Genomic DNA, 288,358 nt, shown 5'->3' with positions numbered 1-288,358 from the left:
CAAATACCAGCAAGCCATGAAAAATATTAATCTCTAATAGAAAAAATCTGAGGTCTATGACAAAGAGCAAGAGAAACTCATTTATAGAAAAGTAACTTCTGAGAGCATCTCTAGCTGTATCATTTACTCCAGAATTATTCAGACTGTCTTTTTAAAAGTCATATTTGTTCTCCATGTTTCTATAGTTGCTCTCTTCTAGTCAATAAAGTGCTATTTTAGCAGGGAACAATAGAAGAACAAAGAATACCTTTTTGTCCAAACACTTTGAACAGTTGTAATTCTATCAAAAGAAAAGAGTATAAAGTGATTTATTCTAACAGGTGCATGCACAAAATAACAGCTTCCTAAAATAGTTCACATTGAAATCATTTAGATAATAGGCATTGTGTGAGTTCACTATTGTGCTGAGAATCATTTTGCGCATCTCTTTATGACACATAAGCTTTTACAAACAAAATTTCAGATAGCAGGTCACAATTTTTGAGTTGTTTTCTCCATAACTCCACCCATTTCAACTGCATCCTCAAATTTCCAAGCCTGTTTATTTTATCCTCAGGGACTGTAGGAAATACTGACTCTGAAAGTGTGGCAGTTCGGGAAGAGCATGGATTTTGGCAGTGGATCTTGGCTTAAAATTCCTTTTGTTATTTATTAGCCTTATAAGTTTCATGGAGCAAATCTAAAGAGTTTCAATTTCTTTGCATGTTAAAATAAGGAGGAAAAAACTATCCCATAACAATTGTTAGATTTATTTATAGATATAACTGAGAAAGGCACTAGCACAGTGCCTGAAGATAATAGAAATTCAACATATAGGAATCCATTTGAGAATAATTTTCTGTAGGCATATAATTAACATCAAAACCGCACATATTTTAAGATTCTGAAAATCTATACATTCATTAATCCATCACCCAAAACAAGATTTAGAGCATTTCTATCACACCAGAACGTTTCTACAAGCCCCTTTCCAGTCAATCACATCCTCCTACCTCCTTCCCCTATCCCCACCCCCATATAGGCAACCACTTTCTGATTTCTATCATCATATACTTGCTAATTTTGGACTTCATATAAGTTGAATCACAGAGTGTATTCTTCTGTGCCTAGAATTGTTTGTTTAATTTGATGTTTTTGGAGATTAGTCACACTATTGCATGCAGCAGTTAGTGTTTTTCATTGCTGCATAGTATTCCATTTAATGAACATACCATAATTTTTTTGTTTCATCACATGTTAATGGACATTTGAGCTTTTGTGAACTTACATTTTCATTTCTCTTTAGCAAATACGTAGAAGTAAAACTACTATATCATAGGGTAGACACATGTTTAACCTTAAAATAAATTACCAATGAACTCTCTAAAGTGGTTGGGCCGTTTTATACTCCTACCAGCAGAGTACGAGTTTCAGATACCTTAAAGCTTTGCCTATATTAGTATTTAGTGTTATAAATCTTTTTGATTGTAGCCATTCCAAAGGATGTGAAATGGTACCTTGTAGTTTTATTTTGCATTTGTTTGATAACTGATAATGGTAAACACCTACTCATGTATTTATTAGCCTTTTGTTTATTTTACTTTGTGAAGTATCTAAGTCACTATCTCTTTACTGGGTTTTTCATACTTTTATTGCTGACTTTATATAATCCAGACACAAAGTCCTTCATCATATGAATATACTTTAAATATTTTCCCCAATCTGTGCTTTATATGTTTTCTTCACAGTGACTTCTGATGAGCACACTTAGTTTTGATGAAATCCAACTTATCTTTTTTTTTTCCTTTGGTAGTTAGTGATTTTAGTATTCTGCTTAAGAAATCTCTGCCTACCCCAATTTTTCCTCTATGTATTGTGGTTCTGGGATTTACATTTAAGTTTGTGATCCAGCTTCAATTAACTTTTATGTATGGAGTAGGAGATCAAGTTTTATTTTTTCCATGCAAATAAGGATGATAATCATTTAATGCTAGGTTTACAAGTTCAGGTGTTATTTTTGAGTTTCAACCCTAGATACAACAAAGCATATTACATTGTCTTCAGGATCCCTAAGGTAATGTTAAAAGATTTCAACATTTTTTGAAATAAGTTTAGTTGTATTAGAGAAATCTGTCAGAAATGTTATAAAATAACCATCTTTAAATAAATTGTCAAGTTAGTGATAATCCATAGAATTTGCATTAACTCCCTCTTTATCCCCCAGTGTGGTTTTCTATCTTCAACCTTTACAGTCTTCCTCCCAACCTCTGGCCGTGTGTGTCATCTGTGTGTATTAGGTCTCTGTCCTTATTCCAGACGTTTCTTTCCATATGTCCCCTTCTCTCCTGGCTCTTCTCTATATTAGATGACAGCAAACTGCTCTGATAAATAATAGAAACAAATGTGTTGATGTTTATTACCCCATTTAGCTAACTCATCTCTACCTAACAAACAATATCTTCTGGACATGATGTCAACTCAAAGTGGGAATTTAATGGTAGAATTTTCAGACACTGTGTAAGTTGATGGGAAGATAAATTAGGGGTCAGTCAACTCTGTGATAATCTTAAAACCTCTCTTTCTGGGGGACACCCATTATTTGATTTTGCCTCAGCCTGGTCCTCATATTCTAATATAGAATGACCTGTCCTTTCATCTGGACATTCACCACAAAGGGTACTAATTCTTGATTTGGTCGGAATGATACTAGTTTGATTACATATTACATCACTCACAGTCATTTTTTGAAAGGCCACAGCTTTGCAAAATGAAATAGCTGTTACTTTGGTTGAGTTTTTAAAGTTAAAAGTGAATTCAAGGACTGTTAATTATCTCTTGATTGCTTATTATGTGGCAAATGTGAATACATAGAAAGTCAATCTGGATCATTTTGTACCTGTGCCAAAAAAGGAATTTCCAAGGTTAGTGAACTTCAAAAAGTCTGTGTGATGGGAGTAATTTCTCTAAAATGTTCACATTCACTGCCTGTATAATGTTGATTCACCATATTATTCATGACCCTACATAAATTTGGTGCTGCTAAAAGTCACTAAAATCAACAATTTTACACAAATGTTGGTATTCTAATACTTAACACACCCCTTGCTAAATTTTCAATTTCATCTTTCATTTTCATTCACAAAAGATTTTATAATTTACTGACATTTTTGCTGAGAACAGTTTCTTCATAAACCTAAGCTTTTCAAATTCTTTCTTTCACACACATTTTCTATTGAACTTTTATTACTCAAAAGACTAATCAGGCAGCCATTTCTTATCAACAGCCTCTTTTCCTACTATGAAAGATTTGAATGACTGCATTCATTCATTTCACTCTTTCTGAGAGAATACACTCTCCCTTGGGCTTTTCTTCCTGCAGCATTCCAAGGACATATTTTATAAATCAAATTCTGCCAATGATTCCCTGTCCAAACCTTTCTGGAGCTGTGTTTGCACCCAGGGTCAACAGAAGCAACTTCAATATCTTCAATTATTTGGATAAAACCCACTCTAACTTTAAAGTAACTGTTGCTTTTTGGCAGTTTTCACCTGTTCTTTCTTTGCCTTGTACTCTGATTTTTATTACTCCTACAAATCTACTCTAGTACCATTTTGAGAATCCAAAAGCTCTGAATTTTACCGTGTTCTTTCCACTAAGAAGGAAAGCGACCTGATAAATTGTTCTCATATTATAATTGGTTTTGGGTATTATTGCTCTTCAAATAAAGGTGTTTACATATTTTAAACTCCTTCCCAATTTAAAGGTGATCCAATGGAGGGGAGACTTCTAAACTCAGAGCGTCATGGTGAGTTTTTAATGATGGAGACCTCTGTGGGAAAGATATGTATGGATGAGGTGGAGTGTTTTGTTTTATTTTTTTTTTTCAAGTAAACCTAAAATCACACAGACTACTCCACCTACACAAAGCTGGTCACACTTAATGTAAAGCAATTGTAAATGAACCTAGGGGAAATCTTACTTCACTACTATCCCATTAATGAATAATGCTGCTGATCATGCTAATACTGTTGTTGATGATGATGATGATAGAAGCTTATATTTATTAACCTCTTACTTTGTGTCAAACGCTATTCTGAGTGCTCTTGAAATATTCTCCTTTGTATCTCCAGAACAGCTCTTTGAATCAGATAATATAATTATCCCCCTTTTTAAAAACAAAGAAACTAAAGCAGAGTAGTTAAGTAAGCTGTCTAAACTCACATAAATAATGAAAATATTTAGCTCTTCTTGTCCACTGTCTACAGACACTAATATTAACGCTTTCTAAGCATCGTGTCCTTTGTTCTCACAAACCCTATGAGAAAGCACTGGAGGCTTAGAGAAATTAAATCATTTGTCCAGCATCACCTTGTAAGCAGAAAAGACTGAAAGAAGACACCAGCTCTGTTTGGTACCTAAGTTTATCTTCCTAATTACTATGCTGTTTCACAATAACATACAAAATTATTGCAGATGATTTTGCTGATGTAGTAATAGGAAATGGAAGTTTCTTCTTGAGCTCACTGAGGAATATGTTATGTGGCTGATGTATGAAGCAGAGCCTTCCCATTTTTCAACACAAATAAGCTTTGTGGGTTCCACTGCAATATGTTCTCGAAAATGTCAGTTGCCCCAATGAGCAGTTTGCTTTGGGATAAGAGCAATAGTACAAAGAAGGAAGAGTTAGAGATGATGAGGACTGGAGTCCAGGAAAATGGCGCCTCCGTGGCCGCAGTTCTCTCCAGCTGCCTGACCTTTGAACTTTTTCCAGCTTTATAAAAAGACAAAGATGCTTTTGGACAAGACAGAATGAAATTCAGCTAAGGTTATGGTCAATAACTTAGCCACATGAGGCCAATGTAAACAGACTGTCTTGAAGAATTGGACAGTAGGGAAATTTATCCATCAAACCTGGAGCCTGTTATCCGATCCAGTGTTATTTTTCAAAAATACTTTTCTTTCACTAAGCATCGATCCATGTAAGATGCACAAGAGAAGGCAAAAAGTCAAAAAGCTAAACACTAAAACATATATACACGTATATGGGACTGGTAGAAGTCACAAATACTTTCTCTGATTTTTCCACTTATCATTTAATGGAACATTTTCTCTTGTATTTATTTTTTCTCCATTTTCTTCAAAACACAAGCTCCCGACTTTGCAACAAAAGTCACAGTATATGTTATCTTTCCTCCATGTTTTGGGTGCCAGTATTTCCAGATATTCTACTTAATAAGCCTGTTTAAAAATCATGCATAGCTTACTCATTTTTCATTGTTTATGTTCATTTATTCTGATTTTGACACCTTTTGCATTTTTCTATCTGAGGTGATACATTATAGTAAAGAACTCTGTCAGATCTTTGTTTTCTTTCTTTGCTTATTTGAGGTAGGAGCAAATTACTTTTATTCCCTTGAGCAACCTTTTCATAAATTATGGCATCTCTTTTTTTAATTCTTATTTTGAGAGTTACATAGTGATTTCTTTTTATGTTGGCATCTGTTCACACAAGCCATGCACCATGGAGTATTCATTTGATGCCTCTATTGGTTGAATCTCTTTATCTTGAAATATATAAACCATGAAGCAAAAGTTTTCATGTATCAAAAAATGAAATGTTAGGAAATTATAAACCCAGAAGCTACATATATTTTTTTATCTTCGTAATTTTCCCATGTGTTATTTTCACTATAGCATAATGGAAGGGAGGCATATAACAGGGAAGAAGGGCTCAGATCTAACAGAATTTTACCTCACTCACTATTTTAAAAATTTATTCATTTTTCAATTGGAGGATGATTGCTTTACAATGTTGTGTCAATTTCTGCTATACAACAATGTGAATCAGCTGTTTGTATGCATATATCCCCTCCGTTTTGAGCCTCCTTCCTACTCTCCCCCAGTCTCATCCTTCTAGATCATCACAGAACACCGAGCTGAGCTCCCTGCTGCTGCTGCTGCGCTGCCAAGTCATATCAGTCGTGTCCGACTCTGTGCGACCCCAGAGACGGCAGCCCACCAGGCGCCCCCGTCCCTGGGATTCTCCAGGCAAGAACACTGGAGTGGGTTGCCATTTCCTTCTCCAATGCAGGAAAGTGAAAAGTGAAAGGGAAGTCGCTCAGTCCTGTCCGACTCTTCGCGACCCCATGGACTGCAGCCTACCAGGCTCCTCCGTCCATGGGATTTTCCAGGCAGGAGTACTGGAGTGGGGTGCCATTGCCTTCTCCATACAGCAGCTAGCTAGCTATTTTACACATAGCAGTGAATATATGTCAGTGTTACTGCCTCAATTTCCCTCCTCCTCATCCCCTCTGTGTCCATAAATCCATCTCTATGGCTGCATCTCTATTCCTACCCTTTAAATAAGTTCATCAGTAGCATTTTTTCCTAGATTCCACATATATGTGTTAATTTATGATATTTGTTTTCCTCTTTCTGAGTTACTTTACTCTGTATGATAGACTCTAGATTCATATACTGCATATGACCCAATTTTGTTCCTTTTTATGGCTGACTAATATTCCATTGCATACATGTACCATTTCCACTGTATAATCATAAGGAATTTGATTCAGGTCATACCTGAATGGCCTAGGGGTTTTCCCTACATTCTTCCATTTAAGTCTAAACTTTGAAATAAGGAGTTCATGATCTGAGTTCAGAATTCAAACTACTGCACAGTTACACTCATTTTACATGCTAGCAAGGTAATGCTCAAAATCCTTGAAGCTGGACTTCAATAATATGTGAACAGAGAACTTCCAGATGTACAAGCTGGATTTAGAAAAGGCAGAGGAACCAGAGATCATTTTGCCAACATCTGCTGGATCATCGAAAAAGCAAGAGAATTCCAGAGAGACGTGCATTTCGGCTTCATTGACTACGCTAAAGCCTTTGACTGTGTGAATCACAACAAACTGAGGAAAATTCTGAAAGACATGGGAATACAGACCACCTGACCTGCTTCCTGAGAAACATGTATGCAGGTCAAGAAGCAACAGTTAGAACTGGATGTGGAACAACAGACTGGTTCCAAATTGGGAAAGGAGTATGTCATGGCTATATATTGTCACCCTGCTTATTTAATTTATATGCAGAGTACATCATATAAAATGTTCAGGCTGCATGAAGCACAAGTTGGAATCAAGATTCTGGGAGAAATATCAATAGCTTCAGATATGCAGATGACACCACCTTTTGGCAGAAAGAGAAGAGGAACTAAAAAACTTCTTGATGAAGGTGAAACAGGAAAGTGAAAAAGCTGGCTTAAAACTCAACATTCAAAAAACTAAGACCATGGCATCCGGTCCCATCACCTCATGGCAAATAGATGGGGAAACAATGGAAACAGTGAGAAACTTATTTTCTTGGGCTCCAAAATCATTGAAGACAGTGACTGCAGCCATAAAATTAAAAGACACTTGCTCCTTGGCAGAAAAGCTATGACCAACCTAAACAGCATATTAAAAAGCAGAGACATTACTTTGCCAACAAAGGTCTGTGTACTCAAAGGTATGGTTTTTCCAGTAATCACGTATGGATATGAGAGTTGGACCATAAAGAAGGCTGAGCACTGGAGAATTGATGCTTTTGAACCGTGGTGTTGTAAGACTCTTGAGAGTCCCTTGGACTGCAAGGAGATCAAACCAGTCAATCTTAAAGGAAATCAACCTGAATATTCATTGGAAGGACTGATGCTGAAGCTGAAACTCCAATACTTTGGCCACCTCATGGGAAGAGTTGACTCATTGGAAAAGACCCTGATACTGGGAAAGAAAAGATTGAAGACAGGAAGAGAAGGGGACAACAGAGGATGAGATGGTTGGATGGCATCATCGACTCGATGGACATGAGTTTGAGCAAATTCCTGGAGATGATGAAGGACTGGGAAGTCTGGAGTACTGCAGCCCATGGGTTTGCAAACAGTCAGACATGACTAAGAGACTGAACAACAACAGATACATGTGCCACATTTTCTTTATCCATTCATCTGTTGATGGACACCTAGTTTGTTTCCGTGTCCTGGCTATTGTGAACAGTGCTGCAGTGAACACTGGGGTACATGTGTGTTTTTAATTTATGGTGTTCTCAGGGTACATGCCCAGGAGTGGAACTGGATCATATGGTAGTTTTATTTTTAGTTTTTCAAGGAACCTCCATACTGTTCTCCAGAGTGGTTGTATCAATTTACATTCCCAACAGCAGTGCAAGAAGGTTCCCTTTTCTCTACAACCTCTCCAGCATTTATTGTTTGTAAATTTTTTCTTGCAGAAAGCCTACTTTAGAGATTTGAGATAAGGTAGGTAAAGTGTCACATAGTCAATGCTTAATAGCTGTATATTTGATATTGTAGTGATACTATGGATTCTTCATTTTGGATACTCATCCATGGCTGCCCTATTGCTGTATTTTTGTTTAAGTTTTTTTCATTGTGGAATCCAAATTCTAAGCAAGAATTTTAAAGTTGTATTTTCTTACAGTCATTTCCCCTTATCTTGTAGAGGTACTTTCCAATACCCTCAGTGAACGCCTGAAGCCACAGATAGTATTGAATCCTATATACACTATGTTTTCTCCTATATATGCATACCTATGATATAGCACAGCAGTAAAGTATCTGCCTGCAATGCAGATGTGGGTTTGATCAATGGGCAGGGAAGATCCCCTAGAGGATGAAACAGCAACCCACTCCAGTATTCTTGCTTGGGAAATCCCATGGACAGAGGAACCTGGAGGGCTACGGTCCATGGGATCGCAAAGAGTAAAAATGACTGAGCAACTCAGCACTACTCCACTGTGACCTCATCTTCAGTAATGACGTATGCAACAAACTTATTTGGAGCTTAAATAATTGCACATGCGATAACCTTATTTCCAAATAAGGTCATATTTTGAGATACTGGAAGCTATGATTTCACCGTATTTAGGGGGGAGAAAACTACAACACTTAATAGATGGTAATAAACTCTTTATATAAAATATTTAAGCTTTATGATACCGATCTCTTACTTTAAGAATAATATGCAGTTACCTTTGTCCAATTCCTTCTGGAAAAACATTTCCTCCCATAAGGGGCATTTTTTCCCTTTAAGTTCTAATCCCAGTTTAAATCCAAATCACATTATGACTTTGCACTCTGTTGCCACTTCTAATACAAAAGCCTCTCGCTACTTGATTTTCTTATAAATTGTATAGAATCACTTGACTTTTTTGAGCACTATCAATTCCTCACAATCAGTGCTGTTTCTCTGAGCTCATAATACAACTGTAAAATCATGCTCACTGGCCTGGTGAGCCTCTTAGGTATGAAGTCTTTTCCGTAATTTTCCTCCTTTTGTATATCCTAATCAAAGTGTGACCTCTTGGTGGTGCTACTTTTTTAAGTGACAGTTATAATATGAATTGTATGAGATGCCGTAATCAAAATGATATAATAAGAAGCTCAAAAACATACTTTTCAAATATTATTTATGGCCATTTTTATAGTTATATTTTATATCTTTTTTTTCCATCTCCAGCTACCATCCTTGTTCTCCTTCCCTTTACAACAAAACTCCTTGGGGAGTTACCTATACTCAATATCTTCTCACACCCTCCATTCTTTAGAACCCACTCAAGGTTAATCCCCATCAAATGACTTTAAATATCATCTATATGCTAATGATGCCTAACTATGTCATGAGCCTGAATCTTTCACTGTACAGTCTAACATCCTCACCCAAATGTCCAAAGGCATCTCAAACTTAACACATTCAGAAATGAATTATTTAATTCGCCACCATTCCCAGGCATAGGACTGGGCTGGGGAAAATTTCCGTGGCGTAGTTTTCCCTATGTTAGTTAAATGAAAACTCTTACTCTAACACAATTAGCCTCAAACCTTGAGGTCATCCTTGATGTCTATATTTCTTACACATTCCATCTAAAGATGGTAACACGATTAATGTTGACTTCAACTGCAAAACATACTTGTATGTTTACCACTTCACCAGCATCATATATGAATTCAGTCACTGGGACAGCCTCTCAGCTAGTCTCCCTATGTTTTCCCTTGCCACATTGCAGTATATTTTAGAGGAAACAAAGTGATCCTGTTGAGACATAAGTCAAGATGTGTCATCTGCTGCTCAAAAAATTCCAGTGACTTTCCATTTCTTTTAGTGTGAAAGCCCAGATACTTACACTGACCTATAAGGCCATATAAAATCAATTGCAAAGGTAATTGACTCCTCATTGCCCCTCTAATCTTTTATTCATCCCATCTTTTTCTCTCCATAACATCATTTTGACCTTCTTGCTGTTCCTGGAATGTTTCAGACACATCCTACCTCAGGGCCATTACATTTTGTATTGTTTTTGCTTTGGATTCTACTTGTCAGTTCTGTTCAGTTGCTCAGTCGTGTCAGACTCTTTGCAACCCCGTGGACTGCTGATATCTACTTGTCAAGATATTGGCTATCACCCAGGTATAGCTCTGTCTGGTTTCTTTAGTGTGAAAAGTGAAAGTGTTAGTCTCTTCTGACTCTTTGGAACCAAAGGACCGTAGCCCACCAGGCTCCTCTCTCCATGGAATACTCAATAGGCAAGAATACTGGAGTGGGTAGCCATTGCCTTCTTCAGGGGATTATCCTGACTCAGGGATCAAACCTGGGTTTCCTGCATTGAAGGCAGATTCTTTACCATCTGAAACACCAAGGAAGCCTTCAGGTGCTTACTAAAATGTCTTTATCTCAGTTAATTTTGTTCTGATACCTATCTAAGAGTTCACACATACTCCCCAACATTTCATATCCCCAGTTCTGCTTTATTTATACTTTCTCTTAACAATTTTCACTGGGTGGCAAACTATATTTTATTTATTTATCTTACATATTTCTGTCTTTATCAGCTAAAATATAAGCACCATGAGGGCAAAGAAAATTTTCTTTTTAGTTCACTACTGCAACCCAGTTCCAAAAATAATGTCTGGTCATAATAGTGAAAAAATTTGTTTTGTATGGTCTGCTTTATTCACCAACATATCATCAGAATTTACAATACAGCCTGACACATAGTAGATGCCCAGTAAATATTTTTGAATGCATAAATGAATATCTCAAGATACTTCTTGCCTTATACTTGTTAATAATATGATAACTATTTTTTGAATTACTAAAGGTTTTTCAAAAATAATTTTGATTTTGTTTAATTAAATGACAATTATTTCCTTAAAAATTGTCTGAATATTTAAAGAAAAATTATTCTAGGTGGTTTTCCTCTCTATTAATTTTGTCTCCAAAATTAGAATGATGGTATTTCTTTTTTCTTGTCAGTCATTATCTTCAGAATTTAACTATCAAGAAAATTACTATAAAAACTAGAAGCTGTATTAAGATCACTTAGAGATAGCAATGCCATTGTATGATATGAAAAGAAAACAAGGCTACTTTAGTTGAAAAGAAAAAAATCAGTAGTTCTAGGGCCATCATCTAAAACATAATAAATGAGATTTCTACCAGAAGAATGTCCTGAAATAAATAATACCTCAGATTCTTCAGCAACATTCACTTCCATATTTCTAGACTTTTATTAGGTGTGATGGTATTTCAGATACAAATTTATAGAAGCTGATTTAAAGACATAAAATGACAGAAACTAAGACTACATTAAAAAAATAAGTAGTCATGTGGTTTTTTCCCTTAATGAAAAATTCTATTTACACAGAGATGTGGGTGTTTCAAGGCTTTCATGTTCCATTTTATTGTATTTCTTATCATAGACATCATAAAAAGTGAAATAAGCATTGACTGGATTTGTCATACCATATACAAAACATGAATACACAGTTTATCCCATTGCTGAAATGCCTATTCTGGAAACACACTGCTCTAAACAATTACCAGAACAAATCTATTCATACTGCAGTAGGTTTATATGAAGATGATATATAGATAAGATACACATAATCTTTGATTAATAGATGTTACTGAATGTTCACCTTGAGAATTTAGTGTCATGACTGATTTTTATTTAATCCCAGTGTCCTATTGATCTCTTTTTTTACAAATCCTTTCCATAGGAAAGAAAAAAAACAAAAGCATTCTCTAGTCTAGTCAGAGATGTGTCTTTTTTTGTGTGTTTTATATGCAAACCTGCAAGCAAGGATGACCTAGAAAAAGGGAAAATTCATTCTAAAACCCCAAATGAAGAATGTGCAAAAGAAACCAGATGAGCTTCTCAAGGCACAGACATTGTTTCAATTACAAAGTTAATACCAGGTCATTGTTTAAAAACAAAAAAGAACAATACAGAATTACATATAGAAAAAAATCAAAATTTTCCTTCTTAGCCATCCCCATCTCTCCCTCTCAGTGTCTTTCTCCAGAGCTAACTACTGCATACAAATTCTGTGCACCCTTTTGGAACTTTTCTATTTCTATATATGTTTATATATACTATCTTAGAACCCTTCTAGAACTTTTATATATATTTATAAAATCTATATTTTTAATAGATGACTTTATGCTATTTTACATGATAGTTACTACCAATTCTTAAGCCAAATAAAGAAAATGTTTTGGCTGACCTTAGAAACCAAGTCAGCCAAATAATTAAGCAACTTATATATTATACCCATGATTTTTCAAAAGAAGGCAGCTGTAAATTATGAGCAATGTTACCTGAAAAGATTAAATTATCAAGAATAACTTTTTTCTTCCTATTGAATAAAATTTATCAAAATCTACATGCTGAAGAATTACATAGAATAAATTAATGCCACAAGTTTCATTTTAAGTGCTCATTACTTCAACAACCAGAAAAGATACAGCTTAGCAATGCACCTTAGAACACATCAGGAACTCCCATTGCCCTGACAGTTCGGGGACATCATGAGTTAAAAAGACCTAGTTTTGTCACTTGTCAAGTGAAACATCCACATGATGTTCTTAGATACATGTACGATCAAATAAACAAAATAATTTAAAAGTAATGGGTACAGGCTTTCAAAATTGGATTGGTTTTATGGGTTAATGTCAGTTATGCCTCACTATGTGCCTTGGGCTCAGTCATGTCTGACTCTTTGTGACCCTATGGACAATAACCTGCCTGGCTCCTCTGTCCATGGGATTTTTCCAGGCAAGAATACTGGAGTGGGTTGTTTCCAGGGGATCTTCCCCACCCAGGGATCAAATCTGCATTTCCTGTGTCTCCTGCATTGCAGGCAGATTCCTTACCCATTGAGCCATTGGGAAGCCTTACAGGTTGATAATTTGACTTAATAAGTAAAAGAATACAGGCGATCATCCACAATTGTTAATTTTATCCAGCAAGTTTAGCCCCATTCCTCTATCTCCCCTAATATGCTGTCTGCCTATGCATGATATTCTTTTTTAGGTTTAAAAAATGGTACACTCTGGTACGGGTGAGTCCTCCCATTTCAAATTCACATGAACTAATTATGTTCTAACATCAGAAACCATGTACAAATGAATTCTTTCTTTGGATAATATCTCAATCAACTTTCTTGGAGACTACTTTTCAGGGTAGCCACAAGAAAGTTTTCCTAGCACAATTAACCCTTGGTGCATCCTTGAATGGTCACTGAACCATCTACAAGCCAATGTGACTCCCACCAGGCTTCCTAGCATTGGCAAAGGTGGTGCTTGACATGGTAGCAATTAGGCGTTCTCCCAGAGCTGACTGGGAACATTCGGATCTCTTCATCTGTTCTTCCCCTATGATGTAAAATTCGGACTTTTGGCATTCAAAATATACAGGTTCATTTATTTCAAAGCCATAGGTTCCGTTGTCCTTGTCACAAGTTTATTCTGAGACTCACAGTGAGCAATTACTCAGCAGTTTTGCAATGTCAACCATGGCTTGAGGACAGGGCATATAGAAAAGTCTTGGCCGTTTCCTGAACAGTCATAGGAAGTTCAGGAGGAAAACAGAAGCTTGGGAAAGTGAAGACTGGAACTAAAAAATGTAAGTTGGCTAAGGTTGACTTCATAAACTTTGCTAGTCCACAAACAATGTGGGTGACATAGATAACAGCCTTATTTTAAGGATGGTGATGATGGGATTTTGGCTCACTCTGGTATGTATCAGATAAAAACAAAAGAGGAAAAAAACATTGTACAGACTTCTTAGGACAAGAATTTAATTTTAAAAGAAAGATTTAATAATACTACAGGCAATAGAAATTCTCCTCCAGTTTTTCCTTCCATTAGTATTCCACAAACCTTCCAGATTCGTCTGTTCATCCATTAGATTTTGAGCTCCTGGTGAGTAGCAATCCTCTTTTAGAGCCTGAATAATTGTCACAGATGCTTAGACAGTATTCAGAAGACAGGGGTGGCTATAAAGTTACTGCCTCGTTAATTGATTAACCCAGGTCATAGAACAACTGTAACGATAAACACTAAGCTCTGAAAGAGCTCCTGTGTTTGCTTATTTATTGCACAAACTTCCTTTGGAGTTTTTGGTAATTCAAATTTAAACCAGGATCCAAAAGAAAAGAGTAAAAAAAAAAAAGAACAGCTCTGAACTCTTAGAAGACTATATAAACTGCTAAATAAAAACTTTCTTGTTTTCCATACGACAGATAATCACACTAAGTAATAAAAACACAGCATTAATAAAAAGCAAGATTTCACTCCTTCACTGGGTCTTTCCCTTGGTATTTAAATCTTCCCTATTTTTAAACAAACGAGCAAAAGAAATTTTAAAAATCTTATTGACCTCCTTTCTCCTCAAGCTAGTCCTCTCTCCATCCTGTTTTTCACAAACTTTCCAAAATGTTGTCTGTAATGCAATATTTCTATTTCCTCAGCACCCTTATTATCTCACCCAAACAGTCCTTTGTAAGAGCTTCTGAACGCAGCTGACATCTTCAGAGCTCATATTATTTGGCTTCTTAGTATTTAAACTGTGAATAGTTCCCTCTTTTTCAAAATTCTCTTTTCTTGGCCTCCTTGCCACTTTTTTCTTCCCGAGTCTCTGGTTACTAAAAGTCTTCCTTACAATATTATCCTGCAGAAACTAAGTGCCAAAAATCTGATAGCTTAAACTGTTTCATACACACCCATGGCTTCAATTACCTTCAATGAATTTGTCTTTGCGTGAACCTAGATTTTTAGCTTTGGATCAGTACATGCAACTTTTTACCTGATATCTCTATGTGGTTGATTAAGGCTTTTCTTAAATATTTCTCAAATTTGTTCACCTTTGGCCTCCACGGCTATACTCAACTATGTACTGCCCCTTCTCTTTCCAAGACTACAACGTTGCCTCCCTAACTAGTATCCGTATTTACTGTCACCCTCTTCAAGTCTGGCCTCCAAATTGCAGACTGAATAATCTTTCCAGAGAAACAAATGTGATAACATCAGTTGTCCCACCTTCTTCTGCACCCTATGTGTTAGTCACCCAGTGTGTCTGATTCTTTGTGACCCCAAGGACTGTAGCCTGCCAGGCTCCTCTGTCCATGGGACTCTCCAGACAAGAATACTGGAGTGGGTTGCCATTCCCATCTCCAAGGCATCTTCCTAACACAGGGATCAAACCTGGGACTCCTTGATTGCAGGTAGTTTCTTTACCATCTGAGCCACCAGGGAAGCCCCACCCTATAACATGCTTTAAAAACCCTTCAGACAGGGCACTGGGATGACCCAGAAGGATGGAATGGGAGGGAGGTGGGAGGGGGGTTCACGATGGGGAACACATGTACACCCATGACTGATTCATGTCAGTGTATGGCAAAAACCACTACAATATTGTAAAGTAATTGGCCTGCAATTAAAATAAATAAATTAAAAAAACAAAAAACCCTTCCTGAGGCCTTAGTGCTCTTAACCAGAAGAACAAACATTTACAGGTCCTGGTTACCTCTCCGGGCTTAACTCAATGTGTTCCCTTTCTGAATGGCTACACTCCATCCAGTGGCATTCTTTCAGCACTTTGAATGTTCCCCCTTTCTGCCCATCATCAGACATTTAAGCAGGCTGCAACTTCTGTCAGCAATCTTCTCTTTTCTTGTTACCCCCTTGGCAGAGTCTGATGTCTTTATGTGCTACTGCTTCATAGAAACACTCTTGACTTCTGCTGTGTAACAGATTATGATTAACACAAGGCATCAATAACCCAAACTGGGCTTCCCTCATAGCTAAGTTGGTAAAGAATCTTCCCACAAAGCGGGGCACCTGGGTTTGACCCCTGGGTCCGGAAGATCCTCTGGAGAAGGAAATGGCAACCCACTCCAGTGTTCACGCCTGGAGAATCCCAAGGGCAGAGGAGCCTGGTGGTCTACAGTCCATGGGGTCACAAGAATTGGACATGACAGTGTCTAAACCACCAAACCACTATCCAATAGTTCCCAAGGGTCAGGAGTCTGGGTTCAGGTTAGCTAAATCTTTTGCCTGAGGTTTTCTAGACTGAAATAAAAGTATTGGTATGTATAGCCTCTTCTAAGCCTCAAGATCCTATTTCAAGATAATTCATGTTATTCAGTTCAGTCTCTCAGTTGTGTCCAGCTCCTTGTGACCCCATGGGCTGCAGCACGCCAGTCTTCCCTGTCCATCACCAACTCCTGGAGTTTACTCAAACTCATGTCTGTTGAGTCGGTGATGCCATTCAACCATATCATCCTCTGCCATCCCCTTCTCCTGCCTTCAATCTTTCCTAGCATCAGGGTCTTTTCCAATGAGTCAGTTCTTCACATCAGGTGGCCAAAGTATTGGACTTTCAGCTTCAACATCAGTCTTTCCAATGAATATTCAGGACTTATTTCCTTTAGGGTGGACTGGTTGGATCTCCTTGCTGTCCAAGGGACTCTCAAGAGTCTTCTCCAATACTACAGTTTAAAAGCATCAATTCTTCAGTGCTCAGCTTTCTTTATAGTCCAACTCTCACAGCCATACATGGCTACTGGAACAACCATAGCCTTGACTAGATAGACCTTTGTTGGCAAAGTGATGTCTCTACTTTTTAATATGCTATCTAGGTTGGTCATAGCTTTTCTTCCAAAGAGTAAGCATCTTTTAATTTCACAGCTGCAGTCACCATATGAAGTAATATTAGAGCCCAAAAACATAAAGTCTGCCATTGTTTCCACTGTTTCCCCATCTATTTGCCATGAAGTGATGGGACTGGATGCCATGATCTTAGTTTTCTGAATGTTGAGCTTTAAGCCAACTTTTTCATTCTGCCATAAGGGTGGTGTCATCTGCATATCTGAGGTTATTGATATTTCTCCCTGCAATCTTGATTCCAGCTTGTGCATCATCCAGCCCAGCATGTCTCATGATGTACGCTGCATATAGGTTAAATAAACAGGATGACAATGCTAATGTCACTATGTAACACAATAGGCCTTCCCTGGTATTCAGTTCAGTTGCTCGGGAGTGTCTGATTCATGTGACCCCATGAACTGTAGCACGCCAGACTTCCCTATCCATCACCAACTCCTGGAGCTTGCTCAAACTCATGTCCATTGAGTCAGTCATGCTATCCAACCATCTCATCCTCTGTTGTCCCCTTCTCCTTCTGCCTTCAGTCATTACTAGCATCAGGGTCTTTTCCAATAAGTGACACCTTCACACCAGGTGGCCAAAGTATTGCAGTTCAGCTTCAGCATCAGTCCTTCCAGTGAATATTCAGGACTGATTTCCTTTAGGATTGACTGATTTGATCTCCTTGCAGTCCAAAGGACTCTCAGGAATCTTCTCCAACACCACAGTTCAAAACATCAATCCTTTGAAGGTCAACTTTCTTTATAGTCCAACTCTCACATCCACACATGACTACTGGAAAAAACCATAGCTTTGACTAGGTGGGCCTTTGTTGGTAAAGTAATGCCTCTGCTTTTTAATATGTTATCTAGGTTGGTCATAGCTTTTCTGCCAAGAAGCAAGTGTCTTTTAATTTCAAGGCTGCAGTCACCATCTGCAGTAATATTAGAGCCCAAAAACATAAAGTCTATCACTGTTTCCATTGTTTCCCCATCTATTTGCCATGAAGTGATGGGACTGGATGTCAAGATGGTGTTATTGGCAGAACTAATTTCTTTGTCATTATAAGGCTGACATGTTCATCTTCTTTCTGGCTATCCTCAGTAAGTGAATGGATAAACACATCATGGCTTATCTACAGTATACAGCTGAATACAATTCAGCAATAAAAGCAGTGAGCTATTATTAATAGTACAGACAACGGTATGAGTGAAACTCTATTCTGAGAGAAAAAAGCCAGACAAAGCTTATATATTATATGATTTTACTTCTATAAACATCTAGAAAATGTAGTCTATCATGGCAGAAAGCAGATTGGTGGTTGTTTAGGGACAGAGTAGGTAGAAATGGGGAGGATAATTACCGGCGGACAAGAGGAAACATTTGGGAGTAATGATGAGTTCATGATGGCATTGTAAGCTTTAAACGTGCTGTTTACTATATGCTGATTATTCCTGAATAATGCTATAAAGGGACTTCCTTGCTGGTCTGGTGGTTAAGACTCTGTGCTCCCAATGCTTGGGAACAATGTTGGATCTCTGATTGGGAAACTAGATCCCACATGCCACAACTAAAGAGTTCTCATGCCACAACTTAAAAAAAAAAAAAGGATCCTACATGTCACAATGAAGATCAAAGATTCCATGTCTTGTAACCAAGACCCAATGCAGCCAAATAAACAATAAAAGCAAAAATAAGGCTATAAAAAAGAATCATTGTCATCATCATTACCACCATCATCGAAGGTCTTTTGTGCCTTAAATCACTTTGCTTTCTCTCATTTCTTAGGGACTTAGGTCTTTGAGTATCTTTTGAGACATGGCCTTAGGGGTACTCAAGTCTACCAGATGACCAACCTTTATCTGAAATCCCAATTAGAGCACTGGCAAGCATGGAGTCTCAGGATAAATTGCAGAAGGGATAAACATGTTTTGAATACATCTGGCAAAATTTCATCCTTACCAAAGAGGCTTTTAATTGACATGTAAGTCAAATGGCACCTTGAATAAAAACACAGTATGCTACACAGCTTTGCTGAAGGTAGTAGTGAAATCAAGCTCAATTGCTAAAATTTATTTCCTCAGTTCAGTTCAGTTCAGTTCAGTTCAGTTGCTCATTCGTGTCCAACTCTTTGCAACCCCATGAACTGCAGCACACCAGGCCTCCCTGTCCATCACCAACTCCCAGAGTTTGCTCAAACTCATGCCCATTGAGTCAGTGATGCCATCCAGCCATCTCATCCTCTGTCGTCCCCTTCTCCTCCTGCCCCCAATCCCTCCCAGCACCAGGGTCTTTTCCAACGAGTCAACTCTTCCCATGAGGTGGCCAAAGTATTGGAGTTTCAGCTTCAGCATCAGTCCTTCCAATGAACACCCAGGACTGATCTCCTTTAGGATGGACTGGTTGGATCTCCTAGCAATCCAAGGGACTCTCAAGAGTCTTCAACACCACAGTTCAAAAGCATCAATTTTTCAGCGCTCAGCTTTCTTCACTTCATAGTTATCAACAAATCAATTCAAACTAAACTAAGGGCTAAGTGTAGGCCCAATAAATTAATTTTAATTGATAACAAAGTTATATGTTTTCTGAAACCACTCAGAAGAGCAGAACTAGAAATGTTAAAATGTTATCACAGTACTGAAGTTGAGCTTAAGTTTATCTGGCTCAAGCAGTTCAAGTTCCTGCCCCTGACCTTGCTTTCCTGATTACAGGTAAAACAATGCCCACAGGTTTTGAGCATCAGTGGAGCTCTCACTGGAAGATATCTTGGTAGAAAAAATATAATTCCCCAAGGTGCATGGAATAATTCTCTGATAATTACAACTGATTAAATTTTACTTAGAGACATACCGGGCTCCCTATAGCCACAACCAGTAGAGTGCAATTTCACCTCCCAAATCTGAAGAAAAATACCTGTATTGAAGTAACCTCTAGTTACTGTCAACTACATAAATGAAATTAATACTTGAATACCTCAGCATGTACACAATTAGCTAATAAACTTCAACTCAATAATTATCTGAAATTAGAAACACATTAAAGAAAGCAAAGTGCTGCATACCAACCCTACGTTTTCCCTTAAAGTCATAACTCCCCAGTGCTGACAGTCACAACATATTTGGGAAAATGTTATTGGACCTTGTGGAGTTAACGATGTAGTGTGGTTTTCAGCTAGGAGGAGAGCTTTAAAGCAGAGTCATAAGAATATTGTGGTGATTGTGCTCAACACCAGGGAAAAGAAGCAAAACAGCAAGAAGTTGAAAATAATACGTTTTAATGGAAAGAAACATAAAACAAACTTCACAATGGTGCCCTTTTAATGTGCTCACGATAGCTGTTAATTTTGAAAAGGTAAGTGAACTGTTTATAGCATATTCAGAAGTGGAAGGTAAATGTTAGAAGGGCTATTTGGGGATAATAGAAAGTATGGTACTAAATCTTAAAGGAGTAGCTGCTTAAAATCTTGCCATTTTCCAAATTTAGTCTGTGACCTAGAAAACTTTAACTGTTCGAAGACTATTAGCAATCTTAAGCAGATTGAAAAATCAGCTACACATTTGGACCTTATAATCAGGATAATGGATTCTGCACAAGTTAGTAAAAGGTGGATTTGTTAAAATATGAAATGAATGGAATCATAAAAGTCATAGAAGTGGCTCCTTCACAGTTGTGTGAAGAGAGTCCCTGCTCGAGCTGGTAATAAAGTTCCTCACCGTTTTTTCATCTGGAAAAAAAAAAAAAAGTCATAGAAGTTTAGGACTGAGATCTTTACAGGTAATATGATTCAATATGATACAACTCTTTTTTCACATAGAGAAAACATGACTCAAGAGGTTACATGCCATGCTCAAAAGCACATAGTCAAAACTCTTTACAATCATGGCTTTCTACAAATGGTTAACAAATATATGCTGAATGAATATATATGTAAGTTTTTTAGCCTTCTATTAAACATTTTGATTATGTATAGCCAGATAGTTGGCAAGTAATGCCAGTCTGCATATAAAGATTTTTGCAGTTCATAGTACTATTTAATTATTAACTTCATATGTCGGTATTTGTAACCATTGTGGCCAAGATTAGGGTCTTTGAGTCTGAGAGCAGCCATATACTAGATCTAAGATCACCAAGGCTTATACACCCTGAGGATAAGGTGTCTGTTGGATTCATACTTCACTGTAGTCTCCTTCTGAAACGTGCTGGACCGCGCCCAAGTCCTCAGCATCCTTCTGCCTTTTGTGGCCTGTCCTGTGACCTCTATTCTTGATCTTCATCTTGGTTTGCACCAGTGAAATGTGAGAAGCCAAGAGCAGGATTCATAAAACAGGGACTACAAGGAAAGCATGTCAGGCAGACAGTGAAAATATAAGGAGAAAAAAGTGGAAAAACTTCAGGGCACATAGGACTAATAACTGTGAGTAAATTCCTAAGTCTGGTTTTTGTAAAAAGGGATAGAGCCAGAAAATTGTTGCTATCTCTAAAAATTTTTAACACACTGTTCCTATGGCCTAGAACACATGATATGTTAGTTTTATAGGATTACTGTAGCAAAGTACCATAAACTGTGTGACTTGAAAAACAGAAATTTATTGTCTCACAGTTCGGGAGGCTAGAAGTCTAAACTCAGGGTGTTACTTTCTTCTAGAAGTTTGTGAGGGTAAGCTTTAGCTGGCCATTTTCTCCTTTTGTCTTTTCACATCATTTTTCTTCTACCTGCATCTGTCTCTGTGACCAAATTTCCTCTTTTTATTTAAGAATACCACTCATTTGCCTTAGAGGCCATACTAATGACCCATTTCGATTTGATTACATCTGTAAAGACCCTATCTCAAAATAAGGTCAAATCTGAGGTTACTGGGGGTTTGGATACCAGCATACCATTTTGGGGCATGTGATTCAACCCATAATACATGGGTTATGGATTTGTAGAAAGTTATACTTAACTTTTACTTTTTTCACTGGAAAGGTACAATGAATAGTCAGGTGGCCGTAAGAGAACATCTTTACTTGTGAAACTAGGTATTACATTAAGTTAACGGTTAAAGGACAGAGGTTATGCCTTCTGAAAACTTGCTTATCTATAACTTGCCATTGACTTTGTGTCTGCCATAGACAATGGCAAGAAAGTATTTTTAATTTTCTGCTTGTTTCACAAGATCTTGGATTTACTTAAAGACTATGAAGGTTAATATTTTCCTTTTTGTGTAATTGACATGTTTTTTGTAATGATGAGAGTCTTCCTTAGCAAAAAGGAAAATGATTTCCAAGATTTTAAAAAATGACTAGAAATTGGAGAAAGTTAAAAAAAAGTAGCATGTTTATTTGCTAAGATATTTATGAAGAATTATAAACAAAATATTGCAGTGGCTAAGAGATGCCTTTGGAATCTGATGGATCCTGGTTAAAAAAATCTGTCCTTTGCTAATTATACAACCTTGAACAATTATTCTACTTCACTAGGACTCAGTTTACGGCTCAATACATTTGTGTTGTAGTGTATTATTATAATAATACTAACCTTATGAGCATACTGTGAGAATTAAATTAGAAAATGTATATAACATGCTCATAATAAAAACCTAACTCATAATAAGCTTTCTATATATGATAGCTCATTAAATAAAGGATGAGAGTTGGAGAATTAAATTACTATGCAAATATGAGCTCAATATTATGATATTAATAAAGAACTATAAGATTTTAAAATTGTGATGACACTCAGAAAGAAAAGAACAGTTTGGAGCTTTCATTTCGCTTTTCTTTCTGAGTTTCAATAATTTGCTTAAGCAACACATATATCCTTTTTACCTATATTATCAATTTGAAACGAGTCACTTCTATTCAGTTTTGAAATAAAACTTCTTAACTTGCATTCTTCTATTTTTATTTATAATTTTCTATCACAGTAAGGTAATTATAAAATCATATATTGCTAGAAATTAATCTCAGAAATAATTTTGTCCAACCTTTTTAATTTCCTGATGAGGACATTGATACTCAAAAAGGTTGAATGGTTTTCTTAATGTTACCTATTCAGTTCCTAATCAACCAAGGCTTTTTGATTTCCAGTCCAACAGTCACTGAAGGTTGTAACTCTTGAAAATAATACTAACACACATTATACTGAACCACGGAGTGTTGAACTTCTGAATGTTTTCCACCCGAAATGCAGAAGATACTGGTTTGATCCCTGGGTTGGGAAGGTCCCCTGGAGGAGAGCATGGCAACTCATCCGGCATTCTTGCCCGGAGAATCCCACGGACAGAGGAGCCTGGCAGGCTACAGTCCATAAGGTCACAGAGTCAGACACGACTGAAGTGACTAAACATGCTCGCCCACACGCATGCACACATGCACACACCAAGAAAGAATATTTCCTTGAAATTGCCAATTGAAAGTTAAGTACAGCACTATCATCTGATGTCATTTAATGGGTGCCCATATAGCAAAAGTTTATAAATCCCTATCATTTGGGTATATAAACAGTTATTAAAAGTCTTATCTAATTGAAATCTAAAATTAAACCATATTAACTTTGATTTATTTGAAAAGCAAAGACACCTCTAAACTGACAGTATAACAAAATGAAATTAAGTTGATGGTGCAGCTTTTGGCTAAATTTACCTGATCAATCAATGTGACTAACCCACTAAAAGATAAGAGACAAGACTGGTTTTTAGGATGATCAGATCTGTCCACATTAACTCCTAAGACAGAAAACCCACAATGCTTTGCATCATTTGTTTGTTTCTTCACTGATCAAGAGATTAAAGGAACTGATGTAATTTCTACTGAGAAGATTTCTAATCACTCTCACAACTCTGCTTTCCCAAGGGTTTTGATAATAATAGAAAAACTAGATGAAAATTTATGTAGTGGTGCTAGTTTGGGGAAGCATTTGTCTGTTTTCTTTAGGGAGAAGGGATCAGGGGAAAATAGTCTGGTTCTTGTCAAAAACATGCTCCAAAAAATGGGTAAATTGTTGGCATTCCAGGTACCTTTCCCAAGGCTAGAGGAAGTGCAGAGGGCAGATCTTAACAGAGAGAGAGTCAGTTCTGTTCAGTTCAGTTTAGTCACTCAGTCGTGTCCGACTCTTTGCAACCCCATGAATCACAGCATGCCAGGCCTCCCTGTCCATCATCAACTCCCAGAGTTTACTCAAACTCATGCCCATCGAGTCGGTGATGCCATCCAGCCACCTCATCCTCTGTCATCCCCTTCTCCTCCTGACCCCAATCCCTCCAAGGATCAGGGTCTTTTCCAATGAGTCAACTCTTCGCATGAGGTGGCCAAAGTATTGGAGTTTCAGCTTCAGCATCAGTCCTTCCAATGAACACCCAGGATTGATCTCCTTTAGGATGGACTGGTTGGATCTCCTTGCAGTCCAAGAGACCCTCAAGAGTCTTCTCCAACACCACAGTTCAAAAGCATCACTTTTTTGGTGCTCAGCTTTCTTCACAGTCCAACTCTCATATCCATACGTGACCACTGGAAAAACCATAGTCTTGACCGGATGCACCTTTGTTGGCAAAGTAATATCTCTGCTTTTTAATATGCTGTCTAGGTTGGTCAAAACTTTCCTTCCAAGGAGTAAGAGTCTTTTAATTTCTTGGCTGCAGTCACCATCCGCAGTGATTTTGGAGCCCAAAAAAATAAAGTCTGACACTGTTTCTACTGTCTCCCCATCTATTTCCCATGAGGTGATGGGACCAGATGCCATGATCTTAGTTTCCTGACTGTTAAGCTTTAAGCCAACTTTTTCACTCTCCTCTTTCACTTTCATCAAGAGGCTTTTCAGTTCCTCTTCACTCTCTGCCATAAGTGTGGTGTCATCTGCATATCTGAGGTTATTGATATTTCTCCCGGCAATCTTGATTCCATCCAGCTTGTGCTTCTTCCAGCCCAGCATTTCTCATGATGTACTCCGCATATAAGTTAAATAAGCAGTCAGTGGAAACACTATTAGTAGGAGCAGGGGAGAGTCAGAGACAGAATTTTGATGGGAAGACCATCTCAGTACGTGCCAAAGACCCACTGGGATCATGTCACAGCATTAGCTGTGGGCCTACAATTGTGGACAGGGTACACAGCCATGAAATTAAAAGACTCTTGCTCCTTGGAAGGAAAGCTATGACAAAACTAGACAGTGTATTAAAAACCAGAGGCATCAGTTTGCTGACAACAGTCTATATAGTAAAAGATATGGTTTTTCCAGTAGTCATATATGGATACGAACATTGCACCATAAAGAAGGCTGAGTGCCAAAAAATTGATGTTTTTGAATTGTGGTTCTGGAGAAGACTCTTGAGAGTCCCTCAGACAGAGAGAAGATCAAACCAGTCAATCCTACAGGAACTCAAACTAAAATTTTCATTGGAAGGACTGATGCTGAAGCTGAAGCTTCAATACTTTGGCCATCTGATGCGAAGAACTGACTCACTGGAGAAGACCCTGATGCTGGGGAAGATTGCTGTCAGGAGGAGAAGAGGGCAACAGAGGATGAGATGGTTGGATGGCATTACTGACACAATGGACATGAGTTTGAGTAAACTCAGGGAGAGAGTGAAGAACAGAGAACTCTGACGTGCTGCAGTTCATGGAATTGCAAAGAGTTGAACATGATTTAACAACTAAACAACAATAACATAATCATCATTATTAAATTTTCCTTTTTCTCTATCATTTTTGGAACTTATATTGTTTGGGTGTTGAATATCTCATATTGATCCAGCTTGTATGGATCAACTTTTAATTAATTTGAACTCTTCTATTTACAATCTGGTTTAAGTTTTAATTTCCTTCTGGAGAAGGAAATGGCAACCCACTCCAGTATTCTAGCCTGGAAAATTCCATGCACAGAGAAGCCTGGTAGTCTATAGTCCATGGAGTTGCAAGTAGTTGGACATGACTTAGCTACTGAACACCAACAATTTGCAATCTGATTTTAGTTTTACTTTTTGAAATATATCTTCAATATTATATTCCAAAATTATATTCAGTTTGTTTACATGAAGAATCACATTTTTATTTTTCAAAAGTTTTTTTTAAATGTTTTTGTTAATTTTTAACAGTCTTCTATCATCCAATAGACATAATACTTTCTTTTGTCTCCAAGGAAACTGATCAGAGTTCTGCTATTTTCTTATATTTTCAGCATTATCTGCTTTCTTCACATTTCTTTTCCTGTTTGTGCTTGTTTTCATCTCTGTCTTTCAAGGAGGGACTGTCTTAAAATTAATAATGCAGAATCTTTTGTGCTTTGGCAAAACTTTGCAACTGGTAGACTTCAGCATAGCGGGACTAGGTAGAGATCAGGCCATCTCATCAGGGAAATTTTCCAAATACTAATAGCATTTGATTTTTTTTTCCTCTGAAAATATTTGTTTTCTCAAAGAAAAATCTTCCTGTCTTCTGGCTGGAATACATGCCTGGTTCACAGTATTCTTGAGACAGAGGAGTACAAGGGTGCTGAAGAGTTTCATTTCAGTTTAAAGAATTTTCAATTCTCTTCTTTCCAGGATGGTGTGACTTCCTTCCCTTCAATGTCCCAGGTGTCCTCTGGTCTTGAATCCCAAGCACCCTGCTGGGATGGGGGACGATTCACCTGGCTCCATGGGACCCTAATGGAGCTCCAAGCAAACTGCCCTGCAAGGCCTCCATGTTAAACAACCTGCCTGGCTCTACCTGCAGCCAAGTGTAGCCACACGTCCTGAACCTTTTCCTGAGTCTGCGATGGAGTGATGGGGACTGGCTGGCTTCTCTCTGTTACCTCCTTGCACAGTGTTTTCCTTGATACAGTTTTATGTAATAGGATGTGGGCTTTTAGCAAGACAGGAACCTAAGTTCAAGATGTGAAATGATGAAATGAAGAGAAAGAGAGCATTGCTTGGAGGAAAATATAACTAGAGCCATGCAGCTGAAATGAATAGGAGATGTATGTGTGCATTGGGAGTGGAGGGGGCAGGTGCAGTGGGAAAACAAACATGACAAAAATGGAAGAGTGCCTTTGAAGAACAAGGATTCAATGGGAGCCAGTTAATGAGGGCCTTGAAAACTGAGCTACAGTATTTGAGGAGGGAGCCATTAACAACTGATTTGGAGTGAACATTTTATGTGACTGGATAGGGAGGCAGGAGGAAAGGGCCTTTCCCATAAACCATTTGAGGGGTTGTGAGAGCCATGGTACAACTGGGAAACCCTCAAGGAACTGGATGCAAAAGGTTCAGTTCCGTTCAGTTGCTCAGTCGTGTCCAACTATTTGCGACCCCATGGACCGCAGCACACCAGGCTTCCCTGTCCATCACCAACTCCTGGAGCTTGCTCAAACTCACGTCCATTGAGTCAGTGATCCAGTCCAACTATCTCATCCTCTTCCGTCCCCTTCTCCTCCTGCCCTCAATCTTTCCCAGCATCAGGGTCTTTTTCCTGACTTCAGATGGCAAAGTCAATTCTTAAAACGCAACTAGGTGTAAGAGGATTGATTGCTAGTAGAGTTTTAGACATGTAGTTATTATTCAATAATGCCCATTTGATTATGAATAAAATAAAATTGATGATAACTATAGACCTACACTTAGCTGACAACAACAAAACAGATTTGAGGTTAAGCATGCTCAAGTATGAAAACAAAGTAAGCAATTATAGAGAAGATTTTGTCTTGGGTTTTGTGCCTTTGGAGACATTCAGCCCAAAGTCCTGGTTCAGGTATAAACGTGTACTTCTTAAAATACATCTTTGCTCTGGCCAAACAGAAGCTTTTCTTCTGAAATTATGATGGCCATTTAGACAGACACAATGTAATCACTAAGTTAGCATCCAGTGGGAACATTCTGACCAACAACCCCAGCCCCAAGGCAAATAACCCTCAGTTATTTATGGACCTAAGTGCAGGTGCTCAATTTTTTTCTCATCCAAAGGCAGCCGCCTCAGCAGTTCAGTGTCTCTTGCCACACAGCAGGACCTTGATTAGTTTGATGCTGAAAAAGAAAATGCCACCTACAGAATAATCAGTTCTGTTTCTTTATTGGTGGCAAGAGGGTATCTACTCCTTGCCCGGCTTCACATGGAGAAGAAAGCCATCTCACGGTCTGTTCCTCCTGCCAGACTCATCAAGCTCTTTTCCCCACCCGCAGAAAAAAACCAGTGGACTGCAGCGTCTGCTGCCTCCAGGAGAGTCTTCACTGACCTCAGCTGCAGAGGATCTTAGAGTTTTTTTTGTTTAACTCAGAGTTTTATATATGGGAGGAGACTGAAAGTCAGTGGCCGTGAAGGCCAGTTCTGAGCAGACATGTTGGGTGAAGGAGTCAGGTACCAAGATTACTCCAACCCCCTCTACCACCAAATCCTCTCTTGTTACATTAAAGATGTATCCAATTCACTTATTATATCACCCTCAAAACCTTTCTTCCCAGGATTTATCTTTTTAAAAAATCAGTATAACCATTTCACTTTTAAAAGTTTGACATGGATGTCACTTTTTAGATTAAACTTCATGATGATTATTATGGGCTAAGTGGCCCACACAATCCAACCACTAATCCCCTGGGCAGTCTCATCCCCCATTACTCTCCAAGCTGGTCAGTCTACTTTGGTCAGATAACTTCTGTCATTATTCCAGGCCCTGCGCTCCTTCCCACCCAGTTTCAATCTGGCTAATCCTGAGCCTTGAACAGCAAGAAGATCAAACCAGTCAACCTAAAGGAAATTAACCCTGAGTATTCACTGGAAGGACTGATGCTAGAGCTGAAGCTCCAATACTTTGGCCACCTGATGTGAAGAGCTGACTCATTTGAAAAGACCCTGATGCTGGAAAAGATTGAGGGAAGGAGGAGAAGGGGGCCACAGAGAATGAGATGGTTGGATGGCAACACCGCCTCAGTGTACATGAGTTTGAACAAACTCTGGGGACAGTGGAGGACAGGGAAGCCTGGTGTGCTGCATGCAGTCCATGGGTCACAAAGACTTGGACTGAGAGACTGTCTCATGACTGAGAGGCTGAACATCAATCCTGACTCACCTTTATATGTCAGTCTATGCCAATTCCCAGGAAGGAAATTTTCACTGCCAAGGTTGATTCAATTCTGCTAATATGCCCTCTGATACACTCTGTATTTTTCCTCCACAGCATTTAGCAAAACTGTGATACAGTAATTGGTATATAATTCTTTGTTTACTGTTTCTCTCTCCTTCCTAATGTGAGCCCCATAAGAGCAGGAATAATATCTTCTCTGTCACACTGTACCCCCTAAATTCAGCACGGTGCTTCATACATAACCAAAGCTCACTAAGGGTTTGGTGAATGTTGGATGGCACCAAATCCTTACCTTGCCTAGCAGGTCCCCCCAGATAGAAATACTGTTAATATCCACACATCATCTCCTATGTGAGAACTGAGCTCCCTAAATCTAATTTCTAATGGCTGTTATTTTCTTTCACTACAGGAGAATGGGAAATTTAGACTGGCATTTGTGTTCTTCTTCCAACTTGCAGAATATATGTGAAAAATTAAAGGGATATTACTTTGTAATGATTTCATTGAGAAGTTCAACTGATGCTTTTTGTGGTGCTTAATTGTTCTTTTGGCCCAAAATATTTGGATATGAGAACATCCACAGTTTTAGTAGATTTTTCTGTCCAATGTATAATTAGGAAGTTTGTCAGGTCAACTCAACTTTGTTTTCAACCAGAATGACAGGAACTAATTCTAACTATATTCTGGTTGTTTATAACCACCTAAAAAACCACCCAAAACTTAGTGGCTTAAAGCAAGTAATCATTTTGGTAAGGAAAAAAAACGTCTGTAGACCACTCATCTCTGATACCTGCATCATGAGTGGGAGCAGCCTGACCAGGGCTGGAGGATCTCTGTGATGGCTCATTCCATGGAGTCAGTTATGCCGGGGGTCAGTGGAGAACTCCGCTAGGGCTCCAAGCCAGAGATCTTCATTCCTCTCCTGTGCGTCTCTCATGGGGCTGCTTGGACTTCTTCATATAAGGTGGCTCAATCTCAGATGTGAATGCAGGAAGCGGTGGAAGCTGCCTGTCTCCTACAGCATCAGCACGGAAAGTGGAACCGTGTTACTTCTGCTGAATTCTACTGGTCAGCGCTTAAGACTGAAAGTGTCTCTGAAAACTCATCACACTGATCCACAGTGCTATGGAATTTGAAGGTGGGGCTCATTGGGTAGATTAGGTCATAAGAGCAAAGTCCTCATAAATGAGATGAATCCCTTGATAAAAGAAACTTCCCTCCCTTCCCACCATGTGGGAACACCGAGAAAAGACAGCAGTCTATGAATATGATGTGGCCTTTGCCAAACACCCAACCTGCTGTCACCTTGGTCTTGGACCCCACAGCCTCCAGAACTGTGGGAAATAAATCTCTGTTGTTTAAGATCCCAGCCTAGAAAGCATTTGTCATAACAACCCAAATGAACTAAGAAATCAAGGTGGTTAGAGCGTCACCTAGATACAAGGGGAGGGATGTGTTGAATAATTCGATACCTTCTTGGCCTTGTCCTCAAAAGGAGGTGGTTGAGTCATCTATATTTCTGTTGGTCTCCTAGGCATTTACAGAAGAATCAGAAGCCCAGCCATTGCTCACCGCTGTTATTGCTTTTGCCTTATTCCCCACTCTTTCTGCTTAGGGTTCTGAAGAATCCTGTGAAATAGCTGGAAAAAGAGTAATTGCAAAAAGTTGGAAATAGATTGTGAGTGCATCACTTCATCACTTCTGTCTAATTTTTAAAATTATCAGTTAAGATAAAATTATTCTGTATGTTCACTCTGCCCAACATTTTGTCCCAAGTAATACGTATTTCAGTTGAGTTTTCAGAAAAAGAGTCCCAAATACTTATTTAGATGGTAGGATTTATGAAGCTTGTAGCAGGACTGAAGTCTTGCCTTTAAGTCAGATATGACAGCATTGCAGTGTCAGAAGCAGAGTGCAAAGGATAAAAGTTACTGCTGTTGAGAGAAAACAAGACTCATCCCTTCATGAGGTCATAAGGAAGGCTTCTCGGAACAGGTGAGGTTTTGGTTAAAACTGTCAAGACGACAAAGATTGAGACTTGTGAAAACGTCAGAGGGCAGAGGTTATTCTAAGCACAGAGGTTGCCTTGGGTTAAAAAATAAATTTTAGCCTGAGCAATATTTCCCATGAGGGGAGATAAGCAAACAAGCCTGGAGTAGATTGGGGTCAGACTCTTGACCATGGATGGCAGCCTAGGACTTCAGCATTGTGACTGTGGCTCCAACAGGAAGAAGAAGTGGGTGCCTGGTAGTCGGATGAGCAGCAAAAGGGAGTGGAGGCTGGAGAAGAGACCTGATGACTGCTATGATTGCGCCAGTGTGATGTGCTCTCAGTGGGAGCCGGAAGTAGACAATCAATAGGAAGGGGTCAGAAGCCTAGGCCGATTTGTTAGATCATCTGAGAGCCCCAGGGAAGTGCCTAAAGACACAGCGGAGGAGCAAAGAATGCCAAAGACTTTTGTGGACGCAGTTGAGGACCACTGAGATGGCAGATGTTGAGTCTAAACATTATCTATGACCGTGACCTTCAGATTACCTTTGTCAAGTAGTGAGAGCTACAGAAGGTTTTTGAGCAAGGACATGGCAAGTTAAGCACAGTCCTTTAAGATTCTTCCTGTGAGTAAGCCAGTGAGTGATACACATATCTGCATCAATGAGTTCTGTCATCACAAACTCCACTGTGACCACCACCCACCAAAAATGTTGAAAGTATTACACTTTTCTGTCTGGGTATGATGCAGGAGGTGTGAGGGTGTCTTCACAACAACTTGATGAAATGATTAGAATCAATATTATTTCTTCCCTTTTGGCCAAGAGGGAAAATGTGAAATTGACAGTGTAAGTAGCCTGTCTAGAATAAAAATTCAAATTAGTGTCAAAGCAAGGAGTAAAACTCTTTAGTTCTCAATTTCATTTCATTAAGTTGTGATTATGATTAAGTGTAGTCTAGGGCCTGTCAGTTTAAGGGGCATCTCACAGGCTACTGGTGGAGCCAGATGACCAGTAGGTGATCTGGTTGGTCAGAGGGACCTACCTTTCAGTCCTTCCATGCTATGGACCCCACAGTTACCCCTTTACTTACAGAGATGTGAAACTTCAAGTAAAGACCAGAGGTCACAATGGCAGCCAAGTCCACACATCTGCCATAATGATAATTAAAATTTTTATTTTGAAAAATATTTTGTGGAGAGTAGCCCTAACAGCTCATAATTATAGCTGAAAAAAAAGATCTTATAGGCTGATACTTTTTCACATATGGTCACTTCTTCATTTTATAAAAAAAAATTCTTAGATCCAGAGAGGTCAAGTGACTTGTCTAAGAGTACCCAGCTACTCACTGGTGAATCCAAGACTAGATTTAAGTTTTAAGTTATGGTTTTGAATAACGGGTCTTTAAAAATTCAGTTTTTTTTCTGTGAGAAGGTTTGAAAAGCCAGAAATTAATCCAGAATCATTCCTTTTTAAAATTTATTCTATTGGAGGATAATTGCTTTACAGTATTGTACTGGCTTCTGCTATACCACAACATAAATCAGCCATAAATATACATATGTACCTTCCCTCTTGAACCTCCCTCCCATCCCCCCCATCCCACCTCTCTAGGTTGTCACAGAGAACTGGGTTGAGCTACCTGTTTTATACAGCAACTTCAGCAATCTGTTTTACATATGGTAATGTATATGTTTCAGTGCTACTCTTTCAGTTCATCCCACTTTCTCCTTCCCCCCGCTGCGTCCAGTCTGTTCTCTATGTGTTCATTTCTATTCTTGCCCCACAAATGGGTTCATCAATACCATTTTTCTAAATGGAATCTAGAACAATGGTACAGAATCCAGAATCGTTCTTTATTATATCTTTAATATCCCTCATTCTAATATCATTGCATGTGGCTGTAAGATCTAATACAAACAAAAAACATTGTCATTTTCGGTCTGATTGGTTTGAATCAGTCCTGTAGAAGAGGAGCTAGTTAAATAGAGCAGCAAACAGTAATAGATGGTTGGAAACAATCAACTTGCCTCTGACCTGACCTGACCTTTCTGAGGGTTCTCTCAAAAGTCTGTGAGGTCAAATCATGGCATTTTATGTTTCAGTGTGACCTTATTGCCGAGATACTTTATCGGAGATACTCAATAAACACAAACTGATTGATGGAGGAGGAGAAAATCGCTCTGAATAACCCAGTGCTGGAAAACATAGCGGAATCCAGCCTGCTCCAAAAGCCAGCTTCCCACAACTCCCGGCTGCAAGCTAACCACAGTGGCAGAAAATGCAGGAGTGGTTAACTATCTCTCCTGATGAGCATGTGGGTTGGTGAAGAAACTTCTGAGTAGAGAAGAGGATGCATTATGAGAATGCAAAGCTGGGAAGTTTTCCAAGTTTATTTTGATTCGCTGTAATAGCCCGAGATGAAATGGGGTGGTGGCCCTCTGATCATATCGTAGGATAGTGTGCAGACATAAAGTTGTTCTCCAAGTTTGCTTGAGAGACAGCATTCATGCACAGGCAAGTTTGAATGGAGCTGGAAGAAGAGGAAGGGTCACTCAAGGGCCACTTCCAAGAGGACAGTTTTGATATACTCCCCGCCCCATGAGAACAGTCAGACCTTAGAAGGGATGGTGAAGAGAGGAGTGGTAGAGTAGCCGTGTGTCATTCTGTTTCCTTGTGCTCTGGCTTCATTAGTCAAATCCTAGGTAAGTCAAAGTGCTTTAGACTTAGAGTCATAAAACCTGGGTCTGAAGCCACTGGCCCAGCTTTGACTTTTGGGAAAGGACCTTTCTGCCCATTGGGTGCTTCATCGGTAAAAGGGGTATAATATCCATCTCAGATGTTAGTTGTAAAGATTACTGAGATAATGGGTAGAGAATGCTTGCTCAGGTTACAGTATAGGAAAACTTACTTATTATCACTAGTTGTCACTGTAACCCTTTGAGAATGGGAGCTTCCCTGGTGGCTTAGAGGGTAAAGCGTCCACTTGCAGTTCAGGAGACCCAGGTTCAATCCCTGAGTTGAGAAGATCCCCTGGAGAAGGAAATGGCAACCCACTCCAGTATTCTTGCTTGGGAAATCCCATGGATGCAGGAGCCTGGGAGGCTGCAGTCCGCGGGGTCACAAAGAGTCGGACACGACTGAACAACTTCACTTTCACTTTCACTTTGGAGATAAGAAAACTAATCTCAGAGAACAACTAACAAACGCAGTATCTCAGATTCAAACACACGTTTCTCAGACTTCTACATCTGTGTCTTTAACTAATATACTAATATATATTATTGCCTCCTTGACACTTGCTATATTGTTTAATAATCTCCATTCTTCTCCCAAAGGAAGGACATTTATTCCTCATGATTCTCAGCATTCAACATAGTCTCTTTCATGGTAAAAAGTAAAATCACATTTATGAATATTCCAGGGTGTTTGATACATTTTGAAATTCAAAATTTTCCTTCCTACCCCTTCTCTTTTCTTCTCTGTCTCCCTTTCTTTTCTCATCTACTACTTTAATGCACCTGGCCCTTAAACTGTGTCAATATATTTCCACAGAACACAGGGACACCGTGGCTGCAGCAAAGAGAGTAGTTCAAAAGTATGGAAGAATTCTCATCCCACAGTAGAGGTGATGACTTTGCAATTCAACTCCCATCCACACATCCAGGTTGGTGCTTTAACTCACACACGCATACACACACACAAATTGTATCTTGGAAACGAAGTTCTCTAGTTTTTAGAACAATGAAGATATTTCCCAAACTCTGTCTCCTTCAAGGTTCTCCTAAGGCTAGTCCTAAGCCATCCTATTAATTCTACGTAAGATAACTTTTTATACTATTTCTGATTCACTTTGTTTCTCCAGTGGAAATCTTTTGTTCTGCAGCCTGTGTCTCTGCTTTTATTTTTAACTTCCTCTAGCAAGCTAGGATTTATGATCAGCATAAACTTTCATAGCCTATCAAAGATGTAGGTGTATTTGTGTATTTATCACTCTCTCTCTCCCAGTGCTTCTGCCCACCTTTTATTTCTCAAGCCTCAGTGGGGGGACTTCCACCACTGGTTAAGAACTTCAGGAAGGTCTCCATTGAAGGGGCTCCTGGAACACTTCAGCAAACACAAATCAGATTTTCAACAACAGCTAAATTATGTCTTTCTGATGTTCAGTCACTGACATATACCAGAGGCAAGTTTATAATGGCTTTTTGGTCCCATACCTCATAGAGGAAAGATTCATTTCAGTACACTATGTCTGTTTTCTTTTTTTAATCCATAGTGAAAAACCTACTGTTTTGAAATCCTGTCTTAAGAAAACTGCCCATTTGTACTTCAGCTTATGAAAGAGATCATTAATAAATGTTGACTCATAATAAAATACATACTGGCAATAAATTTTATGCACAAGAGAAAAACAAAATAAATGAATTAGCTACCACAAAATAATTTTTGTGAATATTTTTCAAGACAGAAGAGAACAAACAGTAAGATATTTATAGCTTCACAGAAATATAAGTTTCAGACCTGGAAACACTGTATTTCATCAAGATGCTTCATTTTACAAGTGAGCAAATGAGGTCCTGAGAAGGTAACAGATATGACCAAGGCCACCAAGCCATTGAGTGACGCTTCTTATTCAAGTGGACAAGCCCACCCTGGGATGAAAAATAACCACTGCACTTTATTCTTTGGCTACTATTTTCAAAATGATTGCACTGGAAATACAGCCCTTGCTTATATTGTTGCAAATTCCCTTACACCTAACCAATGTCGGGTACTAAAGTGGTCATTTTAATGCTATTTACCCAAAGTTCATTGAGTCACTACTCATCTCATGGATGCAAATATTACACTATTATAGTTTGAGATCTCCAGGTGTTGCCTTTAAGTTCATCTGCCTGTACCATTTTCCTTTTGGTAACTACTGATCTGACCCTCAAAGTCAATTCCAAGTGTCTTTGCCATGCCATTGCTTGCTGTTGCCTCCATTAGAACACTGGTGTCTGCGCCAAGGATGGTTCCACTTTAAGTATGCAAATGACTTTCTCCTCTCTGAGTTGCCCTTTGTCATTGAGAACCACTGGAGCACAAATTGTTACCTCCAGTTTCTGGTATATCTATTTCACTCTTCAGTTTTTCTGCTTTCTTTTCACAAGGTAGACGATCCTGTGATTATAGTGGTTTATGTGATTCAGTCCTGTGGACAGACTCCCTGGTCATCCTGGAATTTCAATTCCAGATTCTCAAGAAAGGAAATCAGAATGAGCAATCTTGAGTAGAAGTCCACTCCAGGTCTAATCAGCCATGGCTGGGATTATACAATATAAGTACAGCTGCAGGGCATCAGTCTCTAGGGAATGGGAGTAAATCTGAAAGACGGGGAAATGCAAGTAGAGTGAACAGATAGCCAATGGATCCATTATGGGGCCCCCTATCCGAGTCATATACCATGATGCCCATCCCTATTCTCCTCTTTTTCTACACAAATAATTTCCCCCATCTGAGTCAAAGAATGTGAGTGAATGTATGTGTACTGCCTATTATGCCAAGTTAGCTGACATTCGTCAACATTTCTGAATCCCAGGAGTGAGACGAACCTGGACTTGATATTACATAAATTAGCATCCTAATATTTAAAATAAAAGCTGAATAATTCACCCAGAAATTCTTGTCCAATATAGTAATTTAAGTATAGGGCTAACTTGAACTGTTTAACTTTCTTGCTTATCAGAAAATACCAAAAGCCACTACAGATTGTAAGTTAGGTAATAAAAATTATCCTCTAGCCATAGCTTCCACACTCTACAAAATCTACCCTTAGTCTTTAAACCATCCATTTGAGTCACAGCCTCTCCTCATATCCAAATACTTCAAAAATTCAAGTATAATTTTAAACACCAGAGTGTGATTATCTCCAAATTAATTATCCTGTTTGTTTATTGGGAGAACATAATAACTTATTTTCATAGTGCCAGAGAAGAGGAAATCTTTTATCTCAAAATTGAGATGTCCATAATTACTGCATATTTCACTTTTTTTTATTTGAGGCAAACCTTTTCCAGTCTACCCAACTCAGAGAATGTGTGGGGGGCTCTGTAACTCTGGAACAACAATGTTTTTGCTAGGCATGTTGGATTCTGGCTTTCAGCGTGGACTATGCAGGCCAAGTCGCCTCTCCAAGAGAAGAACAATTTGGAGAGAAATTCATCTCATTTATTGTAAAACATGAAAATGCAATTATGTAATTTGCAATTAAAATGAAGCTTTCAGTCTTTAAATTTAAATTGCTGAATCACTTAGCTTGGTGCTTACATATTGTCTTATATATTTTGTATTTCCTGTGATTATGTCTTCTCTTCCCAGAGATGGCAGAAACCCCGCATTAAACTTTTCAAATCTTCCACAGCTATTTCTGTGGTACCTTATGCAGAGTAACTGCTATTGCCTATTGACTTAAACTGGGCACAGAGCACTTAGATTTTAATTGCATTTTTTAGATTAAATTGAATCTTCCAACTGAACACTGAAGACATAAACACAATGCTATTTACCATTTTTTATTTTGCTGGAGCCTATTTTGAATCATCTTTATAAAATGCTAAACTTCCAGCTTCCTACTACATTTAAAATATTTTAAGTAAAAAGGAAGACAAAATTATACCATGCCTCCAAGTAAAAGTTGCAGTCAGCAATCTCAGGTTCTGTTGCCAGCTTCATCTGAACTTATCCTCTCTTCTGAAACCATTTTTCCTAATCGGAACAATCTTCTAAGAGGATAAGTGGAATCTCCTGCTGAGAGATACTGATCAGAATTCTGGTAAATGTTATTAAGGCAAACACTTGGTAGAGACTATGTCACTGAAACTCTCATTATCTGCTCAGGGACATTCTCGTCTTGGGTCTTTAATCATCACAGAGCAAACTGGACCAGGCCACAGTCCAAGGTAAGAGGCAGCAGGAAGAATGAGTTTTCCCTCTACAGCATCGTTTCCATTCTTGGAAAATATTAAGCATGCACCAATCTACTCAACTTCTTCCCATTTTGTCCTGAGCAGTAGAATGAGAGTTAAAGAGCCCAGTGTTCTTTTGCTAAGCAGAGATGGAAAAGATGAGAGGGCCATGGCTACAGGGTATAGTTTGCACTGAATTCATCCCTGATTCTTGAGTGAACGTCATCACAAGTAACTGCTCATTATTAGGTCATCCTCCAGCCTAGGTCACTTGACAGAGACCTCTGAAATTTGCTGCCTCTCTTTATCTATTACTAAATTTTTTCCCAAGACAGCTATTTCTTTGTCCATTCCTTCCTTAATGGAATACTTTAAAAAATATGCTCATAAAGATATCTCCCCTTCATGCACCAGTAAGCATCCATCTTTTCCATGGCATTTTTGTTGGCTACAGGATTTGAAAGAAATATGGAAATAAACTAAATGTCAGTTGACAGATAGATGAATGGATTTTCTTAAGTGTGATATTTGTGTACAGTGGAATATTATTTAGAAAAGAAAGAAGGAAATCCTCCATTTGCAACCACTTGAATGAACCTGGAGGAAATTATGCCACATGAAATAAGCCAGACACAGAAAGACAAAGGCTGCATGCTCTCACTTACACATAGAATCTAAAAAAGATGAAGTCAAAGAAACAGAGAGTAGAATGGTGATTTCCACAGGTTGGTGAGGGTGGGAGTGAGGGAAATGGGAAGATATTCGTCAAATGGTACAAACTTTCAGATATTATGTGAAAAGTTTCAGGAATCTAGTGTACAGTAGGTGACTATAGTTAGTAATCCTTGCAATTTACTAAGAGAGTAGATCTTGAGTGTTCTCATCTCTCTCTCTCTCTCTCTCTCTCTCACACACACACACACACACACACATACACACAAAGGTAACTATGTGAAGGGGTGAGTGTGTTAGTTAGCTTGATTGTGTTAATCACTTCACAATGTATATTCATATCAAAACATCATTTTGTACACCTTAAATATACACATTTTATTTGTCAATTAGGGTTTACTCTAGAGCTTTCCTGGTAGTTCAAACAGCAAAGAATCCACCCATAATGCAAGAAGCCAGGGTTTGATTCCTGGGTCAGGAAGATCCCCTGGAGAAGGAAATGGCAACCCACTCCAGTATGCTTGCCTGGAGAATCCCATAGTCAGAGAAGCCTGGGGGGATACAGCCCATGGGCTCGCAAAGAGTTGGATACAACTGAGCAACTAATGCTAACTAATTAACTAGAGCATTCCCCCTATAATTAGGGAATAAATATTTATGTACTCATAAAATTTTGAATTAATAAAAATACACACACATGGGCTTTATTAAAACTAAAAAATGAAATAAATAAAGCACATTAATACATAAAATGCAAATGTATGTTCTCTCAAAATCCCTTTTTTATGAAAACATTGCACCTTTGCACATATTTCCATCATTTTTAGGAAACAAATACATTTTTTTACCCTAGGATTTCAGAACATTTTAAGTAGAGTAGAAAGTCAGAGATAAGATTTATTTTCAGAAAGCAGATACTTTGCAACAAGCAGACATCCCAAGAAATCTGCTTCTGTGTTGTTCATATGAGCATCATTACTGTGCCTTCTATAAAAAGAAAAGCCAGTATAGAACTTTGAGCACAAAAAAAAATAGTTGCTCAAGAAATCTCTTACATACGGTAATTACTCAAATATTTTCAGAAGTATTAAAATAACCATGGTCTTAGCAGGAAAAAGAGTGATTCAGGAAAAACAATCTGAAATCTTTATTTGCACTTGCTAAGTCAGGAAATTTAGACTCATTCATGGGAAAGGGGAGGACTCTGCTTCCTTCTTTGTGTCTGTAAATTTGTCTTCAGCTTGCATACTGTTGAATCACTGTAAATTCCATCTACAGATAAGGCAAGGGTCAAGGGCAAGGAAACTAGCCTTGATGAAATGGCCAGCGTATTAGGACAGATCAAGCAGACCACTTTCACATCCCAACCCACACATCTGGTAATGTGGAGGACAGACATCCTGCCATTCCTTCATGCCGTCACTCATTCTTTGATTCCCAATTATGACTGAAGACCCAACCAGAGACACTGCTAGGTACTAGGTTTACACTGTAACTGCAAACACCACATACTACCCTAGTAGAGCTTCTAGTTTAGTGAGGCCAGTCAGGCAAAAAAAAAAAAAAAAAAATCAATGGACAGCTGCACATAATAACCATAATCAGTTCAGGCTATGAGAAGGATACTACTTACAAGATTATGGAGAGGGGTTTAACTTAGGATAGAGTGGTCAGAGAACATTTTGTTGAGAAAGTCACAGTTATTACTGAAAACAAAAGGAGTTAGTCGTATTGATGATGATGGCTGGGAGTGTTCCAGGCAGAGAGAGGCGTGAAAGCCTTGGAGAAGAGGTTAGCATCCAGGAAACTGAAATAAGTCAATGTTCTAGGGCCTGAGGTCTGAGGCCCTGATGCAGGGATGAGGGCAGAGAGGCAGAGGAGAGATAGATGATGCACGGCTTACTTAAGTCATGTAAGGAGCTTTAATATATTTTTTTCACAAAGTGAAATGAGAAGTTACTAAAGGTTTTAAGTAAAGGAGACTCATGATCCCATTTTTATTTTCAAAAGAATATTGAGGCTGTTTTGCTGAGAAGTGAGAGAAGAGTGGATGCAGGAAGACTTGTTGAGAGCTGTTGCCATAATCAGGGTCTAGAGGAGGAAGTGGGGAGGTCTGGACGAAGGAGCAGCAGTGAGGCCAGAGAACACAGGAGCTATGTATCTAAGGTAGAAACAAGACTCACAGTGATAGAGCCACTGTGAAGGGTGATAGAGAGGAAAGAATAAAGGATGCTGCTTAAGTTTCTGATTTAATGGTGACACCGTTTTTGCCAAGGTGGGGAGAACTAGCTGAGGAATGGGCTGGAGATTTTGAGGTGAGACTAAACATCACTAAGCTTTTTAAAACTTTTTATTTTATATTGAAGAATACTTGATTCACCTTGCTGTGTTAGTTTTAGGTGGACAGCAACATGGTTCTGTTATACATGGACACATATTCATTCTTCTTCAGATTCTTTTCCCATGTAGGTTATTGGAGAATATTGAGCAGAGTACCCTGTGCTATATAGTAGGTCTTTGTTGATTATTTTATACATAGTCTTTTTAAAAACAGAAAAGCCTAATACAACCAAAATTCACGTAAAAGCCTCTCTCCCCCACACACTTTCTTTCTTTCACACACAATCACCTGTGAAAAACTGTAGATTGAGAACATTTTGAAATCCATGCTTCAGTTGGTGGCAGTACCAAATGCAGCCATAATTCCCAGCACAAAGGCTTGTAAACTTTCTTAGTTTGTGGGGCTCTTGGTGTAATTTTTTTTCATGGCAGTTGCAAGACCAAAAGAATCCCCTAATAGTTTTTAAAGTAGCTTAGTCCAAACAAATTAATTAATAAGTATTTTTGTTCCATCAACTTAGTAGCCGTTTAAATACACACACACATATATACATACAAACATATACACATAAACTGGAAGAAAGATTGTATTTCATCCTTAAATGATCACAGTTATACACTAATGTGTTGGATGTATGTGCCTGTTGGGCACTATACTGCTTCTCAAACCTTAGACTCAGATCAGACGCTGGCACCTTTATTTTCTCTTTTATATTGATTTCTGCACTCTATTTGCTTTTTATCACAGCAGCTTTAGAAAACTCAGCTTCTCGGATATGACATCATTAAAAGGAATGTAGTATGATTTAATGTGGAAACTGTGAATGTCCTTAAGTTAATAATTTGCCTGTGTCTGACAGATATTAAGCATTGCTGTGTTTTCCTTGAAAATTTAAAATATCCTGCTGTGACCCTGTGAGTTCCCTGAGGTACCCCAGGGCTCTCTAGCAAATAGTGTGGAAAATGTGGCTTTCACGGGTTGCAAGAAATTTTATGTAAACCTTAACCCATGTTCTCAGATCAGGGCAGGCATTAGCACAGTCCAGATCTTTCCACAGATAAAAGTCATGTAAATAAATGCATTATTTATTTACTAATCAATTTGATTATTTACATAATCAATATTCTCAGATTATGTAAATGAAGTTTTTTCAAAACTGACTTACCATATGTACACTGAAACTTATTAAATAAAAGAAAGTAAACCAGTCTATTTGGAAGCTTTCTAAATTATTCCTCTAAAGTGTTTCTGAAATGCTTTCTAAATACTTCTCTAAAACACTCCTCTGCTCTCTTAAAGAGAGGCTACCAAATATGAATGAAATTAGTTTAACTCAGCGTTAGCAACAGAGACCCTTTCCACCTCTATCTTGTCTGTCATGGTTTCTGCCTTGAACTCTCTCCCCTTAAGTCTATAAGTCCCCTTAAGTTTATAAGTTTATACTTATAAACTGCCTGTTATATGACTTCTCCTTGCAAGTAAGAGTCTATCTATAAACATTATATATGATGACCTGAGAAGGCACATAGATGGGCTTAATGAAGAGCAGAATAATAAGTTAGCACGAAGGAGGCCACATACAATGGCTGAAATAATAAAGCCCTAGTTATAGGTCCGGGGATTTGATTTGGAATAGCTGTCTCAAGTTATCAGAGAGAATCTTAGCTTTTCTCATACTTCAGAGTGTAATCTGAAGATAGATTACCCACATGCAAACTATGGAGAAACAAGGCTTTTCCTTACATTTACAACAGAATGTTAAATCGGCATAGGTGGGGGCCAGTTGTGAAGAACCCACTTGTACACACATACTGTTGTTGCTCCATTTCATTCTTTATTTGTTTATGTTTCCAAATTTCATCTGAAGAAAGGGGTTCAAGAAGCTCCCACCTCCAAAATGTGAATCACTTCCATAAAATGGCATTGGGATGGAATCTTGTCTTCAGTGATATATAATGGATTCAAAAGCCAAATTAGTGTCAAGAGGCCATGTGGTATGGCTCTGTGACTGCAAGAAGGTGACTATTCACAATACATAGCCCATCGTTGGGTGACCTTCTTTCATGTGTTATGTAGCTGGTGCACATGGAAGAGGTCATTATAACACTGACCATTCCCACATTAACAGGGCCATCTGGCAGGTTAGCTGACATCATACCTTCATTGGATGCCTAAGAGTGGTTAACTTATAGCAAGAGCATAAGCCATACTCTTGGAAAGAGTGTCACAATGAGTTGTCAACATTGTGTTGTAAAATTCACCTGCGATGGTTAATTTTATAGGTCAACTTGGTTAGGTTATGGTACACAGTTATTTGGTCAAACACCAGCTTAGGTGTGGCTGCAAAGGTATTTTGATGAGATTAACATTTAAATCAGTAGGCATTGAGTAAGGCAGATTACTCCATAACATGGATGGTGGTGGTGGTTTAGTCTCTAAGTCATGACTGACTCTTGTGACCCATGGACTATAGCCTGCCAGGCTTCTCTGTCCATGGACTTTCCCAGGCAAGAATACTGGAGTGGGTTGTCATTTCCTTCTCCAGAGGATCTTCCCCACCCAGGATTCAAACCTGAGTCTCCTACTTTGCAGGCAGATTTTTTTTTTTTTTACCACTGAACCACCAGGGATTCCTGTAACATGGACACTGTTGCTGTTCAATTTTGTCCAACTCTTTGAAGCCCCATGGACTGCAGCATGACAGGATTCCTTGTCCTTCACTGTCTCCCAGAGTTTGCTCAGACTCATGCCCACTGAGTGAGCTACCCAAACATCTCATCCCCGGTCATCCCCTTCTCCTCCTGCCCTTAACCTTTCCCAACATCAAGGTCTTTTCCAAAGAGTCAGCTCTTTGCATCAAGTGACCAAAATACCAGAGCTTCAGCTTTAGCATCAGTCCTTCTGATGAATATTTAGGGTTGATTTTCTTTAGGACTTAATCTCCTTGCTGTCCAAGGGACTCTCAAGGGTCTTCAGTACCACAATTTGAAAGCATCAGTTCTCTGGCACTCAGTTTTCTTTATAGTCCAACATCCATATATGATTACTGGAAAAACCATAGCTTTGACTAGATGGAGATTTATCAGCAAAGTGATGTCTTTGCTTTTTAATAAGCTATCTAGGTTTTCCACAGCTTTTCCTCCAAGGAGCAAGCATCTTTTAATTTCATGGCTGCTGTCACTATCTGCAGTGATTTTGGAGCCCAAGAAAATAATTCTGTCACTGTTTCCATTGTTTCCCCATCCATTTGCCATGAAGTGATGGAACTGGATGCCATGATCTTCACTTTTGAATGTTGAGTTTTAAGCCAGCTTTTTCACTCTCCTCTTTCACCCTCAAGGGGCTCTTTAGTTCCTCTTTGCTTTCAGCCATTAGAGTGGTATCATCTGCATATCTGAGGTTGTTAATATTTCTCCCAGAATCTTGATTCCAGCTTGTGATTCAGCCAGCCTGGTATTTTGCATGATGTACTTGCTTAGAATTTAAATAAGCAGACTGACAAGCAAACCTTGATGTACTCCTTTCCTGATTTTGAACTAATCCATTATTTCATGTCTGGTTCTAACTGTAAAATGGATGGGCCTCATCCAATAAGTTGAAGGTCTTAAGTGCAAACACTGAAGTCCTTGGAAGAGAAAGTAATTCTGTCTCAGACTGCCTTGGAATGTAGTATGCAACATCACCTCTTTTCTGGGTCACCAGCTGCCAGTCTACCATGAAGACTTTGGACTTGCTAACCTTCCCACACCCTAATCACATAAGCTAATTCTTTAAAATGGATAGATAATAGATAGATGGCAGGCAGATAGACAGATAGAGATAGAAGTATATTTCCTCTTGGTTCTATTTCTCTGGAGGGCCCTAACTAATATACCACCCACCTACTGATAGCTATTTCTAATCTAGAGATCCTCTGGTTAAGTGTGGGTCTCCCTTTTCAAATATAGAACAACCACTAGTTTTCTTATATAGCTAGACAACAAGTCTTTAAGAAGTGACCTTTAACAGTCCTCCCTCCCAGGTTAATGCCCTTCCAAAATAACAGAATTTATTTAAACAAACAAAGAAAAAAAAAATCAGAACAGTAACACTGCAACTGCAGTACCCAGAGGTGCTCATAGTAAAGAATTCAACTGCATAAGCAGAAGACATAGAGACACAGGTTCGATCCCTGGGTAGGGAAATAGCAACCCACTCCAGTATTCTTGCCTGAAGAATCCCATGGACAGAGAAGCCTGGTGGGCTACAGTCCATGGGGTTGCAATAAGTTGGACACGACTGAAGCAATTTAGCATGCAAACAGGATACATAAAGATATTAATCCATCCTAAGACAAAAAGAAAAGCTTTTCCAATTTCCAATAATGCTTCTCATCACATCTCAGATACAATGAGAAGGCTAAAGGGCATTTTCATGTTTCTATGAACAGAAAACCAGACTATGCTGGAACAGATCTATTCTGTTCTGTGGCTACCTGAGGAGGGTTCTATCAAAAAACAGGTGTTGGGGACAGAACTGTGTTCCCTGAACATTTATGTATTGAAGTCATAATCCTCATTATTTATGAGTGTGTCTGCATTTGGAGATAGGGCCTTTAAAGAAATGATTAACTTAAAAGAAGGCCATTAGAATGGTCGCTAATCCCAAATGACCGGTATCCTTATAAGAAGAGGAAATTTGGATACACAGAGAAACACTAGGGGTGCACACACCCAGAGGTGAGCCTATGCATGAACACCATGATAAGGAGCCATATGCAAACCAAGGAGACAGGCCTCAAAACAAAAAACCTGCCAACACCTTGAGCTCAGACTTCTAGTCTCTAGAACAGTAAGAAAACAAATGTCTGTTTTTAGGCTACCTGGCCTGTGGTGTTTTGTTATACAGCCCAAGCAAACTAATACAACAGAAAACCAGAAGTCCCATTCAAAACTCTACTTCTATAGAGCAAGAACTTTTTCTCTTGCTTTTTAATTTTCCCACAGTTATGATGCTTTTCTGACAGAGTCCTGACAGTCTTTCCAGATGGTAGGCTATGGAGTCAGGTAAGCCTGGCCTTTTCATTCTTTGATTACCTTTCTTCAGAATAATGAGAAAGAAGAGCAACATGGAAAGAAGGCGATAACGCCCAGCTCCACAAAGTTTAGAGGTCACCACAGAAATTTAGTACATGACATGTAGCAGCAGATTGACCAAAGAGAGATGAGGATTATGTGAGTGAGGAGGATTATGTGAGTGAAAAGAGAAAATAAAAGTAAGAAATTAAGATAAGCATGGAAAAAGTCATCACTATTCTAAATCTAGATGTCTAAAAGCATTTGAAAACCTTGAAGTAATTTTGTTTAGCTTTGTGTCAGACCAGCAGTTGAGGCCATATTTTTTTCTTCCCAAAATATAACCATCAGTTTTGTTATGATCTTCAAACCATGAGAGTAAATGGTTGGGTGAATTTCACTTAATCATGTAAGAATTTGTGCTGAAATTGACTTCAGGCAGAAAAGTTAGAAGCACAAGGAATATGTCAAATTCTCCAGTGACTTATGATAAATTCTTAGAGTGTGAAACTACTCCTCTCTGTTGTTTGTAGATAAGGGCTGTTCAAAGGCATCTGTGCATTTGAGAAATAAAGTGAATGGAAAATTTCTCTAAGTAGGGCATATTTCTGATGACTAAGATTAGTACATTATGTCTACTCCAAACTAATTCAATAATGGATTGCCCAGATAAGCACACAAAAATGGGTCATACGTAACTTAGAGCTGAAAACAGCAGGCATAAATTTACTAATTTAGCTCCCTATAGAACTGGTCCAAAGGAACCAAAAAAACTCCCCAAAGACCCCCCAAATAACAGACTAGGATAGCAGGACTTTCATTACACGATCACATTAAGGTCATTAATAATTGCAGGAAGTGACTAACCCGTTCATACCTTTTGTGAAACAGCAAACACTGTAGTATATAAATTGCAGCATGTCAGTCAAACTTTTTTTTCATGATCCAAGTGAAAAGTTGAGTACTCATTACATGAAAGGAAAATCAAGTTAGAGAATGCTGTAAATTTATAGAGAGCTTTATTGGAAAACTCATCTTGAAAGTGACATAGCTATGATTGATGAGAAAAATCTCTTACGTTTATAGCAGTTTTTCATTGAAGATTTTAAATCTTGTGATTTTGTTTAAACAAAAGTGCTACTGTTTTTTTAAAAGGTGTTAGAGAAGTTTGAACAGCAACTTCCAAATTCCAGAGAAACTGAATTCAAGCATTAGTTTATCTGGAATTGAAATGAGCACATTTTGTCTCCTTCCAAGGAAGACCTAAAACAGTAAGGACATACATTTCTGTATGTTTTGGTGGCTCAGACGGAAAAGCGTCTGCTGGAAATGTGGGAGACCTGGGATCGATCCCTGGGTTGGGAATATCCCCTGGAGAAGGAAATGGCAACCCACTCCAATACTCTTGCCTAGAAAATTCCATGGATGGAGGAGCCTGGTGGGCTACAGTCCATGGGGTCGCAAAGAGTCAGATGACTGAGCAACTTCACTTTCACTTTAAACTATAAATATTTGAAAATACTAGAGCTTTACAAAGTATAGGGAAAACTGTAAGACAGAAGTTAAAAAATCACGGCCTCCCTCATGTGAAACTGATAATTATAGTTTACTTGAAACTCTTTCCCTCAGAATGTATAAGATCCTTATACAACAAAAGAGTGGGGTGAGTTAGATTCTTTGAGTTGAAAGTAGACTAGAAATGAAAACAGAAGTACTCTCTCCTTCCAAGACAATTGTTCCTTCGGGGAAGTTTTTGTGCTGTAAATATTCCTAAGGCACTTCCTAGTATTGTTATAGTTAGTAATGAAAAAGAAGCCCATTTTCTGGAATGTGAAACCAAGAATTCAGGTGATGAATCAAAATCCTTGCCTTGAAGCTTAGTCTCTTTTATACTTTTTTGTTAGTAAACTCACACAGGTTGTTTCACACATCTATACTTCAATATTTCCCTTGTCAATGTAGAAAGTCTCTTGCCTAAATATTTATTAAGCTGAGGAAAAGAGAATAGGACATATAAGACAGATCTCTTAGAGTAAAACAAACGAACAAACTGCTACTTCATTGAAATAGTTTATTGCTCTGCTTCAGCTATAAAATGTCCTCCACTTTGATAACTTTGTTTGGATCTCTCAGTTCTTCTTCTCCCCCCCCCCACCCCCTACCCCCAATCTTAATAACAAGGCAAATGTTCCATAAACTCCAATGGAGGAAGGAAACTTCTCTGACAGGTTCCTGGATTTTTCTACTCAATCATGTTATATCAGATCAAAGTAAAACAGCTTCTGTGAAGCTAGCGGTCTCATGAAAGACTGTATAACCAAGTGCTGGTTGAAGGGTTGTGTTCATAAGTCAAAGCCACAGGGATTACCAGGAGAACATAGAAAAATTCTCTCCACAACCTCTTCACTTGGGATCTGTGCAGAGTTTCCATCTCGAATTCATTTGAGATAATCTTCTCAACTCATAAAGTTTAGAATATAAATCAAAATTACATTTTTTTAGTTGAAGTAAACATATTTTCTGATCTGGATCCCCTGCTCATCTGTCAAGTTAGGGCTGGAAAGGGCTTCACAAATTATCTAGTCCAGTGGTTTCCAGACTTCTTCATGCCAAAGCTCTTTTATCAAATGAAGTCTTATCCCAAGCTCTGATCTCTAAGATGATTTGGAAGTGACTCTGTCTTGGTTGAGAGAGGGAACGAGGAAGTTTCCCCACCCTGTCTCTCATTCCCACCTGGAGCCATCATCCCATCTTCAGAACCATAAAGTTGTGTAGAATGTATTTTGAAAACAACTGATCTCCTGTTTTGTTTTACAGACAAGGAACATTAATTTGCTGCCCTGGTGAGAAAGAACCCACATCTATTTAACACATCTATTAAACACCTGTGCTGTTTTTATTACACAATCCCTTATAATTTTCTCCCCATTTTATTCTGGTTTCTTATTTCCAACAGTGTAATTGAGTTGGTTGCCTCTGTGGGTCTAGGGACCACAGAGGTCCCTACACCAGGGGAACCTGGGCAAGGGGAAGAGCTACAGTTTATGGACAAAGTAGTAGAGAGAAATGTAAAGTGTAACTCATATATACGATTTAGCCACCCAAAGGTAAATTATAGACAGAGGAGACTAAATTGGGGTAAAAGAAACTCAGAAAAGCAATTCTCAAACTTTTGGTTTCACTTCAATGTGTTTAAAGTCATCAAGGACTTCAAAAACTTTTAGTTCATGTGATTAAACATCAAAGAGATGTTTATAATAAATAAAATTGGGAAATGAGATAAATATCATTTCAAGTAAATAAACACAAACTAGACGAAGAGATAGGACTTACTGCCACCACTCTACCTGCAAAATACAAAATAAGGTCATTATTACATGAGAGAAAACCAGCAGAAAGATTTCACAGTCTTTGCACAGCTTATTTCCCTAGAACAAGTGAAGTCTCCATGATTCCAATGCATAACTGCCGTGGATAAATACAACATAGTAAGAAATTTATTTTACTTAGGGAGAAACTAAGCTCTTTAAAGCCTTTTGCATTTTGTTGTAGACTGTTATTATTCGGAGGTTTGAGATAGTCTCACCGTAAACATCTTTGCCATTGATGTCTTTGCTGGGATTATTTTCACTGCATAACTGCTTGCCATAAGGTAATTTTACTGTAAAAGATGAAATAACTCTTTGACAGTTTGGTTTCCTTTCTCCATTGACACAATACTCCCATTCTTTTATTTCATATATCTGAATCCTCATAATGATCTCTATGTGTGCACATACTCAGTTGCTCAGTCATGTCTGACTCTGAGACCCCGTGGACTTCAGCCCACCAGGCTCCTTTGTCCATGGGATTCTCCAGGCAAGAACTCTAGAATGGGTTGACATTTCTTCTGCCAGGGGATCTTCCGGACCCAGGGATCAACAGCTGTCTCCTGCCTCTCCAGCATTGCAGTCACATTCTTTATGTCTGAGCCATCAAGGAAGCCCTTAACGATCTCTTTGATGACAAGTAAACATCTCAGTCTTAAAATAGTAGATAACAGCCACATATATCAACTTGATAGGAAACAAGGTAATAAAACTTACTGGAAGTGTGAAATAAGAGAGTGTAAAGCTAATTTAGGGCTTCCCTGGTAGCTCAGCCTCCTGATGCAAAGGTGGTACTTTGGTCACCTGTGGTGAAGAGCTGACTCATTGGAAAAGACCCTGATGCTGGGAAAGATTGAAGGCAGGTGGAGAAGGGGACGACAGAGGATGAGATGGTTGGATGGCATCACCAACTCAATGGACATGAATTTGAGCAAACTCTGGGAGATGGTAAAGGACAGGAAAGCCCGGTGTGCTGTAGTCCATGGGATTGCAAAGAGTTGGACGTGACCAAGCGACTGAACAACAACAAGCCAGATTGCATACCTTATAAGAAAATGATAACGTATCAGTTTGCAAATCCTTCAGTTGGATTAAAGGTGCAGAGCTGAACCCACATTTCCTGTATGACTTTGGAACATCCATCAATGGACACATGACAACATATCAAGAACAAACATTAGTAGTGTAGAGGCTCTCAAAATACAACCCAAAACTTAGTTAACAAATATGCATCCTGGTTTTTGGAAACTGATACCTCTCTTAATGAAGGAAGAAATTTTAGCAACAACAACAAAAAAAACTGTGATGCTGAACAAGGAGATGAGTTAACAAGCATAGAACATGTATAAAATACTATGAATGAACAAAAAGACTTGGAAGACAAGTGCTCAGGAACCAAAAACAAAATAAAATCAATTATTTGCATAGTATTGTCATGAAGCTACATACATTTTAAATGTATTCAAATATTTTAGATTTCACAGTAAAGTATTTTTAACTTTGTAATTCATTTTTCATGTTGTAGTGAAGAAGGAATTCATAGGGCCTGGACTCCATCTCAGGCCTGTCCGTGCTGGTTGCGAGCGGCCACCTCTCCAGTGGACTCTGAACTCTGTGCTTAGCACCTGTGGGAATGACAATGGAAGGATAAGACCCCCTCTGGGCAGGGGAATCTTGAAGAGCGCCTGTGGGAATGACAATGGAAGGATAAGACCCCGCTCTGGGCAGGGAAGACACTAATCACCCCTGCCTCTGGACAGTATCTATTGGAATGTAACCACAGGCTTATCGGTTATTAACTGGTTGGAATGTAACCGCGGGCTTATTGATTATTAACTGTTTGAACACATAACACGTGAATGATGGGGTTATTGTGATTGTATTTACCCTTCCTTTGTAAGCCTAAAGGGATTTGGGCGGGTGGGTTTGGACAAGTACACATGGGGTATAAAAGATTTTCACATAATGTTGGTCAGGGTCCTTGGCTAAGAGGAGACTCTGCCTTGGGCCCGCCGGTGTAATAAACTGCACTCCACTATCTGCATTGTCCTTCTGAGTGAGTTTGTTTCCCAGAAAGCGTGGCTATAACAGTAGTATGTCCTTTTTAATGACGCTCTTTTATTTATTTATTTTTTGTTTTATCTTTTACAGCAAAAATGTCCACATTTTTGTTTATGTCAAAAATATCAGATTGAATCATTCTTACATGCTCCATGCTAGGCATGTTAAATTCCATAGTCATCTTCAGAGTGACTTAAAAATCTATCCAGTGTAGTCTCTCAATGCCAAAACTTCTACCATTCTCTTTCCTTTCAAAAATAAGTTGCATGCTGAGCTGATTCACTTGTCACCATTCTCCTAATGCTTTCTTTGTGTGGTCTCCACAGCCTTCTCTCAAAGCTGTACAAAGACGTGCCTACACAACAACTCAGGGTCTCTACTGGGGCACAGGGATGAGCACCTCAGCCCAGGAATGCTGGACCCGTTCTTACACACCTTCCTACCTCCACACCTCCCTCCCCCCCCACACACGCACACGCATACTAGGCTTCACCTCAGGACGTTTTTGTTTGTGAAAAAGATGCTTTGCAAAGTCTCTGTTCAGGAGAACAACTGTAATGCATTTTAAAATATGAAACGTAGCCATATTTTTTTCTGAACTAATGGCTAAGAAAATGATAAATATAAGGAATGACACTGTATTAGAAATTCAACTCATGCAACCGTAGGTAAGAAAAAAATCAATCTCCTGAAACCATACACATTTTTCAACTTTTCCTTTTCAATGCACTGCAAATAATACATTTTCAAGATACTACAAATAATACCTTGTTAGAGGAAATAAAAAAAAAGAAGAGAAGAAAGAAATAAAAGTAGAAGTCGGAGAAACCGCATAGATAAAAGCTAAAAATATATATATATACACAATCATTTCTCTTGCGTCTACCCTCTCTGTAAAACTTAATAAGCCAATAAAAAAGTGAATGCTTTTAAGGTTGAAAGAAGGTTATAAGAGAAGTATCTCTATGATTATAATACTTTTGAAGTTTCAAACCACCAATACTTTTTGCAATTTGAATGTTACTGTGAAAGAGACAACATTAACATTTGCAGAATCGGATAGAGATACCAACAGGGAAATAACACAAGTACATGTGAATAGAATGTCCGCACCAAAGGAAGGTGTCAGGTGAATAGTGACATATACCAGAATACTGCTGGCATTTAGGGCTTAGTGTAATATGGAAAAATAGTGAGGCAAACAGGGAAAAAAAAAATAAGTAAATGTGTCCTAGAGAAATGCTAGTCTGGAAAATTTACTTTCTCCTTTTCATTTTTCTCAACTAAAAATACATGGTGGGGTTTGACTGGAAAAATGTGCGTATTTTTAATAGGAGGCTCTGTAAAAGACCCATTGGGGAACATGGAAGAAAAGACAAGTTATGGCATTAAAACGACCTCAGTGGAGGCTGACACAACAAAGAGGTGAGAATTCCCTGTGTTCTGGCATTGGTGCCCACCGAGCTCTGTCAGAGACCACTCCGCTTGCTGGTTCAGGCCTGCAGCAATGGCCCCTGAATGCTCTTCCTGGGGAGGTATTTAAGCAAGGAGAAAACTTAAGTATAAATACAATTAAACCTGACTGGAGGGCAAAGAATTTGTGTGCTAATTCCAGGCTGAGTGGTTTTAGCCCTGTGGCCTTGGGCAAGTCTATAAACCTTATTTTATCTGAGATTATAGTCATATACCCAGGAACTCTGAGATAAGGCACAGGATGTAGGGTCTTTCTTTCTGAGATGCCCATCTCCTAACTTCCTTTTCTTCTCTAAGGGTTATCTCGTGTTCCCAAGGCATTAATTCAGTGAAGTGTTTGTACATGAGTATTCACACAGTTCTGTAGAATTTTATTAGGATGCTTAACCAAAACTTAAGGATACTTGGAAGAAAAACTGTGACAAACCTACACAGTGTATTAAAAAGCAGAGACATCACTTTGCTGACCAAAGTCTGCATAGTTAAAGCTATGGTTTTTCAGCAGCCATGTACAGATGAGAGATTTGGACCTTAAAGAAGGCTGAGCACCAAAGAATTGATGCTTTAGAGCTGTGCTGAAGAAGACTTGAGAGTCCCTTGGTCTGCAAGGAGATCAAACCAGTCAGTCCCAAAGGAAATCAGTCTTGTATATTCACTGGAAGGACTGCTGTTGAAGCTGAAGCTCCAATCCTTTCCCCACCTGATGCAAAGCGTTGACTCATTGGAAAAGACCTTGATGTTGAGAAAGATTGGCAAGAAGAGAAGGGGGAGACAGATGATGAAATAGATAGATAGCATCACTGACTCAGTGGATGTGAGTTTGAGTAAATTCCGGGAGATAGTGGAGGATAAGGAAGGCTCACATGCTGCAGTTCATGAGGTCACAAAGAGTCAGACACAACTGAACAACAACAACAATCATGACTTATAACAAATAAAAAGATCTGCTTGATAAATATAACACTAATATAGAGCCCTCATATTTAAGATTCTTGCCCACATTTTCAAAGGCTACTAGAAAAGTTTGAGTAGTCTAGTTGTTTTTCAGAGAAGACTGATCAATGTTCTCTTTACAGAGTCATAGTGGCATGACTGGGACCTACCATGGACCTAATTTCTCTTTACTTCCCATTCGGTTATCTTTTTAGATAGCTTTCCCCTCTTTCGCTCCAACGGACTTTTCTCTTCTTTACCAAATACTTTTAACAGCATTTAGCCCTTGAGGGCTGTGTTTGTGTGTGTTTGGCCCAGCTTCTCTATTTTTTAAAAAAATTCTTTCCAGTATTGCTTTTACCTCCATTTATTATTAAATGTATTTCCATTTACTATCTTGTAACTATGTTCGTGACTTTCTGTTCTCAGCTTGCAAATAATCATTGGATTTGGTTTGCCTTTTCTAATGTGAAGCATGAAACTCACTTGCCCTGGAGTTGTATACACACTCATAGACGGCACCAAAACCCGCCCTCTAGAGAATGGAATGCTTCTGGGGTTTTCTTCCCAAGTAATTCTTGGCACGGCTGAAGGTTCTAGCAGCCCCTAAAGAAATTTTGTTGTCTGGGTTTCCTGACAAAGGGCCTCCATGAAACCACAACCTTAAGGAAACAGACCTGCTTTGCTGGAACTTTCTGGTTTCATGGATTTCAAATATGCCTCTCACAGCTCAGAGACAGGAGCAACAGGGCTACTTGGGAAGGAGCAGCTGTTCTTTTTATCACATACTCTCATCTATCTGGACATCATTTATAAAATAATGCTGGCATTTATAAAATGCTGTAACCTTTGAGTTCTTTTTAATCTACCATTGGGTTGTGTAACAATAATAATACAGGCAGTCATGAAGCAACATTCAATAAAACAGCATTTTATTGCTATAGAACTAGCTTATGGGAGCCTTGCTCTAGGAAAGTCTGGTAACTCTAGTAAACCAACAACAAATTACAGCAAGGAAACTCCTGTTTTTACATAATTTCTCTTCCTTAATTAAGTAAAATTATATTTTTTAAGCTAGCTCATAAATATGCAACTTACCTAAGATTGAGGGGTGGGGAGAACTCTTGGAAGCTACTACTACTATAATTTGTGAAAAGTGCAGATCACTCAGTTGTGTCGAACCCTTTGTGACCCCATGGATTGTAGTGCACCAGACTCCCCTGTCCATGGGATTCTCCAGGCAGGAATACTGGAATGGGTAGCCATTCCCTTCTCCAGGGGGTCTTCCTGACCCAGGGATCGAACCTGGAGAAATAGTGTACTATTTCTCATCTTACTTTTCTTTTCGCTTAATTTACTCCCAAAATATCTTCCTTGTTTCTATGAAGTCTTTATAATTGCCATTTTTAATCGTTACACAACTGTTTTTTCTCACTTCTGCTTTGTGATTTTGAGTTACCCCAGCTAACATAGTTCTCTCTGATGTATTAAGCAGAGAAGAATTATTCAATCAATGACTTAGAAGTACAGACCAAAAACCAAACAAATGACTATGGAACAATGCAGAGAGCTCTAAAGGATTTATCTTGGCAGTATGCCCATCACCACAGAATCCCTTCCTGATATTCAAAGATGGCAACATCACCATTTGAGAAATGATTGCAGAGTCCCCTGGCCTCCAAAACAGTAGCAAAAAAATGACCTCAGTAGAGCCCTAGAGTGCCTAACAAAGACTAACACTTGTGAGGGAAACTGGGAGTCACAGTGTACACTTGGTTGTCTTTTAAAACTTAACCTAAATTTAAATCAAGTTGCTTGAAGTATTAACTTCAATAATATTTTGGTAAAGTTAATTTCTGTTGCTAAGCTTGTACTGTTGTATTAAATGATAGCAAACCTGGTAAGATGGTTAAACCAATATCCTCTGACAGCCCAGTCAAGGAATTCTTCATGCCCCACACAGGTTTTTCAGCATGGCCATTTTCCTGGGCATGACAGTGCAGGTAAAATGTCACCTTCCCACCATCCTCAAAATGAGCTAAAGTAAAGGCAGACAACTTGTGAGGAAGGCTTGGTACCACTAATCCGTGGGGTAAGTAAATGATACAGCCATTTTTGAAGCAAGATTTTGTACTAGAATTGAGAATGTCTGAAAGCATTTTCAAGTTTTCAACACCATCAAGAATTCCTTTTATAAAACCACAGTCAAAGAATTTCTCCTCTAAATCTATAGAAAAAATATTAAATCTAAATATTAACATCTAAAATATGACACCAACAAACTAATCAATGAAATAGAAGCAGACTCAGAAACATAGAGAACAGACTTGTGGTTGCCACTGACGAGGGGTGAGGATTAAGGATGGAGTGAATGGGGGTTTGAGATTAGCAGACACAAACTAGTACATATAGAATGAATAAACAAGGTCCTACTGTATAGCTTCCCTGGTGGCTCTGAGGGTAAAGAGTCTGCCTGTAATGTGGGAGGCCCAGGTTCGATCCTTGGGTTGGGAAGATCCCCTGGAGAAGGAAATGGCAATCCACTCCAGTATTCTTGGCTGGAAAATCCCATGGACAGAGGAACCTGGTGGGCTACAGTCTATAGGGTCACAAAGAGTCCAACATGACTGAGCGACTTCACTTTCACTGTATAGCACAGGTAACTAGATTCAATGTCCTTGATAAAATAGTATGGGAAAGAATATCAAAAGAATATAGGTACAGCTGAATCAACTTTGCTGTACAGTGGGAATTAACACAACATTGTAACTCAACTATATGTCAGTTAAATATTAATTGGGGTGGATAAAAGAGTCAAAAGTAAAATTATAGTCATTTTAAAAGCCTACAAGAAATTGGGTACAAATGTTTACTTGATATTTTGATAGAGATAGACTATTTATGTTTTATGTGAGGGGAAAATCATATGGAAGATGATCAATGTGTTTAATTCTATAAATATTAAACTTTTCTACCTCAAGATTATCAGTTCAGTTCAGTTCAGTTCAGTCATTCAGTCGTGTCCGACTCTTTGTGACCCCATGAATCGCAGCATTCCAGGCCTCCCTGTCCATCACCAACTCCTGGAGTTTACCCAAACTCATGTCCATCGAGTCGGTGATGCCATCCAGCCATCTCATCCTCTGTCGCCCCCTTCTCCTCCTGCCCCCAATCCCTCCCAGCATCAGGGTAATTTCCAATGGGTCAACTCTTTGCATGAGGTGGCCAAAGTACTAGAGTTTCAGCTTCAGCATCAGTCCTTTCAATGAACACCCAGGACTGATCTCCTTTAGGATGAACTGGTTGGACAACATTAAAAGTCCATCCAAAAACTGGTAAAATATTTGCAACTAAATAACACTGTTAATAATCTTAAACTATAAGTAGGTAATTAAAAAAGATAGTAAGGATAATTAAATAATTGAATATGTAAAAACCATAAACAGAAAATTTATGAAAAAATAGAACCAAAAATCTTACCCAAAAATGAGGATCAAATCAACTTTTATTTTCCAGAAGATGGAGTCAATATATTTTCCCCGTTCCTCGACCAAGAACAACTGAAAACCCTAAACATTTTATATAAAGCAAATATAAGACATCTATGAAAGGTGAATAGAAGAAAGCAGACTCAACAAAGACCTGAGGGATAAAAGGGACAAGACAGTGGTGAGTTCTCTGTGGTTCTCTGGGGTGTTTTGGGTTTTTTTCCCTTGTATATTCCAGACTTAGAGCTGAAAAGCTAGCAACTCAGAAATGTCAACAGATACAGACAAATGGAGCCCCCAAAAAAGCTTTCTATCTCTAGCCAAAGGATCAGAAAAGGGGCAGCCTAGCAAAAAAGGTAAGTATTAGACAATAAAGCTATGACAAACCTCGACAGTGTAATAAAAAGCAGAGACATCACTTCGCCAACAGAGGTCTGTATAGTCAAAGCTATGGTTTTTCCAGTCATCATACGCAGCTGTGAGAGTTGGACCATAAATAAAGCTGAATGCCAAAGAATTCATGCCTTTGAATTGTGGTGCTGAAGACTATTGAGAGTCCCTTGGACAGCAAGGATATCAAACCAGTCAATCCTAAAGGAAATCAACCATGAATATTCATTGGAAGGACTGACACTGAGGCTGAAGCTCTAATACTTTGGCCACCTGACGCAGAGCCAACTCTCTCCCTGATGCTGGGAAAGATTGAAGGCAGGAGGAGAAGGGGACAGCAGAGGATGAGATGGCTGGATGGCATCTTTGACTCTATGGACATGAGTCTATGAAAGCTCAATAGAGGATGAGATAGTTGGATGGCATCACCGACTCAATGGACATGAGTTTGAGCAAGCTCTGGGAGATGGTGAAAGACAGGAAAGCCTGGTGTGCTGCAGTCCATGGGATTGCAAAGGGTCAGACACAGCTTAGCAACTGAACAACAATAAGACAATAATCATTCTATTCTAAGCATCAGAGAAAGTACACACACACACACACACACATACACACAACCAAAAAAACAAAATCTGGCTCACCCCTGCTCGCACCAGCAAAGCCCTAATCTAGACTTCCATTCCCACCTGGCAGTCATGAAGTGTCCCTTCCATTCCCCAGGTATAGGGTGATGTCAGAGGACACCTAGTCGTGAGGACTTTCATCATTGTCAGAGAAGTGAGGACAACCTCTCTATGTTGTTTTAGGAGCAGCCTTTTAAGGTACAGATACAAGGTACTCTTACTTTTGTCAGGCAGGGAGGCATCCACGGAGACCCAGTGTGGAGCCAGAATGCTCAATCCATCCAATCACAAGAAGAGGTCCACTTACTCAGGTGTCTATGAATCTGAGTAGGGAATCTGGGCTTCCTACCCCCACCTGGCTGTAATGAAATGACACTCCAGCATTTTCATCCCATTCTCAAGAACTGAGGACCTGAGGATGTTTAAGCCATAACATCCTGAGTGATAAAATTGCTTAACCCTTTTGCTGGCTTAACTTGTTGGATAAGCTAAAGTAAAGAAGTAATCATTTCAAAAGATGAATATTTTATCATTTAAATTTCTTCTTGGGTATCCTGGTGAGGGAACTGATATATGGTGGCCAGGTAGCTAGCTAAGAGCCCGTGAGAAAACCCAATCACAGAGAGGCTGGAAGGACGGAAAAACTCACTAATGTTGACACGGGGATCGTTTGCGTTGCAATGTAGTACCTGTCTCAAGGCAAATGGGGAAAATGAGAAAGCGGCTGAGTTTCATGTCTGAGTATAAACATGTAGGACACAAAAACAGTGCATGTTGGGATCCAGGAGGCGAAGGTGACCTGTTTACGTGAACAGTCCGCAGATATCTTGAGTCCGGCTTTGGATTTCCACAGGTTGTTTACCTAGGCAGTTAAGCCAATCATATCTAAAGTTCAAAGAATGAGGGTGGGACCACAGAATCTTTGTGCTTCACAGATCCAGTTGTTAGGGGAAGCACACGGACTGAAACCACCCACCCAGGCCAGGCACCATAGTAACTATTTGCATGAGTTGTTTTACGACAGGAGGTCCCGGTAAGGAACACGGAACTGATAAGCCACCACCAACCAAGGGAGTTTGGGAAAGGTCAAATGGAGACACCACGTGTCTGACCACCTCCCAGAATCCTTCTCGTTGGGATCCATCTTGGCTGAACGTGGTGTGGACCACCAGGAAGGACTCTGAGTCAGAATGACTGGCTAAAGACAACCCGGAAACTAATTCCATCACCATAAAACCCGAGACTGGGATCCACATGGCAGAGTTGTTCTCCTGGGTTCCCTTATCCTACTGCTCTCCACCTGGGTGCCCTTTCTCAATAAAATCTCTTGCTTTGTCAGCACATGTGTCTCCTTGCACAATTTATTTCCAAGTGTTCGACAAAAGCCCAGTTTCAGGCCCTGGAAGGGGTCCCCCCTTCCTGCAACATAAGCATCATAATTTGTTTTTATTTTTTGAGATGCACAAGTGAAAAGGCTCAGATGTTTATTCCAGCAACTGGGGCTACAAGGATCAGTATAGTTAAGCAAAGGTTCCAGATTAACACAGTGGTAAAACCACTGCTTCCTGATAGTCTGCAGTTTCTTTTCCAATGTCTACATAATTCTAGTCTGTACATGACATTTTGTGTGTGTGGAGTTTTAGGCAATTGGCACACTGCAGCCATCTGGCAGGCAGTGGAGAAGCACACCTCTGACATTATAAGATGATGCATCAGTGGTTAAAAACAAAACAAAAGGTGGTGATGTTTATTGTGATGGAGCCGCACAGACCCTGAGGGGCTCAACTGATCAGTGTTCACAAAGGCATTTTTAGACTGGAGCATTTACTGTCACTGAAAATCATTTTTAAACTAGATAAAATATTTTAGTAACACTTGCTTTTTTGCAACAAAAACAAACAACAGACCAAGAAGGTAGAAACTAAGCAATCATTAAATGCTCCCTTTGGTTTTAGAAAGGGTATATCACAGGTAACAAATTTGTGTGTCTGTTTATGTAATTTTCCTTTTTTCAATTTTTCAGTGATTCTGCATGATAAAGGCAAATTCCTTAGTTTGCGTGTAAGACTCTTTGTAATTTAGACCTGATCAGCTTTTAATTAAATTTCCACAATTCTCAGACATCAATTTTATGTACGACCCTTGAAAAACATACAAAGTAGGTCCCCGAATACTCATATCTTTCTGTCTTATCTTCTTGTCTCTACTCATGTGGTTTCCGATTCTTGGAAAGCACATTCCTTACTATTGAGCTGAAAGTTTCTCCTTCAAAATTCAATTTACCTAAACTCTCAAATACACCAAGAACTTTTTTCTTTTGTATTCCTGTAGTGCATATCCATTTTATCATCTTTAATGTATATAATATATAATATAAAGTATATTATATATAATACAATGTGTATTCCCTATGGACTGTATCCCGCCAGTCTCCTCTGTCTGTTGGATTCTCCAGGCAAGAATATTGGAGTGGGTTGCCATGCCCTCCTCCAGGGGATCTTCCCAACCAGAGATAGACATTGTGTCTCTTAATGTCTCCTGCATTAGCAGGCAGGTTCTTTACCACTAGCATCACCTGAGAAGCCCATACATAATATATGTAATATAATATAACATAGTATATAATATAATGTATACATAATATAAATAATATAATGTACATAATGTATAATATATACATTTAAGGTATATATTATAATCATCCATAAATTTGTTTCTCTTCCCTCATTGATTCATTTATTCTTTTAACAAATATTGAGCAATAAATATGTTTGAGGCTCATTCTACTCACAGTGAATACAGCATTTGTATTAGTCAGGGTCTGGAATAGAAAACGCTTTGAGTATTTACAACAGAGAGTATTTAATGCAGGGTATTAGTTACTCAGGTGATGAAGGAGATTAGAATCCAAACAGGGCCTAAGGAAACAGGACAGAGGTTAATAATATCAGTTAGCCTGCACTGCGGGAGCCAGTTGAAGCCCTGAAGGAGAAAATTCTTCTGCTGGAGAGCCACCAGAGAACAAATGGAGGGAGAAAGACCCTGTCTTCTCCCTTCTTCTATTCCCCAGTCTCTTCATTTTCTTTGTCCAAGTCCATCTGGAAGGTGGCTGATGCAGGAGCATGAGAAATGCAGTCGGTTCAGCTCTCCTTGCAACACAGAGCAGTGGAAGAGTGCAGAGTGGATCTCAAGGCCAAGATGCCCAGGACTGGCCCAGAGGTTAAAAAAAAAAAAAACCCAAACACGACATTTCACTATCCTCATGAATATATGAGACTTTCATTGTATTAAATTTTTCAAAAAATTTGTTTGGGTTTTTCCATAGATGTTATAGAAAAACCCAAATGAACTTTTTGGCTAACCCAATGTTTCATCACTGTATTTGTAACTCCTCATCTAGTAACTGCACATATAGGTGGCCAGTTTACATCTTGAATGCCTTAATTGATGAATGAAAAAATAATTTGGAATAAATCATCTTTAGGACCACATGGTTTCCTCCATAACTGACCAACAACTTCATGAGAAAATACTTTGGGTGGCAGCTTTATCTCTTGATACCAGATTTACTTCCCACATGGGAATCTATGATTCCTATTATAGACTGTGTTTTCTCTGGTATTTGCTTTGGACCTCATAAATCTGATACCATTTGAAGGCTTTAGAGTCCTAAGGGTTATCAAGATCACTCTATTCCAGGAGATATGAATTGTTGTGAAAACTTGTGGGTTTTGTTCCATTTTTAAAAAATCTTTCTTGGCGTAAAGTTGATTAACAATGTTGTGTTAGTTTCCGGTGTATAACAAAGTGATTCAGTTATACATATACATGCATCTATTCTTTTTTAAATTCTTTCCCCATTTAGGTGATCACAGAATATTGAGCAGAGTTCCTGGGGCTACACCTTGTTCTATTGTATCTGCAGGACACAGCCTGTCCCCACAGCTCTTCTGGAAGATGCCACACCCAGCATTCTGTAAGCAGAGCAGTTAGATTTGCTGTTGGCAGCCTGGGCAGGGGAGAGGCCATTGGAACTGACCTCAAGTGCTTCTGGAGCAGACTTTGCCAGGATTCTGCTGAACTTGTCGGCAAAACTCTCAAAACGTTGTGCAAAGCATTTATATCAACACCTGTTCTTCTCACTTTTATAAGGATCCTCTCAATGGTGAAGGTCTTTTCCTGGGCCATTATAAATGCCAACAACATTAGGTCAAAGTACACAGATTTTATAAACGCTGTATAGGAAGTGATTTAGTTTAGCAAATATTTTGGCATATTGATCCCATGCTTAGAATTGTGCTGATCAGTGGGTAAGAGAGACAAAAATCACAGAGCAGTTAAGCATCTGAGCTAGAGTCGGATGGCCTTGGTTCCGTCAGTTCACTGAAATGTGACCTTGGCCAAATTCCTGTGTCTTTCTGCTTCAGTGTTCCAATCGTAAAATGGGCATAGTAATGGGATCAACCTCAAATGTTATTGTGAGTACTAAGTGAAGTAAGTGAGAACAATGCCTTGTATGTAGTATAAGTAAGCATCATCATCATCATTATTCAATTCATTCCTGCAGGGCAAGGATTGAGGCATCTTCCCCTTTTTATCCACCAAGTGCCCAGTGAAGAACCTGCAGCACAGTAGCTACTTAGGTTTTTTTAGAGATATTAAAATACAGTGGAATGCCTCAAGTTGCTTACACTATCTTCTTAGTAAATGCCCTAATTTCAGCCCAGATTCATTCAACCAGGGAAAACTTGTACTGTATACAGCATCTCAGCCTCTAGGATGTCTCCTGTCTCTCTCACTACCTGTCCATCCTCAGTTTGCACTTTAGGAAAACTGGGAGTTCAAAAGGGAGAGTGGAGAAGATAAGAGAATACAGGGATGAGAAAGAGGAATTTAAAGTGGATGGAGAGTGGCCAAAGCAAGACACAAATGAAGACCTCCAAAGAGAATAAAACTAACAGGAAACTATCCTCTTCTCATGCTTGCACACTGTTTCCACTCTCATGGGAGACCTCATGTGAGTTCCCTTGGTTAGTAGAACTCTTGTCTCCTTCCTCCAGGCACTCAAATCTAACTATTCTTGTTGGTCCAGGGATGTGTTCCTCCTAAGGCCCACAGGATAATTTTTAACACAAAACATAATTCCCTGAGAAGCTTGAGTAGGTACTGCTTAGAGGCCCTTGCTGTTTTCACTCATTAATTCATTCTGCACCAAGTAACTTGCTCATTAACTAAGGTATATTGAGCATCTACTCTGTAGCAGACACTAGACTCAGGTACTCAAGACAGATGAATAATTCTAGGCCCTTTGCCTCAGAAGATACAGAGACATCAGTGTAAATTAATAACTACATTAATGAGATAATTTTAAACAAAAGTATATATGGATTCCTTCCTCAAACCCTAACCTTTTCATTCTCTTCTCTTCATGCTCAGTTAACTGGTTAATTCAGTTTGCCTATTCAATAATTTTTTAATTTAGCACTTGCTATATGCTAAATGTTTTAGAAATTTGAAGAATAAATAATATTTTTTTCCTCCCTGGATCTTTACAAAGTATTAGGGAGACAAAAAATAACTTAAGAAGCACCTCTTAACACACTCTGGAAAGAGTTCATGGAGAAGGTGGAGCTTAGCTTGGGGATGCAGAGAGTGGGTTAAAGTTGGTTGGTACCTAGGAGTCAGAGGAAGAGAAACTTCTAAGCAAAGGGAGAAATTTGTGGTCCTCAGGAGAGCGGACAGGCTTGTGGTGGGCTGGAGGGACATGAGAACAAAAATAATGGCTAAATTTGGGGTGTTGGGAAGTAGGAATAAGGGAGATAAGGGAGATATGGCTGAATTGGTAGGAGAAGTCAAATTATGCAGGACCTAGAAATTCCAGGAAAGAAACAATTTAATTCACAAGAGTATCCAGTGCATACTTTGCCCAGGACCCCATTTTGCACTTTCTGAGAAAACAGGGAGCTAATAAATGAATTACAGGTTTTCTTTGGCAAATTGAACACACGAGATAGTTCTGTTGTGAAGAGAAGTTGATATCTTATAGATTGGACTTAATATTTAACTTCTTGCCTTGGCCATCTTTATCAAATGTCAGTGCCTGCCACTGTCTTTAAACCTTTTCACTTTGATCTCTCTGTTGTGAGGTCTGTTGGTGGTTACATAGAACATCACGGTTACCTGGATTCCTACACTATGCTCACGTTGCTCCCTTTTGTCTGCAGATCCTAAGAGGATGACAGCTTGTCAACCATATCACAATCCCATGGGCCAACCTTTCACCTCTCACCTTCCAGACTGAAGTTTTTGAAAATATGTCAACAGGTATGATTTGAAGTGTGGTTGTGGAGATGAAATGTGGGTAAAAGTGCAGTTTCAGTCACACTGAGGAAAATGTTTATTTTCGTGGATAAATAATATGAAAAACAGCAGATGAATAGAAACATGTATTGTTTGACTTGAGTAGCTAGACAACCTGAAAGAGATAATAGCAGCAGAGCTACAGAAAAAAACCAAGCAAGTTACCAAACATTTAAACCAAAGTTGAATCTTGTTTATAAAATGTAGCATAACAAATGTGTGGGACAGAGCCAGGATTGATATGAGTCTTTTAGCTAGAGGGCTGAGAAACAGTTTACTCTTCTTATTCTTCCTGGTCCATGGGGTCTACCAGGTCGCAAAGAGTCAGACACGACTATGTGACTGAACTGAACTGATTCTTCTTGGTTTCAGAACCAAGATTATGTCCAAGACCTCCTTGCTTTCTTACTTTCTCTGTCTTTTTTGACCTGGGCTCCTTTCCCCTATTGGCTGTGAAACGAATGAAAGGTGTTACACTTACCTCCGCACCACATTTCAATTGAAAACAAAACAAAACACAACACTTGGTTAATCTTCCAAGGCTTTCTGAGATCTTTCCCAATTGTGTAAAAGGACTTTAGCTTATTAAGAACCCCTTCTCAGCCCTCTTTTTTTTTTTTTTCCCTACGGAAAAACAAGTAGTTCTGTGAATAGAGTGAAGTAACTTCATCTAATGTGTCAAAGGCGACATCTTGTGTGCTTGGGAGTATCCTGGGAATTTCATACCGAGGTTAAAACAGGAAGTTTATGGCTAAGGAGGAAGGGCACCAACATGCAAACTGGAGTCTACACAGCTATAAAGGAAAGAGTCTTCACGGTTTACTCTGCCTTTCATTTTCATACTCTGCATTTCTGTAGCCCGCAGCCACACTCATCCTTTCAAGCCTGGCGAGGCTGTGATGTGAGCCCAGGAAATGCCTTTGGTGCTTTGGGGACCTCCCCTGGTGCCTTTCCCCACCCTCACTCTTTCCCTGGCCACCCCACTGGCTGCCAGTCCCTCAAGCCCCTCCTACCCTCTGGATGGTGCTGCTGAAATTCTCACTCTACTATTGTGTGTGTGCTTAGTCGCTCAGTTGTGTCTGACGCTTTGTGACCCCATGGACCGCAGCCCGCCAGGCACCTCTGTCCATGGGGATTCTCCAGGCAAGAATGCTGGAGTGGCTTGCCATGCCCTCCTCCAGGGGATCTTCCTAACTCAGGAACTGAACCCAGATCTCCCGCATTGCAGGCAGATTCTTTACCATCTGAGCCACCAGGGAAGCCCCCCTATTAGTTGTGAGAACCAGATTATAAGAAAAACATATCATGGCAACGGCATTTTCAAAACAACTTAGGGAACAGCAAACAATCAGGATCCCAATTTGAGGTTCAATTCTTTTCCTTTTTCCCAGAAGGAATTTCCAGTTGCTATTTGCCAACTGTCACCATCTTATTATAGTGAATTTGCAAAACGAGGTTTAGATGTATTATTTTCCCTTAGTTTATAGTTTGGTACCCATGGAGTGGGTTCTGAGTTGCTCAGTTGTGTCCAACTCTTTATGACTCTGTGGGCTGCAGCCCACCGGGCTCCTCTCAGCCCATGAGATTTTCCAAGCAGAAATACTGGAGTGGGTTGTCATTTCCTCCTGTGGGGGATCTTCCTGACCCAGGGATCAAACCTGTGTCTCAGTGTCCCGTGTTGGCAGGTAGATTCTTTACCACTGAACTACCTGGGAAGCCCCATGGGTAGAATGGCAGAAATCACTGAAGGAAGTGTCTGTTTTGCCTGCAATATTTGTGCATCATATTTCTAGTTTATTCAAAAATATTTGCTGCTCACTTGCTCAGGGTGGTGGAGGATACCAAAAATAAATATAAACAGTTTTTTATTTGGAGGCAGTTCCATTCTAGTGGAAGAAATGAGGCAAGTCCGGTGCTGTTACTTGTAGCAGGGTATGATGGAACCCACAAGAAATGTTCAAGTTAATGGATGTGAAATTGTACAGAAGAAAGAGATTGCATCTGAAGAGATAGGATTTCCTCTGAGAATTTTAAGAAAGGAGAATTAAGGCCAATTGATCTGACAGTAGGAATGGGTAGAATGATTTGGAACAAAGAGAGACAGTGTAATCAAAGACGTAAATTTTGCGGTATATAAATAAAGATGGGAACTGTTTGGTTTCTTCATAGAGGGCTGATGCTGTGTGAGGATGTGCGGCCTGCAAAATATTGAGAAACCACAGGATCTTTAAGCAGGGAAGTACCCTGACAAAGATGTCTTCAAGGCCCAGTGAGAAGTTTCCTTCCATGTAACCACATCATGCAGCATCCCAGATTGTAACTACTTCTATATGCACTCTCTTAAAGACTGCAGATTGTAGACAGAAACCACTTCTTGAAGATGAAAGATGAGCATCTAGAGACCTGTCACAGAGTCTGGTACATACCACGGACTTAAAAAAAAAAAAAAGTGTTTTGAAGAGATAAATGAAAGCATTAGGGTTGACAAGTACTGTAGCAGTTCAGAGGAGTATTTTGGAAGGAAATTTGACAGTTTTTGGAGACCGATTTAATGTAATGGGGAATAAAGATGGTTTTCAACTGAGTTTGAAACTGAAGGTAGTCTTGAACAGAAGCAAGGTGGTCAGTGAGCCCTCAGAGCTGCTATTCTGATGGGAAATATGCTGGTGCCTGCTTCCAAACCCTCATCCGTAGAATTATCCAAGCTGAAATAGCATTCCCAATCCCTGTAAACAGATGTCAATCAGATAACATCATGAAACAAAATCAGTATGTTTAAGAAAATTCATGTTTGATTACACATACTTTTTAGAACTTTTGTATACTAAAAAGTGAATCATGCACTTGTGTGATGCTTTTTGAATGTCTCTATGCAGCTTAATATATTGCCTTATGTTTAATGCATGAACAATCCTTTTCACTTTCGATAAATTAAGGAAACTCCCATAAAAAGGATGGAAAGAAAGTGGTGGATCCCTTATTCATTAAATTGTTATATTATATATGACAATAATTATTAGACTATTTATGGTAGTAAACGATGACTCTACCCTGTTACTTCCCTCAAAACACCCTGATTGGGTAGCAGAAGTGGATAAGGTATGAAAGAAATGGAGAGACTGTGGTCACCTTCAGTCAAAACGGGTTGAACTCACTCCTTTTCACTTTTTTTCAATAATATTAATGAAAATTTAAATAGTATTTAATTACAAGGTTTTAAAAAATTAAACACTGAAAGCTTAAAAGGTAAAGTTTATGAAATTAAGCACATTAGCAAAACATTAACAAAGAAAGATGATAGTAGGTGGAGTATCATGTTTAGGAATGCAATTTTTATACAAAAACACCCAGAAACAGTGATCACTATAAGTCAGTTCTCCAAAACAACAAAGTACTGCAGGTCTTTGGAGTAGGGAGACATGCTTTATGGCTGGGTGATCCAGAAAGTATTCATGTATTTCAGGGTATACGAGCTTAGCCTTGAATTATGGGTAGATTTTCAATAGGCAGAAATGCAAGGAAAAAGATTCCAAATAATAAATAGCAGAAAGCTACACTGTTCTATGGCTGCTGCACATTAGAACTAGAATATTGACTATGCTGTAAGCCTACAACTATTAAGAATATGTATCCCAGAAGTTAACCAGGAAACATAAAAGAATAGAAATGTTCCCAATTACACAGCTGCAAAAATTAAGTTAGATGTCACAGAGTAATAAGAATGTGTAATAAAATTCAAGTTTGTTGCAATTTATACCATGTAGGAAAAATGCAATTCTTCTGAAAAGAACTTTACTTTCTCACTGACTCATAATTATAGATGTACTTAATTCTATCAATAATTTATTTTTATTGGTTGGTAATGAATATTAGTACTTTAGCCTAAAGCATCTCTATTCCTTGTATGCCAAGTAGTTAATGACCTGTAAATGAACTCTTAAATATGCTAAGGAAGCTCATTATTTAAGGTAATTATTTAGCAAAGCAATGATCCTTTGGTTATGCAAATCACTGACATTAAATTATAACTTTGCAGGTATACAGTTTTATGTTTCATTCTGGCCCTCAAAATGACCTTTCAATCCAAGTATTGCTTGCTCCAAAGTTAAGATGAATAATGGGAAGATGAAAATTCATAACTCAAGAGTGACAGAGAAAATGTTACCCATATCTCAAAAGTGTTAATCGCTCAGTTGTGTCCAAGTCTTTGCGACCCCATGGACTGTAGCTCATTAGGCTCCTCTGTCCATGGAATTCTCCAGGCAGGAATGCTGGAGTGGGTATCCATTTCCTTCTCCAGCAGATCTTCCCAACCCAGGAATCAAACTCGGGTCTTCTGCATTGCAGGCAGATTGTTAACCATCTGAGCCAGCAGGGAAGCCCACATCTAGGGATTCCTCCGTTTTCTGGCAGGTGATGGAGCTGGAGCCCAGGGTGATGATGATGTTAGCTTTGGTTTGTTATAGTCCCTCCGCTGGGTAGTTGTATACATTTATGAATATTATGTGCCAATTATAAGACATATTTTTGGCTTTAGTGTCACTTTATTGGAAGCCCACCTTCATCAGATGTGTGTGTGTGTGTGTCTGTGTGTGTGCCAAGTTGCTTCAGCTGTGTCTCTTTGCAACCCTATGGACTGTAGCCCGGCAGGTTCCTCTGGCTATGGCAGGAATACTGGAGTGGGTTGCCATGCCCTTCTCCAGGGCATCTTCCTGACCTGGGGACCGAACCCGAATCTCATGTCTCCTCTTTACTGCTAGCACCACCTGGGAAGCCCCACCTTCATCAGATAGACATTTATAATTTACTTTTTTTGTGTGCTTATTAAGTGACAAACACTTAACCCGGTATTGGAAACAATTTGTGTACGTATTTTTTGACCTTAACATCACGTTGCTTGAAGACCATTTTCATCAGACAGACATTTATAATTTACTTTTTTGTGTGCCTACTAAGTGCCAAAGACTTACTAGGTACTGAAAATAATCTGTGCCTGGTGGCATAGAGGAGGGGTGACCAGGAGAAAGAAGCAAACAAATCAATATACCCTTTCACTGTATGCTGAGTGAGACAACTGAGTGATGGTCAGACACTGAGAATATTTAGAAGAAACATCTGGTCCAGACTGGGAGTACAAGGGGAGGTTCTGAAAGAAGTGAAAACAGATTGAGGGCCAAGGAGTGAAAATTGGAGACAGGGGGTCAGGTTGTCTTAGGCAGGCAGAAAAAGCCTGTGACAGGAGGTGAGTAGCTTTGGGCTATCCTCTGGACTGCAAATCACTCAGGTGGTGTTCACCACCAGGGACAGTGCTGAACAATGGGCTGGAGAGGGAAGAGGGACACAGGGGCCAGAAGTTTTTATTTCTTTAAATGACAAGGGTTTTTAAACTCAGATTTGCATTTTAGGAAGATCACATTCGCTTTAGCATAATGTAAGGGTGTCAAGGCAGTTGTGATAGTAACAGATAAGGTTCTCCTGAATAGCACAGGCAACTATATTAATGGTACAGAATGTAGTAAGCATGTGTGTCTGTGTGCTCAGTCATGTCTGACTCTTCGCAGCCTCATGGACTGTAGTCCACCAGGCTCCTCTGTCCATAGAATTATCCAGGCAAGAAAATTGGCATGGGTTGCCATTCCCTTCTCCAGAGGATCTTCTCCACCCGGAGATCAAACCCGCATATCCTGTGTCTCCTGCACTGGCAGGTGGGTTCTTTACCACTGTGCCACCTGGGAAGCCTACTATACTCAATATCATGTAATAAACTGTAATGGAAAAAATATGAAAAAGAATATATATATATATGTGTGTGTGTAATTGGATAACTTTGATGTATAGCAGAAATTAACACATTATAAATCAACTATACTTCAATAAAATTTAAACATTACAGTATACTAACACATATATATGGAATTTAGAAAGATGGTAATGATAACCCTATATGCAAAACAGAAAAAGAGACTCAGATGTATAGAACAGACTTGTGGACTCTGGGAGAAGGCGAGGGTGGGATGATTCAAGAGAACAGCATCGAAACATGTATATTATTTAGGGTGAAACAGATCACCAGCCCAGGTTGGGTGCATGAGACAAGTGCTCAGGCCTGGTGCATTGGGAAGACCCAGAGGGATTGGGTGGAGAGGGAGGTGGGAGGGGGGACCGGGATGGGGAATACATGTAAATTCATGGCTAATTCATTTCAATGTATGACAAAAACCACTGCAATGATGTAAAGTAATTAGCCTCCAACTAATAAAAATAAATGGAAAAAATAAAAATAAAAAAATAAAATTTAAGCACATGTATCTAATAGCCTATTTAGTAGGGACCAAATGTAGGAGAGTCTGTTGTGAACTGAGTTAACCCTTAGTTAATTCCTGCATCTGGGCATGTGAGGCTTGAGGCAGTGTCTCTTTACTAACATACATGTCTAACACTCAGAATATTAACAGTCATAGGCTGTGCTCATATTTGCTAGCTCAATGTCTATTCCAGGGAGAGGGTTTCAGATTCAATCAAGGAGAATCACAGGAAGATACTGACATAACTCACATAAAAGTTAACAAGAGAAGCCATAGAAGAGACCAAGAAAATTGAACGCACTCAAGACAATCACAAAGGGGAATTAAAATGATCTGGCTGTTGATTGGTGGGGACTGATTGACAGGAGGGAATAGTGGACAACTTGCCTCCTGGTTTGAGTCAACAGGTGGATGGTGTTGACTGGTTTTTGGAGAGTACAAGAGGAGAGAATGGTGAGGGGTGGGGATACTGGTTAGAGTTTATCTGAGGTATCCTAGGAGCACCAAGGAAGAGGTGTTTGTCTGGCAGTATTTGATCTTATGAATTTGAACTCAGGGAAGAGGCAGGAACAAGAGCTGTTTAGAAGTCATCAGACAACAAGTGGGAACTGGAGCCATTCATGGCGGACAGTGTCTCCCAAGCAGAGTGTGAAGAGTAAGAGGCCACCGTCCTGAGTGATGAGTCTTCAGTGTTGCCCCTGCTACAATGCCCACACACACACACACACACACACACACACACACACAACTAGACAATTTGATGGACTTGCACTTAGTGGCTGAGTTGTGTACAACTCTTTGCGACCCCATGAACTGTAGCCTACCAGGCTCCTCTGTCTGTGAGGCAATAATACTGCAGTAGGTTGCCATTTCCTGGGAAATGATAAGTCACATCATAACAGAGAAAACTTAACCAAGCTCCTGCCACCTTTCTCTTACAGATCTGTGTTTAGCAAGCCTGCTTTGACAGGAGGAGGTGAAGTGTGTTTGTAAACATGTCCCTTTATGGCTGAGAACATCCCTCCCCTACACTTCCCCTTCACTTGGCTAAATGTGTGTTTTCAGGCTTCTTTGTGGAGAGAACATTGAGAGGCCATTGTCTTCAGATGGTCCTCTCTTTCCTGAACACTAAAAAGACTAGGAGAATTTTAATTGGTCTCCAGTACAAAGTTGAGGGGAAAATTGTCCTCAATTTATATCGTGATCTCTAACATAGACATTTAGCTGCTTGCTTCCTAATTTATTGCTTTTTCCTAAATCCTCTTCATTTCTTCTACCCATTCTTTTTCTCACTTCCTTATCTACAAGCTTTTGTACCTGTCAGGATTACTAAAACTGACTTTCAATGTTTCTTGCTTTCTGTCTCCTCTGAAATCCTTCTGAATACCGCTGCCAGCATGCTTCCAAATCTCCGCTTTCATGAGGTCACCCATCCAAGGGCTGACAGCGATTTTTCCATGGCGGTCAAGTGCAGGTTTCTTTCCTTCCAGATTCTCCAGAATAAAACCACACCACCCAGCCTGTGCTATTGTATTGAACAACTCCTTGACAGAACTCTTCAAAGCAACCAGACTTAAGTCTTTATTAACTCTTCCTGGGAGTCTGCTGTTATTCTTACACTTGCTATCCATTTTGCCAAGTGAGGATCTCAATAGTAATGAACATAATTTATTAGGAGGAGGACAAAGATGAGATTAAGAAACACTTACCCTAGGTTTGGAGTTTAGGGATCCCTTTGGCAAGGTGTTTAAGTTCTCATCTACACAAGATAAACATATCTGCTAACACATTCTACAGTTATGTTGATGAGAAAATGAGATAAGTGCTTTCTAAACTATCAAGATCTACATAAAGCAAATCTTATCTAACTAAAAATTACTCTTATCTGAAACTCCAGAATACATGATTTTAAAACTATGTATATATATTTGGTATCTTTGAAAATTTCAGGCTTTTTAGATACAAGTTACAAATGACTACTATTTGAAATAATTTTAAAAAGGGACCTGGAAGTTGGGAACAGAGATAGAGGCCAACTATTCAGCGAATTCTCAACACTGGCTTTCAAAAAAAGTGGCCTGTATAACTTTTACTTAGTTAACTTGGAATGCAGAACAACACTCTTGCCAGCTACATTCCTATGAGGAGAAATGTCATTCTCTGTTAGAGGGAATGACAGCTTCAGCAGTCAGTAAGACTGAGCCATGAAGTCAAAAAGATAATCATTAAAAATTTGGTTGAGCAATCCAAAACTAAACACAGTTAAGTGCTTTTTAATATATGTATTATCTACAACAAAGCAAAAGCAGATATACAAGCAAATCATTGTAACTTTGTTGTGGAAAGATTATGAAAAAGTGGTGAATAAGTAAATGGAAATTAGTAGTATACTACTCATCAACACTAATTTAAGGATTAAGTGTCCTATTAACAAAGGATTAATGGATAAAAATGCCATTTGGATTGCAGTTTTTATTTCAACAAATATAAAAGTATTCAGGAGCTTGTGTAGCTTCACTTAAGTCTTTCATCTGGAAGCCTTTGTTCTGTCTTATACCAGCTTTCCTTCTATCTTTGTTTTAAAGACTTTGTCCTCAGATAGGGGACAGACGATTAATTGTCCTAATGCCCACAGATCTCCCAAGCCATCTCCTCGGTTGTTGCCTGTACTGTTGGTCTTTCCCATTCAGCATCATTGACTTTGAATTATTTCCAGAAGTATATGTTTTCATTTTCCAAATAGATTGAAAGCTCTATGAGGTCAACACAAAATCTAATACTCTCTATTCCTTATACTGACCATCAAGATACATACCCAAACTCTTAACAAATATTTCTAGAGTTACTGAAATCAAACCTAGAAAACAGAAATCTGTTATCTGTCATTTCACAGCTATAAAGGTAACATAAGTAAAATATTTATTATGAAAATATAAACTTAGCTCTTCACAAATATTTACTACTAAAGTGTTTAGAGAACAGTATTTATTTATGGACTAATATCTTATTCAGTTAATGAAATGCATTTTATAAAAAGCGGTGCTTTAACAATCCATTTCCAATTAGTAATCAAGTCAGAATGCTTAGAGAAGTTGGGACAGTTCATTTGAGATGCTCCAGTTGATACCATGCCAGTGGGTTTATAAACAGAGCATATATAAATATAAAATGTACAAAAATATTTTGTTTGAATTCTGTATTTCTTGATGGAACTTGAAATTAAAATGGTATTCACATGACCAAATAAATCTACCGCAACTATTAATAGTTGGGGGAATATTGGCAAGAAGAGTGTTTCTTTTATGTGCTCTTATTTTTAAAGTATTTTTAAGTAAAAAGGGCAGCATCATTTTTAGAGTTTGTTAACTTCAAATATCTAGTCCCCAGAAGCAAGATTCATCATGAGGAATATCTAAGGCCTAACCGAGTTTTCAAAATAGTGCCCACATATACCATACTTGTTGAACAAATTCAGATTTATTGAAAGTAAACATTTACATTGGCTACAATGTTAGAACTATTACAAAGCTGGATAAAAGAGGCTTAAGTAGCAATAGAAAGCAAGTGCAGTAAAAAGTGAATAGAGAAAATATTTGGCCTTAGTGATCTTTTGGCAGTATTTACATTATGTACATATTGTTAAATATTTATAGTAACTCTAAGGCACCAAAGGCTAAATAGCAGGTTGCAATACTATTTTGTGCACAAAAGTCAATAAATTTATTGTAAAGAAGGCTGTAGAGTTAAAGAAACATAGACATGTCTTAATGTTTACATAAAGGAGTGGCTGTATTTTTTAAAATCTCAAATGATACATTAAATATTGGGCAATTGAAGAAATTATTTTCAGGACATTAAATTATGCTGACTATGTAAATAAGCACTATTTTTTACTGACTTGCTGGTAAATGTGTAATGCAATCTATTCTTCAACACAGCTTTTTCACACTCATGGATATGTTTTGTCTAAAAACTATTTGAAATTCCTTTGAACTACAAAAACTTATCCTAATATATCAGAGTGTATACAAAATTCCCAAGAAAAATTTACTGGGTAGTAATATACATCAAATTTATAATCTGACAAAAATTTAGTAGGCATTCAATGCTAGAATACTTGAATATTCAGTCTGCCATTCTGGTATAGCAGTTGGGTATTTTAATCCTTTAACTGTTAAGAGTGGGCAATTTTTTGCAGCTTCAGGTGAATGGACATAAAATTGACCATGTAGAAAACCAGTCTTAAAGGGAACTAATTATCTTTAAATTTTGCAGATTGAAACCCCTTCACATAACTCTTTGGGTGATAACTATGTTATTCATCACTGGTGACTGAAATATCCATATTACCCTACTGTCAAGAGGTAATTGACAACAAAGATCCAGCATGGTCTTGACTGTTTAATTATTTGATCACGTCTATTTGTAAAATTTTATTTGATCCTCATACTGGAAACCCAATTTATTTTAACAGACATTCTATCATTCGTCTTGAGGTAGTATTATAATGAAGAATTCAGCAGGACAATAGAATATCATAATATTCTTAAAATGTGCTTCAAGTGCCACCATGAAATCCATATATTTAGATGGCAGACAGTCCAAGGTTGAATGTCCCTTCATTACATACTAAATCACTATCTGATGAAGTTATTCAAACTTTAACAAGGATGATGAAGTCTTCCTTAGAAATTTCTAAAACCCCATGCCCTAAGGCAAATTAAGGTATTACAGTATAAAGTACTGCTAAAATTCTTTCAGTGATAATAAAGATTCACAGACTTACATATTAAAAGTTTCCTTTCTTTTAGCTAAGGGGAGAATAATTGAGAGATTTATTTTCTAAACTCTTAAATTTTTCAATGAGAAATATTATAGCATTAAAATAGCTTGCCTAAGTTTCTTGTATCACATAGTATTTGAGAATGAATTTAAGGAGGTGACACTCTTACATTTCAATTTTAAATTGAAAAACCACCTTCAAATCCAATATTTGACTGAAATTTGTTGAGCAACAAAATAAAAATAATTGTAACAGAATACAATTTAAGGCATCAAAATACCTCACCATAATGTATTTTATAGCACTAGGCTATAAGTATATTATTACTGTTTTTCTCTTCTCTAATGTTTGATCTTTTTTTCTCTTTTCTTAAATACAGTGGACAATGACAGAGGACAAATTATTCATGGTGAAATGTTTACAAATCAGTAATGCAGGAAAAAAAGTAGAACTAATAAATTAAGGCTCTTCTTCCCCTACTTTAAGAATGAAAATAAATGATTGCTTTTGCTCGGTGAGTTAATATTAAGCAGTAATGGCTATATCAATAATGTAACTATTACAAAGCATCAGTGAACAGACTTCAAATGATTATAGAAGAACAACACAATATCACATGTTTGGAATCATCAAATAAGTCAAAAGATAATATCTTAAAAGAAGTGACTGAATCAAGGCATGATAATAATGCTGAAACTTCTAAATTTAAAGGACCTGCTTCGATTTTGAAAGCACGATATTCATCTACTAATGGGTATTAAAATTGGATTCTGTAGAAATAAAGATAAGCATTAGTATACTATAGTATTCCCAACATCAAAAGTCCAATTAAAAGACTGGATTTTAGAATACTGGCTTAAAAAGGCTCTGGCAATTTTTCAAAAAAAAATTAAAATCTGTCAGTCTGCCTTGCAAAAGCATTCAACTGATTATCATTAGAAGACATCATCATCAAAGATGTCTATTATCTGTAATAATTTAGTGGGCATTAAAGCTATCAATTACTTCCCTTGCTCTGTTAGCCGAATCTATTTTCATGCTTAAGTTGGTAGCAGAAGTTTGTATTATGAAGTTTTATCTTCTTTAAATAGTCTCTCTTGAGTCCTCCAAGCTCCCTTTCCAGTTGAGCTTCTAACACTACTACTACTCCTTACTGATCACTCAACAGTTAAATAAACCCTTACGGGATTGGTGGGTTTTAAATTATGCTTGGAGGTACTACAGAGAGTTTTTGGAGGTGCCTCAGTGGTCCCAGTGGCCAAACATGCAGTTTCAGGATTTCAATTTCCAAATCCTGCTATTACAGCCTTATATTTATGTCATATATATGAATGTCTCACAAAATTATTTTGAAAAAGTAATTTTGTTACTTCTGTTACTTTTTAAAACACCATAAAGGGACTTGGGAGACTATGGGAGTCACGGCAGAAAGAAGCAAGTAGTCCTCTGGTCCCATGTAAAGTCTTCAAATATCCGATCACAGAAGACTGAATAAGATACTTTATCTGTGCCCTGCCATACCAATATTATCCTTCAGTCTGGCCTTGAGTTCAGAGGCACAAGTCAAAACAGATCAATATTTTAAGTGGATCCTATCACAATGATGAATATCCCAACCACTTCAAGTCTATTTTTGCAGAAATAAGTGGCACATCAATTATTTACAATATAAGAAAACAAATGATTAAGAAATGCTTCCTAGATGGCAACCCTTAACAATGTGGATGACCTTTGTTCTCACCTTTTATACCAAAGGAAATAAGCACAGAATTTATAATATTACACTTACAAATGAGTGTACATTTAAAATTTTTTTCTTTTTAGATAGTCAGATATGAGCCTTGATTCAGGGTTTGAATAGAGTGGCAGACTTGCTAATTAAACTGCTCTCATGAATGGCCTTATTCCAAAAACATCATGCAGGAAAATAAACACTGTCAATTAAAACTTGTAATGAATAAGAACTTAGAATCCAAAGAAACAGAAATGATTTTGATGAGCACATGACTTGAAAAGAGAATGCTGAGAGCTGGTGTTACTGTTCTCTGTAAACGTATTCATATTCTTTTAATATAAAAGAAATTTCAAAGTTTGTCTTCTTTCTCAATATGAAAAACAAACTAAGCACAGGTCTTAAATGAAAAAATACAAAAAGGCTGGTGTGGTATAAATAAATGTAAAAAATATTCCATTGTAGGAAATAAAAATATATATATACTGTTTGTTTAAATTCAAGGTCTTTCTTTTAAACATATGATCATTCGAATACAGATTTAGTCCACCAGGGGTGTCTACATACCCCAGATTACAACATTATAACATTATAAAGAGTTCAACTGAAGGGAAAATTCTTTAAACAAATAGAAAATTTGTTTGCAAATATTTTCAGTGAATGAATGGTGATGAATTTGGCTCATATCTTGGTTTATGTCCAGAGAGAACATCATTTTCTTACTGAATATTATTTTCTTTCCATTGAATGAGAACAGAACTGTAGAGCTATGCCATCTTTGTTGTTAAAATACATATATGTGTACATACACACATATATGCACAATCAGACATTTTATGCATGAATCTATAGATATGTATATTACATACTTTTAGGCAAAGCGCTGCATCTAAAGACCTAATTGTTTTTATATAAGGAAAAATAACAGATTAGGAAACATCCCTCCCCAAAACATTCGAACTTTCATACTGCTAATTATATAGCACATCAGAATGTGCAAACATTATACTTATTGCAAAGTCTCTTATAGATTTAGACGCCATTATAAAATGCTTTCAATTCTCTTTTGGTACCCTAAGATGTCGGTATATAATATTAAATTTCCAATTAGAGAGTTTAATATAAAAATATCAGCACAGAACTGTTTTTTCAATCTGTTTATTGTGTGAGGAACCCAAACTTCAGTTTAAGTGCTGTTGTAATTTTATTACTAGATTCCATAACCCTACAATTGGTAAATTATATACCATTTTAGGTATTTAATGATATACTTAGAAATACTAAGAAAAAAATCAGTATTCAAAGGGTTCATTTTGTTTATAATAACAATAAATTATTTTATCATCTTCTTCAGTTCAAAATCCAGCTTTGAACCCGAGGAAGGCTTTCAAATCATGTTAATTAAATGGTGGTCCTTTAACCAGTAGCAGTTTGATTACCAATTACTCGTAGGATCTCTTTGTGAATGCCTCCTTCTTGGGTGTTAATATTTGCGTCTCCCACTTGGCCATCTTCATAGCTAAAACACAAAAACATAGAACATTCAAAACGATGAAACATTCAAAAACATTTTCAGAGCATTTAAGACAGCTTAGAAATGCTATCTGATACCTAAAGTACAGTCCAAAGGAATCAAGAGAAAGACAATTCTCAGTTATATTTAATAACACGATCACATTACTAAATGCAGAAAAGGTCACATGACTAAACACAGGATTATTTCTCATCATGCCCTGATTTGCCCCTTCATTTTAAATTTTAACCCCCCATAAAGCACTGCTTGAATGCAGGGAGCACCCCAGTGTCTTTGGCCCTACAAACATTTCCCACAGCAGTTGTTATATGAAGCCTGCTGAGAAAGAACATACTGACTTCAGTTTTATGTTCCTTGGCTTCTTGACTTCTTTGCTCCACTCCTACGTCAATTGTTTCTTTATTTTCTGATCAGTAACACTCTCAGAAAAATCACCTCGCCTTCCACCATTGCTCCTGCAGGATTCTTGCCTTTTAATTACTATTCTGTTGTAATCGGTGCTGTATTTTTTTTTCTTATCACTGGTTACTGTATTTAGTACAACTAAAACCCTATTCTTATTTATGCTGGTACTACACATAAGAAAGCAAGTCTGCTAAGTTTAGCTAAGCAACAGAAGTGAAAATACAACATTAAAAGACAGCGATTACTAAGTCCTTTAGAAAGAAATAATTACATTTTAGATGATAATTCATTTCCTCAAATAAACTTACTTGGGCAATAAGAATTTCCCAAGAATGAATTTTTAAACTTCCATGATAATATTCAGAGTAGAATAAGTAATGAATTAATTTTACTTCATAAAAATGACTTCGAGACAGAAGCTTTAGAGAAGTGGTAATTACTTCAAAATAGATAACTAGGGGTGTAAGCACAGTGTCTCAGATATTGATGTGTGCACTTTTTCTCACCATACTTAAAATTCTCCTGAATTGGTACAATACAGAAAAGCGAAATAAATAACATATTACAATGAGAAGTTAGGTCTTTATATAACCAACTGCTTAAAAACCTAGTGATAACTGCATTTGTATCCAGCTTAAACTCCTAAGGGGTCTTCCTTGGTAGCTTAGATGGTAAAGAATCTGCCTTTAATGCAGGAGACCCAGGTTTGACCTCTGGGTTCGGAAGATCCCCTGAAGGAAACGGCTACGCACTCCAGTGTTCTTGCCTGGAGAATCCCCGTGGACAGAGGAGCCTGGTGGGCTACAGTCCATGGCGTTGCAAAGAGTCAGACACGACTGAGTGATTGACACTTTCTTTTTTAAACTCCTTAAGAAATGGCCCATGGTTCCCTACTTGGTTAACTCTCACTGTGCAAATACATACATACACATACGTGTACATAAGGCATTCAGTGGTGAAACGTTATTGTGAAAAAAGAATAGGGTATATGGTACAAAGCCCAGTTGTAAATGTTTTCTCATGAGCTCAAACAATTTTCAGTCATGTCCGACTCTTTATGACACTATGGATCATAGCCCACTAGGCTCCCCTGTCCATGGGATTCTCCAAGCAAGAATACTGGAGTGGGTTGCCACGCCTTCCTCCAGGGGATTTTCCTGACCCAGCGCTTGAACCTGCAACTCTTTATGTCTCCTGCATTGGCAGGTGGGTTCTTTACCAGTAGGGCAACCTGAGAAGCTCCTGTTACAAACTAGAGAATGTGTAAAGCAAAACACTTTAGAATGATCCAGATCTAATCAGGTGTTTTGTAGCAAAATGTGTAGAAATATATTTTATTGGACAAGTCAAATATGTTAGCCTTGTTTTTGGGTAAATTCTGGCCACTCACTGGATCAAAAGTAGGTTGAGCCATCCATAATTCTGAGCAAGGCTGGGGAAGCAACCTGGCTTGCAGGCTTGGCCCAAAGGAGATAATGATGTTTTTCCAAACCAACTGAGCTAGCTCCTTTAGGATACGGATTATGGAAAACTTTTAAAAGAGATTGACAAAAAGAGTATACAGCAGACACAAAGAAAACCATAGTGCTTTGAGAGAAGTGGGAAGAATGGCAGGTCCTAGAATTGTTTTGTTCTTGATGACTTTCCAGTTTCAGGTACCAGTCCACCGTGTAACTCCAGCCTAAATTTCCTCATAGGAGATTATGTCTGTCCTATCTCTATGGCACTTCGGGTATAGTCAACACACCTACTGTGTCCTCTGTGCTTTGGACACAATGTTGAGTAAAATGCTCTCATCTTAATAGATATCTCAGCCTACATCTCTCTTCTTTTCAATTTAAAGTGGATCTTGATGAAAATTTGTTTGTAATACATCATAATTTCCATTTTCTCCTTAATCCACTGCAATTATTCTTCAGGTCCAACTATTATCCTGAAAAATGCTGACAACGATTGCCCACAGCAACCAGAAAACTATATCCACTATGTCTGCAGCATAGGATACAGTTGATGGCTCTTTTCGTGAAGCTGTATCATCTCTTCCCTCCTTAGTTGGCCCTTTGAATATTAATTCTCAGTTTCCTTCACTGCACTCCCCCCCCAACCTCCCATTTCAATGCTGGTTTTATTCACAATTCACTCCTCAGTGTTCTTTCTTTTTATGATATGAAAATTCACTTTAGTCTCCCCCACTGTTGTTACTATCAGCCACGTGCTGATTCCTAAAACTGTATGTCCAATTCTTACATCTTGCCCTGACTATACATTTCCTACAGAAATCAGAGGTGGTGTATTTAAAATTGAATTTAATTTCTTAATTCAAAACTGACTGCTCTTTTCTATTCTGCCAATCTTTAAACTTGACAGTACTATCATCTATCAGGAATAACAGGAAAACCAGTTATTCTTGGTTATTCCATGTGCCCAAACCCAATAAATCATCCAGCTATCTCACTTCCAGTTTCCTACTTATTCTCACTTGCAACTTCTCTCAATCTGATGCCATCAACTTCATTAGGGCCTTCAATGGTAAACAAATCTAGTGGTAAAGAATTTGATTGGCAATGCAGGAGATGCAAGAGACTTACGTTTGATCCCTGGGTTGGGAAGATCCTCCGGGGTAGAAAATGGCAACCCACTCCAGTATTCTGGGCCTGGTAAGTTCCATGGACAGAGGAGCCCGGCGGGCTACAGTCCATGGGGCCAGGGAGTAGGACATGACTAAGTGCACACACACACACATTATTCATCTAAATGAGTGATTTTCAAGTTGCAGGTTGTATATAGTTAGCAGGGTCTGAAATTAACTTAGGTTGTGCAGGATAGCATTTTTCAATGAAATTAGAATAGAGACGGACAGTAAGTACCAATCAAAGTAAGATTGTTCTTTCCCTGGTCACAATGTCAAATACATTTCTTTTTGTAGTGAGAAACACTGATCTAGACTATTGTACTAAACATCATAACTAGTCTTTCTAGCTCTACACTTATTGCCACCATCCCTCCTGCAAGATTATTCTCTGCCCTGCTAGAGTGATGCAAATGGCCTTCGCTTCACTTGTAAGACAAAAATCCAATGTCACTGGCATTCACACTAGGGTCCTTCATAATCCAAACATAGACTTCCTCTCCAGTCATGCCCCATCACTCTCCCATCACTCTATTTTCCATTCAGATGGAAGGGTTTTCTGTACCCAAATACACATTCACTGACACTCAAAAAGCCTTTGACGTTATGGAGAGGAGGTGAGACTCACATTCTTTAAATAAACTATAATAATTTAGAGAAAGAGCATAGGGGAGAAAAGAACAGAGAGCAAGAATGAGAGACTGAGCTGAAAGTATCAAGAAAAATGCTTAATTTTCCATTGTCTGTGAAGCCCTCACGGAAGTACAACAGTTGAGGGCTGAAGGATAAAACTGATCAAAGGCATTTGGGTGTGAAACTATGAAGCATATTAAAAATAAAGGAAAATCCAACTACCATTTGAATTAGTCAACCAGCAGGGCTTAGATATTACTAGTGGCATTAGAGCATTTACTATAATATAGCATATAGACAATTTTGCAGTTATTAGTATTGTAGACAAACACTAAGTTGTTAATATAACACGGACATTTACTTACGTCTAGAAAGCAACAAAATTTTAAAAAGAAATAGAGCAAGAGTGATATCAACAGGGAAGTGATACACTTGAGTGGGGGTTTCTGAAGAAGGAAATATGAAATTATCTGCGAGAAGACAAAAATTACTTATGCTATTAGTAGTATAAAAAGTGTGAAAGTGTTGGTCGCTCAAGTGTGGGCAACTCTTGGCGACTCCGTGGACCATAGCCAGCCAGGTTCCTCTGTCCATGGGATTTTCCAGGCAAGAATACCGGAATGGGTTGCCATTTCCTTCTCCAGGTGATCTTCCTGACCCAGAGATCAAACCTGGGTCTCTCGCTGCATTGGCAGGATTCTTTACCACTAGCGCCACCTGGGAAGCCCATAGTAGCTTTGGGACAGTTTTAAGATTGGTACACATACATGTGTTTCCTGATTTCCTAAATCTGGAATCCAGAAATGGTAGTACTGCTTTTCATTAGCTGCAGAGAGGAGAAATTCACTGTGAACTGAATGACATTCAGCACGTCTTCAAAGTTCCTGTAAGAAATCTGATGCTCTAGGTGCACTGTCTACTTTACAGCCCATGTAGAAATCTCTTGATTAAGTTAGAACATTCAGTCTTCTGTCATTGCTTTCATTCCATATGTATTAAGTGTTCCTGCACAAGACATGAGATGCCCAAACATAGAATTTGCATTTTACTAGGGGAGATAATAGAGTCATACGATTAACCTGAGGACAAGGCAACCTGGGCGAACAAAGAAAGGGCAAGCAGAACTCACAGTAAAGACAGATATCCTGTCTGACTGGGACGCCGGAAAAGGCCCCATGGAAAAGACCATATAGTTAAGCCTGGAAAGATTGACTAAAGGCTGAACTGGTGAGAAGGCCAAGCACTGGTACTGACTGAGCAAAGGCACAGTAAATGGGAAAAACAATTCCAAGTGTTTTCAAGGAATGGCTTGGAAAATAATTTTATTCAATGAGTGGTTTATATGGATAATTGAAGTCAAGTCAGATGGGTACCATGTTGCAGAATGCCATTAAAAAAAAAATAACTATTAGCCTTCATGAGCAAGGAATAATCAAACTCTCCTTTTGGAAAAATAATGTGGTATAAATAGTATGATCGTATTAACCGTTGTTACCTCTAAGGGGGGAATATGATGGGTGACTGTCTCTTTTTCAACTTGTTTTTGATTTCACTTTCTGTACACTGAATAGGTGCCACTAGTGTAATAATGGCAATGCTTTTTAACATCTGGCAGTATAAAAAACAGGTTAGGAGCAATTAAGAAAGCAGAAGCATGGAAAATAACTAGGAATCTTCTGCTGTACTGCAAGGAGGTTATGATACGCATGAAAACAAATGTCTTTACAGAAGAAAACTATGAAAAGATGTACTTGGGAACTGATGACTAGCAAGCAAGGAAAAACAACTGAAAGCTACATCTCAGGTTCCAAGTCTCCTTGATGTATGAAGTGATTGCAGAGATGGAGGAAGTTGTGAAAGCAGCTAGGGGATTTAGCAATAATAGGCTCCACTTTGTACATATGATTTTAAGGTATTAGTCGACTTTGGAGGGGAGGGAAATATTCAGCAAGCAGTTATAAAATTGGCATTTCATTCATTCCTACTTATCTGCCAAGCACTATGCTAGTGAGCTATGTAGTCCCCAATCTCAAGAGGCATACAGGGGAGTAATGAAGGAGACAATACATAAAAAAGAACAATCCGATCATAGAAACACATCCAGGGTATTATACAGTAACAAGGACCAGCACAAGGCATGAAGAGAAGTTTCTGGGAGGAGAGAAGATATACACTAAGATTTAAAAGAGGAGTGGGAATTAGACAGGCAACATTGAAGAGATAGGCAATAGGGAAAAGAATGAAAGAGAGGATCCAAGTGTAATGAAGAAAGGAAAGAAGAAGAGCATGGAGTGCGGAAATCCCAGCATACAGGTCAGGTTGCACAGCGTAACATCCCAGGTGTGAAACAGCGGCCAGTGGAAAATGATGGGCCAGGCAGCCGGGCATCTCTCCCTCTTTCAACACAGTGGTGTTGAAGAAAAGAACAAAGCATCGAGGAGTCAGTTGGTTCCCTTTGTAAAGGAGACTGGATTTCATCTTATAAGCAGTAAGCAGCTATCAAAGACTTTTAAGTAGAGGAGTGATGTGGCAATTTCAATCTTGGAAAGAGATCTGGGTTAGAGACAGAGAAATTGGATTTATTACAGACTGGGGATGAAGCAAAGCACTCAGATCATATCAGTTTGATGTCACACAGCTTATGTCACTGAGCCATGACTGAATGTCCTGTCATCTAACTTCATAAATAAGCTGTCTCCTTGCTATGTTCCCATTCAAACACTGTGTATTTTTTTTGCAAAATCATGGTGCAATGTATCGCTTATTTCTCAAAATAGCCATTCTACAGTTCTTATTTCATAAGCTTCTCTTATAGCTATCTTTTTAAGATATATTTCAAACTCTGACCTAAAATAAATACCATACATATTCCAAAACATTTTCCTTTTTGTGCACCCCCCCTCCCTTTTTGTTCATTAAAAATTTACTGAAAAGCAGCTGTGTATCATATACCATGCAAGCTGATTCAGGGCATTCAGGGCAGTTAATAAAAAACAAAAACAAACAACAATAGGAGTTCTGCCCTTTAAGGGTTAACACATGGCCTCATGAGTCAGACACAATGAATAAACTGAATTTAAATGGAAGCTCTGTACTGAGCTGTAGGAATACCAGGAAGAGAGGTTGATTTTTATTAGGAGCTTCATGGAAGAGGTGGTATTTGAGCTAGACCTTAAAAAGTAGATGTAGATAGGAATTTCTAAAATTTAGCACAGATAGCTGCTTCACTCCAGCACCTGAAAATACCCATCTCTTTTCTGCAGATGGTCTATTTTATTTGGTTCCTACTGCTCTTAAATTTCTGCACATCTTGAAATGTTTTGAAAATATATACCTTGTATCAATATGACAAGGAAAATGCAGTAACAGTTCATTTACAAATCTTCCTGCTCTAAATCAAAGAACCATGGAACCATTAAACATGTAGGTTGTAACATCAGACAGAAAGATACAAAAGCCCAGCAGTTCCTAAAGTGCCCTGGGTCCCCAGGAGCTGAGGGAGAAGATACATTCCCATCTCTACAAGTTTTCTCTATGGCAGTGATATGGGGGGTAGTGGAGCATGGGGTGCCCGTGGCTCTAGATGCACACAATCAATTACCTTCTCTTGGATTTTATTATTTATTCCCATTTACAGAAAATATCAATAGGAAGTTTTCCTCTCCAACTTTTAAAATCCCCATTTACTGTGAAATAAACATTTTTGTTGTATATGACTAGAGCATGATGTGGTTTTCACATCCCCTGTTTAAGCCCAACTTCTGAACAGCTGCCTGGTTTCTACATATTAATGTCTTTGTGCACATGAGTCTCAAGATCAATAACGAAATCAAGCTTTAGCTTGATCAATTCCTAGACACTCAAAACTGGCGGGAATCTGTTCTTAAAATCTGAATTACTACATTTTGCCTAAAGCATATATATTTTTGGTTAAGTTTATTCATTTTTGGAACTTTCCAACAATTTTTTTTCAAACCTCTTATTCTTTTGTTTTCCCTATCTAATATTGTCCTTTAAATTGTACTTTAAATTTTTTCTGATGCCCTAATCCCTAAAATTTCCTCTGTTTTCCCTTCATTCTCTGCTATTGTTTACCTCTTGGGAAGAATGTGATTAGGATATCACACAGCTGTTTCATTCTCTCCTTCATTCTGGAAATCAGATTAGCATGGAATTTATTATAATTCACTACTTTATATCCTAGTCATCAGGAAAAGCTCCTAACTAGAAATCGCACAATGTGTAAAATAAATAAATAAAATAAGAACAGAAATTGAGTTTCTGTCTGATTATGGAATATTTATGAAAACTCATTTTTTCTCCTCAATTTATTTTTTTCCTAGATGCTACCACTCACTAGGGAGGCAGATCACTAGTAGAAGTCTGTGATTATATCTTTTATAAAGAAAGAAACTGATGGTTGTAATTAGAATGTACATTCATTAGTGAATGGATTTTCCTTTTGATGTGTTTCGAATCTTATCAATTTTCCTTAATTAGTCCCTTCTCTCCTGAGGGATGAAGGATGAAATCTCATTTCTGTTTATAAAGAAATGAAAATCATTACCTTAATAGAATTTTCCCCCTCTGTATTATTTGGAAAATATCTGAGGATACTGAACATATTTTCTTCTCTTGTCTTCAGATGGTCTTGCCTCATTTTTTCTTATGAAATACAGAAATCCTTCTCTCCAGTCACTATCCACACATGTGCCCTACTGATTTAGTTTAGGTATAATTTGTGTAAAACTGCAAAGAAATAACACTACTTCTGAGCACTTCCATATCTAAAGTTGTTTATTTAGCTCAACAAATTTGAATTTTAGCATAACACTAAATGGGGCTCCCCAGGTGGCGCTAGTAGTAAAAAACCTGTCTGACAATACAGGAGACACAGTTCAGTCTCTGGGTGGAGAAGATCTCCTGGAGAAGGGAATGGCAACCCGCTCCAGTATTCTTGCCTGGAGAATCATGGGCAGAGGAGCCTGGTGGGCTACAATCAGTGGGATGGCAATGAGTTGGACACGAGTGAAGCAACTTAGCACATATAACCCTAAAAGGAACTGATTAATTAGTGACAGGCTAAGAAAAAGACTCTGGAGTTACCATACCATCAAAATTTCCAGCTCACACTAACTGAAAAAGTTTGGGATTGGAGGCATCTTTTAGGAAATCAATCTTCTAACAATGAATAAGAAACAAAATGAGCAAGAAAGAAGAAAGGAAAAAAAAATATTCAGTGACTGTCTTTCACAAGAGACCTGTGCTGTGCTACAACTTCATCTGAATTATAACCTTAAAAAGCAGATGCTTTCCTGGGAGCCTCCAGAGCCATGGAACACCCTTCTCTACCTTGCCTTTTGCCCAAGGAGGCTGACCTGTATGGACTTGATCAATAATTTCCGGTAGAGTTTGGCCCATGGGGTGTCCCAGCAGGGCGCTGGCAGGAGGGCAGCCATCAAGGTTTTGCTTGGCTCTGCCCCACAAGGGCCTCCTGCACTGCCTACGTCCCTGAATGGATGGCCATGACTCCTTTCATGGAGTCATGATGAACTAGAAATGACTCTCCTACCAGGTCCTCCTAACTGCTTTCTCTTCTTGTCTTTAGAGACTGGAGGATGTACAATAGCTCTGGTGCTATTAGATCCAGATTATTGTCCTAGACCTATGATTTCCCAATAACCACACTTTTGTAAGTAACCTAATGTGTATATCTACCTAGATACATACAAGATCTGTATGTATGTATATGTACACTTACATACACATGTATACATACATATGGGCCTTCCCTGGAGGCTTAATGCTAAAGAACCCGCCTGCCAATGCAGGAGATGTGGGTTTGATCCCTGGGTTGGGAAGATCTCCTGGAGTAGGAAATGGCAACCCACTCCAGTATTCTTGTCTGGAAAATTCCATGGACAGAGAAGCCTGGCAGATGGCAGTCCATGGGGTCCCAAAAGAGTCAGACATGACTTAGTGAATAAACAACAACACAATACATACATACACAGTGGTTAAAGAGACCATGTTTTTCTTCAAATCTTCTAAGTTAATGGCTTTTAAATATCCCTGTTTTTCACAGCTTATTAAAATAAAACAAAAACATTAACTTGATGAGAAAATGCTGTGCTGTGCTAAGTTGCTCAGTCGTGTCTGGCTCTTTGCAACCTCATCTACTGTAAGCTTTCCTGGCTCCTCTGTCTATGGGGATTCTCCAGGCAAGAATACTAGGGTGGGTTGCCATGACCCCCTCCAGGGGATCTTTGCAACTCAGAGATCGAATCTAGGTCTCCTGCATTGCAGGTGGATTCCTTACTGTCTGAGCCTCTAGGGAAGCCCTGATGAGAAAGTGAAAGAAGGTGACGTCGCTCAGTGGTGTCCGACTCTTTGCTACCCCATGGACTGTAGCCTACCAGGCTCCTCGGTCCATGGGATTTTCCAGGCAAGAGTACTGGAGTGGGTTGCCATTTCCTTCTCCAGTGAATCTTCCCGCCCTAGGGATTGAACCCCGGTCTTCCGCATTGTAGGCAGACGTTTTACTGTGTGAGCTAACCAGGGAAGTCCGTGAGACAATATCTATTATATTTTGGCAGCTTAAGTGACCAAACAATAATGTAGTCACTATTACCTCATTTATGGAGGAGACAGTAATGTAGGATTTTAAGCCTTCACACTTACACAAAAAAGAATCGTGTGCAGACATGATCAGTATTCGGGACGACCCATATCTCCCCATGTTTGTGCAGGTCAGGTGAGGTGATCACTGTAAAGGGAAGATAAAATGAAAGAATATTTTATTCTAAATTACTATCTCCCTTTTCTTAGAAGTCCAAAAGCAAAAATGCATGTACAAATTAACATATGAAAAACATTTCATCTTATTAAACTATCAAAAAATGTAAATAAGAACAATGAAATGCCAAGTAGCAATTTTATGTTTGGAACACACTTAGCATAATAGGAAGGAAATCACTTTGTACTCATGATGGCAAACAGGTCCTAGCTTGGGAACTAGGTAGAAGGCCACCTTACATCCTCTACAACTATCAAATGTTGAAAAACCTAAAAGACAGTTAACAGTGGTTACCAAAACTCCCACAGAAGAAGAAAAAATGAACTTTTAGCCAAAGTCAGATTTTAAAGCAAGAACAAAGGAAAGTATATGATATTGTAAATCACCTATCAATTTTCTATCCCAAGTTCAGAAAAGAAGAATAAGTTCAGTGTAGGAACAAGAAAGACCTCCTGGGTTATCTACTCAGGGCTCAGTTCATCTTTCAGAGTTTTCATGGTATTATACATTCAGAAGCCAACATAAAGAGGAAGGGGTATAGATGAACAATAGAGAGGAACAATACTTGATCAAAAAGAGATAATTACTCTTCTGAGATAGCTGCCAAGAATAAAATATAGCACGGTTTGAAACCTTGCCAGTTCTGCTCTTTGTTTTAACCTTTATGATCTCTGCTGTATTTTCCATCTATGCTCTTCGTCATAAGAAACAAAGCTTTCACTAGTCCATTATGAGCATTTTGTAAACACACTTAAATTCTTAAATACTGTTAAGATTGAGAATAAACGCTATGAGGATTATAAAACTTTCAACTTACCTTCACATAAGGCTATGCATTTTAAGTTACGGCTTTGTAGGAACTGGGATTGTTGTCCTTTCTTCTGTGACTAAATTCCAAAAGAATTTAAAAATTAGAGTAAAAATGGAACAGTCACTCAAGTGAAAAGAATCATCATTAAAAAGTAATCATCACTAAGATAGCTCCAGAGTTTTAAAAAATGGCCTTCTCAACTAGTAGTAATATCCTTGAGTTCTCTGTTAATGTCAATCTATATTTGTTACATCACTTAATTTCTGTACATAATCATAATTACATCACTTTCAAAATAAGTGACCTGAAAATACTTAAAGTTCAGTAGCCCCACAATATAGAATCAGAACTCAAATTTAGTTTTACTGGAAGTCTAGCATCTCTATTTAGAGAGAAACAAAGCTGCATTATCTTTTCAAACATTACAATCAATTTTTCTAGATCACCTAACTATTCAAAATCAACCCATTTTTATAACACATTAAGCCACAGAGGTTTCAGAAGCATCTTATGTAGAAACTCTGGGGGTTTGTTTTTGTTTTCAGATATTAGATTAGCTACACTCTTTAAAAAAAAAAAAAAACAACTAAAGTCACATTATTCATCAGATGGATTTTAATTTTTCCGGAATGCTTGTTTTCTCTGAAACAACAAGGGATTTGTGCTTGCTCTTCTCTATGCCTGGAATGTTCTTTCTCCCAGAGAGCCACATGGCTCATGCACTCATCACTTACAGGTCTTCACTCAACTAGAACCTTCTTTCCCCATCATCCCATTTAACATTCATTCTAGTTCCATCTTCAATCCATAGCATTGAGCATCCCCTTTCCCTGATTTTTATCCAGAAGATTTACCACCATCTAACATTCTACTAAAATAAATATTTAATTAATTTATTAAAGTTTTCCTGGATGTGGACCATTTTAAAAATATTTATTGAATTTGTTACTATATTACTTCTGCTTTATGCTTTGGTTTTTTGGTCTGTAGGTATGTGGGATCTTAGTTCCCTGACCAGGGACTGAATCCTCAACCCCTGCATTGGAAGGTAAAGTCCTAACCACTGGACCAATAAGAATCCCCAAAGTTAATTTACTTATATCCACTCAGTAGAATGCAGGTTTCAAGAGGATTTGTCTATTGTAGACTATCACTATAGCTCAATGACTAGGAGCTGTCCAGCATTTTAGTAGAAGCTCAATAAATATTTGCTGCATACTGATTGAATAAAGGCATCTGAGTGATTATATTTTAGGGTGAGTTTTGTTTCTGTATAAGTATTGCCTAAAATAATTTTGCAGATTTAAAAAGCCTGAGTATTTATCAAAATCTTGCTGGCCAAGGGCGCTAGAGTTCACCCATCAGAGACTGCCACCCAAGTTGCTACAATACCTGTGATGCATTGCTGTTTTTACTGCTTGAAGCCGGCTCATCCTTGGCTGACACCTTCTGCTTCTTGTTCATCCCTAAGAACATTAGCAAAGTAATAATTTAGGGACAAAACTGTATGATGCAGCTCAAAATACAATCCATCTACACTGCCAAGTTCCATTTTAGGCAAAGGCTTGACAGCATCAAGGCACAGACGGTCACAAAGGGCTCCTGAAGGAGCAAGGAGGGTGGAAAGTCAGTGGGTCTGGAAGTTCTGGTCAAGTTACAAAGTGGAAAACACAGTTTGTTTTTCTTTGTGTTGAAAAGAAGGATAGGATCACCTCTTGCATAAAGTTGATATAATCAGAAAATGTTTTAAACTTGATTTTAAAAGGCTTTTAGGACCAAACTTTCATTCTTATCATCTGGTGATGAGAAAGTAGATAAGGGATGGGAAATAGGAACAATTTTTTAAAAATATTAATATTGCCACTTCATGAGTTGCTGATATATGCTCAATACCTATAGAATTTACTATTCCTCCTAACAAAGGAAAACTAAGTCCTTTTGTCTATGATACAAATCTTACCAGACTCTGTTAACTCCATGGCTTTTTTACTGTGAAATATTTCAGACAAAACAGAAATAAAATTCCTATCTGTTTAGAATAGGTAGATTTGTAGCTATACTTAAAAAAAAAATGCTCATCTACTATTCTGAAGTTGACACGCCTGTTTGTTGCTGTTTCAATAAAAGGCTTAATGAAAATGGGTAAAGTCTATGGGCCAAATTGCAAGTGGTGTGACGTAAGCATTTTCCAAAGCAGACATTCCCCCAGAGATGCAGAAGTAGGTGGAGTCAAGTTGAGAAACAGGCAGAAGGTTTCAGAGGCAGTTCTGAGGGAAGTGAAAGTGTGTTAGTCGCTCAGTCATGTCTGACTCTTTGCAACCCATGGACTGTAGCTCTCCAGGCTCCTCTGTCCATGGGAATCTCCAGGCAAGAATACTGGAGTGGGTAGCCATTCCCTTCTCCAGGGGATCTTCCCAACCTAGGGATTGAACCCAGGTCTCCTGCAATGCAGGCAGATTCTTTACCGTCTGATTCACCAGGGAAGCCTATCTGAGGGAAAGGCAGAGGCTATTATATGCGGACACTGGTCTGCTCTCTACCTCCTATACCTGCAGCCTTCAAAACCAAGTATGAAGGTACTTGAACTTATGGTAGAGGTTCTTACTTTTTCTTTTCAGATCAAGGACACTTAAAGAATTGGATGAAAGCTATGGATCCTCTTTCCAGGTAGATGCACATTCACACAGACAAATTTCACATTCATTTGTATCCCCCAAAAACCTTTCCATGAACCCATCTAAAGAGTCTGTGCACCAGGATATGAAGCCGAAAATCGCAACACTTGGTGATTTGTTGTGTTTTTCTTATCTATGCTGAGGTTGCATTTATTTATTAAAACTGGTTTTATATTACTTTTTTATTGTGTTCTGGTTTAGTTAGATTTAGAATCTGACTTAAGCTGATTTGAATCATCTTCTCCACTGAACTATGTTATTTTCTTTCCTATACTATCTTATTCTTCTGATATTTATTTTCCTAGTGTTATTTGGGAATACTGTATTTTCAAAGATCACTGCAACAATATTTCTCAACAATATGCTTTTCAACTATGTGACTTTGCTGCTCTTTCATCAGGAAATGGAGTTTAAATCCCCAGCCCTTGAATCTGGAGGGCCATGTAACTGCTCTGACCAGTATCTGTATATGGGAAGCGGCACCATGTGACTTTTGACACTGAGTCATAACAGGCATACATGTCCTCTTAGGACATGTACTCTGGAAAAGGTTAGGATAGAACTCTGAGAAATCAGATGCTGTGGCTGAAAAAGTATAAACTTGGAGAAAGGAATCAGAGAGGTAAGCCTAGTTAATGCTCCCCTAGCTATTAGACCTCTCTAAGTCTCATTTCCTATAACATGACGATCATAAGACTTACCATACAGACACCACATGAACAACATCTCCTGAAGCTGTCTAATAGAATCATGTAACTACACACACACACACACAAGCACATAAGCAAAACCAATTATATATGTGCAGGCATACAGAATGCCAAACATAAAAGCATTTAAAAGTCTAAAGGGAAATGCACTGAACACTGAGACTGTAGGAAAGGAGGAAAATTTTTCATCTGTTATTTTATACCATTCTGTGTAGTTTCAATTTCTTAACAAAGAGCATAATTCAGTTCAGTTCAGTCACTCAGTCGTGTCCAACTCTTTGCGACCCCATGAACCGCAGCATGCCAGGCCTCCCTGTCCATCACCAACTCCTGGAGTCCACCCAAACCCATATCCATTGAGTCGGTGATGCCATTCAACCATCTCATCCTCTGTTGTCCCCTTCTCCTCCTGCCCTCAATCCTTCCCAGCATCAGGGTCTTTTCAAATGAGTCAGCTCTTCGCATCAGGTGGACAAAGTAATGGAGTTTCAAGTTCAACAGCAGACCTTCCAATGAACACCCAGGACTGATCTCCTTTAGGATGGACTGGTTGGATCTCCGTGCAGTCCAAGGGACTCTCAAGAGTCTTCTCCAACATCACAGTTCAAAAGCATCAATTCTTTGGCACTCAGCCTTCTTTATAGTCCAACTCTCATATCCATACATGACCACTGGAAAAACCATAGCCTTTGGATCTTTGTTGGCAAAGTAATGTCTCTGCTTTTTAATATGCTATCTAGGTTGGTCATAACTTTCTTTCCAAGGAGTAAGCATCTTTTAATTTCATGGCTGAAATCACCATCTGCAGTGATTTTGGAGCCCAGAAAAATAAAGTCAGTCACTGTTTCCACAGTTTCCCCATCTATTTGCCATGAAGTGATGGGACCAGATGCCGTGATCTTAGTTTTCAGAATGTTGAGCTTTAAGCCAACTTTTTCACTCTCCTCTTTCACTTTCATCAAAAGGCTCTTTAGTTCTTCTTCACTTTCTGCCGTAAGGGTGGTGTCATCTGCATATCTGAGGTTATTGATACTTCTCCCAGCAATCTTGATTCCAGCTTGTGCTTCCTCCAACCCAGCGTTTCTCATGATGTACTCTGCATATAAGTTAAATAAGCAGGGTGACAATATACAGCGTTGATGTACTCCTTTTCCTATTTGGAACCAGTCTGTTGTTCCATGTCCAGTTCTAACTGTTGCTTCCTGACCTGCATACAGGTTTCTCAAGAGGCAGGTCAGGTGGTCTAGTATTCCCATCTCTTTATATTTAAACAATATATTTTTGTTCTAAAAAAAAAAAACACCTGATCAAAGTAAAACATTCCAAAGAAATATCGTAAAGAAAAAACACCCCACATTTTTACTACCTGAAGATTACAGATGCTAACAATTTGGTAATTATTCTTGCCATATTTTGAATTCACGAGGCTCCTCCTTAGCACATGCTTTCAATTTATTCCAAAATTAAAACAATCTCACCAAAATATTAACAATAAATTGTCAACAAGTAGTATGGTTTTGAGGGTGTCTTTCTAAACCTATGTTTTCCATACCATTTAAAACTTTTTAATGGGATATTTAATAACACAATCCAATTCAAAGGACATGAATTTGAGGAAACTCCAGGAAACAGTGAAAGACAGGGAAGCCTGGCGTGCTGCAGTCCACGTGGTCACAAAGAGCTGGACATGACTGAGCGACTGAACAACAACATAATGATCCACAGGTAAGAAGTTGGCATGGTACAGAATTACATTCAATGATAGTCGATTAACTTGTATATAAACTTTACAGTGCTCTCCATAATACTTTGTACATACTGTATTATCAATGTTTCATGTAGATGAAATAAATATATGAATGACTGAAAATTAAAAGTAACATTAAAATTTGTCAGTTTTTGAAATTAACAAAACATATATTCCATGTTATACACTAGGGGAAATATTATAAATCTTGGCATGTGAGCTTCGTTTTTATTTCTGACATTTATCAAATGAATTTAATACAGATACATCAAATAAGCTTGTTCACTTGATAAAAAGGTGGTATAGCTCAGTTGGTAAAGAGTCTGCCTGCAATGCAAGAGACCTGGGTTTGATTCCTGGGTTAAAGAGAAGGAAATGGAGAAGGTAATGGCAACCCACTCTAGTATTCTTGTTTGGAGAATCCCACGGACGGAGGACCCTGGCAGGCTACAGTCCCTGGGGTTGCAAGAGTCAGAGATGACTTAGTGACTAAACCACCACCACCAGCTGGAATATACAACAACAGCAAAACCCTAATAAATTTGAGGTTAGAAATGGAATACAAGCTTACCTGAGTAACCAAATGATATGCTTGACATTGGACTAAGATAGATTCCACTTCCATACATTGCACCGTGGAGCTAAAATGGAAAGAGGTAGGAGAGGAAGCGGTCAGTTCATGGTTTTAAAGGTTAATATTTCACAAGAGAGGACCATCATCTCATGCTGGAACACTTAGCTCTTAGAAAATGTTAAAGCCCTTATTCCAAGGTCTATTTGGAATTTAAAATGAGCACTAATATCTTTGTCCTTAAAATTAAGAATGCATTGATATATGGAAAATGACAGCCAAGGAAAAAAATCCTTAGAAAAGATTTTCCGTTCTATCGATGACAGAGTCACTTAGTATAATGTACTAGAGTAGTATGTTAATGGCTCTAAAACACTGAAAATAAAACAGGATGAAACATATGTGACAGAAGGTTGATTAGGACTCACCTATTTGTGTATCAGTAAAATGTCCTGCTCAGATTTTCATTATACAAGTGTCACCCCATTCTTCTCCTCCGAATTTTTCAAGTTACAGAGTGCTTTATTAACTGAAACTCTGACTAGTGTACTACTCAGAACAATCAAAGTTCTCTAATATTACTTCCATGTTCTAGGGCCCTCATACCCTTTTTGTTGTGCACCAAATATTAATTCAATCAATTTGTATTTATGGACATTTATATTTAATTGCATCATCCCAACTGTCATCAGAGTTTGTAATTTTGCACTGGTAACTGGGTTGAGGATCTCATTTCCTGACCTCCCTACATCATCAGATAAAAATGAGTGGGGTGGAATGCTAGAGATAAAGGGCATAAAGATGAGGACCACACCCAGTATATCCCTGCGCACACGCTGCCCTGGGGCTTGAAAGGCAAGATAGCCGATGGCTCTTTGGTGTCCAGTCTCCACTCTGCTTATTCTTAGCCCTACCTTTTCTTCTGTTAGAGTATTCACAGTGAGACAGTGCTCAAGAAATGTGTTGGATTAGCAGAGAGAATTCTTGTAAGGTTTTACCTTTTTTCGGATCATCTTTTTCTTGTCATTGTTGTTCAGTGGCTAAGTTGTGTCTGACTCTTTGAGACCCAATGGCCTGCAGCACGCTAGGCTTCCCTGTCCTTAATTATCTCCCAGAGTTTGCTCAAACTCACGTCCATTGAGTTGGTGATGCTATCCAACCATCTTATCCACTGTCTCTCCCTTTTCCTCCTACTCTCAATCTTTCACAGCATCGTTTTTCTTTTCTTTTTTCCTAATTAAGTTTAAAGTGATTTTACTATTTCTCATAGGGAAACTCAATTTTCTTTTCATCCCTATGTTGTATATAGATCAATTCTGCTTGACTTTGTGAAAATTATGTATGTCCATTAGAAAGTCAATGTGATTTTTAAAAGCACACGTGCTTCATTCTTTTGTGAGTAAAAAAAATAACACCAGGACTGCTTACTGAACTCCCGTACTGAAAAATCATGAGATCACGTCAAAGCATTCTCAAAATGTACCTGCAGTCGTGTATTAGAAGCAACAACCAGACCATTCCTCAGGATGGAGTGCCAGTTTTCAATGTGTGAGCCACTAAAACACAGGGAAAGAAAAGGAAAAGCAGAATCAGGAGTCAGCGACATTTTAATGGGGTCACAATGTAACAAGCCATGGTGCCTTCTCACTGCTCTGAGCATCCTAGTCGAGTATCATGCAGGGACTGTCCTATGCTAACAGCCAACTACTAAAAGAGGATGCTTTCCTCCCCACACATTTATGGATGACTGGGCGGGAAACACACAGCCCTCAACAATAAGCCATACTCACTGAAATGCAAAGGTGCTTCCGAAGAGTTTTTTAGCAGCTCTAAAATTGGATTCTTTGGCTGGTGGACTGCTGAGAAGAAGGAACTGATGGGGTGTGTGCATGAACTTCAGTTGCTGCCATTTAAAATAAGGGCACAGGAAAACACATCAAATTTAATGTATAACAGGCTGATGACAAATTCAAGCGTTATTGGTTTAAGAATTATCTATTTTCAAACTATAATAATTTATATTAACAGGATCATTCATTTAAGAAATCCCCTGCATAAGTGATAAATCACATGGAATTGCTGATATGAAGGATAATTCTTTAGGCTAATGGAAAAGGAATAGCAGACAGACAATCCAAAGTCATTTATATTTAGCTTTGGAATATGCTATGTAATCACATTCAAGCAGATCTGCCTTCCTAATTACATTTCTGAGACATTTATTATTGAATTCCCTAAGTATCCACAAGCTATTTGACTGGGGAAATATCTGAGTTTGCTAAGCAGAAAAGTTAGTTCAAGATTTTAAAATCACAAAAATTATCATCATTATGCCTTATTTGCATATATTTGTAAAATCAGAAATTGCCAACACTCATATTATAGTTTTCCCCTTTGTTCATATAAAAAAAAAAGTAAAACAGACTCTCTTGAATTAGCTGCTTGATATACTGCCTGACACAAATTTCTAACTGCTGCTCTTCCACCTAAGATTATATGTACTTATATAGGGACCTAACATACAGGAATCTCATAGTTTAGAGATTCAGAGATGACAGACCTGAGATTGTAGATACTGCTCCCAGGTAATGACCAGAACTGAAATCAAACTGCATTAGCTTTTTTTTTTTTTTAATTTTGTAAGCACATTAGGCCCATAAGTAAGATATCTGGAGTCAGCATCTCCTCTGATATAGAAAAGTGAAGCTGTGCCAACATTAAACTGACACTGATAAAAAGTACGCAATCTCTAGATAATGCTCTATCACATGTGGAATAACTAAATGATTTCATATTGACTCAGTTACTTAAAAGCTCAGGGCAGCAGCCTGAAATTGAATTTGGTTTCTTGGAAAGACTTGGAACTGGGGCATATATGGTCATTTCAAAGAATTAGGCTTAGCCTGAGTTTCCTTCAATTTTCTGGAGAGGCTGCCTAAAAAAATCACAACCAGTAAGTAGCCCTCCCATTTCTGCATGTATATGTGAAGAAACAACTTACCCTGTTAACTGGCAGTTTCACAATATGTGACCTATTACTTGAAATAACCCTGAAATTAATTAAAATAATCCATCAGTCACAAATATATACCACATATAAAGTTTTTTCCTCAGTTGGTAAGTGATTAAAACTTATTTTTGCTGTGACAAAAATTGGGTAATAATTTTATCTAATTACATCATTCTGCTTCACTTCCTGAAACAATTTAAAGAGCTGATGTAATTAAAAAAGATAATACTTTAATCTAAGAAAACACAGAAGTAGCTCTTTAAAATCTAAGAGATATAACTTTTAATAACCACAATCTAAGATTAGAACTTGAATCACAATCTGCTTTCTCTGCTCTTCTCTACAATGTCTAACTAAGCATGAGTTTTCATGGAGATTTTTTTCCTTTATATAAATATTTGAGCATCTTTGCACTGGTTTACAGTGGCTTATGTACAAAATGTTATTAACTATGTAAGACAATGAAGTTGAAAAAAAATCAAAATTGTAGGTATTTGAAAGAACTAATTGCTTTATACTTGTCAGCATAGAAAATCATAACTAAACAAATTGTAAAACATGTTAGTAAATTTCCCTCTGCTTGAAAGAAGAGTGACTAACAAGTTCAAGGAAATGATCACAAATAAAAGTGAAAAATCAAGCTGACTTTAGGGAAAAAAAGAAAGATTGGATGTTTGAGATGTTTGTCTTCATTCTGAATATGACTTAGCCAAGTGAGAATTTGAAAGGCTAAAAAGTAAAAAACTATGTGTTATTATACTCATCAGAATTTTAATAGATTATGAAAGATACAAAGAAGAAAGACTTGTAAAACCTAATTTTTGTCATGATATTACTAGAATAAATTTAATATGCTTTGTAAGCTTCTGTGTAAGTGAAAGTTACATGAGTAGCCAGAGTCTTTCTCCTTTCCTGATCTTTACATATTTTTTTAAAAACTGCCTGGTTTCAGCATAGAATAAATACTCATTCAGATCAATCTCATATAGTCTTCACATTTGTCTTATTGCAAGATAATCATGATGAATCCCACAGCCTTTAGTTGTCAGTGATTTCAAAGAGACGTACCTAAAACCCTCAAAGATACGGTGAGTAGATACTATTGTTATCTTTTTGCAGATGAGAAATCAGAGGGCAAATTACTTTTTGAAGTAAGTGTTGTAGAACAAGATGAGTGCTGAACCCACTTCTCAACTATTCTTAGTCTAACTCTTCTAGAATCCATGCTGAGCTAATGCTGTGGCCCTCACCAGACTTTCTCTGAAACAGAACATCCTCTTGTAGTCATCAAAAGAAGAGTTTATCAAATTTATACTCTCTTCATTATGGGAGCAAATTATACAAAACATACATTTAAGAAAGATTTTCAGTAAGTGTTTGAAACAGTTTTATCACTTAATTAACTAGAAAATTAAATGAGCCAAAATAGCTTCACCACATAATACAAATTTTTTAAATCTATAGAGTCAACCACACAGTATATCCGTGTATTGCATATGACAGCATTTTCTTCCCCTGTGATGTACAAGTTTTAATTAAAGTGAAAGTCGTTAAGGACTGTTGGACTGTGAAGTCACCAGTCCTCATAGGACTGAGGAACTGTATGTAGCATTGCAGGTCTCCACCCCCCCTGCCTTAAAGCAGGCAACAGAAAATGATGCTGTTTTCATTAAGAGGAAAACTAAATTTTATACCATTGCAGTAAGGGATGAGCAAGGGGGTCTTGTTTATCCATCTGTTTCTTGATTTCCAGATATGGTGCCTGGAAAAAAAAGTCATTATGCTCCTTGATTTTTCTTAAATTATTTTACTTTGTTTTTTGCAGAAGGAAAATCACCTTGAACAGGTATGTCTAATCCAGTTAAACGTGAAGACTTGTGGTTGTAACATGATAACAGTGACCATTACCCTAGTTGCTTCTCCCCAATATGGCATGAACTCTGACTTTCCATGCTGCACAAAGGACTTGCCAGAACATTTGGTTAAGAGGCTTAAATCAAATTTTAACCTGGCTCCCATGCACTGGGCCAAGTCCCTGGACTCCTGCTGAATCTTTGCTCAAGAAAATCCAATGCTGCCAAAACACAAAAGGCACCAACCCACACTGCTAACCATTCAGTAATTCTCTACTTATCTCCTGTGAAATTTCCCAGTTGCCCAAAGTCCCTTATTTTCACTTCTCTGTAGCCTCTTTTTGCTCCCCCTTTGTTTTCACCTTAGAAACCTTGGTCACCTTGTTTTACTCAGAGGTGACCTCAGTTCACACTGCCAATCTCTCTCCTCCACTGCAGTACTTGATTAAATCTGTCTTGCCACCTTTAGAAGTATATGGTCTCTCTTTGACACTTTTAACTTTTAACTGACATTAAAGTAAAACTTGTAACAGCTATAATCGTGCTCATATCTGAGGGTACTGACGCTGGGTAGATCATTCCATGAAAAATCTGGACAAGATTTATGTAAAAAGACAAGTCCTTCTTTTAAAAGTATTGATGGAATTCACCCAGACAATTAACCTTTTCATAGAATGAAAGGCAATCTGTTTGTGGTAATTTAGGTCTCCTCTATAGGGCAGTACATTCTAGAAAATAGGACAGTATAACGTTATATTTATTTGGAGAGGTTTAAAGCATCTGATGCAATAAAACCTAACAGCATCCTTATGAGGTGTACGCTGAAGGAGGATGCAGCATTACTCTTTACTATCTCAGCAGAGAAGAAACTGAGGCATCAAGCAATCAAGCAACTTGCCCAAGGTCACAAGCCACATCACAGATGAGGAAATTATACCACGTGGGCTTCCAACCTCCCAAGCTGACACTCAATCATCTCCACTGCCTCCTATTAAAATAGCCTACACATGACCCAGAATAAGGGAGGCAATTCTTGGCACAGAGCTGATCCTAGAGACAGAGTTTGCAGCTATTCTTAAAACCAAGAATGGTCTTTGGTGACTAAAAGTGTATAATCATGGGTAAGGTACTGCAGTAGGTTCTTTTGTCCCTGTCAGTGGAAATGCTTTGATTGCTTTCTTTTCCTTATACAAATAATACATAATTTTTTGAAAAGGAATTCAGATAATGTAGAAAAGGCATAGAAAAATCGCTAGAAAGAATGATGGATTTTAAGCAAATAATGTAACCTGTGCATTAAAAGATCTCTTATTTACCATTGTCTGACACCTACTACTTGTTGAATGAATGAATATTTGACTTCATAAATAAGTATCACAAGAATCAAGAATCAAATTTGGGAATATAAAAATGTACTTTATCAGGACATCTGCAAATGGAGTAGATGTGATGGGCGAGGGGGGGGGGGGAGGGAGGCGGCGTGGCACAGAAGCTTTGTGGGCCCCAAGACTGGAGAAATCACTATTCCCTCCCCAGAGAAAGGCAATGGCTGAGAGTAACACTTATTATAAACCTGCAAGGGCCTCCAAGGCAATGCAAGCCTTGAAAGCACCATATGCAAACTGAACCCACAATGCGTGTTGTTGTCAATTACAGGTTATTAATTTCTACTTATAATGATGAGCCCTAAACCTTTCTCCAAGTCTTTGGCAGCAGAAAGGCCTCAATAATTCAGTAAGATGTGCTTTTCCAAGTGTTGGACTATAGCCCAGTGACATATTAGACTTTCATAATAAACCCAGATCCTTGCTCATCAAACTCTTCCACCAAAGCTGCCCTAATGACCAAAAATATAAGCACTCAAGGAGTCTGGTATCTTCCAAAGTTGTTTTGAGATTCTGTATAAATATTCTAAAATATTTATGTGCGATTTATATTTGACAGAATATTTGTTTTTATTTTAACATTAAAATGATGTTTTGAAATTACTACCATTAATTAAAACTGACAGTCTAGGAAGATACCAGATTTAACTTTTGCCTTAAGATATTCTGACAAATTCTCATCTGAGTTTGAGAACAGAGAGTTAGGATTATAATTATGCAATTACCCTCCAAAGTCACAGTGGTAGCATGCCAAAACACTGATGTGATTTCATTAAAACATCCTAGTACAAAACAATTTTAAATTTTTTATGATTTTAATTACACTCTCACATAATAGAAAAGTCTTCATGTTACTGCATAGTCAGTACTCTCAGATATTTTAAAAATATCATTTCACTCAAGCAAAACTGAACTGTATAAGACCACAAGATGATACACTTACTTGTGTCATCTCTCTAATAGAAGTTATGCTATCCAAGGCTTTCATTACTCGATCATAGTTCTTCTTCTGTTTGAAGGGGGAAAAACAGTATTCACTACAGGCCTTTGCAAGTCTGCACATCACTAGACAAACATACTATTTCTGTACCTGAATTTTCCATCAGGGTCAATTTGAAAGCAATGACTGTGTTGTGTACATAAAAGGGAAGACTTTAATAAGATGGCTCAAGGACATAACATTTATAACTGAGTCAGAGGGAAGAAAAAAGAAAACAATGCCAGTTTTAGTGTAAGTATCAGTACACAAAACCATGTTCAGCTTACAGGGGAAAAAACTCTTAAGTACAAAAAAGATATTAGGCTCCTGATTTTTGTTTTCACTACTAAAAAGTTAAGCCATGATGAATAAAGTAAGCACAGAATCCTTCTGAAACATGAAAATGCACTTTAAATCTTATAATTTCATCTTGCTTTTATTTTCTTTTGATTAGAAGGTTGTTACCAAAAGAGTGTGACTAGTAAGTGTGTAAATGACACCATACACTCAACTGATAATTCATTTTTAAGCATACTGTAAATATGTGTGCTATTACCATTTATGAAAGAAGGAAAGTTTTTCCTAGGAAATTTTATACAGTCATTGTTTCCATAAAATGATTTCAAGAGAAGTAATAATAGAAACTGAAGCAATTTTGTCTCTCATGCAACTTGAAAATTGTGTGATTTCAGAAGAATTCTGCCTAACCTCCATGAATACTTACGAAATTGGTGTCTCAAGAAATGACAGTTGATCAACAATAGTAATTAAACTTTTAGTAACCTTCAGATAACTGGGGAGTTGGGGGGGGAGGCAAGAGAGGGTGAAATGAAAATATGAAAGAAAAGGGAAAATTTGTCCCCTTACCCATGATCCTTAAAATGAGACTATATATGTTATAATCTCAAAAAAATATGTAATGAAATTAAAAGTCATATCGACCATTATAAACCAATTGATTATAGCTATTTACTTACCTTCTATGCAGTTGGAATGAGTAAAGATCAGCATGTGAGCGAATTAAATGGGTCTAGTTTCATGACAGTGAAGTTAGGAAAATGATTTAAAGGAGAAAAGGAGAGATGTAACAGGGTACATGAAAGACAAGGTGGAAGTAAATCAAATTTGTGGAAAAGAATCATATTTGCTAAACAGATACAGAGTTCATGACAGGTCATGGATTTGATGAGACAGTAACTTAGCTAAGAAAGAAGAATGCTAGTGAGACTGAAGTCTCAATCATTATTATTAGAGGAAACGGGTGCTGTGCAGGGGTGAATACTTACCCTGGGGTTGAAGGCCAGCATCTGAGGATCGTTAGGATCTACCACAGAAGGATATGGCTCGAAAATGACAACTTTTCTAGGAGATTCCAATGCAGACCTACACATGGATACTAGTAGATCTACCACCTTGAAATACATACATAAGATAGTTACTACCCTTCAGGTTTTATCAAGAGTTTTGCCATTGTTTCTCCCTCTCATGGTAATTAACTGGAAAGACTCAAGATAGCTATTAATCTCTGAAATCTTTAATTTGTGGCTTCAGACTAAGTTTGACGAAGCTTGACTATTAATTTAAAGTAACTAGTACGCGCTGCTTCCAACTACTCACATTTTAATATCTCTGTCTCTAACATGTCTTTGTCATGAACACATACAATGAGCTAACAGTGATGCAGGCTCTCTGGCAGGCCAGTGCATGAGACAGGCCCTTGCTCTTGTGGAATTCACATTTCAATGGAGAAAGTGTGTTGAAAAACAGTTAAACAAATACATGCTTAAAGACAGTTCCTGGCAGTGTTAGATGCTATAAAAAATAAAGCAGGCTTTCGACACCAAGGCAGTAGAGGGGACTATTTCAGAGTGGCTAGGAAATGTGGTGATGTTTCTACAGAGACATGAACGAAGTGGGAGAGGAAGATGTGTGACTATCTAGGAAGAAACCATTCTGGGTGAAGGAAACTGCAGAGAACGAGTCCGACCTACTCCAAGAAAAAGAAATATCCTGACATCATCTCACTTCTTCCTACTCTCCTCTGACATAGGCCATTAAAGAGCTTTGTCTTATTAAGTAAGATGATTTTATTCCTATGTTCTTCCATGATTCTTCTGCAAAATTTTCTAAGAGGCAGTACTATGGAGCAGTTAAGAGCATGGCTCCCTTCCCTAGTTTCCAAAACAATATGCTCTAGCAACCAAATCAAGAAAACCAATACTAAGTAGAGAGAGCTCGTCAGAACACATGTAGCTATAGTGTGATGACAAGAGACCTCATAAGGAAGCAGCTGACTTAATCTTTTTAAGGAAAGATATCACCAGAAAGTTTTGAAACAAGGCATTTAAACAATGCACAATAAGAGCAGGACAATTTTTGATTCTTAAAATGTGGCTAATGAGGAGGCACTGTGGCCTAATGACAGTACGGCTCACTCTGTTGTGTGTGTACTCACAAAACACATCCACCCAATCACAGCATCCAGAATTCCCAGGGGCTGAAAACAGTTAGCAACACTCAAGCCATAGGGCATAGGATCTATAGACAACACACCCCAAAGTACACAGACATAGATACCCCTAGGACTTACTCAGAAAATGGTAAAACCAAAACAGCGAATATGTCTCTACCACATTATTCCATTTATGTGTGTGTGAGCACACACACTGGATTATAAGCAACAGGTATAATAATAAAGATATAATATACCAGTCCAAGTTTGATGCATGAAACAGGGCACTCAAATCCAGTACACCAGGACAACCCTGAGGGATGGGATGGGGAGGGAGGTGAGGGGGGTTTCAGGATGGGGGACACGTGTACACCCATGGCTCATTCATGTCAATGTATGGCAAAAACCACTACAATATTGTAATTAGCCTCCAATTAAAATAAATAAATCAATTTAATAAAGATGTAATAAAACCCTCCTTTTTGTTTTCCTCTCCCATACCCACACACTTTCTACCCCAGAAAGATGCACCTTAACCCAGATACAAACTATTTTCAGCATTATCTGACCTGTTAGTAAAGTAAAACCCAAGCAAGAATTCCCAAGAAAGACTCATCAGTAAGATAAAAGAGCCTTTTTTAAAACTTTTGGAGTCAAGAATTGGTACAATTTTATAAATATCTTTAAAAATTTTATGGCACAGTATGCATTTGAAGCTTTGTAAAAATATATGCCCTTTATGTATGTGGTCAAATAATCTTTGACAAGGGTGCCAAGCAAGACCACTTAATGGGGAGAAGAAAGTCTTTTCTACAAATGATGATGAAAAAATTGCATATACACAAGCAGGAGAATGAAGCTGGGCCCTTATTTTACACTGCACACAAAAATTAACTAAAGTAGAATAAAAATCTAAACATAAAGCCTTAAACTATAAAATTTCTATAAGAAAACTTTATGACAGGGGAAAAGCTTCATGACATTGAATCTGACAATGATTTTGTAGATATAAAATGAAAGACATGGGCAACAAAAACAAAAATCGACAGTACAACTACACCAAACTTAACTTTTATCATCAAAGGATAAAATCAAGAGAGTGAAAAAAGCAACACAGGATGGGAGAAAATATTTGCAAATAATTTATCTGATAAGTGGTTATATCCAAAGTACATAAAGGACTCCTATAACTCATCAACAGAAGATTATATACTTTGATTTTAAAATGGGCAAAAGAACTAAATAGACATTTCTTTTAAGAAGATATACATGTGGCCAAAAAGCATATGAAAAATACTCAACATCACCAGTCATCAGAGAAATGTAAATCAAAACCACAATGAGATATCACCTCACAACCATCAGGATGACTATTATCAAGAAACCAGAAAATACAAAGTGTTGGTGAGCATATGGAAAAATTGGTACCTTTGTGCAGGGTTGATGGGATTGTAAAATGGTGCAACCACTACAGAAAACAGTCTGGAGGTTCCTCTAAAGAGTTAAAAATTGAAATTTCATAAGGATCCTGCTGAAAGTGACTATCCCACTTCTGGGTACATATCCAAAAGAATTAAAATGAAAACATCTTTAAGAGATGCTTGTACACCCATGTTTACAGCAGCATCATACACAATAGACAAGAGATGAAAGCAACCAAAATATCCACTGATAGATGGATGGATAAACAAAATGCTATAGACACATATAATGGAATATTATTTAGCCTAAAGAAGGAAAAGTCAGTCACCTCTTACAAAATGGATGAACCTTGAGGACATTATGCTAAGTGAATAAGCCAGTCACAAAAAGTCAGATACTACTGACTACTATCATGAAACATCTAAAGTAATCAGATTCACAGAAACAGAAAGAATGGGACAGGGGTAGGGGAAAATGGGAGTGTCTGAACAGGTGTAGAGTTTCAGCTCTGCAAGATGAAAATGTTACAGAAATCTGTATTTCACAACAATGTGAATATATTTAACACTACTGAACTGTGCATTTAAAAATGATTAGTATAGTAAATTTTATGTTATGTCTTTTTTACAACAATAAAAAAGGCAAAAGTGGATACAATAATAACCTGGTAAATGTTCCCCTTTCAATCAAATATTTTAATTAAACACCTTGAGCCAAAAGTTTCAAATCAAAACTATCCAAATAACTGCACTGTTTTGCCAATAATTTCAAAGTAAATTATAATGAAAATACTAGATGTCAGGGTAGAGAATTTAACTAATAGAATATTTTTGTTAATATACATCCTAAACTAACTTCAAAGTAACAGTCCAACTACTCTGGCAAAATTCCGTGCTATCCACCAAAGTTTCTTATGTCTTGCTTTCAAGGTGTAATAGGGCTACTGCTTGGAAGCAACTGCTCTGCAAGCAATATTTCTACCCTTTTTGTCTACATCAGACCATATGACTGATCTTAACCCATGGAGAGTAAGCAGAAAGGGGCTGAGCTGATGGACAGACAGTGTTCCTTTCCTCTCTTCCCCTCTACTATAAACCACATGTTGAAAACACAGCAGACCCACATGCTGGACTGAATCCGTTTCTTTCAATGATTTCAGAGCTACCCAACAAACATTCTAACCAGACAGTTGTGTGAGTTAGAAATAAAATATACCATATAAATAGTTTATCTATTATAGTAGTCAGATTGGGAATCTTGGCACAGAGAAAGGTTTATACTACAGTTTTTGAATTTGTATTCTGTTTGCATATGACAACTTTTCCATGGAATAAAATGTTTTTTTGGAGAAGAGGTGAATTTAAAATTGTAGACCACTGGCTTTCAAGCATTTCAACAGTAATTCCTTTTTAAGAAAATTGTATGTAAAAGCCCCAGTACATAAAAGAAATAAAATAAAATGGAGCTGCTTTCTGGTTAAAGCAGTATCTGGAGGCCTGGAATCCCAGCTGTTGACACACTCTCGTCCCAGACCAGTCTCCTGCAGATCCCTCTAAGGAATGTTCATGTAACCTCCAGAGCTCCTCAGAGCCCCATGAAAAATTCAAGGGTCAGCTGATGAAACAAGACTACAGAGATACAGTGCTATTTAGAAAAAGAATCCATTTACACGTAATCTCTAAGATTTCAACCAGAATACTGGGGTATATCTTTAAAAAGGTTAAAAGAATATTCTGCATTGGCATTCGAGTAGAATCACTAAATTCTCTAATTTTTTTCGGGGGTGGGGATATTGATCTTTAGAGCGGAATCCTTAAATTGATCTAAGTGAAAACTTGTGCTTTGTTACTATCGTTACATAATCCAAATGTAATTTCACTTTAAGATCCACTATTATTTTTGGACATGTATCTATAATAAGAGGGGAAAAAAGCACCTATTATTCTATCAACTTAGCCTACTGTTAAGAGGTTAAATTTCCTTCTAATCAATTATGCCTTATTTCTAGGCTTTACTTTCTTCCCTGCTTAAACTGTATGAGAGACAATTTACATCCAGTAAAATGCTTAAATGTTAACCATACTACTCAAATAATTATACATATATACATATACATACACACATACATATATATCCATGTGAAAATACATTTATCTGTGTATATATATTTACATACACCTGTGTAAAGTTTATTTTTACACAGCTATAAATAGCATATATTAAAGTTATCTTTTCTTTTTTGAGCAATATTAGTTTCCAAGAGATGAGAAAACCTTTTACATTAAAGAAAAAAAAAGACTCACCACAGTCAGATACATTTGAGAAACCCTCTAAGTATAGGCTAGTCATTTTCTTCAGTTTTAGGGATTCGTAGAGCATTCAGTATGCAGATTTGCACACACTGGATGCAAAGGTAATATTAAGCTGGATTTTTAAAGTTTATTTTAACCATGGAATCATTTTGTCCATATCACAGCTGGTCAATGTTCTACTGTTTGCATCATTTTCATTTGTAACTTATTACATCACAAATATTGCCCTTAAAATTTCATCAAGTGTTGGCATCTCAGTTGAGCTCATCAGTGAAATAATTAGGTGAAGGGAGTGTAAGTCCATGAGTCCTGGGCTGTCTGTGTTAACTGCTTTATCTTAGTCTAGTGTACCACTTGTTACACTGCAGGCATTTGATATTTACTGCAATGATGACCATATGTCTCTTGTATGATCATTCTTCCCACCCACCTTTGTGAATTTTTAAAAATTCTCTTAAATTTAGCTTCCTTTGATTTTTAGTGAAGGTAAATATTTTCTCACGTTTCTTTACTAACTACAGGTTCATATTTGTGAATTGTGCATTCATTTCCTATATTAATTTGTAATGATATTCATGTTTTTCCTCTCAATTTTTATGAGCTTCCATGTAATTAAGTTAGTAGCAAAATACACTTTTTCAAAATTAGCTCTTAGTGCTCACTATTTTTTCAAATAAAAGATATACAATATGTATGGACTCAGATCTGTTGTTTTTTTCTTTATGATTTCTTATATGTGCATAAATGCATGAACCTGATGCCCTACATAAGCTGTACATGCTTAATTTGACTCTTCTCCAGTTCAGATATAATACTTTTAAACACTTACAAAGTAATACTTAAACTTTTAAAGTATAAGACTTTCAGAATTTGATTTTGCACACAAGTGTAAAGACCTAAAAGTGCTTTTTCCCTCCATGTTGTTTCCATCACACTAAACCATTTTTATTTATGGCGTGATGTGATACCTCCTTTAATACATAAAAACTCTATTTAAAACATGAGCAATTATGGGGATTATCAGACTTTCTAGTCAGTACTTTCCTTGCCAGTACTGTATTTTGATAAAATACTACAGGATTACATAATATGGTTTTGTATTTGGTTGGTCTGCTGCTGCTAAGTCTCTTCAGTCGTATCCGACTCTGTGCAACCCCATAGACGGCAGCCCAGCAGGCTTCCCCGTCCCTGGGATTCTCCAGGCAAGAACACTGGAGGGGGTTGCCATTTCCTTCTCCAGTGCATGTAAGTGAAAAGTGAAAGTGAAGTCGCCCAGTCATGTCGGACTCTTCGCAACCCAATGACTGCAGCCTACCAGGCTCCTCCATCCATGGGATTTTCCAGGCAAGAGTACTGGAGTGGGTTGCCATTGCCTTCTCCATTGGTTGGTCTAGCCTCTCTTAAATAACATTCATTATTTTTTTATTTTTGGAATTTTTCTCCTCTATTAGTATTTCAGTCATGTTCAATGAATGAACAAAAACTAGTTGAAATTTTAATGAAATTGCATGATGTAATACATTTTGGCATCTTAACAACTGATTTTGTTTCTTTCCTTTCCAGAAACATGGGACTCTGCTCTACTTCCAAGTTTTTTCTTTGTTTTTATATTTTTTCTTCCTGTTATAAACACTACTATTGTAAAACTGAATGCTCTCTTTTTATTACCTGTTCTGCCCATTATCTTTTCACCTAAGTTTTAAAAATAAATTGGCTTCCATTTTATGGCACTGTAACTTTACAAATAAATTTTACATAATGCAAGTGCAAGGGTTTCAGTATCTCAGTTTCACCATATAAAAAAGAAATGCAATTATTTTTCAAACAATTAAAGTTGGTTTAACTTCTCCTCTTGCCAATTGTAAAATGACAAAACACATTAGATAAAGTTGGCAAACTGCAGTGTCTATCTAAAAATATCAAATGCCGGTTTGCTTTTTCCATGTATCAAGAAACTATCAAAAATTTGCCCCCAAAGAAGGGCAGAATAAATAATGTTTTCACATCCAAATATAAAATAATTAGTGTCATGTGTTAGTACCTGAGCTCCAGTTGCTATTTCATCAGCAGCTTCATTCATTACTCCCAGGGTTTGAAAAGCAAATACACACAGCTCTCGTTCACACACCGTAGGCTACAAAAGAAAGAGGAATCAATTCAACATTTTTTTTTACCATCTTCCAATTCCTAAATTAAGTGTATATATTCTTTATAATAAATATAAAATGCAAAGTTTTAGAATATTATTAATAAAGAGGAAGAGGAGCTTCCTGGTGGCCCAGTGGGAAAGAACTGGTTGGACAATGCAGGAGACACGGGTTCTATTTGTGATCCACGAGGATCCCACATGATGCAGCACAACTAAGCCTGAGGCGCCACGACTACTGAACATCTGCTCTAGAGCTGGGGAGCCGCATCTGCTGAAGCCCACCCATCCAGAGCCCATGCCCCACAACAGGAGAAGCCACCGCAGTGAGAAGCCCATACACCACAGCTAGAGCCTCCACTTGCCACAACTAGAGAAAAGCCTGGGCAGCAACGAAGACCCGGCACACCAAAAGTAAATAAATAAATACAAATCGTTAAAAAGGAAGAAATACTATATAAATGTTATTTACAATAGTCCTGGTATGGAAGCAACCTAAGTGCCCGTTTATAGATGAATGGATAAAGGAGATGTGGTATATATAAATAAATGGAATACCACTCAGTCATAAGAAAGAATAAAATATTGCCATTTGCAAGAACATTACGCTCACCGAAATAAATCAGAGAAAGACAAATACTGTATGGACTTCACTTATATGCACCTAAAAACACAAAACAAATGAGGAAGCATAACAAAATATAAGCAGAGTCATAGACACAGAGAACAAACAGGTGGTTGCCAGGAGAGAGGGGGTTGGTTGGATGAGAGAAAACAGATGAGGGAGATTAAGAGGTATAAACTTCATTTACCAAATACATGAGTCACAGGGATGAAATGCACAGTGCAGGGAAGATAGTCAATAATAATGTAGCATCTTTGTATGGTGTCAGATAGTAACTAGAGTTATTGTGGTGATCATTTTGTAATGTAGAGAAATATCAAATCACCACATTGTGTACCAGGAACTATCAAAGTGTTCTACATAGGTCAATTATACTTCAAAAACAAACAAATTCATAGAAAAAGAGAACAGATTTGTGGTTACCAGAAGTGGAAGGGTGGAGGGAGAGGAAATTGGATAGAGGTGGTCTAAAGGTGCAAACTTCCAATTACAAGATAAATAACTACTAGGGACATAATGTACAACATGATTAATATAATTAACACTGGTGTGTGTTACATTATCAGTTCAGTTCAGTTTAGTCACTCGCTTGTGTCTAACTCTTTGCAACCCCATGGACTGCAGCACACCAGGCTTTCCTGTGCATCACTAACTCCCAGAGCTTTCTCAAACTCATGTCCATCGAGTCCGTGATGCCATCCAACCATCTTATCATTTGTCATCCCCTTCTCCTCCTGCCAGGATCAGGGTCTTTTCAAATGAGTAAGTTGTTCGCATCAGATGGCCAAAGTATTGGCATTTCAGCTTAAGAATCAGTCCTTCCAATGAATATTCAGCACTGATTTCCTTTAGGATGGACTGGTTGGATCTCCTTGCAGTCCAAGGGACTCCCAAGAGTCTTCCTCAACACCACAGTTCAAAAGCAACAATTCTTTGGCACTCAGCCTTCTTTATAATCCAACTCTCACATCCATACATGACTACTGGAAAAACCATAGCTTTGAGTAGATGGACCTTTGTTGGCAAAGTAATGTCTCTGTTTTTTAATATGCTGTCTAGGTTGGTCATAGCTTTTCTTCCAAGGACCAAGTGTCTTTTAATTTCATGGCTGCAGTCACCATATGAAGTGATTTTGGAGCCCCCAAAAATAAAGTCTTTCACTGTTTCCATTGTTTCTCCATCTATTTGCCATGAAGTGATGGGAACGGATGCCATGATCTCAGTTTTCAGAATGTTGAGTTTTAAGCTACTGTTTTCACTCTCCTCTTTCACTTTCATCAAGAGGCTCTTTAGTTCTTCGCTTTCTGCCATAAGGGTGGTGTCATTTGCATATCTGAGGTTATTGATATTTCTCCTGGCAATCTTGATTCCAGCTTGTGCTTCATCCAGCCTGACATTTCTCATGATGTACTCTGCATATAAATTAAATAAGCAGGGTGACAATATACAGCCTTGACGTACTCCTTTCCCAATTTGGAACCAGTCTGTTGTTCCATGTTCAGTTCTAACTGTTGCTTCTTGACCTGCATACAGATTTCTCAGAAGGCAGGTAAGGGGGTCTGGTATTCCCATCTCTTTAAGAATTTTCCAATTTGCCGTGAACCACAGTCAAAGATTTTGACGTAATCAATAAAGCAGATGTAGATTTTTTTTCTGGAACTCTCTTGCTTTTTTGATGATCCAACAGATGATGGCAAATTGGTCACTCTCTGGTTCCTCTGCCTTTTCTAAATCCAGCTTTTATGTTATATATAAAACAGACTAAAATCCTAAAAGTTCTCGTCACAAGGAAAAAATGCCTTTCTCTTTTTTCTTTTATTTTGTATTAATATGAGATGATGGATATTCTAAACTTAGTGGGATAATCATTTCATGAGGCATTTAAGACAAATCATTATGCTGTATATCTTAAAGTTATACAGTGCTGTATGTCTCAGTAAAACTGGAGAGGGTATGGGAAGAACTATCGCTTTATTTTAAAAAATTAAATTTCTAAATATAGGTAACAATTAGTAAATAGCCATTTTACTGATATAGTCAAAATATGATTATAATTTCATTTCAGTTAGTTTTAGGCACTTGCACTCAGAATGGTTTAGCAATATGTGAAAATATCCTTTGGATCTATCCCAGGTGGCTCAATGGTAAAGAATTCACTTGCCAAAACAGAAGATGCAGGTCCAAGTCCTGGGTCAGGAAGATCCCCTGGAGAAGAAAATGGCAACCCACTCCAGTGTTCTTGCCTGGAGAATCCCATGGACAGAGGAGCCTGGGAGGCTGCAGTCCATGCAGTCACAGAGTTGGACATGACCGAGCATGCATGCACAAAATATACCCTTTAAGTGGAAAATCCATCTTGCTTGCGTAATACACATTTGCATGGAAGATGCATTTAAATTAATACACATTTGCACAGAAGATGCATTTGAAAGCAGATAACTAAGCTGGCGATATACTAAAAAATGAGGTTCAATCCCAAGCTGTGTAAAACAAATCTACAAAGGAGAATTCCATTTCTTCCTAGGTAATTTCCTCTGGAAGAAATAAGCATGACTCTGCTTACTTGCTACCTAACTCTTAAAAGACTGGTTTTGTTGCAAAGATTTCTTGACTTCAATAACCTCCTGAAGTCAACAGCACTGAAATATACACTCTGCAATTGCCTTGGAAAAGCTCTCATCTTTCAAATCTAATACAGTGTCATCTGTTTGATTTATCTCATCTCCCGAGTTACATCGCATTAGGTAGCTGATGAAGCCGAACACGATGCAGCCCGTGGTGCCCGGCACAGCAGAGAGGCATATTTGTTAGTGCTACTGCTCCCATGCTCACTGACTTCAGAGGACGACTTCGTCCACTGCTTAACAAGTGGGGAAGGACAGCCCCATACTGAGCACCCTTTATGCTCAGAATGGGCCCGCGTGGTGGCTTTGTAGACAAAAAGCCAATCACACAAAGATTTCTGATTGACATTCCCTAAAGAAAATTTCCCTCCAAATAAATTGATGTATTTTCTTTGTCAGTCTTAAAAAGACAGATTCTATTTCAGAAACATGAGGAAAAACTACCTATGGCAGGAAATTAATTGGACAAAGTTCTTCATCCAGACTCAAGCTATACACACTGCTGTATGCACTTGGATAAACTTAGAGCAGACTGTTCAATTTCTACTACTTTTACTTTAGCATTTAACTTAATCTTCTCCTATTTTTTCTGTGTATCTACGTGCATGTGCGGCTGCCCCTCAGTTTCTCCCACTGACATTGGGTTGTTTCTTTCGCTCACTTTCTGGGAGCATGGTATGGTCTGAAATAATAAGAGCAACCATTTTATTGCACACTTACTATAGTGTCAAACACTATATTGGTGTTTGAGTATAATGAAACTGTAAACAAAAAAGAATCCAGGGGAAGGTAAGCTTTGGAAATCATTAAAGGGCCACAGGAATTACTTCATATTCCAGATACCCAAAGTTCACTGAAGAAGTAAACAGAGACACAGAAGGTAATTTGTTTTTAATAATCCTATTGCCAAATAACCATACAGCTTTTTTAATGAATAAAATCCATCAATCCTAAAGATGAATATCATGATAAGGCTCAGTTAGTATATACGAGCAAAGATCATTTTTAAAATTTTGTATTTGAATTCTGGAAATTTTTTTTTTTTTAGTTTTTTTTTTTTTTAGTTTCTTTTAAATTAAAAAGAATTTATTGGAGTATGCTGCTGCTGCTGCTGCTGCTAAGTCGCTTCAGTCGTATCTGACTCTGTGTGACCCCATAGACGGCAGCCCACCAGGCTCCCCCGTCCCTGGGATTCTCCAGGCAAGAACACTGGAGTGGGTTGCCATTTCCTTCTCCAATGCATGAAAGTGAAAAGTGAAAGTGAAGTCACTCAGTTGTGTCTGACTCTTAGCGACCCCATGGACTGCAGCCCACCAGGCTCCTCTGTCCATGGGATTTTCCAGGCAAGAGTACTGGAGTGGGGTGCCACTGCCTTCTCTGTTATTGGAGTATAGCTGATTTATAAAGTAAGTTTCAGGTATACAACAAAATGAATCAGTTACGCATTTACATATGTTTTAGATTCTTTGCCCACATAGGCCGTTGCAGAGTACTGAGCAGCGCTCCCAGTGCTAGCCAGCAGGTGCTTACTAGTTCTCTATTTATATACACTCTCGTGTTAACTCCAATCTCTCGACTTGTCCCTCCCCCTATCTCCCCTAAGTAGCTTTGTCTTCTACATCCACAACTCTACTTCTGTTTTATAAATAAGTACATTTATAAACTTTTTAAAAAGATTCCACATATAAGTGATATCATATGATATTTGTCTTCCTATGTCTGACTTCTTGAACCTTGGATAGTTAATTATATTTATTTTGTGATCATCCTAATATATATGTATGTATGTATATATTCACACACATATATTTAGGGAATAAAGTAGAAACTAAGTTTTGGCATTAAATTGTTGACTTATTAAACAGTATAAAGGAAAATGAAATAAAATACTCTGCTAAACTAGACTGGAAGGTAATTATTTGAAATTTGAGTATTCTATCAGCATACTCTGTCCCCAATCCTAGGCATTCATAGGCCACCCTGACTTTGTCTCAAATGATTTTTTACCAATTTTGCCCAGACCTCCTAGTCTTTATCTTGAGTAACAAATAAGCAACAGTTCAGTCTTTTCTGAATGGTTTCTCCTGCATTGCTGTTTCATCTTCCTCCACGACTTATTTCCATTCCAACCTCTAAATCTCCAAATCACATGGATTTATCAATTGACCCATTATTTTAAATTATAAATTTACAATCCTAATGATAAAGCTATGGCTTAATTTCTTTATAAACACTCCTTTTCTTTCTTGAATTTTTTTCATTGAAAAATGACCTTTCTTCCCATACTCAAACCTGCAAGGCTGATTTCTAAGAATATCCTATTACTGCAACTGTTTGAAGAAGGAAATCAGGTACGATAGAAAACTTGCTTTGTGGAGGAGGGCAAGAAATGATATTACCATTCTGAAAAATCTGGAGTAGAACTACACATTACATTCTTATAAAAATAATTTTATCTTTATTTTTAAAATAGTAATGATAGAGGTAGTAATGTTGCAATTAATTTATGTACCATAGTATGGGTTCCCAGGTGACTCAGTAGTAAAGAATCCACCTGCCAATACAGGAGACACAGATTCAATGCCTGGATCAGGAAGATTCCCTGGAGAAAGAAATGTCAACCCACTCCAGTACTTTTGCCTGGGAAATCCCATGGATAGAGGAGCCTAGTGGGCTACAGCTCATGGGGTCACAAAAAGAGTTGAACACAACTTAGAGACTAAACACCATCACCACCACACTAAATAAACACCAGTAAATTTTAAAATAACAATGTTACATCCACCAGTCATTTTTACTAGAACATTCAATAGAGTATTAAAGATATAAATAAGCTTAATTTTCAGATAATTATTTGCCAACCTAGTTTTTGTAGATAACTGTTTACCCACATTTTATATGACAGGAGTTCAAAATGTCAACACAAGATGGCATACTAAAAGAAACTTCTCAAATCACAAGTAATCAAGACAAGATGTCTCACAGAAAGGACATCCTATTCCAGGAAAGCAAGTGATTCATTCCTCCTTAATAAAATACACAGTTATATTGCAATTAGCATTCTCCCACCTTGAGCAGACTGCCAGCCAGTGCCCTGCTCCCAAGAACATCTGCTATCACTATATTATTTGCACAGAAAACTCCAGCCTCAATTCTAAATAAAACATACTTATGGAATAGCTACTGCTGGATAAGCAAAACTGTTTGTTTTATTAGACATGACTTAATAAAGTATACATGCCTAGATATCACCCAAAGTGTACATTATTTACTAATTCAAGGTTACAAGAAATCTATTAGCTTCAATTTATAAAATATTATCTATTCTTACTGTCATACTATTATATTGCCTTCAAATAATTAGTCCCTATAACTTAAACTGTAAAACCATGGCAAGTCCCTCCTGCCATTACACATAATATACATAATATATCTGCAATATAACATTTACTATGCACCATTTAAAAACATGGGGAACTTTATATGTCCCTAAATTAAGATTCATTTTAGAAATTTTTAAGCTAAAATGAATATTTTTAATTTTACTTGAATCAAAACAATGTAAATGTGAGCAGTAAAAACATGACTCAAAAAATGATTTTAAGCCCTAAAGAATATTTTAGAACCTAACTGCATTTTAGAAATTTTGTGTTTTCAATGAATTTAAATTACTTCCTACTGAAAACAGAAATAACACAACTCGAGAATCCAGCTATGTATTTATATATAGCACAGTGTAGGTGAGTGGTTTTCAAATCCTTTTTTGCTGTGATCGTGTTTTTCAAACAAAATATTTCATGTAAGCCCAATATATAAAACAGATGAACATGGATGTTGTTCCAGCTGGAGCTTATGTGCACAGTTCAGTTCTCCCAGCTACAAAACAGGCATAAAATCAGATGTAGTTCACCAGGTTGATAAAAGGACCGAGAGAGAAGAATCAAGTGAGATAAAGATTATAAAACCTCCTTGAGGTACAGAGAGCTGTTGAAATATTAACACTATTAGGTAAGCTGGATAGTGTGTGAAAGTTGCTCAGTCATGTCCAACTCTTTGTGACCTGATGGACTGTAGCCTGCCAGGCTCCTCTGTCCATGGGCATTCTCCAAGCAAGAATACTGGAGGACTGGAAAGGGTTGCCATGCCCTCCTCCAGGGATCTTCCTGACCCAGGGACTGAACTCATGTCCCTCACATCTCCTGCCTTGGCAGGCAGTTTCTTTGCCACTAGAGCCAGCTGGGAAGCCCTGTCTCTTCTACTTATGTTAACTCAATCTATATATAGAAATATGTGTTTAATAAGAATTTTCATTGAAGCATATCATGACACGGTACTTTTATTTTCACACCGGTAGTTTATCAAAATTCTTAATTTGTTTTCTAAAGCATTTCTTGCTAAAACAGAAATGAGCAATGTAAATACAACTTCATAATTTAAAAAACTAGTGTTGAAAACACATGAGAATAATTAAGAGTATTGCTATGCTTCTTCATCCATTCTCTAAATATTAAGGTATGAAGGTCAGACCTAAATACAAGACCTACCGGTTTTCCTCTTAGGTAAAATGGGACATATCCAGGTTTACCCACATACTCAGTTTCTCAAGATGGGTCTTGGGAGTGCCTTAAGCTATGACCAAACTATAGCTGCATACTGTTAAGTTCACTCTGAAAACAAGAACCTTAGTTACAAACATTTGTCTAAGGTCCACAGCAAAACTGGGTACAAAAATTATTAGATTCATGGGTTTCTTTAACTTGACTTCAGTGGGATGGAGCATTATTCTCAAGAGGTGACAGGAGAATCTCAGGCCTGATATCACAAAGCAAGTAATGTGGGACATTTCCACAGGGCAGGAGAAGAAAACAAGATCATAATTCTTCTATCACATGCTGATGTGGGAAACAAGAAAGTCTGTTAACCAGGGAGAGAGAGAACAAACACCCGCTGTCACTGACAAAGTTCCAACTTTGTAGGGATACTAAGCCACACAACCACGTGAGTGGTTTTCTCCAATAGGATTCAGCAGCTCACATACAGGGTTCAAAGAAGACAAACACCTGCATTGATCCAAGAATGGGGTTTAAGGTGAGTATAACAAAAAGACAAGGCCACTAGGAATTTACAGGCTGATAAAAACAGTGGTGATTCTGGCAGTAAATCCTCCTTTTCCTCTTTTGCAAACACACTTGATGAAGTCCAAAATCAACATTCTAAAGCATCACCAAAACAGTCTACTGCATTAACATCTAGTTGATTCCAAAATGTAGAAACTAGTAATTTGGTTTTGGTTTGGTTTTCTGATGGGATTGCAGACCGTACTGCCAAACTGAAATTCTGGGACTCTGAACAACCCTCCTGATAATGTGAGTTTTATGCAGATCTGAAGTATTACATGTCAGAACCCACCTGAGGGTGATATTTATAACCTTTGTAAACAAAAGAGAAAATCAGAGGCTTGTGGTATTTCTAAATAAGTAGTTTAGTTCCTCATGTTGCAAAAGTGTGACAAGCTTGCCTAGACCTCTGAGGAAAGTGACAGAACAGGAAATTAGTGACTAAAATTTTAGGACATTTGGGAAATAGGAGTAAATGGAGACTTATGTCATTTAAATAACAATCAGGCTTGAAGAAAAGAGAAAAAAAGTGAGAAACAGTTTGAATTTTGACAGAGAAATCTAACAAATGTAACAAACATGAGGCAGAAAATCTATGGAAACAATTCTATCTAACCATTTAATCACCCATGGAGCTATCATGTCTCCTTTTTATAGCTTGGAGATCTACTGCAGTTTTTAATGTGTTATCTGGACTGAGAATTAGTGATCAATGAGTCCATTTATTGATTACTATCCACAGGAAATTACATTTGTAAAAATTGTTATACATTATTGAAATGAATCACCATACATTATTGAAATTATAGCAAAATACACTGCAATGGGAATATAAGAAAGAAGAAATGAATATGCCTGATTTAAGTGAAATACCTGTTCAATACAACAAGGAGGTATTCTGTTTACTTTTCGTCCTTTAAATATGAGATGTTTCTCTATTTTCATTTCCTGATCTGATTTCATATGTCACTTATCTTACTACTTAAGAAAGTAAGGTTTCTGATTTCCTGAGATATCAGTCTGAATTAGAGCAACAAAAAACCACTTGATAAACTATATTTATTTAAAAATGTCGTCTTTACTCTTGTTTACAAAAGTATTTCCATTTCTAGAAATAGACAGCATGCTTAACTGGTGCAGAAAGACAGAGATAAAGTAAAAGAGAACCTGGAGCAAGGCACAGAGAATACTAACATCAACTATGATCTTTCTATCACCTATTATTGGAATGAACAGCCAGTAAGGAAACTGGGAAGAGCAAACTCCCAACACCAAGTGTAGTCGATTTCCAGGATAAAAGTAGTCAGTTCAAGTATGTAAGTCAAGAGCAGCATTATGATTGAGAACCATGGCCTTGGTGCCATTCTTCCAGGATTCAAATCCTGTCCCTATCAATTACTAGCATTGTAACATTAAAAAAATTACTGTTTTCCTCATCTATAAAGCAGGGGTAGTAATACCCATCCTCATAGGGTTATTATAAGGATTAAATAAGATAATCCATGTAGAGAAAGTTGCTCAGTCATGTCCGACTCTTTGGGACCCCATGGACTGTACAATATATGCAATTAATTCTCCAGGCCAGAACACTGCAGTGGGTAGCCTTTCCCTTCTCCAGGGGATGTTCCCAACCCAGGGATGGAACCCAGGTCTCCCTCATTGCAAGCAGATTCTTCACCAGCTGAGCCACAAGGGAAGCCCAGCCATCAGGGAAGATCCATGTAAGGCACTTCAAAAATATGATTTAAAAAGAACACCCCAAAAGCTTATGCTATTAATAACATGACTATTATATTCTGCAATGAAAATATTATTGCCATGGATTAAGAAATAAATCAAGGTCCACAGATGCATAATGACAAACAAAATAAAGATGAGCCTCCTTAATGGGATAAATGAACATGATAAAATGATTCTTTCTCCTTTCATCATAGCTATACATTTCTGTGTATCGAATAAAAATAACAATCTTGTACAAATCTTTACTAAAATAAATGCTGAGTCAGTTAATTTGGTTTCCGAATAGCAATGTATCTCTTTGAGAGGAATAACTGTTAAAAATAGCATATGAGGGGCAAGAAAACTTTTTTATATGTTTTCCAAAAACAATAAAATGAAACAAATATATCACAAAACCTGACAGACGACTGTGCTCATTAATGGCTATTATATACATTTTTATAACATAAATCTTGAAAGACAAAAGTGTTCTAATAAAATTAGCTGTTTTCAGGCTTTATAATTTATCTTTTCAAATACATAGGATAAATTTCTCTTAAAAAGTGCAACAGACTCTAGCATGGTGCCTTATACTCATAAAGCATTTAATAAATGTTTGTGATGCAGTTTTGAAATCAGACAGAATCAGGTTCAAAGTTCAGCTTGCAGTCACATAGCTGGGGAGGATACTAACAAAATTGCCTACCCTCTTTGAATCTTAATCTCCTTAGTTGCACCATGGGCATAAAAATACCTAAACCACACAGTTCTGTGAAAATCAAATAAAGAAGCAATATGCAAAACACCTGGGGCTTCCCAGGTGCCTAGGTGGTAAACAATCTGCCTGTCGATACAGGAGACGCAGGTTCAACCCCTGGGTCAAGAAGATCCCCTGGAAAAGGGAATGGCAACCCACTCCAGTATACTTGCCTGGAGAATCCCATGGATAAAGGAGTCTGGTGGGCTACAGTCCATGGGGTCGGAAAGAGTTGGACGTGACTGAGCATATACTCAAGCATGCAAAATATCTACCCAAAGTATCTGGCAACTGGTGCATAAATCATCTGCAAACATATAATTTTAGTACTTCCTGTCTAATCTGGATACCTTCTATTATTTCTTTCTTCTTAATTGCCTGGCTAGAACCTCTAGTAAAATGTTGATTAGAAGAGGCAGAAAATTCACACTTCAGATTAGGAAACTCACACTTCTTGATTTCAAACTTACTACAAAGCTACAGTAATTCAGATAGTATAGTACAAGTATAAGAACTGACATACAATCAGTGGAATAAAATCAAGAGTCCAAACTCACACATCTATGGTTAAGTCACTTTCCACAAGGGAGACAACATTATTTAATGAGGCCAGAATAGTCTTTTCGACAAATGGTGCACCGACAACTAGATATCCACATGCAAGAGAAGGAATCTGAACTTCAACTTCATACCATAAACAACAATTAACTCAATGTCTTACATGTAAGATACAAACTATAAAACTCTTAGAAGGAAATATAGGTATACCTCTTTGTTACCTTGGGTTAGGCAATGCCTCAGTGGATAAATTTGGATTCCGCTAACATTAAAAATTTTGTGTGTCACAGGACACCCTCAAGAAAAAGAAAACCCACGTAACAGGAGAAAATACCTGCAAATCATATCTCTGATAATGATCTAGTATTCAGAATATATAAAGAACTCTTGAAGTGAAGTGAAAGTCATTCCGTTCTGTCTGACTCTGCTATTCATGGACTATACAGTCCATGGAATTCTCCAGGCCAGAATACTGGAGTGGGTAGCTGTTCCCTTCTCCAGGGGATCTTCCCAACCCAGGGATCTAACCCAGGTCTCCTGCATTGCAGGTGGACTCTTTACCAGCTAAGTCACAAGGGAAGCCACAAAGAAGTCTTAGAACTCACTAAAGAAAACAAATAATCCAATTAAAAAATGGGCAATGGATTTAAAGAGATATTTCTCCAAAGAGGACATACAAATGGCCAATAAGCACATAAAGAGAAGCTCAAATCATTAGTCATTAGCAAAGGACAAAGCAAACCATTATGAGCTACAACTTCACAATTCCTAGGATGGCTATAGTTGGAGGAAAAAAGAGGTGAATAGTAAGTGTTGGTGAGGATGTGGAGAAACTTGAACCCCATCATACACTGCTGTTAGAAACCTAAAGCGGCACAGCCACTGTCAAGAAATAGTTTGCCAGCTCCTGAAACAGTTAAACAGAGCTAACACAAGTCTCCAGCAATTCCATCCACTGATGAATGGATAAACAAAAGTCACACAGCTGTATAATAGAGTATTACTCCACCATAAAAAGGAATAAATTATGAGACACACTACATATATGAAACTCAAAAACATTTTACTACTAAGTGAAAAAAATGGCCACATAATGTATAATTTAATGTGCATTCATATGAAATGTCTAAAATAGGCCAACTCACAGAGACAGAAAATATATCAGTGGGAGTGATTACTACCATTTACGGGGGTTCTTTTTTGGGGTAATAGATTCTGGAATTATGGACAGTAGTCATAGCTGCACAAAACTGAGAATGTAATTTTTAAAAAGACCACTGAATTGTACACATTGAAAAAGTGAATTGTATATTTATACAAATTTTATCTCAATAAAAAACTGCAAAAAATTTTTAATTGGATAATTTTCCCCCAAAATACCATTTACACATTGATTCTTATTTCCATACTTCCTTAATAATGCCACAAATGTGTGAGTAGGCAGTTTTTTGAAATCTTTCCTCTAATTCTCTGATTCTATTATATATACCTCTTCTAATTGGAATAAGGACTACCCATTTCTCTCTATATTAAATATCTTATTCTTTTTCTTCTGTTCATTTTTTTTTTTTTTTTGCCACACTGCATGGCTTGTGGGGCCTTAGTTCCTCAACCACGGATTGAACCCAGGCCCTTGGCAGTAAAAGCATGGAGTCCTAACCACTGGACCACCAGGAATTCCTCCAACATTAAGTACTGTAGATTGTGTGGTTTTGAAAAAAACAGTGTTTACAAGTTTACATATATATACATATCAATATGAATGGACACAGAGATATATAAAGACAGACAAACAGCAAGGTGATAGGCACATGTAAGAAATACAGTTAAGAAATATTTTCCTAAAGTGAAACTGTCTGTTGATCTTTCACAGAGTTCTTCAGAAATAGTGACACATTTGTCAAAACTATACAGCTTTGTGTATTAAATAATTGACTCAATAGAGAGCATTTACTGTAAATGCAATTACTTACTTGCCTGTATCTTAATCCTCTTCATTTCTATTCTAAACCAACATTCCACCAGTGAGAACTTACCCTAAGCATGGGGCCATTCTGAAACACATGTGGTTCATCACAGACCACACAGTACTCATTCAACACAGGGATCCGCTGTTCAGCAAACTCAATTGTCTGAATAAGACAATAAAGAGAAAGAATTAAGTTCAAGAAGGATTTGAAAACCCACTAAAGGCTAAACTATTTCAAAGGCTTGGCTCATACCTGCACTAGGAAGCCACGGTCTCGTATTGGAATGCATTTGGCACCATTTGACTATAAGAAGCAAAGTAAAAAGAAAATGTTTTTTAATTAGGAAAAATATATAAATTATAGCGTTTTACTCTTGCAACAATGAAGGCAGATGTGATTTTCTAAGACTATCAGTGAATCAAATCACTGATTATGACACTAAGATTTCAGAATTTATTATAATGCTCTTTCCTCCATTATTATTGCAATCTTTTGTTTAAACTAAATGAATTGCCTTCTTAATTTCTGATCTTCTAGTAAAAATGACTGGCATCTCTAAATGATCACAAAAACTTGCTGTCTCTACCCCTGATCACTGAACACTCTCACTTCCTCATTTAGACTATTCAATCTCATTTTACAACTAGATAGAACTATTCCTCCAAGCATGTATAAAAGAGGTACAATTCCTCCAAGCTGCTGAAAGGGGTAGAATACTAAACTACCGTATTATGCTCAACATAATATGCTCAACATAATACGGTAGGATGTATTATGGGAAGACACTAAGACATTTTCTTTCACAGAATATCTAAAATTATCTTTCTTGAGTGAAACTAACTATGGGATTCTTTCTACTATGTAACTCTGACAAAATTAATTTTCTGTATGTCTTTGATAGTTTTGAGAAGATACGGGCTTTGGGGATGTCCACCTAAAACTACCAACATAGCCAAATATATTTTCTCCACACAAAATTTCACGGTATAGTTTACAATGTAATTTCAGAAACATATCTATACAAGAGCACCACAACACACACACACACACACACAAATTTACTAAAAGCAAAGAAAAATTTTGGTCAATTATTTTATGTAATTATAAGTAAGATAGGCCTGCTTCTTTATACGAAGCTGGCTATAATGCTAATCACTCTAGAGGCAAACTTTGTGTAAATCTGACTCCCAGTAAATACCACCCAAAGTACTTAAGTTTTAATACAGTCTCCCGCCAGCCCCATCTTCACCACAAAACAGGTTCAGGATAAAGCAATCTCAGTTTTATAAAGCAGACACTGAGAACAGCTTGAAGTGACGCTCTGGGATACAGCGGTTAACTATCACTCCTCTCTACAAGTTCACAGGCAAAGCTTTCCGCTTATGTACAACAGGAAGGACACTACTCTTAATCTTAGACAAACTCTGACTTCTACTACTTATGTGAGAAAACTAGAAATTAGATAAACCTGCTTAACTAAACATTAAAAATGTTTAGTGAATTCAATGGACTTCCTTCTATTTTTAGGAGCATTCATTCCCATGACAGGAATCTGGACTAAACTTCACATCCACAGGAACGTTTATTTTTCCAGAATCAAAACGAACATTCCAGTACTAGCTGCAAATGTCTGGTATGCAAAGGAATATTCCAAAGGAAAAAAAAAAAAGTAAATCTTCAAAACCCAAAACAAAACCGTGCGTCTTTGAACAGACCTTCACAAAACAAACACACTCACAAAACCCTCTCCTGCCCCTTGGCTAACATCTAAGAACTCAAGATGAAAATATGTACGCACAGCAGGCTGGGAAGATGAAGATGACGATGGTGTTAAGATACCAATGAGCCCTGAGGTAAGAGAGAGCCTCCTGCCCTCTGCGTTGGGTTCCTTGAAAAGCTCCGTTTTGGATGACTTGGGGGCACTGGTGTAAGACTTGCTGAGCAACTTGTGATTCTTGAGTCCGTATAATTCTTCCATTCTGAGGTTACTGGAGTAAGACCTGCTCAACAGTTTGTGAGGCTTCAGGCTGGCGTTGTGCTCACAGCGCGGGTCTCCAGAACAAGAGCGGGTCAAGAGCTTGTGCGACTTGAGAGCGAGGCAGTCCTCCTGCTTGACGGCGGCAGGGCAGGGGCGGTTCAAGAGTTTGTGCGACTTAATGGTGGTCACGGCCTGCTCAGCCCGGGGGTCGCTGGACAGCGAGCGACCGAAGGTCCTGTGCGGCTTCGGCGCGCACACGTCCTCCGTCTTGACGGTGCTGGAACAAGTCCTCCGCAGCAGCTTGTGTGTCTTGGAGATGCCGTCCTGCTCCGACTTCAGTTTGGATTTGCTTTTTCCACAACCAGGGGGAGGATAACTTGGCGACCTTCGAAATCGAATAGTTAACACAGGGCAAATCGTGAGTGTAACAGACCGTGAATACCTGTCGGGCTCCATCAACTCAACTCTGCTACAAATACCATCTCTTTTAAACCCAGCCTATCCAGTGAAAACTGAAACCAGAAGTGTGTACAGAAAGACCACAGGGACTGAATTCTATGTTTCCTGGAAAGAAAAAAAAAAAAAAAAGGGACTGATTGTCCAGTTGTTGTTTTTTTTCCCCTCCTACCTATTCTAGAGACCTAAAAAGCTGTGGTCCCTAACCTTTTTCATATGAGTAACAGTTTCCTGGAAGAAAAATTTTTTCCTGGACCTGGGAGTGTGGTGGTTTCAGGATGGTTCAAGTGAGTTACATTTATTGTGCAGTTTATTTCTATTTTGTGGCAATCTCAGGATATTCCACCTTGAATTTAGGCTTAGGGTTTTCAATCCTCTGAGAATCTTAATGTCACCAATGATCTGACAGGAGGTGGAGCTCAGGCGGTAATGCTAGTGATGGGGAGCGACTGTAAATACATATGAAGCTTTGCTTTCTAGCCTGCAGCTCACCTCCTGCTGTGTGGCCTGGTTCCTAAGAGGTCATGGACCATTTGAGGACCCCTTCTATACAAAGGACTAATTTTGGTAGGGAAACTCTATGGAATTAGAAACCAAAAGAAATGCAATTTTAGTAAATTTAACCAATGTAAAAATACAAAGTCAAAACACAGAAATGAGTAGCTATGTTTTTTGATGGAATGGATATAACTTGGTTTGTTCTTTAAAGTCATAAAGAAAATAAACAGATGCCAAGACTGTAGTAGAAATGCTCTGAACTAAATAACCATGGAAGATCACAAGTTGCAGCATTTAAGTAAGATGAGGGAAAGATGTCTATTACCTACCTGCGCAAGGTTGTAAATAAATGCAGGGGAGACTTGACTTTCTTCTCTGACAGCTTCTTATTGTGCAGGCAATTGGATTTTTCTTTGCTCTGCTTCCACTGCTGTGTAACAAATGTCTGCATGATTCTGTCAAACCAAAGGTAAGTGTGTTGTCACAGTTCCAAGGTAATTTACTATCAGATTTCTGTACAGATTATGGAGAGAATGCATTTATCAAAGGAAAATAAATGCATGGTGATTAGAGAGAATTTAATTTTGAACCATACAAGATGATTTCATGTGTGGTAAAGCATCTTATAGAAAATCTAATGATTTTACTGTGTTACAATTAATAATTAATTACTGACATAATTAAAATATAATTGATTAATTGCTAAAAGGTAAAAGAATAAGGATATAAAGAGATTTATAAGGACACCCTATAGGATCAACACCTTTAGCTTTGGTGGCAAAAGAAAAGTCTGAAATATTTTGTTGGTGCCAACCACAGGTTTAAAAATGATTTTTGTTAGTAATTATGATTAAGATACAACTAAACTTTTTCTTTTTATTTGATTTGTTTATGTAGTTTTCTTCCTGGAAAGGACACTAAAATAAAACTAAAAAATCCTAAGCAAAAATAAGCTGTGCAAAACTAACTCTATGGAGAATAAGCAGATCAGCAAGTTTTATGTTCAGCACAGTCCCATTCACTTGAAAATATGCTGTATTTTTTTTTTCTTTTAATGATGAGCCTCTAAGAATTTTCAGTTCCTATCATAAGGCAGGAATTTGGTAACTTCTGACCTCAATATTTTCTAAATCAAGACCACAGCATCACTGTTTTCCGGTAAAAAATTCTAGAATGTCAACTGCAGATTTAAGACATGGCCTTATTTTCTGAGATGGGTCCCAGGCTATGACAGTTTCTCTGGATCCCATCTCTCCAGTGGCACTGGAGAGGGTCCCTTAGCTGATATTGAAGTAGAGAAGAAATTTTACAATTAAACATTGTGTACAACAGATTAAACATTTTCATTTTCTTTTCAAAGTCAATTCAGCACTGCCTGCTTTTCCTGCTATTTTCAGTTATTTCTAACACATTGCTTTTGGACCAGGAAAATGGTACCAGTATCTACCACTGACAATATGCCAGGGTGTAAAGGAGGAACTTTATTTACAAATCTTTTTTCCTCCTTCTACACATTTCATAAGTAAGGTAAAGACATGAAAATTTGTCCAAGTTTACCTGGATAGTAAGTGGCAGGGCTGTAATACCTATGTAATCCAATACGGATGAATCTATGTTAATATGTTATCCAAAAGGGGCAGGTGTGTCTCTTAATACTAGGCTGATTATTCACTTACCAAATTAACTCAGATTGCCAGAAACTACATCACTCAGACTTACTACCCCAACTTTGTCAGCTAGCTTAGATGAATTCAGAGGAAATCTGGAATTATTGGGGGGGTGTTTATAGCTGTAGAGGTAGTGAGGAAGAAGAAGAAAAACTGCAGTCACAGTCAATGATGCATGATTTCAGATTTGCAGTAAATCCCTCCCAGAGATCAGAACAGGAAACCAAGGCTTTATTTACCACTTAATTTTTGAAGATATTTTTCTCCCAAGATTTTAGCAAAATTTAAATGTAACAGAACATCAGGGTCATCATTTTCCCCTGTACCTAACCTCGAATCCCCAGTGACACCATACCAGGCAGATTCGGATTCTTTCCTCCTATGAAAAACTGCCATTCCTGTCTACCATTCCCTAAGAAACCTAACAAGTGCTTCTCTGATTCTCGACAGACTAACCGAACAGACTAACAAAACACAAGTCAAAGAGCTAAAATTGTTCCCACTTTCATATAACATTTGCATTCTAAGGTGTGACTTCAATATCTAAAACTAGTAATTCTTAAACTTGGGACACCTAAATCCCTACCTGTTCTTGGATTTGAAAGGGAGGAGTTAATTATCTCTGTAAGAAATTCAATATGGTGTTTCATTTCAATGGTAATCTGAAATATACATATGAGTACATTTGGTATAATGGACACTCCCTTAAAATAGAGATTTCCGTGCTCACACTGGTCTTTGAATGCTGGCACTAAGAAGAACTATTACAATTGCCATTGGCTGATAATAAAGAAGGGAAAAAGACCTTAAGGTAAATTATACATTCACATCAAGTGAAGACCAGGTGATGTCATAGTCAGCTATCTGAACAAAGATTCCAGGGTAGTTCAGATAGAGAAATGGGAGTATACATGGGCAATGTGATGATTTTCTACATGTTGATTTCAAAAGAAGTGTGCTCCACCACTGTAACCAGTACTGTGTTCAAACTGTGGTGGTGAAACAGCTGCAGCAAAATGACATCATTCATCAAGTTAAATTCCTGTATTATTTTGAAAAGTGAGTTTTTATTTCAATTTGCACATCAGTTATAAATTGAATTTTGGTTTATAAATTTGAACTCAACATATGAATAATTTATACCATGCTTTATTTGCATGTACTTAAGGCACTGCTGGAGATTCACAATATACGTTTCCTTTTAAAAACAGCTTAAGTTTGATTAATGCCAATTGAACGTAAAGTCATACAGAGTTTAAGATTATTTCCATAGTCTGTGATATGCTTAGCCTTTGACTAATGGATGGCCTATTCAAGACTGATCACTATATTACATCTGTTTGGACTCGGTTATTTTTTCCTCCAGGCTCTTTTAATGACTTCACGTTTTCCCCAATATCTATTCAATGCTGAAAATATATTCCAAGCCTTATTAAGGCAAGGGAGTATCCAGGATTGTATGAGAGACAGATTAGTGGGTGAATCAAAAATACTGATGTGAAATCAAATCCTGGCTCTACCACTTTCTCAGTGTGTGAGCTTAAGCAAGTTGCTTAAACTCTTGGTGCCTGGGCTTCATCATCTAGGAAACATGGAGGGTATAGTACCTGCTTGATAGGGTTGTTATGAAGATTAAGGGTGGTGATACACATCATTATGCTAAGTACTTGACAAAAAAGCAGCACTGCATAAGCAACTGCTGCAGCTACTGCTGTGGTTTAGATTCTGTCTTATTGCCAGAAACACAAAAGATAAAGAATAGCGTTTCTTATTTTCTGAACAATAACAAAAGGCCTAGATTCTAAATCTGCCTTCCTAACTTGCTGTATGTTTCTGGGAAAATAACCTCTTTATATTTCAATTTTCTCTTATGACTTATTCTGAGAATGAGATCAGGTTTTGAATTTTATTATATATTATATTAGATGAGAAGATCACAGGCAAACCCAGTTATTTAAAATTAAGGAAAGAAACCAAATTAGACTAAAACTGATCAAGAGTCATGAAAAAAAAGTTCCAGTTCATATACCAAACTGTCCACATAACTAAAATCTATACATAAAAGCAAATAACTTTTTTGAAAGGCTATTTCCTGGTGGATCAGTTGGTAAAGAATCTGCCTGCCAAGAAGGAGACCACCTGCAATGTAGGAGACCTGTGTTTGATCCCTGGGTCAGGAAGATCCCCTGGAGTGGGAAATGGCAACCCACTCCAGAAACCCCATGGACAGAGCCTGGCAGGCTCTAGTCTGTAGAGTCACAAGAGTTGGACATGCCTCAGCAACTAAACATATTCTATAATGTGATTAAACAGTGAATATAGAATACAGATTTCCTTAATTTCTCAGGGTTGGGGATTACACACATCATTACTTTTTCTGAGCCCAAATGATGTACTCAAATGGCAGTACGGGTAGGAAGCTATTTCTACACTTCTGTACTTGTATGTTTCTTGTCTTGTTTGGACCAATGTCATTTCACTCTCCCAGAATATTTCTTAAGTGGCTTACAAAATAATATAAAGTAGAACTCTGGACTTTGGGTGATAATCATAGTCAATATAGATTCACCAGTTGTAATAAATGTGCCATTTGGTAGAAGATGTTGATAATAGGGAAGCTATGTATGTGTGAGGGCAGGAGGCAATCTCAGTACCTTCCTCTCAATTTTGCTGTGAACCTAAAACCAATCTAAAAAGTAAAGTCATTAAATTAAAAATAAGTTTTAAAACGAAGGAGAAAATTGGTGAAGGAAAAAAAAATCATGGGGGGGTGGGAAGATGTGGCAAGGGGAGGTGGTACCTAACTTGAATGGCTTAACATAGAAGGCAGGCTCCATGCTTCGCTCCAAGACCTGTAAGATATTGGCTTGAAAAACAAAGTCCAATCGAAAAAACAAAGCCAATTAAGCTGGAAAAACATACCTAATTCAATACAGAAAACTGAGAAAATTTCTTTTCAGAGTCCTTAAGAAGAAAACACTACATAATATAAAGTGCTAAACATATGTTGTAAATTGAATTTTATTTCAAAGATGTGGAATTCTAAACATTAAGAGTTTATTTTCTGATTTTCACATGCCCACCTTCTCAGGTGGAAGGCAGGCTGTTGCAGGGATGAGAAAGGATCCTGTCTGGGGGGCGGGGGTGGGGAGTAGGGGGCGGGGCTGGTGGAATCTGGCCCAGTTCTAAAAGTGTGCTGTGCCAGCTAAATTATTGATGAGCCTCTAAGCATCAGGATGAATTCCTCTCCTGAGGCATTTACTTCAAAAAGCTGTGCTGAATAAAAATGGGGTGGGGGTGGCAAGCAAAATGAGAACTCAGTTCTCTTTAATAGAAATTTGTTTTTCACTCATTGGAAAACTTACTTTTTCAGCTGATGTCCCAGGCCAAATCTCTCTTTTGTGGAAATCTGAAAGACATCAACAGTGGGCACTGCAAAGGAAAAACAAAAAAACAGTCTAAATATTGAGTTGAAACTCAACTATCAGCCAGGAAAAAGACTGAAAAGTAAATTATATATTACTATGTGTACGTAATATGTATATACACATACATACACATTTTAAAATAGTCTACACACAATGCTACACGTGGCTACTTATGCTTTATATAGAGATTCTGGAGATCATTCTATGCTTCTATTGCTGTTGTTGAGTCACTAATTTGTGTCCGACTCTTTGCGACCCAATGGAATGCAGCACTCCAGGCTTCCCTGTCTGTCACTAGCTCTCAGAGTTTGCTCAAACTCACGTCCATTGAGTCATTAATGCTATCTAACCATCTCATCCTCTGCCACTTTTTTGCCTTTTGTCTCCTTTTGCTTTCAGTCTTTCTCATCATCAGTGTCTTTTCCAATGACTCAGCTCTTTGCATCAAGTGGCCAAAGTATTGGAACTCCAGCTTTAGCATCAGTCCTTCTAATGAATATTCAGGTTTGATTTCCTTTAGGATTGACTGATTTGATCTCCTTGCTGTCCAAGGGACTCTCAACAATCTATTCCAGCACCACAATTCAAAAGCATCAATTCTTCAGTGCTCAACCTTCTTTATGAACCAACTCTCACATCTGTACAAGACTACTGGAACAACCATAGCTTGGACTATATGGACCTTTGTGGACAAAGTGATGTCCTTGCTTTTTAATACACTGAGGTTTGTCACAGCTTTCCTTCCATGTTATATACTAATGTATAAATATATGTACATGTAAGTGTACAATAGGTATAATAATGATGATTTTCAAAAATATATATTAAGTGTAAATAGCAATGTGTATTACAGTTTGCACTCTATACTTTAGGTGTAAGAGAGACATGTGTGTATACACATAGATCCTTTTTTTAGAATAAAACAATGGAGAATGACAGTAAGGCATAGGGAGATTCACTTTTCACTGCACACCATCTTGTGTGCTTAATGTTTTTATCAGATATGTGCATTTCTGTAAGCTAGTAACTATGCTGCTTATGAAATTGATAACCAGCAAAAGAGTCACTCACTATTCATTATTCACTGGTTTAAAGGGTATTTATTATGTTCCCTCTGTGCCAGCCACTATAGATAGAGCTGAAAAACACACAAACACCCCTGCCCTTATAAGCCTTAGTAAACAGGGGGAGATGGATAGAAAGCAGATAAGAGAACAGATAAAATGTCACATAGTGATAAAGGCTCTGGATAAAAATAAAAAGGGAAAAGGGGGGAGGGGGCTAAAGGTTAGGTGGGCATAAAAAGACTTCAACATTAGATAGTACGGCAGAAAGAACACGGTCCTGGCCAGAGGAAACTCTGCCCCTAAGAAAGAAACGTGCTTCACCACTCTAGGAGCACCAAGGGGAGTCGGAGAGGACTGAACAAGGCATCTCGTGAGGAGATGAGATGAGAAGAGCGCAGGCGGCTCCTTCTTTACAGGATCTTCTGTAAAGACCAAAGGCAGAAACAGGAAACTCAGTCCAGAACTCACAGTACTTAAGGGAAGAGCATGGCAGCTGGGATTAGTGAAGGTGGTGAACATTCTGGATTCACACTCTCTGGGAGATCTGACAGGTTTGGCTGATGGACTGAATTCAAAGTATCAGAAAAAGAATGGAGTCAAGGATAAATCAAAGGATTTTGGCTTGAGCAACCGGAAGTATAAAACTTACAAATTTCTGGGTGAAAGACTGCAGGAGCAGTGTGGAAGATTGGCAGTTTCACTCTGGATATTGTAAATTTGGGTGGGGAAGATCCCCTGGAGGAGGAAATGGCAACCCAACTCCAGTATTCTTCTTGCCTGGAGAATCCCATGCACAGAGGAGGTTGGCAGGCTATAGTCCACAGGGTCGCAAAGAGTCAGACACAACTAAGCACCCATGCTCACTGTAAATTTGAAATGCTTGTTTGTCACTTGAGTGGAAAAGTTTAAGTAGGCTACTAGAGAAATCCAGTATTTACACATGAGAGTAACATGCTAAAGAAATACATTTGGACGAGTCAGAACTTATATGGATTTAAAGGCATGAGGCTGGATGAGAAACTATGAATGAGTGTAGATGGAAGACAGAAGTTAAGGATTCGGCCTGAGCCATCCAGTATCTAGAGGCTCCACAGAGAAGGTTGAAGAGGAATAGCTAGGAGGATGGAAGATTCCAGAATGCTGCTGATATGGACATATGTTCACAAAAGTTTTCCCAAGGAGGGGATAAACAACTGTTATAATATGCTGCTAAGTTAATTAAGATGAAGACTCCAAATTGGTCATCGGGTCATTAAGCAATATTCAAGTCACTGGTGACGCTGACAAGAGCCCGGGTTGTGAAATGATGCATCCAGAACACATCTACAGCATATTCAAGGAGAAAAAGGAGGGGAAAAAATGAAGCAAGTTAACAGAGACAAGTCTAAAGAAGAACCTCAACAGTCATGGGAAGCAGAGTGCTAGGGACTAAATGAAGAGTGATTTGAGGTGTAAAGGTGTTTGTTTCAAAAATGAGAGGGCTTTTTTTTTTTTACTAATGGGAATCTTTTAGAAGAAAGAGACATGGACAGCGTAAGGAGAGAGAAGGGTGTGTTAATTAGATGAAAGAGGATGAAAGCTAGTATGCAAATAAAAAGATGAGCTTGTATGAGAGCATGGGTTGTACCATTCTTATGAACTGTTAAAATAACAGTTCATTAGAACTAAGACTGTCTAATTACTGTACATTCTCAGACCACACATGCTTCACACAGCAAAGCATGCTGGTATCCCCACCTGCCTCATTCCCTGTCTTGGCCATTAGTCTGGGATACAAACACTCCACTGATCAAAGAAAACTGGTGCTAATCACCCATCAGTTTTTTTCCAGCAAACATTCTAATCCTTAACAGAGAGAATACTTAATTTCAATTGCATACATCCCAAACCCAGGGCTATAGAAAAGTGAATTTTAAAAATCCTAACTTGAAAACTCAGGGGAATTATTCTTTAAAGAAAAAGATGAAAAAATTAGAACAGAGTGTGTTTTCTAAGAAGATTTAAGAAGACACAATCTCTTCTCAGGATTATGGAAAAAGAAACTGGGAAGATGGAGGCAGAAAAATGAAAGGGGCCAGGCTTTAAAGAATGCAGAAAAAAATTCAAAATGCACTAGAAGAAATGAAATCTTCACTGAAGATAATTGTATAAGACAAAGGGAGAAAGAGAGAAGAGATATAATACACACAACTATTTATCCAAAATATATAAATTATTCCTACAAATTAATAATACAAAGACCAAAACTTATTCATACTATGAATTAGTAGAAACTAAATGTCACAAACATTGACTCAATTAGTAGTATAAAATCTGAATTACCCCAAATTTTGGAATATACTTAAAGAGCTAAGAAGATGTTACTTCCAAAAATATTCCAAAATTCAAGTGACAAAATTCATATACTATTAAAATTAATGAATGCAATTAGCTACTGAAATGTATTTAATGTATTCAAATAAGATGTTAGTAATCAGTTAAATTGGATATACATGTATGGGGACTCTAACTCTGCAGTTTTTCTGTAAATCTGAAAATGCTTTATATTAATTTTTTTTAATGTTTTTTAAAAGTAATAGATATTTGCTAGCCAAAATAATCAGCTAGAAAATAAAATGGAATATAAAAGACACATTAAGCAAATAAACAAATGTGTGTCTGTATGCTCAGCCGTGTCCAACTCTTTGCGACCCCAGGGACTGTAGCCCATCATGCTCCTCTGCTCATGGAATTTTCCAGGCAAGAATATTGGAGTGGGTGTCATTTCCTCCTCCAGGAGTAAACAAATATTCAGGTATAAATTTAGCTAAAAGTAGTCTTTTAAGTAGACTATTAAGAGTAGAATCTACAAATAAATAAATATAAAAGTAGAATCTACAAGTAAATGACCCTTTACAGGAAAAGTAATAAATATAATAGAAATACTTATTCTCCCTAAATTAAAAGTTTACCTCAACCAAATTCCTCACAAAGTACATTTTTGGGGACAAAAGAATGAGAAAGATAAACTACTAAAATATTTTTTGTTTTAAAAGGGAAGATTATTCAGTTTTTCCTTGTCTCTCATAATTTAGGTTGGGAAAGCAATAAGTGAGGGTCGCTCAAGATAGGTGGAAATTACTCCAACTTTGATCATATAAATATAGTGGTATCAATAATGAGATGATTTGCACAAGAAAACATTTTTAGTAATGTTAGTTGTGTGTCACTTTAAACAAAAAGCAGCCGTGACCTTGAGACCATAGACTAGACTTACATACCAGCAATTTTCAAAAAAATATATAGTACCATAAAAATCATAACAATCTTGTCTTTTTATTTAAAATATATTTCCCCATGTACAATGAAAATAATCTTTAACTTCAAAGTGGATAAGGAGGTTATTTCTTCAATTCTTATCATTTCTGTTCACTCACAGATACACTGTCAGATTAGCCCTGGCCAAATGTTATAGTTCAGATAAGTATTACTCATACATTCTCCGAACCGAGGAACAAATGCTCTTCAAAAAGAACTGTTAACTAGGTCAGCCTAAATCTTGGATTTTTGCAAGTCATACATTTTTTGCAAGTTCATTTTACTATAAATGTTGATATTGTCAAAGACATTGCAAAACAATCTTCAAGAAATACTTTCTCATCTACTTATTTGCTTGCAATGATCCAAATCATAAACTACAATAAACTCTCATTACTTTTTCTAGAATAATAAATTCTATGTTTTTTTTTAGTATCCTTGTCTCTATTTCATATTATTCCTAATTTTAAATCATATTCTTCCTTAAATTTCTCTGAGTAAAAAACAGTCTTTGGGGAAATTTACTAGTTAAGCTGACAAAGTGAGTCAATCGTCCTGAACAAGCCTTATCATAATTGCTGCATTTTAGAAATAGGAGAAACCCAGCAAAAGGACCAGAAACTTGGAATAATGCCATCCTCATATGAGAGAAACTTTAAGCAAATTTTGCTACAAATGGAACAGATGGAACTAATCTTGTTGTTGTTCAGTCACTAAGTCATATTCAACTCTGTGACTCTACAGACTGCGGCGAACCAGGCTGTTACAAAATAACCTTTTCAATAGCCAGTTGCTTGTTCCAAGGACTCTTCTGATGGACTGAGTACTACCGAGTAAGTGGTCCTTCGCCCAAGTCCTCCTTTATGTTGCTTGTCGACACATCATTTGCTTAAGAGGACACCGCTCCTTCCTCTTCTGGAGACTTGGGAGGACTCTTGGATCGCGACCTGGATTTGGATTCCCTCTTGGACACGGGTGGAGGACTCCTGGACCTAGACCTGGATCTGGATCGCGAGCGAGATCTGGAGACCGACGAGGACTTGGACTTGGATCTTCGCGCCGATCTGGACTTGGAGGTGGATCGCGATCTTGAGCGAGTGCGGGACCGGGACTTGGAGCGGCTGTAGCGAGATCGACTCCGGGACCTGGACCGGCTCCGACTCCGGGATCTGCTGCGGCGACGCCGCCTAGGGCTGCGGCTCCGACGTCCGTAGCCGCCGCCCCCGTACCTGCGGGGCGGGGGGCCCCGGCGGCTATGGTGTGAATCCGGGGGGCGGCCGTAGCGCGCCATCTGCACCCGCAGCTCGCGGCCGTCCAGTACGGCTCCGTCCATGGCATCCATGGCGTCCTCGGCGTCGCGCTTGTCGTGGAAGCGGACGAAGGCGAAGCCGCGGGACTCCTTGGTGTAGCGGTCCCGCGGGATGTACACGTCGCCGACGCGCCCGTATTTCTCGAACACGCGCCTCAGGGTGTCGGGCGAGGTGCGGTAGGTTAGGTTATCCACCTTGAGGGAGGTCATGCCCTCCACATCGGGAGGCGGGCGACCGTAACTCATGGCTCTGGAGAGTCGGGCCGGGGCTGCGCGCCGACGAACTAATGCCCCGGCGGGCCCGCGCGCTCGGCTGCAGCGGCAGCGGTTTCCTCAGGTTAGCTCGGCTCGACGCCGCGCCTCTTTCCTGGCGGTTGGTTTCCGCGTGGAGACGTTTGGAAAGGTGGAACTGGAAAACTCTACAAGAGACGAACCCTACCGACTCCACCAGGCTTTCCTGTTCTTCAGTATCTCCCGAAGTTTGCTCAAATTCACGTCTGCTGAGTTGGTGATGACACTGAATAATCTTATCCTTTGCCACCCTCTTCTCCTTTTACCTTCAATCTTTCCCAGCATCAAGGTCTTTTTCAATGAGTGGGCTCTTCGCATCAGGTGGCTAAAATATTGGAGCTTCAGTTTCAGCATCAGTCCTTCCAATGAATATTCAGGGTTGATTTCCTTTAGGATTGACTGCTTTGCTCTTTTAGCAATCCAAGGGACTCTCAAGAGGCTTCTCCAGCAACACAATTCAAAAGCATCAATTCTTCGGGCCTCAGCCTTCTTTATGATCCAACTCTCACATCTGTACCTGAGTACTGGAAAAAACACAGCTTTAACCAAATGGATATTTGCCAGCAAAGTGAAGTCCTTGCTTTTAAATACACTGTCTAGGTTTGTCATATTTTTCCTTCCAAAGAGTGAGCATCTTTTAATTTCATGGCTGCAGTGATTTTAGAGCCCAAGAAAAGAAAATCTGTCATTGATTCCACTTTTTCCGCTTCTATTTGCCATGCAGTATTGGGGACTGAATGCCATAATTTTAGTTTTTGAATGTTGAGTTTTAAGCCAGCCTTTTCACTCTCCTCTTTTACCCTCATCAAAAGGCTCTTTAGTTTCTCTTCACTTTCTGCCATTAGATTGGTATCATCTGTATATCTGAGGTTGTTATCACTCCCAGCAATCTTGATTCCAGTCTGTGCTTCATCTAGCCCAGCATTTTTCACGATGTGTTCTGGATATAAATTAAACAACCAAGATGACAATATACAGCTTTGTCCTTCTTTCCCAATTCTGAACCAGTCCATTGTTCCATGTCTGGTTCTAACTGTTGCTTCTTGACGTGCATACAGGTTTCCCAGGAGACAGGTAAGTTGGTCTGGTATTCCCATCTCTTTAAGAATTTCCCACAGTTTGTTGTGATCCATACACTCAAGGTGTTTAGCCAGTGAAGCAGAAGTAGATGCTTTTGTGGAATTCCCTTGCTTCCTCCATTATCCACCAAATGTTGCCAACTGGCTCTCTGGCTCCTCTGCCTTTTCTAAATGCAGCCTGTACATCTGGAAGTTCTTGGTTCATGCACTGCTGGAGCCTGGCTTGAAGGATTCTGAGCATAACCTTACTAGCATGTGAAATGAGTGCAACTGTATGGTAGTTTGAACATTCTTTGGCATTATCTTTCTTTGGGATTGGAATGAAAACCTTTTCCAGTTCTGTGGCCACTGCTGAGTTTTCCAAATTTGTTGACCTACTGAGTGCAGCACCTTAACAGCATCATCTTTTAGGATTTGAAATAGCTCAGCTGGAATTTTATCACCTCCACTAGCTTTGTTGGTAGTAATGCTTCCTAAGGACCACTTGACTTCACACTCCAGGATGTCTCCCTCTAAGTGACTGATCACACCATCATGGTTATCCTAGTCATTAAGATCTTTTTTGTATAGTTCTCGTGTGTGTTCTTGTGACCCTTCTGAATCTCTTCTGATTCTGTCAGGACCTTTTCTGTCCTTTATCACGCCCATCCTTGCATGAGATGTTCCCTAGATATCTCCAATTTTCTTGAAGAGATCTCTAGTCTTCCCCATTTTATTGTTTTCCTCTACTTCTTAGGATTGTTCATTTAAGAAGGTCTTCTTATCTCTCCCTACTATTCCCTGGAATTCTACATTCAGTTGGGTATATCTTACCCTTCTCTTACCTTGTTTTTCTCTTCTATGTTCTTTCCTCAGCTATTTGTAAGGCCTCCTCAGACAACTACTTTGCCTTTTTGCATTTCTTTGTCTTTGGGATGGTTTTGGTCATTGTCTCCTGTACAACGTTATGAATCATCTGTCCATACTTCTTGAGGCACTTTGTCTGCCAGATCTAATCCCTTGAATCCATTTGTCACTTCCACTGTATAATCATAAGGGATTTGACTTAGGTTATACCTGAACGGCCTAGTGGTTTTCCCTACTTTCTTCAATTTCCGTCTGAATTTTGTAATAAGGAGCTCATGATCTGAGCCACAGTCAGCCCCCAGTCTTGTTTTTGCTGATTGCATAGAGCTTCACCAACTTAGGCTGCAAAGAATATAATCAATCTGATTTCAGTTATTGACCACCTGGTGATAACTGCATGTAGTCATCTCTTTTGTTGTTGGAAGAGGGTGCTTGCTATGACCAGTGCATTCTCTTGGCAAAACTCTGTTAGCCTTTGTCCTGCTTCATTTTGTACTCCAAGGCCAATCTGGCCTGTTGCTCCAAATATCTCCTGACTTCCTAATTTTGACGAACAGAGATCACTCTGTCGTTTTTGAGGTTGCACACAAGTTCTGCATTTCAGACTCTTCTGTTGACTATGAGGGCTATTCCATTTCTTCTAAGAACACTTGCTCACTGTAGTAGATGTGAACTAATTGAAAGGGGCCCTAAAGGGCTGACTCAAAATTACCCATTCTATGAAAGACTAGCTAATGGCAGACTATCACTAACACATCACCAGATGATAAAGGGGAGATGCACCAAGAAGCAGAGAGTATGCCACAGCATGTGTGTGCAAGGGTGCACCCACTGGAGGAGCTTCCTCCTGAACCAATGTGACTGACCTTTTTCTTGCCCTGGACCCACCAACCTACGTCAAGTTCATCTAGATACAGACTCTGAGCGAAGATCTGAGGGCAAATAATTTACTGTAGGATCACTCCCAGGAAATGGAAGGAGGTGGGAAAAGACAGGGAAAGGGCAAAAGCAAAGCAAGCGTACAAAGTCAGGTCAAACTTCAGTCTAGTCCTGTGGGCAAGAGTGGAGCATAAATGTCCAGCCTTGAGTCAGAGGAGCTGGTCCACTGCATTCCCACATCAGTCATCCCAGAGAGGCAAGGTGAAAACGAGACCTTCTGTAGCAGTTACCTGTTCTCCAGAGGAAAAAGAAAGCCCTAAGGTGTCATGTGTCTAAATTCTAAACTCCCAGGGTAAGCTGTAAATAACAACAGAGTCCTACCCACTCCTGCCAGCGGTCAGATCTTAGAACTATCAATTCAGTTCAGTTGCAGAGTGATGTCTGACTCTTTGTGACCCCATGGACTGCAGCACACCAGGCTTCCCTGTCCATCGTCAACTCCCAGAGCTTGCTCAAACTCATGTCCATTGAGTTGGTGGTGCCATCCAATCATCTCATCCTTTGTTGTCCCCTTCTCCTCTTGCCTTCAATCTTTCCCAGCATCAGGGTCTTTTCAAATGAGTCAGTTCTTCACATCAGGTGGCCAAAGTATTGGAGTTTCAGCTTCAGCATCCTTTAGGATTGACTGGTTTGATCTCCTTGCCGTCCAAGGGACTCTCAAGAGTCTTCTCCAACACCACAGTTTAAAAGCATCAATTCTTCAACGCTCAACTTTCTTTATAGTCCAACTCTCACATCCATACACAACTACTGGAAAAAACATAGCTTTGACTAGATGGACCTTGTTGGCAAAGTAATGTCTCTGCTTTTTAACATGTTGTCTAGGTTGGCCATAGCTTTTCTTCGAAGGACCAAGCATCTTTTAATTTCATGGCTGCAGTCACCATTTGCAGTGTTTTTGGAGCCCCCCAAAATAAAGTCTCTAACTGTTTCCATTTTTTCCCCATCTATTTGTCATGAAGTGATGGGACCAGATGCCATGATCTCAGTTTTCTGAATGTTGAGTTTTAAGAGGACTTTTACACTCTCCTCTTTCACTTTCATCAAGAGGCTCTTTAGTTCTTCTTCACTTTCTGCCATAAGGGTGGTGTCATCTTCATAGCTGAGGTTCTTGTTCTTCTAACTATAGAATTGAATAAATGTGGAATCCTCTTTACTGTTTTTTTCCTCCATGTCTCTGTATTTTCTGTTTTCATTACAGAGAGTCTTTACTCTTCTTAATGGAAGAAATTATACACAAACCACACTAATTTTTGAACGAAGTGCATTTTAACACTGCCTGAATTCTGAGGGAAACAAAATTCACATCTACAGGAACAAAATTATGTGTTTTGGGCGACTGCTGATTTTGTTCACAACAAAATTCCAAACGATGCATAAATAAAAGGAAAGCAATTGATATATAAATATGGTATCAGTAGAGACTGCAATCAAATTAAAAACAGAAGGGGAACATTAAATCAAAGACTAAATTATGAAAAAGTTTGCTTAATTAATGGAAAAGTAACTTATAAAATCAGAGGTGATGGGCAAAAACTAAGACAAATGATAAAAAGCATGAAGGATATAGGAATTAGGTCCAATCTGCATATACTGTGGAGGACAGATAAAGAAGGAACAAAAAAAAAAGATTGCATAAACCTTCCTTGAGGTGGAATAAGATCTAAGCATAGCAATCAAAGATAAATATATAAATGGTAACGACAAGGAAGGGGCTTCCCAGGTGGCTCAGTGGTAAAGAATCTCCATGCCAGTGTGGGATTCCACCCTAGGACTGGGAAGATCTCCTGGAGGAGGAAATGGCAACCAGTATTTTTGCCTGGGAAATCCCATGGACAGAGGAGCCTGGCAGGCTACAGTCCATGGCTTTGCAAAAGAGTTGGACATGACTCGATGACTAAAGAACAACAACAACAATAATATCAAGGAAAATGAGAGGAAAAAGGTCAATAAGTCACATGCAACAAAACACAAACACAATCAAGACAGATTTCTCCCAAAGGAACAGAATTCATAAAATTCACACACAAACTTTGGTGACTGCAGCCATGAAATTAAAAGATCCTTGCTCCTTGGAAGAAAAGCTCTGACAAACCTAGACAGTATATTAAAAAGCAGAGACATTACTTTGCCAGCAAAGATCTGTCTGGTCAAAGCTATGGTTTTTCCAGTAGTCATGTATGGATGTGAGAGATGGACTGAGCACCAAAGAATTCATGCTTCTGAATCGTGGTGTTGGAGAAGACCCTTGAAAGTCTCTTGGACTGCAAGGAGATCCAACCAGTCAATCTTAAAGGAAATCTTAAAGGAAATCCTGAATATTCATTGGAAGGACTGATGGTGAAGCTGAAACTCCAATACTTTGGCTACCTGATGTGAAGAACTGACTCATTGGAAAAGACCCTGATGCTGGGAAAGATTGAAGGTGGGAGGAGCAGGGGACAACAGAGGGTGAGATGGTTGGATGGCATCACTGACTCAATGGACATGAGTTTGAGTAAGCTCAAACTTGGTTTGAGCTTGGTGTTGGACAGGGAGGCCTGGCATTCTGCAGCCCATGGAGTCGCAAAAAGTCGGACACGACTGAGCGACGGGACTGAACACACAAACTAGCAGAAGTTTTTAAAGCACTTTAGCCTTTTGGGGGGAACTATTATGAGCTCATACATTTATACCTGGTTAAATTTGTCTTGTTCACAAAAAAAAGAATCATTCTCCAGTATGAAAAATGAAGCATAACCCTCACGTTTCTTTAGCTTACAAATTATTAAATATGTAAATCAATTAACAGAGATGAAAAAGTAAGAATTAAATTATGAATGAGTTGTGAAACTGAATAAATGGTACTGAACAACAAATCATCTGAACATGAATTAAAACATAATTGTTGGCATATTTATAAAACCATGCAAATATGATTAATCTTTTAAAGATATTGTGAAGGAAAACCTCTGCCCAAAATTCAAGATTATATAAACAAATGAAACAGTGGTAAAGGTTACATAAAAGTATGCCACACTGTCATCTCACACAGATGGAACTGAGTGAGTAGAGATGAAATGACCCACATTTGTTCCTAACCCTGTTAATTAAAAAAAAAAAAAATAGTTCAGACATGAGGGCTTCTTTTTCTTTTAATCACCATCAGAATAAAGCAGAATAAGTATATTTCAGATCACTAAAGAAAGAAAAATGTCCCCACAATATGTGGAGGAAATAGCAAAAACACAGATATCTACAGGCTAAATTATTATGCAGATATTACACATCATTCTGCTTTAGGATATTTAATGATTGGAGAAAAGGCTCATAACATTAAGGTACAGAGCTATTAATACAATTCAATGTCAACCTTATGAAAATAAACCACAGGTGTACAGAAAACAAACAACACCAACTGATTTATTGGTTCCTCAGTATAGAGGGATTATAAGGAATTTTTCTTCTTTATTGCATTTCTGTCTATATATATTTTTGCATTTATAAATATATTTATTTCTGTACATATAATCAAAATAAAAATATGTCACCTCTATTTGTCTTTGCCTAGTATTAGGTCACATCAGTTACTATATGTTACTTCATGTTGATATTTAGGTAGAATACACTATACAATAATTAAAAAGTGATGACAACAGACATATTTTCAAAATGGACACTTTCCTATATATTTCATAAACCTGGAAGGGCAGATAGTTTTCTTATGTGAAAACTAACAACAGATGTAAGCTCCTTGATACACCTAAAGCAAAACATGCAGAGACCATGGTACTGTGTGCCCAGAAGATTAAAAATGGCTACGATTCCAAGACACACCATCTATGCCCATGTCTCTTGATTCTGGGTGGGCTCTTTGACTATTTTGATGAATAGAATACAGTGGGAGACTCCGTGAGCCTTTTACCACGGCCCCTTTCTTGGAACACTTGCTTTTGGATTCCAGTCACCATGCTACAAGCTAAACCGCACAAAGGAGACACTTCAGTTGATAGTCCCAGCTGAGCCCTGCATAGTCCTGAGATGATACCTGTATCAACTGCTAGTCATCTAAAGTCCAACCATTTTGAGCCTCCAACCTAATGGAGCCTTTAAAAACATAAACTCCACCCACCATCCGACTACAGAGGCACAGGAGACTCCAGCAGGAGCTGCCCAGTGGAGCCGCAAAGGATGATGAGAGAGAAGTTGTTTAAGTCAGTTCATTTTGGAGTGGTTTATTCTGCAGCAGTAGATAATTGCAACAACATAAGTAGATACTGGTGTGTGTGTGTGTGAGAGAGAGAGAGAAGTACAGAAAGCGAAGTCTCTCAGTTGGGTCTGACTCTGAGATCCCATGGACTGTAGCTTGCCAGGCTCCTCCATCCACGGGATTTTCCAGGCAAGAATACTGGAGTTGGTTGCCATCTCCTTCTCCAGGGGATCCTCTCAATCCAGGGGTCAAACCTGGGTCTCTTGTACTGCAGGCAGACTCTACCGACCGAGCCGCCAGAGACGCCAAACAACACTGGAGTGGGTAGTCATTCACTTCTCCCAACCCAGGGACTGAACCCAGGTCTCCCGCATTGCAGGCGATTCTTTACCAGCTGAGCCGCCGGGAAGCCTGAGGATACTCGAGTGGGTAGCCCATCTCTTCTCCAGCAGATCTTCCCAACCCAGAAATCGAACCGGGGTCTCCTGCATTGCAGGCAGATTCTTTAGAAGCTGAGCTACCAGGGAAGCCCATAATACATATAGATTACATTTAAATCCAGTAAATCTTGGCAAGAATGATAATAGGGTCCTTTGTTATAAACAGTTCTTCCTTCAGATACATCAAAATCATCCCTTCAGGTATTGGAAAACAAAAATATTAGTAATATTTCATTTTCAAAAAAAATATTACACAGGCTAAATTCATTAGTAATCAAAGATAAATTAAAATTAAATATCAGGTTCAGAAACACAAAAAATTAAATCGAAGGGCAACTCTAAGTATACTTACTGAGTGTTTATTATGTATACAATTCTCTTTGGTTTTACTGTTTTTCTTTCACAGCAACTCATCAGCTTCTGAAAACTATAAAACTAAATGTTGTATGTTTCTGTTTACGTAAGTTATGTTGGTGATACAGCACCTCTGTTAGGACGCAAGTATATTTAAAAAGCATTATCAAGATAGTCTCAATTATGTTCAGAATTACCAAATGAACCATATTGTACTTCATGCACAGTGCACAACTGATGAATATGCAAAATAACAGGAAAATGAAACTAACCTGGGCCATTCAAATACTGTGTAAGAGAACAGTGTAATCGGACAATTATAGGTTCTGTTCGAATTACTTCCCATGCCACAGCAATCTCCTCCTGTGCAAATATTTGAAAGATGAATTAGTCATCTTTTAGAATTCTTGATTTTTTTCCAAAATAAAAAATATATATGCTTTTAAAACTTATTTTGAAGAAGTGTTTATCATTAAGGCCTACAAATTATCTCAAATACTTACAGGTCTACGAAATGAAAGTCAAAGTACTTTTAATTTTTGTCTTCATTTGAAAATTCAAATGAAAACTTAACAAATAAGGACATACTATACTACTGATACAAACCCGTAATTTTAAGGAAATATTAAAAGAACTGATGGAGAAAACATATGCAAAATCTCTGCTTTTTCAAGAGTCATAGCATTTCTTCATAAATCACTTTAACAAAGTCATTATGTTTCTAATAGTATTATAAGAGAAACTAAAATTAAATCTCTTCCAAGAATAAAAGTGTTTTATAAATGCAGCAATCATTTAACATAAGTCGATACTTACATCAAGAAAGCTAACATCAATATGCAGATCAATATCTACATCATCAATGGCTCCGTATTCCCTGAAAGCAAAGATTAACATTATTGTTTCATTTTCTTTAAAAGACAGTGTGTTCTAGGTTATTTTAAATTAAAATTTAGTCATGAATTCTCATCCCTGATGTTCACAGATAGTTCAGAAATGACTGTGGACATAAATTAACTAACTCAACTTAGTTGGATTTTGGTCTCGTGTGACCTCTTTATACCATATACATACCTTTCCATCTTATGTACAGGCAAATACATACATGAACTCAAGAGTTATTTGGTTCATAGTTTCAAATACCCCCGGTTCTATTTAACAAATTGAACGATCTTCTCATGTGATCACTTGGTGTTCACGGTGCTCTCAAGATTCAGAGCTGCCTCTAAGCGCAAGAAAGGAGTCTCTGACATGAGGAAGGGGTGGAGGGATCACTGATTGCCACAATAATATGCCCATAAATTTTCCTGCCACGTTAGAACATCAGTAGTTCTGAAACTTATCCAGGTGTTCTGCCACTTAAATATCACTGATGTTTTGATAGGCAGTTTTACATGTCTGATGTATCCAAGTTAAAACAAGTAACAACAGTATATTCCACACAAACAGGCATATTTTTTAAGATAACTAGAAGGCATGAAAGAGTAGCTTTTGTATTCCCCATACACACACATCTCTGTTTTTGATATTTTTATAAAATTCTGAAGTTACCAATGCTAATTATAGTGAGGGAAAAAACTATGATAACAGAAATTGTAAAAATTTATGGCCAATATTTATTGAGCATTTACCTGCCAGAAAGCATTCTAAGGATTTACCTGCATGTGATCATAATGCACAATAGGTACTACTTGCTGTTTAGTCACTAAATCGTGTCCAACTCTTTTGCGACCCCATGGACTGTAGCCCACTAGGCTTCTCTGTCCATGGGATTTCCCAGGCAAGAATACTGGAGTGGGTTGCCATCTCGTCCTCCAGAGGATCTTCCCAACCCAGGGATCAAAACCATGTCTCCTGCATTGGCAGGTGATTTCTTTACTACTGAGACACCAGGGTGTCTATTACCAATTTACACGTCCACTAACTGAGGCTCAGAGTAATAAAGTAACTCACCCATCATTGCTTTGTAGCAGAGCCAGGATCTGAATATATGCATCCTATTTAAATATTTATGCAGGTGCTTAGCTCTTTATTCAATAAACTATCACTCTGTGTTGGAAACCAGGTCAAACAATGATGGATGATCTCACTAAGTCCTCATCATAAACTTCTGACAGAGATAATATAATTATCCTCATTCGCAAATGAAGAAACTGAGGTTCAGGGAAGTGGAACAAGTTGCAAGAGGGCAGAAAAGCTGGTGGAAATTCAGACACAAGATTCACACTCAACCTCAGAACTGTCAAGTGCAGTATCTGGCACACAGTAAGTACTCAATGAACAGTTCCGTGTATGATAATATTCAAATAATGCTAATGCAGTACAAAACTATGGCACTTTTATAGGGTTCAGAGGATGCACTTTTATAATGATTAAATAGCTTTGTGTAATTTGAAGAATAAAGAATGCAGAAGGTCCTTTTACTTTTTTATATCAATGATCAAAAAATGCAGCATGTTAGAAACTAATAACTCAGCCTCTATGTTTCCTCCATTCTCTCCTCAGAAATATATCAAAACACTGAGCACATTTTCATTATTTATGAATTTACACTTTCTATTTTTTAATGGTCATTTCTAAAGGTTACATAAACAAGAAAATGGATAAAATTATTCACAAATGAATTAACTTTTAAATTGTATGCTTCAAAACATCAGTGTTATAGAAAATAGATAAAATAATTCATGTAGGAATTAATTCTTTAATTACATGCTTCAAAACATCTGTGTTAATCATAAAGGATAAAAATTTTTATAATCTTGTCAAATTTAGACCTAATATGCAAATTTAGATATTAACATATGCCAATTTGGTTATGAAATTAACAGAAACTAAGACAAGAATAAGGAAGGAACCATTGCTTTTATGAGTCTAGCTCAGGGTTCAGAAAACTTTTCCTGTAAAGGTCAAAATAGTAAACCTGTTAGTTTTTACAGGCCACATAGTCTCTTTCACATATTTCTCTTTATTTTGGGGCCATTTTTTTTTACAACCCTTTAAGAAAAGCAAACACCATGAACTGTTCAAAACAGATCCCACGGCCCACTGGTCATAATTTGCTGACCCTGGACGTCAGCATACTATTCATAAATACAAGAAGTCAAATATCTAAAGTCAGACACGCCAAAAGGGAACCATTAAATACAATGATGAAGATGGATCACTAATGATGTTCAAATGACATTTTGGTGAGGGAAAGAGACCATTCCCATAAAGTTATAACAAATACGTACACAGTAGAAATTAGGAAAAAATGAATATTGAATAATAAGGAAATACTAAACTATGGCATGATGATATAATTTTTTAAAATTATCCATTACTAAAAATGTTGATATAAAAAAATTTAGTATCATGAGGGAAATGTTCCAAATATAAACTGCTCACTGAGCAAGTAGAGTACCAAAACATTACAGAGAGCAAAATACTTTTTTTAAAATAAAATAGAAATAGGAAAACAAAAAAAGTAGGAAGAGGACTTGTATATCACATATAGGTTGTGGGTAACACTTATTTTATAAAAAAAAGCTACAGTATTTTCTAAAAAAAATCTACTTTTTCTTGTTACAAGGGCAATATAGACTCATATAAAATGTGGGAAAGAGAAAAACAGACAATAAATAACTTGTAATAAAATTTAGTACCACTCAGACACAATAGTTTTTCTTTACATTCATTCCAGTCTCCTTCATATATTAATATATCATTATAACACATATTATTAAGGATAATAGGTATGCAAAAATTTTTGTCCTGCTCTTCCACTTTTTCCATAACTATTTTTTTACCTTGTGGAATATTTTTTAAAACCATAAATTTAAATCTATAAATTTATATGAATAAAATTATATAATACAACATTAGGGTGCTCTCAATTTTTTTACATTATTAATATTGATAAATGGTCCTGTGGATAGAAATCTTCGTACAGCTGTCTTCTCAGACATAAATTCTAGAAATAGTAATTGAAATAAATAGCATAACTATATTTGGTAATCCTAATATATACTGTTTAGTTACTATTTTTAAAATGTTAAAACAACTTATATTCACACCAGCCAGGTTCTCACAATGACCATTTCCCACATCCTCATCATCACCATGCATTTTTTTCTTCCATCTTTGCCAATTCCAGAGGGGAGAATAACTCTGGATTTACTTATGATGGCAAGACTTTGGTATATTTAGAAGCAGAGAAAAAGGCAGCAGAGAGAACAAAAGTCACTACAAACCTTATCCCAGCTGTTTTCTTTATAAATAGATTTCTAGACCACTTCAACAGAATAAATCATAGAGTTATGATTAGAATGTGACATATGTTCTTTATAAAACCTTTAATATGTGAATTTTAAAGTATTCTTTATATAATTTTTCAACACTTCTGTTTTAGTTAAAGAGTTTCCTGGGTAGCTCAAATGGTAAAGAATCTACCTACAGTGTGGGAAACCTGGGTTTGATCTGTGGGTCAGGAAGATCCCCTGGAGAAGGACATGGCAACCCACTCCAGTACTCTTGACTGGAGAATCCCATGGACAGAGGAGCCTGGCAGGCTACAGTCCACGGGATCACAAAGAGTCAGACACGACTAAGCGACTCACTTTCACTTTCTTTCACTTTTTTTAGTTAAAAGTATCTTTAATTTCTAATACTATCAATTTATTTTAAAAAAAATCAGGAACGAAAGGGTTACGAGTGCAGTCTTTCACCAGAGCAGAGCAGGAGTACAGAATTTTAAGGAAGCAGAGGCATTAAAGGTTTGCAATTAACTGGATTCTGCAGGTGTAGATCTGTAAATAGTTATACCTTTTGCTTTTATGCCACACTTCAAAGAACTCACAACAACACTGTGTGTATGCAAACCAATTTCTGTTGTGATGCCCTTTTTATATAATGCCATTCATTTCACGTTTCCCACTGCTAGATTACAAAGCGTGATTACAGTCTGCCCAGATGCAACGACTCAGTCTCAGGATTGCTTCTGTATCTGAATATCTTTCAGTAGCCCCAATCTCATGAAAAGCAAATGCAGAATCAAGGCAAATGCTTGAAATATGAATGCAACTTGAAGTGTGAAGCCTGATATCTGATTGTATACTGAATGCTCTGTTGGGTTTATAATAATCCAAAATAATTCTGTGCCCTGTCTGCATTTATTCACTGTGAAAAGATCACATTAAATTGAACTTGAATACTTTTTTAAGAGAAGGGAAGCGACACAAATCTGATGCAGTTGTTTCACTGAGGGACTGAGGTCTTGAGAAGAACTGCTCCACAAATTTATTTCCAGACATCTGAGTCAAATCTTTGAACAGACAGATCTTGAAATCCAGCCATTTGATTTTGAATACTTACATGTGATCTAGTTCATATGTATAAAGAACACACGTATGAAATATATGCTTTCTATAAACAGGCATTTTTTAGGGCACTATGTGTTAGAACTCTTAGCAATTCATTCTCACATTTTTTAATGGAGTTTATCAAGGAAATTAGAGATACCAAGGGAACATTTCATGCAAAAATGGGCTCAATAAAGGACAGAAATGGTATGGACCTAACAGAAGCAGAAGATACTAAGAAGAGGTGGCAAGAATACACAGAAAAACTGTACAAAAAAGATCTTCACAACCCAGATAATCACAATGGTATGATCACTCACCTAGAGCCAGACATCCTGGATTGTGAAGTCAAGTGGGCCTTAGAAAGCATCACTACGAACAAAGCTAGTGGAGGTGATGGAATTCCTGTTGAGCTATTTCAAATCCTAAAAGATGATGCTGTGAAAGTGCTGAACTCAATATGTCAGCAAATTTGGAAAACTCAGCAGTGGCCACAGGACTGGAAAAGGTCAGTTTTCATTCTAATCCCAAAGAAAGGCAATCCCAAAGAATGCTCAAACTACCACACAATTGCACTCATCTCACATACTAGTAAAATAATGCTTAAAATTCTCCAAGCCAGGCTTCAGCAGTACGTGAACTGTGAACTTCCAGATGTTCAAGCTGGTTTTAGGAAAGGCAGAGGAACCAGAGATCAAATTGCCAATATCTGCTGGATCATTGAAAAAGCAAGAGAGTTCCAGAAAGACATCTATTTCTGCTTTATTGACTACGCCAAAGCCTTTGACTATGTGGATCACAATAAACTGCGGAAAATTCTGAAGGAGATGGGAATACCAGACCACCTGACCTGCCTCTTGAGAAACCTGTATGCAGGTCAGGAAGCAACAGTTAGAACTGGACATGGAACAACAGACTGGTTCCAAATAGGAAAAGGAATACGTCAAGGCTGTATATTGTCACCCTGCTTATTTAACTTCTATGCAGAGTACATCATGAGAAATGCTGGGCTGGAAGAAGCACAAGCTGGAATCAAGATTGCCAGGAGAAATATCAATAACCTCAGATATGCAGATGACACCACCCTTATGGCAGAGTGTGAAGAGGAACTAAAAAGTCTCTTGATGAAAGTGAAAGAGGAGAGTGAAAAAGTTGGCTTAAAGCTCAACATTCAGAAAACTAAGATCATGGCATCTGGTCCCATCACCTCATGGGAAATAGATGGGGAGACAGTGGAAACCATGTCAGACTTTATTTTTGGGGGCTCCAAAATCACTGCAGATGGTGACTGCAGCCATGCAATTAAAAGACACTTACTCCTTGCAAGGAAAGTTATGACCAACCTAGATAGCATATTAAAAAGCAGAGACATTACTTTGCCAACAAAGGTCCGTCTGATCAAGGCTATGGTTTTTCCAGTGGTCATGCATGGATGTGAGAGTTGGACTGTGAAGAAAGCTGAGCACCGAAAAATTGATGCTTTTGAACTGTGGTGTTGGAGAAGACTCTTGAGAGTCCCTTGGACTGCAAGGAGATCCAACCAGTCCATCCTGAAGGAGATCAGTCCTGGGTGTTCACTGGAAGGACTGATGTTGAAGCTGAAACTCCAATACTTTGGCCACCTCATGCGAAGAGTTGACTCATTGGAAAAGACCCTGATGCTGGGAGGGACTCGGGGCAGGAGGAGAAGGGGATGACAGAGGATGAGATGGCTGGATGGCATCACTGACTCGATGGGCATGAGCTTGAGTAAACTCCGGGAGTTTGTGATGGACAGGGAGGCCTGGCATGCTGCGATTCATGGGGTTGCAGAGAGTCGGACACGACTGAGTGACTGAACTGAACTGATTAAGATAAGATCCTCATTAATGACACCACATATGCACTTAAAATATACTAAACACTTGACCGTCTATGTTGGTCCTCCTTTCTCTATAAAACCACAGCTTGTTTATTATACTGTCTAAATGTTTTATAATACTATCTGATCAAAATCAGCAGGGACTGTTCTGGTTATAAAAAAAAAAGCTCTTATCAACTGTCAGGCAAATCACATGTATAATACACATACATGAAACTCTACCACAAGTTTTTGAGAAATAAACCTCTATTGCTATTTAGTTACTGCTTTCAATAATTGGACAGTTATATTTTGAGAAGAAATATATTCTGTGAAGAAATATACACCTCCTTCTGACATCTGAAACTCAACAGCTTGCGTGTCTCTCTCTGCATGCCTACTCAGCGTGCGCTTCATGCTCCGTGTGGGAGAGATGCTTGTGAATGGGCCAAGATTATTCAAACTCAGTAGTCAGGAAGAAATCTTGGCATTTTTGCAAGACTGCATTCACGGTAGCTATATATTCCTCTAAAGGACAATAGGACTGAGGCGAATTTAAAAATTAGATCCGGGTAAGAAAGGAAACCCATCTAAACTAAGAGTGCAGAGAAGTACACAGTTGTTAAAACTCTGCCCCCCCATTTAAAAATCCTTGGTTTTGCTTGAGGAAAGCACAGGTGCTGGAAGCAGAGGTGACTGTCGGGGATCTGACATTCTGAAGCTTGTATCTAGATTTCATGCCAGTGCTTTTGAAAGAGTCTCCCTTTTGTTTCTTTCTTCTGTGTGCCTCCTGCCATCACGTTCCCCTGGTGTTGAGTCACTGTTTTCGCCTCAGCTCGGATTCAGAAACAGGAGAATCCATGTGCTGCAGGGGACATTACAAACATCCAACCCAAGGTCTGTTGACGAATGACGTGCTTCAGTGTAGGGCAAGTTACGCGTAGTAACCAACATCCTCAAGCACTCCCTGGCTTAACATACAGAAAGGACTTATATTTCACTCACACTACCTGCTTCCTATGGAATCAGGAGAGAGAGAACATTATTCACTGCTGTCGCCAAGGAGCCCAGAGAGTGGCGGAGTCCTGAAGATGTGGGAACTCACACACTAGCACTCTGGCTCATGTTTCACTGGCCAACACTAGGTTGCATGTCCACTGCTGATGTTATAAGAGCTAGTGAAATGCGATCCTGCCATCTCCCAGGAAAGCCAGATGTGTTAGGCTGTTTTAACTAACCCACTACTTATGGAAATCCAGAGACATTTAAAGTGGACCACTCTGATTTACTTTTTTTTTTTTTTCTTTTTCTTTCCTTTTATTTTCTTTCTCTCTCTTCCAGGAGATACATGTTTGGGCGGTGGGCCTGATAGTACTACCCCTTCCTCGAACCTTAAAAACGCCTTCTGCAGGCCCTGTCCTCTGAAACATCGACTCCAAAAGCATTCATTCACTTCAAACACACAATCACCCCACCACAAAAAATGATCAAGATGCAGAATAGTCACAATCTTGTAATCTTCCAACCTACTTTAAGCATTAGTCACAATCAAAAGGTTGGAATATTACTCAGACGCCTTCAGTTTTTTAAATGGATGATGGATGGCCATGAAGGACAGGATATTTTATTTGGGGCAAAACTTTCAAACATCATAAGCAAATTATCAGCATCATTTCATTCCTGAGCAAATGAGAATTTCGTGACCTGTAATTCCCTACTTTCTAAAAATACTAATCTCACATTGTTTTCAATGATACTGATCAATTTTTTATGAATACTGATAATAGGAGTAAATTTATAATGAAAACATAAAAGAACCTCATTTTGTTGCATGATTCAAGACGAAACACATTCACACTGATTAGAGGGTTGATCGTGTTCCCCCAGAGACCTAACTCATTGTTTTAACAAGAGCCTATGAATTAAAATAGTCATCAATGTTTACAAGCATGGCTCAACCCAACCAGAATGCTGTTTTAGAATGACTTGGCCAAGTAGAACTAAAATTACCTACTTAAGTAATAAATTTATCATCAGTCATTTTTGTTAAGGCTTCCTTCACCTACTTTAAAAGGGTTTTGCCTCAATTGAGGTAATCTCTGTTATTTTCATCTCTTACAGAGAACTTAGATGTGGTTAGCTGCCTTTCTCATTAGATGTCACATTAAAAAAAATGATACCAAATAGCCTATTATGCATATTGAGGTACTTTTGCTCTTCAAACTCCATTAAGTTCTTATAAACCTCAATTAAGTAAAAGAACAGCTAATTAGAACAGTCTGTTTTCAATAGACTTAGAACTTTGCAAAGAAGATGACTCCAAGACCTTAGACCTAACTACTCCTTCTCCCATGTGGCCAAGCCACAGTATTTTAGACGAGATGGTAAATTCATTCTTATTTATTTTAAGTAAATCAAACTAGTCCTGCTGTGATTCACTGATATCATGAGGCCTCTGGGAGCTTATTTATTCTGGAAACATCCTCTGTAGTTGGGGAAAATCTAGAGCAGACAAGAACATGAGTTGCATTCATTAAGATTAAATTGAATCAAAACTTATAAGTGAAAGAGGAAAGAGGAAAACAATCAAAACCACTTATGACTTTAGATACTTCACTTGAATGAAATTCCATACAGTAATCTAATTTCAACAGTCCATAAATTATCACTATTTTATTAATAATGGAAAGTACTAATAGAAATGAGTACTTAGTAAATGCCTGCTGAAGAAGCTAAAAAATATTCACACATAAATAGTGGTATGATTGAGGCCTAGACAGCATGATGTGTGTGTGACCCTCAGTTGCTAAGTCCAACCCTTTGTGACCCCGTGGACTGTAGCCAGCCATCTCTTCTGTCCATCCACGGGATTTCCCAGACAAGAATACTGGAGTGGGTTGCCCTTTCCTCCTCCAGGGAATCTTCCCAACCCAGAGATCAAACCTGCATCTCCTAAACTGCAGGCAGATTCTTTACCAAAGATAGCAGGAAGTATGTGTTAAAAAAAAAAATTTAATTTTAAAAGCAATCAAAATGTGTGGTAAGGTGATTCTCTAAATAAAGATACATACTTTAGATGAAAAGTAGTTAAATTCTATGCTGTGTTGAGTGCTTAACTTCCCAGGTGGTGCTAGTGGTAAAGAACCCGTGATTAACCATATATAGACCTTTCTGTATATGGGAGAGAGGGTAAAGTTTTTGTGATTAAAGTTTTAAGATTTCAAGCAAAGTTCAACTAAAGAGAAAAAAAAAATCAGTCATTGTTTCAGACTATTTATTTATATTTTTAGGCGGCTTGTGGGTTCTTAGTTCCCTGACCATGGTTTGAACGCGGGCCCTCAGCAGTGAAAGCGAGGAGTCATAACCACCAGGGAATCCCTGAACAATTTATTGATAATCCCTATTGCTTTCTTCACAGTCAAAGGCTTTGGCATAGTCAATAAAGCAGAAATAGATGGTTTTCTGGAACTCTCTTGCTTTTTCAATGATCCAGAGGATGTTGGCAATTTGATCTCTGGTTCCTCTGCCTTTCCTAAAACCAGCTTGAACATCTGGAAGTTCACAGTTCACGTACTGCTGAAGCCTGGCTTGGGAGAATTTTAAGCATTATTTTACTAGTATGTGAGATGAGTGCAATTGTGTGGTAGTTTGAGCATTCTTTGGGATTGCCTTTCTTTGGGATTAGAATGAAAACTGACCTTTTCCAGTCCTGTGGCCACTGCTGAGTTTTCCAAATTTGCTGACATATTGAGTTCAGCACTTTCACAGCATCATCTTTTAGGATTTGAAATAGCTCAACAGGAATTTCATCACCTCCACTAGCTTTGTTTGTAGTGATGCTTCCTAAGGCCCACTTGACTTCCTGTCTGGCTCTAAGGTGAGTGATCACACCACTGTGATTATTTGCATTGTAAAGATCATTTTTTGTATAGTTCTTCTGCGTATTCTTGCCACCTCTTCTTAGTATCTTCTGCTTCTGTTAGGTTCATACCATTTCTGTCCTTTAGCGACTGAACTGAACTGATTGCTTTCTTCATTTATTCACTCTATAATACTTATTGAATCTCCATATTCCTTATCCTCCAGCCGTAGCATAGATCAACTGTGAAATAATCACAGCTAATCTGCTAAAACTTTGAAAATTGCTAAGATTCGCTTTTTGCAAGTATAATCCCTATCTCTCTCACTCAACTGCAGTCTCATATTCCTCCATGAATAGGAAAGAGGGTCTGGGTATACGTACTATGCTGACAGGATATACAGCATGTGTCTGATTCTGTGCAACCCTTTGGACCATAGCCCGCCAGCCTCCTCTGTCCATGGGATTCTCCAGGCAAGTATACTGAAGTGGGTTGCCATGCCCTCCTCCAGGGGATCTTCCCGACCCAGGGATCAAACCAACGTCATTTAACATCTCCTGCACTGGCAGGCAGATTCTGTACCGCTAGTATCATCTAGGAAGCCCCGTCTGGGGTATACAACCCCAGCTTATTTAGGCTGCAGGGGGTTACAAGTTTCTGTTTCTGCAGATGAAATGAAAGTTAGCAATAATAACTTACAGCTGTTTTATACTTCCCAACCACTAAAAGTATTTGTTTGCTTTCTCAAAATCTGCATATGTCCACTGAAAAGAATATAACCAGATAATATGAACATTTTTAATGGGTGTTCCACTGAAAACAATCAAGAAGCCTCCAGTTTGTATTTCATACATGCCCTGTGCTATAAAGCAGGATCGAAAACCAAATCAAATCAAAATACACAAACAACAAAAAAGTGCACAGAATTAAGAGTCTAGAGTCTTGTCATGTCATGACAAGACATGAAGAGAATAATAAATGAGGCAAGAGACAAATGTGATAGGAGGGCAGAGGGCAGAATAACCAGTCTGCACTGGAGCTTCGAGGAAGGCTCATAGAAAAGCTGACCTTTGGGCTGGGGCTTGAATAAAAGACAGCAACAGGGTTTGAGAGGGAAGCACTGGTTGGGCAAATGGCCAAGGTCAAGGGGAAACAGCATATTTGGAGAACAGGAACAATCCTGGTTTGGCTGGATGAGGCTGGAACTGAGGTCAGGCTGTAAGAAGGGCCTGGAGACTCAGAGACCACCCTTTAAGAAAACAAAAAATCTAAATAATCAGATCTGACTGGTGGGAGGATACAAGCATGATGGCAAAAAGGGTTTTTCTTAAATTAAAGAGAGAAAAGAAAGACTAAATAGGGATGGTTGGGTCTTCTGAATGATTAAAGTAATAAAAATTGGTCTGGAAATTTATCACCAAATAATGTATTAAGTAACTGCAACAAAAAATACATTATCATTCAAACATACATTGCACAAAGTTATGTCTTTTTTTCCTTTCCTTTTTTAGGGACCAGATTACTTACCACAAGGGTTTCCTTGATGACTCAGATGGTAAAGAATCTGCCTGCAACACAGGAGACCCAGGTTCAATTCCTGAGTCGGGAAGATTCCCTGGAGAAGGGAATGGTGATCTGCTCCAGTATTCTTGCCTGGAGAATTCTATGGGCAGAGGATCCTGGCGGGCTACAGTCCATGGGATCACAGAGTCGGACACAACTGAGCACTAACACCTTCACTTTCAACACTTTACCTCTCACAACGTGACTGGATACCAGCGGTTATGCATTATTTACTTTTATTGTTCACACAGATATGCCTTTGATTTATGATAACAGCATGGGCCCAGCTGACCAAATCTATTACAGGAATTGATAATGATGCCACTTAAGACTGCTATTTTATCAAATTAACTCTACAAAATAACTAATTTGTTTAATGAAATGAATGTAATCTTAAACTACATGTACAATAAAAAAAAATCATAGCCATAAGTATGTCATTTTGTTTAAGTAGAAACATAACAGACTCTCATATACTTTCAAATATAATTGAGCCTGAGAAAATTTCCACTTAAATAATTCCAACAGAAAATCCCAATGACTTTCCAAATAATTTTAAGTTGTAATCACCAAAGGTATTTATTTACCTGAGAGAAACTGCATGTGGCCCATATATCTCTCTCACTGCCGACAAGTCAGCTTCAAGCTGGGGGTGTTTGTGCAGCTCCCCGTCATAGTTCACCTGATGAAAGGAATCATTTAAGAGTGACTTAGGGTGAAGAGAAACAAAAAAAGTAAAATACAAACAATCTCTTGAACAGGTCACCCTGTAGTTCTCTGTCATGGGCATTTTCTCTGTTGCCTTCATAAAAAAAATATATAGATAATTCAGCAGTATATTCACTAAAGTACTTAGGGTCACATACATCTGGTATAATTCATTATGCTTAAAAGGTTATTATCTGACTACTTTGATATGAAGACAATACCACTGTCAAAATGAGTGAAGTAAATGGCAGATACTCTGGAAAAACTTTTAGACTGAAAAAAGAGCCTTTACTTCCCCTCTGTAAGAATTAGTGGTATAAACAAAAATCAAAACTAGAAGAATTATTTTAAATACTGTTAAAATGTTATCTAGTTAAAGAATCTTAGGGAAAATGCCCCATTTCTAGTAAGGCATTCCTGAAGAGGAGAATTCTAGTTTTGTTCATGTCCACACATAACTCTACTGCTTTGCATATACTTGATAGACAAATTGCTAATTTTTTTATTCCAAATGAATAAATCAATTTGTGTTCTTTACATAATAACAACAACTTTGGCTTTAAAGCATCTCTTTAACAAATTACCTTTCCATTATTCTATCCAAATTACAAAGCAAATTTGATCAAGTTTACAAAAATAAAACAAGACATTATACAGCCATATCCTAAAATCAAATGCTCAGTTTAAAATTTCAACATTATCCTAGAAAAAAAATGAATTATTTTGTATAATGCATGCATATGCAGTGGTGCCATTTCCATGTATATCATTTATAATGTTTCTTCGTAACAATTGATCAACACTTTACATTTGTATAGAAGGAAAAGGAAGACAGTAAATACAAATAATGAAGATGCTTGATAACAAAGGCCCATCAATTTTTATAAAGGTTAATCACATTCCATTGAAAACTAACAATCCGTGCTTTTATTAGTGTCACCATTTCAAAATATTGACTGAGCACAATATGCTTGATAAATGTAAAAGCTAAAAGTATGATAAGATGCTGTCTGCAAAACATCTGTAATGAAGGCAGATAACTTCAATGTAAATAAATGATTACAGTCAAAGAATTGCAAAAGCAGCTTTAATTTCTGAAACTATATACAGAATGAGCAACAGATAAATTATATGAATTTCCTTGTTAGTTACAGAGCCCTGAAGAATACATAGGTCTTTCAGATGACAAGCACAGATTTCCACTAGAACATGTATGGCTATTTCTACCTTTGAGAGTGGATGTTTGGAGAACCTCATGTGCTTACCTGTCCTCCATAATAAAATTCTTCCGAATCATTATCTCCTTCAGAATCTTCTTCCACTGTGCTATTCTGTCTTGACTCCTTAAAATAATAGAGTAAGAAGATAATTTTAATGGTCAAACTAGTTTTCCTCCTTCTGAAAAAAAGTTAACAAATGGACATAAAAGGTAGGTCTTGTGTATACCACGTGAATTTTAAATAAAAGCATTCTTGGTGCAATATAAACTAAAAATGAAAGATAGTAACAGTTTTGTGGTGGGTGCATTAAGCTCTATGTACCTGTATTTTATAATTTAATATTTGATGTATATAAAAAACTATGTTAATCAAGTACAACTTTGATTTTGTTCTGATAAAACATCTGACAAGCTCATACTGATTCAGTGTTTTATTAAAAAATTCCTCAGCATTATTTATCCCAGACTGTTCTCACTTTCACTGCCAACTCCACATAATGGTATGAAAGAAAGGGCACTTTGAATCTAATAATATGAAAATCAAATTATGCATATAAATATAAATACAGTACAAAGATAACTTTCAGTGTAGAAATTATTTGCTTTAAATTTCAATTTTCAAAAGGATGTTTAATTAAATACACTTGAAGTATGAGTTTCTAATTAACTGAACCATATCTGTTATGCGTCTCAAGTACAAATGACAAAAATTCATCTAAAGTAACTATTCCTGTCCCAGGGCCCTGTTAAAATAATTAAGAAAAAGGTAGCTGCATCTAGACACAGGAATCTATTAACTTGATGTTTTGTGATCATCCCTAAATTTCTAGACCAAATTTCAAATTATTAAAGAAAATAAAACAAAAAACTAGAAAAGGGAATTTGGGTTTTATAAATATAGTTTTTGGTTTAAGCAATGATAATGCTAAATTAGTGGTGCTCAGTTTGGCTACTGAAGTGCAGAATGAATGGTATAACACTAAGAGGAAAGCAGGGTGGCATTCAGTGCATAGTTTTTGTTTTATTATAAGATTACTTGATGCTTTCTTTTCTTTTTTGATGTGGACCATTTTAAAAATCCTCATTAAATTAATTACAATATTGCTTCTGCTGTTTTTATGAGGTTGTTGTTGTTGTTGTTTTTAATGGCCACAAGGCATGTCGCCAACATTGGGAGGCGAAGTCTTAATCAATGGACCACCAGGGAAGTCCCAGTGTATAGTTTTAAAACCAAAGAATTGTTGGCCCCACCATCATTTTGTTTGTTTAATGTCCCAGTATTTATTTACAGATTGAAGTAAATTTCCTAAAGGTGCTGTTGTTCTTTTAACACTGGCCAAAAATAGTAAGATTATACCCAAGCTCTGTGCTCCTTTAACTAGAAAGACCATCTTTTACAGATAAAATTTTAAAGGTCTCATCAAAATTATGTACACCACTTACAGTTATTCTAACTATGTTACATAAGTGTTCTTCAGTCAACATTATTAGAGGAAAATACAGAAAACAAGTTAGGTTTTGCACATACTTTATTTAGATTTAAATCACATGTTCTATTACTTTAAAGGTAGTTAATTTTAGGACACTATCTTTCCCATACATAAATCTCTAAGCCAGCAGCATGAACTTCATTCACTACATGCAATCTTAATCTAAATAATGATGGTATTAACCACAAATACACAGTAAATTTCAAATATATTTATACTGTTTTGAAGAAATATAATAAAGCATAAAATGTATAAAAAAACATAAAAACTTACATACCTCGCCATTTTCCTTCTGTAATTTGGATTTTATGGATAAGCAACAGTTAATGTCATTTGTCTTTCTTAATTCTGAAATTTATAATTAAAGGATCATTTTAGCTTTCAGTATACTATTTACCAAACATTTATAAGTTTCAGTATAAAAAGATCCAAAGATGATTCTTTTTTGCAAGAGAATTAAGAAATATTTTGAAATTATCTTATGTTAGAGAATTATATACAAACTATTCTGATTTTTCATTGCCTACAAAAATGTGGTCAAACTAAAGTGGCCATAGTACAAATTCCTTCAGCTCTCACTATATATTTCATGGAATCTATGTTGTGTTATGTTTTTTAAACATTCAGTTTGTCTAGCAGTATTGTTATGTATGAAAATATTTTCACAAAATCTAATATCAACATAATGTGTTTAAAAGGGACTTTTTTAAAGTACTAATTTATGCATTTAAAAAACGGTTGAGAAACAAACTAGTGATGTTAAATAGAAAATTTGCACGGAGAACCAGGCTTATAGATTCCAAAGATAAATATCTATTATATGGGTTAAAACAAACCAAAAAACAAAGCTACCTACAATCAACAAAATATTAACCAGGAACTTAAGAAAATAGTGTATTCCCATTACCTGTTGCTAGTCGATGAAAAATTACTGGAATTGGCTCTGTAGTAACTAATACATCTTCATCATTTTCTGAACTTGACACATATGTATTATCTACAAAGAAATACAGACAAGTAAAGGCATAGTAACTTAAAAATGTAAAACCTTTATTAAAAACAATTAACGAATAGCCACATCACTCCCAATACTCATGAGGTACACACTACTATTCTGATTTAATCTGGAAAAAAATGAAGGAAATTACATGTTTATGTGCAAATTAATTACAAATGTTTTCTTTAAAGATGCTTGCATCTCCTGGAGAAGTACAGATTTTGGATGGAGACTATTCAAACACATCTCTAATATCTCAGGCAGTAATGGATCACTTGGAAGTAACTGGTTGACTCAACTCATGGAAGAACATCCTTTGCAATACTGGTATAAGTCTATGGTAATATCTGGGCTTCCCTGGTAGCTCAGCTGGTAAATAATCTGCCTGCAATGCAGGAGACCCCGGTTCGACTTCTGGGTGGGGAGCAGCCCCCTGGAGAAGAGATAGGATGCCCACTCCAGTATTCTTGGGATTCCCTGGTGGCTCAGATGGTAAAGAATCTGCCTGAAATGTGGGAGACCTGGGTTCTATCCTAGGGTTGGGAAGATCCCCCGGAGGAGGGCATGGCAACCCACTCCCGTCTTCTTGCCTGGAGAATCCCCATGGAGAGTGGGGCCTGGCAGGCTATAGTCTATGGATCACAAAGGGTCGGACATGACTGAGAGACTAAGCATAGCACAGCATGTGATGATATCTGGGGCTTCCCTGGTGGCACAGTGGTAAAGAATCTGCCTGCTGGGTAGGAGACATAAGAGTCGCAGGTTCGATCCCTGGGTCGGGAGGATCCCCTAGAGAAAAAAATGGCAAACCACTCCAGTATTCTTGCCTGGAAAATTCCAGGAGGGATCTGGCAGGCTACAGTAAAAGGGGTCACAAAGAGTCAGACACAACTGAGCACAGCACACACATATTGTAACATAATACACAGTTGCTATATAAAACTCACTGATGATTGCAGGGCATCTGTGACATAACTACTTAACAAAGATTTCACCAATTCTTAAATAATGGTCCTAAAATACGCTCATCAATGATGTATAAAAATGTAAACATATATGTAAAATGAAAGTATAAAATACATCCAACAAGTAACAGAAGGCTGCATCAATTTCTAGTAGGAGAAATGAGTGTTCAGAAGACTTATTGAATACATGACAAAAGATCTTGAGCCAAAGTTTTCATAATATTGTGTCAGCGCAGTGAGAGCTATCAAGCTAAGTCATTATTTCCAAAGATACATCTGTAGTGTTTTTAGGCCTTGAGGAGTAAGTGAAAGTGATATGTATTCACAGCGTAGCCACAAAAGACTCTCAAAGTTATAAAGCTTTAAGTTACTTAGGAAGATGAGAGGTGATGGGGGTGGGTTGGACTTGAAACCAAGCAGGTTTGCCTCATTACTTTGTTCTAATTACAAATTTTGCCTTATTTCTTTTTCAACTAGCATCTAGGAGGGTGTGAGATTTCTGTGTTTATCTAGTGAGACCCCAGACTAAGAAACCGATGTTATATAACTTTTAATTACTGTCTTGTCATATTAGGTGAAACTGACTGCTTATCTGAAGTCTTCTATCAGTAACCTCACACGTTCAAGAGAGGATCAAAAGCTGCTCTTAAACCCAGTTTTTAAATTTCTTAACCCTCATTCAGAGCCTCACTGATTCAAAGTTATTTATATGGAATCAATTTAGTTAGGCTTTCCCCATGCACAGTGGATTCCTTGAAGCAAACTTGTGAAGAAAAAGAGCATTAAAACAACAGAAGCAACAACTAACCACCAACTAGAAGGGAAGATACAGAAAAATCTGTGGACACAGTATCATGGAATATCTTGGTGTAATGGAATTAGAGGGTTTCTGCTAAAGCATCAAGAGGCAAATAAATTAGAATTTTCTGTTTAAGAAAATAAGGAAGTGAATAATTCAATTTAGAGGATCAAATGGTGTACGTAAAGTATTGACACTGGAAGTGAGGTGTGAGTCAAGAGAATATAATTTGGTAAATAAATGTTGCATAATGCTAAAAGACAGGACTATGCATTCAAGATAACATTTTTAAAGAGATTTTCCACTGGTTTGTATTTTGATTAGTGTTTAAGCATTAGAACACTTCCCATTTCTGCTTTTGGCTTAATTTACCCAAACCAAAATGTTTTCAGTTTTAATGGTTAACAGTATCCATTAAATCACCATTAATACAACAGGCCAGATCACAGAGGAATATCCAGGTCAAGAAGAGAAATGGAAGAGCAGACAAAGCACTTCAAATCTAGACTCTGCTACCAATTAGCTGTTGATCCCTTTAAATCTAAGCCACATTCTGCTCAGTTATAAAAGAGGAGGTTTGCTGATGGGGGAGCTTTGAGGAGCATCCCAGCTGTCTGGATGGATTCTGTGTTTTCTTTTGTTGTTGTTGAACTATTTTTAAATCTTCCTCAAACTATTTTGACATCTGTAATAATACTCATCTTTGTTTAGAGATAGGAAAATAGTACACAAAAAGGGTAAACAATGCATTTAAGGTAACAGAATGAGTCAGTGACAGACAGAATGCTCTCAAGCTCAAATTCCTTCTCTGCAAGTCTCCCACTTGAGTTTAGGGCTGACAATTTCTTTTCTTTCTAAAAGTTTCTGGCTCAGATGGTAAAGCGCCTGTCTGCAATGTGGGAGACCTGGGTTCAATCCCTGGATTGGGAAGATCCCCTGGAGAAGGAAATGGCAATCCACTCCAGTATCCTTGCCTGGAGAATCCCATGGACGGAGGAGCCTGGTGGGCTACAGTCCATGGGGGCGAAGAGTCAGACATGACTGAGCGACTCATTCTTTTCTAAAAGCTTCTGGGGACAATTAGGTTCTGTAATGTGTACATTTTGTAGAGAACCTATATAGATCCTAGTTAAAGGCTGTTACCAAGATGAATATTTTCTCTTCCCTTCCCTGCCAGACTATGCAAGCATTACTGGAAATTCTGTGGACAGAGGGCAGATGAGTAGAGAGCTATGAAAACACATGTTTTAAGCCACTGCTTTTATTCTATTTCTAATTTAAGCCATCATTCTATTATTCATTACTATGTAACTTCATAGAAATAATAACAGATAATAACTGTATTGGTTTTATAACATAATCTGTGTATTTCCCCCATATATGATATTCATATAAACCATCCAACCCAGTCAATTATCAATATCATCCTTATTTTAAAGATGAGGAAACCAAGACTCAGAGAAATTAATTCACCCAAGTTATTTAAATAATTAAAATTTACACATTGTGTAGTAAGTGGTGAAACTGTCTGAATCCAAACATCAAAGCTTTGCTATTTTTTTAATATCAAAAAATAGAGAAATGAGAGAATTCATACCCTCCAGTAGGCAAGCGTCCTAATTAAAGGTGGTAACCTTTGAGAAAGAATTCTGCTGTCACAACAGAGTCATAACCTGTGATTTGTAATATATATGCATGTGTGCTAAGTTGCTTCAGTTGTGTCTGACTCTTTGCGACCCGTGGACCATAGACCGCCAAGCTCCTCTGTCCATGGAATTCTCCAGGCAAGAATACTGGAGTGGGTTGCCATGCCCTCTCCAAGGGATCTTTCTGGCCCAGGGATCGAACCCAGGTATCCTGCTTGACAGGTGGTTTATTTACCACTAGTGCCACCTGGGAAGCCTGATTTATAATATAATTAACTTTAAAAAATAGAAAATTGTCTACAGTATAAACTCCATGAAGAAGTATAGACAACCAGAAGGCTGCTCTATTTCTTCACTATTTTGAAAAGCCAATATATATATTTCATTTATATATATGTCATTTTGTATACCTAAACCTTAAAGACCCTCTAAATTTTCATTTTCACAAAAACAAACTATGAAATGAATTGCAATAGAAGGCACAGGTAACTTAATAGGTTAAATTATAAAATAGCTCCTAAGGAAATAAATAAGATGGCATAATCTTGAACTGGGAAGATTATGCTGATACATATTCATAGGATAAAAAAAAATTCCATACTGTATTTTCAAACTTAAATTATAAGATATTAAACCACAAATTCAGAAAAAGTTGGGGGGGGGGGGGAGCCTGAGGAATGTTATTAGAAGGAATTAAGAAAAGTACTATCAAAATTACTGAATTTAGAAATTAGAAGCAACATAAAAGAGCTATTTGTTTGAAATAATTTTTAAAATAGACAAACATTTTGGAAGAAAAACAAAGGGGGAAAAGACAAAAACAAATATAAAATAACACAAATAAGGAAGGGGAAATAATCACAGAGATGCAGATTTTTAGATTTAAGATTGAATACTATTAAAAAAACTTTTTGCTAAAAGAAATTTGGACATTTCTCCAACATAGTGAACTTTCAGGAAGAACACATGTTAAAAAATGGCTAAAGAAATAGAAAAAAAAAAAAAGAACAGATCACTAATCATGGCAGAAAAATATAACTGTCCGAGAACCATCTCTAAAAAGATACCAAGCTCAGACAGATTTGCTAGCAAGTTCTATCAAATGCCAAAGAACAGTTTAATCTCCTCAGAAATTTGAAGTCTTTAATAACAGAATATATGACAAAATACACATAACTCTTATAGAGCAACATTAAAATATCTGCTAATATAACTTGTCACCTTTTGTTCAAAGAAGAAACCATATATGATAGCTCATTTGGTGCCAAACAAGAATTGTATAAATTCCAAATATTCATCCTTTAAAAAGAAAAAGCTTGGTAAATGAGAAAAGGAATGATACTTGCTTTTCTGAAAGCGACTAGAAGCAAGCTCACTAATTTTGAGAAAAGGAAGGCAGCTGCCAACTTTATATCTATCATTAAAAATCATTTTGGAAGTTCTGGCTAGTGCAAGAGAATAAAAAATACAGGTATGAATACTGGAAAGGAAAAGCAAGCATATAATTTTTATATAATATTTTATATATATATACTTGTATGAAAAATAAAGCATATTAACTGAACCCCTAGTACAAATGACTAGAATTAAATTTCATAATGGGGGAAATATTATCATAGTAATATTCACTTTGAAGAAAGCCCCATAAACATAGCTATTACTTCTCCAAAAGTATCTTCAGAAGTGACAGGAATCAGAACTGAATTAGAGTCTTGGTTACCAGCAAAACTACACGGCCTTGGGGAATATTTAGCCTCTCTCAACACACTTTTTCACATATAAAATGGGCATGATAACACTTGTCCTGTCTATACATAGACTATATTTAGAATAAATTCAATCATGTATATGAAAATACTTGGTTCTATCCCCAAATTCACTGATCATCTCTCTCCATCTTCATGTTTTATATTCCTTTTTAATAAATTAAATTATATTGGAAATTCACTACTAACTTGCTTCATGAAGAAAATTCAATTTTAAAAAAGCACCAATGATAACCAATATTTTCAATTTCAATTTCTGTATACAGTAGTTCCAAGTGGGGCTCTTGTATGGTGAGAAAAACCAGAGTAATACCCCGTGGCCACAAGAGGGAGCTAAATATTTGGTTCACTTAATTAAAGGCACTTTCTATCACACTTTCTACCCTACAGAATAATTCACTTACTATCTTCAGTTGGGCTTTGATTTGTGGCATTATTTCTATCACCTTGACTTAAAAGTCCTGCATCACTCATGGCTGACATCTCTAGAAGCTACCTCAGATGAGAAACACAATAATTATATTTACAATAAAACGTTGAAGGCAGGAGGAGAAGGGGACAACAGAGGATGAGATGGTTGGATGGCATCACTAACTCGATAGACATGAGTTTGAGCAAGCTCTGGGAGTTGGTGATGGACAGGGAGGCCTGGCGTGCTGCAGTCCATGGGGTCACAAAGAGTCGGACATGACTGAACGACTGAACTGAACTGAACAATAAAAAAGTAGGGCTTTTATTTTCCTAACATAGTTAAGCAAACATTCAGCATCAAAAGCATACTATATCATAAGGGAGAGGGCTGACTGCAAAATCATCCAAAAACTATTTTTCTTTATATATTTCATGTCTTGGTTCTTCCAATAATATCTGCCTAGAATACTTTTCATACTGCTATTAAAAATAGGTATATATTTAAAAATGAATAACTCTCCTTATAAAATTGTACAATAGTTTTCCAGAAGACTACACTTAAAATATATGGAGATCATAGCAAAGTAACTGAAAGGGAGTTTGTGATTTATGAAAATTATTTTTAAATGTTAAATTTGATTTTACAAAAAGGTTAAATGCAGAATGCAAATTGCCACAGGAAATACTTAGGTTAAATGCTAAAGAAGTAAGTTTTACAATATTCTCACACCACATTATTAACTATTTTTTAAAATATTCAAAGTACATATAATCAAAATTACAGCAATCTACTCATTTTGTATAGAAATTATGATCTCAATAATACATAGTAAATGAATAAAATAGCTAGATTTAAATGAATTAGAATTATGACTTCAACATATAACACACAAAGGTCAGTTTGGTAACCATCAGATTTTATTAAGAATGAATCCTGGAGTAAAAAGTATACATATGAAATATAAGCAGATAAAATTTGCTGATCTTTTCCACAGTGCATGGTAAACAATAGATGCCAGTATTATACTTTTTGGGGTGAACTGTGTGGTTAGTTCCTCGGTCGTGTCCGATTCTTTGCGACCCCATGGACTGTAGCCCGCCAGGCTCCTCTGTCCCTGGAATTCTCCAGGCAAGAATGCTGGAGTGTGTGGCCATGCCCCCTCCAGGAGACCTTCCTAACCCTGGAACCGAAGGATTCTTTACCATCTGAGCCACCAAGGAAGCCCAAGAATACCGGAGTGGGCAGCCTATCCCTTCTTCAGGGGATCTTCCTGACCCAGGAACGGAACCAGGGTCTCCTGCATTGCAGGAGGGGTGTCTACCAGCAGAGCTAGCAGGGAAGCTCTAATTACGGCATATTCAATCCTCACTAAGTCTACAGTGCTCATGCTCTAGCTCAAGATAAAATATACATATCATTTGTGAGAAAAGAACTAAAGATAAACAAATTTTGTACATATCTTCAAATTATGATGTCAAATGTTGGCAAACACATCCTGGACTCTGGTGAGATTACAGTGAGTCTAGAAAGTAAGACTGAACATGGCCTTGAAGAAAGACACTGATTTGATGTATAAAAAAGTGAACCTACAGATGATTTTACATTCTGTTTTTTATGCACAAGTGTTTGTGGACATAGTAATCTATTTCAGGACACACAGGGAGGACAGCTGTGCATATGTAAGAAACCTAGTACAGTCTAGAGGTACGGTCCACAGGCTCACTATTGGGTTCAAATTACAGCTCTTCCTCTTAATAGCACTATCATCATTTATCTGTAAAATGGGGACATTATGGTAACAATCTCATAGGGTGGTTGTAGGAATTGTTTAATTATATACACACTTAGAGAAAGGTTTCCCTAGTGGCTCGGATAGTAAAGACTGCCTGCAACGTGGGAGACACAGGATCGATCCCTGGGCCAGGAAGATCCCCTAGAAAAGGGAATGGCTACCCACTCCAGTATTCTTGCCTGAAGAATTCCAAGGATGGAGGAGCCTGGAGGGCCACAGTCCCTGGGGTTACAAACACTAGGACACAACTGAGCATGTTATCACATACACATATACTTAGGGAAATTGAGAACGGTCTGTTATTTTCAACTATTACTATTACTTTTAGCTATTATTTTAGCTGTTGCTCCTACATATTATTTTTAGGTTACAAAAAACCAAGTGATTTCCCCAAACCAACAACTAAACCAGTTTAGACAACCTTTATTTCAACCATAATGAGGTAAGTATATAGGCTGACACTATCATATGGACTCAAAGAAAGAATAGTTTTCACAGGAACACTATTTTGATTCTGGACTGCATCTCAGGGTAAGACATGTACCTAGCAAGCAATCAACAGAATTATATCTTTAGGTCTTCCCCTGCCAGTGATTCATCCCTGGATATATTTATATACATTTCACATCTCCAGAAGAAAAAATATTCAAAGGAATCATGGCATAAATATTTGTAATAAAAAGAAGAAAAACATACCTGGGTAATCTTCAGATACATGTACTGAATAGGATACGCTGTTAAAACAAGTTGGCGGAGGGGGAGAGAAAAGACAGGCTCAAGTTACTACTAAGGTAGACATGCTTTTTACACAGTAAAAAACCAACCCCAGGTTACTCATTAATTTATACAGATACAAGTATAAACAGAAATCAAAATGGATTAGAAAACATCTTTGATATTTGACACAGGAATCTTACAGATTTTTTAAATACATGACATAGTAATATAAATCTTTTGTGATACTTTTTTTAGTATAGCTAGGTCTTTTTATCTCAGCAGTGTCTAAAATTCAGTTCTTTATAACCATGTGCATTGTTTGTATAGGTTTTTTCAAATCATCTTTTCTTACCAAAAATGAAGTATTCTCCCATGTAGTATGGCACTTAAGAATCTAAACATTTATAAATTTAAACATTTACTTTTAATATTGCCTTTTCATAATATGCTGTGCTTTTTGAAATAGGTCCTTTCCTTTAAAGAACTGACAAAATGGTGACAGTGTAACTAATAGGTATTCATAAGCCAATCTCTCATCATCACTATATATAGTAAATAAACTACCTCTTGTACTCAGAAGGATTGGGTTGTTTCAAAAATCACTTTTAACAACTCCATTCTCAGTAACCCCACAGTTTCTCTTACTTATCTCATGACACATGGGGATCTGTCATACTTTGTTTATTCTCCTTTATCAACAAGATTGCAAGTCACTTGAAGTTAAGGTCCATTGATATTTGTATTTTCAGCACAGTTACCTATGCTAGACACATATGCATGATATACAGCACATATTCAGAATCAGCTTTTTGGATGGATCAGTGGGGCTGCCACTTGTCACAGAAAAGTCAAACCTGAGTTCAAGTTCAGCCGAAATAACTACCTGTTCAGACCAAAAATTATCAATTGTCTTTGAAGAAACTTACAGAATATAGAGCCTATGTAAAGTATCATTCACAAAGTTAATACAGTCCAAATTACTTGACATATTAACAAATAAAAAAACCTGAACCTACTTTAAGAAAAAATTTCACTCGTGTTGAGATTTGCCCTCAACGATGTTAAAAAAGTAAATAAGTATGGTTAAGGATATGAAGGAAAATCTAATCTCAAGAAGAAAAAAACAAATACAAAGAGACAAGATCTTGTGGGACACTAGCAAAATAGCAAATATTTTATATAATTGGAGCTTTAGAAGATGAAAAGAAAGAATAATGCAGAAAAATAAAGCTGAAAATCTCCAAATTTGGGTCAAAGACATAGATGTGTAAATTAAAGAAGCTCAGAAAACTCCAAACAGGATGGCAAAGACATCTACTCCCAGGTACACATAGTCAAACTGCTGAGAAACAAATATAAAGAGAAAAATTTCACAGAAGAGAAACAAAAAACACATTACATACAGGGAAATAAGAATCAATGTTAAGTTTTTGTAAGAAACTACAGAGGACGCAGGACAGTAGAAAAGCTGAGTGGGGCGGCGGCGGGAGGAGGGGAAGGGGAAGTAACAACTACGGACCAAGAATTCTTTATCCAGGCCATAAATCTGTCAAAAGCGAAGGCCAATAAAGAATTTTTCAGATAAAGGAAAACTGTGGAAGTATGTCTCAGCAGACTTAAAGTATAAGAAATCCCAAACAAAGTTATCCAGGCTGACTGATAATTAGAATTTCGAATACCCAGAAGGAATGAAGAGCACCAGAAACTGTCATGCTTTGTTTGACAAAATATAAAAGACTGTTTTTCTCATAATGTTTTAAAAATACACATGAGTGTTTAACATAAAAATTCTGCACTGTGTGATTTATAACATGTAAATGTAGTACCCATGACAGTTACAGAAAAATGTGCGGGAAGGGTTAAATGGTCATATATAGCTTTGAGGTCCTTAATCTTATGGGAAATGGTATAACATTAACCCTAAATAATAACTCTAAGAAATTGTAAGAATATACATCATAATTCCTAGAGCAAGTCCAAAACAAGATTAAAGACAATAATAAATTACATGGAATTCTAAAATCATTCTGAAACCTTTAATCCCAAAGAAAGCAAGAAGAGAAGAACAAAACACGAGGAACAAATAGAACACAAATACTAAATAGTGCCTGAATCCTACCATAGCAAGAATTGCCTTAAATGCTGATGGAGTAAACACGTTGAATAAAAGGCAAAGATGGGTAGATAGATTTTAAAAACCAAATCCAATTCCATGCTGTCTTTAAGAAATCCACATTAAATAAAAACACAGGTACATTGAAAATTTTTAAATGGAAAAGATATACTGTGCAAACGGGAAGCATAAGAAGACTGAAGTGTTTAATAACAGAGACCTCAAGACAGATATGAAGATATCATTCATAATGATATCATTCATTAATGCTCTAGGATTAATGAATTAACCCAAAGGAATAATCCATCAGGATGAAGGCACAATAATCACAAATGTGTATGTACCTAATAACAGAGCTTCAAAACACGTGAGACAAATCCTGACAGTATTAAAGAGAAAAACAGACAATTCAACATAGTCTGAGAAATAGAAGCTCTCCCCTCCAAAAAAAGATCATTAAAGACACAGATGATACATTTTCATAGAAAATTACAACCACAAAAGATATTCAAAAGACTATCTTTTTCTCTTTAGATACACATGGGTAAAATGCCCACCAAGATAAGTCATATACTGGGCTATAAAACTAGTCCTAGTAAATGTGAATGCATAGATGTTCAGGGTTCACTAGTTTATATCCTGGCCTTCCTGGCTCATCTTGTCCTTAAAAGACTAAATCTTAAGTCCTCAAAGCCACTGCCTTTTAGAATTTGACTGGACTCTGTTATCTTAACCACAGGCAATGCAACTCTCCCAGACAAGCCCAAGTCTCCCGGACTCCACCAGTCAAATCCCTGGCATGTTTGTCTAATCCTTGGAAAGTAATTAGTCAGGGACAAGAAAGACTAAATAAGGAGGACAGCAGGAAAGAAAGATGGTTAATATGAGAACAAGCACTGATATGCTGGTTCTTTCATAAAGCAAATTTAATTGTTCAACTAATTCAAGAAGCATTTCTTGGTAACTGCTAAAAGTCAAACACTGTGTTAATCCCAAACAAGATTTAGGTAGAAAAAAACTGAAACATGACTAAATTATTAATTCAGAGGAAAACAAAGAATATGAAATATGATGAATATGACAGACCAAGAAATTTGAATATTTTAAAGCACAGCAGGCTTTTTTCTTGTTTTTTATTTTTAAATAATTATAGAGTCACGTGAAGTTACACAGATGGTGCAGAGAAGTCCCATGTTTCTCCACTGATTGCATCTTATGTACCGACAGTACAATATCAAAAGGAGGAAATCGACATTAGTATGTATGTCACTTGTTCACATTTGCATCATGTACCCACTATCGCAAATCAAGACACAGAACCATTTGATCACTCAACATCTCCCTCTTTAGAGTCATACCTATCTGCCTTTATCCCTACATCCCTAAACCCAGGCAGCCACTAATCAGTTCTCCATCTCTGTAATTTTGTCAGTTCAAGATTATTATTATAAGTATGAAGCGTAGCAGTATTTTAGGTAAAATTAGTATTTCGAAAAAATTACTATGATTGGAAACGTTTAGGATAGACTGAAGAGGAGAAGGATCGAATTAAGTAATAAAATGTGAGCAAACATCAGTGAGGAGGTATGTAATGGGAAGGAGAAGCAGGAACAAATGGCAGAGGCTGGACCCCAGCCAAGAGCCCAGCTTTGGGCCCTGAATCAAATGCCAAAAATTAGAAGATAAAATAACCATGCCTCAAACAAGCTGGAGGAAATATATACTATGACCCCATGTGAATTCATCTTCCCACAATTCAGTCCCTTACAATGGAATAATACTATGGAGAAAGGAAATTATGGATGAACAGGGCAAACCTTTATCTGGCAGAACTATGTGACAGAAGCCTGGGAACTTGCCAAAGAGTGTGCTCAGTACTGAGCTGAATTGATTCCCAGCGGCTTACCATCTCAACCTACGGCACTTGGATTCATTTTTCATCCGAATCAATGTTTCAAACCAAAAGGAAGCCTTAGTACAGTCCCATGTCTATCTTCAATTAGGGAGACCGCTGTGGTTAGGCCAAGCAAACTGAATCAAATTCCAACGTTGAGCTGGGTGGCACAAGAAAAGTCATTTCTATAGACTCAGCTCCCATCTCTTTTCAGTAAAATGGGGGAATCCAGATCTACCTTCCCAGCCCGCTGTGATGATTTAATGGCTTAACAGGTGTAGAGCCCCCAGGACAATGCCAGACACTAGCAGCAGGTGCAGAGTAATTTTAGCTTCCAGTACAAGCAGCGAAAATTTACAGAAGTGAAATTTTACATGAATGAATGTTCTCTGGGGAGCTCAGTTTGTTCAAAATCACAATATAATGCATTTTTTTTCAGAGACCAAAGCTAACATGGATGATTTTATTTTATGGTTGTATTATCCTCATGGTATTAGGAGACAATCCCATGTTCCTGGTCATGCCTAATTTTTCAAATACAAAGTAGAAAACAAAAGTCCTACAAAATGATTCATCAGCTCCTGTGAAGTATAGCATCTTCAGGGTTGTACACCAGAAGGAAAATCACTTGGCCTGTAAAATCTGAATCAGTTTCACTTACAGAGTCCTTAGGGAAACAATCTAATAGAAACAGACATGGATGATTAAAGCTAAAGGACCTAATAGGTAGGGCTAAAAAAAGAACAAAGAACCAAGCTTAAATAGATATGAGAGTAAGTGTAGTACATGCAGGACATAATAAATGCTAAAGCAGGAAAAAAAACAAAAAACTGAGAAGTGAAAGTGAAAGGCGGTGAGCATAAGAAGGAAGAAAAACCTGGAGCAAGCTCTGAAATCTTATTTTAAAACAAGCCTTCAGATATTCGGAATTTGCTAAATTACAAATACACTGAGGTGCTTTGACAGAAAAATTCAAGTCCATCAATATGTATTTGGCATATACTGAATGCACTGTACTAGATTCTTAATATCACAAATTTAAAACTAGAATCTGTAAGTAATTTGTATTATCTCCATAATTTTTTGATAAAATGGTTGCTTCTGCCTCTTCCTGCTCTGGAAGCATCCATCCCAAAGATACCTTCCAACAGCCAAGAGCCTCTGGAGCAGCTCCTGGAGGAGCCCTCTTGGATGATGAGTATCTACCTAGCCTGTACTTTGTAGAGAATCCTATGGACAGAGGAGCCTGGTGGGCTGCTGTCCATGGGGTCATGCAGAGTCGGACACGACTGAAGCGACTTAGCATGCATGCATGCATTGGAGAAGGAAATGGCAACCCACTCCAGTGTTCTTGCCTGGAGAATCCCAGGGACAGAGGGGCCTGGTGGGCTGCCGTCTGTGGGGTCACACAGAATTGGACACGACTGAAGTGACTTAGCAGCAGCGGTACTTTGTTTATGTATTTGTTTACCCCTATAATTAAAACCATTCATAAGATCATTCTTGTATCAATTCACCACTTGCTCAATTATCATTCTCTTCCTTCTGAAATGTCTGCAGAGAACTGAGAGTAGGTTGAACTGGGATCTAGTTCCCAAGCTCACAGATCTAAGAAAATTCTTTAAGAATGGGGAGGAGCCTAAAGGGCTTTCCCAGTGGTTCAGTGGTAAAGAATCCACCTGCCAAATGCAGGAGACGTGGTTTCTATCATGGAGTCAGGAAGATCTCCTGGAGAAGGAAATGGCAAGTCACTCCAGTATTCCTGCCTGGGAAATTCCATGGACAAGAGGAGCCTGCGGGCTATAGCCCACGGGGTCTGCAGAGTCAGACAGAACTTAGTGGAATAAACCACAAAGGGAGATAGTAGTTTCAACATTACAGAGAGGGTAACTCAGACTCGAAGATGAAAGAATTTTAGACTGAGAAGATCTTTCAGAGGAAATGAATTAAGTATCTGTATTCTACAAAGCTATGATGTTTCCAGTATTCATGTATGGCTGTGAGAGCTGGACCATAAAGAAAACTGAGTGCTAAAGAACTGACACTTTTGAACTGTGGTGCTGGAGAAGACTCTTCAGAGTCCCTTGGACTGCAAGGAGATCAAACCAGCCAGTCCTAAAGGAAATCAGTCCTGAATATTCACTGAAAGGACTGATGCTGAAGCTGAAGTTCCAATACTTTGGCCACCTGATTCGAAGAACTGACTCACTGGGAAAGACCCTGACGTTGGGAAAGGTTGAAGGCAGGAGGAGAACGGGACGACAGAGGACGAGATGGTTGGATGGCATCACCGACTCGATGGACATGAGTTTGAGTAAGCTCCAGGAGTTGGTGATGGACAGGGAAGCCTGGCGTGCTGCAGTCCATGGGGAAGCAAAGAGTCGGACACGACTGAGCGACTGAACTGAACTGAACTTATTCTCCAAGTGGGCCCCAAATGCTATGACTTCCTGCTATCTCTAACTCAAAACTCCTGAATCCTGAACTCCAGGGCTTTTGACAGAGCAAGCAAGAAACCAATGTTTTATCTTTTTACCTTATTCTCCAAAATCTAAAGTTATTTCTCCAATAAACCAAATCTTTACATATCTTTTATTTCCCAGCAGATCACTTTCAGAATATACACTAGAAAAGGCAAAAAGAAAAAAACTATCACAAAATTACAGGTAATAGCAAGCAATCCTCCACCCTACATATGATGCTTATGAGTACAGGTTTCTACTCTCTGTGTTCACTTAAAAGACAAGAGTTTATTCCTGAGGATACATGTAACCCCACCTACTCTCAGACCCACTGGAAGCTGCTGGAAGGAAATTCACTCCAGCACTTAGAATTCTGTCTTTCTTTCTTTCAGTGCTACATGGTGAAAAAGACAATCTCAGGCCACCCATCTCCACACCAATCAAGCTAGAAGGTGATTTGGGGCATGCTAGAAGTTCACATTTTCTATTTTGATACCATTTACTTCTCAAAACACTCATCATCACTTTCACTATCACTTTTAACTTTCACCAAAACATTTTCTAAACATCCAGGTCAACTAGCTTGTAGCATCCTCATTCTTTACTATCATTAGCTACCAAACATTCTGTCAATTATCCAAGATTAGGGATTTCAAGGGCGCTCTTCCTCTACTAAAAATCCACACATCACTTACATCCATATTAACAAAGGTAAGCTATATATAGTTCCATGGGGTCATCTTCCCTTAACTTCGGCTCACCAAATCCATGGTTACGTCTTGGACCTCAAGTTGGAGTATAATGGCTCTCCTTCTAATATCTCAACTTCTGTGTCCCACTTTCCAGCCACAATTGTATCAGTTTACAGGCTTCACTCCTTTATTCCTTCTGTTTGACATCCTCAAATGCCCAGCTTTCACTCATTTTATTGCCCCTTTGGGCTTCATTTCCTTCTTTACATGATTGTAGGCACCTAACTGATCAAACTGCCAACATACGCTGGATCATTGAAAAAGCAAGACAGTTCCAGAAAAACATCAATTTCTGCTTTATTGACTATGCCAAAGCCTTTGACTGTGTGGATCACAATAAACTGTGGAAAATTCTGAAAGAGAGGGGAGTACCAGACCACCTGATCTGCCTCTTGAGAAATTTGTATGCAGGTCAGGAAGCAACAGTTAGAACTGGACATGGAACAACAGACTGGTTCCAAATAGGAAAAGGAGTATGTCAACGCTGTATATTATCACCCTGCTTATTTAACTTATATGCAGAGTACATCACAAGAAACGCTGGGCTGGAAGAAGCATAAGCTAGAATTAAGATTGCCGGGAGAAATATCAATAACCTCAGATATGCAGATGACACCACCCTTATGGCAGAAAGCAAAGAAGAACTAAATGAAAGTTCTCTTGATGAAAGTGAAAGAGCAATGTGAAAATGTTGGCTTAAAGCTCAACATTCAGAAAACTAAGATCATGGCATCTGGTCCCATCACTTCATGGGAAATAGATACGGAAACAGTGGAAACAGTGTCGGACTTTATTTTGGGGGAGCTCCAAAATCACTGCAGATGGTGACTGCAGCCATGAAATTAAAAGACGCTGACTCCTTGGAGGAAAATTATGACCAACCTAGACAGCATATTAAAAAGCAGAGACATCACTTGGCCAACAAAAGTCCGTCTAGTCAAGGCTATGGTTATTCCAATAGTCATGTATGGATGTGAGAGTTGGACTATAAAGAAAGCTGAGCACTGAAGAATTGATGCTTTTGAACTTTGGTGTTGGAGAAGACTCTTGAGAGTCTGTTGGACTGCAAGGAGATCCAACCACTCCATCCTAAAGGAGATCAGTCCTGAGTGTTCATTGGAAGGACTGATGTTGAAGCTGAAACTCTAATACTTTGGCCACCTGATGTGAAGAAATTACTTATTTGAAAAGACCCTGATGCTGGGAAAGATTGAATGTGGGAGGAGAAGGGGACAACAGAGGATGAGATGGTTGGATGGCATCACCAACTCAATGGACATGAGTTTGGGTAAATTTTAGGATTTGGTGATGGACAGGGAGGCCTGGAGTGCTGCAGTCCATGGGGTCGCAGAGTCAAACATGACTGAGCAACTGAACTGGACTGAACTGCTGTCTACACATCCACCTTTACCATCTCTACCGTGGGCTCCCAGCTTTCCCATACAGGTTACCTACCTGCCTCCCACCACCAGGTTAATTCATTCTGGCCATTCTCAACTCCTAACCCTGGGCTCTGAGTGCCGCTGGAAAGGACACAGGAACCAAATCTGGTGGACACCATGCGGTGTGACCCCAGCTATGCACAGCTTAGCACAGTGACCCCCAGAGCCCACCTCTCACAGGCTCATTTGCTGCTTCTTCTCCGTAGTCTTTTCAAACCCCCACATCTTTCCAACACCTTATAACTATTAATACCTGCCCTTTCACAGTGCATATTAAGACACAATAGATGATCATATGGTTACTCCCTCAAGGCATTCCCTCAGCTGTTTCTCCACCAACCACCTAGAGGCTCATACTTCTCTTCTGGCATCCAGAAAGAAGGAAATCTCCATCCTTTTATCTAAGACTAACACATCTACATGATTTATAGATCCCATAAGCTCACAGTCCATTTGGTACCTTTTTCGATTAATTTAACCTAACAATGACATCATTTTAAATTAACCAAAATTTGTAACTATGCAAGTGAGAAGAGATCTGCCCACAAAGATATTAATGGTGGTACCATTTAAAAAGAAAAAGTGCCCCCCATATCATAAGTGCCAATAATAGGATTAATAGGATTAAACCAACTATTACATGCACACAATGTGATGTCTGGCAACTATGAAAGAATAACGGTGTAAAATAATATGTAATGAATAAGTGTTTCTGATACATTAAGGTACATAAAAATTCAGACTGCTGTAAACATATTTTCGTTAAAAATGTATAAATGCATGTCTACATAGATAGAAACATGGCTTGAAAAATAATGACAAACTTGAATAGTTTGAATCTCTTGAATCTCCCCAACCGTGAATCCCCTGGTAATTGGATGAAAGGAAACTACTATTTATGTTGTTTCGATCCTTACAATAAATGTATACTGTGTAAAAAGGAAAAACCTAGTAATGTTTAAGCTCTCCTTTTACCTTGTAGCCTTTTTTCATCACTCTACTTTTCTTCTCAAAGTTAAGTTTTTATAAAGAAAATATAACCAGTCTTCACTAGCTATCAACTTTACAGGCACCTTAAAATCTAGCTTTCACTCCTACTACTCCACCAAAATTCTACTTCTCCAGGTCACTGTCGGCCTTTTTTATTTCTAGTTATTTTATTACATGAATTCTCAGATGCAGTTAATAAAAACAAAGATACCATGAAACCCTCCTTCCTTGGGTTTTGAATTCTACTTCTCCCTGGGTCCCTGCTTGCTTTTGAGGTCTCCTTAATCTCTTTTGACATTTCACATTTCATATTGTTTTTGTATTTCAATACCTTCTGCTCTATTTTTTCAAATGAGTAATCTCAACTACATCCATGAGAATCTCCTACCAGCCAGAAGCAGAAGATTCAAATATTCCCAATCTCTAAATCAAGCAGGCAGCTTCTTTTTTTTTCCTCTCTCACGTTTTCATAGGATATTCTGTTAGCATATTAAACCCAACACATACACAACAGAACTCATAGGCTTCTTCACATGAATTTTCAACTCAGCAGACTAAATAGCAAGAAATTCAGTGCAAATAAGAGCAGCAGCTGCTGTGAGGGAACTAGGGACCAATTTACCACTTGACCGTATCAGGGCACAAGCTCCTTGGCCACTTCCTGGAGCAGGAAAATTCTGATTCAGTAGATCTGAAGTGGAACCTGGGAGTGTGTATCTATACAAAGCACCCAGAGTGATTCCAATGAAGCTAAGCTCTGGATCTTGTTTTCAAAAACATATACATACAGGTCCTATAGAGTAAAATTCTAACTGCTTAGCATGTCTTCCAAGGCTCGTCAGGATCTGACCCGTAAGTTCCTAACAAGCCAAAACCCTCACAAATACCCACAGACCTTAATGTCCAACCACGTCAGGTTGTACCATTTCCCAAACAGGTCATCTTTTTCACACAAATGAAACTGGTTCCAGACTGTTGGGCTCTAGCATTATTAACTGTGTGACAGACAGCTAGATAACTAACCATCCTTTGCCTCAGTTACCTCATCTGTAGTACCTATCTCTTAGGGCTGCTGTGAGAAGTAAACAAGTTAACACATATAAAGCACTGAGAAGGAAAAAAATGATACCAAAGTATTCCATAAACATTAGTTGCTTCATTAATAATATTACTACAATGATTATTACTTCTATACATAGACTTATTTTCTGAGAACACACCCCCTTCTCCCCAAATATTCAAATCTCAAAAGCAACTGCCTATGAAACTTCAAAAACTCGGGCAGACTTGGATGTATTTTCCCCATGTCCCACTTCACCTTGACCTTAACTATCCTTAGACTAAAGGTACAGACCAAACATTGTCATCTTCAAACCCCCACGGCTCTGCCACAGTAACTCAACAATTAAATACATTCTGAATAAATGAACAGATCATATCTTTTTCCAAAATTACTTGAAAATAGACCATGCCATTCCTAGACAGAATACCTGCCATGCAGTAGGCAGCACTCAAATATCCGATAAAAATCAGATCAGGAAATGCGACAACCAGCAGTCCTCCTTGTGGGTATATACACCACTGCACATGCATCAGCCCCTTTCATCACATCCTTTTCACAGGCTTTTCATGATGTATAGAAGTAGAACAGGTTCTGAATGCCCAGGTCATGTTCCAGGCCCATATTCTCTTCTCATTTTCGAATCTACCCAATGAGGGCGTGATACATAAAATTATTACCGGACCTGATAGCATGAACTGAAATTCAGTGACATGATATAGGAGATCTCTGAGATGCTCTGAGAAGTGGAGGCAACAGTTATGTTCACAAAAGAGTGGACATGATAGCTTTTCAAACTGATCAGTAGTTTAACTATTTTACTTGCCATGAGAATGCTACACATGAAAAGTCTTTATTTAACTTACTCCTATCTTGGAAGTATGGAAGAGGGATTGTCAGCTGGCCTAGAAAAAAGAGGCAGTGGTATAGAAAATGTTCCATGAAAGGAATAAGCATGCTTTATCCAAGGCCTTCAGTGACAACCCTGCGAGTGCATATGACCTCCCTTCTTCCATTCCACTCAATATGAAGATACAAACAGGAAGCTCTCACTCCAGAACAGAAGACTCATCTTTCCCACCAAGGGAATACTTTATTGATACAAGGCAATTTATATCACACTTTGTGTGTGTTTGTGTGAAGTCAATTCAGTAATGTCTGACTGTTTATGATGCCATATACTGTAGCCCACCAGACTCCTCTGTCCATGGGATTCTCCAGAATACTGGAGTGGGTTGCCATTTTCTGCTGCAGAGGATCTTCTCAACCCAGGGATGGAACCCAATCTTTTAAGTCTCTGTTGGCAGGTGGGTTCTTTACCACTAGTGCCACTTGGGAAGCCCCCTTTACAAAGGTTAATGGGTGAAGATGCTTACCCAATAAACACTGAGTTTCTCAATAATATGCATGTTCCCATTTTCAAAACTTGTTTTGATAATCCTTAAAGCTATACTTTTAGCAAGATCAAAAGTGTTGATGCTCTTTTGTTTGACTTTAGGGAAGTGGCTGAGTCAGCAATTTTCTATGCTTAAATATTACACTATAGGTTGAACACAGGAGAAGAAGGGGACAAAAGAGGATGAGATGGTTGGAAGGCATCACCCACTCAATAGACATGAGTTTGAGCAAGCTCCAGGAGTTGGTGATGGACAGGGAACCTGTTTGCTCCATGGGGTCGCAAAGAGTCGGACACGACCAAGAGACTAAACTGAACTGATAGGCTGAATGTTTAGACTTGTAAGTGAACCATCTTTTCAACAAGGATGAACCTGAAAAACTTAAATCCAATTTTGATTAGTAACCTAGATGCATCCTTTATTTATAGTATTAACAAACTATACAGTAAGAGCAAAAATCATTCTTTTATACTGCCTTAGTTAAAAAAAAAGCCAATAGCTTACTGAAATAAAGTTCTGTTTCTCTCTTTAATTATAACCAAAAATAAGAGGAGGTTACAAGTACAACTCCAACAAGACGTGAATATTGGACAGAGAATGCCAGGTCATCACCGTAAGTTTCTGTTGTTCAGTCTCTACAGTCATGTTCGACTCTGCAACTCCATGGATTGCAGCCAGGCTCCTCTTTCCTCCACCATCTCCCAAAGTGTCCTCAGATTCACGTCTACTGAGTCAGTGATGCTAACGATCTCATCCTCTGCCACACCCTTCTCCTTTTGCCTTCAATCTTTTCCAGGATCAGGATCTTCTCCAATGAGTTGGCTCTTTGCATCAGGTTAAGTTAATTATTTATGACTACTACCGGACACCTTCACTAGATTATATAAATATATAATTTCCATATTTCTTCCCTTAAAGTTTAATGTTTAAAGTTTTCTTTTCTGCACAGTTTCCAACTATAACTAATTCAATACTGTTTCGATAAATATTCACTAAAAAGGAGACGGGCTTCCCAGGTGGCACCAGTGGTAAAGAATCCATCTGCCAATGCAGGAGACACAAGACACAAGGATTCAATCCTTGGGTCAGGAAGATCCCCTGGAGCAGGAAATGGCAACCCACTCCAGGATTCTTGCCTGGGAAATCTCATGGACAGAGGAGCCTGGTGGGCTACAGTCCATGAGGTCGCAGAGTCAGACAGGACTGAGGACACATACAAAAACCTTTATCGTCACCATTTTGGATCTAAGCTCAAGTTATAAATGGTTTTAAAGTTTAAAGGTGCTACAAATTATCTGCATTGCACAGCATGACAAAGCTGAAAAGTTGAGCATGATGAAATAATTCTGTAACTGAAGTAAGGCTTTGGAGAGATAAGAAAACATTATAAATACTCAGAGAAATACCTGTAGTAAATATTAAGATATTACCTCACCAACTTTCTCCAATAGTTAAGGCAAACAATATCAGTTCTCTCCAAGATACCTGCTTGTGGAATACCAAGCACAATTCTTAATACCATCTGAAGACCCTTCAGGATCCAGCCTATCTCCCTCCTCTCGTCCTTTTGCTTCTTCACTCTCTTTTATCTCTGCTCTGACAAAAAAAGAAAAAGAAAAAAAACAAAAAAACCCCTCTCTCAGTTCTTCCCCATGCCTTGTTCCCTCTATCTGGAATTCTCTCCCTTCTCCTGTTCCTTTTTGCCCTGTGAACTCATCCTCACCCTTCAGATCTTAACTCAAGTGTCACCTCCTAGGAGTAAGCTTTCTGATCAACCTGTCCAGACCTGGACAGATCATTCAGAACAGAGCAGTTGCCCAGTTTGTAATTATGCCCTTATTTACGTGCCGTTAACATTTGCTTCCCCCGTGAAATCTGTGAGACTAGAAGGCATCTGCCTTCCTCATCATAATTTCTCAGCCCCTACCATACACCTAGCACCTAGTAGGAACACTGTCATTATTTGTGGAATGAATGTTTACTTTAAATGTATACATCATTTTATCTTCCAACTCAGAATAAACTTCCTCACAACATTACTTAGCAAATATGATTCGGTTTACAACCTGAAGAGCGCAGGAGAAAGAGCATGGACTTTAGAATATGCCTTTACCAACCCACATGAACCTGAGAAAATTAAACTGGCTAACTTTCTCCTGTTTCTTTGTTGGGTGAGGTAACATCTATTTCCTAGTCAATTTGTCGATGACAGGATTACATGGAAGCTGTGATGTGGAAAAAAGAAGCTTGTGGCATGGGAGGAGATGATCAAAGAAAATGATTTTTCAACTTCCTACCCTCACCCAAAATTCAACCATGAGATGTTTAATAATTCTCTAATGGACATCCACTAGGCCTCCTAGCTCATTGCAAGAAGTCCTTGAGCTTGTAGAAGGAGAATCCCTTCTCTCAGGCTGATCAGAATTGCCGATCCCTCTTTCAAAGTAGAAAAGAGAAGTCACTACCCTATACTTTGGCATCAGTGGTTGGTTCAGAATGATTCGTTCAGAGTGAAACCTGGAACTTTTATTTAATGGTGGGAAGTGACACTTGCTCCTCCTATTTGTGGATAAGGAAGCATATAGCCATAGTTCCTGTTGGTAGACTCCTAAAACCCATGGTAAACAGAGAAAGGCAGAGTTTAGAAAATTTCAGAGACAGAGACAGAGGCAGGACTCTGATCAAAACAATCTTAAATCTCATCATCAATAAACTCCATGGCAGGAACAAGCTTTCACAGTTAAATTTAGCATAAAAGAGTTTTGTTTCTTTTGACCAAAATCATCTTAATTTGAACATGGATCTATTAAACTGCTTGAGTTATTTTAATGTAAACATGTACAAGCTATTTAAATTAAAAACTAATAGACATTCGGGCTTTTCCAGGTAGCTCAAATGGTAAAGAATCAGCCTGCAAAGCAGGAGACCTGGACTCGATCCATGGGTAGGGAAGATCCCCTGGAGGAGGGCATGGCAACCCACTCCAGTATTCTTGCCTGGAGAATTCCATGCACAGAGGGGCCTGGTGGGCTACAGTCCACGGGGTCGCAAACAGTCAGACATGACTGAGTGACCAACACACACACAGTGAATACACAAGTGATTTATTTAGGGTTTTAAGTCATAATCATAATTTTAATAGAACATATGACCTGAAAGCAACTGTAATACATTAGATATTGTACACTGAAAGCTGCAAGCAATTTATTTTTTTCTGTTTGTCAAAGATTTCTTTCAAGTATAACATTTTTTTCTTTGTGGTAAAATGATTTTTTTTTTTAGTCTTTATGGGCATTTGATTTATTACTTTATTTGAATACTACATGTACATAAAATTAGATTTGGAAAGCTGTAGTCCTATCCATTGCTTTTCTCATTTCTTTCTGGACTACAGCCTTTGGGAGGTCAGCAATGAAACAGGAGACTTTCAGACTGTAGAACAGTATTTCTGAGTGCTTGCTAAATCAATTAGCCTTTCACTCTTCATTAAGCTTTTGAAAAATGATTTGTTCTCACAAGATTAATGTGGAAAGTATAATTATTTGAAAACAAGGGTTATGTACTTAAATCTGACATATTTTGACCACAAAGTTAATTGATTACTAGATATTCAATTAGCAAATGCAATTCATTCTTAAGCCAGTGAATATGTAACTAAAAGACAGCCTCAAAGTAACAAATATTTAACACAAAGAGTGCCATGTGGATGCTTTAACCAAGGAAAAGTGGCGAGTTTAATAAACCAGTTACAATCAGAATATCTGTTTTGAATATATATCTAAACACAACATATGGATTTTTCTTGTAAGCAGAAGGCCAAGACAGACTCTACTGACCACAGATCCATGAAACAAGAATGACATACAATTGAGTCAACTGATTAGGAATATTTAATCATAGCTATCTGTTGAGATACTGTTGTTCCTGTTTTAATATTCTATTTTCTATCAAATAGATAAGGAAGAGTTTCATCTTTTTTCTTTCTTTTTGAGCTGTCTCTAACTTTCAGTTTTGTAGACACTGTTTTTAGAAACTAAAATGAAACATTTAGAAAAAGCATCTAGCTCTCACTGATCCTTCCAGAATTCAGAAACTCCTAATGAGTCCCCTTATGTTTCATGACCATAGTTATTTTCACAGCTTCAATAAGAATCTGCCTCTCTTTTTTACCAGGATATTATTGGACAAAGCCACTGTGTAACCAAAGCTATCCTGAGAATATCATATTTCAAAATGATTTTCATTTAATCAGAAATGACAAGCAACTACTGAGGGACAAAAATTGACTTTTATATGGAACTAATGCTTACAAATTTCTGCCAGGAAAATTGCTTGGCTGGTAGATTCCCAGAGTTGCAGCAGGTGAGAAAGGTCATTTTCTGGCAGGACTCAACTAAACAGCTATTCATCCAATTACATAGGTACTGAAAATGAAATCTGTTGTAACGTGTGTCTTGGTTTTGTTTTTCCAGCCTCAGAGAAGCAAATAATAGAGGCTTTACAACTCCAATCTAAGATTTCTTATAAAAAATTCTGGAGGGAAGTTAAATTCTACCACTTTAATAAAACATGATTCTAGATCTACAAGCTCAAGGAGGCCTCTATGGCCAATTAATACTCTTGTTGATGCTTTTTTGTGATGAAGAATTACCTTTGGAAATTATTTATGATCAGAGGAGGAACACTACAGGAAAAGGTGTCAAAAACATGAAAATGGGCCAAAAGAATTCTGAGTGCTTTCCACTGGAACGATGGGCATTGTTCAGTGGGCCCTGCAAATGAGTATCTGATTCCCAAGGGATTTCTGATCACCTCAGCTATTTCTCTACTCTACAGGGATAAAAGTTAAGCTGTTAAAAAAAATAAAGCTGATCATAATGCAAGTAATTTGTTTGTGGCATTACAAATGAGTTTTTTAATAAAGAACATGTATATCAGTAAATCAATTATCTGTACCTCCAATTCTCATTTGAATCATGTGAGCATAAACAAAGAACCTTTGGCATTTATAAATGAAGGTCTCTATTTCATATTTAGGTTTTAAAATAATAAAGTCAACTTCATAAATACTGTACACTTTATCTAAAGTACTTTTGGGTCATTTAAACGTTAGAAGGAACTAAAAAGTTCACGAACAGGGAATGGTTAAATAAATAATGGTGTATCTCACTCACTGTTGTGTCCCATGTATGCATGCTAAGTTGCTTCAGTCATGTATGACTTTGTGACCCCAAGTACTATAGCCCGCCAGGCTTCTCTGTCCATGGACTTTTCCAGGCAAGAACACTGGAGTGAGTTGCCATTTCCTCCTCCAGGGGATCTTCCTGACCCAGGGATAAAATCCCTGTCTCTTAAGACTCCTTCATTGGCAGGAGGGCTCTTTACCACTGTTGCCACCTGGGAAGCCAGTCCCAGAAGCTCAAATTATGCACATTGTATCTTAAGATGTGGGCGTCCCACATGGCTCTGGTGGTAAAGAACCCGCCTGCCAATGCAGGAGACATAAGAGATGCAGGTTCGATCCTGGGTCAGGAAGGTCCCCTGGAGAAGGAAATGGCAACCCACTCCAGTATTCTTGCCTGGTGAATCCCATGGACAGAGGAGCCTGGCAGGGTGTGGTCCATAGGGTCACAAAGAGTCAGACACGACTTTAGCAACATAGAACGCATGCATGCATCCTAAGATATGCTCAAAATATATGTATAGCTTCCCTGCCATGGATACATACTGAGTCACTCTTAAAATGATAGAATAAGTATTTTATGTCTTATCAAAGATAAACCATCTAAATCCAATTAACTTAAGTCTGTTTTATAAGTCTGACTTTAGGTGATATGAATAACATTGTCTTTCCCTCATGGAACAGACTTTTTTTTTTAATGTATGAAATAGATTAAGGGAAATAACTTGGCCTATAATGTGTCAGCATGAAATGAATCATTGTTGCAGAATTTTACTGTACTGTATAATGTCCTAAATGAGAGAACACAGGAGTCACACTGCCTGTGTTTATCATATATACATGCAAATGGTTCAAGTACCTTCATCTATAATTCAACATGCTTAAAATCATGAAAATATCACACTTGATATTTGCAATGTTGATTATAATATCTGAACAAACAACAAAAGGCACTTGAAGATCTTGAAATTTCAATATTTACAAGCCATGCAAATATGTTTAAATAAATTACACAAACTATTCTGTTCCGCTAGCTCCCCATGAGCCACACAAAATGTACACTGGAATCCTATTATATCACTATCAAGTGAGAGGAGCGACCATCAATCTGACTTACAAAAATATTCTTCCAATCGCTACAAATCCTTCACAATGAATTTCCACTGTAGTGATACATTACAGTGATACTAATGATATTGAGATTCTAAAATGCAGTTTGTCTAACACGTGGGTCTGCATAAATAATCTTTTGAAGGTTTCAATTTAGGATGGGCAGAAAGATCTCATTCTCTTAGCTTCCCTTTCGAGGCAATGCCTGGCTAAAGAATGAAAATGTGTTTGGGCATCCTTGATTTGGGTGCTGTGAATTCACTGAAGAAAATGGGAAAACCCCAGCACCCATGGAAAGTCACTTCTCTATCTCTAAAAAGTGAGAAAACTCTTCATCCCAGGTAAGTCAATGAAAAAATTTCTCAGGGCAAAGAATGCAGACAAAAGCAAAGCAGAGGGAGAGGCAGAAAATGAGAAAGTGCATTAGCTGTCTTTGTTCAGTCAACCTACGATATTATAGAAAATGTACACTAGCTGTCCTGGGAACATTGCAATTTGGCTGGGAATTACACAGTTCTAAGGACAGAAATAGGAAAGGAGAATCAATTTTATACAACAGTAAATACGTTAGTGACAAATTGACTTGTTTGAAATGACTGTGATTATTTCTGCAAATAATCCACTTATATGCCTCCCTCTGTTATCATGTAGAACTATGTATAATTATGATTATTATGATTAATTTACTCATCCAGGGATAGCCTAAAGCAAATGAAGAACTAGGTTCTCTGCTTCTGCACCATCACAATGGTCTTTTATTCTCTTTCTTCCCTTTCCTTTTCTTAAGAAGGCCAGTGAAAAGAAAAATGAAACTTCCTTTATGAGATTTCCCAACCCCCTACTCTACTCAAGAGATCCTTCATAAACTATTACCAAGTTCACATATACCAACTGAAAAGAAGGTAAATGTCCATAAGGGATCTGAAGTAAAACCTCCATAAAAAAGATAAAGTTCAAAGGTAAAAATTTTTGTACAACTCTTTCTATAATTTTGCATTTAACATCATTAGTTCATAAGCTGCCACAAGTTTTTCCAACATCATTTTCCATAACAAACTTTGCCATTTAAGTTCATTTTCATCAGTGAAGTTCTCAGTTACTATACAGAGTGTGCATGAAGTAAGGAAGAGCTCAGCATGGCACAAGGCAACTTAAGGAAGGCTTTTGGAGATAAAGATCACACTTGAGAATACACCAGAAACTGATGAGTACCTACAGATTTAAGGAAAAGATGAACAAGTGTGAAAACCAGATATGTAGGGAATTGTAGAGAATCTGACTTACTAAGAAAATAAGTAATCATACTGAATATGAAAATGAAACCTCACAAGAGATTGAAACAGACAATAAAGCCATAGATTCTACCATATACACTGACAAAATCCCTTCTTTTTTTTAATGTATAACAAATTGTGGGGCGTATAATTGATATGCCATTTCCTAAATTATTTTTGGACTTCCCTGGTGGCTCAGATGGTAAAGCGTCCTGCTTACAATGCGGGAGACCTGGGTTCGATCCCTGGGTGGGGAAGATACTCTGGAGAAGGAAATGGCAACCCACTCCAGTACTCTTGCCTGGAAAATCCCGTGGACGGAGAAGTCTAGTAGGCTACAGTCCATGGGGTTGCAAAGAGTCGGACACGACTGAGTGACTTCACTTTCCTAAATTATTTAACAACTACCTTTTCTGACCCTGAGTAGAATTAAATTGAAATCTAAGCAAACATATATACAGGTTTCCCAGGTGCCTCAGGGGTAAAGAATCCACCTGCCAATGCAAGAGACACGGGTTCAGTCCCTGGGTCCAGAAGATCTCCTGGAAGAGGAAACGGCAACCCACTCCAGTATTCATGCCTGGAGAAATCCACGGACATAGGAGCCTGGCAGGCTACAGTCCCTAGGGTCGCAAAGAGTCGGACACAACTGAAGCATCTTAGCTTTCATGCACGCAAACATAAAGAATACTGGAGCAGGTTGCCATTCCCTTCTCCAGGGTATCCTTTCAGACCCAGGGATCGAATCCAGCTCTCCTGCATTGTAATCAGATTCTTTACCATCTGAGCCACCAGGGAAGCCCATACAGCTGTTTCAGCTTAATATAATTATTAAAAAAAAAGTCTTACCAGAATATTAAGTTAAAGTCAATAAGAAAAACATTTTAAAGTTTTTAGAAAAACTATTTCAGGAAGAATTTTAAAATATAAAGCTTTCTAAGCAACGTAAAATTTTCAAAAAGTATTGGTATCACAACAAACTAGTGAACATAACAAAAAAGAAGCAGACACAAATACGGAGAACTAACTAGTGGAGTGGTTACCAGTCGGGAGAGAGGAGCGGGGAGGGGCGACACAGAGGTAGGGGATGAAAAGGTATAAACTGTCAGGTATAAAATAAATTATAAGGGTATACTGTACAACATGGGGAATATAGCCAATATTTTATAATAACTATAAATGGAATCTGACCTTTAAAACTATGAATCACTGTACTGTATACCTGCAAGTTATATAATGTTGTACATCAACTATAATTTTAAAAACAGTGACGGTACTAGCAACTGAATTTTCAGTTTATTTTAAAAGTCAAGTTGCCCACCAGACAGCCCAATACGCACCATCTGCTGTGTCAAGAGCAAGCTTTTCATCAATTTTGAATGTCATCTATGAGCACAGATCAGAAATTTAAAAGCGCTTTTATTTGAGAATTAGTCACAATTTCATTCCTATCAGTTCAGTTCGGTCAGTCAGTTGTGTCCAACTCTTTGCGAGCCTATGGATTTCAGCACACCAGGCTTCCCTGTCCATCACCAACTCCCGGAGCCTACTGAAACTCATGTTCATTCATATAGTTACTAAAAATATATATATAATCTGCTAAATCAAAACTATTGTATATCATTTGCATTTGTCATTAAAACACAATTTTTACCACTTTGTTTTCAAAGCCAAATTACCAAAATATTGAACGTCTCCAGAGTAGTCCATTAATTAGCATTTATGCAAATACCAGTCTGCCTATCAACTATTTCTATTCTGAATTTCTTTTAATCATGTTTAACAAGTCTGTACAAAACACTCTCAGAGAGAGTCCCTTGGACAGCAAGATCAAACCAGTCAATCTTAAGGGAAATCAACCCTGAACACTCATTGGAAGGACTGATGCTAATGCTGAAGCTCCAGTATTTTGTCACCTGATGAGAACAGCCAACTCACTGGAAAAGTCCCTGATGCTGGGAGGGGTTGAGGGCTGAGGAGAAGAGGGCATCAGGGCGGGACAGCATCACCTATGCAGTGGACATGAACTTGGGCAAACTTTGGGAAATGATGAGGGACAGGGAGGCCTGGTGTGCTGCAGTCCATGAGGTCACAAAGAGTCGGACAGGACTGTGATTGAACAACAACAACAACACAAATGTAAATGTAAATAACATTTGGAGCAAACAACACTGGCTTTAAAAGTCACAGGTAATTATACATAGAAAACTATAAAACACTGATGAAAGAAATCAAAGAGGACACAAACAGATGGAGAAACATACTGTGTTCATGGATTGGAAGAATCAATATTGTCAAAATGGCTATACTACCCAAAGCAAGCTATAGATTCAATGCAATCCCTATTAAGCTACCAACGGTATTCTTCACAGAACTAGAACAAATAATTTCACAATTTGTATGGAAATACAAAAAACCTCGAATAGCCAAAGTAATCTTGAAAAAGAAGAATGGAACTGGAGGAATCAACCTGCCTGACTTCAGACTATACTACAAAGCCACAGTCATCAAGACAGTATGGTACTGGCACAAAGACAGAAATACAGATCAATGGAACAGAATAGAAAGCCCAGAGATAAATCCACGAACCTATGGTCACCTTATCTTCGACAAAGGAGGCAAGGATATACAATGGAAAAAATGACAACCTCTTTAACAAGTGGTGCTGGGAAAACTGGTCAACCACTTGTAAAAGAATGAACTGGAACACTTTCTAACACCATACACAAAAACAAACTCAAAATGGATTAAAGATCTAAATGTAAGACCAGAAACTATAAAACTCCTAGAGGAGAACATAGGCAAAACACTCTCCGACATGAATCACAGCAGGATCCTCTATGACCCACCTCCAAGAATACTGGAAATAAAAGCAAAAATAAACAAATGGGACCTAATGAAACTTAAAAGCTCTTGCACAACAAAGGAAACTATAAGCAAGGTGAAAAGACAGCCCTCAGATTGGGAGAAAATAATAGCAAACGAAGCAACAGACAAAGGATTAATCTCAAAAATATACAAGCAACTCCTCCAGCTCAACTCCAGAAAAATAAATGACCCAATCAAAAAATGGGCCAAAGAACTAAACAGACATTTCTCCAAAGAAGACATACAGATAGATAACAAACACATGAAAAGATGCTCAACATCACTCATTATCAGAGAAATGCAAATCAAAACCACAATGAGGTACCATTATACGCCAGTCAGGATGGCTGCTATCCAAAAGTCTACAAGCAATAAATGCTGGAGAGGGTGTGGAGAAAAGGGAACCCTCTCACACTGTTGGTGGGAATGCAAACTAGTACAGTCACTATGGAGAACAGTGTGGAGATTTCTTAAAAAACTGGAAACAGAACTGCCATATGATCCAGCAATCCCACTGCTGGGCATACACACCGAGGAAACCAGATCTGAAAGAGACACGCGCACCCCAATGTTCATCGCAGCACTGTTTATCATAGCCAGGACATGGAAGCAACCTAGATGCTCATCAGCAAACGAATGGATGAGGAAGCTGTGGTACATATACACCATGGAATATTACTCAGCCATTAAAAAGAATTCATTTGAATCAGTTCTAATGAGATAGATGAAACTGGAGCCCATTATACAGAGCGAAGTAAGCCAGAAAGATAAAGACCATTACAGTATACTAACACATATATATGGGATTTAGAAAGATGGTAGTGATAACCCTATATGCAAAACAGAAAAAGAGACTCAGATGTACAGAACAGACTTTTGGACTCTGTGGGAGAAGGTGAGGGTGGGATGTTTCGAGAGAACAGCATTGAAATATGTATATTATCTATGGTGAAACAGATCAGCAGCCCAGGTTGGATGCATGAGACAAGTGCTCGGGCCTGGTGCACTGGGAAGACCCAGAGGAATTGGGTGGAGAGGGAGGTGGGAGGGGGGATCGGGATGGGGAATACATGTAACTCCATGGCTGATTCATGTCAATGTATGACAAAACCCACTACAATATTGTAAAGTAATTAGCCTCCAACTAATACAACTAAATGAAAAAAAAAAATTAAAAAACAATCACAGGTACTATGCACTAATTCTGACAAATAAGTACTGTCATACGCTTTGTATTTGTTAAGCTCCTCTCCCATACTGTGTGTATTTTATTTTTCCAGATTTGAATTCCAATGTTTCTTAGGGGCAAGCACTAAATGATTGTCTGAATTATTGCATTGTATTTCCATTACCAGCAAAAATGAGAAAGAAATCTATATTCTTTTGTTCACATGTTAATCCTTTGGGAAAATTAATAATAATAAAGATATCTGTCTCTTATCTGAATCCCCAGTGGCTAGATATATTTTGAAATTCAGAGTTTTTCACATTATAGAACAGTAACAGAGCACATATTTTACACCTTACCATCAAAAACAGTAAAACATACAGAGGAAGATGCATGAATGTTCCCACTATAAATAACTTCATGTCAGTTCAGATCAGTTTGTCACTAAACATGGGCCAAATTTACAAAATAATTCTGCTTCAATTTTCAGAGCATTTTAGATTTAGCAATTCTGAGTATTGAATTTGTATAACTGAAATATATCAACTTTTAATATTTTAAAAGCATGACTCATGAGGCCACATTCTTCAGTTAAGCAGTCACATAACTGATTATAATAAATCTACACACTAATACCTAAGCATTGAGTCCTATACTTTATGCTTTCCCAATAACTATATCCAAAAAAAGAGAAAATTATCTAAAGGAGATAACGGACATTTCCCACCATCATAAGATCAAGGTAAATATATCTTCACAATGGAAAGGACAAAAAGCTGTCTGGTGGTCCTTTATTCAAGGTTCAACAAGCACATCTTTCTTCTTTCGATACAGGTAAGTCTACGATGTCTACCAGATTTACATGGGCCAGACCTGTACAGACAAACGCACAATGCTATGAGTTTTCTATTTTACGTGTTCATTTGACTCAAATCCATGAGATGAAGGTGCTCATTCTTTTGGACAAAGAGTGAAAGAAATTAAACAAAGAAATTCAAAATGGAGAGAGTCTGTTTTGATTTCACTCTCTGAAGGCCAACCAAAGGATTAAAAAAAATAAAGCTTTGGAAATGGAAAAAAACAAAAAAGGTGTTCATAATATGATCTGTATTTCACAGAGTTCAAGTGGAACAGAAATCAGTAATCACCTCATGTACACCCTCATTTTACGGATGAAAAAAAAAAAGTGAAGTCGCTCAGTCGTGTCTGACTCTTTGCAACCCCATAGCCTGTAGCCTGCTAGGCTCCTCTGTCTATGGGATTCTCCAGGCAAGAATACTGGAGTGGGTTGCCATTTCCTTCTAAAGATGAAGAAACACAAACATACAGGGATTCATTCAATTCCAGGTGGAACCAGAAGCATAGCTAGGATTTCTGACATTCTCCTTTAAGTGTTTTGGCCTTTTATGATTTTGCACACTGAGCTTCATTATGGCAAGAAACCTCTAATTATTTTGCAACAAGATCTAATCTTCTTCCCTAAAGCATTCCTGAACATAGAGACAAGAGAAAAAAGTCACAGTCCCAAAGTCAGCCCACCCGCCCCAGGTACCCTTTCCTTCACAGGTTACATCTTGGCTTTTAAGTTTATGCAGTTGCTTCTTCATCTGTGTATTTCACCTTTAATCATCATAACAAAAGGACGTTTTCATATTCTAAAAGTATAAATCATTTTCAAAGGAAATTATTTAAAATATAATAAAAACATCTCAACAATTTTTGTCAATGAATAAATATTCCATCTGCTAAAGTACTGGTTAATAAACCAAACATAACTCAGTTCTGTCATATCAGTTTTTTTTCAAATCATAGAAGTAGGTTTGAGATTTACAGAATTACAGAAACTAACAAAGAAAAAAATGATTAAACTAAGAAAAAATCCAGTTAAAACCCATCTACAATCCATGCTGATGACTTGAAGTTTTGTTTTTAAAAACCTAATTCAATCTTAAAAGAGGAAATACAGCCAGGTGCTTGCCTTAATCAATAAGAGACAAGCTAAAACACTCCATCATACCTCAGTTAATATATTTCCATATGTGTTCACTTAAGAAAGTATCTGAAATGTTTATTTGTCTATAAATGGATTCTCAAATGAATCTAGCTCCTTTCTCCTCCCATTACATTCTGAAATAAATTCTGTTCAAGTAACAAATATTTTTTAAAAGCAAAGAAATATTTCAAGGCTAGGCTTCACAGTACTAACACATACTTCTTTTCCCCTTTTAAAACCAATGAGGATTTTTATGTTTAAAGTCTGCAAGGTGACAAGAATGATACTGAAGTTGTCATCAGTGTCAAGACAGAGTCCAAATTTACCAGGAAGAAAAAGGAAGGAAAAACATTCAAGACAGCTAATCTAGAAAGATGGATGGAAAATGCCTGCAGGAGATAGTCATACCTAACCAAAAAGAAATAATTTAAAAAGAGTTAACTTTCTGAACTGCAAATAGAGATAAAATTTACTCTCATAACACTCAGAATTATAGGCATAAAAATGGACCATCATTCTGGGCCTCTTATTTAATAAATGAGGGAATTAAGATCCAGGGAGGTCTATCAATGAGCCCTTAGTTACACGGCACTTGATCCAGAACTTTGGTCTTCTTTGGTCCTGATGTCTTTCATTACATTTTATCATTTTTCACAATTATTAAACTGAATCTGTACAGCATATTTATTAACATTTATATGTAGCACACCAGCTCTTGCTCCAAGTCAGACATCATTCAATTTAAACAAATTATAAAATGTATTTAACAGCCAAATGTGAAAAAAAAAATTATTGTTCCTCTGTACATAATCTCTGTGAATGGAGATAATGTGCAATTCTATTTGGCATCAATTTTGCACATCTAGTTATCAAAGCAAAAGATCCTATCATGGGGAGGTGATGGCTGAAAACTTTTACTTAATTCACAGTTGTGAAAGCAGTGATAGCAAAAATTTGTCGACTTTTTTTAAATGAATGAGACTTTCACTTTAGAAGAGGGGTAATTTTCAACAACTGCACATTTATCTGTACACCACAAGATAGAAGCAAAAAATTATTAACATAACATAACTAAGTACACTTATGAGAAAGAAGTTTAAATCTTCAGTCAGTTTGAATAGAAAATGAGCTATTGGTTACTTTTCTCTACATCAATGAAGAACTTTTGTCTCATCCCAATAAATAGTTTTCAAAGTAACATTTGGTGTCCCTGATATGAAAGGATATGGAAAAACTCTAAAATACTTCATATAAAATTTCATCTTGAGTGCTATCAAAATCATGCCTTATAAATTTCCACAATGTTTTAAACTTTTCTGGAGAAGCTATCGATTTAAAAATATTGCATTTCTTGATATTAAATTATTAAAAATATTAAAATACTAGTTTTACTTTTCTTTTACCACTATTTCTATATCAGGCACTCTCGGGAAAGAAAAGGCAACTAATTAACAGAAGGGTGTAACCAAAAGCCCCACATGGGTGTCAAAAAGAAAAAGAAAAAACAAATCTGTGTAGTTCTTTAAGAAACGAGGAAACCATATTACCTTAACTGTGAAAGTGTGATTGCTAAGAAAACAAGGGCCTGACATAAAAATAAGACAGTGTGACAAACAGCAAAAAAGTGAAGCTGAGATAATCACCAAACTGCACTCAGAATGAGAGAGAGGAAAAAAGGAGAAGAATGGGGTCAATTTTAAAAGACTGTAAGAGAATATCAAAAGGACAAAAGCTGACCAGAATTCAAAAAGTTAAGATCAACAGAATCACTTTTACCATTTTAAATGACTTGGTTCCTAGACAGCTCAAAATTCACATCATTCTTGTGCCTCAGCCTAATTCAATAGGATCCATTCATCACTCACACCCACTCGGTTTTCTAAAATTGCAAACATCAATGAAGTGTCTTCACTGGACATTGTAATTTAACAAAGGAAACAAGATATTAGCTTAGAAATATCCATTAAAATTTAAAGGAAAAGAGTTAAGCCTTAACTTAAGACTTCCACCTAGAAAAATGGCAGAGAACTAATGAATGCAGGAGTCGGTCCTGTCTACCCAAGCGTTATTTCTCAAATATGCACCCACTTAAACAAAGCACTCAAATATTTTAACCCACTCTACCAATCACAAACATGACTCTGAGAAAGCAATTCAAGGTGATTATCCCATGATAACTAAAAAATACTACAAAATAAAAGAAAACTTTTAAAAGCATGGAAGAGAGGCTTTGTAAACAACAGCAAATACTAATAAGCCCTTGAGAGAAATGGCATTCACATTCAGAGTGAAAAGAAAGAACAAGAAACTGAATTCAACAATTAGTTCTCACCACTCATTCATAGAATTCAGTATTCATTTAACCAAATATGGACTAAATGATTATTGAGCACCTACTCGGTGCCAACACAGCTGAATTAAAATAGATAGGAACCCTGAATTCAGGAACTTTCTAGTTCATTGAAAGAAAACACAAGGAAAATATCACCCAAATAAAAAAATTAGTTATTACAAATGCTCTGAAGGGAAGATTCACCATAAACTGGAGCATAAAACAAGGGCATATAACTTGCCTCATGGCGTGGGGAAAGGCAAGTTTCCCAGACAAAGTGATAATTGGGCAGAAATTTGTAGGTAAACAAAGGTAAAGGATTGGAGTTTTAATGCACTACTCTCTTCTTCAAGATTTTCATTTTCTAGCCTTTAGCTTCCAAATTAAGTGTAGAACCCAAACCTCTTCCTGGGCAGAAACTGCATTTTCTTCATCGATGTATCTGCAATACCTGTAGCCCACAGCACAGCAGAAGATGCAAATCATAATATACCTTAAAACACTTTGTTGAAAAGAATTGAATGTAAACTACAAGTAATGTAGATTATCTCAAGTGTTTTACTTTATAGAAATATTGTCCACATTTGCCATTGCAGTAAGTTTGATCAAAGCACTTGACACAGTATCTACACACACACACACACACACAAACCACACGAAAAGAGGGACACCGCTTGAGTGGATCAGTGTCCACCATTTCCAGAGGAAGCCAAGGCCAAAGGGAAGGGGAATAAGTGGGTGCAGGGACTGGGCAAACAAGGGAGTATGTGGCATATGACAGCCAGGCTGGTTCACCTCGCTTCCAAATGGGTCTGCAGCTCTTTGTACAGGAAGAAGCTCAAATGCTCTTTACAAAAGGGCTAAGTGGTCACAGTAAGTTGACAGGGAGCTGAGGATAAAATGATTAAAATAAACCATTAACAGGGCGATGCTCTTTCATTCACAAAATTACTCCTACATAGTAAGTACCCGTTTCTCCTACAAACTTCAAAGTCCCTGAAAAACCTGAGATGGTTTTTATTTATGGTTATAAATGTCACCATAGCATGGGATTACCTTGTACTTTTTTGTGGCTTCCCGGTAACTCAAATGGTCAGGAATCTGCCTGCAAAGCAGGAGACCTGGGTTCGATCCCAGGTCTCCCGGGAAGATACCCTGGAGGAGGGCATGGCAACCCACTCCAGTATTCTTGACTGGAGAATCCCATGGACAGAGGAGCCTGGCGGGCTACAGTCCATGGGGTCACAAAGAGTTGGACATGACTGAGTGACGAACACTTTTTTTTCCTTATACATACGTATGTCCATTCTTTTTTCAGATTCTTTTCAAATATAGGTTATTACAGAATATTGAATAGAGCTCCCTGTGCAATAAAAGGGTCTTTGTTGACTACCAACTTTACACACAGTAGCGTATATATGTTAATCCCAAACTCTTAATTGATCCTCCCTACACCCCCACTTTTCCCCTTTGGGTATTACCTCGTCCTTAACCTACCAAAGGGAAAGTAGTTTCCATGGCACACTCCGCTGATGTTTCCACAGAAATAAATACAGGAAGCTATTCTGTAATTCACTATTACAGTAGTAATACAGTAATAGTAATTTACTATTACTGTACAGTTTAGACTCCAAAGTTTAAAAACACTCCCAAAGTCACATCCTAATAAGGGAAAAAGTGAACCTTCAAACCCAGATCTGTTTGACACACAGCTAAGCAAGACAATTTTTTTTTAAGCTAAGAGGTAAACAACTGTAATCAAAATGGCATAGCTCTGGAACTGTTGCTTAGCAGCTAAGTCATGTCCAACTCTTTTGGGCAAATTTAATTCAGATGACCATTATATATACTACTGTGGGAAAGAATCCCTTAGAAGAAATGGACTAGCCCTCATAGTCAACAAAAGAGTCCAAAATGCAGTACTTGGGTGCAATCCCCAAAACAACAGAATGATCTCTGTTTGGTTCCAAGGCAAACCACTCAATATCACAGTAATCCAAGTCATGCCCCAACCACTAATACCAAAGAAGCTGAAATTGAATGATTCTGTGAAGACCTATCTTCATCAAAAAAAGAACTAACATCAAAAAAAGATTTCCTTTTCATCATAGGGGACTGGAATGCAAAAGTAGGAAGTCAAGAGATACCTGGAGTAACAGGCAAGTTTGACCTTGGGGTACAAAATGAATCAGGACAAAGGCTAACAGAGTTTTGCCAAGAGAATGCACTGGTCATAGTAAACACCCTCTTCCAATAACACAAGAGACACTTCTACACATGGATATCACCAGATGGTTAATACCGAAATCACACTGATTATATTCTTTGCAGCCGAAGAATGAGAAGCTCTATACAGTCAGCAAAAACAAACCAGGAGCTGACTGTGGCTCAGATCATGAACTCCTTATTGCAAAATTCAGACTTAAATTGAGGAAAGTAGGGAAAACCACTAGGCCATTCAGATATGGCCTAAGTCAAATCCCCTATGATTATACAGTAAAAGTGACAAATAGATTCAAGGGATTAGATCTGATAGAGTGCCTGAAGAACTACGGATGGACGTTCATGACATTGTATAGGTGGCAGTGATCAAGACCATCCCCAAGAAAAAGAAATGCAAAAAGGCAAAATGGTTGTCTTACAAATAGCTAAGAAAAGAAGAGAAGTTAAAGGCAAAGGAGAAAAGGAAAGATATACCCACCTGAAAGCATAGTTCAAAAAAATAGCAAAGAGAGATAAGAAAGCCTTCTTCAGTGATCCATGCAAAGAAATACAAGAAACAAGAGAATGGGAAGGACTACAGATCTCTTCAAGAAAATTAGAGATACCAAGGAAACATTTCATGCAAAGATGGGCACAATAAAGGACAGAAATGGTATAGACTTAACAGAAGCACAAGATATTAAGAAGAGGTGGCAAGAATACACAAAAGAACTATACAAAAAGGATTTTAATGACTCAGATAACCATGATGGTGTGAGCACGCACCTAGAGCCAGACATCCTAGAATGCAAAGTCAAGTGGGCCTTAGGAAGCATCACCACGAACAAAGCTAGTGGAAATAATGAAATTTCAGGTAAGCTATTTCAAATCCTAAATGATGATGCTATGAAAGTGCTGCACTCAATATGCCAGCAAATGTGAAAAACACAGCAGTGGCCACAGGACTGGAAAAAGTCAGTTTTCATTCCAATCCCAAAGAAAGGCAATGCCAAAGAGTGTTCAAACTACCGCACAATTGCACTCATTTCACATGCTAGCAAAGTAATGCTCAAAATGCTCCAAGCCAAGCTTCAACAGTATGTGAACTGAGAACTTCCAGATATGAGCTGGATTTAGAAAAGGCAGAGGAACCAGAGATCAAATTACCAATATCCACTGAATCAAAGAAAAACCAAGAGAATTCCAGAAAAACATCTAATTCTGCTTCACTGACTATGCTAAATCTTCTGACTGTGTGGATCACAACACATTGTGGAAAATTTTTAAAGAGATGGGAACACCAGACCACCTTACCTGCCTCCTGTGAAACTTGTGTGCAGGTTAAGAAACAACAGTTAGAACCAGACATGGAACAACGGATTGGTTCCAAATTGGGGAAGGAGTACGTCAAGGCTGTACACTGTCACCCTGCTTATTTAACTTATACGCAAAGTACATCATGTGAAATGTCAGGCTGGATGAAACACAAGCTGGAATCAAGATTGCCAGGAGAAATATGAATAACCTCAGATATGCAGATGACATCACCCTTATGGCAGAAAGCAAAGAGGAACTTTTGACGAGGAGCCTCTTGATGAAGGTGAAAGAGGAGAGTGAAAAAGCTGGCTTAAAACTCAACATTCAAAAAACTGAAAAAATGACATCTGGTCCCATCACTTTATGGCAAACAGATGGGGATACAATGGAACCAGTGACAGACTTTATTTTCTTGGGCTCCAAAATCACTGCAGATGGTGACTACAGCCATGAAATTAAAAGATGCTTGCTCCTTCGAAGAAAAGCTATAACAAATCTAGACAGCATATTAAAAAGCAGACACTACTTTACCAACAAAGGTCCATCCAGTCAAAGCTATGGTTTTTCCAGTAGTCCCATATGTATGTGAGAGTTGGACCATAAAGAAGACTGAACACCAAAGAATTGATGCTTCTGGACTGTGGTTTTGGAGAAGACTCTTGAGAGTCCCTTGGACACAAAGGAAATCAAACCAGTCAATCCTAAAGGAAATCAGCCCTGAATATTCATTGGAAGGACTGATGCTGAAGCTGCAATACTCTGGCCACCTGATGTGAAGAGCCAACTCATTAGAAAAGACCCTGATGCTGGGAAAGATTGAAGGCAGGAGATGGGGATGACAGAGGATGAGATGGTTAGACGGTATCACCGGCTCAAGGGATATGAGTTTGAGCAAGCTCCAGGAGATGATGAAGGACAGGGAAGCCTGGCGTGCTGCAGTCCACAGGGTTGCAGAGTCAGGACACGACTGAACTTTCTGAACTGGATTGCATCTCTCCAGGCTCCTCTGTCCTTGGGATTTCCCAGGCAAGAACACTGGAGTGGGCAGTCATTGCACTTTCCAGGGAATCTTCCCAACTCAGGGACTGAACCAGCATCTTTCGCATTGGGAAGCAGATTCTTTATCACTGAGCCACCAGGAAAGCCCAATTGTGGAATAACCGCATATAAAGCAACAAAATTGCCTCCTTTCTAAAAAAGATGAATGGAAACAAATACCAGAGGAGTAGGTGGCATTGCTAGAAACAGTTCAGTCTCGGGAGGCTTCTACAGTCTGATTTAAAGGGAATCTCGCTTATATGCACAGAATTAGAAAAACTAAGCAGAACTGCTTACAAACTGATAAGGCCAACATTAGCACTGCCATATTGAAATACAAACACCAACAGAAAAGAACATACTGATTATATTTTAGAAAGACTGGCTGAGAACCTAACAGATCTTCTACTGCTATGGCAACGTAACTAAACTGTAAATACTTGTTTTAGCACCAGTGTGGCATAATGTATAAACAATTTAAAATGTGTGCCATGGAGAAAAACAATTAGTAAACTGACGCATTACCCTTTAATTTACATTGTTTAGCCCACTCATTTTGCTTTGGTTAAGAGCCATTATTAGCAGTAAACTCATGAAATTATGTCTGAATTTCTGAGACATGCTCTGATTGAACATGAACTTATGTTAGGAAGCAACAGTTAGCCAATACTTTCTCAGATTAACAGTGACAATAAGCAGTAAAATCAAATATAAGATTTTTATTTTAACCTAGACATAAGTATTTTATTAGAAGTATATTAGTTAAATAATTCACTAATTGCTTCTCTTACTTTAGACATTAGTCAACATTCACTTCCAGTTAATACACATACACACAGACATTATGCAAAACGCTTTATGATAAACAACCAAATTCATTTAACTGATATTAAACTACAACTAATCTAAAAAAGTTTCAACATTTTAACTCCAATTATAAAAATAAAAAAAGAACATCACATACAGCCAACATTACATTATGTATTGCTTTCACACAAAAAATTAAAACAAATAACATAATTACATTATTCTCCACTAATAAATTGTAGACAGATGGGGAAAAGAGGGCAGAATTATCTACTATTTCACCATATATTCAAGAGCAATCATCTCTTTTGGACACAACTGTGATTCCTACTCATCTACACATCAGTTCATAAATATCAATTCATGTAGCTGCAAATTCATTTTTTGAACCAATCAACTTCCGTCTTCAATAAAGGATAACCAAACTGATTTCTACTTTTGCTGTGCTGGCACACAACTGTGTCATTTAAAAGGAAACAAAGCGACACATTTGATTAGCTATAATTTATTTTAAATGCATCTACTGAAAAGTAAGCAATTTGCATGCTTTATAAGGTAGGTAAGAGTAAAGAATCAATTTCCACACATACAATATAATTTCACTGAGCTATATATTTGTCTGTCCAATCCAAAAGCAGAAAGGAAAGGCATGTAATCTGAACAGACAACTATATTTTTAAGAATTTCTACAGTTGGTCCTGAAGAATATTTATAAGAATGTCACTGCACAGATGTATGTGGACCCAAAGAGAGTAATTTCTCCTGGAGGATTTCAAATACTCTACTGAAACTTTAAAATGAAACTAAATTTCTCATAAAAATAAATCTTAGAAAATTTTGATGTTTCTAGAACTTAATACTTTGAGAATTATTTTAAACTCTCTTAGTTTCCTGAAGGGGCTTCCCAGGTTGCTCAGTGGTAAAGAAGCCACCTGCTAATGCAGGAGACCTGGGTTCAATCCTTGGTCTGGGAAGATCCTCCATGCCACGGAGCAACTGAGCCAGAGTGCCACAACGATTGAGCCTGTGCTCCAGAGCCCAGGCAAGAGAAACAACTACTGAAACCCACATGCCCTACGGCCTGTCCTCTGCAACGAGAAGCCACTGCAATGAGAAGCCTGTGCAACGCAGCAAAAGAGGAGCCCCCATTCGCCGCAACTAGACAAAAGCCTGCATGGCCACGAAGACCCATCACAGCCGAAAATGAACAATTACCATAAAACTATATTTTACAACAGAACTTATTCTCACCTCTAGAACTACAGTCACCAAGGATAAAGGTACCACCTCCCGTGCAAAAATTATAAATTCAATGGATCGCAGAGCTTTTGTAAAGGGCTTCCTAACTTTTCCTGTTATGGGTATGAATGAATGAGAAAGGAGGGCAGTTAAGAGATTTATTCGATATTACTTAGCAAGAAAGTGATAGAATTAGGCCCACAATCTAGTATTCAAGTAAACCCAAACCACCTAAATGAAATTACATATAAACCAGCTAAAGCCAAACAACCAGTTCTTTTAGAAAAGACAGGCCCCTGGCCTTTGATATCCAAACACTTAATCACATTAACATTATCACCAAAGTCTTAAGAAGGCAAGTGTTTGATCTGGGAACTGAGAAAGAACAGTCTCTTCCTGGTAGAAAATGTACTAATTAAACACTTGGGCAAGAGTGTAAGAAGGAGAAATTTAATGTCCTTTCATTGCTTCCTAAAACAGCAAAGACAGAGCTTCACTTCAGGCAAAATGAGTTTTTAAAACAAATCTAACTTTAAAACAAGCTTCTGAGAACCAAATGATAACATTTTTTAAAAGCATCATCCATTGAAGGCATTTGAAAGTTGATTCTTGAGGGAAAGGAATTTTTAGTTTATAACAACTATTTGCATGCCAAGGAAAAGCTATTACCATATTTAAGAGGCAAAAATCCACTTTAACATTCACTGAGTAGAAAAGCTGAGCACAAATTAATAACTTATCTCTAATCAGAAAATTATTTCAAATGGCTTCTGATAGCTGTTGACAGTTGCCAACCTGCATTACAGATCATTCCAGTAAGCTGGCTATGAAACAGTGCAATTACCAACGTTAATGATCAGCTGCAGAAATATTCATGGTTCAGAGTGAACCTAAACGCCAGAACTGAAATGAATCTGTGCCGAATTTTCCAAACATTCCTAGTGAGTATACAACTCACATCACTTTGTGGGGTTAGGAGACATCTGGGATAATGTAAGATACATAGAATTTTCATTTTAAGCACACAAAACATCCATGCCTGAAAATGTGGGCAAGTTAACTCTGGCAGAGACAGTGTCTTGTCTTCACTAAATCCTATTTCCTCTAGAGCACACAGCTTGATTCTAAGGTCCCAGGAGCTGAGAAGCATACACTTGTTGGTATCAATTCTTACACGAATATTCAGCAGTTTAACCCTGCACTGACTTCTCATCCACATCACAGTAATTCTGTTCCACAGTCACTGAGGGCTCCAGGCTTCCAGTCTGCTGTGTCCAGCAATCGGCTAAGGCTTCATTCTCCTCAGCATTCAATCACATGCTCGGGAAACAACATGAGGCCATGGGGAAGAGTTTCACAGGCAAAGTCTTGGAATGACATTTGTCATTTCCATCCACACTCCATCCTCTGGAACTCAAAGGCATGATCATGCTGAACGGGCAGGGAGGCTGGAAAATGCAGTCCAGCGGTGAGAGCTGGTAACACACGGAAGTTTCCCACAGCATCTTTTACTATTATTAATACATTTGGCTTACTGTCAAATTTCATAACTTTGAAATGCTTTAGTTAACCACAGAACTTCAGTTTTCCAGTGCCCTTAGTTAGAAATTAAGGGTGAGAGAAAAATAAACATAGGTAATTTTAAAGCAGATTTCAGTAATTCCCTAAACTTTCACAGAAAGCAACGATTTTGGTCCAGCTGTCCCTCATCCTTCAAATAATACACTGAAACATTCACTATGAAAACTGTAACATATCTTAATTGGACACATTGAAAAAAAGGAAACAGCTTGGGCGTGAAAAATAAAATCTGATTCATCTATTCAGCCATGTTCTTAACACTATTACAAAGCTACACTTTTACAGGATGATATAAATTCACAGAAAACACATAAAAAAGTCTGTATCACAGAAATTATCTGAAAAAAATCAGAATACAGCTTTAGTAGTTTCTTTAAATCCTAACGTGTTGCAAACAAAGGCATGATTTCTCACCAAATAATAAGAACTTTTGTTTTTCATTGAGGAGAAATATTTCTATGAATTCACTCACACTTTCACACTAAATAAGCCTATTGTGTAAAACAGTTACAGGAGAAAAAGATAGTTTCAAACTCATTCCCAAATTAGGACTATTTCAGTTATACTCCACTCACGTGCTAATCAGCTACAGTCAATGGAGAGCCAGAACAATACAATTGGTTACTTTAGAAGCCCCAAGTACTTGGTTTGGAATTCAGAGAAAATGAGAGAAGAGATTCAATGAACTGAATATTCTCTTCTCAAGGTTAGCTTGATACCCTGAGATAAATTACCGAATTTGTGGACTACAACTAAAGCAAAATGAGCTTAAAGTTTCTTAAACATCTGGCCAATTCTCATCTTTCCAATAAATCATATATCAGGGTATGACCGCATTACAAAAGTTAATGCTACCCCTAGAAAACACACAAGAAATTTAGTCTCCTGTACCCACTGGAGTTTAAGTGGTGTGCTTTAAGTGGTATGCTGAGACAGAGGAGGCATCCACAGCTGTAACCTCCAAACAAAACTACACTGAGACAGACTTCTCTTCGGAATAGGGTCAGACTGCTGTTGGAAAGTTTTGCATATAGATACTAAAGAACTGGAAGGGTTTTATTCCATCTCAAAAATATTTCATACATAACCCCTGTGGAAGGTAAAAAAAATATATATTTTTACCTCATGTCACCTTAATTAGATAATTTGATTGCTCTCCTCCCCACAGGTAGCAGAGGACACAGAAGAGATCTCAGAGCAAGGAAACAGGGCTGCCATGTACAGTGGCACGAAGTGTGCACTGCACAAGGGCTCTGGGCCAAGAGCTCCCAAGAGAATGCTATCCAGCCTGCAATTTGCTTGGGAATACTTGAACCCTAGCACAGTTTGGCTGGAAGGAAGGGATGCCATTTTCTTACTCTCAAAGATCCATGTAAAACAGATGTGAAAGGCAAGAAGAAAGATGATCAAGAGCTTGTATGTTTCAAGGAAATGCAGACCTCTGTGATGTCAGGAGTTGGATGTAATGGCAGAAGTCCTTAACCCAGTATTTACTTCATGCCTTTTTCTATGGAAACTGAATGCTGACCTTGGAACATGGATGCCCCAAATCAAGGCTGTATTCCCTGGCCTCCCCTACACCCAGGAATTATGATATGGTCACCTTCTGGTAACATGGTTCACACAAAACTATCCTGCAGCAACTTCTGGGTTCCTCTTCTAAGAGGCAGCTCGTAAATGTCCCTTTGCCTTCTTCCTCCTCCATTTCTCCTTTTTAGGGACATGCATAGCACTCTGGCCCACCAGGAAGGGATGAGCTGGAAGAGCCTGAGTCTCTGAACACAGAGACCAGACCCTCCCTGAAAAAACAACGCAGAAAGGAAAAAACTCAGTTATTATGTTTTTTGTTAACTGCAGCCAAATTATTATGAGAAGACACTAGAGCTCAGAATACACAAGAGGGGAGAAAAGGGGCCCGAAATACACACCTGTTCCCTTGTCTAGATCCCCAATGAATGCAAACTGCTGCCTGAGGTAGACCTTGACAATGAAATAGTAGTAAGCATCTCTTACAATATAAGCATTGGAAAGCACACTTTGGGAGCAATAATAGGAAGAGTTCTAAAACATTGCTTTTGAAAGGTTCTCCATTAATGATTATATACAATTATTGATGGGATCCATAACAAGGACAGAAATAAGTCAGTTATTCTCAAATAATTTGCCTTAAAGATTATATATGGCTTATAACATGTAAACCTAACAAGACACTACAGATTCTGTTAAGTCTCTCAGAGTTCAATTACCAGCATGAAACTGAACTACAGTCGACTTTGACTCTTCATGATGATCATTTCTGAAAACGTAATGCATGTTTTGTTTCCAAGGGGCGCTCTTTCCCTGGGAACTCTGTGAAAATATTTCTTTTAATAATTCCCCTCTTTATCTTTTAAACTACTTAACTTCTGAGAAGGAAGAAGGTCACAAATTTTAATATGATTCTTCTTAAAACCTACAACAAAGGACCAAAATACTGACAGTATTCTCTGGCCAAATTCCTGTTGGCACACCTTCAGAGATAAGATATACATATGCTTTCTCCATGGTTTTAAAAGCATTTCCTATTTAATCAATAATATGTTTGCAATGTTTATCAGGAAGACACAAGATTTCTTCAAGAGAGAAAATAGTTGTTAAGATCCATTTATCTATGTATCACTTTCAAAATTTGGTGTAAAAAGATTTATTATGTTTCATCAAACTTCTTACCTATAGTCAAATTCTCAGATTTTAATATGAATTTCAACTGGTCACAACTGCTTAATTCCTTGACGCTTAGACTCTTAACTTCTTAACAACTTCAAGTGTAAAATTAGCCTCATCAAATTCTCCATATCTCTTTCCAACAGCATCCAAATATACAGGCATACTCTGGAATAATTCTTCTGGGCTCCCAGCTTATTTCTCTGTTCTACTTCATATGAACATTTCTTGAAAGAATTGCCCATACTCACTATTTCTTCTATGTTCCTAGCTAGTGTTTTTCCTTTAACCTTTTTAAACTGGGCTTCTTATTAATGTAATCAACAACTTCCTTGTTCCTAAATCTGATGATCAGTTCTTTCTCCCTATCATAGCTGAACTCTCATTAGCTCTGGACAATTAACCATGTTCTCTTTCTTGCAACACTTCCTTTTCTTAGCTTCCATAACACTATCCTCTCCCTGAGTTTCTTGTCTATGTCCCTCCTTAGTTTCAACTGCTGAACCGATGTTCTTGTATGACCACTAAATTACGGAATGTTCCAGGGCTCAGTCCGACAATTCTTTCTCTCTCCTCTATCTGCACAGACATCATATCATCTATGCCTGGGCTTTAAATGTCACCTTTATTTCAGTGAGCTCCAAATCCATCCTTCCTGCCTTGATCCCTCACTTAAAACTCCAGGCTAGAGATCTGACTTCATATTGACTATTTCCTACTTCACCCCCAAATCTGTTTCTCCCCAGACTTCTGTATCTTGACCATCTAAATACCTGCTCAGGCCCAAAACTATGGCATCATGATTAATTCCTTTCCTTTCCTCAACCACCCTTTCACATCTGTCTACTGTACCATAAGTCTTGCCAACACCTCCTTCTGAAGCTGTTCACTTTTCTGCATCTCCTCTTCTCTAACTCCAAAGCAAGCCGCCGTCATTCTCCCCCTGAATAACTTTAATGCCTCCATCCAGTCTTCCAGCTTCCTCTTTGTTTCTCCAAATAATCCATGATGTGCACAGAAGCCACAGTGATGTACTTATAAATTATGTAACTTACATACTTACAAATTATGTAACTTTCCCACTTAAAATCCTTCAATAGTTAGTTAAAATTCAAATTTTTTTAAATGCCCCACCTGGGGAGTGGGATTCAGAAGGGGGTACACATGTATACCTGTGGCTGATTCATGTCAATGTACGGCAGAGGCTACTGCAATACTGTAATTAGCCTCCAATTAAAATAAATAATTTTTAAAAATGCATCACCTGATGTTCTCATGTTGACTCTGCTTTTGTTTACTGTTAACAAAACACCAAGAACAGTAGCTGATACACAGTATCAGCATCACTATTTATTGAATGAAATACTGCACAGAATCAATATTAAGAGCATGCAGGAGAGGCGAGCTCTATCCTCGGGTCAGGAAGATCCCTGGTAGAAGGAAACAGCAAGTCACTCCAGTGTTGTTGTCTGGGAAATCCCATGGACAGAGGAGCCAGAGCCTGGCAGGATATAGTCCATGGAGTTGCAAAAGAGTCCAACACATCTCAGCGACTAAACAGCAACAAAACATATAGTACGTTTATTCAAACACAATTTACATTCACTAATAGCAAGAAAATTTTACCACATTTCTTTACTCTGAGACTCGTTAATACTATCCAGGTACTAGGCTCATTGAACATCAAACCGTTTGATGAGCAAGTAAAAACAATGATATTCACTACACTGACATAACTATTAAATCAGAACTATCCTACATTATATAATTTTTCTCACTTGTAAAGTTCTGTGCCACATCATCTAGTCATCTTCCTTTGTAATTTAACAGAATTCTAGTGGAGTAACAGAACTTTCCTTTCTTCACAGAAGGCTCCAACTTAGCAATTCTCAGCCTCCAGGTGAAAGCACAAGGATTTTAGATGATCATTTTGAAGCACAGAAAAATTTTGAAAAGAATTACTCATTTTGCAAAGCATAATAAGTATGAGATTCTTGCTATATCGTCAGTTTCATCCATTCACATGCAAGAATTCAAGAAGAACAGAATTACAGTTAGAAACCTGGGAACTGAACACTCAAAAAAAAAGACCTATTACAATGTTCATCTTTAAAGAACAAGTGAAAAACTCAATTATTCTTGCACACCTCTAGAGAATGAGAAATCAGCTCTACATATCTGTTCTGTAAAGACCTAATAGTTACAATTTTCAATTATAAAGAGACACGAGACACTCATATTAGAAAATATAAGTCATAAGGGAAACATACCATATTGTTGCTGTTCAGTTGCTGAGCTGTGTCCCACTCTTTGGGAGCCCATGGACTGCAGCAAGCCAGGCTTCCCTGTCCTTCACTATCTCCCCGAGTTTGTTCAAACTTACATACACTGAGTTGGTGATGCCATCCAACCATCTCATCCTGTCACCCCTTTCTCCTGCCCTCAATCTTTCCCAGTATCATATGTATTACAATGCAAACACAAGGGTTTTTATATTCTTTTAATGAATATTTACTTATTACTCCTATTAATATCACCCTTGATATGGTTGTTGCTGTTGTTATTCAGTCGTTAAGTCAAGTCCAACTCTTTGCGACCCCATAAATGCAGCATGCCAGGGTTCTATGCCCCTGAGTTTGCTCAAACTCATGTCCTTTGAGTCAGTGAAGCCACCAACCATCTCATCCTCTGTCACCCCCTTCTTCTCTTGCCCTCAATTTTCCAGCATCAGGGTCTTTTCCAATGAGTCAGCTCTTCGCATCAGGTGGCCAAAGCTTTTTGGAATTCCCTTGCTTTTTCTGTGATCCAGTGAATGCTGGCAATTTGATCTCTGATTCTTTTGCCTTTTCTAAATCCAGCTTGAACATCTGGAAGTTCTCCATTGACATACTGCTGAAGCCTAGCTTAAATGATTTTGAGCATTATCTTGTTGGCATGTGAAATGAGTGCAATTGCACAGTAATTTGAACATTTTTTGGCATTGCCTTTCTTGGGGATTGGAATGAAAACTGACCTTTGCCACTCCATGGCCTCTGCTGAGTCTTCCAAATTTGCTGGCATAATGACTGCAGGACTTTAACAGCATCATCCTTTAAGATTTGAAATAGGTCAGCTGGAGTTCCATCACGTCTACTAGCTTTGTTCATAGTGATGTTTCCTAAGGCCCATTTGACTTCACATTCCAGGATGTCTGGCTCTAGGTGAGTGACCATATCATCGTGGTTAAATGGGTCATTAAGAGGTTTTTTGTACAGTTCTTCTATATTCTTGCCACCTCTTCTTAAACTCTTCTGCTTCTGCTAGGTCCTTGCAGTTTTTGTCCTTTATTGTGCCCATCATTGAATGAAACGTTTCCTTGGTATCTCTAATTTTGTTAAAGAGATCTCTAGTCTTTCCCATTCTGTTGTTTTCCTCTATTTCTTTGCATTGGTCACTTAAAAAGGCTTTCTTATCTCTCCTTGCTATTCTCTGGAACTCTGCATTCAGCTGGGCATATCTTTCTCTTTCTCCTTTGCCTTTCATTTCTCTTCTTTTCTCTGCTATTTGTAAGGCCCACTCAATCACTTTGCCTTCTTGCATTTCTTTCTCTTGGGGATGGTTTTGATCACCACCTCCTGTACAATGCAGGAACAGTAGCTGATACGTCCGTAGTTCTTCCAGCACTCTGTCTACCTGATCTAGTCCCTTGAGTCTACTCGTCATCTCCACTGTATAATCCAGGTCTTTTTTTTGGTGATTGTGTAGAGCTTCTCTGTCTGCAGCTACAAAGAACATAATCAATCTGATTTAGGTTCCCTGGTAGCTCAGCTGGTAAAGAATGCACCTGCAATGCAGGAGACCCTGGTTCAATTCCTGGGTAGGGAAGATCCGCTGAAGAAGGGATAGGCTACCCAATCAAGTATTCTTGGGCTTCCCTGGTGGCTGAGCTGCTAAAGAATCTGCATGCAATGCAAGAGACCTGGGTTCAATCTCTGGGTTGGGAAGATCCCCTGGAGAAGGGAAAGGCTACCACTCCAGTATTCTGTCCTGGAGAATTCCACTGACACTTCTGTGGGGTCGAAAAGAGTTGGACATGACTGAGCGACTTTCCCTTTCACTTTTCATTTGGTGATGTCCATGTGTGGAGGTGTCTCTTGTGTTGTTGGAAGAGGGTGTTTGCTATGACCAGTGTATTCTCTTGGCAAAACTGTTAGCCTATGTCCTGTTTCATTTTGTACTGCACGGTCAAACTTGCCTATTATTCCAGGTATCTCTTGACTTTGTACTTTTGCATTCCAGTCCCCTATGATGAAAAGGACATCTGTTTCTGTGTGTGTTAGTTCTAGACGGTCTTGTAGGTCTTCATAGAATCGTTCAACTTCAGCTTCTTTGGCATTAGAGGTTGGGGCATAGACTTGGATTACTGTGTTACTGAATGGTTTGCCTTGGAAATGAAGAGAGATCATTATGCCATTTGTGAGACTGCAACCAAGTACTGCATTTCAGACTCTTGTTGACTATGAGGGCTACTCTATTTCTTCTAAGGGATTCTTGCCCACAGTAGTAGATATAATGGTCATCTGACTTAAATTTGCCCATTCCCGTCCATTTCAGTTCACTGATTCCTAAAATGTGGATTTTCTCTCTTGCCATTTCCTGTTTGACCACATCCAATTGACTTTGATTCATGGACTTAACATTCCAAGTTCCTATGCAACACTGTTCTTTATAGCATCAGACTTGTCTTTCACCACCAGATACAATCACAACTAGGCATCATTTCCACTGTGGCTCAGCCTCTTCATTCTCTCTGGAGCTATTTCTCTGCTTTACCCCAGTAGAATATTGGGCACCTACCAACCTGGGAGGTTCATCTTTCCGTGTCATATCTTTTTGACTTTTCATACTGTTCATGGGCTTCTCAAGGCAAGAATACTGAAATGGTCTGCCATTCCCGCCTGTAGTGGACCATGTTTTGTCGGGCCCTAACTAGCAGGGACATGTCCATCAGCCACTCAACACAGCTGGAAGACATGCCTGGTGCCCTGGTGTACTACTGTTGGTCCTTAATATGGTGGTCGGAATAACTGTGTAAAAATGAACAGTTAAAATTTTGATTAATCCTGTCTTTTCCATATTAAATAACCAATTCTGGTCATCTCTTTGGCAGTATTTCACTTTTATAAAAGGTCTTTATGAATACCAGGATACTCTGACCCATACACACCTAAAAATGTATGTACTGTTATTCCCTTTCCTCCCCCAATATGGGGAAAGAACTCATGAAAGTTATGAGTAAACTCCCTGAAAATCTGTAAAAAATAAAAGTGAATTCACAGAAATCTGTCCCCAAATATGAAATGCATCCATTATGAAAATTTTGGCAGCCTGAGAAAAAGCACTGCCTCCGACCTACTGCCCCACCACTAAGATTGTATGGAAAGATTACTAAAGAGTACAGAACCCGTGGGTGCTTTCATGATGACCACGTGAGACATTTTCCCTCTAGCCATCTGGCTGAATTTATGCTATTGTTTGCAATCTTTCCAGGGTACTGAAGTGAGAGGAGGCACTGCCATGGGTCGAAAATTAATATGCTGCTTGGAGTGAGCGTGGCTGGGTTGACCGCAGATTTCTGTTCCTTGATGAGTTCTTACTAAAATGAGCATAAAGACAGGGAAAAGATGGCATACATTCGCCAGAACAGGAAGCAATGAGAGAGCCACCAGTGGAAAAGAGATGTCTAACACTTTTGGAAAAAGAGAAGGGGCTAGAAAAATGTTCAGTGATTTAACAGAGTAGAAAAGCCTATAGTGGGGCTATCTGCAAGAATGTATCTCAGGGATCAGGATGGGGAACACATGTAAATCCATGTCTGATTCATGTCAATGTATGGCAAAAACCACTACAATATTGTAAAGTAATTAGCCTCCAACTAATAAAAATAAATAGAAAAAAAAAAGAAAAGAATGTATCTCAGGGAGAAGACAGGCGATTGCCCACCTTAAGAGCCAGAGTTCAGGACTTCAGGAGGGCCTGATGGAAGGCCCCAAACAGGACTCTAGGCCCCGGGCCGCCCAGTTACTATTCACTCACAAGGCCGAGCTGCCTGCAAGCCCTGCTCACTCATGCCTCAGAGCTTCCGGTAACCTTGCCAGTGATTTAACTTCCCAGAGTGCATTTCCTCATTTGAGAAAAGGAAATGTTTATTTGTTTTCTATTGCTGCTCTAACCAATTACCACAAACTCCATGGCTTAAATTGACACAAATTATCTTGCAGCTTGGAGGTCACAATTCCAAAATTGGTTTGACCAGGCCCAAATCAAGTTGCAGGGCCATGTCCCACACCCCAGTTTGTCATTGTTCAGTTGCTAAGTCATCTCCAGCTCCTTGCAACCTCATAGCAGCACAACAGGCTTCACAGTCCCTCACCATCTCCCAGAGTTTGCTCAATTTCATGTCCATTGAGTCAATGGTGTCATCCAACCATCATCCTCTGTCACCCCCTTCTCTTCCTGTCCTCAGTCTCTCCCAGCATCAGGGTCTTTTCTAATGACTCGGCTCTTCGTATCAGGTGGCCAAAGTATTGGGAGCTTCAGCTTCTCCATCAGTCCTTCCAATGAATAGTCAGGGTTGATTTCCTTGAGGATTGACTGGTTTGGTCTCCTTGCTGTCCACAGGACTCTCGAGAGTCTTTTCCAACACCACAGTTCGAAAGCATCAGTTCTTTTGCGCTCACCCTTCTTTATGGTCCAACCCCCCAAGGAATGAGCAGAAAATCCATTTCAGGCATTTCCAGCTTCAAGCACCTGCCTATGACACTCCTCAGCTCCTGCTGCTTTCTTTCCTCCATCTTCTCGGCCAACAGCACAGAGTCTTCAGTTTACAACTACAATCCTCTGTGGTTCTCCTTACATTTCCCACTCTGACTCTCCTGCCTCTAAGGATCCCTGTAATTACACTGGGCTCGCTATGATAATCCAGGATGATCTCCTCATAGTGAGATCTTCACTTAATCCCAATTGCAAATTCCTCCGTGCCAGGCAACAGAACATGTTCACAGGTTCTGGGATTAGAATGTGAACACTGTGGCGCCATGATTTGTCTCCCACATCAGCTTGTCATACTATTAAAAAGATGGTGTGGCATTATGCAAATAATAATAATAGCTACAGTTTATTGATCACTCTGTACATGCCAAGCCCTCTTCCAAATCCCTTAGAGATTTAACTCACTGAGACCTCACAGCAGCCCTATAACAATCATCCCCACTTTACAGAAGGACAATACACCACAGTTCCTACGCCTAAACTCACCCAGCAAGTGTTTGACAAGGGGACTAAAAATCCCACCTCCACTCCTTCACCACCACCCAGTAAACACTGGCTAAATTTTAGTTATTATTATTCTATCTCTGCATCAAGTTTCTTATACAGATCTCATGCTGTGAACGTAAAAACATGATCAAGTTCAATGTTAGCATTCAGAACTTTTTAAAATTAAAGACGCTTTAAGTGTCTGCCACTTTCCTACTTTAAATATTCCTTACACCAAAATACCTTTCTTCTCCTCCCTACAGATCTGTATTCGGTTCTCATCTTATATGTTCCCACAGCTCCCTGTACTCGTCTGCACTGTCACTTACAATATTAGAATGAACGGTAATTGTCTGACTCTTTATCTGTCCCCCGACCTGTGAGTGTCAGGAGGACAGGGATTTTTCTATCCTCAGGGTGGCCTATAGAGCCTGGTCTTCAGTGCTTACTGGATGAATGAGTGCAGTAGAAATAACTGCAGTAATTTAAAAACCTGAATCAGTTATTTTGCCAGGAATTGTTACCAACTGCTACTATTTTGTATGTTTTTTAGAATAAAATATCTCTTATATTAACATAAAATCAATATGAGGTTGAACAGACTCTAAAATATTACTGTTTCTTTTGTTTCTGCAGTCAACAATACAGTAATTAAAGCATGAAAAACATGGTCATTCTGTGGCTTTATAGGTGCTTTACAGAAAATAGCATATATTCACTATGGAGAAATAGGAAACCTTTTCCAAAAGTTTTTTTTTCTTAAATAAAATGCCATATATCTATTTAGAAATATACAGCTCTGGGAGTTTGGGACTGGCATGTACAGACTTCTCTATTTAATAAAACAGATACCAACAAGGACCCACGTATAGCACAGGAACTCTTCTCAATATACTGTAATAACCTAAATGAGAAAAGAATTTGAAAAAAAATAGATGCATGCATCAACATATGTATAACTGAATCACTCTGCTCTACACCTAAAACTAGCAAGACATTGTTAACCAACTACACTTCAATATAAAATAAAAGTTTAAAATTTAGAAAATTTGTAAAATAATAATAAGTAAATAAATACACAGCTCTGGGGTAAGTCTACAAAGTGGTAACCAGTGACCAGAAGTCTGTACACTCTGTTTGTTCTCATTATTTTGGACATAATAAGAGCCACTCTGCTTTGTAATCTATCTCAAACCATCTTGAATAAAGCGAAGATTAATAAAACTTTAAACCGATGAGAAAATCATATTGCAGAGGAGAGGGGGGAGGTGGGCAAGAGGGGTAAGACACATGATTGGATTAAACTAACTCCCTCTTACACCTGACCTGGAGAGAAGGTCGCTCATTTTCACTAAGGGTGACTTCTAAAATTGGTTTTCTCTTTGCCTAGAAAAAGGTTGGAATTGATGTCTGATAGATAATAATGTTTGAAACTTGGGAAATGTATGGTGTCATAGAGTTAACTCTACAATAGGCCAAATTACCACGCTCTGAGGAGGCAGGATGAAGGAGGAAGATTTTGTTTACCAGAGGAGGAATCAAGATACCATTTTACAGATGACCAGTAACAAGAAATCAATCAATTTCTAAAACCATTCACTTTCTAAAAAGTAGTTAAACATACTACTATATGCTGGGGCTAGGAAAGCATTCAAATATACTTGCGTGCACACACACACATATATATGTATATATACACACCTCTCATACTTTCTTAATCTATCAATTAAAATAAGGATCAAGTCAAGACATTTTAGACATGCCCATCTCTGTGTGTGAATATACAACATACAGACAGAAACAAAGATAGAGATAAATACACAGAGCTAGGTTAAGTCATTCAACCTCACTGATCCAGAATTTTCAGATGCAATCATTTTTAATCAGATATGGACCCTGCAGACATGGAAACAAAATCATGTTCTGTTTCAAAAGTCAACAGCAGATTTACATTGTTCAATCTGTTACACTTAAATATTGACACTTTTAAAAGGGCAAATGGAATTCAAGAAAATCCATACCATGAAAGAGCAGACACACATACACACACACACACACACGCGTGCACATGCACACACACACACACACACAAGTTGTTCTTCATCTTTCTCTAAAAGGTTGCTGTCAGAACAAAGATACAGAAATGAGAATTAGTAGGACTCAGTGAGACAGGGTACCATTGGGTGTTAAATTCATTCTAATCTATGATTCTTCCAAATAGAAGCATTTCCTTTATAAAAGGATATAGATAAGAAGCATGTGAGTACTTTTCTATTACTATTGCTGATAAAGTTTTAAGGCAACACCAACCACTGCCTCATAAATGAGCCAAATATAAAGATAAAAATCAGTAGAAGACAAAATCTAAGCAAAGATCCACAAAATTACCAGAAAAACTCAATTTATATCTCAGGTTGAATGAGACAGGCAAATCAATCTGAAGTGTGCATATAATTATAGTAAGTTGATGGAAGGTATTCACTTTATCACCTTTAGATAATCAAGAAAGTACTACTTTAGCAGTAATAGTGTAATAAAATTAAAACATAGTAGTTAACCCCAGGAAATTATTAACGTGAATTTTCTCTTGTCATTTTTTTTCTGGCCAAAGTTAACACAAAGCTTCTCTCTCCTGAAGGGCCATTAAATTTGCTTCAAAAACACCTCTGAACACATATTCTTATTATCATTTATTCTCTCTTCTTTCTCCCTTTCCCCTTCCTCTTGCATTCATACTTACCAATCCATCGACCCATCTTTGATTCTTAAACTCTGAATCTCTCTCTCTCTTTCTTCATGGCTCTAGGTCTTTCCCTCTGTCTTATTTTCCCTTCATTTTATGTTTTGCAACAGCAGCAGGTTTTAATGACACTGGGTATTTTTGGGGGGAGTGAGAAGTAAATTTCTGGATGAAACCTAAAATCAAACAGTCCTCTAAACAGTGTGGCTACTGCACTCGAGAGTTTCATTGATTTTGTCTCTTATGTTTACATATGTTATTACTATATTTTACCCAGTGCCTTTGCAGTGAATAATCACTAGACATTTGAGAAAAACCTCCAACAAGAATGTGGGAGACCAAAACAAACAGAAAAAGGAAACTTGGAGAAAACAGAAATGATGCAGGAAGTAGAATAAAATTAAGTTGCTACAGAGAGACACAGCCAGAAGATATTAAGTATGTAAAATAAAACAAAACGTTTTAAGAAAGTATTTTCAAAAGGAAAAAATTAGAAAAAACTAAGAGTTAAGAAAAAGACTTGGAAATAAATATATATATAGTCAATTAAAAATTCAACAAAAAGGGTTGAAAGATAAAATTGAATAAATCTTGAAAAAGCAGAATAAAGAGATAAAGACATGGAAAATATGAAAATAAAGATAAGAAACACAGAGAATCATTTTAGGAAGTTCAAGAGTAGACTCAAAAAAAAAAAAAAAGAGGTAAAGAAATATTATCAAATATAGTGCAAGAAAATTTCATAAGACAGGAACTTTTATACCAGAAGACCTTCCTGTGAATACCAAGTCTAACAGACTTTCTTAGAAAGTCTACTCTAAGCCACATTATTGTGAAATTTCAAAACTTGAAAGTTCTAAAATCAGGCTTCCAATGAGATACAAAGACAGGTTAAGTATATAGGAATCACCAAGGTACTGGATCACTTGATAACACTGGATACTAGAAGACAGTAGGGCAATGTCTTCAAAATTATGAGGGACAATGAGTTCTAACCCAGATTTTCATACTTTCTCAAGTTGTCAATTAAAATGATCAAATCAAAATATTTTAGACATTCTCAGAATTTTTTTTAAAAGGGCTTCCAACACAACTTTTCTTTGGTAGCTAGAAGAGTATGTTTTCCAACAAAAAAGGAAAAGCATGACATCCAGTAAACAAGGATACAACACAATGTTTGCATTAGACCTATAGACAAAATGGGTCAGAATCAAGAAAACAAAAACAAACAAACTCAGGAAGATTGCCAGGAGTGGAGAGAGATGAGTCATTGAGAATTTATTTGATGTGCTTGACCATTTAGGAAAATTATTGAGGGCCATGACAAATGTTCTGAAATAATTGAGAAAAAATAGATACATAGTCAAATAAAAGCTAATGAAAAAATTCACAGGCAATTTTTAACCCTAGGAAAAATAAAAAGTTGTATAAGACTAAGTAAAGTTATAAAACAGTGATATAGCCAATGTAATGTTGATTTAGTGATGCAACCAAAAATGCACCAATGCAAGAGAGGATAAATACTAATAAATATAACAGGCATTCAACAGAAACTGTCTAAAATTGGCAAACTAGTAAAGAGCAGTTAAAGCATTCTAAAGTACAGTGAGTACAGTTGATATATTTTGTACTTAGATATCTGTTTCCCCTGGAGAGGGGAAAGGCTACCCACTCCAGTATTCTGGCCTGGAGAATTCCATGGACTGTACAGTTCATGGGGTGGCAAAGAGTTGGACACGACTGAGCGACTTTCACTTTCACATGTCAATGAATATACACTTTTTTTAACCTTCCATTAATAACAAGAGATCACAGCAAGTAGAAACAGGAAAGACTAACATGCATTCAAATTCAAAAGAAGTCATCAATATAATCAGCTTTACAATCTTGGCAGGCAGTATGGTCTCCACATTTGACTATTGTTCTCTGAAAAGCAGCAGAACATGTCCCCTAATGAGCGAATGAGTGAATGAATCTCTCTCCCTCTTTCTGGAGGGGGCTTTCCTGGTGGCTGGGACACTTAAGTATCCACCTGCAATGCAAGAGACCACGGTTTGATTCCTGGGTTAGGAAGATCCCCTGGAGAAGGGGATGGCACCCACTCCAGTATTCTTGCCTGGAGAATCCCATGGACAGAGGAGCCTGGGGGGATACAGTCCATAGGGTTGCAAAGAATGGGACACAACTGAGCGACTAAGCATGCACCATCTGGAGTATCCCTTCTGTAGTCTTTTCCAAAGATTAAGCCTTAAAATCACACATTATATTCAAATATTAACAGGTTACTTTTAATGACTTATGGATTTTAATCAAATCTTTAGAATTTGCCATATTGTTTTTACAAAAAAGATTATTCATTCTGTCAACTCAACTTAATTTTTACTGTGAAATGAGTTTTTTAAATAAGCTAAATTTAAAACATCTGCAAAACACAAAAACACCCCAGGAAAATTATCAAATTAGAAACAATTGTAACGTCTATGTATCAAAGAGGAGGTAAATACTGACTGATCATATAGTTATATTAGTTGAATGATGAATTATGTACTCAATCTAAAGAATTATGCTCACACTATATATAAAGAACAATTTACACTGATACATGGTTGACAAGTGTCTGATTTATTAAATCAATAAATGTTGTTACGACTGTGTATAAAGAGATTTTATATCAGTTTACAAAGAACATATTGATTTAATGGACTACATAAATATATGCAAATCTAAGATTCAGACAAGACTACCCAATAAAAAAGTAGCTATACAAATTTTTGTGTAAATTATGAAGCCCTTGAGTAGTGATTTCATAAACAAGATATATGCCTACAGTATATAAAAATTGCAGAATCAATCACTCTATGCTTCTAGCATTACAATGGACTATTAAAATAGGAATTAGGAAATGCTCAGATAACCAAGTATTACTTAAGTAAAGTCACTCTGAAAGCAAAAGTTATGTGATGAAATGAACATTGTTGGTGCTATTCCTTTTATTATTAGTAGTAATAATGATTTATTACTTCCATTTATTGTGGATATGGTTTCGAGCTCTGAGTTAAGTATTTGTGTTTGTGTGTGTTTATTATAGTAAGTTACTATTCCTATGTACAAATTAGCGAGATGAAGTAACTACCCATGATCATGAAGAGCCTGGATTCAAACTGAAACTCCTGGATTCAAAACCCTAATCTTAACTACTAAAATTACTGTTAAGTAGGCTTGTTTCTTACATTAACCGTCACAGGAAGTTTATAATCAAAAGGTTCCAGATATAGTCAAATGGGACAGGAAAAGTATTATATGATTTTTCAGATAAAATAAAATTGGTACCAGATATTAAAAGTTCTGCATCCCATAAGCCAACTCTTCAGAATAAAGAGTTTATAAAACTAAGATAAGTATTTAAGACCCAATAAAATAGATGCAAAAGAATATGAAACTTCACAGAAACAAAGTTCCAAATTTTCAATACTCAAAATACCCCAACTCACTAATAATCAGTAGATGCAAATTAAAATAAAGATGGGACATGATTTAACACCCTAATATTGATAGAAAACTTTAAATGTAACATCAATTACTGGCAATAATAGGGAGAAATGATGACTTTCAAGCATTTCTGCCTTACTGTATAAATTGATACAATGAATTTAGAAAGCAATTTTTGACCATGAGCCTATCTTAATCTAACTATTCCACTTTTAAAATATACTCAAGAGAGAATCCGGCTCAAGTAAATCAAGAGACATACAGTGATGTTCAATAAAATTAGTACCTACGCTACCTTGAAACAACCACAAAATAGTGGAACATGATAATTCCATTACAATGAAATTGATATAAGGTAATATCCTAGCTCTTTTTGTTGAATATAAACAAAGAAGCAAGAAAAGTGTGGATTGTTAATGGCAGCCGTCTTGGAAACAGGAGGAAAACCAGCCTTGGGATGAAGCCTATAGAGCCAGTCCATTAATGACATCACTGAGTCCCTGAGGCCCCGACTGTTAATTCCCTATGTGCTGCCCACAGTACCAGCAAAAGACTTGCTTACCCCCAAGAACTGCAAAATAAGACCACTGACATCTTACTAGTGATACAGAAATTGTTAGTCCCCACCCACCACTATCAGCAAGCACTTTGAAAATCTCAATACTAACTGTTCAAGACTAGCTAGAATCGCATATTATACCAATACCAATGAATTGACAGTGCACATTCTAGTTATTGCTGAGAAAATTCACATGTCATGAAAATGTGCACCAACACACTCTAACATCTTAAAGAGTCCTCACACTTAAATATACTTAAGATTCCGCTGGGGGTATATATACATACATGGACTACTACTTAGCCATAAAGAAAAAAATACTGCTATTTGCACCAATCTGGATTGAACTGGAGAATACTATACTTAGTGAAATTACATAGGAAGAGACAAATACTGTATGATATCACTTCTTTGTGGAAACTAAAAAATAATACAAATGAATGTATATGTATATGCAAAATGAAAACAGACCCACAAATATGGAAAACAAATTTATCTTTACCAAATAGGAGTTTCAAAATTACAGCATAGTACTTCTGTACTATAGGTGGGTGGGACAAATTAAGGGTATGGGATTAACAGATACAAACTACTATATACAAAAAACAAGCAACAAGGACATACATTCCAGCATAGGAAACACTCATCATCTGTAATAACCTATAATGGAGTCTAATCTGCAAAAATAGTGGATCATAACACTGTACTTCTGAAACTAACACAATTCTGCAAACCAAACATACTTTAATTTTAAAAAATTTAAAATATTCCACTGAGATTCAAGTTAAAATACAGATTTCCAGGCATCACACCTAGAAAAACAGAAATTTTCTGAGACTTAGGAATCTAAATTTTACATGCACTCCAATAATTCTAATGCAGAATTCTGAACCACATTTTAAGAAACACCCCTGAAGACTAAATTAAAAGTACATGTTAAGGAAATGTATACAAGTGGCAACAAATTAAATGGTACATGTAGCTAGCTTATCATGCAAATCAATCCTAGTCCTAACCCACCAACTCCTTTTTAATGTATGAATTTTAAACTACTTGATATAAGGTTATCTCCATATTATTTGTATCTTATGTTACCTCCTTTACAATATTCACATTGTAGCTATAAGGACTCTGTTATTATATTTAGTTTTTCAACTGGGCCTTGATGATGTGAAATAATACACCTAAGTCATGATTTCTTATTTCATCAATTTTTGTCAGCAACCTGACTCTCCTCTACCCTTCATAATTAAGCAGATACTACAGAAAATAGTCCCTAGATATCTGATCAAAAGGCATCATCAATGTTCTTTTCATCTTTTACTTCTAAAATCATACATTCTCCTGAGCCATGCTGTCTGAGATAATACAACTGCCAGAATCAGTGAACTATTTTTGAAAGCGATGAAAAGTATGTGCTTTAAAAACTTCATTTTCAATAATTTATTTCATACAAGTAATTATGTTTCCAATTTGTATATCCTCTACTGCAGACTTCTGATTTTAAAAAGAAAATGAGCCCAGTTAACTAAAAACAAGTCAGATATCTTTATCAAATTAGTATTTTTCTTTCCTCACTTGTGTGACACAATAGGAAGTGGCAATTAAAAAAGAAGCAAGTTAATGAGTTACTGTGGTTGTTCTATAATCAAGTGAGGCACATAATACTCACATGAAGAAAACCCCTTGATTTACTTTAGTGTCTGGAAACATTAAAGCATAACACAAACCCAAAGTAAATCTCTGAATAGTACTGACTATAGTACTAGTCAGGTCAATAATTACAATTTTAAAAGAAAACATTAAAAAAATTTAAAACAAAAAATTTCCACCAAAACATTTTTCCTTGTCTATATTAGTCTCAATTTATATTGACAAGATAATCAAGATGGAAACAAAGACACTGCTCTGGCTGCTTGCAGTATGTCCATCTGTAAATGTCATGTCCATCCCACACGCAACATTAAAACCCTCACTTGCTTTATTATTGATCACGAAGTAGTTCTAAATTTAAAAATTACACTGCTCTAGAGTGATCTTGCATCTCTGCAAATAGATTAACAAATCCAGCCTTCCAAAACCATTTTGAAACATTCTTTATGCATTCCTATTTTAAAGCAGCACTGTCTAAAAGAAATACACTGAAACCCATGTGTGGAGTTTTAAATCGTCACACTGAAAAGGTAAAAAGAAACAGATGATGAGACAGACAAGGGCTTAATCTCCAAAATATACAAACAGCTCATACAACTCAACAACAACAAAACCAAACAACCCACTGAAAAATGGACAGAAGACCTTAACAGACATTTATCCAAAGAAGACATATAGATGACCAGCAGGCACATGAAAAGATGCTCAACATCACTAATTATCAGAAAGATGTAAATCAAAATTACAGTGAGGTACCACTGTAACTCATCACTGTCCATCTCAATTCAGCTACATTTCAAGTACTCACCATCCACTTTTGGCTAGGTGCTACCATCCTGGGGAAGGACAGATTTGAAGGAATAATTTTCAGAAATGTTGATGCTACTACTGCAAGTCTTTAGAGGTGAGCATTTAGGGAGTAAAGACTCAAATAAAATAAATCACCATGTGCTTACCCAGGTAATTACACATTGGTTGGGGTAGTTTTTCAAAGATGGTAGAAAAGTAAGCAATATTTTCTGATGATGACTTGAAAGAAGACAGTTACATGGCCTTTCTGAGGGGTAGGTGGTGATCAGGATCTAAATACATCAAGGAGAATTATCAGGCTATCCAAAATGATACGGACTTTGTGGCACCTCGAGTCTCAGAGGTTAGAAGTGAGCCAGACTCTCCAGCCTGAGGTTGAATGGCACCAGATTCTCTACTGAATGCACACAAGATGACTTCTAACACAGGAAAAGATTTAATCAAGGGCAAGACAAACACATGCTAAATTCAGCTCAAAAACAACAGCAAAATCAGTCATTTCAGTATATTACCAATTAAATCTTAAATTTTGCTTTATGCAGCAGGTACTTTCCCCTATAATTCACATCTAAATATGGAAAATTAATGTTCGAAGAATGACTGTTCAGACATACAAACCGACAGGCTCGGAGGACCCAAAGAAAAGCTGTTGCAAAGTGAAGTCGCTCAGTCATTGTCTGACTGTTTGAGACCCCATGGACTGTAGCGTAGTGGGTTACCATTTCCTGCTCCAGGAGATCTTCCCAACCCAGGGATCAAACATGGGTCTCCCTCATCGCAGGTAGATTCTTTACCCTCTGAACCACCAGGGAAGTACCTAGGAAGACCCATAAGTATCTAATGGGAATGACAACCCACTCCAGTATTCTTGCCTGGAGAGTTCCATGGACAGAGGAGCCTGGCGGGCTAGACTCCATGGGTTCTAACAAGTCGAACACGATTGAGCAACTAACACTCACAGAACCTTTTACGTAAGAAAAAAGCGCTTAAGGAAGTAAGCCAGAAAGATAAAGACCATTACAGTATACTAACACATATATATGGACTTTAGAAAGATGGTAATGATAACCCTATATGCAAAACAGAAAAAGAGACTCAGTTGTATAGAACAGACTTGTGGACTCTGGGAGAAGGCGAGGGTGGGATGTTTCAAGAGAACAGCATTGAAGCATGTATGTTATCTAGGGTGAAACAGATCACCAGCCCAGGTTCGGTGCATGAGACAAGTGCTCGGGCCTGGTGCACTGGGAAGACCCAGAGGGATCGGGTGGAGAGGAGGTGGGAGGGGGGACTGGGATGGGGAATACATGTAAATCCATGGCTAATTCATTTCAATGTATGACAAAAACTACTGTAATGACGTAAAGTAATTAGCCTCCAACTAATAAAAATAAATGGAAAAAAAAAAAAAAGAAAAGAAAAAAGCGCTTAAGTTGTGAGATGTTGAGGCATTAACCCATGGACATCAACAAACATACAGCAAAGCCGTTATTTATTGCTAATACACTCTTACTGTGACTGGACTCTTCTCACAGAGCTACATCCCTTTCATTGAGTCAGGGGCTGGAAAACTTAAGTGTGTTCACTATGCCCACTTCCAAATATACATCATCATAGCAAGCACCGTAAATGTACCTGGAAATATCCATCCAACCAACAGGCCAAACACCTAAAAGTTAACATACCCACTGCTGGAGAACATTGCACTTGTGACCCTTTTAATCTGGGTACCATTGGATATTATAACTTCCTTTCCTTACTTTAGTACTTGCACTTTACTCAAAACTAAACTAATTCATACGGTAGACCTAGATTTTTCTTAAAGTTAGTATTTTAATAGGTCTGAGTAATAAGAAAAATAAGAACTGTAGTAAAACTTCTTAAAAAAAAAAAAAACTGGGGAGTATGTATGCAGGCAGAATTAAGACAATCCCATGGACAAGGTCAGATTCTCTAAATAGACAACTGATGCTGAAAAACACAGAATTCCAAAGATTATGTCAAAAGGTAACAGCATGTGTGACTGAGAGCGCCATGGAAAAGAAGTTATAAATATAAGCTTGGGCAGTTCCCAGGCTCTGAACTTCAAGATAAGATCTGAGGAAGCTATAACCAAGCACAATATTAACTGGGAAGAAAATTTCTGAGCTGAAATGCAAGACAAATACAAGCTTTTCCTTATGTTACTTGATAAGTGATCCATTGCCACTGGCAATTAAGCAAAATCTAAGCCCTCTGTGGGGGCTTCCCAGGTCGTTCAGTGGTAAAGAAACTGCCTGCCAATACAGGAGGTGCAGGAAACCTGGGTTCCATCCCTGGGTTGGGAAGATCCCCTGGGGGAGGAAATGGCACGCCATTCCAGTATTCTTGCCTGGAGAATCCCATGGAGAGAGGAACCTGGTGGGCTCCAGTCCCTGGGGCTGCCAACAGTTGGAGCTGACTGAGCACACTCACACACATATATAAGCCCTCTGTGTCATCTTGTCACAATTACAGTTTTGTCTTCACTAAGTCCACCAATATGACTATGATTTTAGTTGACTCCTATCTTTTAATGGTTTCCAAAATGAGAGATTATGAGACCTAAGTCTGTGTATTTAGAGCTGCTTTTTACAATAAGCAAACTGCTTGGTTTCTAAAACTTGAAAGAAGGAAGGGGGTAACTCATTTCTTAAGTTTGTTTCCTCCACCAAGAAAAGTCCTATGTTGCGGAAGAAGTTCTGAAGTGAGTGAGGAAGTGTGGCTGTCAGGCCTCTCTGGGTCCACAGGGGCTGTGAGGGTCCTCACCATCTGATACAGAAGACTGTACCAGTTAAATGCTAAATCTTTGAGATTTCTGCCTTCTCCTTAAGAACAAACACTGAAATGTAAATTCAACAAATGCCTCACTTCCTTAGCACTGCAAACTTTCAAGAAGAAACAAAAAAGTCGAAGCAGCACTTGAAACAATTAACAATTTGGGGCTAACTGTGAAAAGTCAATATCTTAAAATAACTACCAAAAGTTTTTGTTTTAATTTTTTTAATTCATTCTTTTGACGTCATTTTCTCTTTACTGCTATTAAATTGGAATGCCCTTATATTACATTAACTACATAAGTATTTCCTACAACAAGGCTTTGTTATATTTACATCATGTCTTTTCCTACGATCTCATTTTCATTACATTTCTGATATAACTGAGATGATAAAGGAGAAAATATCCCCGACAAAGTTTTTAGTACTTAAATAATAATAATTTATTTAAAGAAGTTAAAGCTCAAAAACAGAAAATGTCATCTCCAAGTAAATGACAGATGTGTGTGTGTCTGTAAAGCTGTCTGGAACATGTAAGTGCCCAATAAGTGTTAACCAATTTTAATGTCACTGTTATCTTCCTGGGGCTTTACATGTAGTTCAGCTGGTAAAGAATCCACCTGCAATGCAGAAGACCTCAGTTCTATTCCTGGGTTGGGAAGTTCCCCTGGAGAAGGGATAGGCTGCCCACTCCAGTATTCATAGGGTTCCCTAGTGACTCAGATGGTAAAGAATCCGCCTGCAATGCAGGAGACCTGGGTTTGATCCCTGGGTTGGGAAGATCTCCTGGAGGAGGGCATGGCAATCCATTCCAGCATTCTTGCCTGGAGAATCCCCATGGACAGAGGAGCCTGATGGGCTACAGTCCATGGGGTCACAAAGATTCAGACAAAGAATCTTCCTAGATACTTTTCTGAATTACATTTATATTTACGAACCCAGTGCCTCACCCAAGGCAATGCAGTTTCTTCTTTCTTTGAATTATAACCATATATGTAGTCAGTATCGTATGACATTCATCTTACTTTAATAAAATTTCTTCACTAAATTAAATTTTATGAACTCTGCCCCATTACAGTTTTCTTGAAAATAGGGATCTTGCTGAACAATTATCACATCACATTTTCTACAAGAGTACTGGAAATATTTCATTAAGTACTTTTTGCCTGATTGCATAATGAAATCAAGCACATTCACCATGCTTGTCATCATATTCCCAGCCGCCAGCAAAGTGCCTGTCACATAGTCAATACTAATAAAAACTTATAGAATCAATAATACATGCAGTCCATTATTCTTTTCTAGCAAGCTCCCCCAAATGACAGTTTTCTCACCTAAAAAGTAAATTTAAAGTGAACCTGTCTCTACATTTTAAGAATATTTTGAAAGTTCAAGTTCTTAAGATTAAACATAAATAACAGCGTATTTTAAAACAATGAAAAAGTCTCAAGGCAAATATAAATTAAGCAAATGTAAAAACAAGCAATCTATTACTGGCCTCCCATATTTGATATAAAATCTTCAAAACAACACTTCACAAGGTCTCCAGATGAGTCTCTCCTTAATGAGACAGTATTCCACTAGCTGAAGAAGGCTCTATTGTTCAAACCCCAGTTTCTGACACACAGATAAAGGCCCTCAAAAGTCAGTAATACATATGCTGCTAGATCAGTGGTCTGAACACACAGGTTGTCAGTCGTTAATATTCACCAGCATCTCACCTGTGAAGAGCAGTGTGCAAGGTTCTAGGGAAACAAATATCAGTAAGAGGAAAGAGGTAAGACAAGCATGACTAACTGCAAAATCTAACCCCCTGATTTTATCTCTGCTTCACTTTCCCAAGCCCAATGGAGGGGATGAACAAAAAAGCAAGTTACCTGGTACGTCTTCCCCTTGAAGCTTTCTTCTGAGAAGAAAGAGATCTCCAGACAGTTGTTCTCAAGGTGGGCTTTATCAAAGCAGAAGAGAACAAATGGCATGCTCACTGAAATCACGGGATTTCAGTTTTGTTCTCCACAAACAGAAGAGGGCTGAAAATGTCTTTATTTTTATGTCTCTATTTGTTAGTCACTCAGTCTTGTCTAATTCTTTGCGACCCCATGGACTATAGCCCTCCAGGCCCCTCTGTGCATGATTTTCCAGGCAATACTGGTGTAGACTGCCACTGGGCTGGCCAAAAAGTTCATTCAGGTTTCTCTATATGAAAAACCAGAACAAATGCTTTTTGACCAATTCAGTACAACAGACACTCAATCAGTACCGCTGGCCTGATGAATAAACAGTGGCAGTAATGATATCATGACTCCTTCAAAGGCCAAATCAAAACCCCAAGTAAACCTCCTAAGAAATGAACTGAACTGGTTGGACAGTTCGAGTATCATACCTTGTCTCTATAGAGAGTGCTGTTAGTCGTTCAGTCATGTCCGACTCTTTGCTATCCCATGGACTGCAGCCTGCCAGGCTCCTCTGTCCATGGGATTCTCCAGGCAAGAATACTGGAGTGGACTGCCATCCTGACCCAGGGACTGAACCTGGGTCTCCTGCATTGCAGGCGGATTCTTTAGTGTTTGAGCTACAGGGAGACTCTCTATACTCTATAACCCGGCACTCTATATAGAGTAAATAATGAAAAAAAGAAACCATTTCCTTAATCAGAAATAGCATTTCCCTCATTATCTCATCATCCCCTCAATTTGCTTCTGAAAAACTTCCTACCATCTGTAATTATCAGGTTTATTTATATGTCCGTTTGTCTGTCTGCCCTAGGAGGTCAGGGTCCCAGTCAAGTCCTGTCACTACTATATCCACTGTGCCTAGCACAGAAAAAGGGAGCACATGTGAACACTGACATGGACAAAAGGCATATATTTTCCTTATTGTTTCTCTTCTGTGAAATGGATGGATTCACCTAATCCTTGTTTTTGCACTTAGCGCTACCAGACCCTCAATTACTTTGACAGGAGGATCAAAGACATACATTAATAAAACAACCAACTTCCACTATGTTCACTGAATAGAGTGGAGAGAGGAATTGGGCGGAGGAAAAGGGCTGTAGCAGTGGGATTTTAAATTTTATACATTTTTAAAATAGAGATGAGTGAGAAGTCAAAAGCAAGGGTGTCATCTACTAGACTCTTAGTTCAGGATGAACTGGGGCTTTTTTTTTTAACTTAGAATGAATTTAAAATACTTTGCAGAAAACAAGAAATGTGTTAGAAAATCATATAACATTGACAAGCCTTGAAAATTATCATTTCAGAATACTTTCACTATGACAGGAAGGTATGAATTTTTAAGCTGGTATTGTTCTAGAGGCCAACAATAAAGTATAAATTGTTTATCTACTTAAAAGATAAAATTTTACTTTCATGCTTTATTAGTCATCATAGGTCAAGTTATTTATGATCACAAAGACTAGGTCTAATTACGGCAATTGTATGATTAAGGGTAGTATACTATCTACCTTTAAAAAAACAATATTCTTGCTTAGGGAAATTAAGTAAGATTTAATTAGAAGTTTAAGGAAGATGCTCCTTTTATTTCTAAAAGGACCAGATTTAAGAACACTATGTAAATTGTACAATTGAAAATGAATACCTTTTATCAGGTTTCAAATGATATATTCTGCAAATTAGTCTGCAAAAGCAGGAAAACCGGATGCTGTTTTATTAAAAGGTCAGTTGTCAAAACAAGAAAAAAGTATTCGTTTATATTTACAAGATACAACAGTCACAACATCACAATCACACCCATTATTTTCATGAGTCAGAGCTGGCGGAACAAGGTCAAATTCTTGAATTTTTTAAAAATAAAATTATGACATAAAAGATTCCAAGTCTCTAAATAATAAAGGAAGAAGTTCTAAATGCTGTGTATCACTGTGTTGCTGAACAAAAACCAAAACAAATTTCTCCAAGTGTACCCTCTCTGTAGCCCCTTGAGCAAGACAAGCTCTTCCTTGGATGTGGTGAGTATCAAAGCAGAAAAGTAAACAATTTATTTTGGAATCATGAATCAATACCTATTTTAAATGGTCTTCTCAAGCAAACTTTAACTCTTTAACAACTTAAACATTTTCCAGATCTCAAAAGAGCTGATCTTGTTAACCAAAATTACTTCAAACATGATTACTCAAACTGGAAATGTAATTACTTAATTTGAAAGTCATGTGTATTATAAAATTATGGGAAAGAGAGCAAATTGATATTTACAAAAAGGACTCAGGTAAAAAGCATATTCTTTTCATTAGAAGAATTAAATAAAGGCTTTATACTCAGTAAACCAGATTCACTATGCTGCAGTCCATGGGGTCGCAAAGTCAGACACGACTGAGTGACTGAACTGAACTGAAACTTCATTTTGATGAAGTCCCCAAAATTCCCATCCCATATATGCAATCAACACAGCTTACCCTACACATCCAATCAACACCAAATCCTGCCATTTAACATAAATTCACCCACTTATGCCCAGCCTTATGGCCACTACTACAACAGTCTCCTCCTTTTTAAAGATAATTATATAAAACCCTTTTGTTTTATCACTCTAATAAGAAAAAAATGAGTGAGAAGGGGAACAATGACTTAGACTGTGGTCTTTTAATCTGTGTTAGGTTAACTGAACTCCCAAAATTAAAATCTATATTGATATAATTCATTGACTTAATTGATTGAATTCATGTCAGTCATTAAATATAAACACAGCTAAAATTAGAATTCAAATAATGTAAGATTTAAACATAAATTTTAATAAAAAATTCTCCATAGTATAACCTGGGGAATTTCCATTGTCTCAGAGATACAGAAATTCAGAAACTCCAATACCATCAGAAAATATTACAAGAATGCAGATGGGTCTGGAGTACTACTTGGAGGATTATCTAGTAATTATTTCAAGTATGAAAGTTAACATCACTAAGTACAATGATCATCTTGAGAGAAAGCTTTTGCCAGATTTAAAAAAAAAAGACATGGAAGTTTATGGAATAGTAGCTGAATTAGCATGACCACATTACCGCATTAATATAATACTGCATTTGTGGGAGGAAAATATAATTTTGAAAAATGATGCCTGACACAATTTTCACTTATTAAGTATAAGCAATAGTCAAGAGACTAAAATAACTCTAAAGAGACCAAAAGAAAGCAGTTAAAATCAAACATATATTCCAATTCTTACTAATTTAAACACTTGCCTTAAAGCATTGTTTAGTAAATTTGGATCACATTATGTTTAGTTCTTTGTAGCTGATCAAATTAAGTCTCAATTTCACTGCATTACAGGAAAGTGAAACAAAAATTTATGTTTGCAAACCACAGTCTACTTAAGGAAAGAAGTTTTTATGTGCAAACTTATTATCTTGTCTCCCAACTGTGAATGAAGATATCTACAGAATAATCAATAGTGAGCTGCGATTTGGTTTTCTCTGCAGAGTTGTATGCTCTCAGAGAATTTTAAACAGAAAAATCATAAAAAGATACGTTATTTTTTTCAGCATAGTGACAACAGATTAAAAACATCAGCTCTTTTCACCCCTAAAATAGTGCAGTTCTCTTTTTTAGAAGTTAATTCTGGTACATCTGGCCCCTGGGATAGTAGGAAGATGACAAATGTTGATTACTGAAGATTTAAGTCTAATATTTTCTTGATCTTAAGCCAATATTACCATCTGAAAGCCTCCTTTTTCTCATCAGAATGCCTACAGTTGGACTTTTAGAAATGGATATGTATTTAATCTGACTTAATTCACTAATTTTCAGTGAAGACAGTTTCCATGAGTCATGCTGTCTGTCCTTCTGTGTTTTAATGGGACAATGGGTGATACTATCCTATCAAAAATGGATCAGCCAGAGAAAAACAATGGGAGACCTTAGCTGCACTCAGACTTTCTAATGTCCTAGCAACTTGCTACTACTTGCAATATGGCTCACAGTCCAGCAGCATCAACTCACCTAGGAGCTTATTAGAAATACTGCAACTTGGCCCATCTCAGACCTACTGAATCTGAATCTGTGTTTCAACTGGTGTTCGAGTGATCCCCATGACATTCAATGATGATATTCAGCACACCTGCTTTATCATCATATTGAATAACAGAGATGGCACTATAAATAAGTTGGCTGATTCACAACAGTCTCTCCAGGAACATTTTGGGAGGAATCCTAAGCACGTAATGATGGCTTATTGAACCTAGCTGATCTGACTACTCTACACAGTGCTATGCTCTCAAGATGACTGGGAAACTGAAGCAGTTCTGATAATGAGATTACATAGAAATGCATGCACAAACACTCTGTAAATGGCGAGGTCTTAAATAACTGTTGGTACTGTGATTTCTTCCTAAAGATCCCAATTCTGCAAAAGACCTATGTTCTTTGGGTTGTGAATTTGGCAAAGGAGGAATGTAAAGAATCAAGAAGCCCAGCAATTCATCCCATATTCCAGTATGGAAGGCCCTCCGTAATCTTTCATTCACTTGGTCAGTCATTTATCACACACTTACTCAACACTACCTGTATCCTGCCACGTGAAGGATAAGAATTACAGTCGCTAGGAGAGTAAAACAGACACAACTCTGTCGGTATGGGACCCATGTTATCATGGATATAGGACAGGTTATCACACTCTTCCAACCAGACACACAAGACCCAACGACATCGCAGTGGCCTCATTTCCTGAGCAGAGAGATGTGGAAAAGTCTCGTTCCACTATAGTTCCAAGGAGGCAAAGTTGGAAATTTTTCCAAAGAATTATTTTTCCTGTGAAACTAAGTAAAATCCTGTTCTAAGGCTTCCCAGCGGGGGATGACATGTCTTGAATAGATTCACTTGGTACATTTTTAACTTACCAGTTAGAAGCTACAGATCATCTTGGCCAGCACATCTTACATAACACCCCATCTTCTAATCCTTTTCCTTCCCTGAACCCTTCCCAAGGAACCCCTGGCCCCAGAGCTTCTTTTCAGACTTTTGTTTGTTTGTTTTCCATTTATTTCTTCCAATGGTTTCTCCTTCCATTCAGAGAGACGGTAAAGCAAAAATCTCATCAGGATAAGAGACTGATTATTCTTTGACTGCCTAATGGTCTCTGGCCTTCTGCTCTTCACTGTGCTGTGAAAGGGGAGGGGCAGGGGCAATCTCATTTCCATTGAGATTCTGCTGCACATTAAACTCTTAGGTATAATTTCCAGCTTCATATAAGGAAAAGGGTTATCTGACAGTGATAAGTGAAAAGATGCTAAGGAATAAGAGGGGCATAAGAAGAACATGCTAGAAGGTAATCCATTCGAGAGTATTTCAATTACAACATTCAGTGATGTTCTAGGATTCTCAGGAAACTCTGGAAATAAGGGAAGCTTTAGATTAACATGAACACCTACTGGGCAAGGGGTCGCACTAAATTCATCTTTGTCTCCCTAGTGTCTATGGCTGCTGGAATGATGGGTGAGTAAACTAATTAGTAAATATCTCACAAATCCTGTTCTCAGAGATTTTCTTATCTTTATACTCATTCATTTATTAGGCACTCAACGGAGAAATAGTCACTGAGCGCCTATTGTGGACCAGGCATTGTGCTGGGCCCAAGACAACACAACACCAAAAGCCCTTGCGGAGTTCACAGTCCAGAGAAAGAAATTAAACTCTGATCTAGTAATCATTTACAAATGTGTAAGAGTTCAGTTGCAATGCTAGGAGAAATTTCTAGTGAATTTGACAATTTTTTTTTTTGTTTCCCTTTTTTAAAAAAAATTAATTTATTTTAACCCAGTGAAAGACAGGAGGCTTTCCTATGACCTTCGTCAGTGAAAGCTGCAAAGGAGGTAAAAAGGAAAGAGGTGTTACTGACCCAACACAGTGATTATTTTCATTACTAGTTATAGTAAACAATAGTTTATAAGCCACATGTTAAACTTTATTATGGGAGACAAATGAGAATATGATTTACTTAAAAGATACAGCTTTGCCAACATCTATCACCACCAATACATTTATCAAAAAAAATGTTGCAAATAATTGCTTTTTATTTTTTCTAGAATTGATGTCTTTTTAATTTATGTCTTGATTTAAGTACCGATTTTCTTCTTTCAAACACTGTTGGCCAGGATTTCAAACAAAAGAGACAGGATTTCCAGAAAAGATTCTGGCAGGCTGTTCAATAACTTTCCAAAACCCTAGAGTTTTGGACTCAGCAGGATATGAGGATGTTTTCAGACCCATTCTTTTTAATGTTCTGAGTGACAGATGTGGCAGCAAGCCTGATCTTACGATCCTAAGTGAGAAGAACACCCAAGGCAAGAGCAGTAAGTCCAAGAGTGCAGAGAGAGATAAGAAGGTTGAGTCCCCAGGGCCTGACAGCCACAGCTAAATTTGCAAAAGCGTAAGAAATTCCAAAAGCTACAGCATCAATTAAGAAAGGAGGCAAGGAGATTAAGGGGGCAAGCAAGCAGACAAAGTAGAAATGAGGAAATGTCAAAGCCTGGGAAGCGATCAGAGAAAGGGAAAAAACAAACGAAACTACGTGAGATGTTAGTAAAGTCAAAGGGAAAAAGACTTTACAGAAAGAAGACACCAAGTAGAAGGTGACCAATTAGAACGGCAAAGGCAGAGGGCAGACAACGGGTAATGAGTAAATGGGAAATAAAGAGCATAGAATACTATTGAAGCAGAAAAGAGAAAGGTAAAGAGCTGATGGGTAAAACAGGACAGATACTTTGTTTTTAGGTAATAAATCCTGTCTGCTTTACAGTTTTTATCCTTTCATATTGAAGATTATAGGCTAATCATTCAAGAAATTTAATGGAGGGACCAGAAATTTCATGGCAGTCCAGTGGTTAAAATTGCACACTTTCACTGAAGGGGATGCAGGTTTGATCCCTAGTGGGGGAGTTAAGATTCCACGTGTCGTGTGGCGTGGCCAAAGGAAAAAAATTTAATGAACATTTTCTACAGACAAACATGGTACTTCGGATGTCCAAATTTAACTTAAAATTTGGGACAATTTTAAAACTTTAAGCGTTCATCCAGGTAAAGTTTTTAAAAATTCTAATTTAAAAAAATTATTTCTGTAACTAACTAGTTGAAAAAGTGACTACAGATTAAACCACAGAAGGAGTCAAGGTATAGTCTGATTCTCCTCAATCCTTCGCTATAATGTCTATTCAAAATTACGGGCTTCCCTGGTGGCTCACTGGTAAAAAATCCGCATGCAATGCAGAAGATGAGGGTTCAATCCCGGGGTCAGGAAGATCCCCTGGAGAAACAAATGGGAACCCACAATAGCATTTTTGCCTGGGAAATTCCATGGACAGAGCAGCCTGCTGAGCTACAGTCCATAGGGTCACAAAAGAGCTGGACACAACTTAGCAATTAAACAACCAAACAACCAACCTATTTGAAATTAATCTGAAGTAATTATTTTTCTTTTCCTCATTTAAAACAAAATCTTTTCTCTCTCCTGTCGAAGCATTAAATTATGCCCTCTAGGAACTTCCCTGATGATCCAGAGGTTAAGACTTCATGCTTTCAATGCAGGGGGCCTGGGTTCCATCTCTGGTCAGGGAAGTAAGATGCCACATGTGTGGCCAAAACATATAAAGAAAAAAATGATGTCCTCTAAGTACTCATGTACAGATTTAATTTATAAGATTTACATAATCCATAACCTAAAAGGACAAGTGTTTCTTTCACCTAAATCATGCTTTTGTCCAAAAATAAACAGTAATTTAAACTGAAACATATCAAGATGCCATAGTGAGGGATAACTTTTAATTCACCGAGGTGAAAATTTTTGAAACATAAATCCCAGAGCAACTCTAAATCACAAAAACATTGTTCAAGTACAATAAAGCTTAAATTTTGCACATTCAAAAGTATATCAACGTGTAGTGCTTCTGGAAGTAATAATTCCTTATCTACTAAGCTATTTTTAAATCAAAATAATATATTGTTGGGGAGAAGTTTAGAAATAATTCACTACTGTACTATATACTGAAGCAAAGATTTAAATTAAAAAGAAGCAAACTGAACAATAACCCAAAAAAGTGATTCACATTTATTTTTTTAAAAGCCATTAAAGAAAGGTTTATAAAATATTTTGCTCTTTTATTGACAATAATGATCATTAATTAGTACACATTATTAATACAGATTACAGAACCTAGCCATTGACTTTTATGAAGTATGTCTAATAAATATTCAGTGGGCAAAACTGGTCAGACTCCAACAATTATTAGCAACCTAGTTCACTGCTTTAAGAAGTCTGGGTGACTAAGCAGGAACCTAGATTAGGTTGTTACTTTGTTCATTTTCTAAGCAACTTGGGTGTTGCATGAAGTCAGGATCCCACCTCGAGCTCAGTGCTACCTGAGCACCAACAATTCAGAGTGATTGCTAAGGCACCTGTCACACATATTATTCTCACTTCACTTCTATACTTGAGAACAGATTATTCCATAGAGAACATATAGCCAGGTACACAGGGCCCCATGGAGAAGCTGTACCAACAGGCTCATAGTTTAAAACCAAGGTTCTTGAAGCCACCCTAAAAAATGCCTTGAGGACACTAAATTTATGTAAGCAGAGATGAAACCTGCTCTGCAGGTATCAAGATCCTCTAAGGGGATTTTGACCAAATCTAGTAGAATAAACTAAAGATGAAAGCATATTCAAACTGACTGCTGCTGCTGCTGCTAAGTCGCTTCAGTCGTGTCCAACTCTGTGCGACCCCATAGACGGCAGCCCACCAGGCTCCCCCGTCCCTGGGATTCCCCAGGCAAGAACACTGGAGTGGCTATTCAAACTGACTACCAATTAAATACATGCAAATTAAAACCATAATGAGATCCTACTTTGTGTGCATGGACTTGGCAAAAATTTTAAAGAATTTTAACACCCTGCTCAAGCTAAGTCATAAGAGTGTTGGCAGGGGTGTAAATTGGTGTCACTTTCCTAGGGGCAATTTCGCAACATGTGTCAAAAGACTCGGAATTTTCATTCTAGGAATATATTATGAGTAATAGACAAGTACAAGAAAACATAAGTACAAGGATCCTTGTTCACTGCAGGACACTAAGAGCAACAAAAATATTGACAAATAGTTGCTTCAAGCATAAAGTATCGTATGGAAAGGGGTTGTAGACATCTATCATTATTGTTACGTGGAAAGAAAAGGCTATTTACAAAACACCATTTAGAAATTTAGCATATTCTTTCTTTATACATAACAAATAAAAATATGAGGGAGAAAGAAAACATGCAAATAAATGTGTGTATTTGGACAGAAGAATACACTGAGGATATCAGACTATTAATCCATTAATTTGGGGAGCTGAAATTATAATTTTCTTTCTTCTGACTGTCAGGAATATAAGAATAAGTATGCACAACTCTAAAGTTATGGGCAACGTAAATGTGAATATAACCAAAAATGCTTAGAATTCTGTTACTCTAGACTCTGAACATGTTCTTCTATAAACGCAGTGAAGTTCTATCCTGAAGTAGGTTCTGACCTCATAAGAAAATCAACACAATCAGCAACACCTGGACAGGCTTAATTTTCTAATGGCTGCAAAGCATGGCTCAGATTCAAAATGCTGGCTAAATGTAATTCATCCTACGCCCAAGGATGCTTTCAACCCTAGTCTCAAATGAATGAATAAAGGGTAAGAAAACACCAGGCCATAATAGCTACTTCCCATGCTTATTTACGTTTTATTTGAGACAGACCATTTAAAAATCAGTGGGGGGAAGCTATGGTCAGTTGTAACAATTATTGAACAGTAAGGGAAAACAGTATTTAAAACATTCCTGTCATTTACCATCAACGGATAATTTTGCTTAAAATCTACCAATGGCATTTGAGTTTGATAATCATCTGGAGAATTACTATGTTTTACTTATATGAAGAATTGCTAGAGGTAGTCCCCAACATTCTTATATTTAAAATTTTAAGAGCTCCTCATTTCCTGGGTCAATCATCTAGAGACACAGTTAAGAACAATATATATTCTTGCTTTGAATAATTTAAAGTCAAGAAGTAAATACAGGCAGGAAAGCCAACGATTATAAATCGTTTTAAGCACTATAACAAATAAGCATGAGGTGCCATAGAGGTGCAGATTAAGTGTCTCTAAAACAAGGTAAAGACTGACCAAGTGTGACTACTTAAATTGAATCTTAGATATTGATAGTAAGATTTAGTCAAAGGGATTAGAGAAGTAAAGGGTTTTAATTCTTACCATCTTATGGAAGTAAGAAAAAGCAACCATGGGAACAGAGAATTTCTCATTAACAGGCCCGCCTAATTAGGTCCCAACAGCATTCACTCCTTCATTCAAAAGTTCTGATTCTCTGCTTTAACTTGGGCACTGTGCTAATCGAAAAAGAAATGGATTTTTGCTTTGAGGGAGTATAAAACAGAGTCATAAACAGGGAGTTTTAATCAGGAAATCACTATACACACAGCTAAGTATTAGGGGCCACAGTTTCATGGAAAACTTAGAAGAAATGACATCTAAACTGAAAGCATAACACACAGGAGTAAAGTGAAATGCAAAATAAAACTAAAATATCAAAAGAAGACAAAACAGCAAAGATCAATGATTAGGTAGGAAGATCAAGAGAGGCCTGATCACAGGGTAACTTTTGAATGACATGATGAAGATTTTTAGATTCAGTCTGTGGTCAGTGGATAAACTAGAAGGGGTTTTAAGAGGAGGAAGTAATCTGATCAGATTTAAGATTATTTTGCTAGGGTGGAATGGAATGGAATGAAGCAAGACAGGAAGGAGAGAGCCTAATCTGGAAAACTAGAACAATCAAAGAAAGAAATGGTGGTAGTGGTGGTCAGAACAAAGACAGAGGAAGCTGGGATGGAAAGTAACCACCACCATTCAGTATCAGTCATTTGACTGATATCAAGGAGTTAAAATATAAACAGCAATGTGATGATTGATTCTAAGTAGGAAGCGTGGGAAACAAAGTCATCCTGGATATCAGCCAAGTCTGTCACATGTATAAATGTGTGTGAGCAGTGGAATCATTCCATGGCACAGGAACTTGGAAGGGGGCAGAAGGTGAGTTTCATTTTTGACATATTTAGTTTGAAGATTCTTAAAATGTCCAAGTTGTCATGCCTAGTAGACCAGGAGATATAAAGAACATTGATATAGGCTGAAAACACAAAGCATCGGGAATTGGGAAGACTTAAGGACTGATGTTAAAGTTGAAACTCCAATACTTTGGCCACCTCATGCGAAGAGTTAACTCATTGGAAAAGACCCTGATGCTGGGAGGGACTGGGGGCAGGAGGAGAAGGGGACGACAGAGGATGAGATGGCTGGATGGCATCACCGACTCGATGGGCATGAGTCTGAGCAAACTCCGGGAGTTTGTGATGGACAGGGAGGCCTGGCGTGCTGCGATCCATGGGGTCGCAAAGAGTCGGACACGACTGAGCGACTGAACTGCACTGAACTGAAGGCATGACAACAATGAAATTAACTCAGCACACGGGAGTTGACGGAGATTTCCCCGGATATTTGGAGAATTCCATGGACAAAGGAGTCTGGCAGGCTACAGTCTATGGGGTTGCAAAGAATGAAACACGACTCAGCGATTAACACTTTCACTCTCACTTTGGTGTAGGTAAAGATGAGGGAAGAGAAGAATGTTAAGTTACCCTGACATTGCTAAACTGGAGTAGGGAATGGAGGCCGTAAAAGGATGTGGCAGTCAAAGACCTGAGGCAGAACCAGGAGTCCATCAAGGAGGCCAAGGGAGAAGAGCACTTCCAAAGGGAGAAGTGATTACCCTGTCAAAGGCTACATTCAAGCAAGTCAAGCAAAATAAGAGCTGTTTCAATGGAGCGCGAGAGGCAACTGTTAGCATTGCCGTTCAGCTGAAAGAAAGGCTTAGGATGGAAAGAAAACAACACAAACACTTCCATCAGAGAATCTGGCTTTGGAGGGAAGGAAAGCAGGAACAAGAGAAGAATGAGGAAACAAGGGAGTTTTTATTTGAACTAGCAAGAAGGTGTGTGAAAGGGGAATAAATTGGGGAATGGATGTGTCCACATTAGCCATGGGCTCCTTCCCAATGAGACTGGATGATGGAAGCAAAGATGATGGAAGAAAACAAGGTTGCAGGTACCTGGCAAAAAGGGAAAAGAGTTGCCAACTTTTGGTTACTGATTTTAACAACAATCTTGATGGAATGTCATTCAGAAGAAGGTGGAGGAATACGAGGTCTTAGGAGGTAGAGAGAGAGAAACTACTATGGAAAATAGAGAGGGAGCTGAACAGGGAAGCAGGCAGCATCGGTGTGTGTCTCACTATTCAGGATCCTTTCAACAACTGATGTAGTAACTGATATGTGAGGGACCAGCTGAGGTTGCAGATCACACATTTAGGAACATTAATTGTCACTCCTGAGTTTCTGCCTGCAGAAATGTGAATCCGTCTAGGTGTGGAATCACTAGGTAGACAAATCTTAGATGCAGTTTAGCTAGATGGGTGCAACAGAAAGCTAAAAGGACCAAGAAGTTGAGAGGATATTTCCAAATGGGTCTTTCAAATGGTGGAACATTTGAAAGCTAAAAGGGGAAGCTAAAAGGCTAAAGCTAAAAGGCTAAAAGGGGAAGGAGTAAAATTAGGAGAAGTTAATAAAGAAAGGAAATGGGCAAGGAGATCAAAGGTCTCAATGAAAGGTAGCAATAATGTGAGAGCTGGAAAGACGGCAAGCTGACGATGTCAGAGTAAGGTGTGTGGGCTAAATGCACCAGAAGTTAAGCAGTTCCAGGAGATGCTGGAAGTTCCAGAGGGAGACTATGATGGTAAGTTCCAGAGGGTGGGTGGCTAAAATGGCTAGAATGGGAAAATACTCGTGTTGCGATATCCAAAGAAGGAAAGGCCTTTGTATATTAAGCAGAGCATCAGTGTGGATCCTGAAGTCACTGGTGTGTTGCCTGGATTTAGGGTTGATTGGAAAATTGATTGGAAAACTGCAAATTGGGTGTCAAAGTCCTCAATCGTGAGGGAGAGTGGTGCAGACAAAAGATTTAAAGTAATAAAAGAATAAAAATAAATGTTCAAATTAATGATAATCTATCCTAATATGAAATTTATAGACACTAAAAATCATGTTTTAAAGATATGTAATATAAGAAAATATTCATGATACACTGACATACACAACAAAATACCAATTTTATTTGAAAAACAGTAGCTGTATTTGCGTGTCTATATATTGGTATGTGAGCTTCCCTGGCGGCTCAATAGTAAGGAATCCATGTGCCAATGCAGGAGATGCGGGTTTAATCACTGAATTAGAAAGATCCCCTGGAGAAGGAAATGGCAACCCACTCCAGTATTCTTGCTTGGGAAATCCCATGGATAGAGGAGCCTGGTAGGCTACAGTCCATGGGGTTGAAAGAGATGGCCACGTGACTGAGCAACTAAACAATGACAACAGCAGCAGCAAGAGGGAAGGGAAGGAGGAACAGTAAAAATATCCTGGGCTTTGCAGGGGCAGAGGGTTTTGCATAGAATGGAAAAGAAAGCACTGAGGAGCTCTCCTCCCGCTCCACATCTCTTCGCAGTGACCATTCCGACTTCCTTAATCTCTCCATTCCTCTACCTTCCTTACAAAAGAGACGGAAATCATCAAGTGGGAATCTTTGTATCTTATTGCCATCTCTCATTAAGTCACAGGTCCTATCTCCTAACTGTAAAGCAAAACAGTCTAAGCCTAAGAGCAGCATTCTTGAGAGCGCTGCAGGGAGGTGACCTCAGGGACCGCAGGCTCAACCTCCAGCTAAGAGCAGAAACCGACAAGCCTCACTGTGTTAGCAGCCAGAAGGGTAGACAGTGTTTCCAAAACGAGTTTCCAGTAGACAACACCTGCAATAATCCAGGTACATGGTGAGACATAAGCCTCATTTAGGAATCATCAAGATCTATAAATTTCAAGAGACCATTGTACCAAGTAAGGTAGGTAACGGACTGACTTAATCTCCAGGAACCTCACCAAATGTTCAAAAACTGTAAACTTTTCCAGGACAGAGAAATACAGCAGGCGTAATATTGCTCACTGACATTCTTCTTGACCCTTCTCACTGTAACCCTTACAGCTGGGCAGGTCTACATGACTGGTGTGAGCCTGTGATACAGAAAAGGAAGTGCCGTGTGTCATGCCTGGGTAATGAAAGGTCCATGTAGAATTCTCCAGCTTCTTTCTTTCCTTGAAATAGAGACTGAGCAAGGTGTGTTTCCAGATAATATACAGGCAAGATAGAGCCTCTCAGTCCTATTCCTTGAGTGATTATATGGAGCTCCTACCAGCCAAAGATGGATGTAGATAGTAAGACCAGAATAAACCTTAGCAGAATGAAGTGGTTCAAATTTCGGTTCTTTGGTTACTGCAGCATAACTAGCCTAAACTTACTGACCATAGAAAATGCTCACGTTGGCCAAGAAAATCAAAAGCTGTGATAGATGACAAGAGTGGATGGCGTGGAAAAAAGGATAAAGTAGCCAATTTAAAGGTTCAGGCCTCCCAGCTCCCTAGAAAAATCACAACTCAGCTAACTGGTGGACTAGTCTCTTCCTCAGAAGGCCAGAGGGTCAAACAACAGCTTAATAATCCCCAGGGAAAATGGAGCACCCCCTGAAAAACTCAGCAGGAAACAGTCTTCATATTTAAACATCTTGCCACACCCCACCCCATTCCTTCGGCACAAACAAGGAAGTCATTCTGAATGATGAAATTTGTCCAAGATCACCAAAGCAATCATTTTCTTGTTTGAATGCCTTGAGCCACAGCTCAACCAATAATATATCAAGACATTCTTAATTTTCTGAACTGACAAAGCTATATAATAAAAGGAATAAAATAACATAACAACTCATCACACATAAGTGGTTTTCTTTCAGTAAAGAATTTAAATGCTACTTGAAGAGTCAAGCTAGAGTTAACTTCTAGGCATTATATAAATATTAATTTAGAACTTTCATAATTACAATGTAATAAGAGATGAGAATTGAGTTTTAATTTCCATCATTATTAGTTTTAAAGTATTAATAAATAATTTAAGCCATACGTGTGAGTTTGAAATCACATCAATAATATAAAATCAAGTGAACTGTAGAATATTAACTAAAAGAATAAGATATTTACCAATCATTAGTGCCACCTTCTGCACTGGAAAGACCTGGTTCATTATGATATATTCTGACCTGTTTCCTGTGAAGTCTCTTCTTCTGCAATGCCTGCTCACCAGGGGTCTTTTGAGGTTTGTTGCAAAACTACTGTTAGTGACTACAGAAGCCTGCCCTAAGCACACTCAAACCAAGCAGAGTCTTCTGTTTGTAAGAGTTGTGTGTGAGAATGAACTAGTCTCACACAGCACAGAACATTTGTTTGTTGAAGATAAATCCAATTGTTCTGTAGCTTTTCCAAGGCCAAACAGGAAGACACATCATGAAATGAAAAAACTCTCTCTGGTGAACTTTATGGTTTTCACACCAACAACATCTATTCGTTTTTTTCCCAGAAATGTTCCCACCGTCCATGACTGTATTGTATCTTTCTTAGGGTAGCTAATTTGATACTCAACTCTAGCAATGAGACATGGAATGCAGGCCCCAAATAATCAGCTTCTGAAAGCATCTCCCCTGTTTAGATACAGGAAAGGAAAAACCACTGGAGTGGTCTGCAGCTGTCTTGCAATCCCTGGAGAAAGTGACACATACTAGCTGACAGGGAAGACAACAGTCAACTTTGGAAAAAAACCAAGTAGTTGAAGACATTGATAAATTCCGACTAATCAACCCATAAACTCAATTTTTCACTGATTCCGGAGTGAAATAATCAAGAAAAATCTTTTTATTTCAGCCAACTGAGTTGAATATTCCATTATTAGCAAATGAAGGCATCTTGACATACACAAATGTCAAGACACGCAGCTTGTGTGTGTTCCATGCTCCGAGAATGATCATCACATTCCAGAAATCCTGGTGTGCTTATCCCTAGTCTCTAATCAACTACAAATAACACTTTATGTGCAAAAAAAAAAAAAAAAAAAAAGAAGAAGCAACGTCATAAAATCTGCATTTTCTGTAAAAGGGGCCTATAGTCTAGGCTTATCTTACAGGTTACAAGTGGGACAGCAGAAGCCACAGAGATGTTGAGTGATTTGATCTTCATGAGAATGGAGCTGCAGCAGAACCACAGGACCCCTGAGTGCCCAGCAAGCACACCACCTACAGAGACTTCACCCACCTCCTGCTTCTGGGAAAAGAACAGGAGGCAGAAATAGAAAAATATGTCATTTGTTACACTTACTAAACTCCTTGCTTTCAAAGTAGCCAAAGTGAAAAAACCATTTTTAAAAACCCAAGCTATAAATATGGAAGTCAAGTGAGTCCTGGAAATCACTCCTGACACTAGCTCCAAATAACATTAGGTTAACCCCAAAATATCCTCATAAGGTTTCTGATAGGCTCATGTAATTGAAGCAGAAGTTGGACGCTGGTGCTCTGTCAAGACTACATTTAGGCATTTTATCATTTTTATAACATTACGTAAGATGAAGAGAAATGGAATATATGAATATATATAAAACTTTAGTTGTCACTTATCGTTATTCTTCATCCAGTATTTTTTCATCCCCGCCCAGGACATCGTCACAGCTCTGTTATTTGGCAGTGACAAAGGTTACTGATTCCAGCACTATTTTCCTTCTCCAAAAACACAAACCTAAATTGAGAAATAATCAAGGAGAGAAATTCCCTTCTCTTCTCTACTCATTAAGGAAGGAGAGTCTTTATTTCTTTTCAAACCCAAAGGAGAGAACCAGGCACATATTACAGATTTATCTACTTTCATTTGCTCAGACTGAAATGAACGACTAACACTTTCAGGCTGGTAGTCAAAATTGTTCACTCATTATTCAGTGAACTTCAAGAACCAATTAGCTATAAAAGTCATCTAAGCTAGGACACCTTCATCAGCCATTTTGGAAAATAGTGTGCATTTTTCTACTAAAATAAATTACAAATGCTTATTGGAAATGTCTAAATTTTTGTCTTCGGTAATTAACATGTATTTTAATTCAAACTGTAGATTAATTTATGCTTCTTTAATGCTAATTAAAGAACATAAATAGTAGAGACTTTCTTTTTTAAGTTCTACTTAGCAATATTTTCACAAATACAAATATGTGGTTAAAATTATTCTCAGGGTGCCATCTAAAATATGACCTATATTTTTTAGTGGAAGAAGTATTATATGAGGGGTCTATTTTGATTTACTATTATAATTTGTGCTTTTCTGTAAGAAAAAGGCATCCATACAGCAATGATTATAATATAGAAAAATGTATATGTTGTGCTTCTCTTACAGTAGAAGGTAGAGCAGTTCTAAATTTAGAAGAAAAAAGTGAATTTACAAAGTAAAAATACGTATCAGTGAAGTTAGTCTTCACTAATTATTAATTATTGCTGAGACTGGCAATGTTATGTCCCTGCACCATTAATCATATTAGAATGGAAATGTTTAAAATAAACTATGAACACAAGACGTAATGAGGGCAGAAGCCACACTCATCATTCATCTTTATATTCCCAGTCAGAGCACCTTGCTCTAGCGTCTTCATTGTAACTGATATTCAACAAATATTTGCAAAATGAATGAATAAGGAATGAATGATGAGAAAATAAGACATAGCTCCTCTGCTTCCTGGGGGTTCAATACACTACTTTCTTTTAAATTTAATTAATCCTCAATGTACTTGTAAAATAGCCAAAGGGGAAGTGTGAAATTGATGGAATCTATGAGAAGGGTTAAACCTCTTCCTCAAAGTAAATAAAGCATTCACACTCCGTATAGCACCAGGGTATTTAAATCATTTCCTAGGTGGAAGGCTTTCAATTTGATCCCCTGTGGCATAAACCACAGGAATTCTCCTCAATCTCTTCAAAATAAATCCCTGGGATCCCTGAGCTCAGCTGCTAATCCATCCTCTCTACTATTCATTCTCTTGCTTTTAAAGTTCCTTAAGTTCCTTTTCATTCCCTCCCCCTCCAAATCCACAAAATTTCCAGGTCAGCCCTAATGTGAAGCATTTCATCTTGCCTTCCTCAAATGTACTCACACTTGGACTATAGGTTTCGATGTTCAAAAAAAAAAAAAAAACTCATCATACCCATATATGAGATCAAGAAAAACAGTTTACCAACATTTGAAAGTAACGTTACTGCTCTCTGTTCACCTCTGCTGATCCACAGCTAAGCAAGTAGTAGAATATAAATATAACTTATCTTCACTATTCATGAGGATACTACTCATGAATTAAAAGTCTGACACAACATTTACGTGACCTCATTTTGAAAATTTAAAATAGCATAAGGCCTCTAGGCTTAATTTTATCACAGAAAGATTAAAGAGACACAAGCAAGCAGAGATTGTCTCTGCTGTGGGACACTGGCAAGTTCTCTTAACTTAAAACATCTGATATTAAAAATGCCAAACTTCTATGTGTCTGCAGTAATAAGGTGATTATCACACTCAACACCATTTATGTACTTTCTCTCTAGCAAGTAGAACTAATAATTAACACATGAACTGAAAATGTTAAGTGACTATAAATAAACCCAAATGATTTTATTAAAATTTACCTACGCAAAATGTTACTTTCAAATTATTGGTAGAAAAATTTCTTATTCATATTAAAATACAATGAACAAATTATAAGGAAAGGAAGTGGCATCAAATGTTATTCCCTATACTACCTCCCCTTGCTGTGTATTCAATTATGCTTATTCAGATCTGGATTTCTCCACTCAGAAGTACAGAACATCCTGTTACTTGGGAAAACAAATTTCTAAGGCGCAGTCTCACTCAAACAACAAAATTCCAACCATCTATCCATACACTGCCAGCTGTTAACAGGACAATGATAACAGGCGCAACATTTACACTGCCTCGTATTGTTGTTGTTCAGTCACTAAGTTGTGTTCAACTCTTTGAGACCCCAAGGACTGCAGCACGCCACCCTCCTCTGTCCTCCTCTATCGCCCGAAGTTTGCTCAAATTCATGTCAGTGATGCTATCTAACCAACTCATCCTCTGCTTTGCAGCAAAAACTGCAGGTGTGAGCATATGAAACAGTGATAACCATGAAACTAAACACAGAAAACGAAAGTACAAAATTGTTTTAAACTATCAAAAAGTACGTCATAGAATATGTCCTTATGTTCCCTCTGGTCCCTGAACAAAGTCTGTGCCATTTTAGACAGGATTCTAACAAGTGTGGTTATTTGGTTTCCAATCACATCATATTCAAGAAGAAGAAACTGAAGAAGAATGGGGTGTGGGGAGACAGAGAACAGAAAGTGGGAGACTCAGGATTGGAATGTTCCTCAACCAGGTCACAGTAACTATTAATAATCACACTATATCATTTGCTTTTTTACTTATTAGTCCTTGAACTCACAGACTTTCAACTTCAGGTTGAAAGAAACTCTCTTGTGATTCTTGAGTCTCCTCCATAACTTCAAAATGAGGACTTTAATCCTGTTTTCAATAAACTGCTTCACAAGTAGCTGAGACTGAAATTAAATTTCATAATATGAGGCTCTTACACAATTTGAGCTGTAAGAATAATGAACCTGTAAATTTGCTGCTCTAGATATCAAAGATATCACCCTCCTTTTCAGCCACCCAATGATAATAATCCCTCTGATTTTAAGTAAACAGGATCTAGAAGAGGCTTATAAGTGACTACCCACATCCACGATGGTAACCTGACTTTGCCTCATAAATCAGCAACCCAACAGCTCTTCAAGAATGAATAACTGGATTCAAAGCTAAACTCACTTAATTTTTAGCCACACAAAAAGAAAAGAAAAGAAAAACTTAGATATTGAAAGAACAAATCTCAATGCTTAATTGTATTTTACTGAAGCTATTTTTTTAAATGAAACAAAACACTTAGGTATGTCATTAAATTCTTGTCATTTAAAATGTCAAGGAAAAGTAGCATTTTCTAACAGGATAGGATACATTTGATCCTTATTATCTCTGGTAATATACATTGTTTAAAGTTGGAATGAAAACTCACTCATACCCTATTATTAGGGAAACTATCTATGTAAATTAATTTTTAAGAAAAACGAGGGTTGGGCTTCCCTGGTGTCTCAGTGGTAAAGAATACGCCTACCAATGTAAGAGACACAGGTTTGATCCCGGATCCAGGACGATCCCACATCTGCACAGCCACCAAGCCCATGTACCACACGTGTGGAGTCTGCGCTGTGAAGCCCAGGAGCCTCAACTGCTGAGCCCACGTGCCACAACTACTGAAGTCCGTGCCCCTGGGAGCCTGGGCACGGAAGCCACTGCGATGAGAAGCAGGCGCACCACACCTAGAGAAAGGCCTGTGCAGCAACAAAGACCAAACACAACCAAAAATAAACCAATAATTTAAGAAAGAAAACTAGGGTCTACCTTTTGAATTCACAAAAGAGATAAAACTCAGCATTTCATAAAATTTCAACCATCTGCAAAATTTCTAATACAATTAAGTAATTCATGTGGTTTTCAGTAGGGTATCAAAAATAACTTTTGCTTGCTTCTTTGAATGGCGACACATGACTTTTATGAAAATCAGGCATGCCCTTAGGTCCTAACAAAGGACATGGGACAGATGGATTTGTACCAAATATATCAAGATTTCATTTTTATTTATATCTGATTTTGCAGTTCTGCCCTCTTACCACATACATGGCTTCCAACATCACTTAGGAACTAACCCTTAGAAAGAGGAAGCTTGAGTTAGTGGAATATGGAAGGCATATGAAAGTGAAACATATTTTATGAGGCAGTGATGTTTTTCTTCAGAGTGCAGTTAAGCAATACACTTAAGCAAGTTTCAGGGGGGATAACATCATCTAATTTTATCTGCCAATTGGTATTTCCTTTAAGAAAATAAATTTCCCCACGTTTTAACTGTAGTAATAGCTGCTCTTAAAAAACTGCAGATTTCTGCATGCAAAATGTATACTGAAATAGACATGCACACAGAGAGAAGCGGACAGAGTGAATGGAGGAGCAGCAAGAATACAGATGGTTTACAAAGGACCTCTATGTTCATTCACCCTTCCCGTTCACCACTTTGCCTGGCATATCAGCTCCAAGAGTCTTGAGTGCACGCATGCATACTCAGTCATTCAGGGGTGTTCGATGTTTTGCAACATGTTGGATTGGAGTCCGCCAAGCTCCTCTGTCCATGGGATTTTCCAGGCAGGAATACTGGGCTGGGTTGCCATTTCCTCCTCCAGAGGATGTTCCCGACCCAGGGATCATACCCGCGTCTCCTGCACTGCCAGTGGATTCTTTAAGGCTGAGCCATCCAGGAAGCCCTAACAGCCTTGAGAGTCAATGTCCAAAAATAAAATAATAAAACAGTGCATACTGTGTGGGAAGCAGGCGGGAGGGTGCTGTGAAAAATAAGAACAAGGGGCACTGATGCAGGGTAATGTAGGAGACGGAGGTAGTCACCTAGTGATGAATATTTGGTCCCTAAATTAGCCTCTCTACAAAATCTGAAAAATCCCTTCATTACATTGCTTCAAATTAATTTAAATTATCAAAGAGCTACTTTAATTAAGCATGTTAATGTCTAGGCTATCAAAATGCATAAAGTTATTCCAGTCTCCTGTTTCTTCCAACAGCTTCTCCAGCATGTAAAGGACATGGGATGAATGAGAAATCTGCTTGGGACCAAAACTTAACAGGGAATTCAGAAGCAGAAATTAGGAATTATCTGTCTATCTCAGATTACTGGCTCAGTAAGTCTTTGTTTTTTTATTGAATTTCCCTGATTATAAGACTCATGTTTCTAACTGATTATCACTAAAATATATATCAAAGGATAAACTTCTTAACTAAGTTAAGAAGTAGTTGTGACATTTACCTGCCAGTGTTAGCAAGAGAGAACTTAGACCTCAACCAAACATTTCACCTCATTTGATCGTCAGCCCTGGGTCACTTGTGCTGGAATCACCACATGCCTGTTGCATAAAGCTATGACACAGCCTTAAAATAAAAAAAAATTTTCCCCTATGGAGACGGTCACACTACAGGTCAGACACTGCCAGAAAAGTCAGGGGATAATGCCAAATATATCAGAATACATGAAGACATTCTAAAGATGGGGGAGGCTGAGACAATAGGAGGGATCTGCCAAGAGAAGGGCTCTGGTAGTGACCCTAAAATACACTTTAACTGATTTTCCAGAGAAACTACTTAATTTTCACAATTACACAACTCGATGAGAAAAAGGGAAAAAATACAAGGTAAAGCAAATAAAAAAACATAGACAAAAGCCTGTCATTTTTCAAATTAGAAGAAAAGGAGGCCTAACTATTCTAAAGTTATAGGTGAAGATGAGGAACCCAGAACTTGGGGAAGGCAAGTCAGTATCACTGGAATACTGCAGTGACATGACAACGGCCAGTGATTCCAGAGAATCTTCAGACTCTAAAAATGACAAAGGTTTACACTTTGAAACACTGAAGGAAAAAAAAAGAATAGTATGCAGTTATATATAAGTGAAAATATGCTATGGCTATCTTTTTAACTTTGGTGTATACTTAATACAGTTTTTACTAGAAGTTGCTATTCAATGATAGTACACCTTGCAAATTAATGCCTTTTTAAATTGAGAAAATTTTGTATTTCCAAATCAATCAGGGCAACTGTCCCTCCCAAAATAGGGCATTTCTCCCCTTATTCTGCCAGATCCTGGGGTCCAGACTCCAGGAATTAGCATCGGGTTTGTTGCTGTTGTCGTTCAGTCACTAAGTCATGTCTGACTCTTTACAACCCCATGGACTGAATAGCCTGCCAGGTTCCTCAGTCCATGGAATACTTCAGGCAAGAATACTGGAGTGGGAGTGGGTTGCCATTTTCTTCTCCAGGGGATCTTTCTGACACAGGGATCGAACAATCGTCCCCTGCACTGTCAGGCAAAGAATTCTGTACCCCTGAGCCGCTAGGGAAGCAGAATCAAGGCTAGTGCTATGAATAATTACATCAAGTATTGTCTTCTCTTTCAAGTCTTGATTGGACACAGCAGGAAATGGTTAACTCTGGCCTTGGACGTTCAAACCCTGCACACTCCCAGGAAAAGTCTGTCTTTGAGACTGGTCCTTGGCCAGTTCCTAGGAAATGGGCTTGGGGCCCTTGGAATGAGTCTTCTGCCTGACAAAGGTGTTCCTGTAGGCCTGTGGTCTTCGATTTTCTAAGTTATGCCAACAGATGTGTTTTTGCTTTGCGGCTGGAATCTAAGTAGCTGAGGTCAGTCTCAAAGGGGCGTCATGCCTGTGCTGTGCTCTGTGCTTAGTGCGTAGTCGTGTCCAACCCTTTGAGACCCCAGGCTCCTCTGTCCATGGGTATTTTTCCAGGCAAGAATACTGGAGTGGGTTGCCATGACTTCCTCATCATGCTTGCGACTGAGCCCTAATAAAAGCTCTGGACACCAAGACTCAGGGGAATCTCACTGGTTGGCAATACCCTGCATGTGTTATCATAATCATGGCAGGGGAAATCAAATGTGTCCATGTGACACTACTGACCGGACACTTGGGAGCTTGTGCTGGCTTCTCCTGGACTTTGCCCAGTGAGCCTGGGCTTTTTGTTGATTTTAACCTGTATCCTTTTGTTAGAATAAAATTTAACAGTGAGTTTAACAGCTTTTGAGTCCTGTGATTCCTTCTAGGAAACCAAAGAACAGTCTTCAGGTCTCCCTTCCAAACTTACTGGGCTTCCCTGCTGATCCAGATGGTAAAGAATCTGCCTGCCAATGCAGCAGACCCAAGTTTGACCCCCAGGTCAGGAAGACCCCCTGGAAAAGGAAATGGTAACCCACTCCAGTATTCTTGCCTGCTATATCCCATGGACAGAGGAGCCTGGCAAGCTATAGTCCACAGGGTCGCAAAAAATCAGACACAACTGAACAAGTAACAACACAGTTTTCCAAACTATTATCTAGTTCAGTCCTCCAAACCCTGCAGTATAACTACTGCCATTTCATAGATGATAAAATCTAGACTTTGAGAGGCTAATTCATTTGACTGGGTTGATTAAAATAATCCAAATTAATTGTGCTACACCATGCTGTAATGTTACAGGTTATAAAGAATTGTGAAATAACTATCGGTTAAACTACATTTGCAGTATTTTCTTTGAAAAATATAAAATACAATTTCATAATCTCTGAATATTTAGACTAAAATTAATTTGCAAACACAGTAAAACTTGTAATCATTAAGAACTTTATGCATGTTTGTGGTGGTTCTAAAAGCTGTAATGTGGTACCAAAACTTTTAAAGATTATATGATGTTCCTTGCTTACCTATCCCTGACCACTAAAAAAAAAATTTCAAAGTAATTCAATTCTCTGTGCCTTCAATCTTTGAGAACTATATGGGGATGTGTGTATGTGAGAGAATGAAATAGGCAGATTACTTTCTTAATGTCTGCAAATGTACTTCAGAATGTTATTTTTGTATGTTGAGAGGGAAAGCTTAAATTGCACTGTCATTTCAGGGTTTTGCAGGTTTGTGCAAATGTGCATGTGTGTGCAAGAGAGAAATGTTTCAAAAATATGTTTAAGTTCAGTATTCAGCCACAGAAATATCCGATAGCACCAAATTCTACTTGGTTTTGAGAAATGCACTGGCATTATCAATACTGAATTTCTATGGTGACTACAGGCTTTTCTGGAGGCTCTGATGGTAAAGAATCCGCCTCCAACGCAGGAGACCTAGGTTCGATCCCTGGGTTGGGAAGATCCCCTGAAGGAGGGCATGGCAACCCACTCCAATATTCTTGCCTGGAGAATCCCATGTACAGAGGAGCCTGGCGGGCTAAAGTCCATAGTGTTGCAAAGAGTCGGACACGACTGAGCAACTAAACACAATACAGAGCATGGTGACTAAAATTCTGGAGGCACAGAAAATTTGTAATAGTTACTGATGTCACCTGGAATACAAAATACTTATTATTTAGTACAGTTTTATAATTTCCATTTAAATAAAATTGATTTCTAATTTAAAACTGATTTTCTTTTACAAAATTAGCTAAATACTAAAACCATAATACAGGTTACCCATTTCACTTTTGGGCCAAGACACTTTTATTTAGTAAAACTAAATAGCTAATTTTATACTTTCCTGTTTTAAATGTATATACTTGTATAATACAAACAGAAATCCTTAAACTTTCTATAGATCTGAATCATAAGTTGGAAAAGTTTTGGCAAGTACCTGCCTTTTTTTCCCCTGGCAATTTTTTTAAACAGACTTTTTGTTTTAGAGCAGTTTTAGATTCACAGCAAAACTGAGCAGAATATAGAGATTCCTCATGAAAAGTGTGTGAAAGTGTTAGTCACTCAGTCACTGCCTGACTTTTTGCAATCCCATGGACTGTAGCCCACCAGGCTCCTCTGTCCATGGGATTCTCCAGGCAAGAACACTGGAGTGGGTAGCCATTCCTTTCTCCAGAAGATCTTTCTGATCCAGGAAACAAAGCTGAGTCTCCTGCATCTCAGGTGGATTCTTTACCATATAAGCCACCAGGGAAGTCCAAACATACCCCTGGCACTCAACATAAGCACTGCCCCTCCCATCACCAACATGCCCCACCAGAGCAGTACATTTACTACTAGTAAGTGCCATATACCACACATCATTATTATCCAGAAGCTACAGTTTATTTTTAGGGTTCACTCTTCATGTTGTACATTTTATGGACTTACACAAATGCACAATGACATTTATCCACCCATACAGTATCACATGGAACAGTTTCAATCTTCTAAATATTCTCTGTTCTACCTATTTAGCCATTCCTTCTCCATTAACTCCCAGCAACCACTGATCCTTTTACTATCTCCATAGTTTTGTCTCTGTCATGTAGTTGGAACCACACAGTATGCAGCCCTTCAGATTGGCTTTTTTTTACTGAGTAGAATGCACTTAAGTTTCCTCCATGTCTTTTTTTCTGGACTTCCCTGGTAAAGCGTCTGCCTACAATGCGGGAGACCTGGGTTCGATCCCTGGGTTGGGAAGATCTCCTGGAGAAGGAAATGGCAACCCACTCCAGTATTCTTGACTGGAAAATCCCATGGACAAGCCTGGTAGGCTACAGTCCATGGGATCACAAAGAGTCGGATATGACTGAACGACTTCACTTCATGTCTTTTTATGGCCTGACAGCTCATTTCTTTTTAGCACTGAAAAACATTCTACTTTTGTCTGGATATACCACGGTTTATTTATCCATCCACCATGTAAGGACATGTTGGTTATATCCAGGATTTAGCCATTTTGAGTAAAATTGCTGCAAACATCATGTGCAGATTTTCATGTGGACATTCATTTTTCAAATCTTTTGGGTAACTACCAAGGAGTGTGACTACTGAATCACAGGTCAGAGTAGGTTTAGTTTTACAAGAAACTATCTATCTAAACTGTCTTCCAAAGTGCTTGGACCTATGCTTGGCATTCCCAAAGCAATTCCTATTGCTCCACATCTCCAACAGCATTTGGTGCTTTCAGTGATTTGGAGTATTAAGCACCTGAATTCTAAAAGTACGATTGAAATGTAACATTTCCCAGAAAAATCCAAAGGCTGAAAATGTCAACATTTGTTTTTAAAAAACTATTTTATGAAACTATTACCCTAAGTACATTTTTCCCCCAATTACTTACAGCTAGGAAGAATTTTGTATATATTGGACATCAAGAATTGAGGATACTGGAAATTTTAAATTAATGACATGGGAAGTCAACACAGAAAGCTCAAATGAAATCAAACTAGTATGATTTCAAAATATTAAGTTTAAAATCTTTCTTGGCCAAAGTTTCGTCAGTGGGGGGGACAAGCTCAGTGAAGAAATAAGCAACTCTGATTGAAATCACTTAATCGAAACTCACTGAATTCACTGTTCTAGGCTAGTTTTCCCAGAAGGATCGGCTGATCCAAGAAGAATCAAGAAAGAATGCAGCTCGCAGTGAACTATTCAAACATCTTTCTTCGTTAGCTAAAAATGAAATGGCAACCCACTCCAGTATTCCTGCCTAGGAAATCCCGTGGACAGAGGAGCATGGGGGGCGATCGCCCATGGGGTCGCAAGAGTCAGATAGGACAAGGCAACTAAACCACCAGCACCAATCACTATAGAAATCACATCCAGTTCTGTAGTAATAATAAAGCAATGACTGCTTTTCAGCTGGAGGGCCTGTTTTTTTCCTGCTGCATGTCTAGCTGTGGTGCATTTTAATGAGAAAGGATGACTGCACCAGCTTTTATCCAGGAAGCAGATTTTAGCCTTCTGCTTAGGTCTCCCACATGCTAATATGGATGACTTTGTTCTGAAGAAGATCACTGATACGAATACATGTAGGTGAATAAATGTATTATCACAATTACAAATTCAATGTTAACATTTTGCACACGAACTTCCAAATGAGAAACCCAGAACTAACTAGATTCTCAGTATGTGTGAGGTTCCACTGAATCACAACAGTAGTTAGTACAGAAAAAAAGACATCAAAAGTTAACATGAATCACTTTGAACACAGACCTGACCCTCTGTCCCCAGGAGAGCACTTGAAAGCAGACAATTCATTCTCCACACATATGTTACCACAAGTAACATGTGTGCATGCTAAGTCGTTTCAATCGTGTCCAACTCTTTGCAATCCTATGGACTATAGCTTGCCAGCCTCCTCTGTCCATGGGATTCTACAGGCAAGAATACTGGAGTGGGTTGCCATGCCCTCCTCCAGGACAGTGTCCTGACCCAGGGATTGAATCCTTGTCTCAGGCATCTCCTAAATTGACTGGTGGATTCTTTACCACAAGCGTCACCTGGGACGCCCAAAGTAATGTGTGGCTGCCTAAAGTTTAACGACTGATGCTGTTTAAAGAAGAGAGAGTTTATTTCCAGAGTGGTGTTGAAAAAATTCTCAGAAATGTTTGAAAACTCCTTCAAGTAATTTTCTCATGTGGTCACTGGGAGGAAAATGATTTTACAAAATAGATACCTTCATTGATTTTTTAAATGTAATTTGTCAAAGAAAGGAAACATTTAGATAAATTCTAGTCTTCTCTCACCACCAACTTCTCCCAAAGTATATACTCTATCAAAGATGGCTCACAAAGAGGCTCTACTGCAGTCAGAGCAGAATTTAAGAGGACATAACGAGTCCTTCTGCTACACAGAATCATTATCTATCTCTAACATGTCCTTAAAAGGCTGACTTCTAATCATGTGCCAAAGAGGGCCCTGCTGACTTCAGTGCTTTCATAAAGAAGAACAGATGAGAGCTCTCATCATAAATGACTTCAATACAACTGAGGAGAGAGTGAGCAGCCCAGAGAAATAAGTTCTCATGTAGAAATGTTGGTGGCATGAAACGCCAAGTGCCTTTAACTAAGACTTTCCCTGTCATAAAGCAAGTTCTGTAAAAATGACTGAAAATAAATTCTTAGGGGCTCAATGTGAATCGGCAATTTCCATTTATATTATACTGTTGTTTACTCAAAAACTTTTTAATAAATAGGACTCAGAGTTTGCCACAGTATTTTCCACAAAACAGCTCTCTTGAGATGTTCCAGATCTGTAATCAAATAAGTCTGAAAAACCCTGAATAGTTAATTCACCTCTTGGGTATGCATAATGCACACTAATATATAAAAGCCTCTAAGAAGACAACCATTAAAATTGTTTAATATTGTTTAACTAAGCATTTCCCAGACATATTTGGCTACATATTTTAACAGCTAATTAAACAGTTTGGGAAATGCTATCACATAGGAAAAATATTATTATCATTTAAGAAATATTAGGAAATACTATACTCTGGGCAGCCTGCTAAAAAGAGTTCTACTTCTTAAAGTACTGATTTTATGTGTGTGACTTATTTTATTCGACTTATCATTGTGTCTTTTATATAGCTCTATCCTTAATAGTAATTTTGGTCTGTTGTTTTCCAATTTTGCCTGATCTTTTTTTTTCTGCATAGATATGAAAGTCTAGCAAATGTAAACTAGTTATATTAGTCTCTGGCTCAGTTCTCTACTTCAAACACAGTAAATATTTTACAATTAAATCTTGGCTAATAACAACCTGCATTTGTTTTTTAAACAAAACAGTGATGAAAATGCAAATAACTACAGCACTTCAGAGTTGGTTAACAAATCCTAAGAACACTTTCAGGCCATTGGGAAGGTCTTTCCAACCTACATTTCAAAATGTTCAGAAAGAAGCTACCTTGGTTGCTAATTCCAGTATAAGGAAAAATGATCTGACTGCTCAAAGGCTTATGTGAATGTCTTCCTTTTAAATTTAACACTGAATCATTTGCATCCTCCATTTAATACCAAGAAGGTGTCAGCCACAAACCGGATGTCACCAAGATGCAAATAAACTACAATTGAGACCAGCTGTTGTTGTTATTCAGTAACGGATTGGGACTGATCTATTTTCTCATCCCACACACCCTCCTCAGGTTTCATTTTTGTTTTCTCAATCTCAACTTGTTCCACTCAGGTCTCCCTCTATCCTCTTCTGTGTGAACACATTACATATTTTCACAGAGATGCCATTTGTGGTCAAAGGAAAGATGAAATCAATCAGTCTTTGTGATAATAAAAACCCTGATCTTGATAGCCAAACCAAGAATATTATGCAATACAGATGTTATCTATCAACAAACCTTGAAGAGCCATATATCCTTAGTGCACTGAGTTAATACAAACTGCTACTAATTAGAGAGATGATGTCAATAAATAAACAGTAGTAAGTTAGCGTTTGGAAGGCTGAGAAATATATATGAATGGATGGGAAAGGTGGCTCTTTAAAGTCAAGAATGGGAATTAAATTTAATCTAGAGAAAATCTTGGTTGCATTTGAAAGCTTCTGAGCAGGTAAATGCTTTGATTAAATAAATGCTTAAAGAGTTCAGGTATAAATGAACTGGATGGGTGAGTAGCTGTTAAATCGAGTATTTTAAGACACTTGGTTAAAAGTGACTGACCTAAGTCAAGGTGATCAGGGCCCAGACCAAGTGTAGACATGGGGAGTGATGAAGGTGCCAACGATGATTTCAAAGTAAGCTGGTGGAGCTTAGAAGGTGAAGAAGAAGGTGGGATACATGAAACCTGAGACTGCAGTTCCCCATACCAGGCTCAAATGATGTGAAACTGACCAAGGAAAGGCTGGGAAGAGAAGCTTCTTCAAAGGAGGAAATGTTTGCATGTGTTGGGTTGAATTGCCCAGCACTGAAGTGAGATAACTGAACAGAAAACCTGAAGTATGATCACAATAAAACAAGAATGACAAGTCTATTAATAAAAACGTATTTTGATTAGTCTTTCCTGCGGGCACAGGGGAGACAGGATTGCAGAAATTTAGAGAATGAAAAAAAGAAAGGTTACATATCAACAACTTGATTAAAATTCCATACTAAGTCAGTGACAGCTGTCTTAGAGCAATACTTATCTACTATAGCACAATCCACCCAAAAGCAAATGTGTGCAGAGAATTACAAAATATTTTTCAGACTGATGAAATTTCACTTTTATGCCTTTTTTTTTTTTCTTCTTTCCCCAATGCTGCCGAAAGAAATGATGGGGAATTTAAATGGATGGGCCCAATATTTGCACAAGAATTCCACAGTCTATGTAGGTAAGTTTCCTACCATAACTGCTTAGCACTGGGCTCGGGCACTTCCCCTGTCAAGCAACAGATTTTCAGTACTGCCCCTGGCAGACATTCCATCAGCAAAAGCATTCCCTGCCCAGGCTCAAACATTCCCAACTATTCTAGTCACACCAGTCTAACCCATGCCCCTTAAAACCTCACAAAAACATTGACTTACACTGCAGTATATCGCTACTCAGCTTCTTACTAACCATAAACTATTTAAACTACCCAACAGTTTCTTTAGCTATAAAATGCACAACAGCTGACAAAATACCTATTGGTCTTCTTTGTTGCAAACACACGATGTAAGGTAGGCAAAAAAGCTTACAAAGACCATGCCCAATAAATATCATTAGCAGTATTATTTTAATCCATGAAATAAATGGAGTTTAATTTTTTTTAAATATATAAGCTTCAATAAAGTTAAACTTGTGTTAAATTGGTGATTACTTTAGGTCAATGGTTTTAAAACTCATTTACCAATGAAACATTTTTCAAAAAAAATGTTATACCGAAACAGAAAGAGCTAAATAGAGCAGCTGTAATTTACAAAGGGATGTGAAAGCCTGGCTCTCACTCATTCAGCTTCCTTTACACTCCCTTCTACCAGTCACCCCAAACCTCCAAGGCAGGTTCCCAGGGATCCAGCAAACACATTTTTTTAAAAAAAACATCATTTTGTGTAATAATTGATATAACCAAAAATTATGGAAAACAGGTCCCCATTGGTAAGAGAAGCATTCTCATTTTTTTATTTTAAAAAAAATGATCATTCTTTTCATTCTGATACCTTCAGGAGCTCTTGAAGGTTTCAAAATAATTACATATTTCAAAATTTCAGAATGAACATGTACTTCTTGCATTGTGAAAATTGATGAATCTTTTTTGAGATGCTGGAATCACTTCTCCACCCTCCCAGTTCCCCAACTCCTGCACACACACCTACATACCTCCTTTCTAAGAAACTCAAAAGAAAGCAAATGCACTTTAGCAGTCAACTGGATTGCCTCTTTCCATAACATCCCATGAGGAAAGGACTGTGCAATGGGAGCCCCGGTAGATTAGGATCCCCAGAAGATGTGGTCGACCACCAGAGTGGTGTTGATTTTTGTAACTGAATTAAATACTTTGAAAAAACCAAACTCTCCAGTGTACGACAGTCCCCACAACTCTCTATTATCCTAAGCAACTGCATTATCTGTCTCCTGGAAACATCTGAACAGATCAGAGAATAAGGTTTATAACTGAGGTAAGCAACTTCTGGATTCATAAGAAATTCCATGCCTGAGTGACATGACCAGGTTGGGGGCTTTTTGAACTATCTGAGTATCCCCATACCTGGTCATTTGGGTTAGGAAATTGTTTTCCACCGGCCAGAAGACCTGTCAATCTGGGACTTACTTCCCTGATGGGGCAGTGCATAAGAATCCGCCTGCCAATGAAGGGGACACCCGTGTGATCCCCGGCCCGGGAGGACCTCACATGCTGCAAAGCAACTAAGCCCAATGTGCCACAACTACTGAGCCTGCAATCCAGAGCCCAGGAGCCACAAGCCCTGAGGCCGCGGGCTGCAGCTACTGAAGTCCGCGCACCGAGGGCCTGAGCTTCACGACGAGAGAAGCCACGGCAACCAGAAGCCGGGCACCTCAAGGACGCGTGGCCCCACGCTCACCGCAACTAGAGGAAGTCCCGGCAAAGTAACGAACACCCAGCACAGCCAAAACTGAAATTACTTAATTCAAAACAGTAAAGCTGTCAGTCTACCCCTGGACACACAATACAGGGTGGACACCTACAGGCAACTCTGGACATTCCAGCAAACACTAAAATTTCTAATTTATTAATAATTTGTAAAATAAATATTAGATTTCTTATCATGCACACCCAAAAATTCCTCATTCAATACATATTTCTTTACTCTCATATCCTTTCTAAAGGAAAGATATTAATGTTATATCCTTGGGTGAAAAACAGTGAGGTCTCGAGAGGATAATAACAGTCTTTAGAGGTGTACATCTTATATGCAGACACATAAAAACTCTGAGAGAATAAATTCTAATGTTAATAGAAGATGGAGAAATCATGTGTTTTTTAATTTAATTTAATTTTTGACATATTTTTTTCTTTTTTAACAATCAACATTTAAAACCTCAGGTATATCGTCACAATACCTTCCCTGCTAAAAGCTCAGTCAGGGAATCCTACGGGGGTCCATGAGCAGGCTCTTTCAGGGCTCCCCTCCTCTCTATCTTTAACCTCTGGCCCCAAGTGCTCAGCCTGCTTCCCCAGCCTCTGAGCAGCTGGCACCACTCACTGGCCCCTTCTGCAGCTGCTACCACTGACTGGACAGCTGGCTGCAAGCGAGGTGAAGGTCAAGAGCCCCACATCTCTGTGGTCTTAAGTTTACTACCAACCAATAAGGGAGAAAGAAGACAGTAAACAAACAGCATGACAAAGTGCAGGGAAGGAATGAATTTGCATCAGCTTACAAACTGTACACAGTGGAGGCTCCCGGTTTATAGTTTTTAGCACACCCAAGAAATTGCCAGGCAGCATTCAGGAGGAGCCTACAGCAGGCCCAGGACTACTGACGGCTGGAGTTCTTCCCAGGAGGCCAGGAATCAGAAGCATTGTAAGGATCAGTGCTACAATGCATTAACCTTGCCCAATATATATATACCGCAAGTTTTCAAGCATACGTAGATTGCATTAATCATCAATTCTTAACATTTAACACCTCATTTCTCATTATTTCTCAATCAAATGATGCTAAAACTACAACTCTCAGGTAAACAAACGTCTGCATCATTTTTTTGATGTTCAAGAGTCTCAAGATTGCTCAGAGAGGCTGGGAACACTAGTGTACAGAAGGGAGGACAGGTCTCAGAACTGTGACAGAACAGGCTTTACATGGCAGCTCCATCATTAACTGAGCAAATCTGAGCTGGTTCTCTAAACTCTCTGAGCCTCAAGTTTCTAAATACAAAGCTGAGGATATTAATAATTCCATGAACTTTCCCATGAGGGAAAACTGAGTGAACCCAGTCTTCTAGCTGACCATCTGCTCCCCTTCAAACCTCACCTGAAGTCCACACAGATAGAAGGGCAAATGTAAAAGGCACTCTGCCCCTCTCACAACCTCCAAATGAAAGGCCAACCTACTAGGCCGATGGCCAGCCCTGACACTGGCCTCTTGGCATGTCCTCTTATCCACAGAAACACACACACAAAATTTTCAGTATTATTTTTTTTTTTATGAAGAATAACATATAAGATCAACTTCTGCCTCAGAACAAAGTGTAACTATTCTTGGAAAGTGTCAGAGAGGAAACAGCAGATTAAGTTTTATCTATAACTTGAATTGAAAATTATTCTTGAACTCATGTCTCGAACATAAATATTTTCAATGGTTTAGATGAAAATGATGGCACAATATAATTCAAGATAAACATGGACTATCTCTCCAGAAGATCTCCACCTTCCTTTAATCAAGAAAATAAGTCTAGTTTACACGAAATGACTGAGGACCGAGGAACTGATGCTTTCGAATTGTGGTGCTGGAGAAGACTCTTGAGAGTCTCTTGGACAGCAAGGAAATCAAACTAGTCAATCTGAAGGGAATCAACCCTGGATACTCATTGGAAGGACTGTTGCTGAAGTTGAAGCTCTAAGACTCTGGCCACCTGATGTGAAGAGTCGACTCACTGGAAAAGACCCTGATGCTGGGAAATACTGAAGGCAGGAGGAGATGGGGGTGACAGATGCTGGGAAAGATTGAGGGCAGGAGAAGAGGGTGACAGAGGATGAGATGGCTGGATGGCATCACCAACTCAATGGACATGAGTTTGATAGTGAAGGACAGGGGAGCCTGGCATGCTGCAGGCCACGGGGTCGCAAAGAATTAAACAGGACTTAGGGACTGAACAACAACAATCTGAAATGACACTATCAACTGAATATAATAAGTTGATAAGCATTTTAAATCAAAACAAAGGATTCTTTCATTTTTAAATGCCCAATTTACATACAGCAATGAGAAATACATAACAAGTATCAAACTCTAATACAGACAATGTAGTTCATGAAAACAATTTTTTTCTTTCAGAAAATTTATTTTCTGCCATTAGCTACAAACTCATAAAGAGGTAATATTAAATGTATTATCATTACAGTACTAAAACAATCTGTTATACATTTGTTTATAGAGCAAGCTTTTAGAAAGACAAAGCAATCACATCAACAATTCACAACAATCTTTAAAAAGCAAGCTGGTCCACATTACATATGCAAGTGAACCATTATTTAAATCAGGAAGCAAGGAAAAAACTATCCTTTAGGAGGATAAGACAGAGAAGGAAACATCTCTTACTTTAAGAGCAGTCATGGTGTTTTGTTCCTACACTGAAAACTGATGTTATCTCAATTAGTTAATTATCCATCCCAATCTCCAGGCCTTGCTCCTGGAGGCAGTTATAACTTCTCCACCTCTTGCTGTGTTAACACTAGTTCAGTAATTTCCTGATAAAGAATCTTAGCACAAACTGATCTTAGTGATTAACTGTAAGGTTCATTCCCTTCTTGTACAGATAAGTAAACTGAGGCCAAAACAAGTATCTTACTGTTAATAATAAAGCTAATTAGCTGAAAAGCCTACCCAGGACTTTTCCAGTCCACACCTCTCATAAGAACAATTGTGAAAGGGACAATTCAAGCAGGTATCAACCCAGAAGCATGGGGAATGTTTTCAGCCGGCCACATAGCATATTTTTAACTATTAAAACAATTCAAGAGGTTATTAGTCATACACCAGCATCCTTTGGGTAGGAAGTGTAGGAACAGTGTTAATTTACCTGAATCTCTTCTAATGTATTCTTTTTATTCAAAAATGACAGTACTATAGAAAATTTAGAAATACTGTAATTTCAATAAAGGCCTTACTACATATGTTATATTTTCAACTAGTAAATCAAATCAATATACCAATCTTGACACTTAGGTACACTGTGACTATGGGAAATGTGATAACTATTTCAATGCAAGCTTTTTTGAAATGCACACTGCAACACATATCCTAAGCATTTTTAAGATTCACATTAATTCCAAGCTTTTAAAAAATGTATTTACAGAAGAAAGCTTCTTTTGCAATGTATATGTTCCTAAATGTTTCCATTAGCTAAAAGATATTTTGGAATATGATCAAACCATATTGAATGTCAGGTTCTAACAGCAAAGCTAAATCTCTGACAGTTCTCAGATGTGGCCACTGCTTTTAAACCACTGTGTCCCCAAAAGTCTAACAGGGTGAAAATTCTACCTTAACAAGTGAAGACAGCAAGGCCTATTTTAATGGTTTAATTTCATCTCCAAGTGGTAAACGCAAAATTGGGATTTGGGCTTACTTCACACCGCCAACAACTTAGTATTAACGGATGTATCTCTCATTCTTCCTCCTCAAGAAAGAAGTTTACACATTCCAGCTACATATAACTTTCAAATTCTTTCTAACTATGAAAACCAAAATAGGACTCCTTTAAATAAAAAAAAAAAAAGATGGAGAATTGGCAGACTACATGTTTATGTCAACCTACAAAAAACATAGAAACGTGCAGCCCTAGCTCACCAGAAAAATCACATGTGACCAAACTATTCTGTGACATCTTATGTCTTTTATGCCCAATATTCTGGTTTTGCATTCACCTGTGTCAATCCCTAAAGGCTCAAGAGCTAGGTACTTCTGTAGAACATCTTCAGCACGAGGAGTGTGAGAGCTCTGTTGTTGGGCCGTGGCGTGATCTTAGAAACACTTGAGTCAAACCTATTTATTTCCCCTCTGCTATTTAAAATCGAGAGACCTCAGGCTTGGGACGTGGCTAAACGACAACAAGAGAAGAAGAAGAAAAAAACACCCGAACACGGAACACGCTAAGAACAAAGGAAACACCAGCCTGTGAACAGGAAATGAAGCAACTCTATACACATAAATACCTTTTGGGGCCGCCAACGTAGGTGAAAGTAAAGGTGGAGTCTGAGTATCTGAAATCTGAAACGAAAAGTCTTGTTAAAAGCTACCCCCCGGAGTGGATTTTTAACCCTGGTCCTGACTCGGATCCCTTATTTCTTTGATGGAGCCAAGGGGAGGCCTGGCTGGGCGGGAGGCGAGAGCTGGAGAACCCCGAGTTCCCCTCTCCGAGCGGTGCCGGAGGGGATGCTGCGCACCCCGAGTCGGGTGCCGCGCGTGGCCGCCCCCCGCAACAAGTGCCGGGTGCCATGGCAACGGCGGGAATTTCCCGGTCCGGGCGGCCGGAAGCGGCCCCCGCCGAGCTCGCGGCTGGGGGAGCAAAATCCTGTCCCCCTCCAGGGGGAGCAAAATGGACGAAAGACGACCCCCAAGCAGAGGCTCGGGGCGCCTTCGGGACCTAGGGCATCTCTTCTCTTTCCGGGGCATGACACTGCCAGTCGGAGGTACTAGAGCGAGCCGAAGCGGCCGGAGATCGGCCCAGCGCTGCCCACCGGGGGGCCTCGGCGCCGGGCGCAGCCAGCCAGCGCCGCGCAGCGCAGCGGGCTCCATTCCCGGCCGCCGCCGCTCAGCCCATTGCGCAAACCCGGCGGGTCCTACCAACCGCCTGGGTCGCTGCTGCTGAAACCTCGGAGGCGGGATCGGACGCTCCGGGCGTCCACAGGGGACTAAAAATACCATGCTCGGCTCCTTGCCTAGACCCCTGCTGGGACTACCAGGGTTCTGTCCCCAAAGCGGTTGACCGCCCCAGACGGGGGGAGGGGAGAAGGGGAGAGGCTGTTGCCCCCTCCCCCTTTTGGCTCCCGCTCCTGCTGCAGCAGCTGTTGCCAAATGAACCCCAGAATGGGGACGTGCAACCCACCCCCCCATCCCCAGCCACACACCTCGCGGCCAGAAAACTGGGCAAGGGGGTGACGGGCGGGCAGACGAAGCTGGCGCTGGGTCCGAGGCTCTGAAAAGGCGAGAACTCACCTGCAAACAGGCAGTCCTTCTCGGCTCTGGACTTCTGGATCACGACGTCGATATCCTTCTGAATTCGCTCTTGCCTTGAACACATCCCCATTAAATAAATCCCTGGAAAAGAAGCAGCCGCTATTTTCCACCCCACCCCACCCCCTCGCACGCTTCCAGCTTTCGTAAATATTCAGTTAAAAATGAAACCTCTGGCCGAGGCAGGGGCTGAAGGCGAAGTGGTTTCGGAAGTGATCCCGGGTGAGAGAGGAGGCGGTGGTGGCGGAGGAGGAGGGGGGGGAGGTCGGCTTTGCATTCCCAGATGTGACCGCCCAGCTGCTGCTCGCCGCTGCTGGATTCCAATTTCTTCCCCTCCTGACAATGGATGGTGATGACACCGACTCTCACTTTCTCCCTCCCCCCGCCAGGACCAACGGCCGTGGGGGGGCCGAGGGTGCTGGAGACGGCCGGAGAGCGATCACCGGCCGGGCGGCGGGCGCCGGCGAGGGGCGAGCCCCGCTCCGCCTCACGCGCGCACACCCCTCGCGGCCCGCACGCCGGCCTTCCACACCCGCGCACACTCGCGCCCGCGGGCGGCGGCGGCGGCCGTGCCGAGGCTGCGGCAGCGCCGCCGGCCGCCGACCCTCCCGCGCCCGCCGCCCAGTCACCCGGTCCGGGCCGCCCAGGCTTCGCTAGTATCCCCGCCGGCCGAGCGCAGGCTGGATTCCCCAGGCCGGCCGCCGCTCGCGCCGGGGGCTGAGTGGGAATGTCGGTAGTGAAGACTCCCTGGGGCTCCCTGCCCGCCCCCCCGCGCTCCCCCCTCCCTTCGCGCTTCCACCACTTTTATGAATTCGACTCCACTTTCGGAAGGAATTATGAGTCATATGGAAAACCCAAACCCAAGTGGCTGGAAGCGGGGAAGAGGGGCAAAGCGAAATCGTTCAAAATGGGAAATAAATAAATAAAACGAACAACTCCTTCCTTGTTGTCACATCAGGCAAGATGGAAAAAGCCTTGAAATGACTCCAGACGTACACCCTCCCTTGCCTACACTGCCAGACTCTTTTTTCTCCCGGATAGAAGTAGTTCAGCCCTTCTGGGGCGCCTTTTAGGAAACATAGCCCCTTTTAAGAGACTTCTTCCACTTGCAGAGACTCACCCGTTCTGCTCTGCTCCGTCTTTCCGTCCATGAAAAATTGGCAGAATCAACTGGCACGTGCCAGGGTCTCCGTCAAGGATGGATATCTGTTTGGCTTGTTTTAAAATGCCACCCCTTTGCCAGTCAGTCAAGAGAAAGCTGCTACAATCCTGTGGTCTTTCTTGGAACTGAGATAGTGCTCTGAGCCTCACTTTCTGTTCTGCCTAAGGACAACTTGGGCCGAGATAGCTGCCCTGCCTCCGTACTCCCATGTGCCCTAGGATAGGCTTGTTAATCTTTTCTCCACTGGGACGGTTTCCCTGAGCAGTGCATATCTCTCCTGCTTCTGCATCCCCAGTGCCTGGTGCAGTGCCTGGAATATAGCGGGGAGGCGGAAATGCTTGCTGTCTGAATGCATGAATGGGTGGTACCTTCAGCCTCTTTATGGATCCTCCAGCTTCAATGCGCTTCCTTATCACTATGAGTACCCACGAGTTGTCAAACTGGCTCAGACCCTTCATCAGTCCAGTTCTGATGCTGACAGTGACTGTGTGTTCTTTAGGAGAATTAGGAATGGCTGTGATCCCTTATGGAGTCTTTAGATTCGAGAGAGAGAGAAGCATCCAGAGATCATATGCCCCAACTCCTCTGTCTTGCAGGAAAAAAAAAAAAAAAAGCACACAAAATGATTTGTTGTACCGCCTGGAACACATCACATTCGTTGTAAATTATAAGAGGAAACGCTTGTCTGGACCACTGCAGTCTTCACGAGTAGAGGCACACCTCCTGTTCACCCCTCCCGAAATGCTTCTTGACCCGGGCAGGGCAGGTTCAAGTCTTTCCTGGGCATGTTGCTTTGTGAAGGCCCCTTGGCTACCAGAAGCACTTTCTTCTCTTTCTCGTAACACTGGGTATCATGCACACTTCCTCCTGCCATCCTGTGCTCTAAATTCCCGAAAAACTTAACATCTGTGAGCTCACAAGAATTAATTTTATAGTCGTCTATCCACCAAGCTTGAGTTCCCAAAGTAGTGCCCTTTCCACAAATAAATTTGAAATCGTTTTAAAGGCATGGAATGTTTTGGCCTGGATCACCTCCTGGTTTGCTACTCACTCTGTAAAATAAGCCTTCTTGTGATTTGCCCTACATTTGTTTTTTTTTTTTTTTTGGTTGTTTTTTTTTTTCTTTCAGGCTTTACAGGCTGCCGTGTTTTGATTAAACAAAGCTAACCTCACTCTGTTCATGCCCTGAAGGTGCACTATATTTAAATATTTTTAAATTTTAAGGGATAGGAAAAAAAATTAGAAACTTTTCTGTCTGATATGCATTTCTACAAGAGAAGTTTCTGTAATAAAAACTACCAAGCCATCAACGTTGCTAAGCTAGATCTTTATGACACGGTGCTTTCAAACTCAGCTCACAAGCCAGTGTCCCGTTTATCCCACCTCATCTCAGACTCTTATTTAAACATTTAGATTATTTGTGGTCTTATTAAAAACTATATTCACCTTTGAGATGAGAGGTTGTATCCCTACCTTAAACACTTGTGTGCACACAAACACACACACATATGCCTTTAGGAGCATAGTAAATAGTAGGCCCTCAATCACTATGCTTTAAAAAGAAATCATTTTTCACAATGAGAGACAATTTCTGTGATATGCTACAGTAATTGGACATAATAATCTATGTGTTAGATGATGGGGTCTAGCCAAAAAAGTTCCACTGGTTTAGAAAAATGATCCCAAGCCAACCAATAGAATTTATTAGGAAAAAAAATCTAAATTCCTCACCTATGTTAAAATATTCAACTGCAGAAGTGTAAGGTAATGGAAATGTGGCAGCAAGTTCAGTGGTGTGATGTGGATATTAATAACACGCATATTCAGAACTTGGTTGCCCAGCCTGACACTACTCTAAAAGTTTTACTTATGTTAACATTTAACTCACAATAACCCTATAGGGACACTATACTGTTATTCTTCATATTTTACAGAAGAGGAGACTGAGGCACAAAAGTGTTCATTAGCTTCTCTGAGGTGGCACCTAATGGGCAGTGAACCTTTTCCTCTTTCCAAATCTTTTAGCAGTTGAACCGAACTTTAAGGAAAATAAATGTTCAGAAGTCTCACTGCTGAGTAAACTGGCCCCACTAATGGCAGCAGGCCAAGAGTTAGGCCAACAAGAAATCCTATAATGGATTCTGAGGGAGGCCTGGAGCCTATGGCTTCTCAAAATAGCCTCTTCTAGTGGCAGTTATATTTCTCTTTCCTGCAATGAACTTCCTTTCCCAAAGGAATCCCAGCCCTCAGTAAAGTCTAAAGTAAAAGCGTGACCTCTGCTATTCCATGGGGATTAAGAAAAGAGGATGGGGGCAGGATTGGCAAAGACAACAGTCCCCTTTCCCAAATGGTGTTATCAGTAGCAAATGCCCATGGGATTGCCTAGCAGACTTGGTCAACCATGGAAATAGCACTGTGATAACTTGCCTTTGTGGTAGAAACAGAGTGAAAAAGGGAGAGGTTGAATCAGAGGGGTTGCTATGGGAAGGGGTCAACAAGGGCCTTAAGCTAGAGTGAGGAAGTGAGATTTTATTTGAGAGAAATGGGAAGCTACTGGAAGGAAGGCAATCTCAAAGCTCTTGCCAATTTTTAGATTTATATAGCTTCTTCTTGCAATTGTTCTATAATGGAAACAAATCCATACAATTCAAAATCCTGCTAGCTAGCCCCAACTGGCCTCTTCTAAAACAAGTGGATTTGGACACTTCTTTATAAAGCAGCTGGTAGTTTTGCTTTGAGAGAAACTAATCAGGCTCTCTTGACTTCATCTTATTGATCTAACCACCAAAGTAGGGGCAAACCAAAGTCACCTTGAAAATGGAAAATTTTAGGTGGTATGATATGAAATTCGCCTGAATTTGATCCTTACCACACTCCCTAACCTAAGGTCAAATAGAGCAGCACAGTGGTCATGTGGAGGTTTTATGGTCTTTCCTCACAATCCTTGTGAATTTAACAAATACTGAAGCTATAGCATGAAACCTGAACTGCTCTTTCTAGTTCCAAGGGTCTCTTTATCTTAGTCCCAATTGTCTCTCATTAAACTTTAATTGCCGTTTCTATTATAGATGCATCCACAGCCCTAGTTATATTAGATTCATCACCATCCCATGCAGAACTCATCCTTCTCAGCTTGCACTCAATCTCTATCTTAATTCTTTGATGTTGTTGTTTGGTAGCTAAGTTACGTCCTACTCTTTTGTGACCCCATAGACTATATTCCACCAGCTCCTCTGTCCATGGGATTTCCCAGGCAAGAACACTGCAGTGGGTTGCCATTTCCTTCTCCAGGGGTATCTTCCTGGCCCAGGGATCAAACCTGCATCTCCTGCATTGGCAGGCAGATTCTTTACAGCTGAGCCACCAGGGAAGCCCCGTCTTAATTCTGCTTTCTTTCCTTTTTTTTCCTTTTTGTTTATTTTTTAAAGGGCATAAATACTGCATGAACGTATTCTCAGTGCAAACCATTTAAGACATATTAGTACACAGAGTACAATGTGAAAATTCCTATCCGTCATAACCTGTAACTCCACTCCTTATTCCAAAAGTAACTGGCATTAATAATTGTAAAAGAATCCTCCCATTCTTGCATTCATCTAGCCACATACAAATGTACATCTATTCATAGATTTATACGTATATATTCTAATTTAAAAAGAACCACACAATACACATTGTTTTGCAACTTGATTTTTCTGTTGTCTTGGAGAACTTAGTGCAAAGAGATCTAGTGCATTTTTCTAGCTACTGCAGAGAATTTTATCGAATGGATGCACTGTCATATTTTAACCATGCCCCTGCAGTTAGGATGGGCTTTTCAAAATGTTCTGTGATTAAAATAATTTGCAATAAATGCACATTTTTATGCAAATTTTCCACGGTCTCTTTGGGATAGATTGTTAGAAGTGGATTGATTGAATCACAGTGAATTGGTGTTTTATTTGATAGGTACAAGCAAATTGCTCTTAAACAATCTTGTTTTATACTCTGCCAACTCTTTTTGCAAATATCTAATTCTAGGCAACATTTCCAACAATAGGCACTATCAACCTTTAAATCTTTTACTAATTGGTTGGATGAAAAATATTCACCTTGTTTTTATTTGTATTTCCCTGGTTATTAGTGAGATTGGGCATTTTTTCAAATGCTTATTGGCAATTTATAGTCTTTTGAGTATATAAGTATAACTGAGTGTGACTGCCTGTTGTCGTCTTTCTCTATTTTCCTATTGGTTTTTCTGGATTTTTATTATTTTTTCCTAGGAGTTTTTATGTCTTGTGGATAGCAATACCTTTTCTTTTATAGACACTGTTTAGTTAGTAATTTTAGGTCTTTATTTATTAAAGATAATATAAATTTAAGCTAACTCCTTCAGACCACATACTCTTTTCTTCAAAAAAATCTGTTCTGATTTCTCCAACTCACTAATATTTCCCCTTCTCTAACTCCCCATTTCTAGATTGTAAGTTCTTTGAAGGCAGGAACTAGTTTTACTCAATTCAGTAACCACTGTAGAACTTACAAAAGAGACTGTTTAAATTTAATGCACAGTAATTTAATGGATAATTGTTGGATTGACTTGAAGCTTTAATTATGTTTTTTATTGCTTTGCTTTAAATTCTTTGAAATTTAGATTGCCCCTCTTACTTATGCTATTTCTGTTGCCTATAAATGGCTCTTGGCACAGTGCTGAGTGTATTGAAGCTACTCAGTACAGATGTATTGATTAATTGATTTCATTTTGTTATGACCTTCGACATTTCATGCTTCCTTCTGAAAAAGAGAAGCATTTCCTCAAAAGTATCCAATGGGCTATTAACTTTATATTATATAAAGAGATTTCATCTCAAGATGGCTCCAGATTCCAGTAAATTTGAGGGAAAGTGGATTACGTAAAGTTAATTAGGTTTTTCTCCAATTAATGTTGAGTCTGTAATACACCAAATTAAGAGGAATACATGACATTTCCAAATAATTTTGGATGACTGAACATTTGGGGTTTGTGCTTGTTTGTTGACAGTAAATTGGGTTCTGTGTAATTACAATATTTTCTTAATTCAGCTAAAAACTTCCTTTATATGTTCTTTCTCTTTATAATATCAACTGTGGGACAACTTTAACACTCATCCCATTGGGCTTTAGAGTAAAACAGGATCCTGGCTCTCTAACTTACTAGAATTGGAAACTTGGGCAATTTATGCAATCTCAATTAGTTTTCTTATCTGAAAGATGGGGAGAACAATAGCCCATAGCCATTAACAGTTGAAGGGGTTTAAATGAGATAAGCCCACGTAAAGAGAAATATTGTGCTATGCTCAGTTGCGTCCTACTTTCTGCGACCCCATGGACTGTAGCCTGCCAGGTTACTCTGTCCACGGAATTCTCCAGGCAATAATACTGGAGTGGGTTGCCATTCCCTTCTCCAGGGAATCTTCCTGGCCCTGGGATCAAATCCGCGTCTCTTGTGCAACTTGCATTGGCAGGTGGATTCTTTACCATCACACCACCTGGGGAATCCAAAGAGAAATATAGCAGTAGCTTAGTAAGAATTAACTATTATTAAAGAGCTGCTTTAAAAACTTCTATCCCTCACCCATATCTACAGTTGACTACTTTCTTCTTGGCTTCCCCAATTTACCTGGTAGTTTTCTGTCATATTGTCTGGATGCATTTGTTATAAGTGGTAAGTCCCTTCATAGGACTTCCTCTTCTTTATGTTTGTAGGGCTTGTCCATGTGCTCCATGCCATCTGGAAGCCCACCCAGATGCTAGGTAGAGGAAGGAGATAGAACATGAAACGAGTGTCTCACTGAAGGTGCAGCTTTTACAAGCCAGTCTTAACCTCCTCCAGCTCACATCCAGGGTCACTATATTTGTTGGGAAACGTTTGGTTGTATCACAGAACTCTCATTCAAACCAGCAAAAGCAAGACTTGATGTGCTGGCTCAGACAACTGAGGAGTACATTTGGGTGGTGTAGTGGACCAGAGCAAGAGCTGGCAGACCTAGCCGCTCAGGGAATTGAACTGGAGCTTCAACTCAACCCATTTTCTCTCTCTTCTCATTTCCACTTCTGCTTGGCATTTTCATGTTTCCAAATATCAGGGAAAATAGTCCTCTGGTAATCTCAGTCCTATAACATTCCAGCTTATTAAGCCTGGGTAGAGGTGAAAGATGGCTTTTTTCCCCAAAACTCTACATGAATTCCAGGATCGAGATAATATAATTAGCCACTTTGGGTCAAAGGTCTGTCTTTTAGATAATCGCTGCTGTCAAGTAGAGAAAGTATTCTGATTTGTTAAACCCAGGTCAGTTACTCATTCCACATTTAGGGGCAGATGTGGGAAAGAACGAAGGCGATAATCTCTTACTGGTCTCATTTACTACACCAGTTTACTGCATTTCTCTAGACTAGGTCTGGGATGTTCACAAATATTTTGGGAGGTGAAATATCTCAAAAATGTAGTATTTTATTCCTCCCAGTTTGGATTTGTTCTCATCTTATTCTTACAGTGAAATACTGAAAATGCTTGCAGACTATGCCCTACACTGGTGCCGCTCCATTGCACTTACCACACATACTGTTTGTCTTTCTTTCTTACAAGGCTAAGCAAATGTAACCTGATTCTGAGTAATTTGCTCTGTTCAACAGAATTTCTCTTAAACTTAAGCTAATGTGTGAAATAAAACACTTAATAAATACTCATTAAAAGAAGAAAGGAGAGTACCCTCCCACAGTGTGAAATAGAAACACAGATAACAGGCATATAACTCAGATGAGCTGGGGGGTGGGGGACAGCTATCAGGGATGCTGAGTGTTGAAGGCAGAGTAGGAGTAAAGAAAGTGAAGAACATTCTAGGCTGTGGGAAGGTCTAGAGTCAGTGGTGTACCTGAACTGGCTCCTGTAAGCTTGCAAGATCAATTGTATGTACCTGCTCCTCACTCCACGTTCAGTGATTTCACACTGGTAGCTTAAAATCAGCTGAAATTGGGATATTCACCACAGAACTCAGAATCACTGCAAAGCAGGCACTCAACTTTCTTCTCCAGAGAGCTGACAGTGAAACATTTACTATGCCACTGCATGAAGCATGAGGAGGACAGACTATTACTACAGATGAAGCTAGAAAGCTACTCAAAAGCCAAATTATGAAGGAACTTATGTGTGAAGCACAGGCATCTGAATTTCTTAGCCACTGAAAGATTTGGAAAGAGAAAACACATGACATGACTTGCTCAATATCTGCTGGCTAGAGCTCCTCAACAATAGCTTTGTATGGCAAACTTGGCAGGAGGTGACGTAAATAGTCACACTATATTAAATGCTTGCAGTTCTAGGGAAGTTATTGCCTGTCCCAGCAAATCAATCTTAACCAACAGCTTAGCCTAGAGCTATGCCAGGCTCAACCTAAGCTTGATTTCATCAAGACCAAGCGTGACCACAATAGCAGCACTGCTTCAAGTCAGTGCCAGGGGATCTTACATCCCATGTAATGCCAGTCTATTTCTTCCTGCCACCTGGCGCACCAGCCTCCCGAAATGTTGACATTAGCAAACTTCCAACTGAAGGTTTGCCAGCGCTTGCCACATTTTTTTTCTTTTCTGTCTAGGTTATTTTAGGTGTGGTCTAGTCTAATAGCAAAGGTGTAAACTTAAATGGGCTTTCACATTGCTTTGAATTTATGAATATATATAGAAAAAAAGCTATTTAAGAGAGGAAGAGATAAAGAGGGGAAGGGAAGGAAGGAGGGGAGGGAGGGAGAAAGGAAAGATGGCAGAAGAAAGGAAGGGAGGCAATAGGTTCTTTCCAGGACTGTTGAGATGAAAGGACATAGCAAAAGCTGCAGCAGCATGTGTGGTTTGAAACAAGCAGCTACCTTGGAGCACTCTTTTCAGAGTCACTTGGTTGGTTTTTATTTAGGGTTTTGCTTTTATGAAAGCAAGAGGAAACGGTTCTTGAAAACTCAGCAGACCGGTTCTTGAAAATTTCTTACTTGACTTCACAGCAGTCTAAGAGCCGTCTTCCCTTTCCCTTAGTTTCTGATCCCTAAAAGCAGTTTCAGGGTCTTAGTTCCTGAATCTGACTTTCTCTTTTCCTGGGGTCTCTGGCCTTTCTACTGCCCTGTTTAGGGAATATTTTGTGTGTAAAATGATTGTTCTACTTGTGTAAACTTCTTATAGTTTACAAGGGAAATTTACAATAGAATCAGGAATTGGAATTAATATTGCTGTCACTAGTTACTGTCATAGAAAAGTGGTTACAGAACACCCTAGTGAGGACAAAGTAAAAATGTGTGCTTCTTCTCCTATCTCATGAAAGTGAGTCATCCATGAAAAGTTGTCATACGGCAAATTTTTATAAATCAAAAATGTAAGTACCGTTGACCTTAACAGTATAGAATCACTTCAAGAATTGACAAAGCAAACTTACGATATCCAATGTTTGTACTGAAATTTAATGGAATAGATTCTACTGTTACTCAGTAATTCTCCTGCCCTCCAATCTGCACAAGCAAAGTCTACTTCTAACTGTTGCTGGAGATGTGGCTGTCTGGTCTCCTCTCAGGTACAGTGCACTTTGCTGCCTTTGGGTTTGAACTGGTCCATCAACTTGTCATGGCCAGTAGGGTTGTTGACAGGTGTGAAGCAAGCAGAAGCTTGAAATGTGCGAGTGTGGTTGGACTTGCTCTCTTGCACCTGTGCCATCACCAGGGGGAGAACATAACTTAAGTAATCTGTTAGTTCCCAGACAGACATGTAGGGCAGATCTGGATTCAACTTGCAACTTGGAGCCAAGTCCTATCTACGCCAACCTAAATGATGCACAGACACATAAATAAGAATGAACGATTGCTGTTTTAAGCCACGAAGTTTGGAGTGGATTTGTTACTCAGCATTGTTGTGGTAATTGTTGACTGACATAAAGAGTCAAAACAAAATAAATCAATAAAAACAATGTAAACAGTCTACCAGACCATTGCTGGTATGCACTAGAAAACTATGAGTTTCTTGAAAAGAAAATTTAATATAGAAGTAACCAAATTTTTACCTACAAAGACACCTTCATGCCCTCATGGTGGGTCCCATTTTTTTCCACTTAAAAACATTTTTTTTTTTTAATGGAAGGGTAATTGGTTAATAAAGCTGTGCTGGTTTCTGTTGTACAACAGGTGGCTCCATTTTTGTCAGGTTCAACACTTGCCTTGTAGGATGAAAAGACAGTATGAAATCAAACTTTTACAAAGTAAATGTCTTTATATCTGAATGATCATCTATCGTAATGTGCTTGAAAATCACATTAAAATGATAAAAATATTTGTCTCTGAATGTTGGTATTATTAATGCTTTAATTTTTTATCCTTATTTTTAAAAATTTAATAGTTATTCAGATTATTGGCATGACTTTCAAATGTTTTCATTTATTTTAAACAAATTTACCTTGATTTTCAACTTATAGATTTAGTTCAGAACTAACATAACAAAAAGATAGAAAGCGAACCCTGTGGCTTTTCCATAACTTAGATGTTTATTTTACTTTTACTCTATTTTTCTCAACTCTAAATAAAAGAGAAGACTTCTTTTTTTAATCTTTTTTTATTTTTTCTAGTTCTAAATGAGTGTCTTCAATAAAATCTTACTTCTAGGGGCCATTTAGATATTGCTTATCTGACATTGGTGTAGGGCTCTGTAGTAGGGACATGTCTTATTGAACCTGAGCAGGACCCTTTGGGGTCTTCCCAGGGACCAATTAGCTCTGTATTCCCCACCTCTCATTTATAGAAATGTTTTAGCCTCTAAAGCCTTCCCTAGTTCTATAGAGAAAGCTTAATTAGAAAAGTGAGAAAATGCCAAATTAAAGGAAAGCAGTCAAACAAGACAAAATAATAATAGTTCAGTCATAAACCAAAGTCAAGAATCTTTAGTTCCTCCTCTGGGGCTATAGATAATATCCTGAACCATATCTTTGCATTGTTTTGCAGATACAAAAGCTCCCATCAGCTGGAAGAAGTCAACTGCTGACCACCAGTATGGTTGGAGTTCCAGACTGGTTGGAACCGGAAAGTTGATGTTGATTCCCAAAATACCACCTGGCTACCTCACCACCAACCAATCTACAGGTTGATCAGGTTCCCTTTCACCCTCTCCCTCTTTTTTCCTTTCTTGAAACCCTTCCCTGACATTCATCAGGGAGTTCTGGTCTTTTGAGCAAGAGTTGCCCATTCTCCCTGCTTGGCCTTACAGTAAACACTGTACTTTCCTTCATCATAGTGAAGTCATTTAGTCGTGTCCGACTCTTTATGACCCCATGGACTGTAGCCTGCCAGGCTCCTCTGTCCATGGGGTTTTCCAGGCAAGAATACCAGAGCAAGTTGGCATTTCCTTCTCCAGGGGATCTTCCCAACACAGGGATCAAACCCTGGTCTCCTACACTGCAGGCAGACTCTTTACCATCTAAGCCACCAGGGAAGCCATACCTAGCATCAATAACTTGGCTTTGCTGTGAGTCAGGTGATGAGACCTGTATTTGGTTTGGTAACATGACCAGGTCTCAGGAACAAGGGACTTTCTCATCCATATAAAGCTCATCCATCCCCTTTCATCCAATGGCATTTTAGGGATGTTATTTTCACCCCTGTGGGCACTGATAGGGGTCACTTGTGATTCTTCAGCACAATGTTCCAGAGAAAGAATCTGCAAAAGGTCACAGAGGGGAAGTTGGGCTAGCATCACCCCTGTGGTGAGGCAGCACATTCTGCTTACACAAGTGCAGGCTGGTCAGCTCACTCGGGTCCAGCTCCTTGGACCCCCAACAACACCTGTGGCTGCAGGTCTTCGTTGGTTGTTGCGACTTTCCTCCTTCCTGTTAGGGTGACCCTAAGGGTGCCCTCTCTCCAGCTCTTACTTCTTCCCAAGTTCATTATCTTCCCTTCTCTCTCTTATAATTTGAACCCGAAGTATTTTTTTATTTTGTTTCATTTTGGTTTAAGGAAAAGATGGGAGAAAATTCCTCTCTGCCTCTAAATACATTGCTAAGTCTAGAATCCTCTGTATTTCTAAGCCTTAAGAGTTAGAACCTTAGAAACCAGAGCCTGAAAACATTTTCCTCTGCTTTGCCTTTTCACAACCCTCTCTAGAGACAGTGGGCACACAGAGGTCTGAAAATAAATGAAATAGAGAGAAAAAAGTAAAATAAAGTAATAGTGCAAGAGAGAGGTAGATAGAGCTATCTCTGTATTTAATAAATTAATGGGCCTGTTATCCTCTCATAATTATTATTTTTCTGTACTAGTTTTTAAAAGAGCATATTGCTTTCCTCTTCTAGAAAAGTCTAAATTGATTTTTTTTTTTTTTGCTTTTTAAACATTTTAATTGGAGGATAATTATAATATTGTGATGGTTTTTGCCATACAACAATATGAATCAGCCATAGGTATACTTATGTTTCCTCCATCCTAAATGCCTTCTTCCACCTCCCTCCCCACCTTATCCCTCCAGGTTTTCCCAGAGCACCAGCTTTGGGCACCCTGCTTCATACATCAAACTCACACATAATAAACTATTGCAATTGTGTCAGATACTCTGCAATAAAGAATATGATATATTTTTATGATGTCTTAGCCATTATCCCATCAGAAATTCTTAGCAGATAGATTTTAATATAAGATGCATCTATGTTCAAGCTTTTCTTACATACTTCCTCACACTTCACACATTTCTCTTTCTCAGTACCAATTTTTAAGAAATAATCATTTTTCCTTGAATATTATTTGCCTTTTGTGGGCTACTTCATATACCATTTGAAAGCATGATCAAAACAGTTATATTTTGAATACTTTTATTTGGGCTTATTTGTTCACTGAAGAGTAATTAACAATACATCTCTAAGTGTCCAATAACCACAAAGGAAAATATTCTCCTAGTTGAATTTATATGGAGTTCTCCATCTAAGCATAAATATTTTGTAAAGAAATGTGTTAACCAAATAAAAGCCATGCGGTCAATATAGTTAACCAGGCTCACTTAGTACAACTCTACTTTTATGGTTGAGGTGAATAGAATGAATTTTGAAAGAGACAGTCTCTAGAATTAAACAACTAAAACAGAAGTACTTGTGTCAGATGAACATGCATACATATGAGCAAGGACTAGAGACCGAGAATCAAACTGAAAGAGAGATTCTTACACTTGAGGTGGTAAAGTTGCAGCAATTTCTTTGTAGTGGAAGCAGGAGAACCTTCCACAGCAAGTGCAAAACTCCATGTGTTCAGTGAGGACACATGATGGAAGCTTTGAAGAGCTCTTCATTAATTCCCAGTAAGCTTATCGGATATCCATTTACCGCTACCTTAGCAAGCAAACCTACAGTGACATCTGTGAGTTAAATCTCTCTTTATACATCTGGTAACCTCTTTAACCCCAGTCCATGGAATGATTGTTTATTTGTTATAGACTTCTAGTTTGATGGTTCAAATTGGAAGATATTATTTCTCTATTGCCGGTTCTCATGGCAGATGAAGAAAAGTCTGCAATAAACTAGCTGTCTCTCGTTGCAGGTTATCTGCTTTTCCTCCCTGGCACATTTCAGAGAATCTTTAGTATCTTGCAATTTCAGGCTTCCCTGTCCATCACCAACTCCCAGAGCCTACTCAAACTCATGTCCATCACGTTGGCGATGCCATCCAATCATCTCATCGTCTGTCTTCCCCTTCTCCTCCCACCTTCACTCTTTCCCAGCATCAGGGTCTTTTCCAATGAGTTGGTTCTCTGCATCAGGTGGCCAAAGTATTGGAGTTTCAGCTTCAGCATCAGTCTTTCCAATGAATATTCAGGACTGATTTCCTTTAGGATGGACTTGTTGGATCTCCTTGCGGTGGTATATGTAGATATGCATGTATTTTCATGACATTTGCTCAGTTTATCAGTATACAGTTGCTTATCTGTATCTGAAAAGCTGAGGTATGAAAATGTTACCCTAAAATATCTTTCTGATTTCAACTTAAATATCTTTTGTTTGAAAACAATTTCAAACTTAAGTTTGAAATTAAGCAAATGAAAAAACCAGTAGCACCCAAAATACCCACATGTACTTCACACTCATTGTTAATATTTTTAGCAAATTTGCATTATCATCTTTTCTCTTTTTCTCTCAAAATATATTCCAACTTTCAGTCCTTAGACTTGGGCCTTACAGAAACCTGCAATGTGATGCTTAGCTCTGTGCCTGGTGGAGACAGCAAATTTTTTTCTATCATTCTGGTTCAACTATGTATTTTGAAAGAATCCTCTATCATATTTTATCTATTATTTCTGTATGTTTGGAATAGGAGTGAGTTCTTGCATGTTAATACAATCTTGAACATAAAGGTCTCAATGCAAATGAAGAGCTACGTTGCAGTAATTCTAGAAAAGATTGCACAGGGGCCAAAATAGTGTTATTTTCCTTTCTGCTTACTTTGTTAATATTTTACTTTATTTCTGAGAGGAGAGTCTGCAGTCTAAAAATAGCAGGAAGAAAGAGAGATGTGAGACTTTTTTCTTCTTTTGCTATCCACATGCCAGGAAAGAATGTTTATATATATACATGTACATATGTGTGTGTGTATATATATATGTGTGTGTATATATATATATATTTTTTTTTAACGTATACATAAACATCTATATTCTGTATTAGTTTTTTAAGTTTGCTAAAACAAACACCAGAGACTGGGAGGCTTAAACAACAGAACTCACTTTCTCACAGTTCTAGAGGCTAAAAGTCGGAGATCACGGGGTCGGCAGGCTTGATTTCACTCTGACCACTCTCCTTGACGTGTAGACGGCCGTCGTCTCCCTTTGTCCTCACAGGCTCTTCTTTTCCCTGTGTGCACGCACACCTGTGTTCAACTTTTTCTTCAAATAGGAACATCAGCCCTGCTGGCTTAGGTACCACCCATATGACCTCATTTTCCTTCATTGTATCTTTAAAATCCCTCTGTCCAAATACAGTCACATTCTGAAGTCCTGGGGGTCAGGACTTCAACACATGACTGGGATGGGGGCATAACAGCCTGTGACATATCCCATATATCAATGGTCCCCAACCTTTTTGGCACCAGGGACTGGTTTCATAGAAGGAAGACAATTTTTCCATGGATCCAGGGGATAGGTGGTGGTGGTGGTGGTGGTGGTTTCAGGATGATTCTCATTAAGAGTGCACAACCTAGATCTCTCACATGTACATTTCACAGTAGGGTTTTCACTCCTGTGAGACTCTAATGCCACCCCTGATCTGACAGGAGGCAGAGCTTAGGCTATAATGCAAGTGATGGGGAATGGCTGTAAAAACAATGAAGCTTGGCTTGTCCACCTGCCGCTCACCTCCTGCTGGGCAGCCCAGTCCCTAATAGGCCACCTATCAGTCCCGGTCCATGGCCTGGGGGTTAGGGACCCCTGCTATATATCTACAACATATTTATATAATAAATATGATTATATAAGTATAGTATAATCTCTTGATTAGCTTTGTCACTCTAGTGATAATGGAAGGAAAAGCTTCAGTTGACTATCCCTTTTATATGAGTAAGAATTCTGTCTGCCTTTAACATAAGAATGAAGTAGAGAGAAATTCATTTAGGGAGCAATATGAAAAAATTCTAAGATTTCAGTGTGATACCATCATTTTTTCCAGGGGTCAAATGTTAGCATATGTGGCATTCCATAATGAGACAGAGTTTTTCAAAGCCATATTTCAAAGCCAGTTGTACTGGCTCACCATCTCATACTGCCAGCATTCATCTAGCACTCAGTTGGAGAACTGAGCTAAAAATCAGGCCTTTCTATATCAGCAGAGTAGCACAGAATCTGACCTTAATCCTGAATTTCTACTCTGTAATACCTTGCTTCCAAACTGAGCCACGCACTCAATTTTTTCTTGTTAGAAGGTCAGATTGATAAATTTTTTAAAAAAATAATAAGGCAAGAGTAGCAGTCTTGGAAAAATAATAACTGGCAGGGCAAAGAAAAACTATTCATTCATTCATCCAGCCATTTATGAACAAACTTGTTTGCTTCATTATTAACACAGCCTCTTGGAGGTTAAGCAGTCATTCATATATATGTGTAGTTTACCTTTTTTAGTAAACTATAAATTCTCAAAGGAAAGACCTGTAATTTCTTTCTTTTGACTTCTTTTTAGCAACTAGTAATCATGGACAGCTAACTGAATGTTTATAACAACTATCACAGATTAATAAGTCTTTCAGTGAATATTTTTCATCATTTCCTAATTTCCAAGCCCTGTGCTATGGTCTGGGGAATGCAGAGAATAATATATATTTATAAATACATAATAAATGTAATTTTATACATTTATAAAAAACATTTATAAATAAAATGCATCCCCTACCATACAGCAGATTTCTTGGAGAGAGACATGAAAAATAAGTGTTGTAAATGCTGAAGACGTTGTGCTAGAAATCTCAAAAGGAAATAGCCGCTGTAGAGGCAAAGTGCTCCCACTCAGACTCACGTTGCCTAGATTTAAACTCTGGTCTCACCACTTACTTCTTTTATGAGTGTAGGCAAATTTCATAAGTTCTTCAGACAAGTCTCATCATCCTTAAATAGGGGTAAATACTCTTATATCATAAAAGTATGATAAGGATTAAAAGCAATTATGCACTGATTAAATTTCTTCAGTGCCTCACACTGGTAATGTTATTCTTTGCTCAACAATCAAATGGGAAAAGGTGATGCATCTCCAAGGAAGAGTCCCTGTAAGTGGTTTGCACAGAGGTCTGGAAGATTCCAAACCTAGCACTACTAATGGTAAAGAACAAAATTAGTTTACATAAAATATTTTTTTAAATCTTTCTAAATATCAAGAAATTCCATAATCATTTTTAACAACTTGAAAAAGATTGTTAGAATTATATGCAGTTGATAAGGGGGTCGTTTTTAAACCTACAAGTTATTAAGAAAATGGTGAAGAACCAATATACAGATGAAAGGTGGATGACATGGGTAAGTACACCTATTCCTCACTTTTCTGAAGTTTGCTTTCTGTCACTTCACTTTTACAAAAGAGTTATATTAGCACCTGCTTTCTCACTAACTAAAAGAAGTCTAAAGAAAATTTTTGCTTTTGTAAAATAAGGGTGAAAAAAATAACATTCAACATTTGTTTTGCCAGGAACTGTCTTAGAGGCATCACCCACCCCCAGTGTCATCAAGCACCTTCCTGGGAACCACACTCAGCAACTCAGGATCAAGGCGCCAATAGCTTCAAACTGTGTCTGTGAGCATCTGTGCTTTATCTTGATTTATGTTGAGTGTCCATTAGCAAGACGTGTCCTAAGGTAATTGATTTTCCGTAGGTCATTTTGGCTTAGGAAATGTTTCACAGGAACATTTTACTTTTTGAAAGCAGGGGAAACCTATATACATAGAAAAAGAAAAGCAACAGAGAAAGAGAGGCAAATCACCAATTGTGAAAAGATGTCCAATCACGTTGATAATTCAAGGCATTCAAATCCAAATAGCATTGGCTGCCATTTTTCAACCAATAAATTGGCAAAACATATTTTGTAATATCTATCATTGCCGACTACCTGGTTGGGAAGCAGGGCTGTGCTCACCCACACTCTTGGAGAGTGTGTATAATGATTAAACTTCAGGTGTACAGTTTAGTGGCATCTACCAAATTTAGTGGGGCTTCCCTGGTGATTCAGTGGTAAAGAATCCACCTGCTAATACAGGACACACAGGAGATGTGGGTTCGATCCGTGGGTTGGGAATATTTTCTGGAGGAGGAAATGGCAACCCACTCCAGGATTCTTGCCTGGGAAACTCCATGGACAGAGGAGCCTGGCGGGCTACAGTCCATGGGGTCACAGTGTCAGACGGTACAGATCGACTGAGCATGTACACACACAAACACCAAAATTAGTAGTGTATATTCTCTTTGATAGATCAAACCCTACAATATATGTACAACAATATATGTGTAAGGATTATTCATTTCAGAGTTGTCTGCAAGGGTAAACTGGGAACAACGTAAATAGTCACTGATAAAGGAATGAGTAGATAAATAGTTGTACGTCTGAATGATGCAGTATGCAGTAACTAAAAGCGTGGGAAGAGATATATACTATTATGAAAAAGGCCCTAAAACATATTATTAAATAATAAAATCAAAGTTCATGAATGGTGGTGGTTGGTGGTTTAGTTGCTAAGTTTTGTCTGACTCCTGTGACCCCATGG

General features: G+C 38.2%; 2 protein-coding genes and 1 long non-coding RNA gene across 4 annotated transcripts in view; 1 reads left to right on the top strand and 2 right to left on the bottom strand.

The window, feature by feature from the left end:
- Positions 1 to 74,460: 74,460 nt before the first annotated feature.
- Positions 74,461 to 271,257, bottom strand: PARP8 (poly(ADP-ribose) polymerase family member 8). Of its 2 annotated transcripts, none has more exons than XM_070476665.1 (27): positions 271,073 to 271,257; positions 269,935 to 270,036; positions 268,932 to 268,986; positions 171,888 to 171,925; positions 163,722 to 163,811; positions 163,092 to 163,162; positions 161,371 to 161,448; positions 159,985 to 160,079; positions 147,612 to 147,672; positions 147,068 to 147,158; positions 132,922 to 132,988; positions 128,219 to 128,344; positions 126,756 to 127,320; positions 125,210 to 125,260; positions 125,024 to 125,119; positions 111,483 to 111,575; positions 104,542 to 104,667; positions 103,220 to 103,285; positions 100,733 to 100,800; positions 99,030 to 99,078; positions 97,819 to 97,931; positions 97,512 to 97,584; positions 96,029 to 96,098; positions 91,718 to 91,791; positions 90,332 to 90,401; positions 89,400 to 89,484; positions 74,461 to 79,036 (listed from the first exon to the last, which is right to left on the bottom strand). In XM_070476665.1, the coding sequence occupies exons 1-27, from the start codon at positions 271,101 to 271,103 to the stop codon at positions 78,934 to 78,936; spliced, it is 2,607 nt and encodes an 868-aa protein (XP_070332766.1). In that variant the 5' UTR covers positions 271,104 to 271,257; the 3' UTR covers positions 74,461 to 78,933. The 2 variants fall into 2 exon arrangements, with proteins under 2 accessions (XP_070332766.1, XP_070332765.1); XM_070476664.1 differs by lacking the exon at positions 271,073 to 271,257 and adding an exon at positions 270,124 to 270,477.
- LOC139038258 (serine/arginine-rich splicing factor 2) lies at positions 138,112 to 139,103 on the bottom strand. Its single transcript, XM_070476663.1, has one exon. It carries the CDS (start codon positions 138,901 to 138,903, stop codon positions 138,238 to 138,240), a length of 666 nt encoding a protein of 221 aa, XP_070332764.1. The 5' UTR covers positions 138,904 to 139,103; the 3' UTR covers positions 138,112 to 138,237.
- Positions 271,258 to 281,097: 9,840 nt separating the features above from the next.
- The window catches only part of LOC139038257 (uncharacterized), a 9,525-nt gene continuing 2,264 nt past the window's right edge, over positions 281,098 to 288,358 (top strand). Inside the window, exons 1-2 of the long non-coding RNA XR_011491211.1 lie at positions 281,098 to 281,232; positions 287,289 to 288,358. The exon at positions 287,289 to 288,358 is cut by the window's right edge and continues 2,264 nt beyond it. This is a non-coding gene — a long non-coding RNA (uncharacterized lncRNA). The remainder of the gene's footprint in view (positions 281,233 to 287,288) is intronic.

The sequence above is a fragment of the Odocoileus virginianus genome, chromosome 14, assembly GCF_023699985.2.
Source record: "Odocoileus virginianus isolate 20LAN1187 ecotype Illinois chromosome 14, Ovbor_1.2, whole genome shotgun sequence".
NCBI lineage: Eukaryota > Metazoa > Chordata > Mammalia > Artiodactyla > Cervidae > Odocoileus > Odocoileus virginianus.
The sequence above is the reverse complement of the archived record's forward strand: the minus strand, read 5'-3'. Positions and strand labels throughout refer to the sequence as shown.

What these genes read in the sequence shown, in the direction of transcription:
- LOC139038258 (XM_070476663.1), bottom strand. Translation starts at nt 138,903, where the DNA reads ATGAGTTACGGTCGCCCGCCTCCCGATGTGGAGGGCATGACCTCCCTC.
- PARP8 (XM_070476664.1), bottom strand. Translation starts at nt 270,229, where the DNA reads ATGCAAAGCCGACCTCCCCCCCCTCCTCCTCCGCCACCACCGCCTCCT. An exon ending in AATTTTATTATGGAGGACAG is followed by an intron (nt 160,080 to 161,370) that starts GTAAGCACATGA and finishes TCCTTTCATCAG; the next exon opens with GTGAACTATGACGGGGAGCT. An exon ending in CTATTAGAGAGATGACACAA is followed by an intron (nt 100,801 to 103,219) that starts GTAAGTGTATCA and finishes TTTTTTTTCCAG; the next exon opens with GCACCATATCTGGAAATCAA.